The following is a 268472-nucleotide window of genomic DNA, read 5'->3' on the forward strand; positions in this document are numbered from 1 at the left end:
ATAAATGATTGTGACCACTTCATTAAGTTTTGTTTTGTAGAAAGCATTTCTTTAAAGAGAATTTTGTTTTGTATGAATTGTATCTTAATTTTAATCAATGTTTCATCAGCCAATTGCCTGGATTTAATAAACAAGAAGCAAATAGGCTATAGCAGACTATAATCTCATGACATGAAGGAGTCTTAGCGATCACTTGATCACTCTTGAATATGTCTCATAAATAAACCCAAACTCAGCAGCTACTGCCTCACAGACATGAGACGTGTGTATAGAAAGCTTGAAATGTCCACTTTTAAACGAAACGATTCAAAACAAAAAGAAATATTTCAGCAAAGTGCAGTGTTCACGTGAGCAGCTGATGACTGGCGTCTCAGAGCGGTTCTGTTCAGATGCTGCGCTTGATCACTGCATGTGCTATGAGTTTAACACGCATGTTTAGACACATTTTTGACAACGGCAGTACTAATAGCAGTTCTCTCTTGTCAAGAGTCGGTTAATGGTTACAATCGAGTCACCAGTACTCTGAACTGAGGAAACCGTTCGGACCTGTGAAGAACCAATGAGCTTCTGATATGAGCATGTGTGAACCGAGCAGTTGACTTGAACGCGGTGGTAAAATATATATTTTTTTATGGTTTCTCATAAAAAGGTGAGTTGATTAAGATGAATTCACTTGATATGCTTTATACATGTAAAACACCCATGTTTCACATCATTATTGGATGCTGTAATAACAGAATTGTGCATGCGTGACATCATTGCGTTATTGCGTAACTAGTGAATTGTTTTTTGAAGGAGTTCATCTAAATGAAGAACCAGTTTGCGGAAAAGAATCGCTAATATTACAGCTGCAGATAAAAAACTAAAGCAAAAAACACTTACCTCTTGGTTTCTAGCTTCATGCGCCCCAGCTCCATGCTGATGGATCGCTGAGCGCTCTGACACTCATGGGAAACTGTTGAACTGAGCGTGCTTACTCCAGACGTGACCACAGTGTCGTCATGATGAGCGACAGGTGGTGCCATGTCCTTGAGGTCAGCGTTTCCCTGAGGAACGGCGTCATCGTCAATGTCCTCTTGGTCGGCGTGGTCACTCTCAGATGCCAACGTGAAATGTGGCCGCAATTCTGTATGAGTGTGAACAAGCGACATATCAAACGAAATGTTCATGGAGCCTCCCCGGCACTGCACATTTTGGACATCTCATGTACTGTACACACCCAGCTCAGCATTAATCAGCCCCCTAATAAGGGGGACTTCCAAAATGTTCAGTGCTGGGGTCTCTGGGAACTGTATGGCTATGGTCACACTGTCAGTTCAAATCTGATTGGAATCTGATCTAAATCGCAACCGTTCAGATCCGACTTGTGTGTCCCATAGGCTCTTTAGTTTTCCAGAATATCTGCATTGGTTTCTATGACGTTGCGTTGGTAGGCATACGCCAAAAACAACAGCACTATGGAGGGGTTTGCAATACAGATGTTGTCTTATTTACAATATGGCAATGAATAGCCGCCGCGCTGGTCTGAGCTGTGCTGTTGTTTCCGCCGGTCTCAAAACATGTCTCCAATTACAACTTAAACAGTTTAAATCAAAACCCACTTATGTTTTCTCTGGTGTTCCTCAGGGTTCTGTTTTGGGACCTCTTTTGTTTATCGTTTATCTTTTACCAATTGGCACCATTTTCAGGAAATATGGCATCCAATTTCATTTTTTTGTTGTGCTGATGACACCCAGCTTTATTTGTCTTCTAAACCTTCCTCAAAGTTTCCCCCTTCTGCTCTTTTTGAATGTTTAGATGAATTAAAAATGTGGTTTTCAGGTAATTTTCTCACGCTGAACAATAGTAAAATTGGATCAAAACATACAATAGCCAAGTCAAACATTTCATCCGTTAAAATAAATAACTGCTCTGTTCCTCTGTCTAATCAGGTTAAAAGTCTGGGTGTCATCCTTGACAGTACCCTGTCTTTTGAAGCCCATATTAACATTGTTACTGTACTGCATTTATATAGCGCTTTCAACAGACTTATGGTCATCCAAAGCGCTTTACATATTGCCTCACATTCACCCATGACAACCTACATGAACCACTGAGCCCCTGCCGCCCGCATAAGGACAACTTCCATGGGGTCACAAGCTTTTAGTTATGCGGCTCCTCATTTATGGAACTTGCTTCCTGTAGAAGTTTGCAATAGTTCAAGTCTTCCAGTTTTCAAAACTCGTCTTAAAACTCATTTGTTTAAGCAGGCTTTTATGTGATTTTAATGTTATTGTGGTCAGTTCTGTATTGTCTTTATTGTTGATGAAATAGTTTTTTATGGACTTTGTAAGGTGTCCTTGAGTGCCATGAAAGGCGCCTATAAATCAAATAATAATAATAATCAGTATAATAATAATAATAATTAGGGCCGGGCAATTAACGCGTTAACGCTGACGATTAATTTTTTCAGCTTAACGCATTAAAAATATTTAATGCAAATAACGCAGCGTCCTTTTTTATATCCATTTTTGCTTAGCGTTACATGATCACCACACTCCTATTCATGTAAATGCTTCCAAGCGCGACAAGACACAAGCGAACGCGCTGTATGCCAGTGTCCTGTCTGTGTCTGTTTGTGTGTGTGTGTGTGTGTGTGTGTGTGTGGATGCGTCTCATGTCAGCTAATCAAGGGACACTGACACACACACACACACACACACACACACACACACACTCGACGCATAGATAGACTCATGTCAGTTTCCTGCTACATCGAGTTCTCTTTTGCTCTTGAACAAACAATAACACAGAGGATTTTGAGTATTGTATTCTCATATTAGGAGTCTTAAATTAGTTAAATAACGTCTTAAATGAACTTAAAGAGTTGTGAGGAAATGAGATGCGTGGGACAGCGCGTGAGATCCGCAGCTGTTCTTAAAGTGACAGTAGCACTGATGATGCCTGTCATTAATGTTCACCAAAGAACAACAGGAACAGAGAAAATGGTTATAATGGTTCAGTTATACTGTAATGTAACGTCATTAATGTTTCATAGAGACTTTAGTATCAGTTATACTGGCCTTCATTCATAAAAAGATGACAATTCAACACATATTTAAAATATGCTGTCTTTAAATTAATTTGGAGAGTAACTGAAATTATTACAATATCAAAATATTAAAAAACTTAAAATATTAAAAACTTGCGATTAATCGCGATTAATTACAGAAAAAAATGCGATTAATTAGTTCTTTTTTTTTAATCGATGCCCAGCACTAATAATAATAATTATTATATATGTTATCATTTACTCCTTGACCGGCACTTGCAACAATGCAACTTTCAGCATGTTTCCTACAACAACATCCGACGTGTACATTTATGTGCCGTGAGAAAGTCACATAAACCACGAGAAATCCAATCAGAGCGTCACACTGGAAAGGATTTCCAGAAATGCGTATCCACATATGAATGTAGCTAAAAACGCATTTCATGTCATTTTTGGTCGTTCACACTTGATAAATATGATCAAATTCCAATCTGATATGCACACAAACTAGCCTGGATGCCAGCCGAACTTAGCCCCGCCCACAACATTTTTACTCGGGCAGTTCGGTCTGGAATTGATCGGTAGAGGAGTAATTATGCCCGAACAGAAACTGTTCGGACCAATGAAATTGTCAGGGCGGGCTTTAGACGATGATGGACAGATGATCAACATTAACGTAATCATCCACGTCATCAAAAGCCGCTTGGGTTGAGTTTGTTCTAATCCTAAACGGAGAACTTGTTCGTATATGCATTCACCTTTACTATTTCTCTCAGAAATGATGATCGTGTTGGTAAGTACTCTGTGTATCCTTAAATTATTTTTTTACAACACCGGCAAACATCGTTTACACTCATCTTGTTCTTCTAACGTTAGGCTACTTATTCCAGCGTGTGTGCAGGTACAGGGTTGCCAAGTTTTTACAACAAAACCCGCCCAATTGCTAACGTTCCTCAAAACTAGCCAAAAACAAGCCCAATAGCTTTCCAGGGGGGGTTCTCCGGGAAAAAAAAGGCATTTGGGGGGTAAAATATGTGTTATTTTGGCAGGGCTGGCAGCTAAAAATCGCATTCCTGGGTCTGTACATCACATAATTGGGGTCGCTTCAACCCGCGGACATGGCAACACAGTGCAGTTGAGTTCTGTTGACATTTGACAACTAACGTTATGCGTCGCTCCGTTGCTCTGATTGGTTGTAGGTCTATCCAATTGAGGTCTTTCCTGGTTCGGTTGAAACACGCCCCATAATCACAGCCCAACGGAGCAGAATCAGACTCATATTCTGACTAGAATTGAGTATGACGACGTCAGGCTACACACAAACTGGATTTGGACTGACAGTCTGAATGAGGCTTAAGAAATCCCCAACAGCCAAGAAAAGGGATGGTTTGATAAAGAAACTCTGTGCTGTTTACCAGGTACCAATATGACGATGGCAGTCTGTACAGCCTTTCGAATGATGTTATCCAGGGCAAACATCCAGTGCGGCTTTATGTTCTGGTTCCGCAGGACTTTATTTACCTGCAGAAACATTACGCCATTATTAACTTTTCTATGATGAACTTTTGGGTTTGACAATCAGGAAAAAGTCATTACTGAGCAATTACAAGTCAACATCAAATAGCATTCGCAACTCATTTTAATTTTGTAATGTGACAATTTCAGACGAAACAGGATACTCCGAATTTTTCTCCATCAGGAATTGATTAGACGCTCACCGCATCCTGGAAGCTGAAGAGCGCCACCTGCAGTTGGCTGATCGCTGTGCTGTCAAAGTCGAGCTCCAGTTTGAGCTGAGAGAGGGTGCTGGCAATTATTTTTCTGTCCGCCATCCTCACAAAATCTCCCAGACTTGCCACCAGTGTGGAGATATGCTGATGCTTCAGTTTGGTCTCTTCAGACCCCTGTATTGAGACAGAAAGGGGACACAAAAACAGATTTTGAAGGACTGCATGAATACAACCTTATTAGAGATTTGTTGTTGTTGTGATTGTGTTCTCTGATGTGAAGGAATTTTCACTGAAACATATCATTATTCCATTAGAAGATTTAGGCAACCAAACTAAAGTTAAAGGGACAGTCCACCCAAACAATATGGGGGTCAAACTTTTTTTATTTGTCCACACAATGAAAATCAACGGGAACCGAAAGTGTTTAGTTGCTAGCATTCTTCAAAATATCTTCAGCAGATGAAGAAATGCAAACAGATTTGGAACAACATGACACGGCAATCTTCATTTTTAGGTGGACTTAGGGCTGGGCGATATATCGCATGACATTGTTAGGCGCATCTCGTCAGTAAAGCCGGTTCCTTGATTAGTAGTAAATCGCCATCACCTGCTTTCAGATAGAGCGGCATTTACTACACAGAGCCGTAGTTCACTGACAAGCTGAGCCATATCGCATTAATTATCACGGACGTATCGCCTGCGATATTTAATGCGATATGGCTCAGCTTGTCAGTGAACTACGGCTCTGTGTAGTAAATGCCGCTCTATCTGAAAGCAGGTGATGGCGATTTACTACTAATCAAGGAACCGGCTTTACTGACGAGATGCGCCTAACAATGTTATGCGATATATCGCCCAGCCCTAGGTGGACTATCACTTTTTGTTGGTCAATACAGCCGTTCACACAATCAGCATCCAGAAAAGCAACTCTGTGATTTAGAATCAACTTTTGAGTTGCAGTCCCTAACACCTAGATCACAGTCCCTAACACCTAGATCAATATCCAGAGACAACTTAATATATTTAGATGAGATCAGGTTTTTTTTTAAAACTGGGGTCCGGGGAAAGGAGTGACAGGGGGTTTATGGAAAAGTCTAGAGAAAAAACATTAAAAATTTAAATAAATAAGGTCAAAATAAATAAATAAGCGATTAAATGTTAAATTAACGTATAAAACATGCACAAAAATAAATCATAAAATAAGTAAATAAATACATTTGCTTAATTTCTTATACTATTTATTTATTTATTTATTAATCTTATTTGTAAATTTGCTTAAACCTGCAAAAGTTTAGAGAAAAACCATATATATTAAATTAAGTACATAAATAAATATTTAGATTAAAAAACAATTATAAATAAGTGGTTAAATTAACATATAATAAAATGTAAAAAATATAAAAAATTAATTAGATTAAAATAAATGAATAAAAATAAAAACATTTATTAATCTATTATATTAACGATTAATATAAATTAATAAAAAAATGGATTTAAATATACAAATAAGTTATGTAATTAACAGTACATTCTTATAGTGAGTAGAAAAGATATATAATAAAGTAACTAAATAGAAACTAATGTTAGATATATAATATAATTTTTTTAGTGTATTAATTGGGTGTTCATGAAGATGTTCCTATTTGGGGGTCCGTGGCATCTAAAAGTTTGAAAAGCCCTGGATTAGATCACCACTAAAGTCTTTTCTTTTTCATAAAAATGTAAGCTTTCATATGCAAGGTAATGGTGTAGTTAATATGTAAAAAAAGTACCACACATCCCCCAAAACACAGCAAAAACATATAGTTGAGAAGTAAACAAACAAATCCTTTGTATTATTAAATATGTATATTTTTATACAATGGCTCTGTAAACATCTGGGGTCCGTTCGACAAAAAGAGTATAAGAATATGAGGGTTAAGAGTGCATATTGAGAAACGGCTCACCTGTGTTAGCGCCTCTAGCAGGTGCAGCACTATTTTCTCTCGGTCCTCAGTCAGGATTCGGTGTAACGTCGCTCTCCTTTCACTGTCTTTCCTCAGCATGAAGAACCCAGAGTCTTTCTCTTCTGGAGAGGGAGGTGCACTGTGGTCCTCAAAGTTCTCCACAGGAATACTACAGCAACATGTGTGGACCAGGAGCTTTACGGATTTGCTAAAGGCAGATACACTAAATGCAAAGTACCTCAATAGGGTATATTTAAGCTAGAATGAGCCCTGCTGACCTCAGGAAGAGCGAGCGATGACCTTTGACCTCTCGCTCGCTGTAGCACTTGGTGCTGGGTTTGAAGTTGAAGGGGTTCGTGCAGAGCTCATTGTCCGGCGAGACAGAGCCGTACTCGCTGCTGCTGCTCGTGTCCTCGACCACCACGGGAACGGGAAGAGATATGCTACGCAAATACTCTACAAGACATGACCAGTCATCTAGACATTACACACTCTTCTACAGCATAGATCTGAGCGCTGCCATGCTGAACTAGCCTCTTTACAACCACTGATGATACTGTTAAAGGAACACGCCACTTTTTAAAAAAATAGGCTCGTTTTCCAGCGTTAAACAGTTGAGTTTGACCGTTTTCGCACTTTTAGCATAGCTTAGCATAGATCATTGAATCTGATAAGACCGTTAGCATCTCGCTCAAAAATGACCAGAGTTTGGATATTTTTCCTGTTTAAAACTTGACTCTTCTGTAGTTACATCATGTACTAAGACCGACGGAAAATGAAAAGTTGTGATTTTCTAGGCCGATATGGCAGGAACTAAACTCTCATTCCTGCGTGATAATCAAGAGCTTTGAGCCGTACCATGAGTGCAGCGGCGCAATGATATTACACTTCTGTCAACATAACCAACGTGACAACCTGCTTACACAGAGAGCGCTGGGGACTATTTTCAGGCGCTGTGTAATATCATTGCTTAATATCATATCGAAACTCTTTGGTCATTTTTTTAGGCGAGATGCTAACGTTCTAATCAGATTCAATGATCTATGCTAAGCTATGCTAAAAGTGCTATCGCCAGACCCAGAGATCGGCTGAATGGATTCGAAAACGGTCAAACTCGACTGTTTAACTCTAGGGGAGACGGAAAATGAGCCCATTTTCAAAAATAGTGGCGTGTTCCTTTAATTTGACATTGAATCTTTTTTAACCAGATGCTTGTATCACTATGAGCCGCTAGCTACATAAACCCAACTTTATCTAATATTTTATATAATTATATCAAATGTTGTTTCATGTTGATAACCCGTTTCTATATTTGACACCTTTCAATTCAATAAATGCATATTTTTCAAAAAGTACCTTTTGGTTAAAGCTGCTGTCCGTAACTTTTTTTGTGTTCGAGATTTACAAATATTATATAATGAGAATGTACAACATGAATCCATTTTCCAAACCGTGTTTTTGTCTTACCCTGAATCATTAAGATACACTTATAACAAGTGTTTATATTGGGACTACTTCAGCCCGGTCTGGTAGGAATAGCAGCGGAGGAGCACAGGCCCTGCGTGACTCGCCATAGACATAAACAGAGAGAAGTAGATCTGGCTGCAATGTTCTTCCGCAAGATGCTTGCAGTTCTGTTTATTAACCACTAGACCGCAAAAAGTTACGGACTGCAGCTTTAAGGTGTCACTTTGTAAACTTATGAGAGAAAAAGAGTCAAATGAACATAACTAAACATGAATATTGATTACATTTACAGGATATTATCATAAAAAATGTGTATGAATAAGAGAAATAACAAAAAATTGAACATTGGCTTTATGCTTTCAAACAGATAAGACGAGACTCACCAGGTCCTGGTGTAAGAGCTGCATTAAAAAAAAGAGAGAGATAAGATGAGAAGACATAATTCACAAAACAAGCAGCAGAGAGTTTTTTCCTTGTTTTTTCATGTCATATATAAATCAACAGTAAATCATATTTCCAGGTTTGATAACGAACACTTTACAACATAAACATAGGGGAAGAGTGAAAGAAGGGTGCTCGACCTAAAATTACTGTTTAAAGCTATTGTTCTTCTTAATTTGATATATGTTTGAATGTGATTCAAAGCCCCGTTGTGTGCTTTCAATAAACATTAAATGGGCATTATGAAGGTGAATCTGTAAAATGTATCAAATTAAAAAAATAAAATAATAATAATACATTTGACACAATACAATACACCAGATTGGCTAACAGTGCTGAAATTGACAAAAGTAAGGTTGCAGATTCTAGCCTAGCTAGTTGGGAACACATATTAATATATTAAAAGATAATTTAATTTACACATAAATTCTTTGCATAATAATTTGGAAATGAGTATGTATCCAAATGATGCTACTTCTTGGGTGTAACAATAGGGTAGCATTTTCTAATTTAGTGGTAACAGGTTTTCTTTTTTTAATACAATGAACTAATAAATATGTCACTATTTTATTATTTTAAAGGCACAGTATGTAAGTTTCGCCACTAGAGGTCGCTTATTTAAAAACAAAGGCGTAGCTCGATGACGCCTGGATTTTGTGGAATCATGGGAGTTGTCGTCTTCACCTCTACAGCCGTTGGAAAATAATCAGACGGGACTCGGGCAGAAATCATATTCATGAGCGTTACAGATTTATGAGCGTTACTGTAGTGTGAAGCAGGAGCGGGACGAGATTGCTAATGAGAGACGAGCGCGACACACGGCTCGAGAGCAGTGGAGCTTTTATTCTGTCAGACGAGCGCTTCCTCTTCTTCTGCTCGTGTGTGTGTGTGTAACGCAGCGCTGCTTTATCATAACACACACATCTGAGTGTGTGAGAGTGATGTTATAATGCTACTCTGTGCGTTCACTCGGCGCTGCTATGAGACACTTGTTCACACTGGTTACAATCACTTATTTCTCTGGATTTAAACATTCTTGGAACAATTGGGATAATGTAAGTCAACAAAATATATAACACTGTTCTAGTGGTTTTTGGATATTTTAATACAAAAATCTTACAAATTGTGCCTTTAATCATAGGATACAGTCAAATCCTCTGTGGTGGGACAGTCTAAAACTAATTTTTAAAGCGCATTAAAACTAATTGTGGCCATATTGTTTTTGTTAAATAAAAGTTTTCTTAACACGTAAACATGTTTCCTATTATTTCCCCAATTTGTACCCTATCCATGGGATGTACCAATTGAATGTATTGCATGATGTAAGCTGTAATGTCCACACAAACACACCTGTGAAATTGTTACTCTTCGATCGTTTTTTGCGTGACGTCACAGTGAGGAACTCATGGGTGAGAAGATCGTTGGTCGTGGCTCGGCTGTCTGGATCCGGCTCAAAGCAGCGCAGGATAAATGCTTTGGCTTCAGAGGACATGGAGTCAGGGATCTCCGGATGGATTTTAAACATCCCCACCTGCACAAATATACCAGCACAAACATAAAAAAGCACTTCCAAAACATACTATTTTCACATCTTTCATGTTATTTTAGCCGATTACAATGTTATATTTACATAATCAATGTAAAAATCGTTTTCTTTTCTCCTGTTTTATGTGGATATCAACCACTGATTACTATAAAGCCTGTGCTGCAAATCTTCTTTTGACAATTAAAAATGTTATTTTGTGAATTCAGGATAGAATAGCAATGAAAGGTTGATAACCCATTTATTATGTGTTTCATGGTGGGCTGTACTAGAGTTTGAAAACCATTTGAAAACTACCAAAGGCAAACTTGCATTCAAATGAAATTTGTTTAACAAAGCAAATGTAAACAAAGTTAAAAAAAACTAAGAAAATCATGTGGATTTTGTGGAACTCGTGTGTTGAATTGGCTTCACATTCAGGATAGTTCGCAGCGATGCTAACCTTGAACATTGCTGCTTGCGGTTCCCCCAGCTCATAGAAGGGCGGTTTCCCAGTGGCCATCTCTATGATAGTGCAGCCCAGGGACCAGATGTCTGCTGGCTTACCGTACCCACGTGGCCCTTTGTCTATGATCTCAGGGGCCATGTACTGTAACGTACCTGAAATATACAACCAGCATTGAAAATATGAGTTATAAATAACTGCTGAATATTTATGAGATACTGTAATACCCCTTTTCCACCAAGGCAGTGCTAGAGCTAATTCAGAGCCAGAGCTAGTCCCAGTTCATAGTTGGTTCAACTGAGGAGCTTCTAAGAACCGCTTGCTTTTCCACGTGCTGAGAGCCACAACAGAGCCATGTCTTACGTCACTGTATACGCCTCATCTCTCTCAGCAACGCTAGCGAGGCAGCGGCAGTGTTGCCAAGTCCGTGGTTTTGTCGCGGGCTGTTTTTCATGACCGCGGGATGAAGCGACCCCAATTATGTAATATTTAGCCCCGGGAATGCGAATTTTAGTAGGCAACCATGCCAAAAAAAAAAACATATTTTACCCCCAAATGTGATTTTTACCGGGGAAGCCCCCCTGAAACGCGATTGGGCTTGTTTTGAGTAGCAATTGGGCAGGTTTTGTTGTGAAAACCTGGCAACCCTGGGCAGCGGGAAACACAAAACACACACACACACACCAGGCTTGTTAGAGATGCATCAGCGCTGCGCAGACCGATCCACGTATGATATTTAAAAAAACGCATGAGTGAATCAAAAGCATAAGGAGTCGTGTGCTCTCGCTGGACTCGTTATCATACGGCGATCGGTCTCTGCACAGCACCGCTGCGAACAAGCCTTCCATCAACAATGCAAACGCTGCGTTACTATTGATTCACATGGGTTTACGATCCTACATCGGCATCAAAACACTACGAAAACACAGCGAATCCAACGCATTCATGCAGTTCGCCGTAATTTGTATAGACGGAGATTACAAACGAGCAGCAGCTGTTAGCTCCATTAGCTGCTATTTCAAACATGGCGGATCTCAAGTTTGTGTTGGTCTTGTTGACCCCGCCCCCAGCGCCTGACGTAATCGGTTCTTACTTCTAGCCCTGTTCTAGCCCAGCAATGTTTTGGTGCTACTAAAGAACCACTTTTCCTGGCTCGGAGCTGGGGCTTTGGGTGTGGAAACACAAAGAACCGATTTGAAACTAGGCTCTGGCTCCGATCTAGATCTAGCACCGCTTTGGTGGAAAAGGGGTATAAGACACTGGTCAAAAGTCAATAGACCAAATCTGGCAACACATGGAATAGCCTTCAGTGTCACAAGCAATATCAAAGTTGATAAACGGTTAAAGGGACAGTTCACCCAAAAATTTAAATTAATTCTCGTGTTACGCATCACGATTGAGCTTCATCAAGAACCAATGAGGTTCATTCTCACGTTACGCATCACGATTGAGCTTCATCAAGAACCAATGAGGTACATTCTCGTGTTACGCATCACGAATGAGCTTCATCAAGAACCAATGAGGTACATTCTCGTGTTACGCATCACGAATGAGCTTCATCAAGAACCAATGAGGTTCATTCTCGTGTTACGCTTCACAAATGAGCTTCATCAAGAACCAATGAGGTACATTCTCGTGTTACGCATCACGAATGAGCTTCATCAAGAACCAATGAGGTTCATTCTCGTGTTACGCATCACGATTGAGCTTCTCAAGAACCAATGAGGTTCATTCTCGTGTTACGCATCACGATTGAGCTTCTCAAGAACCAATGAGGTTCATTCTCGTGTTACGCATCACGATTGAGCTTCTCAAGAACCAATGAGGTTCATTCTCGCGTTACGCATCACGATTGAGCTTCATCAAGAACCAATGAGGTACATTCTCGTGTTACGCATCACGAATGAGCTTCATCAAGAACCAATGAGGTACATTCTCGTGTTACGCATCACGAATGAGCTTCATCAAGAACCAATGAGGTTCATTCTCGTGTTACGCTTCACAAATGAGCTTCATCAAGAACCAATGAGGTACATTCTCGTGTTACGCATCACGAATGAGCTTCATCAAGAACCAATGAGGTTCATTCTCGTGTTACGCATCACGATTGAGCTTCTCAAGAACCAATGAGGTTCATTCTCGTGTTACGCATCACGATTGAGCTTCTCAAGAACCAATGAGGTTCATTCTCGTGTTACGCAGCACGTTTGAGCTTCCTCAAGAACCAATGAGGTTCATTCTCGCGTTACGCATCACGATTGAGCTTCCTCAAGAACCAATGAGGTTCATTCTCGCGTTACGCATCACGATTGAGCTTCTCAAGAACCAATGAGGTTCATTCTCGTGTTACGCATCACGATTGAGCTTCCTCAAGAACCAATGAGGTTCATTCTCGCGTTACGCATCACGATTGAGCTTCTCAAGAACCAATGAGGTTCGTTCTCGTGTTACGCATCACGATTGAGCTTCTCAAGAACCAATGAGGTTCATTCTCGCGTTACGCATCACGATTGAGCTTCCTCAAGAACCAATGAGGTTCATTCTCGCGTTACGCATCACGATTGAGCTTCTCAAGAACCAATGAGGTTCATTCTCGTGTTACGCATCACGATTGAGCTTCCTCAAGAACCAATGAGGTTCATTCTCGCGTTACGCATCACGATTGAGCTTCTCAAGAACCAATGAGGTTCGTTCTCGCGTTACGCATCACGATTGAGCTTCTCAAGAACCAATGAGGTTCATTCTCGCGTTACGCATCACGTTTGAGCTGCCTCAAGAACCAATGAGGTTCATTCTCGTGTTAGGCATCACGATTGAGCTTCCTCAAGAACCAATGAGGTTCGTTCTCACGCGTGTCAAGCAGGTTCGGTTGAGTTTCTGTTTATGTTCACTGATCAATGTTTACAAGTGAATAAAAAAATCTGTTCATCATATAAAGTGATCGTGTCTGTTCAGAAAATTTGGACTAATTAATGTGCAATTAATGACTGAATTAAACATTTTGGGTGAAATAACCATTTAAGTAAAAAGAAATAGCAAAACAAATACACTACCAGTAAAGGTTTCAGTGCAGGCGTTTATTCCAGCCAGACGCTTGGACGTCCCGAAATCAGAGATTTTCAAAACTCCACTGTAGGTGTTTATCAAGACATTGTCGCCCTGTATGCCATGAAAGTAAGAATTACATCAATCATTTCTGATAATCATTCACTTTTTTGTGCGATTTCACAATTCGAAAGAAATGTTAAAATAAAAGGTTGATTACCTTAATGTCTCTGTGAACTATCTGGTTGTCATGCAGGTATTTGAGACCCTCCAGAATCTGTTTGGTGTAGAAACCGATAGTTGGCTCGTTGTTTTTTAGAGGGCCCCACTTTGACCGGAGCAATGCTGACAGACTGCCTGCGATTCACAGAAAAACACAAACGTTTCTTTCACATCCTACATAATCGTTTGAATAATACAGATGCATTTTGGCCTAAATGTGAAAGTACACTATCATATCTGTCCCACCTCCAGGCACCTGCTCCATGAAGATCTTGATGAAGCCGTTCTCACTGATGGAGCCGAGGTACTGGACGATGTTCTTGTGCTTGAGGTGTTTATGCAGGGCAATTTCTTCATGCAGAGGCTGCGAGTATCTACCAACACACAGCCGTTATACGTGTCGTCAGATAAACTGTAGCTGTAGCATGCATTTTGCCATGTTTTCTTTTGTTCATCTGCTTACTCATACCCTCAAAAGCATACATGAATATTGCATATTTATTTAGATTATATATGTGTATGTACACAAAAGCTCCGTCGCTGGGACGTTGTGCATATGCAGAACATGCCTCTCATTCCCCAATGATTCTGAGCTTCTTTTGCTATTGCCATTTCTTGCTAAATTGATTTTTGTTTTTTTATATCATGTCAGTAGCCCTATTCAGACGGTATTTGTTTCTCATGTGGACGCCTGTAAAAATGTATTTGCATGCCACCTCAGTGATAAAACTCATGCATTCGGATGGTGATTTATTCACGGTGGAGGAGCGAGATTTGTGATCCTGAGCTCACGTGCTCAATAACATGATTGACTGCTGTAAATAAAATGTAATATGCTTGGAATAGTAAGAATATATTAATATTGAATTTAATCATAAAAAAATAATATATAATATTTAAAGGGGTGATGAATTGAGAGATCAACTTTCCTTTGAGCCTTTGATATATAAAACTTCATCGTGATATAAGAATATCCTGTAAGTTTCAGAGCTGAAAACGTCCTTGTTAGTCAAAGAAAAGCTTCTATAGACTCCAGGCCCAGAAAACGAGAGATCTCACAATATGTCGACCACTGACGTAGTAGCACGCAGAAGCACCGCCTTCATTTCACCGTGGAATCGATTGTAAACAAGACACAGGTTGAGTCTGGATTTGCAGACCTATTGAGATTAAAACACAATGCTGTGCCTTCTATATTGGATCCGATAGGAACGGTCCAACACACTTATGTGAGTAAAACATGTTTTTATATGTGTTAGTATTGCATTGTTACAGATCGTTAGATATCTATTGATTACACACCTTAGCACGCTGTCACAGGCTGGAGAAGCTGTTATTGGTTTATTCGTGATCAGACTCGGACTTGTAACACCAGCTCGCAAAGCCCAAAGTCCCGGGGCTATGTGCTTTTCAGACCGGCTATCACCGGCCTGCCGACGGGCTATAGTGACATAACATTCCTTTCTTGCGCACGCGCGTGCATGTGTGTGTGTACGGTTCGCGATTATATTAGAAAGCAAAGTAGAGATAGCCCTGGTGTTCCTGTCCAGGAAGATTTGTCTGTAAGGGTAATGTTTAAATGCACAATTACCTGACAAATATTTTTTGAGTACTTCCTCCGGTGCGAGGAAGACCCGTTTAGATCTGCTCTGGTGGGTAAAACATCTAGAAAACGCCCTAAAGTTAGGCCAAGAAGATTTGTCTGTAAGGGTACTGTCTAAACGCACAGTTACCTGACAAATATTTGTAATGTAAACCTGACTCTCCATTTTCTTCCACCCCAGATAGGGCATTTCATCTTTATTTTTGTTTCCTTTTAATTCCTATTATAACTGTTATATTATATATTTTTTTATTTTATTGACTTATGACTATTTTAACTTCATTTCTGTGTAAAGCACTTTGAATTGCTACTGTGTATGAAATGTGCTATACAAATAAACTTGCCTTGCCTTGCCTTGCCTTGCCTATTCACTGATGATCGGGCCAGCCAAGTAATACAGAAATTCAATCGCGGGTGGATGAGAGATGAATCATTGTGCTTGTTTAATAAAGATATTTTGCGAGTCCTGTGAGCGTTTCCTCAGATGCTTTCAAAACAATTTCCACATGTACTGAGGGGAGCTGAAGCTCATTAAATATGCAAATCTTATCCAATCCTAGCGGTAGGCGTTTACTTCTAAGTCTTCAGTGCGGCACACCCATCAAAACCGACCGTTTTTCAGAGAGCCTCAAAACCAAGGCAGAAAATAGCCTATTATTTATTCATTATGATGTGTCTGAATGTAAAAAACACACGAACGTCATAAGTTGTTTAAAAAAAAAAAAAAAACGGCAGTTCATCATGACACCTTTAACTGTTTAAGTCTCCTGTTTAAAAAATAGAAAGATAGATGCACATTATAGTTAAAATGTTTCTGTCTCTTATTTTATCTTAAAGCAATGGATGTCATTTTAAAAATGTGGAAATGAGCGGAAATACAGCCTCTTATTTACATGAGGTAAACATAATGCTGCTTGGTTATTTTAAAGGAACTGTATGTAAGAATTGTATTTCATTTAATCATAAAATGGCCCTGATATGTCACTAGACATTAAGAAATCATGTTAATTTCAAATACTTATATCACTGACAACAGTTGTCCGGCCAGGATATTGTCATTTTAAAAGTGAAGTTGCAGCCCTCAACTGATGTTGATGTTGACATGTTGTGTTTTGGCCTGAAGCGCCACCCTCCACCTATCTACCAATCACAAAGTCAGTAGTGTTTCGGCATCCGGGTTGCCAGCTCTGCTCTAGTTACCACAGTTGCAGCTACAAACTTTTTGGATAAAAAATGTCTAAGGAGGGGGAGAGGGGATACACCGCTCTACAGTAATTTGAAAGTGATTGCAGTACCAGTTTTGGCCACAATCCTACATACAGTTCCTTTAATGTATATAATTGCTTCCGCCCGTTTTCAAATGTTTGTGCTTTTCCTCTTTCTATTTTGAGCCGAGAGTGTTCTTATAAATACTTTCCAGCATTTCAGTAACAAAAGTGTAGTCTAGATCTTTAAAATGCATCCAAATTACAGCGAAGCGCAACCGTACGGTGCTCGGCAGTGGTCAAAAAGGATATAAACAGTACATTTTTGAAGTGACAGCTATGCGTCGCTCCATTGCTCTGATTGGTTGTAGGTCTATCCAATTGAGAGCAGAGGCATTTTATTTCCTGACTAGAATTGAGTAGACGTCAGGCTAGGTGTTTATATAAAAACAGTTGGTAAACCCTGACATTCTGGATTTGGACGGCAATAAAATCACTGACTAGCTCCTGTCAATGATGAAAATACCCCATGAGAAACAATTAACATCTGAATAGGGCTATTGTGTGCTCATAGAATGATGTGTAGGAAATAAATGGGACAAATTGCGTCCAATGTTGATTCAATATGAGACTAGTGGATTTGGAATAGTGGAAAATCACAAATTTTCCATCCCTGAATGCTTGAAACGGTTGAGGTTTAGTAAGTGTCCGTTTCAGTTCAAATATAAACACTGTTCACAGGCTGTGCAATGAGAAATGTTCCTATAGTTATAGTATTCACTAATGCTTAAAATCGTCAACATTGTCAAAAAAGAATATACTGCAATCCAAAAGTAATTTGATTTTTAAAGTGGATTTCCTCACCTACTGTCCCGTTCGGGAATCTCTTTGATGGCTAAGCGCACCTGGTTACTGAGGTCACGACCAGCATAAACTACCCCAAATGTGCCCTTACCCAGAACCACCCTGTCTCCATGCTCATCGTATTCATAATCATACTGCAGGCACACAAAAAACACACAAATCAACTTTCTTGGGTAAGCATTTTTTGATCACATTATATTATACAGTATTATCCCCAATTAAGGTGAATTTCTGGCTTATTATTTTACCTCTAAAGCCTCTGATTCACACTCTGTGTCATCTGTGCCTTTCCAGGCCTCCTCAGTGAGAGCGTTGACCAGATCACAGAACCTACACAACACACAAATCAAAATATGATGCAGCAACTAAAAGTCTAATTATTTTAATGATGATCCTTTGAATACACAAAGACGAATATTGGGATTAACTTTTACACCTTCACAGCAGGGATACACAAAATTAGTGCGCAGATTATAAAAACTCAATTATTTAGAACAACATCTGCTGATATCAAGAGCTTATATTTCATTCAATAGATTCTGTTAGTGGTGGCACATTAACCCTCTGGGGGTCTTCATTTATGGGTCACACTCAGGAGGGCGGGATTAAGATAAAAAAAGATTTGAGTAAAATCATTGAAATATTTTTGTTCAATAATGTTTTTTCTTTTCTTTTTTGGTGTTTTGAGATAATTTTATGATTAATAATTAATATTTATGCAATAATTATGACCCATTTTTTCCCATTGAAAATAATAAAAAAATTTGTGTATATATATTTATATATATATATATATATATATATATATATATATATATATATATATATATATATATATATATATATATATATATATATATATATATATATATATATATATATATATATATATATATTTTTTTTTTTTTTTTTTTTTTTTTATTAAAGCTGTATTTCATTTTAGAGTCAAACCTAGGCCTCATGAAAGCAATTTTTTTAATGAGATCGGTGCCATCACATTTTTACCACTATAGTGGATCTTGCGTTCTATAATTAAAAAAAAAATCGTAGCTTCATCGGAATGGTCCGAAATTTGGTGACTTTATTGGTACTTGGTATATAAACACCCAAAAAAATTGGGGACAGGATTTGAAAAGTCTAAGTGGTCATAAAAAAAAATTGTCACATTCAGGACCTTCGGCCCAAAAATGACCCCCATAGGAAATGAATGGGAAATTTGTTTTTTTGTGCATACAATCTACAAATCAGCCAGGATGCAGAAAAAAAGGACTCAACAGTGAAGGGGTGAATCTCTAAAACATCAAGAGTGCAAAACAGACAAAAAAAATCACACACACACACACACACACACACACACTTATACACACAAAAACACACACACACACACACAAATTAACGCGTGCCATTCCAAAAGCTAATTGTGTTTGTGTGTGTGTGTGTGTGTGTGTGTGTGAGTTTTTTTGTCTGTTTTTCACTCTTGATGTTTTAGAGATTCACCCCTTCACTGTTGAGTTCTTTTTTTCTGCATCCTGGCTGATTTGTAGATTGTAAGCACAAAAAAACGAATTTCCCATTCATTTGTGTGTATTTGTGTGTTTATATACCAAGTACCAATAAAGTCACCAAGTTTCGGACCATTCCGATGAAGCTACGATTTTTAACATTTAAAAAAAAAAAAGAATTCAGGTCAGAAATGACCGAAGAACCCCAGAGGGTTAAATGAAGTGTTGAAGAAACACTGAAAAAGCAGCGTAATATTTTTGGGATTTACTAGATCAGTCATTCCCAAACTGTGGTCCGCGGACCACTAGTGGTCCGTGAGGGTACTGCAGGTGGTCCGTGGAAAGGCAAAATAAAATAAAATAATATTTTTTAACCTTCATTTTACCAGGAAATTCCCATAATTTTTTTTTAAAGTAAACAGAATATGTAGGCCTATATAGATATAACATTTGTATTAAATTGTCAAGTTATTGTGCGATTACTAAAATAGGCTAGTGGCGCTCGGCCGTGACGTTCAAGTTCAGTGCCGTTAAGGATCGGTGGATAGCAACAGGTTCTTTGAAGAGAAAAGAGACAGAGGCAGGAGTTACAAAAAAATGAAGAGATTGACAGTGAGTCGGATGCATCTATGAGCCAGATTCATCATAAAAAAACAAAGAAAAGGAGGGTGAAGAGAAAACACAGCGAAAGCTATTTAGCATTAGGTTTCAGCTACACCGGCCCCGAAGACGAGCCGTTGCCCGTTTGCATTTGTTGCTACGAGGCACTGGCTAACGAGAGCATGAAACCATCAAATCTTCGCCGGCATTTGGAAACCAGGCTTAGGGAATTTATGTCCAAGCCAGTCGAGTTTTTCAAAAGTAAGCTCCAAGAATACCGCACAAGCAAAAAAGTAATAGAATCGACATCTGCAGGTGGCTCTACTGCTAAAGCAGTAGAAGTCTCGTACCGTCACATCACACGCATAGCCTTTATAGGCAGTTTTATGAAACAAAATATTTATAAATGGAATGAAGAAGACCTGTTATTTTAATTTCCATTTAGTTTCTTGATCTCGTGTTTCTGAAAGGTTTTTTTTCAGAAATGCCAAAGGTTTTGAAATGTTGACTATCCAAGTTCTTTTCCATTGCTATGGAAATAAGCCTGTTGTTCAAATTAACCTGATTATGCCCTCGGGCGCTTGAGTAAATAAATACATTAAATATGTGGCAGCCGTTGTGTGCAGTAAACTTTCTTTTAAGCCTGTTGTAGCTACTGATGTGATGATTAGTTATAGTTTTAGTGCTAGTAAGCCTATTTAGAGGTGCGGATTAATTCAGGTAGGACTGTGTAGACATATTTTATTATGTGTGTTATGAGGTGGTCCGCAAAATTTTTCGATTACAAATAGTGGTCCACACACACAAAAAGTTTGAAAACCCCTGTACTAGATGATGCACCTCATGCTTGCAATATAGACAATCGAGTAAAATACCCAATATACATGGCAAGTGACAAAGCCAAACTACAATGCTCCCTACATTTAGTATATTTGTTGATATTAATGGGAGCATTTGCAAGGACATATTACTCGGCACAGACAGTTAATGAACTGTTGCTAAACTGCAGAGATCAAGCAGTCGCAAACGGCAAATCTGCTGATATTTTCACCACAGCCGGAGATATTTTATTAATTGCATAAGTTTGTATCTGTCTCACATCTCTTTTTCCTGACAAGAAATAACTGTCTGTTTTTAAACAATCAGCCAATGTCTGCGGATAATTGCTTTTAGCATTGGCCGGTACATTGTGCATTGCTAAAATAACTCTAGTAGACAATCACATGTGTCTTTAGTTTGTCTATGGCATTGTAAGGAAGAATGAATGAAATGTGGGAAAAGAAGGCGTTTGCAAACACACACACACACACACACACACACACACACACACACACACACACACATACTTTTTGCAGTGCATCTCTGTGCAGAAATAGATCTGGAAGTCTTCTGAGTTGTTCACCACATACAGGAAACAGCTGCGCTCATCACATTTGGAGATGCTGAATGTGTTAAAAAAATAAACAAAAGTAAAAACACACCACCTTTGAGTTTAGATGCTTTAAACGCATACATACTTATTGGATGCTGAACAACATGGTGTTAAAATAGACAATATAGTTTCAGCTACAACTGATCATTGCACAACACAATGTCATGTGAGTTTACTTCAGCTTTATTAGGGAAGAGAGCATTTACCTCACACCTCGTACTGATGCCGCACTGAAATTCCACTCATGGATCCCTGTATTCTAAGACAGAAAGATTTTTTACTTAGAAAATGCAGCATTCATATTAATTAAAATATCTTTCAAGTTTAATAATCACATTAGGTGATTCCTGTTTTTCCATCCCCAAATTTTGAGATAGTTGAGTTTTAGCGTTTTCGAATCCATGTGTTAAAGGAACACGCCACTATTTTTGAAAATACGCTCATTTTCCGTCTCCCCTAGAGTTAAACAGTTGAGTTTGACCGTTTTCGAATACATTCAGCCGATCTCCGGCGGTAGCACTTTTAGCATAGCTTAGCATAGATCATTGAATCTGATTAGACCGTTAGCATCTCGCTCAAAAATGACCAAAGAGTTTCAATATTTTTCCTATTTAAAACTGGACTCTTCTGTCGTTAAATCGTGTACTAAGACCGTCGGAAAATGAAAAGTTGTGCTTTTCTAGGCCGATATGGCAGGAACTAAACTCTCATTCCTGCATAATAATCAAGAGCTGTGAGCCGTCCCATGAGTGCAGCGGCGCAATGATATTACACAGCACCTGAAAATAGTCCCCAGCGCTCTCTGTGTAAGCAGGTTGTCACATTGGTGATGTTGACAAAAGTTAGCGAAATATCATTGCGAATTAAATTAAATAGGAAAATTAAATAGGAAAAATATCGAAACTCTTAGGTCATTTTTGAGCGAGATGCTAACGGTCTAATCAGATTCAATGATCTATGCTAAGCTATGCTAAAAGTGCTACCGCCAGACCAGGAGATCGGCTGAGTGGATTCGAAAACGGTCAAACTCGACTGTTTAACTCTAGGGGAGCTGGAAAATGAGCCTATTTTTTAAAAAAAGTGACGTGTTCCTTTAATACATTCTGTGACCTTAAATTTGATCAAACAAAATTTATTTGAAGGCTTTTAAGGACCCTGTAGATATAGAAAATATTAGAATGACTAGAACATGACTGTAGAAATACCCGAGACTATGATTTAAGAGTGGACATACAAAACAATGGCTTTAACCAATGAAATAACATATTAGGTTAGGACTTAAATCAAGACAGCAATGTTGAAGGATTTAGATAATTAATCAACAAATTTAAGAACAAATGGGTAAATAGTAAATGATTTATTACTTTGTCATCAGGGGTCACGTGCCAGATGGATAACGTGTTCTCTTCCGCATCTTTGTTTATCGAGAGGTAAGATGGCTGGTACACTTTCGTGGGCTCCAATATCAATACCTGCACACACCAAAAACAAGCAAAATTTACACTGATAACAGCCAATAATGCCCTATAGTCTTAGGCTGTAACTCTAGCATAAAAAATAAGTAGCACCCATGAATACTGCATACTGGACAAAAATATGAAGTACTGTAAAATTAGCGTGTTAACATATGCAATTAATTTGTTACCTTTCTTGTAAAGGCATAAAACATAAAGAGCTTATCCGCTTTCGACCACTTCCAGAGGTAGACGGAAACACATTCGACCGGATTGCTTTTGTAGTGTAGACGCTCATGTGGTCAAATGCACAGGAGCAGCCTCTAAAAGACGCCCTACTCTCCGGCTACTGACCTAACGCATAAACTTTATTGGCTGGGGACACAAGTTTGGTTTGAACACGAAAAACGTACCAAGCACAATGTTCTCTTTCGGCTCTGTGCGCATTTATATGTACATTTTGCGAGCTAATTTTGTCCATTAGATCGAAATTTCTGAATAGGCCAATACATTAACCTGTTCATAGACCCTCAAAAGAGACGGATTAAAACCTCATTTATAAAACTTTGCGTAGGATTTGCGTCAGAAGTGGCGTACGGATGAAACATAGGACGTGCGTACGCACAGAAATATTCGGATTTATAAAACCGTGCGCACGCACATCCTACGCAGTTTTCCCTTAATAAATCACAATCAATTCTAAATGTAGCGCAGCTTTTGCGGCTTCATGTCACGCTCATAGTTGCCCATAAATAGTCCGTGAAACGCCCACAAGTTAATATTCATCGATTGCGAAATCATGGCAAACACAGAGAGGAAATCAAAAAAACGTAACTTCACTCAATGTGAAGTAGAAGTTATCATTGGCGAGGTGGAAAAGAGGAGAAAAATATTTTTTGGAAGGCACAGTGTGGGCATTACTAATGCCAAAAAGGCACTTGAGTGGCAAAAGATTGCAGACGCCGTAAATGCTGTAGCCTCACAACCTCGGACCATGGCCGAAATAAAAAAGAAATGGTTGGACATCAGAGTCGAGGCAAAACAGCATCTAGCGCTCCATCGCCAGAGTGTGTCTGCCACGGGTGGAGGAGACGGGACACCGGAGCTAAAGGCCCGGGTATACTTCGGCCGTCCGCGTTCGTGCACCGCCCGCATGACGTAATTTTCGTCACTCGGAGGGCTCGCGGCCAGCCGCACACCCCGTCCGCGCGCAGCCCAAATTTTGTGACCGCGCGGACGGTCCGCGTGCAACAGCGCATGCGCCAGCAGTACAGAAGAGTCCACTAGGTGGCAATAAACACAGTATTGAGCACAGTGTTCAGCCGTCGAAGAAGAGTGTGCAAAGACCGGTTTAAAAACAACACACTTGGAAAAAAAAGAGAGAATTTTTGATTCTTCAGTGTTTCTTCCAAACTATGTAGCAATGGTGGATGCACTACAGTTCTTCTCCGATCATGCCCAGCGAATGTCCCGTTGATGACAGGACTCAGTGCTGCCCTCCGATGTCTGGTAGAGCATAGACACTTTTTTACTGCGCATGTGTCGAACGCGATCCTCCGCGCATCCGTTGTGTAGTATACTTTGAAAGACGCGCGGACAGGGCTGCGCGCGTGACGCGTCCGGGCGCGGTAAGTGAAGTATACCCGGGCCTTGACCCCTCTTGATGAGAGACTGGCGCAATTATTGGGGAATCCCTATTAATCCCTATCCCTTATCTACGTGGAAATGGGAAATAGTTCAGTGCAAATGTAATTTCTTGCAGCTTTCTGAACGGTTGAGACATACGTCATATGTTATTTTATCGAAAATAAAACAAACTAAAGGCATTTGCATGAATACCATGATTCCGTAGCTGATGAAGAAATTTTTAATATGAAAACAACTTTCCCCAGTGGACAATTAATACATCTATTTATCTATATATCTCCCTAATTATCTATCTATCTGTCTATCTAATTGCATCTATATCTGCTCCGCCAGACGGACACATTGACGAGAATATCAGTTTTGTACATTATTTCGTTCTGTTTACCATATTATTTATGAGGATGAATTGCATAACATGCCAATATTGTTGCAGAACATATTTCACTTTCTTTCTTTTTTTTGCATTTCCGTTGTAATTTTCGTTTGATTTTCGTTTGTTTTACACTGCAGATCGATCGGGTGTTCGTGTAGGCTGTTAATTGTAAGACTTGCTTTGTGAAGTCTTCATGTTATTTATGAGAGGCATAGCCATTTCTTTTACACAACGGTCAACAGTTTCACACACTTTCACGTGTTTCTTCCATCTGCCGACGGTGTCGCCATTTCTCATTTCACCCGTTTTTGTGCGTCCGCCTGGGTCAGAGCTTGCGTGAAGGACCGCATATTTTCCAGTCAAGTTTGCCTTTTTATAAATACCAATTATTGCGTAGAGAGCGGCGTACGCCTACTTTTGTGCGTACGCAACGTTTATAAATGAGGCCCCAGGTGTCTCCCTCATCAACTTGTGATCCGATCAACCAATACGCATCTTAATACCAGGTGTAAACACGGCCTTAACTGGCTTTTTTTTTTACTTGTAAACATAAGTGGCAACGTAATGTGACATGTGACTTACAGGAAAACGGACAGATGTCACATCGTTTTTGGTGGCTTCCACCATAAAGTCCATCCAGAAGTCCACAAGCTCTTGTTTAGGGGCCTGTGGTTCGGCGCTTGGTTTCGTAAAGTGCTTATAGATGAGGATGGTCTCAACCAGGGAGCGTAGATACCTGAAATACACAAAGCACAAACACCTTAATGAATGAACCGTACTCCAAAAGACTTTAAGACACTTTATTTTAGGGTTCAATTCTCACTATGAGTTGCTTATTAGCATGCCTAATACTAGGATATTGTCTGTTTATTAGTACTTATATAGCTCATATTAATGCCTTATTCTGCATGGCCATTATCTACATCCCTTAATCAAACCCAATATCTAAACTTAACAACTTCCTTAAGAACTATTGTGTTCCCCATACTAAAGTGTTACCCTATGACTCACTTTTGACAACTACATTCATATCAGAATCACAGTTTTGTTTTGTTTTAATTCCAAAAGCATGAGCAAAATGTTGAGATTATTTTAAACCATGTGTGCAAAATGTGAATGTGTGCACATACCAAATGGGTGCTTTAATTTTGAAGAGTTTCTCAGAGGCGTGGATGACCCGTGTGTTGTCACAGGCGAGAATACTAGCTCCGAGGAAGAAACCCACATCCCAGTAACTCTGTAATCTATCCAAACTGCCCTTCTTCCCCAGGAGACTGCTCAACTTCACACCTACAAAACACACGGATGAAGAGCATATATTACATATACACCCTGCAGTATATTGATACATGTCAACAGAAGAAATACACTATATGGACAAAAGTATTGGAACACAAGAATGCACATATCGTTCGTTTAAAAGAAGACCATATGTTGTTCTTTAGGAGTAGTGGTTTTATTTAATTTTAAGATAAAGACATGCCGATCAGGCATAACATTATGACTACTGACAGGTGAAGTGAATAACACTGATTATCTCTTCATCACCTGTTAGTGGGTGGGATATATTAGGCAGCAAGTGAACATTTTGTCCTCAGAGTTGATGTGTTAGAAGCAGGAAAAATGGGCAAGCGTAAGGATTTGAGCGAGTTTGACAAGGGCCAGATTGTGACGGCTAGACGACTGGGTCAGAGCATCTCCAAAACTGCAGCTCTTGTGGGGTGATCCCGGTCTGAAGAGGTCAGTCTCTATCAAAAGTGCTCAGAGGAACAGTGGAGAACCGGCCACAGGGTCATGAAGGACCAGTGGAGAACCGGCCACAGGGTCATGAAGGAACAGTGGAGAACCGGCCACAGGGTCATGAAGGAACAGTGGAGAACCGGCCACAGGGTCATGGAGGAACAGTGGAGAACCGGCCACAGGGTCATGAAGGAACAGTGAAGAACCGGCCACAGGGTCATGAAGGACCAGTGGAGAACCGGCCACAGGGTCATGAAGGAACAGTGGAGAACCGGCCACAGGGTCATGAAGGAACAGTGGAGAACCGGCCACAGGGTCATGGAGGAACAGTGGAGAACCGGCCACAGGGTCATGAAGGAACAGTGGAGAACCGGCCACAGGGTCTTGAAGGAACAGTGGAGAACCGGCCACAGGGTCATGAAGGACCAGTGGAGAACCAGCCACAGGGTCATGAAGGACCAGTGGAGAACCGTCCACAGGGTCATGAAGGAACAGTGGAGAACCGGCCACAGGGTCTTGAAGGAACAGTGGAGAACCGGCCACAGGGTCATGAAGGACCAGTGGAGAACCGGCCACAGGGTCATGAAGGAACAGTGGAGAACCGGCCACAGGGTCATGAAGGACCAGTGGAGAACCGGCCACAGGGTCATGAAGGACCAGTGGAGAACCGGCCACAGGGTCATGAAGGAACAGTGGAGAACCGGCCACAGGGTCATGAAGGAACAGTGGAGAACCGGCCACAGGGTCATGGAGGAACAGTGGAGAACCGGCCACAGGGTCATGAAGGAACAGTGGAGAACCGGCCACAGGGTCATGGAGGACCAGTGGAGAACCGGCCAGAGGGTCATGAAGGAACAGTGAAGAACCGGCCACAGGGTCATGAAGGACCAGTGGAGAACCGGCCACAGGGTCATGAAGGAACAGTGGAGAACCGGCCACAGGGTCATGAAGGAACAGTGGAGAACCGGCCACAGGGTCATGGAGGAACAGTGGAGAACCGGCCACAGGGTCATGAAGGAACAGTGGAGAACCGGCCACAGGGTCTTGAAGGAACAGTGGAGAACCGGCCACAGGGTCATGAAGGAACAGTGGAGAACCAGCCACAGGGTAATGAAGGACCAGTGGAGAACCGTCCACAGGGTCATGAAGGAACAGTGGAGAACCGGCCACAGGGTCTTGAAGGAACAGTGGAGAACCGGCCACAGGGTCATGAAGGACCAGTGGAGAACCGGCCACAGGGTCATGAAGGAACAGTGGAGAACCGGCCACAGGGTCATGAAGGAACAGTGGAGAACCGGCCACAGGGTCATGAAGGAACAGTGGAGAACCGGCCACAGGGTCTTGAAGGAACAGTGGAGAACCGGCCACAGGGTCATGAAGGACCAGTGGAGAACCGGCCACAGGGTCATGAAGGACCAGTGGAGAACCGGCCACAGGGTCATGAAGGACCAGTGGAGAACCGGCCACAGGGTCATGAAGGACCAGTGGAGAACCGGCCACAGGGTCATGAAGGACCAGTGGAGAACCGGCCACAGGGTCATGAAGGACCAGTGGAGAACCGACCACAGGGTCATGAAGGACCAGTGGAGAACCGGCCACAGGGTCATGAAGGACCAGTGGAGAACCGGCCACAGGGTCATGAAGGACCAGTGGAGAACCGGCCACAGGGTCATGAAGGACCAGTGGAGAACCGGCCACAGGGTCATGAAGGAACAGTGGAGAACCGGCCACAGGGTCATGAAGGACCAGTGGAGAACCGGCCACAGGGTCATGAAGGAACAGTGGAGAACCGGCCACAGGGTCATGAAGGACCAGTGGAGAACCGGCCACAGGGTCATGAAGGACCAGTGGAGAACCGGCCACAGGGTCATGGAGGACCAGTGGAGAACCGGCCACAGGGTCATGGGCGGCCGAGGCTCATTGATGCACATGGGGAGCGAAGGCTGGCCTGTGTGGTCCGATCAAACAGACGAGCTACTGGACCAGTGCCCATGCTGACCCCGCCCAAAGCACCAACAGTGGCACGTGAGCATCAGAACTGGACCACGGAGCAATGGGAGAAGGTGGCCTGGTCTGATGATCACGTGTTCTTCTACATCACGTGGATGGCCGGGTGTGTGTGTGTGTGGCTCACCTGGGGAACATATGGCATCAGGTGCACTATGGGAAGAAGGCGTGGCGGCGGAGGCAGTGATGCTTTGGGCAATGTTCTGCTGGGAAACCTTGGGTCCTCCATCATGTGGATGTTACTTTGACACGTCCCACCGACCTAAGCATTGTTGAGACCATGTCCAGCCTTTCATGGAAACGGTTTTCCCTGCTGGCTGTGGCTCTTTCAGCAGATAATGCGCCGCCACAAAGCACAAATGCTTCAGGAATGGTTTGTGGAGCACAACAACGAGTTTGAGGCGTTGACTCGGCCTCCAAATTCCCCAGATCTCAATCCAATCGAGTATCTGTGGGATGTGCTGAACAAACAAGTCTGATCCATGGAGGCCCCACCTCGCAACTTACAGGACTTAAAGGATCTGCTACTAACATCTTGGTGTCAGATACCACAGCACACCTTCAGGGGTCTAGTGGAGTCCAGGCCTCGACGGCTCAGGGCCGTTTTGGCAGCAAAAGGGGGACCAGCACAATGTTATGCCTGATCGGTGTATATCACAACAGTTAAATCTGTGTCTGTATTGCATGTTCAAACTTTAATATCATTCATATTAACAGGTTAATAGATGTTTTCACCACGAGTATATAATGGAAATTGAGAAATTCTAAATCAATGCATTATGTCCTTTCAATTAAAGAAATATCAGGCCAGTACTTTCTATGATGCCAGACATCAACAGCAAAAATAAATAAATGGATGAAAGTTTGCTTTATTAGGAATGTATGTGGCTCAAGCCAATATGATCCAAACTTGTCAATCAAACTTACCAACTTTACGCAGCTCAAAGGAGGAATCGAACTGTTGTCCTGCGGCCAGTAGCAGCACTGCATAGTTAATCCCAGAGTGCAGCGTGGGCTCCGATTCAAAACCTTTTCTAAACCTGAAGTTGGAGAGAGAGAGAGGATGTCATTGCAAGGATGTTTGTTACTTGTTGGTGAATCTAACAAAACCTGACAAAAAGTTAACATTCCTACAAATAGACTTAATTTCCGTGGTGTGAAATGTGACTGCGATGTTTAGGTGAGATTCACACTCATGTCCTCACCAGTGTATGCCTTGATCTCTGCTATCTGTGTCGGTGAAATGAGAATCCAGGAACATATCCTTATAGATTCGGCCTACCAGGCAATAAATATCAGAAGCCACCTGTTCATCTGACTTCACCAATGGCAACATAATGTCCAGAGCCTTCTGTCTGTCTCCGGGTAGGTTTCTCCTGCACAGACAGACCAAAAAAACACTGTGAAAACCAGAAATAACTGGAAAAAAGTATTCAGGAAATAAATGTTAAGATTTGTGTACATTTGTATGTGTTAAAATGCTTTCGCTTGGATGTTATTTCTAAGTAGCTCAGTCTAAAACGAACGATAGTTCACCCATAATGTAGAATTAGCCCATGATTTACTTTCCCTCAAACCATCCTAGGTGTGTATGACTTTCTTCTTTCAGACTAATACAATTAGAGTTATTTTGTATTCTTCCAAGCTTTATAATGGCAGTGAATGGAGGACAACATTTCAAATCATGGGGTAATTTCCATTTTTGGGTGAACTATCCCTTTAAGGCACATTAAGATGCTTAGTCTCACCTGTTGAGGGCAAAGGCATAGTGGAACTTTATATGAGGATGAGCCACGGGGTCAAAGGTCGGCAGCTTTTCCAGTGTTTCAACTAACTTCACAATGGATTCATAATCCTAGAGACAGACAAATATATAATATTATAAATGATGGGGATTCAGAATGCAGAGCTGTGCTCATAATGGTGAAACATTACTGTGGTTGAAAGAATAAAATATTTAACACTAAATAAACAATGGATCCTGTCAGATTCCCCCCATAACCACCACTTTTATTATATTACAACACATATTTACAACACATCAAAAATGAAAATCTGAATGAATAATTCTGTAGTAAAGGTACGTTTAGTTTCTTTGTATATTTATTTTATTCTAAACCTTTAGTAAACATTTTTTTTTAAAAAATCATATTTTTCATATTTCATTCAAATAAAAGCACTGAAATATTCGTTAGAACCAACTGCACTTTGTGTCAAACATACATACAATTCAATAGACCTTCGACACAAATAAAGATACAGTTTTCACAATGCAGTCCATCATTGAAACAAAGCAATGACCGTCTTTTGGTCATGTCCAATTATTAAAAAAAAAAAGATGTATATAAAATTTCATGATGTCTGGTGATAACGTAATGATGGGAAGTAAAAGAACCAATGAGTCAAAGACATGAATAATAAAACTTTAGTATGGGGTCACATATTCACTATTAACTACGACGTTTGCCTCAATAACCTCATAATTTACTGCTTATTAAAAGTAAGGTAGTTATTGTAGTGTTTATGTATTGGGTTTGATTAAGGGATGTAGAATAAGGTCAAGCAGAATAAGGCATTAATATGTGCTTTATAAGTACTAATAAACAGACAATATCATAGTAATATGCATGTTACTAAACTAGTTAATAGTGAGAATTGAACCCTAAAATAAAGTGTAAAATCCCTAAAACCACTAAAATAACTTCCCAATACTAAAATAAAACTACAAATGATTGTGACATTGCAATTATTAATATATGACCGCCCACATTTTTACATCAACACCTACAGTATTCTGTAACATGACTCAACCTAACCATGATGAACAATGCTGGCACGCAAAGGTTAGCCAAACATTAAAGAGGTTATTAACATACACGTATATGTATACTTAAAAGTACATTAAAAACACCACCTGTTTATTAATGTTGATTTGTTTGCTAATTTTGAGGGTGGAAAATGGCAATGAAACGAATATGCGTTTTAAGTGCAAGAAACTATGACTAACATTGTAAGGCTTTTGGCTTGCTCAGTTGGGGACACTAAATATTCAACTATATCACTGATCAGCTCATTTCAATTATCATAAAGTCAAAATTAAGAGATAAAATGTTGAAAATATGATTTTAAATGTCCCCATTATTAGATAAAAAGTCAAAATATGATTTTAAAAGTCCTCATTATTAGATCAAGTCGAAAATATGACATGCTAAGTCATAAATTATAAGATAAGATGTTGAAAATATGATTTTAAAAGTCCTCATTATTAGTTAAAAAGTCAAAAATTTGATTTTAAAATTCATAATAGTGAGATAAAAAGTCGAAAATATGACATGCTAAGTCATAATTAAGAGATAAAATGTTGCAAATATGATTTTAAAAGTCCTCATTATTAGGTAAAAGTAAAAAATATGATTTTAAAAGTCCTCATTATTAGATTAAATGTTGCAAATATGATTTTAAAAGTCCTTATTATTAGATAAATAGTCAAAATTATGACTTTAAAATCTAAATTATGATTAAAAGTCCTGATTATGAGATAAAAAGCTGAATTTAGATTTTAAAAAAGTCTAAATATTGACCAAACACACACACACACACACTAAAGACATTTAAGAGATGAAATCACGCTTGTTATTTTTTTAAATGCGCTTGTAATTTTTTGATTCACACTTATAATAATAATATTTACATTATTGTTTTCATTTTGTGCAATATATATTTTTGATATGCGTTTTTACATTTTGAAATCAGTTTTTACAACAGAAATTAATCAATCAAAAACTTACTTTAGCTTTTCATCTAAAACTAAACTCATCTCCTATCATCAGTGTAAAGCTGCTCTGAAGCGTCTGTGTGTGAAGAGCGCTGGAGAAATAAAGATGACTTGACTAAGTGGACATAACGTGTAGAATGAGAGAAGGTTAGGAAACTAGGTAAAACTACTTAATCTTCATTTATCATAGTTTTGACCTTCTAAAGTAACTTAACACGTTGTGCCAGAGTTATAGCAGAGCATTTATGACTTCCTGTTCTCCTCCTACTAATTTTTAACAGCACAGGCACTAACAGTCCCAACCATATTAGGATCCACTCTTTGAACCAAGCGGCAAAACCTCCCCCAGTTTCTCTTGAAGCCGATACGGAAGTGACTTAAACTGCAGTTCATGGACTGGCCACTAGAGACAGACTCCAGAAGGAGCAGAATCTCATTGAGCTCATGTTAAAATGCCCAACTTTACAGCAGAAGAACACATGTTTACAGTCTGGGACACATTGTGCTTTTGGTCTATACGGATAATTTTGCTCTTTATGACGACTGTGAGGGGGGGGAATGTTTTATAACTCATTCGTTTACATTACATAAAGCCTTGAGTTCTGCATAATTAAGGGCGTGGCCACTTTGAGTGACAGGTGGATTGCCGTTTGTCTGCTGTCTGTTAGTCATGACGTCACCTTAGCTCTGCCCACGTCCCGCCTCTTTGCCCATTTTCTGTTATCCGGGAGAGGACTTTACACTTCAGAACTGCTCTTCAGATCCTATGGGCGACGTCACGGACACTACGTCCATATTTTTTTACAGTCTATTCTTTGAACACATAAAACTGATCTGCACACAACGCCAACACCCAAAAGCAACAGTCCTTTTATTGTTCTACAATTTGCTAAGCCAAACATCCATTCGGTAGCAGCTCGACCAGACATAAAGAGCTGGCGCAAAGCAGAGCCAAGCTCAGGGACACACAAGCTCTTCCAACATTTACTACACAGTCCCACTCCAGCTCTGCACCTCACCTGGATGTCATCAGGGGAAATCTACAGTAGATCAGCTAAACATGCTAACATTTAGGAAAATAGACCCTAACCATCACGATTAAGTATTAACTCAAGACTTTTAAACCACACTCAAAAAAATAATTTGTTGAACTTACTTAAAAAAGCTGCGTCAAGTGGTTCCACACAACTATATTGAGTCATTTTTACAAATAACAATTTAGTTATATGAACAAAAGAAAGTCAAGTAAAGCTGACAAAATGTCTTTGACAAATCCAAATGGTTTGTATTTACTTACTTACATAATATGCATATGTGCAGTTTACTTAATAATGTTATCTCAAATTTATAAAAGTTGATTATGTTATGTGAACATATTTATTGATTTAATTGACCTTATCAAATTAACTACTTGCTCTACAAGTGTAAGGGGAAAACTATTAAATATAACAAAAAGCATATTTTTAAAAACAAAATTCAAAAATAACTTAATTGAGAACAGGAAGTCCATCCAATAAATGAGTGTATAAGTGGCCACAGCCTAAACACAGGCACTCTTCTGCATAATGGTAACCACAAAATGACAGAAACTCCTGTAAATGTCCAACATAACTGCACATTACACTAAAATAAACTAACAACATCTTTCCCTTTACTGAAAAACATAAATAACACTTTAATCCCTAAATGTACTCTCCTAATGTAGTCCACCTTGCAAAGCATGCTGGGAACTACAGATCCACTGCCCAGTTTGTTCGTTTCACTCAGCAATGTTAAGTTGACCGAACAAACACTTATAAAGTAAAGCTGACAATACTCATTTTTAGTAGAAACAACTCAAAAAACTCATGTAACTAAATTTACTTAGATTTACTAAGTAATGTGAACAAGGATGATTTGAGTGCAACTAACAACAGTCAAAGTAAATTTTTTTGAGTGCATGACAAGTTTCCAGAACAATAAAAAGTGTTTGAGATGGTTTAAACTGGTGTGCTGCTCTGTTTGAGGCAGATAAACCTCTGCTAATTCCTGTGGGTGGAGTATGATCCAAGCAAACAGTGTTTTACAGACACGTATCCTTGCACATATCATGCATCATTAACATCTTTACATGACCATGACAGGAGTTGAAATATTGGATATAATTTGAACAAACAATTTTAGTCACACTAAAATACGATACTTTCGAAAAGTGTGCATTTTAGGGCGTTTTCACATCTGTTTAGTTCCGAAACAGGGACTTGTTTTGTTAAAAATGTTGCATTTTCTTCTTGGTTCGGTTCGCTTTCACAAGGCAACCTTTCAAAGCGTACCAAAATGTGTTTATGAAAGTCACATGCGAGTACAGCTTTCATTCCCGCTGTTAAATTATACACTACAATCATTTTAATACTGCAGCAAATTCAAACGGCTCTCTCTGGATTACTTGAATTGAATCTTGAGTTGAATTAAATCAGCCAAACGACACTCCCTTTACTCGTTTCTCCACTGCACACAAGTTTTACATAAAGCAAATCCTTAAATGTGAAGTATGTAAGATTTGTTATGTTAAAATAAATGATCTCAACCCAGTTTAAATGTTCATTGACTACTTTTAGTACGTCATTTCAACATTAGCCCCGTCCCAAATGGCACAATTCATGTGAACTTTCGTTCTTGAGGACTTACAATGGCTGCTGTGTGCCGTCCATGAGACTGTAGGGTGTCCCATTTGTCATTTTAGGTTTCAGAAGGGTGTCATTTGGGACAGGGCCATTGAGCCTCCCAGACATCGTCTAAACACTGAGAGCTCAACCTATAACAAGAGTTTTGGGTGTGGCTACTGTAGCCGGCGGAGCTAGAGGATGACTTATGTGTTATTATGGGGAAAAAGGACAGAAGTGCAAGCCAAAATTCACAGCATTTAGAACTTCAAAGATTAAACCGGTCATGGACGTCACAGAGAGAACACAGGGCCTGAATTTTGTTTTTATGATGATTATCATGGGGGGTTGGGGGGTTAATTTGAGGGGGGGCATTTTTATCCCCTTAACTGTCACCCCCTCCATTTTGAGAATACACTTGAAGATGCACTATCCAAACTTAAAGGGCTGTAATTCAAGAATGCTTTGGAATATAGACCTATAGACCTGTTTTAAAGCAGACACTCGGCAGATTATTGCTAAAGTGTAAGCAATTCAAAATATGAAAGTATGAAAAAGTTATGGACGTTTAAATTTACTGTAAATAAAAAACTGTACTAAATATTTTTTATTTTATATAAAATATATATTTTACAAAATTGTTTTAATCTCAAATTACTATAAAATCAAAGCCATATGTCTAACCCAGTTGTGTTCCAAATTTGAAGTTGATATCACAAAAATTGAAGTTCCCATGAGATTTTGTTTAGGTGCTGTACCACAAATAGCCACCGGGTGTCATTCAAATTCCATTGATTGTTTTTTAATGCATTTTCCTGTAAGTTTCTGTCCAAATGTCACTTCCATCACAAAACGGTCACCAAATATGGAACCTTGAGACTCAGACCTTTCCGACGATATGTGTTTTGTCAAGATTAGAAATTTTTTAGATTTTGATTATAAAGTAGATAAAATAAATGTTGTAATATGAAACATGACACCGCCCACTTGGGGAGGAGCCCGCTAGAAGAATTTAAAGTACCATTTCCATGGCAACTCAACATCCAATTTCAAAACGGTTTTCACAGGATGACTTTTGAGTTCGTAAGCTTTCGAATGATACCTAATTTAATGATAATTCCTCAAATATATGATACGAAAAAAAGGCGATCAAAAAAAGAGTGCCAGGTGACCGTTTAGAGGTTAAACAATTTTTTATAATTTATGTCACTCATTGTATTTGTGTTTTTCCAATGAGGAAATTTTGTTTACACAACAAAAGGAAGCTTGTGTTCTTTGAATTAAATTGAAAAAAGCAGCACAAATAAATACAATAGAATAAAGATAGGGTAGAAACTGAATAAAGTAATTAAAAGACTATACAGTGTTATTTTACATTTGGTCCTGTATAAAGGCGCCCTGCCACACAAAACCGTTTTTACTTGTATTTTTTTAAATATGTTAGGTCCATATGTGTTTGTGTTATGTCGTGAAGGTGAAAATGAACAGCTACCTCCTCTCAGCTCTGAAAATAAATAAGCGTAGAAATCAGGACATTTACAAAATCTGGTTGGTCTGATGAGGTGTTGCCTGAGCTCATTACTATTCATGAGCTCGCCCAGTTGAGAACACGCCCATATAATTTGTCTAGCTCAGTGACAGTTTTCGTATACGGCAAGGATGGCTGAACGCCATGTACATATGGCAATATACCCGAAGAAGCCATTTCTGCAGCGATTCCAGACGATAATAAACAAAGTTCCTCTACTTGTTGAGCAGGGTAAAGGATGCTGGTAGCCAGGATCTCATTGGCTAGCTGTTAGCCAATCAGAGTCAAGCAGCTTAGCTCGTTGAATATTAATCAGAACTGGCGCAAGCGCGAGAACTGGAGTCTTCCTGCAGGCTTTCTATACCAGAATGGCTTGAAAAATTTTTTTCCACAGTCCATGGTAGAACTTCAGACATTACCACAAAAGTTATGAAATATGTGTGGCAGGGCACCTTCAAAGCTATCGTTTGTTGTTTTATCAACATTAAATGACAGACACATATTAGGCTGCTGTCACTTTAAGAGCTAGTGCACGGACCCATTACACTGTTACACATGTTTATTTAAGACATAACCAACTGTGTTTACGAAAAGACTCGCCAATTAATTTAATACTTGGAATTTTTACATCATTTTGTTTGTTTTTGACAGTTAAATCTTCGAAAAAGAGTCTTCGAAAGCAAGCAAGCAAGCAACTTTATTTATATAGCACATTTGAAAAAAACAGCCGTTGCCCCAAAGTGCTGTACAGAGATCAAATTAAAACATTAAAACAACATTTAATGTTGCATATACCCAAGCAAACTCAACATTCAAATGCAAACGAGAAAGAGCTAGATCGCCAAAATATGTCAATCTTCCAAATTCATAGGCTATTAATCCTGATTCCTTACAATTAAAGCTATCTTTTGTTGTTTTATCAACATTAATGACAGACACATATTAGGCTGCTGTCACTTTAAAGGGTTAGTTCACCCAAAAATGAAAATTCTGTCATTAATTACTCACCCTCATGTTGTTCGAGACCCGTAAGACCTCCGTTCATATTCGGAACACAAATGAAGATATTTTAGTGTAAAGCTGATGCTGAGAAAGGCTTCAGATAGGCCTCCATTGGCATTCAGTACATTTACACTCACAAGACCCATAAAAGGCACTTAAAACGTCGTTACAAAGTCCATCTCACCACAGTGACTCTACAATAATCTTACGATGCGACGACAATAGTTTTTGTGCGCAAAAAAAAATCAAAATAACACCTTTATCCAGCTTGTTACTGCCTTCCGTGTGTGCCTCCACGACGCATGCGCGAGAATATGACGCAGATCCGGCGTTCGGACACATGAGCCAGAAGCGATTTGTTTACAAGCAGAGGAAAACGCGAGTATCTAAGCTGTTGAATTCTACACTGATCGTGCTTTAGGTCTCGGCGTAGTTCTCAAAATGGGGCTAAAGTGTGCATTTCATGGATTCCCGAACCCCGGCGCTACGTCATATTCTCACGCATGCGTCGTGGAGGCACACACGGAAGGCAGTAACAAGCTGGATAAAGGTGTTATTTTGATTTTTTTTTGCGCACAAAAACTATTGTCGTCGCATTGTAAGATTATTGTAGAGTCACTGTGGTGAGATGGACTTTGTAACAACGTTTTAAGTGCCTTTTATGGATCTTGTGAGTGTAAATGTACTGAATGCCACTGGAGGCCTATCTGAAGCCTTTCTCAGCATCAGCTTTACACTAAAATATCTTCATTTGTGTTCCGAATATGAACGGAGGTCTTACGGGTCTCGAACGACATGAGGGTGAGTAATTAATGACAGAATTTTCATTTTTGGGTGAACTAACCCTTTAAAGTGACAGCAGTCTAATATGTGTCTGTCATTAATGTTGATAAAACAACAAAAGATAGCTTTAATTGTAAGGAATCAGGATTAATAGCCTATGAATTTGGAAGATTGACATATTTTGGCGATCATTTTTGGGTGAACTAACCCTTTAAGAGCTAGTGCACGGACCCATTACACTGTTACACATGTGTATTTAAGACATAAATGACTGTGTTTACGAAAAAACTCACCAATTAATTCAATACTTGGAATTTTTACATAATTTTGTTTGTTTTTGACAGTTAAAGCACTATAATCTGCGAAAAAGTGTCTTCGAAAGAGCTAGATCTGCAAAATACGTCAATCTTCCCACTACATAAGCTATTAATCCTGATTCCTTACAATTAAAGCTATCTTTTGTTGTTTTATCAACATTAAATGACAGACACATATTAGGCTGCTGTCACTTTAAGAGCTAGCGCACGGACCCATTACACTGTTACACATGTGTATTTAAGACATAACTGACTGTGTTTACGGAAACACTCGCCTATTAATTCAACACTCAGAATTTTGACAACATTTTGTTTGCATAATCCGCGAAAAGTTTGCTCGAAAATATGCTTCATTTTTTGTGAATAGCAACCAAAGGTTATGTGATGCAGTTACCTGAATATCTCTGTATGAAAGGAGAAGGTTGATGACGACGTCGGCTGAGAGACACTCCACGTTATCGAGCCGCTGCTGGATCCGCCTGAGTTCTGCCGCTAGTTCTGCTCCGGTGTAAAGCTCGCGCGCTTTACGAATCTCATTCAGAACAGTCTCACGGAAGTACTGACTAAACAACCACACAAGAGACAAAACAAAGAAAAGTTGAAAAAACCTCTTAAAGTTGCACATTCACAGAAGGGTTAACATCATTCAAAGTAAGGACAATACTTCAGTTCCAAAGTTTATAGCTAGTATAGAGACAGAGCATATTTAGGCCACGCCCACACCGGGGAGGGACAATTAAATGCTCTCCATTGACTTTGCATTGTGTGAGGTTGCCTCCTTGTCATTTCTGACATTCAAAATGCTCTTCTTGCAGTTATTCATGTCAGAAGTTAGGGACAACAAAAACGCTAGCGTGTCATCCTTTTATAACCCTGAAATTTGAATTTGTTACATTTTTTTGTATAATTGCGCTTGTAAAATTGTATAGTTAGTGATCAATGTAGTGGTAAAATAATGGTATGTTTAAAATGTAAATTGTAAATGCAAATTAAATTGTATTCTAGGTTATGTCTCCAGCAAATTAATAATCTGCTAAAACTTTCAGCCTGTTTGAAATGACGTTTTATTTGTGTTCAAATGTATGCATTTACCCCAGGCAGAATTAATCAACTTGAGGTATTAGAGTTATCTTGACTTTAGACTAATAATTACCCTTTGAATGTCTATTGGAAAGTTTGTTTGTTATACCAGGGTTTGAAATATAACGTGTGTTTATTATATCAGACTGTTTGTTTTTGGAGGGAAAACGTAAAAGATTAAAGTGTTCATGACACAAGCATTGTTTTATTTCAGTAAAGGAGCCTGAAGGCCTGCGAGCGACAGCAGATGCAAAAAATAACAGCAGAAGCAACCGTATAACCATTAGATCGTTTTAGGACAGAACAGTAGTGAAACTGCGCATGTGCGGGCAAAATTGCTGGGGTGAAACTGTGGCTCTGCAGACAGATATTATTGGAACAATGTCTAAAAGCTGCTATATGACAGCGTGTACAGCAAACAAACTAATAAACACAGACCAAAAATAACGAGCGTTTAAGGAGACCGAAGTGGATACAGGCAATAAGACGTGAAGCATCAGCAGAAGAATGGGGGAATTGTGGGATCCTGACACTCAGTGTGTCTCAGTGTGTCTCAGTGAGCCTGTGTGTGCAGTAAACATGTGTCACTGTTAAGTCAAATATCCAAATGTCAGTGTTATATATTATATTTCCTGTCTTTGATTACATTCCCCTCCAGTGGGTGCAGGGGCGCAACTACCCAGTGCCAGAGGGGTATGCAGCAACATGGCGTATCTTTTGTTGTTTTATCAACATTAAATGACAGACACATATTAGGCTGCTGTCACTTTAAGAGCTAGTGCACGGACCCATTACACTGTTACACATGTTTATTTAAGACATAACCAACTGTGTTTACGAAAAGACTCGCCAATTAATTTAATACTTGGAATTTTTACATCATTTTGTTTGTTTTTGACAGTTAAATCTCAACATTCAAATCCCCCCCCCCCCCCCCCCAATAACAAATAGTTATTAATAGGCTAATAACAAACATAAAAATAAACATTTGTTTGAAAGTAATTAAAGAGGAAATTATGAGTTAAGCAACATCATACGAGCAAGAGTGCTCTTTTCCAGAGTAGCCTACACTCTAAAAAAAAAAAGGTTCTATATGGCACCAAAGATGGTTCTTGGCTCGTAATCATAGAGGAACCTTTTTTAGTGCTATATAGCACCAATTTTGGTGCTTCAGTGGTTCTTCAGCGGTTCTTCACCGGTTCTTTGACTAAGGTGCTATATAGCACCGCTACCATATACAGAACATGTTAAGATATGGTTCTTTATAGCACCAAAAGTGGTTCCTCTATGATTACGACGAAGAACCATTTTTGGTGCCATATAGAACCTTTTTTTTATAAAAAATGTTTGTATATCAGCACGATTGCTGATTTTTCCAACAAAAATAGATTCAAACAAAGTATAGGTTTCGTTCTCAATTAATTCACAGTTTTTGAACAGTCGGTTAGAACGAATTATAGATGAATGATTCTAGAATCCACTCACGCCGCCAAATATACTGGCAGTTTATAGTTTCATAGGCCTGGAATAATTTCATATTTCTATAATTAAAATATTATATTTAGAACATAAATCTAAAAATCTGATGACATTAGGCCTATTTAGGCATTTGTAATTACAGTGTAAGGGGATTTTGATAAATGGTTAGATGGATTTTGTTGATACTGATTTCATTGAATTCTTATAACAGCCATAGTGTATGGTCAATAGTGTAATGACTTAAAAAGATGGTCAACAATATGTAACTTTACTTTATAAGAGGTGTGCCCTAAAAAGTAAGTATGCAATTTTGAGAACACCAAGGAAAGAGCACGTTCTTTAGTCTGTTTGGATACTTCAAACACAGGTTTGCACTGCCTGTTTGGTTTACCTGTTTAGCCTACACGTTAATAATAACGTGCGTTTTGTCAGACTCACAGCGCGCCTCCTCGACGCGTGGTTTACCATATAAGCGCGCGTTCTTAACGTGCGCTCTGGGGTCACGGAAAACGCGCGTCGGTTTTTTAAATAGCAAAACCCGCATCGGAAACGTGCGTTTTCCTTGACCCCAAAGCCTACCTTATAAGAGCGCACATTTTGGTGGTAAGCACGCGCGTTTTGCAGTCTAATCGCACGCTTTTGACGTGTCAATGCGCCCGCCCAAGCGTATATGAACACTTTGGCTTGCCACCGGCGCCAGGCGCGCCCACTCGCGATATTCCATTATTATCAAAAATTCTATTATGGAATCTTATGAGGACGCCTACTCTAGCCTGTTAGTCCTCTAAAATGTTATATAATATTGAGGAAATACAGAAATGATTTAGAAACGCACAACAGCAGCTACATATAGAAAATACCACAAAAAAAAAAAGTTTGGCGCCCCCAAGGTGCTGCGCCCCTATGCGCCGCATATAGCGCACACCCACTTTTTGCGCCACTGAGTGGACGCAGTTCTCAGGGTAATATAACATGTGGCGCTCTGTCTCAATGCCTGTATCCACTTTCTTGTCCTTAAATGCTCGTTTTTGGGGTCAACAGTTTGTTTCCATTATTATTTGATGAATAGAAAGTTCAAGTGAACAGCATTTATTTGAAATATAATTTTCTTGTAACAATGTAGATCCGAGATCAAAGGAGATCATCGTATTTATAACTTTATGAACTATAATCACTGGCTTCCGGTGACCTCTGACCCAATGCATGACTTATTGACGAACAAGCAAACGTAGAGGAAAGAGCAAAAAAACCACCGGTCACGAATCAGAAGTCTAAAATGAGAGTTCGTTGCTCAGCCCTATTTGTTTGAACCGCTAGAGGCGTGTCTAAACTTATGCTACATCCTACGTCATGTGTCAGGTCAGAGGTCACTTCCACCTGAAGCCAGTGATTATAGTTAATGAAGTTATAAATATAGATATATTTCTTACACAAATATGCATGGCTTCACTTCAGAAGCCCCTGGAGCCGTGTGGAGCACTTTTATGATGGATTGATTCACTTTTTTGGGATTCAAAATACAAGTTACCATTCACTGCCATTATAAGGCTTGGAAGAGCCAAGATATTTTTAACTATATTTAAAATATAGTTATTTTTATCTATATTTTATAACTCTGATTGTGTTCGACTGAAAGAAGAAAGCCATATGTACATAGGATGGCTTGAGGGCGAGTAAATTATGGGATGATTTTAATTTGTGGGTGAACTAACCCTTTAAACATCCATTACTGAGCACATTTACATGCACATAAGTACACTGATTATAAAAATAACCAGTTGTCTGGGTTTACATGCAAACCAATAACCCAACAACGCAAGAAAAGAACATTTACAAGACTTTATTAATAACTCAGGATATTATTTCCCGGTAGTGATGTCTGTGGGATAACAAATTTAAGAATCTGTTTAAAACTAAGGGAAGTACATAGTATTTAGCATTTATTAGGTAAAGATGATGACATCAGATTAATCATTTTGTTAAGCAAAGTTTCCAGTAAGAGATTTCTGCCAGTTCCTGTTCTCTTTATTGTAAGTCAAACAAGCCGGATTACTGAGAATCCCACCTTTTGTCTTTAATGGCTCTTGTAGCCCCTGTCCCATTTTGTATAGGTATGCTGATGGATTAGGATTGGTGATACTCAAGAGTCTGGGGCGGGTCCCTTTACCTGGATACTTCATTTGCATGCTTTGTTTAAGGTCGTCACCCATTTGCTTTGTCTCCCCTGCCACCTAAAATCTATATAAACTACAATTTGCCTTAGTAGACTTGATGGACTGCAGCTACCAAGAGCACGAGTTCCCAATAAATAATCCCGCTGAAGATACATCAAGTCTTCTGGTGTCCGCTTATGAGTTTCCAACATGTCAAAACATAATAATTTGCGTATCTGTTATGTCATTAAAGGTGCACTATGTAACATTTTTTTCAGTAAAATATCCAAAAACCACTTGGCCAGTGTTATATATTTTGTTCAGTTTAGGGATGCACGATATTTGATTTTTGCCGATATCCGATATTATCGATATTTTTCAACTCGTTTTGTATGATGCCAATACCGATATATGTTTATTTTTTCTCTTTGTTTGGAAACAACACCATTTTGAGCAAACACTTTTTTTTTTAATTCGGGTTTTAGATTTCTGAGGTCTCCTCACTAAAAGGATACTTGTTACAGATAAATACATGTTAATAAAGTTCTTTTTTTAATAAGAGTATATTAAAAGTGCTGAAAATAACAATAATAAAGTCAGTGATTTTTCACCCCAGATGCAGTTGTAACCCTAAATATTTTATTTTTGGATTTATTGTTTGTTCACATGAAGTGGGGGTGGCATGACATCAGTTGATGCTGTATTTAGCTTCAAATAAAACATTCTACAATTATATTAGAGCTCCTTGGATTATTTTTCATCATCCATTTCATAAAAGTTAATAGTAAACTGCATATAAAAATATTTCATTTACAAGTGTCATGCTTGTGATTTATGACATTGTTACTGCTTTATTTATTCAGAAAAATAAGTAACTTCAATTTATTTGTGTATTCTACTTTTCATTGTATTACTGTAACAACAGCGCCCCCACTACATATAAATCTAGGGGCGGGCACTAGGACCTGCAGGAGGCTTCTGCTGCTGTGGAGGCTGCTGCGTGCGCTAGAGTGTCCTTCTATACGTGCATTCACAAATTCAAGGCAGCATTTAAAAACTGTCAATATAAATCACCATACATGCAATGTATTTGCTTGTTTTCACTTTAAGAATGACCACACGGCTGACATGATCTTATCGCTATAGCACTCCTTGCACATGCGAGTTATTGCAGGCTCATATCAACACATTATCATATCGGCAAGGTATATCGGCATCATTTTTTCATATCGGCCGATGCCGATTTTTATATTTTAAGCGTTTATCGGCCGATTTCAATGTCGTGCCGATAATATTTTGCATCCCTAGTTCAGTTGAGTACTTTCAATATCCCAAATGATTCCAACTGCTTGTATATCGTGAGAAATTGTTATTTTACCCGAGGAACCAGGACGTGTGAGGGCGTGGCCTGTCAATGACGTCATATCTGCGTTCCCCTCAGTTTCTGGTTTTATTCTGCAGAAACGCTTTACTCTCACTGCAGTGTGAACAAGTGTCAGAGCAGCGGCTAAGAGAACACACAGTAACGTCATCACATCATCAACACACTCAGATGTGTCTAATATGATCAACAGAGCTGCGTTACCTCACACTCATGAGCGGAGGAGCGGAAGTGGCGACTGTGGCACAATAAAAGTCCCGCTGGCGACTGTGTCATAATAAAAGTCCCGCTGCTCGCGAGGTGTGTGTTGCGTTCATCTTATTAACAATCGCTCCAGCGGTTCCTCAGCTCCACAACACTCTGTCCTGCTTCTGCTTCATATTACAGTAATGTTAATAATCGCATCCATCAACATGATTTCTGCCCGAGTCCTATCCCGATTCTTTCCCACCGGCTGTGAGGTGAAGACCACATGTCCCAAGATTCTGCGCTCAAATGTGGCGTCATCAAACTACGCCTTTGTTTTGAACAGGCGACCTCTAGTCGGACGGAAAAGTTACATAGTGCAGCTTTAAATAAAGCATTAAAAACCGAAGAAGAGCGTTGTAACGTCAGTGGGAAACTTCCGGCTCATATATTGTTCTCTCATGCCGTTACAGACGCAGCATTTTGACTGTACCACTTCTTCTAGATGAGATGAGAGTACTTTTATAATTTTTTGGGTAAAGAAAGAGTCTGAGTACGTATGCGCACTTTGCTGGGTGAAATCGGCGTATGGGGCAAAAATCTAGCTGTGGTGATTGGTTTATGCTAAAGCCGTTTATGACCTTACCCCGATAAATTAAAACACGTTTACATGATCACTTGTATTGTCGGCCTATTAAGCATATTGGGGTTAAGAATGTACATGTAAACGCGCACACTCAAATTTACAGTATAAAAGCACCCAAAGCACAATCATGGCACATTCAACCATCAACAGAATAGCATTACTGCTTCAAATGACCGTCAAGTAACTGTGAGCCTGAAATGAGCGGTAAAGGAGGATAAAAGTTCTCACCAGGTGTTGGTCTTGCAGTTGGTGAGCAGCTGAGTGAGTCTGTCCAGCAGGGGCATACAGATGGGCCCTAGCAGGGCCTCAAAGCTGGGCTGCATCAGCTCACTCAAACCCTTCATCAGATTACTCTCACAGCAATACACCTTATTCTGAGGCGTCATCATGTATGGAATGAACGTGTAATTAGCAGCACAAGCCTGGAAAAAAACAAACAAATAGGAAGAAAAGCAGAGGAATACTGTTAATAACTACAGTGAGCATGAACACTGAAGAGCTTGTCTGGGTTGTGGAAAGCACAGCAGGCGAAAAAAACTGCTAAATGCACATAATAAAATCTAACTAACCATATAATAGTGCATAGAAAAATAAACAGGCTTACAATAGAATTAGTACTTATCTTTGCATATGAAATAGCTAGTATTACATGTGGATCTCCCTCGAAAAACTGGTTGATTATAACATATTTAGATCTATGGCTTTAAATGTACACCAATAATGCCATTATTTCTAATTATCACAGTCTTAATCGCAGAAAGATGTTTACATGACACCAGCAGAATTATTCACTCCAGTTTACATGCGGTTTTCATTATTCGCTAATAAGTTATACCACACTCAGATAGGCATTCATTATGCATGTTTCCGGCCTTTGATTTAATCGACTCACATCAAAGTCAAAATACATTTTTATGGACGTACTGGATATTATTCAGCGCCGTGATGAACATCGCAACTTTGATATTCTAGGTATTATATGTGGCTCAATGGTTCATGTAGGTTGTCTTGGTTCAATCCCCGGTTCCACCTGACCAATATGTAAAGCGCTTTGGATGACCATGGGTCTGTTGAAAGCGCTATATAAATGCAGTCTATTTACCATTATCAATTGGGCAGAATTTTGAGACCGCAGTAGACGTGAAGGACTATAATGTGTTAAGCTCATTCCTAGCATTAGGATCCTTTGGAAGGGAATGTTATTTGTAGTCCGTTCGTCTCTCCTCGTCATCTCACTAACACTCCAGTGGGCGTGGCTAAAGTTGTGATGATGAAGTGGGCGTTGATCTTCTTCTGCAGAGGCGGTGTTTCTCCATCTATTACAGGCTCATTCCACAACGAGTTGGTTACAATAAAAGCTGAATTTGGACTAACAAGGAAGTTTTCAGTTCTGAAACTTGCAGGATATTCTAGTATGATGACCTGACAAAAAGGAGCCCAAGGAAAATGTGATTTCTCAGTTCATGTCCTCTTTAATATTTTCTACTCTGATTTAAGATCTTTTAAGGCCTTTCTTTGTGTAAGGCAAATTTAAATCAAAAAGTAAGACCTACAGAAACCCTGTACAGGTCACTCTTTTAAGTGCAATTAATTGGGACTGTAGATTGCAAGAGGGACATCAAGCTTCAAATATATTCTTAAAAAATTCACCTTTTGTGGTCTATGAGAGTAAGTCATGGTTTGTAATAACTCAGCAATAGTGTTTCACTTCTGCATGCTAAACTGGACTGCTCTGGAGCCCACATGAATTCTACTCCAGATCACGATTTCACACCCAAAGTTCAGAAAACCACTTTAAAAACAACAAAGCAATGTATACGGAAGGAGTAGGTGTAGAGAGGGAGTTTCAAAGAGTCCCCCTTGATACTGACGAAGGCAAAGAGACGAAACTTTTGAACTTCTTTATCTCGTATTTGTTAGAGATAGAGTGCCACACCTTTTTGCATTTTTTTCACATTTTTGTATTGAGATATAGGTCTTAGCACCTAATTAGCTGAGTGAGTGTTTTGATTGCATTTCTTTTTTTAAACTTATACATTGTATATGGCACCTTGTACAGTATATTTAATTGGAAATTGCATAAGTGTAGTCTACCACAATCTCATAATCCCACGCTGAAATGTAAATGAAGGTGATTGACTTTGTGTGGTTGCGTCTCGGGTGGAGATGCTACTTTCACAAGAGAGAGTTCAGATGTTAATTTCCTTTGTTTTCTCAGAGAGTCGCCCTCTCTTCCAGTTGTCCAGTTTTTCCAGTCGTTTCTCACAAGTCTTTAGGCCCTTAATGATTCCGTTGGCTGAAAGTAGTGACATTGTTGAGACTTGTTGCAAAAGTCTCAATCACCCAACTAATAAATGCATTATTAATAATGTCTGTCAAATTGCATTCTTGCATTGCATTTCAAACTGGCGCCTGGAGGCCCTCGGAGGGGTTTAAAGAAAAGCAGTGTAATAAATATTAAAAAATAAATAATAAAAAAGATTGAACAAATGTACAAAATAAACAAATTTGATCAAAATTGATTGAAATTCATAAATACGTTTTTATTTAAATAGATAAACAAAAGCATTTTATTCAATTAAATGTGTATTATTAAATTTGTTAACACTTGTAAAATATGAATATAAAATGTCTATTATATTATAGGTCTTGGGGGTTTTGGGGGCGATTTCGGATTCAACCGACTTCAACATACGCCACTTACTCCATTGCTCTGATTGGTTCTAGGTCTATCCAATTGAGTGCAGAGGCATTTTCTTTCCTGGTTTGGTTGAAATACACTCCATAAATCACAGCCCAATGGAGCAGGAGCACACTTATATTCTGACTAGAATTGAGTATGACGACTTCAGGCTAAGGAAAGCAATTATCTCAGAATATTGTCACTAGGAGCTACTCTTTGCATTAAGACTTTCATGAATATGGGCCCTGGCCTATAACATGATATAACCAAAATTAAAAAATACTCAAAAAAGTAAACATTTTTCTTTTTTCATGTATGCAATCAAACCTATTCGCCCACATGAGTCTACAAACAGCAAAAATAATATTGTGTTTCTGTTTGAAAATGAAAGTCAGTGAGTGAGTGAAGGTTAAGACTTACCATATTCTTCTGACATATCACCTCCTGTACGAGAAAAACACCAGACATGAATTAATTCAGGTTGTATACATGGCCAGTTCTCTTTTTGACTCTCAAACTAAAGAATATACGGTGTCTAAATGTTTTTGATTAACCGAGTGTGTGATCCCATGAGACTCTTTCTCTTATATCAGTTTAATATGCAGAGACAGCTCAAAGAAAGCCAATGCTTGGTCGACATACGATGTACCATTCAACTGTTTGAAATGTTTATCAACAGCAATAATTATAGCGTCTGCACTATGAAGTATGCATTAAGCAATGTTCCATTGGTGTTCGCCAAGCTTCATCCTCCACTAAATTCTGCCTAGTAATAAAGAGTTCATCTAAATATATCTCCCATTATGCAATTTACTCCCCACCCACCTGGGATAATTCCATTTAGTAATGTAAAATAATAATAGAGGTGTCTAACCTTGCCGGGAGGATCTCCATGACAATAACGCCTGCCTACTGTGGCAATAAAACCTACATTGTGATTAAATTGTTGGAGGTCTAAGTGATTCGCTGCATATAATGTGAGTTGTAGTAATCATTTGTGTCTATCCACCTTTTTCCTCACAAGATAAGCATTTCTCCTACTAGCTCAATACATCTTTTAGTTTCCATTACATTTTTCAAGTGGGATAATTTTTCATTTTTGGGTGAACTTTCCCTTTAACCCTTAAAGACCGAGACAGAATCTCAGCTTTTCAGACGTATCACATTTCTCGCGTTTGATTATTCACAGGGTCCATTAGGGCTGCACGATTAATCGAAATCGAACCGCAATCGCGATTTGGCTTATGTGCGATTATGAAAACGCAAAGGCTGCGATTTTAATGTAATAAATAAATGCCCAGCGTGTCAGTGAAGAAGCGGCTCGGAGATCAGTAAACGCTGCTCCGTCTGAAAGCACTGCGAGTTTCAGTCGCTTATTATAACGTGCACTTGAAAAAGCAACGCGTTAAACATCTTCACAAACTAGTAATGCGCTTTGAAGAGTTCATAAATCTGTTGTCCAACAAAATACAACATTTAATAACAGGTTTTAACTCACTTCATATCGTCAGTCGAGCTGATGTGGCTTCTTATCACAGAATGTCAATCAGCACTGAATACTTTACAATACCCGAGAAGGCTTGAAGAACTCAAATACACCATATATTGACGCAGTCGTGTGTTTGTCTTCATGTTTAATCAGTCAAAGCGTTTCTATCTTCGTTTTATTCAGCCTACAGCGCGAGCTTAGCTTCACGTTAGGGATTTCCTGAAAACTATTACTTCTCTGAGGCGTATGTGGAGTTTCTGCTCGAGGGCGCCCTCTGGCCTACAGTATGAATGACACTTTTAGGTAGAAAATAAGAAAAATAATACTTCTAAATAAATGTATATGACAATCCATGCGTTTTCTTCAATGTACAGGAGTTTTAATCCCCACAGTGGATGCATAAGAGGCTCATATTTCATATTAAAGACATTGAATTTAAGAAATTGATATCACAGATAAAAAGCTCAGATTTTTATAATAATATTTTACAATAAATCCTTAGACCTTTCTAATGATTTTTAGTCATAGGCTGTCTGCATATTAACAGGTGACCCATCATTTTTTTGTAAAATATTATTATACTGTTATTTTTATTCTTAAATGCTCTATTTAAAATTTTTAATAATGAACGTTATTGTAATAATCATATTTCTTATTTTTATTTAGCAATAATAATAATCATAATAATTATTATTAGTCATATTACAAAATGTTATATACACACTTTTAATTTGTAAAAATAATAATAATAATAAATCGCAATCGCAATTTTAAACAGAATAATCGCAATTAGATATTTTCCCCAAATCGTGCAGCCCTAGGCTCCATAGTGAGTGTGGAAGCGTCATCAAAATCTGCCGCATTGATTCGTCAAGGAAACGCATGTGGGTTGTTCCCCCGAGCCAAACAGAAACGATTGTTGATCATTAGTCCCACCCCTCCCGAGCCCAGATTCGTTGAAACTCTCATCAACTCAACCAATAAACAGTGTTTGGTCTTTTGAACCACCAATCACGTGTTTCTCTGACACAACGTGAAAGTGTGTGTGTATTTGCGTGCATGAAAATAAACAGAAATAAACGCATGAAGCGCTCTCTCGCATAGCACAGCTCACAAAAGTCAGCATATTTCTCTATCTGTATGCAGTTTGTGCTTCACACCGTTTCAGTTTTCTGTTATTATATAACAATCTTTCTATTTACTTTACTCCCTGAACTTTTTTGGACACATCTACTCAAAAAACGCCTAGAATAATATTATAATAAATGGTTATAACATGCTGAGGGATTGTTACATTTAGACAAAATTTAATCTGGAAGTCTTAAACAACTAACTTTCTAAAGGAAGAAAATTAAACTTCATGAAGTTCTGTTTGAGTTCACAGTAAAAACCAAATTTTTGCTGCAGTTTTTCCTTGAATTTCATTCTCAGACTAAATAAATGTAAAATTCAAATGAGCTAGATGGAAACTTCATGTTCTCCTGTTTAAAATGATATAACTTGCTGGAATGGGTGAGAAAAACTAAGAAAAATAGAGGCAAGTCAGGCGCCCCAAAAAAGTTCTAGGTCTTTAAGGGTTAAGGGATTGGATTATAATATTTGTTATTTTGGAATGTTGTTGCTAATCCAGGAAAATGTCCTACTTGGCAAATTCATGTTCACCTAATGCAGTAATACACAACCAGTCAAAGGTTTGGCTCTGGCTGAACTTGTTTAATTTTAGTTTTGCAGACAAATCATGCCAACATATACAAAAATGCTGTTTAAAAGTCGTAGAAAGTGGGAAAGAATCAATACTTTTTTAGCAAACGTTTGAACTCTTTCAATACGTCTCCTGACAGAATGTAGCTCTGCCAACTGAAAATCTTACATATTTTCTCATATTATTAGACAAAGACTACTCATTCTTTATGTCTCTTCCTGTAGACTAGAAGATGAGATAAAAGCCTGAGATAAAAGCCTTTCTGACCTGAAGAGACTGCAGCGAGTCTGAGTTGTGATCACAGTAAAGGATGATGTTGTTGACCATGCTGAAACTCTCTCGCACACCCAAGTGATAGAAGAGCGAGGGCTGTCGAAACGCATCCGTCATTTCAACCACTGCAATATCTGTAAACAGAGACAGACAGCGTTCACGTCTTTTGGACATACTTTTAGACTTGATAGATATTCACATATAGACAAAAGGTTTATTGAGTGTTTGTGTGGGGTTTATTTTCAATCGGGCCTGTCCCTGAGCTCAGAGCCCTACACGCCACATTTAAATACCAGCAGGAAGTCAGTTCCTGTTTGCATGCATCTGTGCCAGAGCTGTTGTTTCAGTTAACCCAGAGGAAACAGATATGACGGTGAACGCGAGCAAAGCCGCATACATTCCCGAGGAGAAAGACATGCAGAGTGTATGAACATCCCAAGATGTGTGTCGTCGTCTTATAGAAATGTAATAACTTTCCTATTTAGGTGCATTTGAATATGCAAATCCATTTACATTACATTTGATTTACAAATCAAAACAGGGGATGTGCCGATAATTCAGGATGCACAAGATTGTATGAGTCTACCAGGGAAACACAATTGTGTTTAAAAGGCACTGGGTCGATATTACAACAACTTTTGAAGAGTTTCGCCAGGTTCATGGAATCAGATCTTTTAGTTCTGCCTGAGACACTCAGGGCCCAGTTTTACCGATCTAAGCACATGGTGTGAAGCTCATGGCGCAGGTGCCAAATCCACTTGTGCTAATTTAACAAAGGGGGAAAAAAACGGTCGGCACCGCAGGTGCATAGTCTTAAAGGGTTGTACCTCATCTCTTAATGAGTCATGGGTGTGTTTTGGGCGTAACGTGTAATAAACCAATCAGATGCTGTGTCCTAATTCGCCGACTTATACTACGACCTAAAAGTATGTACTCTTTTTGTGAAGAAAAAGTACATCGTTTTGAGTGTGTAGCAGAAGAGTACGCAAGCTTTGGGATATACTACTTCATCATCTATAACAGACTCTGTTGCTTAGTTAAACTGCCCTGTCAATCATCGTCACAGTTCAAATCCTCCACATTGAATTTAATTTCCTACCGTATCGGAGAGAAGGGTAGACACACGTTGATCTGCCATTCGTGGGTCTTTAATGCAGGGACTCTCCTCATGTGTTTGCAGTTTTAAATATAATGCATTTTAAAATGCATTAATGGCCAAACGCATCATTACAAAAGTTCTCAATGCAGCTGCAGGTGAAATATAATGTGGATAACATTGAATAAATACCTTTTCGTCAGGTTAAATACTGATAATTGCTCACTCAAACCCCTTTATCTAACCCTCTCGACTTAACCGTCAGACTCGCATAACCGTCATATTTGTAGTTTTTTAAAACTTTTTATCCATGTTTGTAGTTCTAATCGAATCCTCGTCCATTTGGCAATGGGTTGTGGGCAATGTTAGCCGTTAGAGTCGAATTCTGACCGGAAATAGTAGACCATCCGGGAATCTTTGGAATACTCTTTTAAGCATACTACGATTTGGGACATGCTAATTCTATTTTCGAATATACTTTTTAGTACGGATAGTATGCGAATTGGGACGCAGCAAGAGTCTCATCTCACTTTCCCTTTAAAAGCCAGTTGCGCTCACGCCTATTTACATGGAGGAAAAACTGAACGCTTCTCCAGAGAGGAATCCTTTTATTTTTAATATTTTAAAAAGTTTGTGTGCTGCTGTGTGTGTGTAATAAGTAGGGTCGGGTGTTGTTTTAGTGTTTTTTTACGATACTGATGCCAAATTGATACTTTTAAAACGGTACCGGCGGAGCCTAAACAGTGCCTGAACCGATTCTTTTTTTTTTTAAGAGCCACAAAATAATTAAATAATGGCTTTTTACTGAAAACTAAATTCTTTAAACTAGGGATGCGCAATATATCGAAATTATCGAAATATCGCACATGTACATCGCAAGGGTACGCAATATCTGAATGATTTTAATAAGCTACTTCAACATTGGGAAAAGTGTAAGTTTAAGGTTCGACGCATAGTAGAGAATAGACTGGGCACACGACTGTTACTTATGTGACTTGCTTGACGTTGAAGAGTTATTAAACGCAATAACTTGCGAAAAACAACTTGCAGTCTCGCGCTGTCTGACACACACACTGAAACATGCGCACAAGCCGTTCTTTTTTCGTGTCTTGTTAAACACACAAACTGTCAAATACACACACAGTTATGTCAAAATGGCCGTCTTGATGAGTATTCATGTAAACACAGTCGGTAATGCTTTAAGTGAAGGATATCAGTTGGGGGAAAAAATAGATTTTACACACTTAAAGCAATATCGTATCGCATATCGCATTTTTCTTCAATATCGCACAGCCCTACTTTAAACTGAACAATTTATTAAAATTTTAAAGCAGTGTTAATTTCGTTGACGAATACTTTCTGTCATAATTTTCGTCAACAACCTTTTTCACTGACGAAAACGAGACAACTAAATAAAAAACAGTTTTGGACGATGTTAGTGAGGGGCGATAAGGGAAGAGATCCCGTCAGAACTGATGTCCAGTAAATGCACACATTTGAGTTGTAACGTGCGGATCTAACGGCGGGAAAACACGGAGCTGTTGAGCTTCTCCAGGCTCACGCGACAACGCTTCAGGCTCAATCAATCAATAACACCCATTTATGACAAGTCATGTTTATGAACTAATGCAGAGGAGGAATAATGACAATGTTTACTTTACCATGTTATAGTAATGTGATGGTTGTGACAATGCATATTGTATCTCCCTCCCTTGAAGGAGCAGGCGCAGACATTTCAAAATAAGAGTCCTGGTGTATTTCGAGCTTGTTTATATTTTAAAGTCCCGCATAATATATACATTTATGATTACACAATAAATTGTATTTAATTTCATTCCCATTTAATTCATAGTCAGGAGGAAAGACTAAGAACAGTATCTTGACACATATTATTCAATAAAGTATCAGGGTTAAGGCTGATTTATACTTCTGCGTCTGACCTTCGCCATATCCTCTATGCCGCAAGTTACGCGTTGGTTTTCATTTATATGGTTGATGGTGTAATGAGAAAATAAATAAAATATGCAATGGTGGATTAAAACCCAGAACCTCTGGCACGCTTAGACCATCAAGAGCTCACACACACACTCACAGCGGATCTATGTATTTATTCACTAACATAAAGAATCTCTGGACTACAGAATATTGTGTTGTATAGCAGATGTATGGATATAACCATCATCCCATTTCTGGACACACACACACACACACACACACACTCCTATCGGGGTACGGCGTAGGATAAGCGTGCAACACAGCCAATGGCGTACACTCGATGCAGAAGTATAAATTGGGCTTCATAATAGTAAAACCATTAAAACATATTCATTACTTGAAATTAAATAAATAAATAAACTTTAATTAAAAAAATGTATTTGAAGTTTTAGCTTAACCTGATATACTAACTAAAACACAAATACAACATTATAAAAACTATACAGAAACAAAATAAGTGAATTGAGCTCTTTCGTGTATTTTTGTGCTTGAACGGTCAAAAACACGATTATGTCAAAGTGTCAGTTTTTACGTATTCAGTAACAGTCGGTTATGTAATGCTTAAATGCTCAATAAATGCAGTACAATTGAACTAAACTCATTAGATTTTAGTCGACTAAAACTAAAAACAATTCAGGAGACTAAAATATGACTAAAACTAAATGGCATTTAAGTCAGAAGACTATGACTAAAACTAAATAAAAATTTGCTGTCAAAATTAACACTGGTTTAAATATACTTAAATATATATATATTTTAGTGGTGGTTATCGGCGTTAACTTTTTTAAAGGGTTAGTTCACCCAAAAATGAAAATTCTGTCATTAATTACTCACCCTCATGTCGTTGGACACCCGTAAGACCTCCGTTCATCTTCAGACACAAATGAAGATATTTTAGTGTAAAGCTGATGCTGAGAAAGGCTTCAGATAGGCCTCCATTGGCATTCAGTACATTTACACTCACAAGATCCATGAAAGGCACTTAAAACGTTGTTACAAAGTCCATCTCACCACAGTGGCTCTACAATAAGTTTACGATGCGACGACAATAGTTTTTGTGCGTAAAAAAAAATCAAAATAACACCTTTAACCAACTTGTTCTCGACTTCCGTGTGTGCCTCCACGACGCATGCGCGAGAATATGACGTAGCGCCGGTGTTCGGGAATCCATGAAATACACACTTTAACCCCATTTTGAGAACTACGCCGAGACCTAAAGCACGATCAATGTAGAATCCAACAGCTTAGATACGCGCGTCTTCCTCTGCTCGTAAACAAATCGCTTCTGGGTCATGTGTCCGAACGCCGGATCTGCGTCATATTCTCGCGCATGCGTCGTGGAGGCATACACGTAAATCGAGTACAAGTTGGATAAAGGTGTTATTTTGATTTTTTTTTGCGCACAAAAACTATTGTCGTCGCATCGTAAACTTATTGTAGAGCCACTGTGGTGAGATAGACTTTGTAACGACGTTTTAAGTGCCTTTCATGGATCTTGGAAGTGTCAATGTACTGAATGCCAATGGAGGCCTATCTGAAGCCTTTCTCAGCATCAGCTTTACACTAAAATATCTTCATTTGTGTTCCGAATATGAACGGAGGTCTTACGGGTGTCCAACGACATGAGAGTAATTAATGACAGAATTTTCATTTTTGGGTGAACTAACCCTTTAAGTTAACGTGAGACTCTTATCGGGCGATAAAAAAAAATATTGCCGTTAAGCTATTCTCAAAGTTGGGTTGGGAGCTGGGTCTACGCAAGCTATGATGACTTTCATCTTGATATTTTAGCGCAGATGTATACCTAGTCGAATTACACTGTAGGGGGCGAGAGAACGAGTCTTCGAACCTGTGTGTATGCCTACTAGTGTTGTCAAAAATATCCATATTTCGATATGTATCATACTATCGATCCTGAAATATCTTAAAAGGATACGATACTCATTTTCTACAGTATCGATATCAGTTGCGCTCTCCTCTCCTCTCCGACCGACAGCGAGCTGAGTCCGGTTAACCCTCTGAACATGGCGAATGCGTATTCTGCTGGATTTTTCCTCATGACAGTGTGTTAGTATTGGTGTGTCCGGTCTGAATTTCGTGCATTTTGCACATAACGTTAATTCTACTAATTCCGCAGATTTCGCGCTCGCATCTGAAGCGCACACAAACATACTGTAATAAAGCCCCCTCTGACATACAAGTGCAAAAATGAGCTAATTTTTCCAGCTTATTAATGGTCAAATACACCCAAAAATGTCTCAATGCCCATCTTGGTGAGTTTTAACGTAAACACAGTCGTAACCAGCTCACAGGAACAGTGTTTGGGATCCATGCGTGCGTCAGGTCTTAAAGGGTTAGTTCACCCAATAATGACAATTCTGTCATTATTTACACACCCTCAAGTTGTTCCAAACCTGTATGAGTTTCTTTGTTCTGCTGAACACAAAAGAAGTTAGAGTGAAGAATGTTTGTCACCAAGCAGAGAGAGCAACTATTGACTACCATAGTAGGGGAAAAAAAACTATGGTAGTCAATAGTTGCTCTCTCTGCTTTGTTACAAACATTCTTCAAAATATCTTCTTTTGTGTTCAGCAGAACAAAGAAACTCATACAGGTTTGGAACAACTTGAGGGTGAGTGAATGATGACAGAATTTTCATTTTTGGGTGAACTATCCCTTTAAAGAGACAGAAGTTATTTATTATTCAAACTACAAAAAGACAAACGATCACTTACGAGCACACATATTCTGAATGCCTTCGGCAGAATTCAAATTAGTCATTTTAATCTAGATTAATTCCAAGATTACAGTGAGATTAATCTAGATTAAAAAAAAAATTATCTATGCCCACCACTAATATATATATATTTATTTATTTATTCATTTATTTTTAAATGCTGATTCACCCAGGAACAAAAACAGGTGAAGTCACTGATCCATTAAAAAAAATAATAATAATAATTAATTAAACATTTTATATCGATTACAGCCATTAACATTTTGTCAGAACCTCAGGTAACTTGCGTTATTTTTTGTGATTATAAATTTATCCAGAATCGTACAGCTCTACAACAAAAGTAAAGGGTTATCAAGCCTGTCAGTCACACACATTCTGCTGAACATCGCCTTTTACGTTCAATGGAAAAAGAAAGTCATACAGGTTTGAAACCAATGAGATCATTTCCAGCTGTGAGTACAGAATCTAGCGATGCACACATGAAAATCAGTTTCAGATTTCACTCATGGAAATGTAGTTAAAATTCTCCCACATAAATCTGCTACGGTTTCTCACACTGCGGTGACATTACTACATCTTGCCAATACCTGTCCGAGTTATAAACTAAATAACTGCACTAAAGAGACACTATTAAAGTAATGCACAAATCACATTAATGGGAAACGTCATAACAGGTGGAGATGGGCCAGTATTGTTAGCTAGCCATCCAACAAATGTCTCAAATAATTAATGCAAGGTTTTGTTTTTTAGTTAAATGAATTAATGTGAAACTTAAAGTTCATGAGTGTTGAAGAGGCACAAGCTTTAAATGAGCTTGAGTGAGAGTCACTGAGACTTTATTCCAACAAAGAGGATCAATGTTGCTCCTGGACAGGCAGAAACCAATCATGCTGAAATGCCAGACTGGACTATTGAATCCAATACGGCATCCAACGTTATAGACTTTGGAGTAGAAACAAATGGCACTGTAAGGGATTGGAAATATGCTCCATTTAATATCTGAAAGTTGGAGAGTGTAATTTCACAACAGAACTACAAAAATAATGTCCGTTTTCAAACAGCTTTTCCATAAACTCTCCTTCAATTGTTTGGATGAACAGGAAGTTCCTGTTATTCTACCTTTAATAGTTCCTATACTACTGTAATTCAACCTGTAACTTTACACATTAAAACAGAATACACAGTCCTAGGCCATTTCCCATTTTCATATGACAAAATGTTTCTCAGGCATTTATTGTCTAATGTAAATTTGCAGAACTTTTCTTCGGGTGAACGCTCAATACCCAGTAAAACAAGGTATTTTTAGTTAAATATGGCATCTCTTCTGTTCTGACTAAGGCTGAGTTTTCAGATTTTGACTAACAAACTGACCAGCAGCATTTTGCATACACTCGAACATAAGCAGAGCTAATATCAAGCAAAGATGCAATGTTCTGTATACTTTTTTCTTAGAACAACCCATCATATTGTAACATGAAACATTAGCTACACACCAAATAGTACAAGACGTCATCCACTGTAGCAGGTTCAATTAATGCTGATTTATAATAGTTATTATTATTATATGTGTATTTAGGGCCGCATGATTTCCGCGTTGAGGAAAATGCGGACGAAATCGCAGAATACAGTCAAAAACGGAATTTACTTTAACGCAGAATTGCACAGAATTTGTAACATTTTTCATGAATAAATAAAAAGCAGAAAAATATACAGTAAAACCCCCCAAAAAATAATAGTTTCATTTACCACACACACACACACACACTGAAGCATGCGTGACTAGGGTTGGGTATCGTTTGGGTTTTTACGATACCAGTGTCAAACCGATACTTAAAAAAAACAAAAAACAAAGAGCCACAAAACAACAGTTGATGACATTTAAAGAATGGCTTTTTATCGAAAAAAAATTATAATGAAAAATTCTTTAAATGGAACAATTTATTAAAAGTTTAAAGTATACTTAAATATATAAATATAAATAGATACAAAACACAATTTACATAAAGTCACAGTAAGACCTAAGCCACAACCCGACTACAACAGGCCTAATGTAACACTAATAACAGTTACAGTAATAACAGCAGTCGTCTGTATTCTTGGTCTGCTACAAACCAGCTTCAAGGTTCAGCTTTATTTAGCTTTACTTTATTTTACAGAAATATGACCACATTCTCGCATCGCCTTATTGTTTCCATGGCGACGCATCATGCTTCTCATAGTGCCGTATGACAGCTCAGCTGTATCAGGTTTATTTTTGGTTTTTCTTTTTCATTCAAAATATTCACAAACTATGTCATGAACTATCTGATATTCTGATTTTCAACTATGTGTGAGTGAATGTGTGTTAGTTGATCTATACTGCGCGATGGGCGCCGCCATATTAGTTTGCGCCTCAGAGAATCAGAACTGTCGGATCCTAGTCTCACGAAATACATGAAAGTGAGTGACCGCTGAACTGGGAGAAGAGTAGAGTAAACTATATAGTTACTATTAGGAATGGGTTATATGGCCTAAAATCCATATTGCGATATACATTGCAGCCTCTTGCGATAACAATATATATTGCGATATATAAATTATAATAGAACCAATTAAGAACAGGTTAAATAGACCCTAAGGAAAGCCAAACTGCTAAATGTATCTTTGTTTAAAGAAGGAAACGTATGTAGTTTCTGTTCTTCGTGATCCCATTTTTCAAACTTTAGTTAGTGTGTAATGTTGCTGTTAGAGCATAAATAATACCTGTAAAATTATAAAGCTCAAAGTTCAATGCCAAGCGAGATATTTTATTTGACAGAAGTTCCCTTTCAAAGCCTACAGCGAACGGCCGGTTTGGACGACATCTCTGTACTTCCTGCTTTAATGACGTCAGTAGAGCAGTTTGTTGACTAACCTCAGCCCACAAGAATACGCAAAAAAAGGGGCGTGGTCTTGTTGCTCCCGCGTGGAGAAAAGGAAGTGTTGCGTTCGGTTCGGTTCGGTTCGGTTGCGTTTGTCGCCATGTCGTTCAGACGCTGTTATTTTCATCCCGGAGTCAAATCACCTTAGTTTGGCCTTCAGGGGCTGTAGTTTGAGCGCGTTCATCTCCCCGTTATGGTAAGAGGCGTGACCTTTCTGGGCAACGTGTGCTAAGCTGCTGTCCAATCACAACACGGGAACCGCTGGCACAATCAGAACTCGTTACGTATTTCTGAAGGAGGGACTTCATAGAATAAGGAAATCATTGAGCCGTTTTTAGGACAGTGAAGACAGTGGTATACAGATAAGTACATTGTGTGAAAAATACTGTTTTCTTACACGCGAAACATGAACACGTTATATTGCACACTGTAAACACAATCAAAGCTTCAAAAAAACAGGAAAAACGGGACCTTTAAATCCGAACCAAGTCCAAATAATGGATGTTGCACTGGTCTTTTTCACCAGCTCCTCCGTTTCACTTTCAGCTATATTTACTCAAGATGACGAATATGATGATGCGTTGCAATCAGTTGCAGCTCGTGGCTCTAAATTTCGCGGGTAGATTCTGTCATCAACATGCATTATCGCGATTAAAATCTCTATCGTAGGCCAATTTTGTATCGTTTATATCGCCCATTCCTAGTTACTATACATGTTAATGTGTATCTGATGTGAATAAAACACAGTGTCAAATTATAACTGTCTGAAAGGATTGTCATTGCCGATATAGACATCAGTGTGTGTTTTTTGCTAGTAATTATGTGCACATAAAACACTGAATAGTTGTGATATGTGAGCGTGTCTGTCTCTGTCTCTGGCTCGGCACTGGCCAAAGCGTGAAAGCACGTTTGAATTTAAGTGGCACCGAAATGAGGCACCGAAATCTGCGCTCTGATTCGGTCCGGTTACATAGGTATCAGTGGCAATTTTCGATACCCAACCCTACACATGACGCTTGTGGTGTATGAAGACATGAATGCATGAACGTCATCTCCAGAGCCGCTCTGAGAGTCACTTCATCAGCATTTTACCGTTTCATTTGAGAAAAACTACCGTCATATCATAAACACACAGAAACTCGAAGGTCTTCACGGCAACCCGTCAAAATAAAAGTTTAGTTTAACTTGACAGAAATATATTACTGTTACTATTACTGTTTTATGTCTTTATTTGATTACCAGAAAATACAAAACATTAGAAGTTGTATTTCAAAAATAAAATAAAATAAAACTTTTAATAAATTATTAAAATTGTTGTTTTTATGTATTCAATTAATTAGACATACTTTTTGATTATTCAAATTGAATTAAACCATTAAAATGCAATCCAGAAAACTTAAAATAGAAAGTACAGCATTTGGTAAAAAATAAAAATGATATTAAAGAGAAAAAACACTAATTCTGCAGTGTAATGTGGTACAACTTTAAAAAATTAAGTTGAAATTGGTCAAATTATTTTGATGAGTTCAAGCAATGAAAAAACATGTTGTCATGTTATTGAGTGATCATATAATTTTTACAGTGTATTTATTTTTGTAAAAAATATTGATAATTAAATATAAATGTATAAAATAAGTATAATATATTCACAAGATGTATAATGTATTCACATATTATGAACTATGGTAGTAAGAAATCCCTATTGTTTAAGGATGCACGATATATCGGTCATTTTATCGGTATTGGCCGATATATGTTTATTTTTATGTTATCGCCATCGGCCCGATAAAACAATTTGGCCAATATAATAAAGCTGATAAATAACAGATTATGTCCTTCAGATGCGCACTGCTCATCATGATTGAAATATGATTGGAATCACTTCAAAAACGGAAAATACTTTAAAATGCACACGCAAGTCTGACATACAGGCATACAATTATAATGAGAACGTCATAATTGTGTGCTTGGGACATGGTGAGACCTTTGTTTTTGTACTCAGGCTCTCAAAAATTTGGATTTCGATTTATCGGCCAATATATCGGTTATCGGTTTTTAAAATATAAAGAATTATCGGTTCTTCTTGTAATATCTTTTCAAAATATGCATCATAAGATCAATATTCACACACTGTTGGTCATTTATTCTAAAAATCTATGCATTTGGTCTCATTTGGACATTTTTCTTCCAACAGCAAACGTGAAAAACTACTTAGATGAGCAGTCCTTAGAGCACATTTAAACCGAGCGATTAAAGGAAACAGAATCACTCAGGCCCTCAGATGTTTTCAGACTGTTGAACAAGGATATGGTTGAGTCCGAGGTAGTTGGGCCTCACGTGATGGAAAAAGAATGTGCCATTTACTGAGTTCAGCGAAGTGCAAGACATGAGAACAACACCTGAAACAGAATCTCTCTTCAGCCACTAGGCATCTTGATGACAGCTTTCTAATAACTAGAATCCTTTCACAGCACTAAGAGGAAAAACTATCGAATTACTTAAACCGGTTTTTAGAGCTGGAACTACAACTTGAGGAATTAAAATAAACCACTATTGTGCATATTAAGGATTGGAACAAACCCCTACCCCCTTTGTTGAGTAACATTTATACCACATATATATACGAACGCTAAATTAATTGAGGAGAGATGTGCTGTTACTTCTCTAAGTGATCAGACTTATGATTTTCACCTCGTATACAATAAAATGACTGAAGAAAAATGCTAACATTACATTATGATAGGTCCAAATCAAATGAGCCCACGGTCTCAATAAATCAAATCCCTTAGAAAAGTAACACCTCTCCTCAACAAGCCACATGATTTGAGGAATCATTCATGTCTAGCACAATCAAGTCAAAGTGCCACTATTATGCCATTTTAAAGGCTCCTAATTTAGTTTTGGCGTCTCGTACAACAGGTTTACATGCATCCAAGGTCAAAAAACACTTTAATTTTCTCATAATATTCATTGCACTTCACTACAGTGTTCAATGATTCTCAAACGACTCGACGGATGAATCTCTCTAAATCTCTCCATTCCACAAGCTACTCTTCTCTGATTGGCCAGACAGCCCAGTCTGTTGTGATTGGTCTACCGCGTACAGTTAAACGCCCATCACCATAACTGAACTTCAGCTCCAGAGGCTTCCTAAAGCTCAGTGATTGTACACTGTAAAGACCTTAACGATGATGTCGATTATACCACATCAATCCGAGCGCGAGTCCGATGATGAAACATTGAAGAACTAGTTATTCAACCCGAACCTCCATCACAAGACGACTTGAGCAGGAGTTTCTCAGTGATATGCTACTCATTATGGGATGTTGCAGTTGTACTTCCTCACCATTAGCATTAACAAGTGTGTGTCCATCAACAAACCCATGTGTGTGTTTCTCATTTATTGGTGCACATGCGGGAACTGTATCAATAACAGCGCAGACGTGAGCCCAGCACTGACGTCAATGACTGATGGAAAACAAATCTCACTCCATCCTTTCTCTTTACTCACAGTAGTAAGTAGGGATGCACCGGTTGACCGGCCAAAAAACGGAACCGGCCGGTTTTTGCTTCTAGTGCGCGATCGGAAACCGTACGGTTTTCTTTGTATTAGGCTTGCTACGATAGTCGGTGTTGCCGGTGTTACCGGTGTGCAGACTCAACACCGGTTGCATCACTTGCCCACCGTGGCACCGCCCACCGTCTTTTTGATTTTTTTTTATAGTAATAAAATAATTTAGTTCAGTTAGAGAACAGACAATACAAATAAAAACTGAACGTATCTGCTTAATAAAGCAGGATCCGACCGTGAGTCTCGGCAGGAGTCATTCATCAGATTTAAGAGTGAGGAGCTGACGGAGATGATCGCGGAAGATTTGGTTTCAAAGCGAAACGTAAAAGCGCCTATTGAAGGGCGTTTGTCATTTGTTTTGTTGTTGTGTTTTTCATTAAAAATAATAGGCTAATGAACCCACAATTCAAGCAACCCGCAGCCGAATTGGCGTTAATTCAAAACCGAAAGTAAAATGTGCACGGCCGCACAGAGCGCGCATTGTTTACTTTCGCCTGGCTCCGCAGTGCGAGCCTCCGCTTTACGCTGACTGCGCGCATTTATTTTTTCTGCGCACCCTCGCGCTCGTCGAGTATAGGCTTTACGGACGAACTGTTATTCATTCATGGCGTGCATCTCAATCATAGACTGATCAATGCTTGATCAGTGCCCTGACTACTGAACTAGGGAACTGATTGAGACGCACCCATGGCCTCACAGAGCGCGCATTTACAGACGAGCTGTAGGGATGGCTCGATACCACAATTTTGTCTTCGGTACGGTACCACAATCTAATACCGAAGTACCGATATTAAATCGATACCATACAGGGTCTGAATTTTGATGCGGGTATTGCGCATAATTTTACTCACTCTCGCAAGTTTTGGGTTTATGAAGCGGGAAATTACCGCAAATGTTTATTATTAAATTAATCAACAAAGATTATTACATTAATCAGTCATTTGGAGACTTTTTTGTAAGTAATTTCAGCATTACTGCGCGTCTCCATTCTCTCAAAATGAGCAAATTGCTTCTGGCTTCAAAAGACATTATGCATGGACTATAAAAGCAGTCTGCACGCTCAGATTCAACACTTTCGCTTCCGTTGCGGGACAGCTGGCGGAAATCACTGCCCACGTCTTTTTTAACCTCGCCAATTTGAACATGCAAGCGATTTTATAGCATTTCGTAATACATATGGGATGAGAGCTCTTTGAGAGAGAGCTTTCTTTGCGCTCATGCCAACAACAAACACACACACACACACACACACACACACAGGCCTAAAGAGCTCGCGCATTCCAAATTAAATTGTTTTTCCTCAGTCAAATACACACAAAATTATGTCAAAAATGTCAATCTTTAGTGAGTAGTCACATAAACAGAGTTGGGTATGTCTTTCGCGGATGTAAATAGTGCAATAGTATGCGTGCAAATATTAGGTCTAAAGTAACGTCACTGGTTGAAACGAACGCTGGAGATTTCATTATATTTAAACGATACGATCTTATGTATGTGCGTTAATCAGTGTTAAAAGAAAAATGTCTAAATTAGATCGTTAGAATTATGCACTCACCTGTCGATCTCATAATGTCTTACAAGTCAGGAATTAAGTGACGATGCTTGGCAAGGTTTGATGGTTCTTCAGCAGTTTTATAAGCAAAGTAATTCCAAGTTTCACGTCTACTCTCTTTATTAATGAGTTTTGTGCGTGTTGAGTGAGATTCAACTGCTGTATTCATCTTGTTCTGTTGCCACATTTGCCGGTTTCACGTCAGTTTGGGTAGCGCGCTGCCACCTAGCGATGTACTTCGGAACAGCAGCATATACCGAAATGAGCAAAATCATGATATCGTACCGTTTGAAATAAAATATATACCGGTATTTTTCCAGTACCGGTATACCGCGCATCCCTAACGAGCTGTCATTCACGGTGTGTGCGCACTGGCGCGTTTTCAGTTCATAGCGGTCTTGTGCATGTTACTTTCGGTTAGATAGAATTGGTGATTTAAAAGCCTCCGCCGGTGATACCGGTATTACCGGTGTTGTCACACATCAATTAACCGGTGGGAAGATTTCCTCACCGTCACATCCCTACTTTGTATTTTTCTGCCGATTTTTCCGGAAGTGCGCCCGCGTGCACATACGCCTATATTGCAATCATTCGCGAACACGAACATGTCACATGTCACTGTGCTACAAACGGAAACTGGAGAACTGAGGGAAGAGACGAGATGCTGAAGGGAATGAAGGGCCGCTTTCCTGCACGAGCTGAAGTTGTGCAAGCTGAAGTTGCGCGAGCTGACCTCTCCGCGCCTGCACAAGAGCAGATGAGCGTTTGTTCAGCTCAGCTTCTCAAGTGTTGGATCGGATGAGAACGAAACAGACTAACTTGTGACAAAGCCGAGATACTTCTTTTTGTAGCCTAAAGAAGAACATGCATGCACTTTAGAAATGAAATACTCTAAGTTCTGTATAGGATGATCATTTTTATTTTACCTTAAAATTACATTGACTTAATTTGATTTAAAAAGCACCTGCTGTAGCATCTTAGTTTTTTTCGTTGCACTAAACATTATTTGATTTAACATTTTGGAACAGTTATATACTTTGGTTTTATTTAATTTCACTGGTAAAGACTTTTTTTTCTTTACACTGAATTTAAAAACAAATGCTGATTTAAGTTACATCTTTGTTTGGATTGCAGAATATGCAGTTGTTGCCTTTAATGTCACCTTTCAGCCTTTTCATTTCCAATTCAATTTCCCGTTAATTTCAGATTGCGGACTTGTTTTCATTAGCCAAAAGCCAATTTAGCCTGTTAAATACCAAATAAACATCTTGTTCATGTATACTTTCGTTCTATTATTGTGTAAAAAAAAAAAAAAAAAAAAAAAAAAAACGGAATACGGTATCGGCCAGTTTTATTGAAAAAAATCGGTATCGGAATCGGCCATGTAAAATCATGATTGGTGCATCACTAGTAGTAAGAACGACAGACGATCTGCATTAACACACACAGTTTGAGGTAATAGTGACCCACAGCTGATGAGCAGAAGTATTTCAGTAAGACAGTAATAACGCGAGTTAGCCGGAAACTTACACAGTATAAAACACAAAACTACGTATTTTGAACACCCGATAGAAAATATATACATCAATAATTATTCATACTTACAGGCTGTGATTCTGAGGAGCTGATAAACTGGGACTGACCCGTCTCTCAAGAGCAAGAGTTTTGTGATTTGAAGAGCAGTCGTTAGTAAAATGACGTTTGAGGGTTACGTTTTTCACGGGCGGACGACGTACAACATAGACGGACATTATGCAAATGTCTTCTAGTGAAGTAGAACCGTAACACAGTGAGATTCAAAACACAAACAACGCGTTTAGGCGGTTCAGAGTCGAGACAATAGACAATACATTTACTTATCGCGCACTTTCGACATTATAACTTTGCAGGTTTACATTCACACACAGCGATATTACACACTGCCCATAATATTCCAAAAACCATCATAGGGACTTTAAATCTCTAACGCTCTAACAAGTATGAGTAGGCACTTCTGAATCACTGTTAAAAAGTATGTTCTAGTATGTGATGGACATACTACATTTGTCGTGTTGACCTACACCACTGATTTACTCCTCATTGGATAGTAAAGTGTCCATTGGATGTGGTAGGTCATCCAGCTACTTATGTGTTTTCTATGAATACGTACTTACTACTCGGCTCACATACTGTTTTTCACCCACTATTAGGGATGCACGGTATACCGGTACTGGAAAAATACCGGTATATATTTTATTTAAAACGGTACGATATCATGATTTTGCTCATTTCGGTATATGCTGCTGTTCCTAAGTTCACCGCTAGGTGGCAGCGCGCTACCCAAACTGACGTGAAACCGGCAAATGTGGCAACAGAACAAGATGAATACAGCAGTTGAATCTCACTCAACACGCACAAAGCTCATTAATAAAGAGAGTAGACGTGAAATTTGGAATTACTTTGCTTATAAAACTGCTGAAGAACCATCAAACCTTGCCAAGCATCGTCACTTAATTCCTGTCTTGTAAGACATTAAGAGATCGACAGGTGAGTGCATAATTCTAACCATCTAATTTAGACTTTTTTCTTTTAACACTGATTAACGCACATACATAAGATCGTATTGTTTAAATATAAAGAAATCTCCAGCGTTCGTTTCAACCAGTGATGTTTAGACCTCATAATATTTGCACGCATCCTATTGCACTATTTACATCCGCGAAAGACATACCCAACTGTGTTTATGTAACTACTCACTAAAGATTGACATTTTTGACATAATTTTGTGTGTATTTGACTGAGGAAAAACAACTTAATTTGGAATGCGCGAGCTCTTTAGGCGTGTGTGTGTGTGTGTGTGTTTGTTGTTGGCATGAGCGGAAAGAAAACTCTCTTAAAGAGCTCTCATCCCATTTGTGTTACGAAATGCTATAAAATCGCTTGCATGTTCAAATTGGCGAGGTTTAAAAAGACGTGGGCAGGGATTTCCGTCAGTTGTCCCGCAAGTGTTGAATCTGAGCGCGCAAATTGCTTTTATAGTGCAGGTGCGATGAGGTGTAATGCTGAAATTACTTACAAAAAAGTTTCCAAATGACTGATTGATGTGACAATCTTTGTTGATTAATTTAATAATTAACATTTGCGGTAATTTCCCGCTTCATAAACCCAAAACTTGCGAGAGTGAGTAAAATTATGCGCAATACCCGCATCAAAATTCAGACCCTGTATGGTATCGATTTAATATCGGTACTTCGGTATTAGATTGTGGTACCGTACCGAAGACAAAATTGTGGTATCGAGCCATCCCTACCCACTATACAGTATTCGTATGCAGCCTATGTGTCCTCATTAGACATGTGCGGCAGTGCCGGTATATGGTAATACTCGCAATAATGAACATGCACAATATTGTTATTGTGGGCACTTCAAAATATCGTGAATAATTATTTATTACGAATCAAATTATTCCAATTTTTAGAATGCATTTTAAGGATACTTTACCCATCAACTTTTTAAAATGAACAACACGTCAAAGAGGAACGCGCACTGATGTAAACAAACCCAACATGAGCCGAGCACATGGTGGAACGAGTGAAGGAGACGCACATTCACTCTCTGACAGCAGAGGGCGCCGACGGGACAGCAGAAATGCAGCCGTTTCCCCGGTAACCCTCGTAAGGGTCAATGAAATGATGTATTTTTTGTGTCCGAATTCATTATTTTCCTAAAAAAAATTAATAAATACATGTCACCTATAAAATGTATCTACAATATTTCCTTTATAAGATACTCTTTTAATTTTTTTGAAATTCTTTGAGCAAATTTACATTTAAAAGTATCAATTCCCACTGCAATTGCAAAAAGAAGTAAGAAATATAAATGTAAACCATTATATAATGTATACAAATAATAATAATAAAAAATTAAAATTAAAAAAACATAAAAACTCCTTATGGAAAAGTGTCCATTTATATGAATTGGACTAAAAGGGCAAAACATAGAAAAGGGAAAGGGTGACCATGTGATATGCATTTTACAATGATATGTATATTATTTTAAATGAATATATGATCTAGGGCTGCAACGACGCGTCGACGTCGTCGATGACGTCGACTACGAAAATACGTCGACGTGCGTGAAATGCGTCGACGCGTCGGCGGCACATTATTTACGTTCTAGAATGGAACAGAAGATCTAGAATAATGGCAGCTTCTGCTCCCGGGCATAGTGAAAATGATCATTTATCATATAAAGCCAGACCGCGACATTCAAAAGTGTGGGAGTACTTTAAACAGAAGCCGAGTAAAACTGTGCTTTGTTACGCTCTGTAACGCCGGTTTCACACTGCGCGCGCAGGCAGAGCAGAAGCTGTGCGCGTGGAGAGCGGGAGCTTTCACACTGCCAGTCAGTGTTGCCAAGTCCGCTTTTTTCCGCGGAATTGGGCTACTTCTACACTGTTGCCGCGGGCTGTGTCTCATGTCCGCGGGTTGAAGCAAAAAAACACACATATTTAACCCCCCGAACGCGATGTTTACCAGAGAACCTCCCCGAAACGCGATTGGGCTTGTTTTGAGTAACGAATGGGTGGGTTTTGTTGTGTAAACCTGGCAACCCTCCTGCCAGTGTTCTCTCGCGCAGCTGAACCGTGGCGCGTGTATTGCAACAGACGGTCACATTTTCCGGGGTTCTTCTCCGACCCCAGTACGTCTCGTGCTTTTATTTATTATGGGCTGCATATATCTCCTGTTAATGCGACCTGGTTCCCCTCTGTCCCAAACACATATGCATAATAACTTGCTGTATATAGGTAGTTTGCATGATTAAAGTTAAGATATGCCTCTAGCTTTAATCATTTAAATGTGTCTTTGAAGTTTGGGCAAAAACTTCTGGCAGCTTTAGTCGTTGTTTATGCACATGTATCTTCAAAATAGACGACTAGTTATACTATATTAAAACTATGCTGAAAGCTCCTGTATGTGAACCTTTTGCAGATAAATACAAGTGCATTTTCGTTTACTATTGACACAAATCAATAAGTAAATCATACTCAACTACTAGCCTATAGTAAACAACTTTTCCTAATTAGGCCTACTCTGTATACATTTTATGATGAATAGTATCATTATATATTATGTTTAAAAAGCTTCTTGTGTTCATATATTTCATTATAAAATGGCATACTATGTTCACTACCCTTCCTGAAATACAATTAATATTGTCATCATTCATTGATTTCATGTTAAAATAATATACAAATTCACTACCCTCTTTGAAATACAATAATCAGTAAAAAAGAATCATAAGATTAATCTGGAAAAATAATCGTTAGATTAGTCGACTAATCGAAAAAATAATCGTTAGATTAGTCGACAGAAAAAATAATCGTTAGTTGCAGCTCTAATATGGTCGCACCACCTGACATTTTCTGGGTGGTAAAATCAGAAATCTTGTTTAATAATGAATTAGTGCTGTCTTAAAAGCTGTAAAAACCAACATGAATCAACACCATACTTTTTTTGGACATAAAAATGCATTTTAAAACTCTTTTGCTTAAAATTATAATTTTTTATCTGTAAAAAAATATTATTTTTCTTATTTGTCATTGACCCGTAAACAAAACAGACACGCGCTACTAAACACACAGCCATTCAGATTTCTGTATTTGCTACGGTGCTCATCACATCACCAAATACTTAATACTTAAAGACTTAAGGCTATTCATTTTCAAACTTAAACATTTTATATTTTAATCTGGACTGAATTACATGCCCTAGATATTGTTTGAATATGTTCTGACTGTTGTTCAGTCACACACTTTACAATAAGGCTCTAATATTTCACATTAGTTCATTTATTAACAAACTGAAAATACTTCTAAAGCATTTATTAATCTGAGTTAAATGTAAATTTCATCATTTAATAACACATTAAAAACTAAAGTTGTAACTGTATTTAATGGACCTGAGCTTACACTAACAGTTGCTTTTTTTTTTTTAACTAACATTATCAAAGAAGAATAACTTTTGTAAAATGTAGCTATTCGCTCTTTGTTAATGCATTAACTGGCGAGACCTTATTAAAGTGTTACCTATTGTTCTTCATTATTCTTTAGCACTTATACACAGTTTTAAATATTTGTTTACTTTATTACAGTTTTGTGTATTGCTTTATTGTATTTAAATGTTTGGTACTTTTTGTTATAAGAAAGTTATTAAACCTGTTATAGTATGACAACGCATTTTTTTGCAACTTATTTCAATATCGTGATAATACCGTGATAAAGCTTCAGCAATTAATCACAACATGAAAATTTGATACCGGCACATGCCTAGTCCTCATATATATTCCGTTGATGGTACAGCACATAAAACTAAAATCAGACTTACTTTAGCTTTCCACATACAAATACAAAAAGGAGAATACTATCTGATCACCAGCCCTTGCAGAGATAACCATAGTACACAAGGGAACAGTTCGCTGCCTTGTAATCAGACTGAAAAAGCCTTTGATAAGATTACGTTCCTCTACAAACCTTCAGAAGTCCAGAAGTACAATTTCCCTCCTACGCATTCCAGTTAAAACACGTTTAAACATTGTAAAAATGCTATAACTATGAAAACATGCTACTTTTGATCAATAGATGAAACACTCAGGCCCTCATCAAAACAAGCAAACATTGCATGGAGCAAAAAGACATGATCTTAAAATATGCAAATGATAACAAAATCTGTTTTAACTTCAAGCTTTCATACAAACAGTTTCATACAGTGCCTCATGAGGAAAAACTGAGAATAATTTATTCATATTTAGTGGCCAACAGATATGGGTTTTAGTGGTTAACACCAGAATCTGAACAGCAGGGTGATATAAAAAATACAAATATACAAAAATGATGAATGAGCACGTACGTGTTTGTGCATTTTGAGAAAACTGTGAGGAATCTTTTTGATAAATTAAGAATTGGCCGATGCGGTTAAAGTTAAAGGGCACATCACACACACATGTTAATCTTGAGTATCTATAGAGTAGTGTTGATCCTTCATTTCTACCAAGAGTCTTTAGTTTATCATATTTATAAAAGACAGATACACTGTACCAATTCTTTCCGAAAACAGCCGAGTCCGTGGAGGCGTGCAGTGGGCGGAGCTAAAGACTCACGAGCACACACCCACACACACACACACACACACACATCATGGCATTATCCCTGGATAACTCTTGATTCACTATACGTTGGTGTTGTTGACATTATATACACTTACACACCGATTGCCAACAAAACACACACATTTGATGCAGTTTCACTCACGCCTGTGGTTTCCACTCATGACTGGGAACAAACACACACACTTGCAGAACGCCGGAAACACAAACTGCATCCAATGTTTCCTTAAAGCCGGGGTACTTTGGGAAGCTGAACAAGGTGATCTTTCCCTCATAACTAGAAACACACTTCTTTAGTGACATTGTTGATTTTGTGGTCTAAAAACACAATGTCAGTGTGACCGACGGCTCCTGTAACCCGAACAAAGCTCATTGTTGGCGCTCTGTGTGTGTGTGTGTGTGTGTGTGTGTGTGTGTGTGTGTGTGTGTGTGTGTGTGTGTGTGTGTGTGTGTGTGTGTGTGTGTGTGTGTGTGTGTGTGTGTTCTTCCGGGAAAAGTGCCCAATTCCAGGAATTATGCCCTTTATGAAGTACAGGGTCATACTTAAAAAAAATTTTTTCAATTCTGAAGGAGTGTATTTGGCACAGAACTACTCCATCATACGTCCAAATTTTGGCAATTTAGTGTTTGGTTTAGGGATGAAACGGTATGGAAATTTAACATCACGATTATAGTGACCCAAATTATCACGGTTATCAATATTATCACGGTTTTGTTCAAGTTTTATATTTGAAAATCAACAAACAAACTAAAGCAGCTCTATGCACTTTTTTAAGCAAGATTCTGTGGGATTTTCTTCCTTATAATGCCCGTCGTCAATAGCAACGCATAAATAATAATAATTTCTCGTAAATATAATCTCTAATATTATCTCTGTAAATATATTCTCAAGCAATATTCTCATCAGTGTTCAGCAATGATGCATTTAAATCTAGCATATTTTGTGTAAGAGCCCAAACAGTATCCTAGAGAAATAATGCATATCCATATTTCCATATGATTTGACAGTTTATTTTATTAAATATCAAAATGACTGCATCATACCTGACACCTAGATGATCACTTTACAGCCAGTTTTATGACTTTCATTGTCTTCAAATGCTATTAAAGTTTCAAACGTGTATAACGTTACCAATGTTGTGTGTAACTTTAGAGACGGCCCCTAAATTCGCCAACTTTATGCCAGTCACATCAGATGCGCTGTGGTTCTGCTGTGTTTGTTTGAAACTATTTTCGCTGCTGAAATAGAACAAAAACAGTCCAGCACTGTATGATGAGTGAATCTCTTGCGTACATCACACACACATCTCTGCTTTTAGTGTAGATTTCAGCGCGTGAGAGCGGCGCGCGCTCTGAACAAAATTCCGGATAATCTGAACGCGTCTGATTATGAGACATTGCATTCATAACTCAATATAAACACGTGTGAGTGGTTATAATGCGCAACGCGATTATAACAGATGGCTTTTGAGAAGACTATAATAAGTTCAACAGCCAGAGTGGCTAGTGTGCAGCCGAGATAACGTTAACTTACACCCGCAAACGGCGGTTGTTAATGTCAAGCCCTGATTATTATCCCTTAAATGTCACCCTAGTATTGTCTGAATTTGTTCGTTCGCTTCACGTTATTATTTCCCAGACGTAGTTTTGGTATTGAGGTCAAAGTCCACTTGCCTTGCGTTCGTAGTTTTGAAGGGTTTCCCCCTATTACAGCGACTTTATTCTGGCATGTTCTGCAGACAGGTGACCATCTTCGATTAAGTTTCCCTCAGGACTTTTGTAAAAGCCAAAATATGACAACGCCTCAGATTTGGTCCTTTTAGAAGTCTGAAAAATCTCCCGAGTGCTGTCACTGCTTTCTGCCATTTCTTCTCATTCAGAAAACAGCAGTGCGCGCAACAGACTGACGCTGACTGGACAAGATTTACCGCGAGTTTTAAAATCGTGATAATCACATGCGGTTTTAATGATAATTAAATGTTATACGATATTACTAACCGTCACTAAATTTTACCGTGGTTTATCGTGAAACCGGTAATCGTTTCATCCCTAGTTTGGTTATAGTAATATTTAAACATTTTAACAAGATTCAGCCTCTCTGGTTTTGCTGCAGATCCAGTGTTTACATTAAGGGTTCAAGCTACTACACAAAACCTCATTTCCATTCAACTGCACTCCACCCTGGGTTGTGGATACCAGCACAGATCACTTCATTCTGAGAACTTTCCTGGAAAACTAACCAAGGAGAAAGAAAGAAACCAAACACACCTAATACACTACCAAGCATTTGAGCTGCCAACAAACTGTGTGTACACTGTAAACCCATACGCTCAAAATAATAAAATTGGTTTGTGTAGAGCCAGCTCAAATTAAACAAATTAGTCCAAACAAATGAACTTTTATGAGTATTTAGAACTTTCTTTTTCTTTTGAGTTCACAAAACTGACACATTTTAAGTTATCTGAATTGTTTCATTGCTTTGGGTTTTATGAACTTGTTTCTTTTAATTTAGACAAACTTAAATTTACCTGAAAATGTGCTGGGATTTCTATTTCCCAGCCTGCTTTGCCATGACACTCAAAAGGGACAGTAAATGCCAAAATTAAGTGTTATATTGTGTTTTTTTTTGTGTGTGCAAGATTAATGTTAAGGTGGAGATTTAGTAGTGCTTAATGTTTTGTTATGGTAGTTTAGAAGAGTTTCTGTTATGTTGGGTTTTTTGGGGTTTACCATCCTGTTGACGAGTGGAGCATGAGCTTAGTTTGAGAACAGGTGTTCAATGTTTTATATCGCTGTCCTCATTCAGCAAGAGCTATGCTAATGCTAACAAAACATTGTGTAACCAATTAGCAAGGTGGCATTTATGAATTAGCTAGTTAAAGACAAATTTGCACTCATAAATTATGTGAGAATACATGATATTTTTAAGTTTAATGTATGAATTAGCTAGTTAAAGTCAAGTTTACCGCTCATTAAAATGTGAGAATACATTATATTTTTAAATGTAATGTATGAATTAGCAAGTTAAAGTCAAGTTTAGGATCATAAAAATGTGAGATTACATGATATTTTTAAGTTAAATTTATGAATTAGCTAGTTAAAGTCAAGTTTACACATAAACATTTGAGATTACATGATATTTTTAAATGTAATGTATGAATTAGCTAAAGTCAAGTTTACACTCATAAAAATGTAAGATTACATGATTTTTTAAGATAAATTTATGAATTAGCTAGTTAAAGTCAAGTTTAGGCTCATAAAAATGTGAGATTACATTATATTAAGTTAAATGTATGAATTAGCTAGTTAAAGTCACGTTTACACTACTAAATATTTGAGATTACATTATATATTTTAAGTTAAATGTATGAATTAGCTAGTTAAAGTCAAGTTTAGGCTCATAAAAATGTGAGATTACATTATATTAAGTTAAATGTATGAATTAGCTAGTTAAAGTCAAGTTTACACTACTAAACATTTGAGATTACATTATATTTTTAAGTTAAATGTTTGAATTAGCTAGTTAAAGTCAAGTTTAGGCTCATAAAAATGTGAGATTACATGATATTTTTAAACTAAATTTATGAATTAGCTAGTTAAAGTCAAGTTTAGGCTCATAAAAATGTGAGATTACATGATATGTTTAAATTCAATTTATAATTTAGCTAGTTAAAGTCAAGTTAACACTCATAAAAATTTTAGATTGCATGATATTTTTAAGTTAAATGTATGAATTAGCAAATTAAAGTCAAGTTAACATCCATAAAAATGTGAGATTACATGATATTTTTAAGTTTAATGTATGAATTAGCTAGTTAAAGTCAAGTTTACACTATTTAAAATTTAGATTACATCTGTTTAAATTAAATGTATGAATTAGCTAGCTAGTTAAAGTCAAGTTTACACTCATAACAAATTTGAGATTACATGATATTTTTAAGTTAAATGTATGAATTCTCTTAATCAAATATTTCAAGTTCAAAGCAACTAAAATGTATGATTACAAAATATAAATCTGCAAGTTCTGCTTACTTAAACTTTTGCTTAACTTAAAACATTTGATTGCCTCGGTTTTTTTGAGTTTTGCCAACCTTATTTTTTTACGTTTTGTACTATTTTTACTGGTTTATTCCCAAGGTTTTCTCAGACTTACCTGCATTGTAAAAGTGATCCAGAACTGAAGTTTCACCAAAGTCCAGCTTCCCAAAGGGAATTACGTCCAGTTTACAGCCCACAATGTCGCAAGCATCCTTCAGACACTGTAAAGCCATGTTCTCTGGGCTGTGATGTTGGCTGGTCTCAGAGTTCCTCACGTAGGCCACTGTTACGGCTCGGCTCTTGCATTTACCCGTGGTCAATAAGGTGCCACTGTCCGAGGGCAAACTGATGCCCCCAGGGTGGGCACTCTTACAGATGGAGTGGTCCTGCCAGAAGGTGCCCGCCCCAGGATTCACCCCCCCACTGGACTCTGCATGACCCCTGCCCATCATGTCTAGATGTTGGCCGAGAGAGGGGACATAAAGAGAAATGGCATCCAGATCTGAATTCATTTTTCATCAGTTTGTTGAAAGTGTCCAGCTTGTCAACCAGCACACCTCATAGCTGGCATTCCTGGTAGCTATAGTAAATAAAAGTGCCGTGACGTCATCAGAACCGACAACATATCAGACGATTATCGTTTCATTTTTAAATGAGAGTCTTAAAAAATCCGTTTAGCAGTATATATGTCGAGGGGGGGAAACCATTAGTAAGAAGAGAATCACTGTTCGCGCGTCACGACTCTGAAACGATAACCGCTACTGTTAACTCACTGGAAATCCACTGAAGCGTTTGCGAAGAATGTAACGTTACGCTCATTTATCCGAGCGTAGTTTCCGAAGTAACGCGGTTCTGTTGATGGTGACAGTTGACTCCGTGTGCGTCGCCTCGAGCCGTTTCACCGCGAGACACCGCGTCCAGTCGTTAGGGTCATGTTCCTGTCAATGCGTTAATATGTCATACTTGAGTTGTGAAATCCCTCTCGGCTGAACCGCGTTTGTTTGTCTCCTGGACCCTGCCCTATTTTTCTATTATTATCTTCAGCACAACTCACGCTCGGGGGGCGGAGTAACACCGGACTTGCAGGAAGCGAATTAACGAATCCTACTATGGAAAAGACTCAGGTCATGAATATTAATTACGTAAAGTGACGCTCTCTCGCATCGGCCTGTCACAGTCGAGGGTATGCGCTGACGTCCCTTTCCCGACGGGACACGCCCCCTCAGCCGGACTGAGTGGCAGAAGAGCTGCTGTATGACTGGATTTATTTGGGTAAACTGCGAAAACACGAGTTGAACAAACGATTATCAGTTTAAACTAAAGGTTAGACTCGATAGTGTTCATTACAACTTATCAAATATCTATAATCCATGGATTTTGACATGCAGCCAGGTGTTTCCTGACAATTAGATATGTGCCTGATTTCAACGGCAGGGAAATGCAAATTTGCCTGTGAACGCTTTTATGTAAATAGGCTACAATATATAAGTCTAAATCCAGGGGATCACTTATATATCAATGTTATATATATATATATATATATATATATATATATATATATATATATATATATATATATATATATATATATATATATATATATATATATATATATATATATATATATATATATATATATATATATATATATTAGGGCTGTCAAAAGATTAAACGCATCCAAAATAAAAGTTTGTGTTTACATAATATATGTGTGTGTGTACTCTGTTAATTATTATTTACATATAAATACACACACATGTATATATTTAAGAAAAAAAGTTTTTTTTAAATATATATAAAACATTTATATTTATATATATATTATAGATTATAAAAATGTATATACAGTATATACATGCAAATATTTCTTAAATATATACATGAATGTGTGTGTATTTATATATAAATAATAATTAACAGAGTACACACACATATATTATATAAACACAAACTTTTATTTTGGATGCGATTAATCTTTTGACAGCCCTAATATATATATATATATATATATATACCCCAGCCCTAAAACTTATATAGCTTTTCTCAGTGTTTATTTAAAAACATCCAATCGATGGTAAATGTTTAATTGTGTGTTGTCGACTCGTTTATAACTCGTAATTTTGACTTTATATCTCGTAATTCTGACTTTATATCTTGTAATTCTGACTTTATATCTTGTAATTCTGACTTTATATCTCGTAATTCTGACTTTATATCTCGAAATTCTGACATAACTCGCAATTCTGACTTTATATCTCGCAATTCTGACTTTATATCTCGCAATTTTGACTTTATATATCGTAATTCTGACTTTATATATCGTAATTCTGACTTTATATCTCGCAATTCTGACATAACTCGCAATTCTGACTTTATATCTCGCAATTCTGACTTTATATCTCGTAATTCTGACTTTATATCTCGCAATTCTGACATAACTCGCAATTCTGACTTTATATCTCGCAATTCTGACTTTATATCTCGCAATTTTGACTTTATATATCGTAATTCTGACTTTATATCTCGCAATTTTGACTTTATATATCGTAATTCTGACTTTATATCTTGTAATTCTGACTTTATATCTTGTAATTCTGACTTTATATCTCGTAATTCTGACTTTATATCTCGTAATTCTGAATTTATATCTCGTAATTCTGACTTTATTTAACGTAATTCTGACTTTATAACTTGTAATTCTGACTTTAAATCTCGTAATTCTGACTTTATAACTCGCAATTCTGACTTTATATCTTTTAATTCTGACTTTATATCTCGTAATGCTGACTTTATATCTCGTAATTCTGATTTTATATCTCGCAATTCTGACTTTATATCTCGTAATGCTGACTTTATATCTCGTAATTCTGATTTTATATATCGTAATTCTGACTTTATATCTCGCAATTCTGACATAACTCGCAATTCTGACTTTATATCTCGCAATTCTGACTTTATATATCGTAATTCTGACTTTATATCTCGTAATTCTGACTTTATAACTTGTAATTCTGACTTTATATCTCGTAATTCTGACTTTATAACTTGTAATTCTGACTTTATATCTTGTAATTCTGACTTTATATCTCGTAATTCTGACTTTATATCTCGTAATTCTGACTTTAAAACTCGTAATTCTGACATAACTCGCAATTCTGACATAACTCGCAATTCTGACTTTATATCTCGCAATTCTGACTTTATATCTCGCAATTTTGACTTTATATATCGTAATTCTGACTTTATATCTCGCAATTTTGACTTTATATATCGTAATTCTGACTTTATATATCGTAATTCTGACTTTATATCTCGTAATTCTGACTTTATATCTTGTAATTCTGACTTTATAACTTGTAATTCTGACATTATAACTCGCAATTCTGACGTTATATCTCGTAATTCTGAATTTATATCTCGTAATTCTGACTTTATTTAACGTAATTCTGACTTTATAACTTGTAATTCTGACTTTAAATCTCGTAATTCTGACTTTATAACTCGCAATTCTGACTTTATATCTTTTAATTCTGACTTTATATCTCGTAATTCTGACTTTATAACTCGTAATTCTGACTTTATATATCGTAATTCTGACTTTATAACTCGTAATTCTGACTTTATAACTCGTAATTCTGACTTTATAACTCGTAATTATGACTTTATATCTTGTAATTATAACTTTATATCACATGCAGGGGAGACTTGTTTCTAAACAAAGGGGAAAGAATAAATGTATAGCGTTATCAACATTGGCTATTGGTGAAAAAATATCAGCATATTGGATATCGGTAAAAATCCAATATCATGCATCCCTAATGCAAATTATTCTGAGGTATTGCAATTTATTGATTTATAATAGCAAATAGTGGCACAGAGGCTTGAAACATGCACACAAATATACACAACTCTTACATGATAACATAACATTCAATTTTATATAGCAGAAAGATTAATAGTGTTATTAATAACAACTTACACTTTGGGTTAAACACCTAAATGTGTACAATTCAATCCCAAATCCAAAGAGTGTGTCCTAATACTAGATACTAAAAGAATCCTTTCAGTTGGATTTACTATCATAAGTGATGGAGAGAAACAGGCTATTGACATTTAACTGTGCTAATAATTTCACATCTCAAATCTAAATTGAAACTTGTTATTGATTCCTAGAAGAACATTTAGGTTTTATTCACAGAACTATAGCACAACACATGCTCTTGAAATGTGAAGACATACATACATTAATTTAAAGTAAATTATTGGTCCCTAGAGGAACATTTAGAGATGTTGGTTTTATACACAGAAAAAAAAGCTTGCAAAGCCCATCAAAGTGTGTGAATACCGCCCTCTAGAGGAACATTGAGCAGTGTTTTACATGCACACTTTTAATACATTTATTAAAAATACATACATATTTCTACCTCAACTTCAAAGAGTGTGCTTTCTTACTGACTCATAGAAGAGCATTGTGAGTTTGGTTTTAGTCACTGTAACTGTAGCAGAAAACATGTTATTGAAAATAAAGTCAGTATATTCATTTAAAATATATACAATTTTCTATTTCAACTCCAAAGGTTGAGTCTTGTGTCACAGGTTCCTAGAAAAATATTTTGATCTCACGGGTGTATTTGTGGCAATAGCCAACGATATATTGCATGGGTCAAAGTTATCCATTTTGCTTTTATGCCAAAAATCATTAGGATATTAAGATCATGTTCCATGAAGATATTTAGTAAATGTCCTACCGTAAATATATCATAAATGTATTATTAGTAGTAATATGCATTGCTAAGGACTTCATTTGGACAACTTTAAAGGAGATTTTCTCAGTATTAAGATTTTTTTTTTGCACCCTCAGATTCCAGATTTTTGTATCTCGGCCAAATATTGTCCTATCCTAACAAACCATACATCAATGGGAAGCTTATTTATGATGTTTAAATCTCAAAATGCTGTGGTCCAGGGGCACATATATGCTATTGACATTCAAGAATCAAGAAAAAGCTTGTAAAGCATGAGCATAATAACGCCCCCTAGTGGAACACATAGCAGTTGTTTTTCTTACAAAATTATGATAAATTTAATTTAAAATTCATGCAGTTTTCTATCTTAACCCTGTATGGTATGCATTATGTTCTAACCATGAAATGGCTTCAATCATATAAATCAAAACATATTTTTTAAATAAATTTGGGGAAATGGTCAAAAAAGTAGTATTTCTATAAAATTTAGATTGTCTTTTCTATTTAAATGCACAAAAAGATGGATTTATATACTTGGAACTCATGCAAACCAAAAATAAGTATATCCCTATCACTTAACCTGTGTTGGGCCGTTGTTTTGTGCCGCTATTTTGTATTGAGGGAAGTTTATTTTCCCCTAAAAAGGGTGGTGATGAAATCCCCAGTAAAGTTCCCGGATGTGCCGGTAGTCTGTATTAGGATCTCGCTTGAGAGTCCAATCACCTTCAAGTGGTAAGAAAACAAGCCAATAGACATTGCGAGTGAGATTTGCATCATGAACCCCTCCCTGCGACACGGTTATATAAAGAAGTGCAGCGCTCACTCATTAAAGGGTTAGTTCACCCAAAAATGAAAATTCTGTCATTAATTACTTCCCCTCATGTCGTTGGACACCCGTCAGACCTCCGTTCATATTCAGACACAAATGAAGATATTTTAGTGTAAATCTGATGGCTCTGAAAGGCCTCCATTGGCTCAATGGCACGGTTCACTCTCAAGACCCTTAAAAGACCCATAAAAGACACTAAAGACGTCGTTACAAAGTCCATCTCACTACAGTGGTTCTACCATAACTTTATGAAGCGACGAGAATTCAAAGAGCTCAATTTTCATCTTCCTTCAGTTCTCCGTCTGGGATTGCGGTATATTCTCTGGTTTTCTCCGGTCAATTTTTAACCGGTCCAATCAGCGAACAGAGGGCGTGTCTGAGAGCGATGACCTTGATGTCGTGCGCTAGTTTGAGACGACATACGTCACGAGCAAACGTTAGCGATTGGTTATGCAGATCCAGAGCCGCTCTGGGCAGATCCAATAGTTTTAAACTTCAACAGAGTTTCCGTCTTCAAAGAAGTTTGGTCAATGGAGAGTGGCCGGACTCTCTGTACAAATGAAATGTGCGAGAGTCTGGTAGGACCAGGCTACCATTGCCTGAAGGAGGGAATGGAGACGTTATGTCCCATGGCCACAATCCCTATGAGCACCGCGAGCGGCCATCTCCGCTCCCTCCTTTAGGGAATAGGGGTTACATTAATAACCTAGAACGTCTTCTGAAGAGAAAGTTTTACTTCTGTGCCGTTCACTTTATCCACATTCACACGAGCTGAGAGAGAGATAGGGTTAGTTATATTATTAACCAGATGAATCAATATGCAGTCGATTAGTCTCGCCAGTGAAGGTCAGGTGTGGAAGCAGAGAGGTCATGATGATGGTCATGAAGAAGACAAACACTGCAGAAATATAACAGCGGGAGGAGAGATTGAGCTTCTGGTGTATTAGACCAGCTTCCAGGGCACTACAATGGCTAATAATCTAGAACAAATTCAAGTGAACTGTAGACATGACCAAGTGAATAATTAATGACTGGCTCATTTTCACTAGAAATATAGTCATAATTTGAAGAAAAATATGTATATATATTTATTTACTGCTTCTCTTGTGCTGCAATGCTTGTGTCAGATCTCTTATGGATTACAAAAATTCTTACTGAAAATGTAGAATTTTATTTCTTATTTAATTTAAATGTAAAAATGTAATTAATACATAATACATATTACAGTGACTGTATGCCTCTGGTCCCTAACTATTTTGTCTATCTAAGTATTCAACATCTACCTCCCTCAGGGGGCAGAGGAAAGCTCCTAAATGAAGAACAGGAAAGTGCTATTGTCAACATGGCGATTGCTGATAATGAAATAAAACTGAAGGGCATTCAATAAAGCTACTCTGAGATGGGATTTTCATTTTTTGTATTGAATTTCTGCAGCAAAAGAAACAAAATGCATGCATTTACTAAACCCAACAAAACAAAAATGTGGAGAGTCTTCAAAAGACACACAATCTATGATCAATAAAATATACTGTCTATTGCATAAGGGCAGATCTGACACATAAAATAATGCTTTTCTGTAATTCCATCTAAAAAAAAAAAATCAGGTCTCCAATTGAAAATGTTCTAGTGACCAATCACGTCAAAAATTTTTAGTTGGCCAAATTGAATTTCTGAAATTCAATTTGGCCAACTGAAAAATGTAGATGTGATCGGTGTGTGTTTTTTACACAGTGTTAGTGTTTTTATGACATTGTGCTATGATTGACTAAATGTTCCTGTTGGAAGAGAACATGTGTTAGGGTTTTGGTAGACATTGTGTTGGTGAATTATTGTATTTTGAAAATTTGTTTTGGAGTTTAGTTTACAATGTGTGATTTTGAGCATGCAATTAACCGTTTTGGCAATTGCGTGATGTAGGTGTGTTGGTGCGTTAAGAGTTTAGGAAATTTGTTAAAAGTTTTGAAAAAAGTGTCATAGCGATTGTAAAAAACTGTAAAAGAAAAAAAACGTTTGCAGTGAAACATTACACCTTAAAATGTATTAAAAACTACAGGCAGAAAATCCATATCAGACTAAACTCAAGACATGGGCTGCACATGATGTCAACAGGAAAACAGCTTTTTTTATTAGACTGTACTTCCGTCTCAATCTAATGAGGTTAAAAAACAGAGGTGGCAGATCTTATCAGCAAGAAATACTCAGAATGAACATTGAGAGTGGTAAAGAGCATTTCCCCCACCAGTTGCAATGTTCATTTGAATGATTTGTTCTTATCAGTGTTGGGGGCATTACTTTTACAAGAACTGCGTTAGGGGATAACAGTTTAGGACCCAAGACCAGCTGTGAAGAATGAAGACCAAGAGTCACGAGTGCAATTAATTAAAGAAAAAAATACTGAAGAATAGTTTGCAGTTTCATCAGCAGAAGCAGCTTCAAGTCTCACAAGGAGTTCGTAGGCCGCGTTCTTCCTCTACCAGTTTTTCATACATACAATTTCTCAACAGTTATACTCTCTTCAAGGTCTAGCAAGGCCATTAATGCAGGTTGAATGATTCTGATTGGCCAAGAGAAAATAGATACATTTCCACTCATTATCAGTTAATCAGATACACGTCTCCATAGATCACTTGTTGACGCTTTCACCCCTGAATTAGACACGTATTGACCTTCCAGATCTGGAGCAGGCGCCAGCTTGCCTAGAAAACAAGTCCACCCATCTCCTAGGATGCCCGTAATCCGCCTCCAATACTCCAATACTGATCTGTAACACAGAATACTACACACACACACACACACACACACACACACACACACACACACACACACACACACACACACACACACACACACACACACACACACACACACACACACACACACACACACACACACACACACACACACACACACACACACACACACACACACACACACACACACACACAGACAGTCTCTACAAGGTTGGAGTTGGTGGAGCGTAAACTAAAAACAACATAGTTCTCCAAAACATACAGATATCATGTTCTTCTCCTCAGAGAGAAGTACAGGCAATATTCATCTTTATTCTTTCGTGTTTCAGTAAAAGGACATATAAAATAGCATATAAAAATAGATAAATAAAAGCATATAATTCAGTCAAAAGGAATGAAACTTTAGAGAACAATCAAACTAGAAGAAATCGTTTAAATCGTCTTAATATTTAGGAGGATAGATATTGATTAAGGCTTTGATTATACATTTAATATATTTAATATAAATATAAAAAGTTCATTTATTTCAGTAATTCAGCTTAAAAGTTGAAACTAATAGACTCATTACATGCAAAGTGAGATATTTCAAGCCTTTATTTGTTATAATTTTTGATGATTATGGCTGAAAACCCCAAAATCAAAATCTCTGAAAATTAGAATATTTCACGAAATCAATAAAAAAAAAGGATTTTAAATAGATAAATGTTGGCCCTCTGTAATCATGTATGTCCTCAGCACTTGGTTTGGCATGGATGCGATCAGCCTGTGGCTCTTCTGCATTGTTCGCTCACATGTCTCTCATCTTTCTCTTCGCAATGACCAATAGATTCTCGCTGTGTCCATTTCTTTTACTGTCTATGGCTAAAAACAACCCAAGTTGGGTTGAAAATGGACAAATCCAGCAATTGGGTTGTTTTAACCCAGCGGTTGGGTTAAATGTTTGCTTAAAACAACCCAATTGCTGGGTTAAAACAACCCAATTGCTGGGTTTGTCAATTTTCAACCAAACATGGGTTGTTTTTAGCCCAGCATTTTTAGACTGTTGTAGTTTTGTAGTTTTTCACGTTGATTAGTCTCCCCATCTTGTTACTTTTGTTAAGCTTGTTTGCCCATGTGTACATATAGCCCTTGTGTTTCATGTCAGTTGCTGAATGTGATGGTCCCTTTTGTTTCTTGTTCTCCGTGTTTCCTTTCGTTTGTATAGTTGTTTCTTTATTAATCCCCTGCACTTAGATCCATGCCTCAGCCTGCTTTTTCCATACGTGACACTATTCTTCTGCAATCCAAAATGGCAGCAAAGGTATGATGGCCAAATGAGGCTTCCTGAACCACTGAGACCTCGCAGCACATTGCTTCACCAAAAGGCTCATTATTACCCGAAGCTTCTTTAATCATTGCTCACTAGTGACACCTAGTGCAAAGAAATAGCAGACAAATCCATTAATCCTGAGCCAATGGCATGAGCAGACATTTGTCCATTACCTGGGTATAAAATAAAATATGCATCTTCTGTCTGACTTTACTTGTACAAAGACAACTGTCAGACACACTGTTAATGAATTATATATTTATACTGTGATCAGCCATGCTATCCAGCAGATGCCAAAGGACACCTAATAATAGAGGAAAACTCTATTGGAGAAAAACGAATACTAATAGTAATACTGTATAATGTAATAATATACAGCCCTAACACATATGAACCACAATGACACAACTCTCTGACACTCACACTTCTTCTACTCCTGACACTTCTCTGGAACGCCACAACAAACACAAGGTGGTGATTTCTCAGTTAACAACACAAGCCTTGAATCGGGACTTCATTTGGCACGGCCATTTATTCTCAACACAAGCTCCGACGCCTCGGTTCAAATGTCAAATCACTAAAGGTTCTACTGTACAGGTGTAAATGTTCATTTCCTTCAGGCTTTTGCATTTCACTTTTGGACTGAAACAGCCTTTACATTTACCAAAAATAAAACTTTCTCGGTTACACTTTATTTTAAGGTGTCATTGTATATAGTTACAGTGTAATTATAGATTTTAAAGGGGTGGTTGATTGCCCCTTTTTACAAGATTACTTTTTAGCTCAAAATACCCCACAGATAATTTTTTAAAGCATATTAAAATTGTCACTTTTTGAGGGTGAGCAAAAAAACATGCCGTTTTTGTGTGTGTCTCTTTAAATGCAAATGAGTTGCTGCTCCCGCCCCCTTCAGGAAGAGGGCGGAGCTTCAAGAGCTCATGTTAGCAGCTCTGATTACCTCACGCAGACACGCACTGAAAATGTCCGAAACTGTTCAGCCTTTTATCTTCAAACCGCAGTCGGAAAATGAAGGAGAGACTCAAGAAGAAGAGACAACATGTAGAATGAGACAGGACGTATCTGAATGGATAGTTGATGAATTTGTGAGTTAACCATCTTCAAGCATATTCTGTCATGATAATCTATACATTCTCTACATGCATGTTCCCGGGGGCGGGGTTTATGTAAATTTCAGGGGTAGTGATGTCACTAACACGTTGTAGTCCCTACCAGCCCTTTGCTGTAGTCCTTAAAAAGTGATTTCTTTAAAAGAAAATATCTCCCTTTGCATTGAACTTTGAGCGTCGTAACTTTGCAGATGTTGTTTATGCTCAAACAGCGACATTACACACTCACTAAAGTTAAAAAAGTCAAATCATAATCAACCGCCGCTTTAAGTACAGAGTAATATACATGAACTACATGTAGGGTTAGGGTAGGATTAGGGTTTGGTTGAGGGTTAGTTGCATGTAATTATGAATAATTTATAATTATTACTGTGGTAAGTACATGTAACATATGTAAAAAGGACACAGTAAGATAAAGTGTTACCACTTTTTCTTTTAATTGAAAAATAAACAAGCAAGCCCAGCTTGGGTGAGGAAAAGTAACATAACACATGACTTTCCATAAAGAGTAACTAAGTAATGCAATTTACTTTTTTTATGTGAGTTTTTTATGGAGTAACTCAATATTGTAACGCATTACTTTTAAAAGTAACTTTCCCCAACACCGGTTCTTATATTCCTACACTCTAAAAAATAATTCAGTGGCTTAGTAAATATCACAATAATAATTAACTTTATTAACTTAATAAAATTTCTAAATATTATTTATTTGATATTTTGAGTTGAACATACCAAAATAATTGACTAAAAATCCAACAGTTAATTTTGTCTCAAAGTTATATTTAAGTTTTTTTCACTAAAAGAATTTAGTGTTCGATTAACCAATTATTTATTTCAATTATACTTAATATATTTGTGAAATTTCTATCAAAATATTTGAGAAAGGAGAATTAAATTGATCTGTTTCAAGAACCACAAATATTACTTAATTCAAATCAAGATTATAATTATTTTTTTTTATTATTTTTTTTAACAAACACAAAACAGAACATAAATTACCTGACACAACAGAGATAAATACAGAAGAGTACATAAAATAACAAGGCATTGTACTAAGACCAAATATGTGCAGCAGGACCGACAGAAGACAGGGGAACAAGGAGAAAAATACATAAAATAAAATAAAAACACCTTACATCATACCGAACCTAAGAACATCACAAATGGAGGCATTTATGCTGTCCAAATATGTTGTCCAGATACGAATAAAAGTGTCAGTTGTAGAGTGGATAAAACATGTTAGAAGTTCCAGAGGAATAATTTCTCTTATGATTGAATGCCATCCCTTTATAGAGGGGGGTTTATCGCTGATCCACGACATCAGTAGATTCTTTCTGGCAGCAAAAGTTAACAGGCTAAAAAGACGTCTTTTATACTTATTAGAAATAAGCTTTCATGGAAGACCCAGAAGGAGCGACAAAGGGTCAGGATCCAAGGCTAAACCTAAAATGTTGTTCAAATAGGCTGTGACTCTGAACCAGTAGGTCTGAATAAAATGACAATCCCAGACTGTCACAATTCGTCCTGTGTGAGTGCCCATGAGAACCACCTGAGGGCACTCCACTCCAGACTGTCACTCCATCAAGGACTACATCACCCATAATCCTTTGCCCGGACTCTTCAACATCCATTGATTACATCCACCTGCACCCCATTACCTAGTTAGCTCACCCTATATAAGCCTGTTCATTCTGTCAGTCATTGCCAAGTCTTGTTTGTTGTATTACTGCATTTCTGAGCGTTTTCCCTGGTTTCTTGTCTTGGTTTTGGATTTCTTGCCTGTTCCGTGGATTACCCGTTTGCCTGTCTCTCTTGCCTTGTTTGCCTTATTGGACTGATTACATGTTATGACCCCTTGCCTGTTTGTTGACTACGAGTGACAAATAAAGCTGCATTTGGATTCTCAACCTCTGTCTCGGAGCAGTACGTTACAGAAGACTTGGCCACCATGAATCCAGCAGCAAAAATCTTGTGTCTCCGTCAAGGAGATCGTCCTATCGAGGACTATGTAGAGGACTTCGTTGAGCTGGCACATTTGACTTCAATGGACAAGGTATGTCTCATGATATTTTTCAGAGGAGGACTATCTGAGCCGCTCAGTTCAATCATGCCTTTGCATGATCCTAATTGGTCTCTAAAGACGTATATTGACATTGCATTGCAACTGAGCGGTTCTGCTTTTAAAGTGGGTATCATGGAGGAGGATAGTGACATACCCACTGCATCTGCTATGCATTTGTCTTCGTGCAAAATGGCCGCCATTCCAGAGTCTCGTCCTGTCATGGCTGCCGTCCAGGGTCCAGCGACATCTCCTGTCCATATCCAGGGTCCAGCGACATCTCCTGTCCATATCCAGGGTCCAGAGACATCTCCTGTCCATATCCAGGGTCCAGAGACATCTCCTGTCCATATCCAGGGTCCAGCGACATCTCCTGTCCATATCCAGGGTCCAGCGACATCTCCTGTCCATATCCAGGGTCCAGAGACATCTCCTGTCCATATCCAGGGTCCAGAGACATCTCCTGTCCATATCCAGGGTCCAGCGACATCTCCTGTCTATGTCCAGGGTTCAGCGACATCTGTCCATGTCCAGGGTTTCTTGCATCAGGGTTTCTTCTTCATCCCCAGTCAACGTCCAGAGATGGCTCCAGCCACTGACCAGCGACCAGAGATGGCTCCAGCCACTGACCAGCGTCCAGAGATGGCTCCAGCCACTGACCAGCGTCCAGAGATGGCTCCAGCCACTGACCAGCGTCCAGAGATGGCTCCAGCCACTGACCAGCGTCCAGAGATGGCTCCAGCCACTGACCAGCGTCCAGAGATGGCTCCAGCCACTGACCAGCGTCCAGAGATGGCTCCAGCCACTGACCAGCGTCCAGAGATGGCTCCAGCCACTGACCAGCGTCCAGAGATGGCTCCCGCCACTGACCAGCGTCCAGAGATGGCTCCAGCCACTGACCAGCGTCCAGAGATGGCTCCCGCCACTGACCAGCGTCCAGAGATGGCTCCAGCCACTGACCTGCGTCCAGAGATGGCTCCAGCCACTGACCTGCGTCCAGAGATGGCTCCCGCCACTGACCAGCGTCCAGAGATGGCTCCAGCCACTGACCTGCGTCCAGAGATGGCTCCAGCCACTGACCTGCGTCCAGAGATGGCTCCAGCCACTGACCAGCGTCCAGAGATGGCTCCAGCCACTGACCTGCGTCCAGAGATGGCTCCAGCCACTGACCTGCGTCCAGAGATGGCTCCAGCCACTGACCTGCGTCCAGAGATGGCTCCCGCCACTGACCAGCGTCCAGAGATGGCTCCCGCCACTGACCCGAGTCCAGTGAGGGCTCCGGCCCGTGTCCCGAGTCCAGTGAGGGCTCCGGCCCGTGTCCCGAGTCCAGTGAGGGCTCCGGCCCGTGTCCCGAGTCCAGTGAGGGCTCCGGCCCGTGTCCCGAGTCCAGAGAGGGCTCCGCCTCCTGTCACGAGTCCAGAGAGGGCTCCGCCTCCAGTCACGAGTCCAGAGAGGGCTCCGCCTCCAGTCACGAGTCCAGAGAGGGCTCCGCCTCCAGTCACGAGTCCAGAGAGGACTCCGCCTCCAGTCACGAGTCCAGAGAGGGCTCCGCCTCCAGTCACGAGTCCAGAGAGGACTCCGCCTCCAGTCACGAGTCCAGAGAGGACTCCGACCGTGCCATCTACTGCTCCGCCGTGGAGGTCTTCAAACCCGCCTGCACTGCTGTGGTGGTCGTCTGCTCCGCCGTGGGGGTCTTCAACCTCGTCTGCGCTGCTGTGGTGGTCCTCTGCTCCGCCGTGGGGGTCTTCAACCTCGTCTGCACTGCTGTGGTGGTCGTCTGCTCCGCCGTGGAGGTCTTCAAACCCGCCTGCGCTGCTGTGGTGGTCGTCTGCTCCGCCGTGGAGGTCTTCAAACCCGCCTGCGCTGCTGTGGTGGTGGTCTGCTCCGCCGTGGGGGTCTCCAACCTCGTCTGCGCTGCTGTGGTGGTCGTCTGCTCCGCCGTGGGGGTCTTCAACCTCGTCTGCGCTGCTGTGGTGGTCGTCTGCTCCGCCGTGGGGGTCTCCAACCTCGTCTGCGCTGCTGTGGTGGTCCTCTGCTCCGCCGTGGGGGTCTCCAACCTCGTCTGCGCTGCTGTGGTGGTCGTCTGCTCCGCCGTGGGGGTCTTCAAACCCGCCTGCGCTGCTGTGGTGGTCGTCTGCTCCGCCGTGGAGGTCTCCAACCTCGTCTGCGCTGCTGTGGTGGTCGTCTGCTCCGCCGTGGGGGTCTTCAACCTCGTCTGCGCTGCTGTGGTGGTCGTCTGCTCCGCCGTGGGGGTCTCCAACCTCGTCTGCGCTGCTGTGGTGGTCGTCTGCTCCGCCGTGGGGGTCTCCAACCTCGTCTGCGCTGCTGTGGTGGTCGTCTGCTCCGCCGTGGGGGTCTTCAACCTCGTCTGCGCTGCTGTGGTGGTCGTCTGCTCCGCCGTGGGGGTCTCCAACCTCGTCTGCGCTGCTGTGGTGGTCGTCTGCTCCGCCGTGGGGGTCTTCAACCTCGTCTGCGCTGCTGTGGTGGTCGTCTGCTCCGCCGTGGGGGTCTCCAACCTCGTCTGCGCTGCTGTGGTGGTCGTCTGCTCCGCCGTGGGGGTCTTCAACCTCGTCTGCGCTGCTGTGGTGGTCGTCTGCTCCGCCGTGGGGGTCTCCAACCTCGTCTGCGCTGCTGTGGTGGTCGTCTGCTCCGCCGTGGGGGTCTTCAACCTCGTCTGCGCTGCTGTGGTGGTCGTCTGCTCCGCCGTGGGGGTCTTCAACCTCGTCTGCGCTGCTGTGGTGGTCGTCTGCTCCGCCGTGGGGGTCTTCAACCTCGTCTGCGCTGCTGTGGTGGTCGTCTGCTCCGCCGTGGGGGTCTTCAACCTCGTCTGCGCTGCTGTGGTGGTCGTCTGCTCCGCCGTGGGGGTCTTCAACCTCGTCTGCGCTGCTGTGGTGGTCGTCTGCTCCGCCGTGGGGGTCTTCAACCTCGTCTGCGCTGCTGTGGTGGTCGTCTGCTCCGCTGTGGGGGTCTTCAACCTCGTCTGCGCTGATGTGGTGGTCGTCTGCTCCGCCGTGGGGGTCTCCAACCTCGTCTGCGCTGCTGTGGTGGTCGTCTGCTCCGCTGTGGGGGTCTTCAACCTCGTCTGCGCTGATGTGGTGGTCGTCTGCTCCGCCGTGGGGGTCTTCAACCTCGTCTGCGCTGATGTGGTGGTCGTCTGCTCCACCCTGAATGCCTGCTCTGCCTACGCCACCCTGGTCATCTGTCTGGCCTGCACCACCCTGGTCATCTGTTCAGCCTGCTCCTTCCTGGTCTTCTGCTCGGTCTCCAGGCCCTCTTCCGCTCCATGGGCCTGGCCCTCCATCCCACCCCCGTGTCCGCCTCCGCTCCACCTCCCTCCGGGATTATTATTATAGGAGTGTCTGGAAGCCACTCCTTAGGAGGGGGGCTATGTCACAATTCGTCCTGTGTGAGTGCCCATGAGAACCACCTGAGGGCACTCCACTCCAGACTGTCACTCCATCAAGGACTACATCACCCATAATCCTTTGCCCGGACTCTTCAACACCCATTGATTACATCCACCTGCACCCCATTTCCTAGTTAGCTCACCCTATATAAGCCTGTTCATTCTGTCAGTCATTGCCAAGTCTTGTTTGTTGTATTACTGCATTTCTGAGCGTTTTCCCTGGTTTCTTGTCTTGGTTTTGGATTTCTTGCCTGTTCCGTGGATTACCCGTTTGCCTGTCTCTCTTGCCTTGTTTGCCTTATTGGACTGATTACATGTTAGATTTGCATTTGGGGATGAGTGGTGAATGAGCTGGATTGTATTTGTGTCTTAACTGAGGCGTAATATGAATTCTGTGGAGGATCCTAAGCTGAATGGCTCTTGCTCTATTACAAGCTGAGAGCCTATTGGCTAAAGACCAAACCCTCTTCCATTCTTCCTCCGAGATATCTACCCCAAGCTCTCTTTCCCAAATTAATCTGAGGTGCGAGGCATTAACTGTGTCATAAGAGCACAGTGCTTTGTAGAAAAAGGAAATCAACTTTTGTGTAGGAGGACTTAAGAGTATCTTCTCAATTACAGAAAATGAATATTTAGATGTAAATGTAGTTTTTCTGAATATATAATCTCTAATCTGCAAAAATCCAAAAAAGTGTTGCCTAGGTAGATTATATTTTGAGGCTATAGTATCAAAGGACAATAGTGACCCTTCATCAAATAGGTCAGCTATTCTGCGTATACCATAAGCAGGCCACAGGTTGAAACCAATGTCCATAGAACTTGGCAAGAACTCTGGATTGTTCAGGATTGGCAAGAGAGGAGAGGTTGTATCGGTCCTATCCTCCAATCTTTGAACAATACGCCATGCCTTGAGAGTATTACATACTAAAGGACTTTCACACATATCTCTCCTCAGCTTAGAATTGCGGATAAATAATACGTTTTGTAGAGGGCATTTGGACTGTGAGGATTCAAAATCAAGCCAAACTGATTTAGGGTCTTCATTAAACCATTCAACAATGAATCAAGCTAGCAAGCCAGCTGATACAGTTTAAAATTTGGGAGCTCCAAACCGCCCTTCGCGCTAGGGAGCTGAAGTTTTGATAATTTCAGCCTGGGTTTTCTTTTGCTCCAGATAAATGAACTTAACCACCCATTCAAGATTATTAATTTTTAACACTCACTGAAGAAATTTAGTAAGTTTACTCGATTATAACACTGCACCCCTCCCCCGCCCCTTGACGTGACGACGGCTGAGTGAGCGCTGCTGTTTGAATTCTCTTCAGTCTCCAGAGGAGTTCGTTCTTCTCCGCGTCGCAGAATTGGAACATTTCCTCTGTGAAATTCAGGTTTGTGTGTTTTATTTTATCTATAAAATCATTACTGAGCTTAAAAATGTTGTATTTAATGCAAAACAACATAAGGTACAGGGACGCAATGTGAGTAAACGAGTGCTGCATTGACGCCCCTGGTGCTACTGCCTTGCTCAAAACACACAACTTTATTCCTTAAGATAATGAATATAATTAATTTGGATGATAATTTTCTTAAAACTGTGCACTGCTTGTTTATTGTCAGGTTATGGAGTCAGGCGCGTTGCAGCATCTTTGAGCTACGAGTGAAATGCAGGACGGCGGTCTCAAGTTCAAAGTTCACCCGCAGAGCGTGAGTCCATCTCAGGCTCGAGAAACGGAAATTGGATAACAGACAGGTTGATTACACTTGAATTACTTTTAAATGTAAAATTTTTACTTCTAAAATGTTTGTTACATGAGTTAAAATGTTGTAAATATGTTGTAAAATATTGTATACATGTCAAAACTGTAATATATGCTGTATTGCTTTACTCGTCGACAATAAAGGCCATTGTCGTGTATAAGTGTGGTTGTGTGGAGTATTTTACAAAGGTTTAGAGGAAATTAAAGTTATACTGTAAGAGTTAATATTACTCATAAATAAAAACAGTTAATTTTACTCTTAAATATTGGTTTTTAAATGTTTTTCCTCCAATTTTTTCTAATAAATTTTATTTGTAAATGTACCAATGCACAGATCTACTTATTTTTTTTACTTGCATTTGCTCAGCTCATATGGTGTATGTAATTGATTTCACTGCCTTAAAATCTACTAAATTTTATTAGTGTAAAAATGTTTCACCAAAAAAATTGAGTAAATCATAGTAAACGTTTTTAGAGTGTACAAACACTATATGTGTGCATTTTTGTAATGAATGTGTTTGTAAGCTGTTTTGGCCGTAAGAAATAAAGGTGAAAGACACACCCTATGAACCAGTAAGACATGACTTTACAGTTTTCTTAATTGCTTTCACACAATTTCTGAAACTATGGCTCCATTTCTTCACACAAAAACACAAAACATGCAAGCAACATGCAAAATGCCACACATATCTTGCAAACACTTCATTCAAAACTATTTTTAAAAATGATGCACCTGTTCAAGGCCATCCCATGGATACTTCCACCTTCGTCACCTCTTTGGACGTTTCTGTTAGACCTCTTCTAATTTTCTGAATATTCAAATTTTCTGAGAAACTGAATTTGGGATTTTCCTTAGTTGTCAGTAATCATCATCAAAATGAAAAGAAATAAACATTTGAAATATATCAGTCTGTGTGTAATGAATGAATATAATATACAAATTTCACTTTTTTGAATGGAATTAGTGAAATAAATAAACTTTTTGATGATATTCTAATTATATGACCAGCACCTGTATATCTTCACCGAATGGGGGAAAATAGTGTATAGTGAAGCATGAAGCAGCAGTGTAGACCATGAAGGAGCTCTACTAACAACACTGTTCTGTGTTCTCATGTTTTACCTAATTCACTGTTTACTAATGATCTTGTATAATTATGAATTACGTGCTGTTATGGCCATTAAGACAACATTTAAATTTTGTTGAGCACACCCCAAACGTAGTCCAATCTCAGTTCAGTGCCACCTCAATAAGGGCCACCCTAGTGGACGCGCCTACTAGGGGGCGTTATGTCACAATCATGTTCGTTTGGACTTGTTTCTCCACCGTCTGTCTGAGTTAGTCATTTGTTTTCATTGTTTGATTTCGTCATCTTGTTCAGGATGCCTGTTCACACCAAGGGCAATAACTATAAAGACAACGATAAAGATATAGGGCCCTATTTTAACGATCTGAGCACATGGCACAGATGCACTTAGGGCGTGTCTGAATCCACTTTTGCTTTTTTAATGACGGAAAAAACGGTCGGAACCGCAGGCGCATAGTCCAAAAGGGTTGTAGCTCATCTCTTAATGAGTCATGGGTGTGTTTTGGGCATAATGTGCAATAAACCAAAAATCAGTTGCGCTCGCACCATGGCGGATTCACTATTTACATGGAGGAAAGACTGAACGCTTCTCCAGAGAGGAATCCTTTTATTTTTAATATTTAAAAATGTGTGTGTGCTGCTGCGCGTCCCTGTGTGTGTAATAATCAGAGTGCACCAGTCTATAGGCTCATATTACACACCCTTTAAATAACAAAAAAAATACTGCACTAGTGACTTTAGAGCAGGTTTGTGTTGGTCAATGGTGCAGTCGATTTCAGTTCCACACAATAGCAACACACCAACAATGCTCCTGAACACACCTTGTGAATTTGATATTTAAACAACGTGGAGCTGGATGTGAAAATGAGAACTGCGTCCGACTGAAACTAGCAGAAAACACTTGCGTCACGCCTGCATCGCATTGCGCCGGGTGTATGATAGGAATAAGAAGAGTTCACACCACAACAATAACGGCACAGAGAAAACATACCGTTGGAATCACTTTCAGACCGATTTTATCCAGCTGATGAATGACAGCAAATCAGAGTCCATACTGCTGTAACGAGCTTGCTAGTGTTGTAGTCAAAACCACCTAAACCCAGACCAAGACCAGACCAAGACCAGACCAGCACTCCTTAAATTCATCTAAAAGATCCATATCCACTGTCTGACAAATGACTTATATTTAATGAATAAATTCAATTAGATCAGTAAGACACTATAGCGCTGTGACCATTCAAATCACTAGCAATAAAATTCATGGCACAGAAGTTGCATCTGAATTGGTTCAATTACACCAGCATAAATAATGTTCGGATTTAACATTAAAACATCAACATTATTGAACAATCACGGAATCATTTATTCAACCGATTTGTTCAAAGCAGCCGATTCGTTTAATAACGAAACATTGCAGAATTAGAAAACACACAGTTTAAAATGTGCCATTTAATATTAACTTCTTGTTTATTGAATGTTTGTGTAAATCAATATAATTTGCAATCACCCTGGGCCAGTTGTTCAAAACATTTAATCTGGATCAAAATTATCTGGATTTTGAAATCCCATGTTTTGTTATCCAGGATCAGGTAATCCATCTTACTTTTGTACCGTTTTTTCAAAGCAAAATTAGATTGGATCACCCATATCCAGATACACACCTTTTCAGATTACCAAATCTGGATTACTAGTGCTCTAAAGGGATATGGTGATGGGAAAAATGAGTTGGGAAGAAAAAAAAATCAAATGCTTTTGCATTCTCTCAGAAAAGTTTTGCGTAGCGTTCACCCGAGAAACCTTTTGACTGGTTAATCTCTTATAATTGATAAGAAGTAAAAAGTCTTATAAGTGATAAAAAAAAAACACTTTAAATGTAAAATAATATTTTTGTTTGATATTTACAGCTGTTTGGGGACTATGTTATGGCGGCTAAATCTTTTTTTACTTTGAGTGTAGGCTACCGATAGGCTTAATAGGTAACCCAATGTCTACTTCTAATGTATTACTATAACAATTAGCCTAACTAATCAAGAGCAAAATAATCATATGTTTTTGTGTATTATATGATACAAATGTTGTATTTTTTGACCAGTTTTAAAGTTTTACTACATCTTCTTCCTGGAATCCACCTTGAAATCCTACCCCCTGTTGGGATCAGGATGATCCTGTTTTTTTGGATCAAAGTTATCCAAATCCTACTGACAAGTTTTGCACAACACAAACCGAAGGTTTGATCCAGATTAAAACTAGGATTGGATTCTGTGATCTAATCTGATCCCTTCTTTCCCTTTTGAACAACCCATTTTCAAGATTTGATCCAATCCGATCAGCTTACCTTTGAACAACTGCCCCCCTAATATTCATGAAAACAGCTCTTGGGATATTGCTTAATTATATTCTGTTATATAAAAAACGAAATCTCAGAATGTTGTGGGCATTTATATCAAATTGGGGCATTTTTGAGACAATGCTGCATGGATTCTGAACCCGGCAGCACAGTAACAAATGAAATCACATTACAAAGAAGTTACTGGTTGCATTTTAAGCGGTAAGTTTCACATCAAATCACATTAATGATGTTAAATCAGACAATGCACCGGCAGTTTAGTGATAGCCTTGCAGTTGTGGTCTTGATCTTGAGATAAAATCCAGAGTCCTTTAAGTCTGAGACCAAGACAAGACCGAGGAGAAATGCAGTCGAGACCAAGACCGGTCTTTAGTACAACAACACTAGAGCTTGCGCATTTAGGGCCCTATTTTAACGATCTGAAACGCAAGTGTCAAAGCGCGAAGCGCAAGTAACTTTGTGGGCGGGTCTCGGCGCTGTTGCTATTTTCCCGGCGGGATAAATGGCTGTGGCGCCCGGCGCAAATCTAAAATGGGTTGGTCTGAAGGAGCTTCATTATTCATAGGTGTGGTTTGGGCGTAACGTGAATAAACCAATCAGAGCGTCATCCAACATTCCCTGTAAAAGCAGGTGCGCAACTTCCATTATGGATTGCTATTATTGTGGCGTATTTACCAGGCGCACGCCAGGAGCGGTTCACAGCCGAGGAGACTGATGTTCTTGTAAGAGCAGTGAAAGACAGAGAAGTGAAGTTGTAATGTTGTACATTATGGTAAAGGTGATTTCACAGTCTTTTTTTTTTTATGTCTTTCAGTTTTTTCAGTTTTTCAGTCGATTTTTTTTTCCTGGTTCTTGACGGACAAACCAATTTGTCAGATGTCCTTATATACATATATGTCTTGCCACTATTGGGCAAACAGGTTTTATCCTTAATTATTACAATTAGCCTGAATCATTTGTAAGCTAGATTTATGCCTATTTTTTCACATCTTCGTGGCACACCACAATGATTTCCGTCATCTCATGTGTTAATATTTTTTTAGTGTAACAATTTATGATTTGCAAAAATAACTGTTGCATATCTGTGTAGGTTACATGAGCAAAGTGTATGCGCGTTGTGCACGCTATACATTATGGTCAAGCATGCGCCCTTAAAATAGCATAATGAACAACGCGCAACGCGCCACTGACTTTAGACTAGGTTTTTTCTGGTCAGTGGCGCAATTGTTTAATGGAACAGCAAAATAGCACCAGGGATTGTTTGCGCCGGAACACGCCTCCTTTTTTGCGCTGAACCGCCCAGGTAGCGCAAGTTCATTCACTAGTTTAGCGACGTGCTTCTGTGGAGGGAAAAGCGCGCTTTGCGCGGGTGCAAAATAGGAATGACACATGCGTCGGTGTACAAAGTCAATTGCGCTGGGTGCAAGATAGGGCCCTTAAAGTGAATAAACAGAACGATATCATCCACTGGTGTGGACGTTAATATAGTTATCTTTATAATTATCGTTCTTAGTGTGAACAGGACTTTTAGTTTGTAGTTTGTATACAGAGCCGTTGAGCTCGGTAAAGCCGCAGTTTCCTCCTAATCCTCATATCGCTTTAAAGCTACACTGTGTGATATTTTCCCCCATCTAGTGGTGAAAAGGTATATGACCATCCAGTGAATATTAGTTCCCTTTCGAAAGGGAACTCTCGCTGCGTCTAGCTGACGCTATGGGGGAACGCCCTCGGCGTGACTGGTGTCTGAAGCTACTATCGAATCACGGCAAAGTCTTTGACCGACGTCAGCCCATGACGTCATCAACGTGCGACCCGGAAGTATAAAAGGGCGCCGTGCCAACACATACACATCTTTCTCGTCTTCAGGGACTGTCTGTTTGAACTGCTATACGAGTTAAGGTAAAACAAATTCAATTATTAATACACACGAGTGTGTATTTACTGCCTGGGATCAAGAGCATGCACAGTCAAGTTCATTTGAAGTTGTTTGTGTGTAAGTGTGAGCGGTTTTCAATCTGAGATCGCTCCACTCTAGTCTGGCGTTTTTCCTGAGGGAAGAAAGTTTGGCATCTGGGACTGGATGATGCTGTCCCGCTCAAGCTGAGGCTGAGCGTTGGCATACATCATGGGTTCTCAGATGCAGCTCGCCGATCGTCGCGACGATCTGGCGGTTAACGAGACTAAACAGCAAGTGCTCTTAGGGATGGCTGGTGAGAGTGGTATGAATCCTCTCAGCCACCCTGACCGTGTATGCTGAGCTGATGAATGTTATGGAACGTACTGCAGGCAGGCTGCGGCTGCCATGTTGGCGCGTTAGAGGAGAGATCGCTCGTGGTAGATTGCACGATCGTTTTCTCCTTGGCCATAAACCATCAGCTCAGATGAGCCTTCCATTCCTTCTTGATCTTCTTACAGAGATCGAGAGGGCATGGAAGAATCCATATTCGACCCAATATTCATCAGCATCAGCGTTTAACTTCGCTGATGTCGAGGGGATAGGGGAATATGGATATGTGTTGAGGCTACCGACTGGCGAGGAAAGTTTGCGGACTTTTCTCGCGTTTCGTGGGCATCAACACTGAGAGCTCAAACTGTGCTTTAATGGCAGGGGCATACACGGCAGCGGGTCAGGCTGGTGCTGCTTTTCACACCATGGCGGTGTTTCAGGCGTACCAGGCGGACCTGCTGGAGGATCTCGACCAGGGGGCCGGGCTGTCCCCTGAGGCGGTTGCTGAGCTGCGCCGCACCACAGATCTTGCTCTCCGGGCCACCAAGCAGACTGCTGCTGCCATCGGCCGCTCTATGGCGGCTATGGTGGTCACGGAGAGGCATCTGTGGCTGAGCCTGGCTGATATCGGGGAGAAAGAGAAAGGCTTTCTCCTCGATTCGCCGGTTTCGCCGACTGAACTTTTCGGCACCTCCGTTGAGGCGGGGGTTGGAAAGTTCAGGGAGGCGAAGGCGCGTTCAGCGGCATTTAAGACATGCATACCGCTGAGATCCGCGCCCCCACCCAGGCAGGCGGGACCTGGTCCTTCACGGTCTGAGGACCGTAGGCAGGACCAGAGGGCTAGCGTCTCCTCTCGTGCCCCCCCCCCCCCCTCCGTGGAGGAGCAGGGCACAGAGGAGATGGGATTCCCGGGGGGAAAAAGGATCTGAGGGAGGTGATCCAGGACCAACGCTCTCGGCGTTGGTGATGGATCACTTCCCTTGAGGGCGGTTACATCCTAGCCCTCTCCTTTTTCCTTTTTAATGTCTTTAATGATTTTTTACCCAGGCACTTCTTACATCAGGCCTGAGGCGGGCCCATGATTAGTAGAACTATGTTCTGACGGCCCGCCCGGACCTGCTCAGTGAGAACGCCCCTTTCAGGCATTCAAGGGCGGTAGAACATGGTGGTGAGAACCGCACAATGAGTCTTCGCTCAGCATGCCGCAGGTGAGAGTGGTCATTTTTGTGTATTACACTAAAAATATGTATTTCTTACAGACCCCAGGTTTCCTGTATAGAGTTGGGTATTCATCAACGACTGAACGCTGAGGCGTCAGTAGGGATGTGGATGAAGGAGGCGCGTTGCTGAGGCACCGCCACCGTTGGTAATATGTACCACTTAGATCGGAGGCTCTAGTAAGGCAGGTGCCAATGCTGAGGCATCAAGGTACTGCTAGCCTAGCTGGCTATCAGGTTAAAAAGGGGCAAATACGCTCTCCTGAAGGTCGGCTGTCAATTGTAGGCCTCAGTAGGCCTCTTGAACAAGGCGCGTTTTCAGTTGGAAGGCCTCAACCAGGCCTCACTGGAGGTATGTACCGATGTGCGCATCGGGACAGCTAGCCTGGCGGCTATCAGGTTGTAGGCCTCATCAGGCCTCCCTGAAGGCCCGCTGTTAGTTGTAAGGCCTTATTAGGCCTCCCTGAGGGTGAGCTCTCAGGTTGTGATCACTACCAGAGGCAGGTTGTAGGCCTCATCAGGCCTCCCTGAAGGCCTGCTGTTAATTCTAAGACCTTACTAGGCCTTTCTGAGGGTGAGCTCCCAGATTGTGGTCACTCCCAGAGGCAGGTTGTAGGCCTCATCAGGCCTCCCTGAAGACCTGCTGTTAAATTCTAAGGTAGTAGGCCCCATCAGGCCTCCCTAAGGTGTTCCTGGGATCCAGTCATCTAAAACAGTTAAGCACGAATTGCAAACAGGTAGCAGGCCTCTCCAGGCCTCCCTAAAGGCTGATTATCTGGTAGTAGGCCTCAATAGGCCTCCCTTGAGAGCGAGTTCCTTAATCAGGATGCTCGGATAGCCTGCGTAGCTTGACTGTCGACTAGTAGGCCTCAATAGGCCTCCCTGAGGGTGAGCTCCCAGGTTGTGGTCACTCGAACGAGGTAGTAGGCCCCATCAGGCCTCCCTAAGGCGTTCCTGGGATCCAGTCATTCGATACAGTTAGCACGCATTGCAAACAGGTAGCAGACCTCTCCAGGCCTCCCTAAAGGCTGGTTATCAGGTAGTAGGCCTTAATAGGCCTCCCTTGAGGGCGAGTTCCTTAATCAGGATGCTCGAAAAGCCTGCGTAGCTTGACTGTCGGGTAGTAGGCCTCAATAGGCCTCCCGGAGGGTGAGCTCCCCGATTGTGGTCACTCGAACAAGGTAGTAGGCCCCATCAGGCCTCCCTAAGGTGTTCCTGGCATCCAGTCATCTGATACAGTTAGCACGCATTGCAAACAGGTAGCAGGCCTCTCCAGGCCTCCCTAAAGGCTGGTTATCAGGTAGTAGGCCTTAATAGGCCTCCCTTGAGGGCGAGTTCCTTAATCAGGATGCTCGAAAAGCCTGCGTAGCTTGACTGTCGGGTAGTAGGCCTCAATAGGCCTCCCGGAGGGTGAGCTCCCAGATTGTGGTCACTCGAACAAGGTAGTAGGCCCCATCAGGCCTCCCTAATGTGTTCTTGGGACCCAGTCATTTGAAACAGTTAGCACGTATTGCAAACAGGTAGTAGGCCTCTCCAGGCCTCCCTGAAGGCTGCTTATCAGGTAGTAGGCCTTAATAGGCCTCCCTTGAGGGCGAGTTCCTTAATCAGGATGCTCGAAAAGCCTGCGTAGCTTGACTGTCGAGTCCCAGATGGTGGTCACTCGAACGAGGTAGTAGGCCCCATCAGGCCTCCCTGAGGTTTTCCTGGGACCCAGTCATTTAGCACGTATTGCAATCAGGTAGTAGGCCTCTCCAGGCCTCCCTAAAGGCTGGTTATCAGGTAGTAGGCCTTAAATAGGCCTCCCTTGAGGACGGGTTCCTTAAACAGGATGCCCGACTAGCCTGCGTAGCTTGACTGTCAAGTAGTAGGCCTCCATAGGCCTCCTTGAGAAAACAAGGGTAACCTCAGCAGGCGGTATTGCTGTCAGGTAGTAGGCCTCACTAAGGCCTCCCTGAGGACGGAGTCCCGAGCCTGGATGCTTGGGTTTCCAGCATGGCTTGCGGTTAGGTAGTAGGCCTCTATAGGCCTCCCTGGAATACCCGCTATCAAGTAGTAGGCCCACAGGGCCTCCTTGAAGTTGAAGTTCCTGAGCTAGGCACTTTGATTACCAGTTCTCTGTGAGAAATTGTGGTAGTTGGGCCTACAGCTGGAGGTTACTCGCCAGGCAGGCTCAGCTGCTCCCCTCAATGAGGGTCGTCTATGAGTGCTCAGCCGCCTGAGCCTGGTCAGACGGTCGTAGGCCTCTCATGAGGCCTCCCTGTTAGATCAGTCATTAAGGCCCTTTCGGCCTCCCTACTGCTTTGAAATACAAGCACCTGGTAGATCCTTGATTTGAGAAGGCAGACTCCCCTCGATAGCAAGGGTTGAAAAGCACTACGCTGAGTGTTGCTCTCTTGGATAACCCGTCTCTGAGTTCCGGGCTAAGTAAGACTGCCTGTGTTTCAGTCCCTTAGCTTGGACGCCCCTTGGGCACCATCCAGAGGCTCTGTTTGAACAGACAGGGTTGGCTAAACCGAAGTGTCCATAACACTTAGGGCACCAGGTCAGGCCTCCCTGGTGGCACTCGTGAGAACATTTCCCGAGTAGTGACTGGCTGGGGTTCCTTCGGGTCCCCTAGCCACATTCCCTTGAAGGGACCCCTTCTTTGGAAGTAGTGGTCCCGGGCCTTCGAGCTGTCTAGATGGAACTCCACGCAGTGCGTTAGGGTTCCGTTTAGTTGTATAGCTTAGGCTATGACCGTAGGGAGTGCTGTCACTGTCAGCCCAGGACCTGAGGGGGAATCGCTCAGGTTTTTCTATGAATTACTTGAGTTGACAGTTGTCACTGCCAATGGGCAGACACTCCCCTCAGCATGGTGGCGTTGGTATATCGTTCCCCATAGCGTCAGCTAGACGCAGCGAGAGTTCCCTTTCGAAAGGGAACGTCTAAGGTTACGTATGTAACCTCTGTTCCCTGAGAACAGGGAACGAGCGCTGCGTCGCGTTGCCATGCTTCAGGGCCTATCTGCCATACAGTCCCTTCAGACGAGAAGATGTGTATGTGTTGGCACGGCGCCCTTTTATACTTCCGGGTCGCACGTTGATGACGTCATGGGCTGACGTCGGTCAAAGACTTTGCCGTGACTCGATAGTAGCTTCAGACACCAGTCACGCCGAGGGCGTTCCCCCATAGCGTCAGCTAGACGCAGCGCTCGTTCCCTGTTCTCAGGGAACAGAGGTTACATACGTAACCTTAGACGTTTCTGTTCCTCTCAATTCCAATTTCGTTTTAACTCCTACGGTGGCCGATTTAGTCCAAGATTAACATGGCTTCCCGTTCGACCTCGTCCACATTCGACACGGTGCCATCGAGTGTTAAAACGCGAAAGGCGAAGCTTGAATTTACGGGTATGTCCCTCTTTGGCTAATGTACTTTCAAGATGGAGGGGCAACATGGCGACCCGCATGTTTTCAATGGCATATTATAAACTTACGAGAATACTTTATTACTTGAAAGAAGTAAATATACATTAATGAGCACATATATTTTTGAAAGAACTAAGTGTTTTTAGCAAAGAATAAACTAAAAAAGTTACACAGTGTAGCTTTAAAATGGGCCTACTACAGCATTCTGTGCAGAATTCAAACATACTTGCTTGCATGTGATCCGTCCTGCGCTATCGTGTCTCTGGACCGGATCTGCAGTGATTCGCTTGACACTAACGTGAAACCAGACTTCATTCACCCCCAATGGAAAGCATATGTACACTGTGTGATCGTTCCTTATCCCCTATGGGGTTAAAGTGGGATAAATTAACCTCCGATAAATTAATAAATAAGTAGATCCAGCAGTCGCAGCACAAGAGTAGCTGGACCGTCTCACGCACAGCAGACAAACTTTATTGGCGCTTTCGTCGCTCTATTGAAGTGATAACGAGCACCAGGCAGTCGCTTTATCCGTTTGAATACAAGCACAGCATCATGTGTACAGTAAAGGCTCTGAGGCGAGACTAGCTGAACCAGACTGAAGAGCTCCGACCATGTGAACAGAAGTGTTGAGGTAAATCCTACCATCTGAATGTCTCAACAGAAATTGAGACTCATCAGACCAGGCAACATTTTTCCAGTCTTCAACTGTCTTCAACTGTCAACATTTTTCAGTCTCTTCAAGCAGATTGTGAAATACTCAGACCGGCCCGTCTGGCACCAACAACCATGCCACGCTCACAATTGCTTAAATCCCCTTTCTTTCCCATTCTGACATTCAGTGTGGAGTTCAGGAGATTGTCTTGACCAGGACCACACCCCTAAATGTATTGAAGCAACTGCCATGTGATTGGTTGATTAGATAATTGCATTAATGCGAAATTGAACAGGTGTTCCTGATAATCCTTTAGGTGAGTGTATAGCTGTGTCTCATTTCATTTAATTTTGAAGGCTGCATCCTCTGGAGGACACATCCTGTGAAGGATGCGGTATGCGGAGTGTCCTTAATCAGAATTAAACGAGACGTCCTCCGTAGGACACAATGGCAGGAAGTATCACGTTGCTATGCCAACACGTTCACCGTGGAGTTGCGCTCTCACACCAGTTATATGAATGAAAATTATTTATAACTTGAAAATGACTATGAAATGTTTTGCCTTGACAGCAAAGCACTGTTCTAAATGTTTAAAAAATAAAATAAAATATCACAACACTTGTAATCCTGTTTACCACAACTATCTATTTGAGGTATATACAGCTTAAAAACAAAAACAAGCTTGAAACTACTTAAGTTTAAACACCACATCTTCGCTTGCATGTCTATCTGCCGGCGGCGCCATTTTTTCAAATAATATTTAAAAAACATGACGGTTGTTAATGGCGACGCAAAGAATTGTGGGTTATCTGCAGCAACGAAGGATGCATCTCATGCACACTCCGAATTCCTGAAAAGAAGGGCGCATTTGAAGGTCGCATTCGGAGTATCCTACTTACTTTTTTGAAATGAGACAGCCTTCAGACGCATGCAGCCTTCAAATGCGACCTCCGGAGGATGCAGCCTTCCGAAATGAGACACAGCTTATGTAGATAAGAGAAATCAAAAATGTATTGGGGACCATGCCCCCCGAACCCCTCTAATTTGGGACCTCTTTGGTTTTAAAACTCCTTAAGGTAGTTGTATGCTCACAAGTTGTTGCTGTTTGGAAACCTGTTTGATTTGACCTCATATCTGGAGTTAATGTGTTGCAGTCTGCACCAGGGTTGGGATGGCAGCGTTCACCATATGTTCAAATGAACTGCACTAACCCAGCAATCGCACCAGGGTTCGTTTTAATCCAACCATACATGACAAGTGGGAACGCACCCTTATATATAGGCCTACTTAATATTAAAAATAGTTAACATTACTTGACTGGTTTGAGTACCATTTTGCCAAAGCAAAAAAACAAGCGGGCGGGCGGGCAAAGTGTTTTTGAGGCGAGGCAATTTTGATAGACTTTTCACTCATTTCCTCCTCTCACCACTTCCAGTCCACTTTTTCCGTTAATGATAAATAACTATATTTCATGTCAAATAATGATCTTTTTTTTTTTTTTTAAATTGCTAATATTTATGGCATAACCTTTTAATTGGGTTGATATTATCCCTCTATATTTGTGACAATAGCAATTGACCATGGCATGAGTGAGTCACACACAAACTTCAACATTCAGCATGCAAAACACAACAATGGATGATTTTTAGTTTTTTAAATGATTAATAAGACCTTTACTATTTTATTTGCTGTCGTTATTGTGGTTATACTAACACAAGACAAATAGTAAAACAAAAGCCAAAAATAGTAAAACGAAGCAATTCATTTATTCATGCCGCAATGCACTCGGGAGTACACTTCCTCAGATCAAAGATAAAATCAAGTTGACAAAACTTAAACGGTTTAAGTAAGAATTAATGCTTACTTAATTGAATTAAGGCAACGAGTTTGCACAATTGAATTAAGTAAACTGAACAAATTCGTTTTTACAGTGTGGGGCAGTATCCTTAAAACGACATCATACCTTTTTTACTCCTAAATATAAGTACCTTAGAGTACAAATACGTACCTTAAGGTAGGCTACTACCATGAACCTTTTTGTGGTAAAAAAAAATATGTACAAAGATGTCCTTCCCCAGTGACAAGCTGTTGTACCCCTAAAGGTACAGTTTTGACACCCTTTTTCTGTGTGTGTACATGCAATTTTCTGTGAAATGGGACACCCGTGTGTTTACCCCGCCTCCGTGGACTGACTGAAGCGAGCCACTGATGAGACTCTCAGTTCAGCGACGGCAGAGAAGATGAGGAGACAGTGGCTCAGTTCAATATTCTTCATCTGGATTCACTGTCAGCTCTGCAGGACACAGTTTGAGCTGACTTTACTCCACACCAATGATGTCCACGCTCGAGTGGAGGAGACCACGAGTGCCTCGGGCAAATGCAGCAAAGCGCCTTGTTTCGCTGGAGTCGCTCGGAGGTTCACGAAGATTAAAGAAGTTCGTGCCCAGGAGAAAAATGTTCTGCTTCTGGACGCGGGCGACCAGTTCCAAGGCACCGTCTGGTTTAACTTTTACAAAGGCGCAGAAGCGGCGTATTTCATGAATAAACTCGGATACAATGCGATGGTAAGATTATGATTACGTCCACATTAATGAACTGGTTCAGCTTAGGGGAAATGGCTTGCATTTAAAGCATTCATTTGCATCGAACAGCCGCGGATTTATTTGGGACCGTTCAAAAACGCCTGGACGGAGTGCACGAGAATGGGTTTCAAAGTTTAAATATTTTCTCAACGCGACCTGTGTGTGAAAAATCAATATGTCCAGCAAATATTATTGAGCATGCCGTGAAAATGTAAATGAAATGCTGCATTTAACACATTAAAAATAAACAGTACACTCTTAAAAAAAAAAAAAAAAAAAAGGTTCTATATGGCACCAAAAATTGTTCTTGGCTCGTAATCATAGGGGAACCTTTTTTAGTGCTATATAGCACCAATTTTGGTGCTTCAGTGGTTCTTCAGCGGTTCTTCAGAGGTACTTCACCGGTTCTTTGACCCAGTTGCTATATAGCACCTCTGAAGAACTGCTGAAGCACCAAAATTGGTGCTATAAAGCACTAAAAAAGGTTCCCCTATGATTACGAGCCAAGAACCATTTTTGGTGCCATATAGAACCTTTTTTTTTTTTTTTTGAATGTAGGCTAATATTGTGAAATATGATTACAGTTTAAAAGAACAGATATATTGTAAAATGCATTTTATTCAAAGCTGAATTTTTAGCATAGTCTTCAGTGTCACACGATCCTTCAGAAATCATTCTAATATGATGATTTGCTGTCCAATACATATTTATTATTATTATCATCAATGTTGATAACAGTTTTTGCTGCTTAACATTTTTGTCAGAAACAATGATACACAAAAATTCAACTTTTATTCATCACGGATGCATTAAATTGATCAAAAGTAACAGTGAAGACATTGTTACTAAAAAATAATAACTGCAAATAAATGCTGTTAATTGATCATCAAATAATTTTGAAAGAAAGTATCACCATTTCCACAAAAATATTAGCACACCTGTTATCAACATTGATGATATAAGAATAATAAATGTTTATTGAGCAGCAAATCTTCATATATGAATGATTTGTGAAGGATTGATGATGCTCAAAATTCAGCTTTGATCACAGGAATAAATTACACGTTATTATATATTCACATAGAAAACTGTTATTTTAATTTTAATAACATTTTGCATTATGACATCTTTTACTGTATTTTTAATTGGTGAGCATTATAGACTTCTTTCAAAAACGTAATGTTTATTTAATGTTTCCAAACTTTTGCCAGGTACTGTTTTTCATATATTTAAAGAAAGTCACTATGCAAGTCATGGGGCCAAAAGCAACAGCTTCTAAAAGTGTGTGTGTTCATGCACTGGTAAAAATGATGCGTTGGATTTACTTAAAATATATATGCACCATTTTAAAGTAAACCCAACTTGGAATAATTTTACTTAAAATTTACAAGAAAACCTTTGTCATTTGTACTTAAATATTTGAGTTCACTCAACATTCTTTACTTAAAAATATATGTAACATGCAAGTATGTGCAAGTTGTGTTAACTTAACATTACTTAGTGGATTCTATCGTGTTACATATATTTTTAAGTAAAGAATGTTGAGTGAACTCCAATATTTAAGTACAAATAACAAAGGTTTTTTTGTTAATTTTAAGTAAAATGATTCCAAGTTGGGTTTACTTAAAAAGTGTGATGCAAAAATGATGCATATATTAAGTAAATCCAACACATCGTTTTTACCAGTGTGTTAAATTACTTCCAGTTCAGTTTTTTACGGGTTAACCATTCCTACATAACATCAAACTTCAGTTAGTTGCTCATCACAGTGACTCATTCATAGGTATCAAAAGTGTTGACAGGTTTTCCATCATTATAAGGCCAAAGGGATGTATTCCTCATATTATTATTGACGTAATGCAGAGCAGAAGTGGACAGAACGTGCTGGACAGGTGTCCATGAGCCACTGGAGTCTTCATTACAGTGGACAGAGCACCTGTTCAGGGGTCGTGGGACTCAAACTTGTGGAACATAAACAGAAAAGGTGTTTCCCAAATGTAGATTCCCGAATGGTATTATCACCCACTGTCAAAGAAAGTTTAGACATGGTTGGGTGAATTCTTCTATTCTCATTCTAAGATTCAATTACAGTGCTGTAGACGAGGAGTATATTAAACGGAGAGTGTTTGATGGCAAAAAGAGATCATTTTGGACACAAAGGCTGCGTCTGAAATCGCATGCTCTCTTGAGTAAGTAGGGGAGAGTGTATTCCTACAATCAGGAATGAGAGCTAGAGTGATGATACTCATACTATAGATTTGCTCATATAGCCCCTCTACCTTTCTGGAAGAAAGAAGCCACATGTGACCATTCCTTCCTCAAAAAACAAACAAACTATGAGCTATATAACCAGTATTGTGTAAGTTACTCTAAAAGTTCATTTAACTTAGTCCCTGTCTGTGTATAAATAAAATAAAGAAATTGCAATATTATGTTAAAGGAATTATTTGTATTACATTTTAATGAATGTTGCAATCGTCCCCTTTTATGGGGTCTGTTGCAACATTTGACTTTGTCTATTCAAGTAAATTGTATGTATATTATCATATGTACGTGTAAACCCTCCTGTTCGAACTGCCCGCTCAGGTTTGACAGGTTTGGGTTTAATGTATTAAAATGTTTAATCTCAGTCTCTGAGAAACAGAAGAAAATGCCAAAAGTGTTGCAAACATCCCCACTCTCCTCTAATTATTCTAAATACGTAATTACTTCATGACCGCTAAAAAAGTATGATCTATTTGTGACCCGTGCTGGCAAAATAAGTCGCAAAAATTAGCAAATGAGTTGTTATTTTCACATTCTCTATTAAAAAACAAAATGATGTATGATGTAAAAATCGAGTTAAAGTTTTCTCCTTAAAATCCCTGGTAATTAAAGGGATAGTTCACCCAAAAACGAAATGTTTATGTTTATCTGCTTCCCCTCAGGGCATCCAAGATGTAGGTGTGTTTGTTTCTTCAGTAGAACACAAATGAAGATTTTTAACTCAACCGTTGCAGTGTGATAGTCGTATAATGATGTCAATGGGGATATTTTAGAGTATGAGAGCAATGAGAGTAAAAACACACAGACATACGAATCCTTATTAAACCATGCGGCTCGTGGCGACACACATTGATGTCTTAAGACACCAAACCATCAGTTTCTGCGAGAAACCCAACAGTATTTATGTTATTTTTTACCTCTTATCAGGCGAATGTCATCTAGTTTTCCCAGCGCCATAACTTCCGGCGAATAAGGTCAAAATACTGGTGCGATCATAGATATATATACGTAGATGCCTCATTCGACCGATCCGCGCAGGCACTAATGAGGAATCTATGTATATATCTATGATCACGCCGGTATTTTACATGTATTTTGACCTTATTCGCCGGAAGTGATGGCGCGGGGACGGCTGATGCAGAGCCATAGAAAAAAATTAAATACATTTTTAAATATGGATATTTTTCTTACACAAACACGTCGATTCGCTTCAGAAGGCCTTTATCAACACCCCAGAGCCGCGTGGAGCAGTTATTTGACGGACAGATGCATTTTTTATGGACTTCAAAAACAGAGCAACTATTACTGCCATTATAATGCTTGGATTAGCCAGAACATTGTTAATATAACTCAGATTTTATTCGTCTGAAAGAAGAATGTCATTTACACCTCGGATGACTTGAGGGTGATTAAATCATGGGCTAATTTTCATTTTTGGCTGAACTATCCCTTTAAGACCTAATTTGGCACACAAAGTCAAAACCAAACATAGGAAAAATATATATTGTACTTTTTTTCCATGATACCCCAATTGTTTGATTTACATTAATGAGACAGCCTATATATATAGCCCTACTGTACCGCACAAATCTATAATGTCACACATCAGATGCTTTTCACCAACAGTTAACCAAATGTTAATTTAAGACCTAACAGATCATGTTTGCGTGAATACTCGCCAAGACAGATCATTTGAAATACTATAATTCTGTGTATATCGTCTTTGTGCATGCATCGGATCTGTCAGTCAGCGAGAGTGAGGTCGTTTTCATAAACAGGGGAAAGGTTCCCTTCTCAGAAAACATACAAATAAAGACACGTTTAGATGTTTAATTGTTATTTGGAGCAGTGGGATCGACCAAAATCAAAAATGTTCACTGGTTTTGGCTGTAGCTCGTGTGCATTCCGGTTCCTTTTGCCAGCACGGGTCACATATAGTACGTACTGGACATACTACATCTGCCATGTTGTCATTATCACATGACCTACCAGCATCAGTTGTGTCGCTTCACTGCCATTCACAAATCCTCTCCCGTGGCCTCATGGGATAGTAAAGTGCCGTAGTATGTACCCTTCAGGATCTCGCCGGAAGAAGTAGTTCATCTGGATACTTTTTGCCCTACTCGTTTATGAATACTGTGAATCCAGGCGTACTTCTTTTGTCACAAACTGTTTTTCGCCTACCATATAGCTAGTAGGGAAGAATGCGATTTCGGATGCAGCCATAAACTGCAACTGACTTCCAGCCATTACACATTATTGCACTTAATATTAACCAGTTTGACTTTATTTCTGTCATATGTCTACAAAAGTTCTTATTGAGAATTAACAGAGGTTTCGATTTTGATGATTTATGGAATGTTTCATTTCAAGTCACCATGATGGTGATCAGTGTTTGCTCTAGTTGGGCTCTTGACCCTGTACTTTTTATTATTATTTTTTCTCTGGCTGCTCCAAATTTGTGTTTGTAAAGCACATTTGTTATGGCAAAAGAAAATACTATACTTTACTAAAGTACTAAATTAATAAAACATTATTTAAAGAACCAGTCAATACTGCTGGTGAATCAGGCCACTACTTGATAATAATGTAAGTTCATCAAAAACATAACTGTTATGACCAGGGGCCTCATTTATAAAACTTTGCGTAGGATTTGCGTCAGAAGTGGTGTACGGATGAAACATAGGACGTGCGTACGCACAGAAATATTCGGATTTATAAAACCGTGCGCACGCACATCCTACGCAGTTTTCCCTTAATAAATCACAATCAATTCTAAATGAAGCGTAGCTTTTGCGGCTTCATGTCACGCTCATAGTTGCCCATAAATAGTCCGTGAAACGCCCACAAGTTAATATTCATTGATTTCGAAATCATGGCAAACAGGGAGAGGAAATCAAAAAAACGTAACTTCACTCAATGTGAAGTAGAAGTTATCGTTGGCGAGGTGGAAAAGAGGAGAAAAAAATGTGTTTTGGAGGGCACAGTGTGGGCATTACTAATGCTAAAAAGGCACTTGAGTGGCAAAAGGTTGCAGACGCCGTAAATGCTGTAGCCTCACAACCTCGGACCGTGGCCGAAGGGGGCAAGGGGACACCGGAGCTGAGCCCTCTTGATGAGAGACTGGCGGCAATTATTGGGGAATCCCTATTAATCCCTATCCCTTATCTACGTGGAAAGGGGAAATAGTTCAGTGCAAATGTAATGTCTTGCAGCTTTCTGAACGGTTAAGACATACGTTATTTTATCAAAAATAAAACTAAAGGCATATGCATGAATACCATGATTCCGTAGCTGATGAAGACATTTTTACTATGATAACGACTTTCCCCAGTGGACAATCAAATGTGGTGTCGCCATTTCTCATTTCACCCGTTTTTGTGCGTCCGCCTGGGTCAGAGCATGCGTGAAGGACCGCATATTTTCCCGTCAAGTTTGCTTTCTATGAATACCAATTATTGCGTAGAGAGTGGCGTACGCCTTCTTTTGTGCGTACGCAATGTTTATAAATGAGGCCCCAGGTCATAGTTTCTCTTGCCATAACATATGTGTTTTTTAAACACAAAGTTGCAGTATTGACTTCAACTCTGCTTCAGTGTTATTTTAACACCCTGTAGTGTGGACACATGTGGACACTTAACACTGGGGGTTTTGCTGTGTAAGAAAGTTGTGTTTTTCACTACCCCCATAATGTATCAACCAGAAAAATATGTTTTTATTAAACATTTATGGAGCAACAGATTTTTGTGTAAAAATAAATCATAAAAGTAGCGTTCAATTAAAAATCATATAAATGTATGAGGTGGCAAGGACCCCACAGACACACGGGGTAAAACCTGCATGGGGCAAAAGACACACAGTATTGATACAAATATTTTTAATAATGTCCAAGTTAATACTTGTTCAAAACAATCACTTTAGCAAAGTTTGCACTATTTTCGGTTTAATCAAATAAAATAATGTCAAATAAAATAAGTAATTTTCAAAATATATTTTATTATATCACGTGAGTAATTCATATTTTTAACTATGATGTTTTCATTATAAATATGGTGATTATCTCTAAGGTGGACACCCAATTTGATATATAGTCATGGTCAGAATTATTGGCACCCCTGGTAAATATGATCAAAAATTGGTGTAAAAATAAATCTGCATTGTTTATCCTTTTGATATTTCATTAAAACATGTGTGTGTGTGTGTATCGTCCGAATGCACGAGAGGAGGAGAGTTTGAGTGGACAAAGACTCTCAAGATCACAGCTGGAGAATCACAGAGATTAGTCGAAGCTTGGGTTAGAAAGACTAGAACAATGATCAAACATCTCCTACATACCCACATGTTGTTTGGGAGGGTTTGAAGAACAATCCTCCTCGCTCATCCAGAAACAAACTCCAGCAGATTCAGTGTCAGACACGACTGGAGCTTCAGACGGGACCTGGTTCTGTGGTCAGATGAAGCTAAAAAAAGAGCTTTTTAGCACAAACACACCAGATGGCTTTTGTGCAAACAGGGATAAAAGTCCCCCATGCCCTCGGTTAAAGGGTTAGTTCACCCAAAAATGAAAATAATGTCATTTATTCCTCACCCTCATGCCGTTCCACACCCGTAAGACCTCCGTTCATCTTCTGAACACAAATGAAGATATTTTTGTTGAAATCTGAAGGCTCAGTGAGTCCTCTATCACTCAAAAAAAAAAAAACGGCTATATGGCACCAAAAAGGGTTCTTGGCTCGTAATCATAGGGGAACCTTTTTTATGCTATATAGCACCAATTTTGGTGCTTCAGTGGTTCTTCAGCAGTTCTTCTATGACTTCACCTCTACATTAATGGATCTTGAGAGTGTAAATTGCTTTGCTCTCTATGGAGGACTCACTGAGCCTTCAGATTTCAACACAAATATCTTCATTTGTGTTCTGAAGATGAACGGAGGTCTTACGGGTGTGGAACGGCATGAGGGTGAGGAATAAATTACATTATTTAAATTTTTGGGTGAACTAACCCTTTAAATACTCCGCTGGATCTTTAATGTTGAGGGTCTGTTTTTTTGCTGGAGGTCCTGGACATCTTGTTCAGATTCATGGTATCATGGATTCTAGCACATACCAACAGATAAAAAAATCAAAACCTGACGCTTCAGCTGGAAATCTGATAATGGGCCGTGGTTGGATCTTCCATCAGGTCAATGATCCAAAACAAACATCAAAATCAACACAAAAATGTGTGACTGAGCACAAAATGAAGCTTCTGCCATGGCCATCCCTGTTCCTGAGCTGAACCCTATAGAGAATGAGGGATGAGCTGAAGAGAAGAGCTGGAATCTGAAGGATCTGGAGGGATTCTGGATGAAGGAATGATCTCTGATCTCCAAACTCATCAGACATTACAGAAGAAGACTCAGAGCTGGTATCCTCGGGAAAGGACTTTGCAATAATTGGGTGACAATAAGAGAAAAAACATTTATTTCATCATGAGATTTTCCCCCATTTTCAATTGTTTCACTTCAATAAAAGGTTCGTTTTTTTGCAATAAAAAAAAAAAAAAAAGATCAAAAGGATAAACAATGGAGATTTATTTTAACAGGCGTCTTGTTCTTTTACCAAGGAAGGGTGCCAATAATTCTGACCATGCACGTTATTTCCCATCTGAATCTAATCATCTCAACACATGTTAAAGTCAGCGGCTGTTTATTATCATGTTAATTATTGTGTCTTTCACCCCAACAGCAGATGCACATTTTACCCCAAATACCATATGTATATATTCTTCTGTTATCGAAAAACTGTTGCTTTATTTACCTTGAACAAAACTGAAAATCCTTAACAAGACCTTTGTCTCAAAATATAGATATTCATTTTACAGTTTCTCATTTCATACATAAATCGACAACCTATCAAAAAAACATGGAATATTAGATCAAAAGCATCACGAAGAGGCGAAAAATCACGAAAAGTGATGTAAAGTTCAAAGCTAAGTATTTCAGGCACTTTTCGTGATTTTTTCGAGCTCTTCGTGACCGATCATTTCCTGTATTCCTCAACTGTAAGTCGCTTTGGAAAAAAGCGTCTGCTAAATGCATAAATGTAAAAGTGTTTGTTAGCAAAAGTGTTGAGCTGAATTTGTGTGCCATCGAGTGGTTTAAAAGAGAATAAAGTCAAATGTGCCTTTAACCCCAATTCGCCTTCCATTGTCCCCTAAATATGTTCACATTTAAATGCATAAATTGTAAAGAAGTTACAGTAAAATTTTTATTTTAACATTTTCTAATTTTAGAGGATTCTTTTGGAAAATTACATTGGAAATCTAGAGTAAAACTTGCAAAATCTTTACTTTTAATGTCTACACAAGTTTGTCTTGACATTATTTGACTCAACACCTTGCAGAAAACTATTAGATGTGCATAGAAAATGTTCAACGCTGTTTTAACCTGTCCTTGCCTCACTGCAGTTACACAATCAAAAACAGTTTGAATTACTGGTGCATGCATACAAACTGTACAAAAAATATAAATACTAACATGTGTCTTTAAGCTGATGTTCATGACAAATATATGACATTGTTTGTGTGTGTGATGCTTTAGGCCTTAGGAAACCATGAGTTTGACAATGGAGTGGAAGGCCTCGTGAAACCTTTCCTTCAGGAAGTGAACTGCTCTGTTCTTAGCGCAAATATTAAAGCCGATCAGACAATTGCTCCTCGGATCAGCGGCTACTTTCTCCCATATAAAATCTTCAATTTTACCTCAGAGAAAGTCGGTGTCATTGGCTACACATCAGTGGAGACCCCTGCTCTGTCTCTACCAGGTGAGATACTTTATTACACTCCATTATATCACAATGCACTCTTAAAAACATCTCAAATTGCCCGTGTTTACGAAGGAGAAACAAATGTTTCCAAAACCAGCATGTTGACGGTTTGTTATTAAGTATACAGGTCAAATGTGCAAATAGCAACTATATTCTATTTACACAATTTGATTTGCATCAAGACCAGCATACACACACACACATACAAGACAAACATTAAAACTCCTAAAACAACACCAGACCGCCGCAGCACACATGTCTATCTACTTCCCAAAACCGAATCAAACAAAGAAACCGCAGTAGGAATAAATTAATGTTTGTACCTGTTGCTTCTACCAGTGGGAAATCGAAATCTAAGTCTTGAAGGTAGAAAATTAAACTCAGACTGTAGGGGATGGGAGTTATTCATTAAAACGGATTGGGCTTTCCTTACGACCTGACAATTATACACATCAGTAGTGTGGCTCTGATGAGCTCCTATATTTTTACTACTGGTATTGACTATTTTTGTACCCTAAACCAAAAATGTAACAACACGTCAATTCTACGTGGACCTCAAGCGCTGTGATTGGTCTGCCAGAACCCTCCCTCAGGTCAATCAATAAATCTGCTATAGGAGTGTGTGTGTGTCCAGAAATGGGATGATAGTTATATCCATAGAACTGCTATATTACAATATTCTGTAGTCCAGAGATTCTTTATGCTAGTGAATAAATACATAGATCCGCTGTGAGTGTGTGTGTGTGTGAGCTCTTGATGGTCTAAGCGTACCAGAGGTTCTGGGTTCTAATCCACCATTGTATAATTAATTTATTTTCTAATTAAAGCCAAAGATGTTAATCAGTGATTGTATATCAATTGCACGAGCCACTGATACTGAAAACAGCGCCACAAGATCTGCACGATTTCAAAAACGCATTCCAGCGCCAGATCGCCTCTTATTTAACTCTACTTATCAACTAGAGATGCTTAATTTGTATTACATACAACAACTCAAGCTGCAAGAACGGTCGCTGCTGCTGCCATAGATATACATAATAAAGGCTAGATAAAGTCTCGTCCGCGCTGCTGGCCAATGGAGGTCGACGTCCGCATCTGGCGGCCATCTTGTCACAGTCAGCTCGCTCACTCGTTGTTTTAATGGTGCTTGCACTTTTTAAATAACCATAACTTGCTCAATTTTCTACCGATTTTCAAATTGTTTGGTTTGTTATAAACGTCAGTCATGTAGTTATGACACTGCATACTTATGAATGATTATTCATAATTTGTTCAAGCATCCATAATTATAGCCACGTTAATAACGTTTGTAAGAAATCAAACCATTTGTAAATCCGTCAAGATTTCAGCGAGATAAGAGTATTTGTGTTCAGATCACTCGCCTTACATCAGGATCCACAGAGCCCTGCCTGTGACAAGATGGCCGCCGGTGATGACGTTAGAGACTCCGCCGTAAGACATCTAGCCTTTATTATGGATATCTACGGTCATTTTGCGCCGCCATGTTTCTACAGTGGCCCTAAACGGACAAACTGCTTTACAGAGCGCTAGTCACTCTTCGCTGTCTCAGACGACGGCATCTTTGTCCTGTGTTGGCCACCGTAGCTTCTCTATGTGCTTTGCAAGGGAGGGTTGAGCTGTTGCAATTCACAACCTCACCACTAGATGCCATTAAAATTTACACACTGCACCTTTATTATGTATATCTATGGCTGCTGATACTCCCACACAACAAGCTGCTTCTTCTTCGGCTTTTGCTTGATATACTGTGGGTTACACCATCAACATGCCTGTGGACACTGCCTACGAGCGGTCTGCATGTGTAATTGCACATTGACACGGACAACAACGCAGAAGTATAAATGAAAACCGACGCGTAACTTGCGCCGTAGAGGATACTGCGCAGAAGTATAAATCAGCCTTTATAAAACAAGGTCATCAATGACCTATCAATATTAAACTTAAGGAACATGCCACGTTTTTTCAAAATAGGCTAATTTCCCACCACCTCTAGAGTTAAACAGTTGAGTTTGACCGTTTTCGAATCCATTCAGTCGATCTCTGGGTCTAGCGGTAGCACTTTTAGCATAGCTTAGCATAGATCATTGAATCTGATTAGACCGTTAGCATCTCGCTCAAAAATGACCAAAGAGTTTCGATATTTTTCCTATTTAAAACTTGACTCTTCTGTAGTTACATCGGCGGAAAATGAAAAGTTGTGATTTTCTTGGCCGATAAGTCTAGGAACTATTCTCTCATTCCCGCGTGATAATCAAGAGCTTTGAGCCGTACCATGAGTGCAGCGGCGCAATGATATTACACAGCGCCTGAAAATAGGCTAACATCCGTCAAACAGTACATCCGAAACAACCTTTTAAACTCGAAATTGATCCAGTTCTTAGACTGTCTGATTAGAGTTTTTCCCCTCTTTAGGGCTGAACGATACAGTGGGATCAGTTGGACACAACTGTCTCCAATAAACAATGGTTCACATCACCCGTGATTAATATTGGTGCATCAGGAGAGATAAGTTACAATCTCTGGGTTACTCTCTGCGGCTTTATCTGCATTAGCTCTGGGATCAATGTAAACAACAGTAACAAATATTTGATGAAACTCGCGTGGTAGATATAAGGGGTGTAACGATACCGACAGCAGTCCAACATCTTGAGTACATAGTCTTTCTCTCACAATAACATTCTTGTAGTACCTTTGATTCACATAGAGGCAAACTCTTCCTGCCCTCCACATCTCTATCCAGACGAACAGGGGCTCTGGTCATGTCCGAGTCTGAGTCTCTGTCAGAGAGCCAATAGATATGCATCTCTGAGCTCTTGCTGGAACCGCACTTGAGCTTGCAACACATCCGTTTTATTCCAAAGAGATTGTAAATTCAGTAGAATAACAGATGGTTGGGGAATACGGGAGAGAGATTGTTTCCTCAGCCTTACACGAACTCCACCTCGCTTACCGTGTTTTCTGAGTCTCCGTGGATAATCAGCCGTCGGTTTACTCTCTCCACACCGCAGGTCTTTATGACAGTTCAAGTTGGGAAAAACAAGATCAGGTGGCTTGTTAACCTGAGGGATATTCTGCTGCTGTAGAAAATCTCTACTGTATCTGATTATTGGTTGATTAGACCAAGAGTTCGCCAAAAAACACGCCCTCCACAAAAACAGAAAAGCCATCAGCTCCATGTTTCTCTCCCAAAATCATGCATCCAGGGCTCCAGACTAACTTTTTTCACTAGGAGCAAAATCGCCCCCAACTGAAAATTTTAGGGGCATAACCAGAAAATTTAGTAAATCAACATGCTAACCAAATCTACTAATTTCCACTGTATTACTAATAGGGATGGGTATCGTTAAGGTTATAACGGTATTACTACTCTTACCCATACTGCTTATCGATCCGGTACTTTAACGGTATTCTTATCAGTTCTTTTTATTATAGCCTACTGTTTGTTTGTTTTTTAATGAAAAAAAAAACAATTAACATGGCTTTATTATCTGAAAAGTAAAATATCTATAGCAAAAGAAACCGCAATGTTTGAACAAAAATATAAATCATCTATGTGTAAATGGACCAGTGTGCAGGCATTCGGAAGGTCTGCTAACATTAATATGACTTAGAAAGAACAAACCTACAAAGAAATCTAATAAAGTAATGAAATGTAAAATAACACTGCATAGTTTTCACTGTATAAATTGATAGATTAATGCTTATAAAAGCTAAAGTTATTAATTCAAGAGATGTGAATATTTGCCTTTTGTTCGATTCGAATGAATGGCTCAATCGTCAGCAGGTTTATTAGACGCTGCCCCTTTAAGACCGAATGCAGAACTAATAATATCATATTCTCCTATTTCTCCAAACTATTTACGCCCATTTAAGATATAAACTGTTAAAGTAACTACTCTCCAATCCGGTCATTTTGACACAGGCTATTTTGTTTATTTGATGTTTTGATGGCACACGAAGCCTAAAATATAAAGTGCAAGCCGGTCCATTTCGCAGCACACACACATAAGCCGCCTTGAAGTTGAAAACAGTGTCTCTTGCGCGGATTATTGTGCATTTAATAGCTCTTTATTATCAAACACATCCCGCAGTTTAGCAACAGTAGAGACTGCAGTTTACAACAATCACTGAATCTGACGTTTAGTTTAGGTTTAGGGAGAAATGACAGCGCAGCTGTGAAAGGAAGGATGAGCTCGACGGAACACGGCTATAGGAATAGTTTTACCTCATATCATCTTTTTTATACCCTTGGAAGCCGAAATCGGAAATAAAATTAGATTAATATCACAGCACATCCCTAAAGTTTAAGCAGACTAAACTTTTGTTTAATCGTCACTCATTAAGCTGACTGTGGTGTTGACACTGTTCTAGTGGTTTTTGGATATTTTAAGCCATAAATCTTACATATTGTGCCTTTAAATTCTTGAAATTAATTGTTTTATAAGCACAGTTGGTATAATTCTTATTGTAAAGGTACTCATTTGTATAATATTACTCTATCTCTAGCTAAATTTCAAAGTCAAAGAGTACTTTTTCAGTCGAATTTGATTAATTTTTCAGTTACAAATTAAGAGCATCCTAAAGTAAGTGACCTAACAACTATTGTTCAGTTATGTGGATTATTTTGTTATAAATGAGTTTTCTGCGAGTAAATTTCAGTTGGAAAATTCACGACTCTGTGTGTGTATGTAATCTAATAGGCTCCTCCCCTATTTTCAAATCATAAACGACCACATCGAATACATTTGTTTGTTCATTTATTCATATAGCACCTTACAGGCTACACAGTAGTCCCAATGTTCTGTACATTACAATGGAGAATAAAAGAAACAAGACATAAAAACATCCATATACTAGCCAAAAATATTAAAATGCCAGAGAGCACAAATATGATCTTAAAGGGTTAGTTCACCCAAAAATGAAATTTCTTCCATTAATGACTCACCCCAATGTTGTTCCACACCCGTAAGACCTCCTTTCATCCTCGGACACAGTTTAAGATATTTTAGATTTAGTCCGAGGGCTTTCAGTCCTTTGAATGTAAGTGTATGCACACTTTGCTGTCCACGTCCAGAAAGGTAATGAAAACATCATCAAAGTAGTCCATATGTGACATCATTTGGTTAGTTAGACTCTTTTGAAGCGTCGACAATACATTTTGGTCCAAAAATAACAAAAACTAAGACTTTATTAAGCATTGTCTTCTCTTCCGGCTTTGTTTGAATCCGCGTTCATGATGCCACAGTGACTCTGCAGACGTAAGACGCTGTGACGTGTTATCTGGTGCGACAGAGCTTCGTTTGTAGTCTGAGGGAGACGGACGCTGTAAACAAGCTGTTCTACATTGTTTGTATTGCTATATTTTTTTTTAAATGGTGCGTAAGTGTGCATGTCCCGGATGCCCTAATCGCCAAAGATAACCAGATAACACGTCACAGCGTCTTACGTCTGCAGAGTCACTGTGGCATCGTGAACGCGGATTCAAAATAAAACTAGAGAAGACAATGCTTAATAAAGTCTTAGTTTTTGTTATTTTTGGACCAAAATGTATTGTCGACGCTTCAAAAGAGTCTAACTAACCAAATGATGTCACATATGGACTACTTTGATGATGTTTTCATTACCTTTCTGGACGTGGACAGCAAAGTGTGCATACACTTACATTCACAGGACTGAAAGCCCTCGGACTAAATCTAAAATATCTTAAACTGTGTTCGAGGATGAACGGAGGTCTTACGGGTGTGGAACAACATTGGGGTGAGTCATTAATGGAAGAAATTTCATTTTTGGGTGAACTAACCGTTTAAAGGTGAACTATGTAGGATTTTTGCAGTAAAATATCCAGAAACCACTAGGCCAGTGTTATATATTTTGTTCAGTTGAGTACTTAGAATATCCCAAATGTTTCCAACTATTTGTAAATCGTGAGAAATTGCTATTTTAACCGAGGAACTGGGACGTGTGAGCTATGCGTGTGAGGGAGTCGCCTGTCGATTGAGTCATATCTGCGTTAATCTCGGTTTCCGGTTTTATTCAGTGAAACGCTTTACGCCGCATTCACACGGGGCTTCGGCGTCAACGCTTGACGGAGGGCGTGGCTGAAGCTTGGTGCCTGACGCGACCGTCATAGTGACAACAGCTAATCACATTACTTGCCGCTTGGACCACAACACAACACAAAAAAGCGCCTTTTTTGACAGCTAGTCTGTGAGACTATTTTGTGTATGAAAACTGATCACTTTAATATTTGATTCCTCATTTGGCTGGGGGATAGCGCCTATTTGAACCACACATGATATGATATGATATGCTGCCTGTCATTCAATGATAAACAGAGTACACGGACGGAATACAAGCATGATACATTCCAGATTCTCCAACCGTCTCTGCCACCTCCTTCCAGGCCTGGTCTCTCCAGTTTGTGTCCCGGTATGTAAATAATGATTGGTAGTAAAGGACCGGGTGATTACCCACCGCAATTATTAGCTTTTCCTCCATTTTAGATCGTTCTTTACTCTTCATTCACTCTTCATTCACCGGTGTTTTAAACGAACGCGATTGGCTAGCGTCTGCTCTAGGATATTTGCATAGGGTGATCTGATTGGATGACGCCTGCGTTGGCGCTTGAAAAGTTGAGAAATCTTCAACTTTTGCCGCTTGCAACGCGAGTGAAGCGCCGCGACGGAACCCACAATTCAGTTCGGCAACGCATGACGTCACCCATTCAAAGTAAACGAGAAGCGTTGACGCCGACGCCCCGTGTGAATGCGGCGTTACTCTCACTGCAGTGTGAACAAGTGTCAGAGCAGCCGCTGAGAGAACGTCATAACTTCCTTTTCAACACACTCAGATGTATCTAATACGATAAACAGTTGCGTTACCTCATACTCATGACTGGAAAAGAGGAAGTGGCGCCGGTGACCGTGTCATAATAAAAGTCCCGCCGGCGATTATGCCATAATAACAGTCCCGCTCTTCAATCGCTCCTGCGGCCTTGCTCAGCTCCACAACACTCATCCTGCTCTGCTTCACTACAGTAATGTTAATAATCACATCCATGAACATGATTTCTGCCCGAGTCCTATCCTGACTGTTTTCCACCGGCTGTGAGGTGAAGACCACATGTCCCAAGATTCTGCGCTCAAACGTGGCGTCATCAAACTACGCCTTTGTTTTGAACAGGCGACCTCTAGTGGACGGAGAAGTTACATAGTGTAGCTTTAAAGGGTCCTTAAAGACATTTAAAGTTAAGGAAGAGTTAACATCCAGTGGCAGATTATTCCACAGTCGTGAATCAGCGACAGAAAAAGCACGATCACCCTTCAGTTTGAGCCGTGCACGAGTGAGAGTTAGGAGGAACTTATTTCGATGATCTTAGTGATATGCTTGGACTGTGGGGCTTAAAAAGCTCAGATAAGTATTCTGGCGCCATTCCGTGAAGTGCTTTAAAAACATATATCAAAATCTTGCACTGTATCCTAAAAGAGACAACAAGGGAGTAACATGATCCCCTTTCCTAGCATTCATTTACAACCTTTCAGCACCAGCTGCAAGCGAGCCACATGTTTCGAGACAGGACAAAATATAGCCAACTTTTTCCAGGTCCCTGGCTGGAAGAATGGGTTTCAGTTAGACTATTGCCCTTAAAGGGTTAGTTCACCCAAAAAGGAAAATTCTGTCATTAATTACTTTAGGTACTAAAGACGTCATTACAAAGTCCATCTCACTACAGTAGTTCTAAAATAACTTTATGAATCGGCGACAATAGTTTTTGTGCGCAAAAAAACCCTAAATAACGACTTACATAGTGATGACGATTTCAAAACACGGCCTCATGAAGCTTCGAGGCGTTATGAATCAGTGAGTCGAATCATGATTCGGATCGCGTGTCAAACTGCTGAAATTTGGCGATTCAAACTGCTGAATCGACTCACTGATTCATAACGCTTCGAAGCTTCATGAGGCCGTGTTTTGAAATCGTCATCACTATATAAGTCGTTATTTAGGGTTTATTTGCGCACAAAAACTATTGTCTCCGATTCATACAGTTATTGTAGAACCACTGTAGTGAGATGGACTTTGTAACGACGTCTTTAGTGCCTTTTAAGGGTCTTGAGAGTGTAAAGTGCCATTGAGCCAATGGAGATTTACACTAAAATATCTTCATTTGTGTCTGAAGATGAACGGAGGTCTGACGGGTGTCGAACGACATGAGGGTAAGAAATTAATGACAGAATTTTCATTTTTGGGTGAACTAACCCTTTAAATAAACAAAGCAAGTATGATCCAGATTGGCTACTCTAGGATGCTATGCGGCCTTATATCATACACATAAAGAAATACACTGACACACACATGCACATACACAGGCTAGTTGTTTTTGCAGAATGGAAGGGCTTTAATCTCCTCTTCCAACCCCATGTTTAGTCTCTTAGTGCTGCAAACATCCTCTAATCCAGATCATATCAGTTGATCACTTTCACTAGAGAGTGACTGATCTGCTCAGTGGCACGTTTAAATGGATTATGGTGGATGGACACAGGTTATTACCTGCCGTAATATGATGGTGTTTTTCCAAATGTTTATGGTTTTGCAGGCCCCCATCTCCAGTTTGAGGATGAGGTTACTGCTTTACAGCTTCAAGTGGATAAACTCACTGCTCTGGGTGTTAATAAGATCATTGCCCTGGGACATTCTGGCTTCGAAGTGGACAAAAAGATCGCGAAGAAAGTTCGGGGAGTGGATGTTGTGATTGGAGGGCACACCAATACATTCTTGTTCACAGGTGTGTATTATATGAATGTGCATGAGTTATATGTATGTGCTTTTCACTACTCCCTAAGTGTATGATTGCAGAAAAAATATATTTATGTTTGTATTGAACGTTTCTTCTTAGTTTTTTTTAATCAGTTACATACATTTGGGTTTATGTTACATCACGTGTTGCTTAATGAATGTTTAGCACATTATTTTAGAGTCCCCATGATGGTGTTTTGTATTTGTGTGTATGTGCATCTTCTCTATATTAATATGAGCCTCAGCTTGTGGAAAAATAATTGTGGTGAACTTTGAAGTATATTACAGTTTTCAGTATATTACAAAGCTTTACAAATGTTAGTACTTTAGTGAAATGGACTAATCAAATTTTTTTACCATAAATTTAAGTCCTAAAAACTAAAAGGTTACTACTGTATTTTTACAGTAAAGTACTGGGAACTAGAGCTGATGTTTTTTACCGTTAATTGCTAATTTTCTTTTTTTTGTCATAAATTTAAGTCCTGTAAAACATAAAATGTTGCTACCGCATTTTTTTTACTGTAAAATACTGGCAACCACAGCTGATGTTTTTTTACTGTAAATTTCACAGGGTTTTTTTTACAGTGTACTGTATTTTTACAGTTAAGTACTGGGAACCACATCTAATGTTTTTGTTCCGTTCATTTAAGTCCTATAACACATAAAAGGTTGCTACCGTATTTTAAATTTGAGTTTTTTTTATTACAGTTTACTTTATTTTTACGGTTAAGTACAGTTAATTTAAGTCTTGCTAATGTTTTTTTTTGGGTCGGAAATGTAAGTCCTGTAAAACATAAAAGGTTGCTACCGTTTTTTTCTTACTGTAAAATACTGGCAAACACAGCTGATGTTTTTTACTGTAAATCTTACTGTTTAAAAAAAAAAAAAAATGGTAAAGTACTGGGAACCACCGCTGATGTTTTTTTTACCGTAAATTTAAGTCCCGTAAAACATGAACGGTTGCTTTTTAAAAAATAATAAAAAAATGTTTTATTACACTTTACTTTATTTTTACAGTTAAGTACTGGGATCCAGAGCTGATGTTTTTTTTTTTTTACAGTTAATTTAAGTCTCGCTAATGTTTTTTGTTGGAAATTTAAGTCCTGTAAAAGGTTGCTACCTTTTTTTTATTGTAAAATACTGGTAACCACAGCTGATGTTTTTGTACCGTAAATTTAAGTCCTGTAAAACATAAACTTTTTTTTATTTTTACAGTTTACTTTATTTATATGGTTAGGTACTAGGAACCACATCTGATCACTTTCTCTCTCTCTCTCTTTTTTTTTTTTTACCATTAATTTAAGTTCCACTGATGTTTTTTGCTGTAAATTTAAGTCCTGTAAAACATAAACTTTTTTTCTTTTTACAGTTTACTTTATTTATATGGTTAAGTACTAGGAACCACATCTGATCACTTTTTTTTTTACCATTAATTGAAGTCCCTCAGATGTTTTTTTGCTGTAGATTTAAGTCCTGTAAAACATAAAATGTTGCTACCGTATTTTACATTTCACATGGTTTTATTTTACAGTGCAGATCCACAAATTAGAGGATGTGCATCATTTTATTTGTTACATTTAATTTATTTGTGGTTATTCCTACTCATGATTAGAACAAGAACTCTATTTCCAGTCTCTTAAATGTGCTCTAAATAAGTGAATTCTGCCTATTACAGTAGCTGGGATCAGGGCTGCGGTCTCTTGGATCTTGTATTTATGTAAAACTCCTCAAAAATACAATAAAGTGGTTATGGTGTATGCACAGGTGAATTTGCTAAAGGACTGTGCTGATCTCACCACAAACAAAGTGACACCCATACACCTCTATTTCCACTGTCATTAAATGTGACAAATCTGTGCATTGATAAAAGACATGAGCTTTGCCAGCATAATGGGTTTAAAGATGAAAGTTTCTGTTTTATTTCGATCCAAACAGTTAACCAGGACAACAGTGACATGAAAGTTTCCTTTGCTCCCGAAACTGGTCAGGTTGCCAAGTAATGCTCATTAGCATTTTACTCAGCCCTGTTGCAGGCTTTGTGTTGTCTAGCATCAGCATTAGCACTGATCACACTGAATGAGCCACTAACCCCAAGTATTAAACCTGGGTGTTCACGTTTGTCCTTTGGGCATGAATGATGCCACAAATCATGTGTTTTATCATTTTAAGTGATCAGACTTTCACTTGGTTGATGATAAGATGGGCAAAAAAGACTTACATTAAAGGGACCCGAGCCATATCTAATCAATCTAATATAGGAGTGGACACTTTTGTTGTTATTGTTAGTCAGACAAGTCATTTATATAGTGCTTTTTACAATATAGATCGTTTCAAAGCAGCTTTACAGGGATAATAGGAAATGAATGGAAGAGAGATTGTTTTGGCTGTACATCAGATCAAGAGGAAAGTTATTGTCCAGCTAAAGTATGTTTTTGATTGATTCATTTTCGTTGGATAACATCATTAGTTATTTGCTTTGGAGCCGCTTACACAACACCATTTTAAACTAAAATAGAAAACCTTTAATGCGTTCTGGCTGTGCATTTGCATGGCAACAGTGTTTGGTGGCTTGAGAACACAAACTTTGAAATAGTTTTGAAACGATATCTTTATCATCTCTGTGCAAACTTCAAAAAACGGGAATCTGTGAGAATGGTGACGGCATGCACGTAAGCATTACGTGTTTATTTGTCATAAATTTAAGTCCTGTAAAACATAAAATGTTGCCACCATATTTTTTACTGTAAAATACTGGCAACCACAGCTGCCTTTTTTTTTTTTTTTTACTGTAAATTTCAGTTTTTTACAGTGTACTGTATTTTTACAGTTAAGTACTGGGAACCACATCTGATGTTTTTTTACTGTTAATCTAAGTCCTGCTAATGGTTTTTTGGCATAAATTTCAGTCCTGTAAAACATAAAAGGTTGCTACCGTTTTTTTTTTACAGTAGAATTCTGACAACCACAGCTGCCATTTTTTTTTACAGTAAATGTCACTGTATTTTTTACAGTAAAGTACTGGGAACCACATCTGATGTTTTTTTACTGTTAATCTAAGTCCCGCTAATGGTTTTTTGGCGTAAATTTCAGTCCTGTAAAACATAAAAGGTTGCTACCGTTTTTTTACTGTAAAATACTGACAACCACAGCTGCCGTTTTTTTACTGTAAATGTCACTGTTTTTTTTGTTTTGTTTTTTTTACAGTGTACTGTATTTTTATGGTAAAGTACTGGGAACCACAGCTTTTTTAAACCGTAAATTTAAGTCCCGTAAAACATAAACGGTAAGCATTACGTGTTTAGTCTAGGCAAGTGCGTTTGAATACGTATGTTCGCAAGCGTGTCGTTTTTTTCTTTACAAAATGGCCGCCAAATTACTTGTCTGGCATGCATAATACAGCATTTTTAGCCGTTTCTGTGGATCCATTTGTCTGGCTATCACCAGACCAAGCTCAATTTAAGATTGAACATTGTTCTGGGGAGTCTGCTCTGTATTTTCTACTGCACAAGAGGCGTGATAAACAAGCATAAATTAAATGACTCTGTACACAATTGGATAGTTCTTCAACCAATCAGACCACAAGAACCGTGATAAACGAGCATAAATTAATGATTGTACGCAATTGGATAGTCCTTCAACCAATCAGACCACAAGAGGCGTGATAAACGAGCATAAATTAAATGATTGTACGCAATTGGATAGTCCTTCAACCAATCAGACCACAAAAGGCGGATCAACGAGCATAAATTAAATGACTCTGCACGTAACTGGATATTCCTTCAACCAATCAGACCGCAAGAGGCGTGATAAACGAGCATAAATTAAATGATTGTATGCAATTGGATAGTCCTTCAACCAATCAGACCGCAAGAGGCGTGATAAACGAGCATAAATTAAATGATTGTATGCAAATGGATAGTCCTTCAACCAATCAGATCACAAGAGGCATGATAAACGAGCATAAATTAAATGACTCTGGACGCAATTGGATAGTCCTTCAACCAATCAGACCACAAGAGGCGTGATCAACAGGCAACGACCCATCGCTTCTCTATCCGTCATCGTATTAAACCAGCCAATAGAGCGCCAGGTGGATAAGCCAGTCTGTGATTGGTTCCCGCAAAAGTGTAACAGAAGCAGTAGAAATTAATGTACAGGTTTCCAGACTGACCTGCAGGGTGAAATCAAATCGCCGGCAGATCAGGCTGGGTTTACCCAGTCTAAAGGATCCATGTGAACGGGAATCATTTTGATTTTTATCTGTACTGAGGGAAAGTGTTAGTGTGGTTAAAACATGAAATTTAACAAATAATCTTCACATTTCAATCTACAAACGATATTGCTTTAAAGTACGGGTGGACATAGTATATTACAACAATATTTGTACTTAAATGTATAATTTCAGTGTTACACCTTGAATAAGTGTAACTCACTGTAGTAAAATATAAAAATAACCATCTTGAAACAAATGTTTTTGTGAACCATCTAATGTGCCTTAGACGTTTGCACAGAACCAATACTGTACTTGATTTACATGTTTATTCATCCACTTTGTGTGCCGATATCTGTAGGAGAGCCCCCATCCACAGAGGTTCCCGCAGGACCATACCCACTCATGGTCGATTCTGAGGATGGGCGTAAGGTTCCCGTGGTCCAGGCCTATGCATTTGGAAAATATCTGGGATTCCTCAAAGTGACTTTTGATGCAACTGGGAATGTGGTGAAATCTTTTGGCAACCCGATTCTTCTGAATGGCTCAATAGCACCAGGTAAACGTGGAAACAGGCTGGGGAATTTGTAAGTCAATAGAGCGTATAGGCTTCCAGAAGTAAAAATCCCATCTTCTCAGTAGAAACAGATTTGTTTTAGCAATGATCCTTTCAAGACATTAAACTTCATTGTTCTACCATGTAGAAAGGTCAAACTCCGAGCTGAGAATTTGCTGTTACCATGAAAATCTAAATTGTACAAAAGGAGTTTTGCAGGTGCGCATCCTCACGCCAACGAAGCTTTGCCGAATATGTCATTAACCCACAGATATATAATTTCATACTTAATGACTATAAGTGGTTTTATATTTCCAAATACAGTCAGTCAGGGGTCCCAAACACATTCCTGGAGCCGCCCCAACACTGCACATTTTGCACGTCTCCTTTGTCTGACACACACACCCTTTTCAGGTCTTGGAGTCTCTACTATTGAGTTGATGATCTGAATTAGGTGTGTTTGATTAAGGAGACAGTGTTGGGAAGGCTCCAGGAATCTGTTTGGGAACCCCGGCAATAAGTAATTTCATAGGAAGAGAACTTCATGACCTCTTGAAAGAAATATCTTGTTTTTTCAGATTTGCTTCAAGTTTGTTATGTTGTGATTCATCTTAGGGCGTCTTCACACCTATAGATTGTTTGTTTTGTTCCGAAACAGGGACGTGATTTGTTACAATGTTGCATTTTCTTCTTGGTTCAGTTCGATTTCGCAAGGCAAACTTTCAAAGCGTACCAAAATGTGTTTATGCAAGTCACATGTGAGTACAGCGGTCCTCTTATTGGTCAGAGTTTCCTCTGCGTCATCCATCAAGACAACTGACAAGTTCGCTCCATGAGCTTACTGTGGCTTTATTTGTAACACTATAAGAATATAGCTGTCATTCCCGTTGTTAAATGATACACTACATTTGTATTAATACTGTAGCAAATTCAAACACGCTCTCTCTGGATCTCTCAGCGCTTTCTAGAGGTTAACTGTGTCAAGACACATGTAAACACTATACAAATGTTATAATGCAGCTAGAGCAGGAATCAAAGCTTCATTGGGACAGCATTCTCCCACAGAGAAGTGCAATTAAACAACATTTTAAGATGAAGAGGTGCTCTGTGATAACTAATGTGCTCACAGAATCAGACACTACTGCTTTTATACAGCACATTTCCCGTTATGAATTATAATACCATTTGGTTCGTTGGGTCGGATTGCTTTCAACCTTCAAGTGAACCGTCCCAGAGTCCAGAACCAGAACTGTTCCTCGTTCAGGCGATCTCGGAACGATTGGTTTGGAAGTGGATCCGAGCGTGATTCACGTGTTCACATATTCCTCAACGAACCGAACCAAGGGAGAAAACGCACCAGGTTCAGAAACAAATGCTCAGGTGTGAAAGCACCCTTAGAGCTGGTTAGTTTAGTTCAAGTCTTAGAACTTTTGATTTTTCAAAATCCATATGAAGAAGTTGAACAGGAAATTTATGGTAGGGTGATTCGGACACATTTTGCCATTGAGATTACTTGGAAAAAGTTTAGAAACTCTGGTTACAGTGCTGGACTCGGTTGCACTCTGAAACATTGTTCAAGTCCCAAAGGCTCAGGTCAGAGTAAAAATGCATCCAAAAGTTGGACTCTAGTCCAGACTCAAGTCTGAGCTCAAGTAGCTTTTTTATGGCTGGGTTGAAAATACTGATTTCTCAATAAGATCTGGATAATTCAGTGTTTGGCGGGGAAAGAGTTAAACTTGCCTATTTCTATCCTATTCTTCTAGCTCCCTTTTTAGAGCTGCCCTGTTAGGAAATCAGCTTGCAGTGTATGTGGTTGCAACAAACACTTGATATGCTTGCTGCTGCACTTTTGTCATAAAATCACTTGAATATTAGACATGGAGTTACAATTGTTTTAGATTTCATCATGAAAATCCGACTGATTGTTACAGTTGCGGTGCCTCTACTGTCATGACATCAGCCAGAAAACACAAAAAACTAATGTTCATAAAGCCCAACTAAAACAAACACCGATCACCATAATGGTGACCTAAAATTGTGACTATTTCATTCAGTGGTTTGTTAACAGCAGGTGTTCATCACTAATGCTCAATCATCACTTAATTACCTCACTGCTTTAGGCCCTGTCCACACGAACACGGGTATTTTCAAAACCTGCAGCTTTTTCTACACGGTTTGGCTGTTCGTCCACATGCAAACGCAGTATCCGGTTACTGAAACCGAACTTTTTTGAAAACTCTGGCCAGGGTGAAGATTTTTGGAAACTCCGGTTACAGTGTTGTCGTGTAGATGGTGAAACCGGAGATTTCGGCTTGTTAAGTCGAAGTGTGCGCCGTTCTCTCCTTTGTTTGACGTCAGATTGTGCGCCGTTATCGCTATTGTTTACATGAGTGGAGTCTATGCAATGGCGGACGTAGCTTTAAATAACTCTGCTAACAGCGTTTATCGCATGTATACAGATACATGCGCAGTTATCTCGTTGTATTGCAGAACAGAGGTGCTAGAATGCAATAATACAATATAGTAAGGCAAGTGTGTGAAGCTTTGGTCCACTTGGGCCCTGCCCCTGTGTATATAGTTACCCGTCACTGAGTCCAAAGTAAACTTGCAGAAGGGTTTCACTGAGCCCATGGCATCCCTCAGTGCATCGGTGCCGTGGATGGGACCCAAGTGGAAATCAGCGCGGTTTTGCGTTTTCATCTGGACAGAGATTTTTTTAAACCGTGCTTTTGTGGACGCCATTGTTTTTTAAAACGGAGGAGGAAAAACTCTGGTTATAAAAATACCAGTGTACGTGTGGACTAGGCCTAAATGTGCAGAGCGGTGGGTCCCCAGGACCGGAGTTGGGAAATATTGTAAACTATTATAAGAGGCATGTCCAATCCTGATCACGGGGGGGCCACTGTCGTTCAGATGCCCTGTCCGAATACCCACACTTTCGGTCTTTGCACTTGACCACTCGTCTACTTACAAGATGTATTTCCTGCACTTGGCCCAAGTGTTCAAGTATGTGTGAAGACCGCAAGAGTGTATAAATCTTTTGATTACCCGATGGGACACACTTAACTGTTGCAAACAATGCAACACTTTATGTTTTACTACCAAATTATTTGTAATATCAAATTAATTTAACTTACAGTGGAAGGTTTTCCTCAACATCTTGCGATTTTGGGGCAGGTGAGTTCCAGAATATAATGCATGATGGGCTACGCTTAGCCTCAAATACCGCTCCAAAGCGTGATGCGCATTTAGTGTGCATTAAGGGCACTGCATTTTTAAACCATGGGACAGTCTTGCGCACTTACATGCATGCACGCGCTCTCATTGGCCAAGACCGCAAGTGTGGGTATTTGGACAGGGCAAGAGTTTAGCTCCACACCTGAACCAGCTAATCAAGGCCTTCAGGATTACTAGAAACTTCCAGGGTGGTGTGTTGGAGGTTAGCCGTCCAGCAGAAGGATTGGACACCCCTGTATTAAACTGTACCTATCAGATGTGATGCATTGCTGTTGTGGATTGTCCTTTTGATAAGTCCTTTTCAACCTCGTCTAGATCCCGTAATTCAGGCAGAAGTGGACAATTGGAGGAAGAATCTGGCCAATTACTCTTCTCTGTATATAGGACAGACTCTCGTCTATCTCAATGGAACTTTTGAGGAATGTCGATTTCGTGAATGTAATTTGGGAAATTTAATCTGTGATGCAATGGTAAGTGAATAGGTTTATGATTTTAAACATAAAATTGCCTTGATAGCATTATTTTGCACTCTAGATGGGACAAACACTACATTTGCAAATGATAAACAAACATTTCATCCTCAACGCCTACAAATTATTCAGTGATAAGGCAGATGGTAATCGTATAGGCCCCTGGTATTAACATTAGTTTCAGGTCATCCAAAGTAAATCTAAGTGTCCAAAGCATTTTGTGATCACCCAAACCACATTTGGAGGCATGTACTGTACATCACATTTGTAAGGACCGCCTACAAAAATAAAGTAAATGGTAAATTAGACTGCTGTCAACCCAGGACAGAAGATAAAGTGTTAGATTTGCTGTTAATCTCGCCCTTAAACCCATAGGACACCCTCTTTGCTTGTATTTCAGGTTCATACTAATATTAAATATGCTGATGAAGTCCAGTGGAACCATGTCAGCTCTTGTATTCTGAACGGTGGAGCCATTCGATCACCTATAGATGAGCGAAACAGAAATGGTACGGTTCTTCAACATCTTAAGCACAACTCCAGTGATTATTAGACATAATATTGAAATTTGTTTTGATGGAAGGTTCCATCACGATGGAGGACCTGATCGCGGTGTTGCCGTTTGGAGGCACATTTGACCTGGTCCAAATGAACGGATCTACTCTGCGAGAGGTCTTTGAGCACTCAGTTCGCAGATACGGAGGAAGCACTGGAGAATTCCTACAGGTGTCAGGTATGATTACTGTACATTGGAGGGCTGCCCCCTAATAGTCGACTAATCGTTAGTCGACTAGAAGAGGCTTAGTCGACCAAAAATGTCATTAATCGGTTAGTCAAAGGAAAAAACCTTGAGGCGAACTCATGCAGTCCGTGAGGGATAGATTGTTAATGGCGGCAGGAAATCCAAACTTTCGTCTATCATCCATCGATCTCAAATATAAAACATTTGAAACATGCAAGTAGTAGCAACTTCACAAGTCCGCTCGCGCTCACATTAACCTAGATAAATGTGCACTAGCCTATTATTAAATATTGAAGTGTTTGTGTGGAGTGTGGAAGCTGAAGTATAGCACGCTTCCTACATGACATGGAGACGTTCAATTACATTTAACTTAAAATACTCCGTCATTTTACATCAAGAGTAGCCTTACCAGCTAACACCAGACGCGACTTGCGTGAATAAATCGTGATATTCGCGCGTAGTTGGACGCTTGAACATTTTGAGTTTACTCGCTTCATTCGCGCGTGACATTCACTTCACAACAGATGCGATTTCACGTCATGGGAGGGGCTTCTGCCAGCGGCTCGTCTCGTTGAGAAATGGCTGACATGGATTGTTTTAAAATATGGTGAATAAGCTCAATTTGCCGGCTTTAGCTAGCTTGTAGTCTCACTCTCAATAGGTTATGTATAGCTCAAATTGAGTAAAGAGCGCTTTTTACAATTTACCAGATTGTCCGATCTCCTCACTCACTTTCTTCCAATCAAGATCCTTTTTATTCCTGTTTCTATAATGTATGAAGATGTATCGTACAGCTCCCGGTATCCACATATGATTTTGTCCTCATTGTTGTCACTACTAGAGCAAGCTCCTGATTGGTTAACGCGGCGTGAATATCCGCCAAAGTTCAGAATTTTCCACTCACGCGTCAAACGCTCAATTCGCGTCGCCTCATTCGCGCGAATTGCGTCGCAGAATGTCTATTCGCGTCTTTGTATTGAATAATAAAGAAAACAAACATGTTGCGCTTTCTGCCGTCTCGTTCTCCGTGAACTTAAGCACATCAAAAAAATCAGCGTGAACTTTCCTCACAGGCATGAGAAATACATCAATCGAAAGCTTGAAATGTCTATTTTTAAATGGAAGGATTCAAATGGACAACAAATATTCTTAGATTACGTTATGAAACATGGGACCACAAAACCAGTCATAAGGGTCAATTTTTTAATAGGAGAATATTTGGCCGAGATGCAACTATTTGAAAATCTAGAATCTGAGGGTGCAGAAAAATCTAAATAATGAGAAAATCTCCTTTAAAATTTTCCAAATGAAGTCCTTAGCAATGCATATTACAAAAATACATATTTGATATATATATATACGGTAGGACATTTACAAAATATATTCATGGAACATGATCTTTACTTAATATCCTAGTGATTTTTGGCTATAATAATTATTGATTTGGCACTAATCTGATTAGGCGACTATAGGGAATTAAGGCTCCCTATTATGATTTATTTGGTTTATTAATATGAAATAGATAAATGTGCACTATTATCTGCCGCATATCCAAGTGTTTGTGTGGAGTGTGAAAGCTGAAGTATAGCGTGCTTCACTGGAGGCGTGGGCGAGCGAACACTTGCGTTTTTTTCTGACAAAAGCGGAAACTTAAAATACTGTAATTTTTGGTCATTCAGACAAGAGTAATAAATCATTCGAAACTGTACTTTTATTTGTGTAAACTCACAATAACAAGAAATCATTGTGCCTTTGTAAAAATAAAGAAAAGAAAAAGCGCTTTCTGCCATCTTGTTTTCTGTGAACTTGAGCGCGTCTTAAAATAAACCAAAACTCACTGTACACCTCCTTCACAGACATGAGACATGTATCTGTAGAAAGCTTGAAATGTCAAGCAATTCAAGTAGAGAACAAATATTCTCAGATTTCTAAGATTATATAATCTGTATGAAACAGCCTACATATAGGCACGTCCACTGTGGAGATGACGAGTCAGCATCGTCTACTTAATCTCTGCAGCCGAAAACATCAATAAATTATTACAATATTCAGGCAGGTCTGCTTGCTAGACACATTCATAAACATTACTTTTGCCGGTGCGCTGTGGCAAGCTTTAGGCTATGTATTAAAGGCTCATTACCAGTGTTGGGGAAAGTTACTTTGAAAAGTAATGCATTACAATATTACGTTACTCCCTTAAAAAGAAACTAATTGAGTTACTTAGTTACTTTTTAAGAAAAGTAATGCGTTACGTTACTTTTTCTCACCTGGGCTGGGCTGGGCTTGTTTTTGTTTATAACAAAATAGTTATATTTTTGTGCAACGGTAAAGACCTCTTCATACCAAAATTGAAATAATAAGCCCCAGGCTGAGGTAAAAATGCAAATTCCCGCATGAACAGTAGAGGGCGCAGCTCTGGATAATGGAAGAATAGGACGCAGGAGAAAAAAGTTTTACCAATAAAAACAAAAAATCTAGTAATTTTCATCAGCAGCAGCAAGACATTGGTAAATTAAATATAAAGGTAGATTATGCATAAAAATAGTTGTTTTATTTAACATGTAATTATTGGAGGTTTGCATAGTACTCTGATTTTGCATTTGACGGATTTTATTCATTTTGAGCAGTACAGAATCTTTATTGTGCAAGTGAGATAAATAAATGCTCACATTTAGTCTAGAACTACAATAACCCTCATGTTCACACACACACCTCTGCACTTATTTTTCTCAACATGGGCACAGGAGAGCTGTCAGTCAAATTAATGTGGAAAAGTAACTTGCGTTACTTTTTTGAAAAAGTAACTCAGCTATTTTGTTGTAAATTTGAAAAGTAATGCGTTACTTTACTAGTTACTTGGAAAAAGTAGTATTATTACGTAACTCAAGTTACTTGTAATGCGTTACCCCCAACACTGCTCATTATTATGATTTGGCTTATTAATATACACGTGCGATTAGTCGACTAATCACTTAAATGAACGACTACTAGTCGACTAGAAAAATCTTTAGTCAAAGGCAGCCCTAGTACATTGTGCAACTATTTAAAACGACTATGCCCGTCAATTTGAGCACTGGAATACCATCGTCAAGCTCTCAGAATGACATAAAAACGCCATAAATCTAATCCATAAGCACATATTACGGTTTATAATTCCTCTGCAGGTTTTCAGCTGGTGTATGATTTATCGAAACCGTCTGGAAGCCGTGTTAAAAGTGTGAATGTGCTCTGCACGGAGTGTCGCGTGCCCCGCTACGAACCGCTCGTCCCCAAGAAGGTGTATAAAGTGGTGCTGCCCTCTTACCTAGTGGATGGAGGAGATGGATACGCTATGATCAAAGAACAGAAGCTCAAACATGACAGTGGTAAGTCATTGTGTGAGCATATATGCACATATATATCATTTACTTCGTATAACAACATACCATGTCCTGTCTTCCACAGGCGACCTGGATATAGCAGTAGTTGCCAGCTATATCACAGAGAGAAAGAGAGTTCATCCAGCTCTGGAAGGACGCATTCAGTTTTCCAGCTCTTGCATTGGACATCGAGGCTACATGCCCATCATCCTGCTAGTGTGGGCTCTCTGGGTCATGATTGTTTAGCCAGTGAGATTATTTAATGTACTTGTGTAACAACATGTAGCCATTTGTGTGTGGTTGTACAGTCAGAGGAAAAGACTTTGTAACCCAAAGATTAGTTTCCTTTATAGAAGTCAACAGTTCAGATTAACTGACAATTAGTGCAATGAAGAGATCCTCAATACAGGCGTTTTCTACACCTCTTTATATTTACTCTACACCTCTATGAAAAATTATTTTTGCTATTTTAGGTCTATTTTTGTGATTGTATTTTAATGACGATTCAGCACTTTTAACCTCAAATTCTCATTATTACAATAATCGAAGGTAGAAATACATCATGTATGATTTATGACGACTTTTTTAGCCGGATGATTTTTATTGTTTTGTATTCAGTGATACAGTTTGTCTGTAACTCTTTCCCCGCCAGCGTTTACTTTTTAAAAAGTTGTCAGCCACTGCCAGCATTTTTTGATAATTTTCACAAATACTTCATACACCCCCGAATATTTAGTTTTATGATTATCTGAACATGCAATGCATCCAAAGAAACAACACAGCCTCTTCTTTAAAAAAATAAAAATTCTCTCTTTATATATATATATATATATATATATATATATATATATATATATATATATATATATATATATATATATATATATATATATATATATATATATATATATATATATATATAGTTTGAGCTGATATAGTCTTTTGTATCAGCACTTGAATGTAAGTTTCATAAAAAAAGCTGCATTTTGAACAAAAAGCTGAGAAAATTGCATTTGTTTTACAAAGACTAAGCGATGGTTGTATCACTTGTTTCTGCTTTTTTATTTGCTGTGTTTTGATCAGGAGATTCTGTACTCTTTCAGATGATGTATAATAGCGACCCCTACCGTATAACAGTGAAAACATGGAAATAAAATAGTCCCCAGCCGGTCTCTCTGTGTAAGCAGGTTGTCACGTTGGTAATGTTAATGGAAGATAGCCTATTTTCAGGCGCTGTGTAATATCATTGCGCCGCTGCACTCATGGTACAGCTCAAAGCTCTTGATTATTACGCAGGAATGAGAGAATAGTTCCTAGCCATATCGGCCTAGAAGATCACAACTTTTCATTTTCCATCAGTCTTAACCCTTAAAGACCTAGAACATTTTTGGGGCGCCTGACTTGCCTCTACTTTTCTTTGTTTTTCTCACTCATTCTAGCAGTTAGCATCAAGTGTCATAAGAAAAACGGTAGCAAAAATGTGGTGTTTTTACTGTGTACTCAAACAGAACTTCATGAAGTTTGGATTTTTTCCTTTAGCAAGTTAGACTTGGTTGTTTTAGACTTCCAGATGAAATTGGGTCTAAATGTAACAATCCCTCAGCATGTTATAGACATTTATTATAATATTATTCTAGGCGTTTTTGAGTAGATGTGTCCAAAAAAGTTCAGGGTGTAAAGCACAAACTGCATACAGATAGAGAAATATGCTGATTTTTGTGAGCTGTGCTATGCGAGAGAGCGCTTCATGCGCTTATTTCTGTTTATTTTCATGCACGCAAATACACACACACTTTCACGTTGTGTCAGAGAAACACGTGATTGGTGGTTCAAAAGACCAAACACTGTTTATTGGTTGAGTTGATGAGAGTTTCAACGAATCTGGGCTCGGGAGGGGTGGGACTAATGATCAACAATCGTTTCTGTTTGGCTCGGGGGAACAACCCACATGCGTTTCCTTGAAGAATCAATGCGGCAGATTTTGATGACGCTTCCGTGCTCACTATGGAGCCTCTAAATAATCAATCGCGAGAAATGTGATACTTCTGAAAAGCTGAGATTCTCCTCTTTACAGTGCATTTTACAGCATAGGATTACAGATTGGATTAGCGGTTTAAAAGTTATTAAACATTATAGAACAATAGTTATTTTTAACCGCGGGCGGCTGTCTTGGTCTTTAAGGGTTAATACACAATGTAACTATACACATCACAACATGTAAAAAGGAAAATGTTGGCGTTTAGTCTCTTATTGCGCAGTCGGCTAGCTGGAGCCGTTTACCTCCAGTCTTTGTGCTAAGCTAGGCTAGCGGTGGGGAGTTATGGCACGGAGATGAGAATGGGATGTATGGACTTATCTAACTCTGGGGGATACGGTGAATAAGATAAAGTCCCAAAAAGTCGAGAGTTTTCCTTTAAAAAAAAAAAAAAATGGAGTGGGGCTTCACTGTTAAAAAAGAAAGAAATCTTGATGGTCCTATTTTCTTCATTCAAAATATAATTTAATATTTTTCTCTCAATTATAATTTGTAAATTTTTTCGTGCGATTTCTCTCGGGTAGAGTTATTTATTTTGTCATGTTTCTTGATGATGAAGATTAATTAGCACAACTTGTGACTATTACAGATCGTGGTTTGTCTGGCTAGAAATCACCACCTCTTTTCTGAGGCCGCATTTACACTGCAGGTCTTGAGGCACAATTCCGATTTGGTTACTATATCCGATTTTTTCTGATGACCCACTTACATCATCTTGTAAAAGCGTCCCGCATCTGATATTTGTATTTACACTATACACTGGCGAATCGGCCCAAGACGTTCTGACCCGGAAAAGGAAGTAAAACGGCGTGATATGCAATGGACGCAGACCCATAGGATCTGAAGAGCAGTTTTGAAGCGTAAAGTCGGGTCGAGCTGGCCGTCGCCATCTTGTCATCGCGCGTCACTCCCGGATAACAGAAAATGGGCAAAGAGGCGGGACGTGGGCGGAGCTGAAGTGACGTCATGACTAACAGACAGCAGATAAACAGCAATCCACCTGTCACTCAAAGTGGCCACGCCCTTAATTATGCAGGACTTTAAGGCTTTATATAATGTAAACGAATGAGTTATAAAACATTCACCCCTCACAGTCGTCATGAAGGGCAAAATTAGCCGTATAGACCAAAAGCACAATGTGTCCCAGACTGTAAACATGTGTTCTTCTGCTGTAAAGTTGGGCATTTTAACATGAGCTCAATGAGATTCTGCTCCTTCTGGAGTCTGTCTCTAGTGGCCAGTCCATGAACTGCAGTTTAAGTCACTTCAGTATCGGCTTCAGGAGAAACTGGGGGAGGAGCCGCTTGATCGCACCATTAGTGTCATGTGATCGCAGTTCGTGTCCACCTGAGTTGACGTCATTCGCCTCCGTCCCTTTTTCAATGACGTACGACTCGCATTTACTGGGGAATATCCGATTTGACCGCAAGAGCACGTATCCGAATCATATCGGATTTATTACCACATGATATGAGTGAGGCCTGAATCCGATCGGAGGATATTCATGCGGTTTTCTCCTGCTTACATGTTCACGTCATAAATCCGATGAGAGGGAAAAATCGGAATTGGGTCACTTGAACCATGCAGTGTAAACGGGGCCTTTGAGTTGCTATTCATGCTCCTATAAAGCACATATTTTTAAAATGAATTAATTTGAATACACATGACCAGGGACAAAAGAGCTGGATATATTACAATTTTATTTACTGAGAGCAAAGCCAGAACATTTACAAAACCCCCTTTTATTCCCCGCACACAACACATAACTGTACGAAATTACATGAAGTGTCTCAATTATGTTTTTATTTACTTGTTTCTGTATGTGTCTTTTTTTAATCAATCTAGAATGTAAGAACGGAGGTCTGAAGGATGTTTTCACACTGATAATGTCATGATGTGGGTTAAATGAAGTTGATTTCTACTTGATGCAGACCTCCTGATGTTGACAAATAAGGCAGGGATTCCAATGATTGGATGAAATAATCATGGCATACAAGTCAATAAATAATTGTATTTTCGTAGTGCAATAAAATGCTTTATAATGTTGTGTTGCTGTTGAGACTTCTGATAATGTTTTACATCCATCTAGAGGAGACGGAGAGGCCCGTCTTCTGATTCTACAAAAGACAAAACAGCAGAAGCTCCATTAATGCGCATGGCGAGCAGCTCTGTGTCAGAGCGTGGATACCGTACAGAAGAGCGTTACCTTACTGAGCTCGGGGAACAGCTCCTGGATGGCGATGTCAAGCAACACGTACGTCATCTGTTAGCAACCCATGAAAGAGAAAGGGCACAATTAGCAGAAAGCGGCAGCATTTGAGGAAATGACATCAGTACGTTAGATAAGCATCTGGCGGTTCGTACCTGTTTGTTTAGCAGTGGCTGCTGAATGGCATTGAAAAGCATCTCGACGCCCTCATACTTTGCTTCCTCGCCGATACATTTCCCCACTAGATCTGAGAAACGCCACACATCAGTTATTGAGCTATCATTTTATACAACAGTTCTCGAATCTGATCATATTCCTCCAGTATCAGCACTGGGACCGTTTCCAGTGTTGCCAACTTAGCAATTTTGTTGCTAGATTTAGCAACTTTTCAGACTCCCTGGGGCAATTTTTTTTTCTAAAAGCACCTAGCAACAAATTTAGCAATTTTTTTTAATTTATTTGGCAACTTTTAGCAACTTCTGGAAAGTGACTCTAATCCAAACAATACACGTACAAGCTAGCTCAATAGGCCAAGCGGTTCATTCATAATTCCTTAAGATCACTGGGGAAATGTGGAAATCGCTGTAAAAACCGGAAGATCATTTAGGTAGCATATTTACGGAGCCCTGCATATGACATGCAGGAAAAAAACTAGTAGGCTAAATCGTGCACACAATTTATAAATCGAGGGAACAAATGAGTAAATCGTGTGGACGGTTTAGAAAATCGAGGGAACTAATTTTTTTAATTTTGCGCGCAAAGATATTTTTTTTTATCTTGCACGTTATGTGTAGGGCTCGATCCGTACATATTAACGAACACATTGCTTTAATCTATTTTTACAAACAAATCTAAATTAGCATTTCAAATAATATCTACGCGTTACATAATGGCGAAGTTTTACCTTGCGATTACGTAATGACGTAATAGCGCAATGACGTCACAACGTCATTTAGCAACAACTCGATCTGCCTTTAGCAACTTCCCCTGAAAATTTGTTGGCAACAGTGACCGCTTCAACGTGTGTATCACTCCACTTGAGACGATTGTCATGGCGGTCGAGCGAATCCATCATATTTCTTACAAATACTACTGTTATTGTGTCACAGAATGGAGTTTTTAGGCGAGAATGTAGTTATTTAGACCTGAAATATGTGACTTGTATATAAACATTTAGACTCTTTCTCAGATGTGAGCTCCAGGCCGTCAGCGGCCGCTCAGCGCTCATGAACCCGCAGAGAACAGCTTCATCTCAGACAGTCCTTCAGGAATCTGCCCCTGGCTCTTACTGGATGGAGAGAGATAGTGGATAAACATGAGAGATCTTTCATTTGCGGTTTATCAAACGGGCAATCTTTGCTCTTATTAATCTATTACTTGTTCCAGAGCGAACAGATTTGAGTTAAGAAGTAAGTTAAGTTTTATAACTTCATATTTAGGCTATATTTATCTTAACCCTCTGGTGCTCTTCGGTCACTTCTGACCGGAAAATTTTCTGTTTTGAAATGTAAAAAATCACTGCTTCATCTGAATGATATGAAACTTGGTGACTTTTCTAGCATTGGGTGTCATGATTCAAGTATGCCAATCGGTCGTTTAAAAAAAAGTAGCGTTCATTGTCTTCAGTCATAGGAAATTAATAGGAAATCGGCAAAAACACAAAAATTCTCTGAATATTTGAGTGTACAATCTACAAATCGATCACAATGTACACAGGAGTGAAGGGGTGACACTCAAAAACATCAAGAGTGTGATATTGACACATCCACTCACACACACATGCACACTTATACACACACACACCTATGAAAAACTGAATCTACGAACCACATTTAGAATTTTTCTGTGAATGTTTTTTTCACAGCTTCATCAGAATGATATGAAACTTGGTGACTTTTCTAGCATTGGGTATGTAAACACACAAAATAATTGAGGGCATGATTCGAGCATGCTAATTGGTCGTAAAAAAAAATACTCCCACTTGTGCTCTTCGGTCAAAAATGACCACCATAGGAAATGAATGGGAAATCTGCAAAAACACAAATTCACAGAAAAAAATCTATATTTCTAACAAACAAACAAAAAATATCTAAAACTTTATAATAATAGTCTTTGAGATTTTTTAAAATATATATTCAGATCCATCAAAAAAAAAAATTATTAAATGTGTTCAAAGAGAATTAGGGAATTTTCAAGCCTCTCCATTGAGACCTCTAGAGATTACACACATGGTTGCATGATTTCTTAAATAATTCCTAAAGAGGGCGCTAATCCGCTAATTTCAGGTTAAAATAGAGACGAGGCCTTCAAAATATTTTTTTGAAGGCCTCGTCTCTATTTTAACCTGAAATACTGCAATAATAATTAAAAAATATTTATTTCAATGGCAAAAATAGACCCTAATTATTGCATAAATATTAAAAAATACCATCAAATCATCTCAAAATACAAAATTAAAAAGAAAAAATATTATTGAAGAAAAATAAATTGCATTGGTTTTACTGGGGTGGAGAAAGTAAAATTTTTAGGTGTCAACCAATGCAACCCCTAAACGAAGAGCACCAGAGGGTTAAAGGTCCCATGGCATGAACATTTCACTTTGAGGTTTTTCAACATTAATATGAGTTGCCCTAGCCTGTCTATGATCCCCCAGTGGCTAGAAATGGCGATAAGTGTAAGCCCTGTGTGTCCAGCTCTGCCTTTGAGAAAATGAAAGCGCAGGCGAGCTGATCTGGAATCTACAGGTCTCTGCAGGATAGTAGGAGTTACTAGATCAGTGGGCGTGGCCATAAACAGAGGGTGTTTTCCACTGTTACCTGATTTGCCCACGTCACAGGGTTTAGGGGTGGGGTCGGGTGGAAGGGGATCATTTTCATTGCATGGTTTATAAACACCTATCAGTTTTAAAACACCCACAAATTTAGAAACGCCCACTTTTGGAAACTGAACATGGATTCAGTTTACTTTTTACATTTAATTCAGTCGCAATGTCAACACATGCTTTTACGATATGGATTCGACAGCACGGCAACAAACAGTGAGTAACAGTGTTCATTAATGCCTGATCTGTGATCAGTGTGTAGCTCATTATTCACACAGTAAAATAAAAATCCACAACATGGGACCTTTAAATCCTGCACTAGAGCTGCTTTTGTACGCTTGACTGAATTGTTTGCTTGTGTTTCTTTCCTTTTGTCTTTAATAATGGCTATTGTTGTTGATTTAATAATAAAATGCTGTATTTGGTATTGAGAAAGGGTCCGTTAGTGATGGTGATGTGGACTTCAGTGACAGTCACATGATCACACCATAAGATGCAGCAAAGACTGTCTTTATGAGTGACTGGTTGTGAACAGGGAAGTTGCTTTAGTGCTGTCATGATGAAGATATCGCTTTCCTCAGCGGACATTCACATATATATAATAATCTGGACATGGAGCTGAAGAATGAATGCTATATCAGATGCAGGTAATACACTCGTTTAGTCGATCTCTCTCTCATTACACAATAATCTTCACTGAAGCGACTCCGCCTTCCTGCGTTTCGAGATCTAAAGTGATGTTTCAGAATCAGTAACAGAGGCTTGAGCTCGACTGTTAAACCGTCAACTTGAGATCTGAATCTGTGGCGGAAGGAAGTAGTTCCACATGTTATATTGCTCATTTATTAACATGATATGCTGATTAAAATGTGTTTGGTGGTTTAAATGTTGACTATGTGGTTAGTTTATCATTACGCCCTGTTACAAAGTCTTGATTTAGGTTTTCATGCTTTGTGAAGGGTCCGATTCTGGGATCCACTGCCGCTTCAATATACTGTATATCCTTATCTTTTTGAGTGATTTCTAATGAGTGATTTATAAATCAAAATTCAAGGTCATGAGATTTTACTTAATCATAGAATTGGTTGACTGGAATGCGCTCTCTCCATGTTTTTGAGAGAGAGATTTAATCTTCTAGCTGACCAAGACATCCGAGGTCACCGCTTACATCAGGGGTTCCCAAACTTTTCCATTCCAGGACCCACTTTACCCAAGTCAATTGTTCTCTGGAACAAGTAATAGATTAATAAGAGCAAAGATTGCCGGTTTGATAAACCCCAAATGAATGATCTCTCAAATTGTGATAATGATTATAACAGCAGCCTAATGGCTATGTTGAAATAATGTAAGCGAGTAGTTTCGGTCTGATTTACACAGACATGGCAGAACAAGTTTACAAGAAAATAAAAAGTAGCCGGTAAGCTTAATCTTGATCCAAAGTTTGATATGACAAACATTTTTATATATTACACTACCAGTCAAAAGTTTGGAATCATTAAGATTTTTTAATGTAAAGTCTCTTCTGCTCATCAAGGCTGCATTTATGTTATTAAAAATACAAAAAAGCTGTAATATTGTGAAATATTATTAAAATGTAAAATAACTGTTTTCTATTTGAATATGTTTTAAAGTGTAATTTATTCCTGCGATCAAAGCTGAATTTATCATCATTACTCCAGTCTTCAGTGTCACATGATCCTTCAGAAATCATTCAGATATGATATTTTGCTGTATGATTATTATCAATGTTGAAAACAGTTGTGTACAATTTTTATATATAGAATAGAAAGTTCAAAAGAACAGGATTTATCTGAAATATAAAGCTTTTGCAACATTATAAATATCTATACTGTCACTTGATCAATGCGATGCAACTTTGCTGAATAAATGTATTCATATCTTTAAGTTCTAAAATAAAACAATTCTTACCAACCCAAAACTTTTGAACAGTCGTACAATGTTACAAAAGCTTTCTATCTCAGATAAATACTGTCCTTTTGAACTTTCTATTCATCACAGAATCCTAAAAAAATGTTTACAGGACTGCTTTCAACACTGATAATAATCATAAATGTTTCTTGAGCAGCAAATGATCATATCTGAATGATTTCTGAAGGATCATGTGACACTGAAGACTGGAGTAATGATTATAAATTCAGCTTTGATCACAGGAATAAATTACATTTTACAATATATTCAAATAGAAAACAGATATTTTACATTTAATACTATTTCACAATATTACAGCTTTTTTGGTATTTTTAATAACATAAATGCAGCTTTGGTGAGCAGAAGAGACCTCTTTAAAAACATAAAAAAATCGCAATGATTCCAAACTTTTGACTGGTAGTAGTATATAAAAAAAATAGGCAAATAATGATTTTTGATAATAGGCCTACAACTGTACTAATATTTGCAGTTTAATTTCTTCATTTACAGTGGTTAAACTATCTAAACGCTTCGAGCGTGTTTCAGAATGTCACACCCTTACCATAACCGTGAGTTTCAACACACTACTAACCAACTCAACCAGGCCCCGCCCCTTTATATGACATATGCCTTGGGCGGGAAATCTTCAGGGATTTCAGAAACAGTGCGCTGTGATATCTAAATAACTCCCTTTGAAGTGACTTTGAAACATTACAGCCCTTTTTCATGCTCAAACTGCCACATTACACACTAAAAAAAGATCAACATAACAGGACGCCTTTAAAACACGGCATAGACTTGGTCGGCGTCGGGTCATAGCTGGGGGCGTGGCGTGGGGGCGGAGTCCACGTGAGGGAAAACTGTGCCTTACCCCACAATGTAAATGCATGGGGTTAACCCAGTTTAGCCGGTGTAGAATCACTTTTGCCGCTCGACAGAGCCAGATCTACAGAAAAACTGAGCCATATTAGGTCAGATTGTCCATACAGTATCTGTGACTGATAAACGACCCAACAGAATCAATGGCCAGAGGTGTCATTTTCTCATCAAAACACATGCAGCTCCGCCGACCCCCATATAGGTATGACATGCCAACTTCATAAATCTCCCAGTCTTTCCATGAAGACATTCATTCAGTGTTCTTGAATTTAAAGGGGGGTGAAATGCAGTTTCATGCACACTGAGCTTTTTACACTGTTAAAGGGTTAGTTCACCCAAAAACGAAAATTCTGTCATTAATTACTTAGTTGAAATCTGACGGCTCTGAAAGGCCTCCATTGGCTCAATGGCACGGTTCACTCTCAAGACCCTTAAAAGGCACTAAAGACGTCGTTACAAAGTCCATCTCACTACAGTGGTTCTACAATAACTTTATGAATCGGCGAGAATAGTTTTTGTGCACAAAAAAACCCTAAATAACGACTTATATAGTGATGACGATTTCAAAACACGGCATCATGAAGCTTCGAAGCGTTATGAATCAGTGAGTCGAATCATGATTCGGATCGCGTGTCAAACGGCCAAACTGCTGAAATTTGGCGATTCAAACCGCTGATTCGACTCACTGATTCATAACGCTTGGAAGCTTCATGAGGCCGTGTTTTGAAATCGTCATCACTATGTAAGTCGTTATTTAGGTTTTTTTTGCGCACAAAAACTATTGTCGCCGATTCATAAAGTTATTGTAGAACCACTGTAGTGAGATGGACTTTGTAACGACGTCTTTAGTGCCTTTTAAGGGTCTTGAGAGTGTAAAGTGCCATTGAGCCAATGGAGGCCTTTCAGAGCATCAGATTTACACTAAAATATCTTCATTTCTGTTCCGAAGATGAACGGAGGTCTGACGGGTGTCCAACGACATGAGGGTAAGTAATTAATGACAGAATTTTCATTTTTGGGGGAACTAACCTTTTAACATTTTAAACTGATCATAAAACGTGTCTTGTGCTATGAAATTGACATGTCAGTGTCACAATATTATTAGAATTACTGACAATAGCAAAGTTTTTTTATTTACTTTTTTATAGCAACCGTCTTCATCAAAAGACTGGGTGATTTATGAAGCAGCCTAGATATTATATCGTGTAATATTTGTGGGAGCAGCATTTTGACGAGAAAATGTACAAATGTCGTACATATAATGTGACTATCAGCTTGAAGCACAAGCATGAGCCCTTCCCATCATGGAATAAAGACTTTTGGATGTTTTGTACATTAATAACCTCACGCATTATGTGGATATGTGATCGCTCATCGTGAAGTCCCGTGACAAGTATGACTTTATTGGCGTTTTGTTCAACAAACTTTTGCCATTGCAATTAATGAAACCGATTTTTTTAATCTTTACAGTAATACCAGCATCATGTCGAGCAAATGTTTAATTATAATGGACGTATTGTAGCCTGGATGCTAGCCGAACTTAGCCCCGCCCACAACATTTTTACTCGGGCAGTTCGGTCTGGACTTGATCCGTTGAGGAGTAATTATGCCCGAACAGAAACTGTTTGGACCAATGAAATTGTCAGGGCGGGCTTTAGACGATGATGGACAGATGATCAACATTAACGTAATCATCCACGTCATCAAAGGCGCTTGTGTTGAATTTATTCTAATCCTAAATGGAGAACTTGTTCGTATATGCATTCACCTTTACTATTTCTCTCAGAAATGATGATCGTGTTGGTAAGTACTCTGGGTATCCTTAAATTATTTTTTTACAACACCGGCAAAGATCGTTTACACTCATATTTTTCTTCTAACGTTACTTATTCCAGCGTGTGTGCAGGTACAGGGTTGCCAAGTTTTTTACAACAAAACCCGCCCAATTGCTAACGTTCCTCAAAACTAGCAAAAAACAAGCCCAATAGCTTTCCATGGGGGTTCTCCGGGAAAAAAAGGCATTTGGGGGGTAAAATATGTGTTATTTTGGCAGGGCTGGCAGCTAAAATTCGCATTCCTGAGTCTGTAAATCAGATAATAGGGGTCGCTTCAACTTGCGGACTTGGCAACACAGTGCAGTTGAGTTCTGTTGACATTTGACAACTAACGTTATGCGTCGCTCCGTTGCTCTGATTGGTTGTGGGTCTGTCCAATTGAGGTCTTTCCTGGTTCGGTTGAAACACGCCCCATAATCACAGCCCAACAGAGCAGAATCAGACTCATATTCTGACTAGAATTGAGTATGACGACGTCAGGCTAGACGTATTGCACAGGCTTTCGTAATTGACGAACGGCTCCGTCTGTTATAAAACTTCAGATCGCGGTTTTTGAACTTACTAGAGGTGCAGAACACCACATGGCAACTTTTCGGGACGATAAAATTTATCATAATCATTACAAAGAGTAAAGATAAAGCGTCTAACAAGGTCTGCGTGTGTTCATTCTAATGGCTTGTTTTCCCAGTCGGCATATGGCGGATATGACGTTCCCAGTAATGCCGACCAAGTCTATGTCATAAGCAATAACTGCAGCTGTTCTGAGGTACCTGGCAGGTAGCTCATCATCTCCTCGAAGGTCTTCTTGGCGCGTCTCTGTTTGTCCTCAGCGGAGCGCTCCTCTGTGCTCTCACAGAAAACAGCATCTGCAGAGGGGCAGGATTCATCACCTGATCAGTGAAAGTGCACAACTCTACCCATGATCCACAGTACAGAACTGGTTTAGTTAGTTCATCAGCTGTTCAACCACTTCAATATTTGATGCCCTTCCCTCACTAACTCGTGGAATGTATGCGTTTGCTTATGTTGTGGAAAAGTCTTTGATCACTAGATAATTCGGAGTCTGAATCCACTATGGAGCTGATTTATTATTAAAAAATCGTCCTATTACGATAGGAGTTGTTGGGGAAAACTTACACAAAATGTAACACGTTTGCTGTGGCTGTGTGGGGTAGGTTAACCACACTGCTGTGACGTCACAGTCGAGTTGCATTCTGGGATATGGAGCTGCCTGAAGCATAAATCCCTTATATTATGTTGTGGGTTCATTTGAACCCTGATTTGTGGGAATTACTGGTTGATCTATGATGTTTTTCTTTAAATTCTCCTCATTTAGGGTACATGCATGCAAAGTGTCTATTGTGGAATATGCGTACAACATTTCAGTTATGATGACGTTTGCAGGTCAATCAAACACACATATTTCTGCACAGACAGATGTCATTTGCTATGTCAGTCTCTCACTTACCCTCTGAGGGAATTTGCATAAATGCTTTTATCTGATGAAACTTGCACTGCATTGAAATGTTCATAATGTTATGTCCTGTATGTTCAGTTTGCTGGGAATCGATCCCATGATCTTGCCGCTGCTAGTGCCATGCTCTACTGTTTGAGCTTCAGGAAAACACATAGATACATTTTTTTCATATTTCTTGTGATGTGTGAAAATCATTAAAGGCACAGTATGTAAGTTTCACCACTAGAGGGCGCTTGTTCAACACAAAGGCGTAGCTTGATGACGCCGTGAATGAGCGTGGAATCATGGGAGTTGTAGTCTTGACTCTTCCCGATGGAAAGGAATCCAACGGACTCGGGCAGAAATCAAGTTCATGTTTCAAGTTTTATTAGCGTTACGCTAGTATGAAGCAGGACGTGCTAATGCTAATGAGAGAGAGATGCGGCAAACACCGTCTCTGAGCTTTTATTCTGCTTATGCTGCAGTCGCCGCTTCTGCTCTTTTCGTGGTGTGTGTGGGGGAACGCAGTGCTGTTTTACACACTTAAAACAATCACACTAAACACATCTGAGTGTGTGAGAGTTATGTTATAACGTTACTCTGTGCGTTCACTCGGCGGCTGCTATGAGACACTTGTTGCAGTATCTAGATCGATATTAGAATATCATATTAATAAACACAGGATGACTAAATGACTGTTGCTAAATGACATTTTAACATATATTGTATGATGGAGAAAGCTCTCTCTGATTACAAAATAATGTCGTCTCTGAGGTAAAAACATCACTTGCGGTGAATCAAGAAAACAAGCGATTTAAGCAATAAGACTAACCGTGTTGAGCTGGAGAACAATGATCAGTTTCTGTTGATAAATGATTCAAACAGTTGCTCGTCTGTCTAATAAAACACACACTATATTAAAGCGTCTTTGGTGTTTTCATGGTTTCTACAGAAATGAAGGGTAGTGTGGAAATGTTTGAGATAATGCAGGTCAACAAATTATATAACATTGTTCTAGTGAAAAATCTTACATATTGTGCCTTTAACGTTAAAGGTGTATTGTTTTATCTGCTTTGTTGTTTCATAGTGTGATTTCTGGTGAATTGTATTGAATCCAGTTCATAAAAATGTTCACTCCCTCTGTCAAAACCAGAAACTTCCTTTGGTCCACTTAAAGTCGAACAAACTTCAAAACATGGTAATAGTAATTCCCCGAGAGGAAGTGCTAAGGGAAGTCTGAAAGTTTGTGCTGGAATGCTGTCCTGAAATGCTCAGATAAGGTACTGATGGTGTGTCTCCAGGAAATAACTAACGCCGTTCTGTCTGTCTGTTCGGGTAGAAGCTCTCATTTAAAGGGTTAGTTCACCCAAAAATGAAAATTCTGTCATTAATTACTTACCCTCATGTCGTTCGACACCCGTCAGACCTCCGTTCATCTTCGGAACAGAAATGAGGATATTTTAGTGTAAATCTGATGGCTCTGAAAGGCCTCCATTGGCTCAATGGCACGGTTCACTCTCAAGACCCTTAAAAGGCACTAAAGATGTCGTTACAAAGTCCATCTCACTACAGTGGTTCTACAATAACTTTATGAATCGGCGACAATAGTTTTTGTGCGCAAAAAAAACCCTAAATAACGACTTATATAGTGATGACGATTTCAAAACACGGCCTCATGAAGCTTCGAAGCGTTATGAATCAGTGAGTCGATTCATGATTCGGATCGCGTGTCAAACTGCTGAAATTTGGCGATTCAAACTGCTGAATCGACTCACTGATTCATAACGCTTCGAAGCTTCATGAGGCCGTGTTTTGAAATCGTCATCACTATGTAAGTCGTTATTTAGGGGGTTTTTGTGCACAAAAACTATTGTCGCCTATTCATAAAGTTATTGTAGAACCACTGTAGTGAGATGGACTTTGTAACGACGTCTTTAGTGCCTTTTAAGGGTCTTGAGAGTGAACCGTGCCATTGAGCCAATGGAGGCCTTTCAGAGCCATCAGATTTACACTAAAATATCTTCATTTCTGTTCCAAAGATGAACGGAGGTCTTACGGGTGTCTAACGACATGAGGGTAAGTAATTAATGACAGAATTTACATTTTTGGGTGAACTAACCCTTTAAAGGATTAGTTCACTTTTAAATAAACTTTTGCTGATAATTTACTCACCCCCATGTCATCCAAGATGTCCATGTCTTTCTTTCTGCAGTCGAAAAGAAATTAAGGTTTTGGATAAAAACAGTTCTCCATATAATGGACTTCAATGGGCAACAAAAAGTTCCGCCATAACTTCCGCTAAGTGAGGTCAAAATACGAGCGTGGTCATAGATGTATACTTAGATGCCTCATTAGCGACTGCAAGGATCAGTAGAATGAGGCATCTACTATCGATATTTCTATGATCACGCTCGTATTTGACCTCACTTTCCGGAAGTTATGGCGGAGCTCAGAGACGATCACGTTCGTCTGTTAAGAGGTAAAATAATAGCATAAATACTGCTGGGTTTCTCGCAGAAACTGATGGTTTGGCTAGATAAGACCCTTATTCATCATCTGGTGTTGTTTAAAGCCCTTTGAAGCTGCACTGAAACTGTCATTTGGACCTTGAACCGTTTGGAGCCCATTGAAGTCCATTATATGGAGAAAAATCCTGGAATGTTTTCATCCAAAACCTTAATTTCTTTTCGACTGAAGAAAGAAAGACATGGACATCTTGGATGACATGGGGGTGAGTAAATTATCAGCAAAAGTTTATTTAAAAGTGAACTAATCCTTTAAGTTTGCTCGTGACACATTTAGGCAATATTTGTTTTGCCGTTTTTAGAAACAGGTTTTACAGTATGCATTGAAGAAATGCTTGAAGCACACGAACCTCGCAACAGAGTGATGAGGGAGACGAGGCGATGCTCTTGCATGATCTGCTCTAATTTGGACTGTAAATAATGGCCGACGTACGCCTCAAGAGTCCTCTTCAAGAGAATACGACCTCCACTCAGAAAGTGATGCATCCAATCGGGCATCCGGAACACCACACGACCTGTGTCAAACAACAACAGCATGAAAATCTCCCCTGATAACGCTGACATCCTGTTGATTACCAGAGAAAACATCAAACATGGGAATAAAGTTTGATATGTCGATACGCTCAAGATTTTTTGTAAGCATTGCGTATACCTTCTGTATTTTCTTTACATATGTTTTACACAATATAAGATTTGTTTGGATGAATAAACTCAAGTTTGTTTGAATTACACTCACCTATGAACATCATATAGTCATATGAACCATCAACCTCCATCAGCTCCAGGAAGTAGTTCTGGTTATGTTTTCTCTCCACGCCTTCAGGTAGATTGGCATTGTTTCGGTACAGCTCATTGAACAGCTAAAAATGACACGAGGAGAAATTGTATTTACAATATTAAAGATGCAATATGACAGTTTGATTTCTTTGTTTATTCATTTTAAATGATTTGTGATAAGTAAATGGATGTCTCAGACTACTCCTTGAATATTAGTTTATATAGTGTATCTTTCAATGAAAGTGTACCAGTGATCTGTACAAAACAAGGTTTAGCATAATTAATATTTCACCTTCACCTTCAGATATTTCAAAATTGTAATAGTTCACTTTTTTGGTAATGTTTCAAAGTGAAAACGTTTTGTTCTTATCAGTTAAGAGGCTAGTACAAATATGATCAATGCTAAGAAGATGTAAGAATGACCATTTCAAATGTCATGAAGACTTTTACCGCCGTAATGTAAAGAGTCATATTTGCCTTTCTTTGCTGTAAAGAAGCATTTTTTAAGCTTGGTACTCAACTCCTAAGTGGTCTTCTATTAAAAGCACAGATAATTATGAAAACTGAGTTTTAAGCAGCAGAGTTTTTGTAGAGTATTTCATGTGCTACAATGGTTTTAAAATAATAAAATAACCAGAAAAGTATTTTTGTCCTCATCAAATTGTCAGTTGTAAATGATTCTGATACATTAAATTATATAATATATTATAATTAGGGCTATATATTTAAGAAATATTTGCATGTACATACTGTATATACATTTATATAATCTATAATATATATAAATGTTTTATATATAAAAATAATATTTTTTTCTTAAATATATACATGCTTGTGTGTGTATTTATATATAAATAATAATTAACAGAGTACACACACATATATTATGTAAACACAAACTTTTATTTTGAATGTGATTAATCGCGATTAATCTTTTGACAGCCCTAATTATAATACATTACAGATATATTATATATGAATTCTGAGAATGTATTTTTTTTTCTGAAACTTTAACCGAAATTAAAACAAATATATTTAATTATATTAAAAATGTTTATTTTAGTTGTATTACCGTTTTAATAATATTTTCAATTAGCTTTTATTTTTATATGTTAATTTAATTTGTTCTTTTGTCATTTTATTAGTTTAGGTTTGATTTATTTTTATTTCAGTTTTACTTTTAGATTGATTTATTTGCAGTTAACAATTTTAGTGTTTCAACGTAAACTCATTTCAGTTAATTGCAATGATAACATTTCTAATTTTAGTAGATAGTTTTTCATCTAATATTTATCTTTTATTGTATTTCAGCTTCATTTCAATTAATAGTTTTAATTCCAAATATTTAGCATTCTGTCATTTTCCTCAGTAAAATACAATTTTCCATAGTTTTCCATCCACAATTTACAAATTTTTCTTCAAAATCTTTTGTAACACCTTTTCCAGAAAATAATCCACATATTCAACACTTAGTAGGGGTTATGGAAAGCGGCTTTTTTGTACCTTTTTATTATTTTCTGCAGTGGGGCTGAGGATGGTGAGCTCGGGTCTGCTGGGTTTGGGTTTAGGGGATTCACAGGAACTGAAGAAAGACTGGATAAATGGCTCCAGGTTTTGCCCTTTCTAGAGAAATCAGCGAGAACAGACAACAGTCATATTTTAAATATGACTTCAATCAGAAGATAGATGTGTGTGAAATTTGATTTACTTCATTTTTATATTTAAACCGATTTACCACCAGTTATTTCATCCCATAACTGATAAAAAAGTAAAGAAATCAAACTACAAAAATGTAACCAAACAGTGTGAACATCGTTTCCTAGCTACATTTGTAACCGAACTAACACATTAAGACAAATACTAGTACATCTGACATCTGACAAGTAATTTATGTGAAGTGTGTAATTTTTCAGAATCAGAATTACAAAAATAATGACTGTCCAGACAGCAAGCAACCAAAATCCAGAATGTCTGATCTGTGGCAAGAATATATTGTTGGTGAATATAATCTATTAATAACAAATAACCGCTTCAGTTCAGGGATAAGATTAAAATAATTATTCTACTTTATGACACTGAAAATGATGTGTTTTGGTAAACACTGCGATAAAGACCACAAACTCACAAAAAGCCAAGAGTCAAACTGAACAACTAAACGAAACACGGATCACCATAATGGTGACCAAACATTTTTCACTAAAACATCGAAATCTAAACCTCTGTTATTCTCAAAAATAACTTCTGCTGAGATTTGTCTTCTTTAATCTAAAGTTGTTGTGCTTCATTTTCCGAGAGCGCACACATGACTTTGAACCAACATCACATTGTAACATTGATTCAATGCCATTACCATTGAGTTTTGTCCATTTCAACATTTTTTCAACATTAATTGTTGGTGCAAAAGTGCTGTATATTCAATGCAGTTAACATTAACATTGATTTAACATTGTTTCGGTTGCTTTCTATCTGGACCCAAGACTTTCATTAGGTCAAAAAAGACTAGCCTTGCCCAAAAATGATAAAGTAATAAAGAAATTAGAGTAAAAAAACAAAGCTATAAAGTGTACATCTGGGAAAAGGGAACATTTTATGGACATAAGAGTAACATCACTCATTTCACAATAAAAACATGAAAGATAAGCGGGACAGCTTTCAGGGATATTTGTCATTTACTGTAAGTACAACACTGATTCACCACAGAGGTAACTCCCATGATAATAATAATAATTGGCACATACTTCTGAGGAGACTTTTGACAGAGACATGGAGGCTGAAGTCCAAGTGTACTATCAAGAACATCTCCATGAATCCCAATCGTAATGAGCTGTTATTGAAATTAACTGGCATTACATTTTTGAGTTAACTATTGGCATATTTTAGAAAGGCCATATTTCCTAAAACAGTATAGCCTAAACAAAGCTGTGTTTACATGGACTAATAATCCGATTGTAATTGGACTTGTAGAAGAGTCAGAACAAAAAAGTCACATGTCAATCGGAATGAACAGGCCAAATCTGATTGAAATTTGGATTGTAAGGGGTGGTATAAACCTTTTCTAATCCGTTCGATAGGACATGTAAACGCTGGTTCGGATTGAAAACTGAAACTGTTAAAGTTCTGTGCATTTGCAATGACGTACACCGGTCAGGTGGAGTCCATGCCTCGACGGGTCAGGGCTGTTTTGGCAGCAAAAGGGGGACTAACACAATATAAGGAAGGTGGTCATAATGTTATGACTGATTGGTGTAAATGACCCACAGAACGAGCTGTTCTTCCGGTTGAATAAGGTGTCATAAATGACAGTTGTGTCCATCTAAAATTCTTCCATCATCATCTGTGAAGTGGAGCAGGTTCTTGCTTCGGACACTCACAGACGGCTTGTTTTGGCCACGGGAAGATGCGTTTTTACTGCTCGATAAATATAAGCAGGACGGCACAACGGGTAATGTGCTCGACGTCTCCTAATTAGGGACCCAAAATAGATAATAGATAATATTACGCCTGCTTTTTAAAACAGAGAAAAGTAGCGATGGATAGTTAGTATGTGCCAACAGCAGGAAACTCTGTATATTCGTGCAGTGAGCGCATGTGAAAATATCTGATTTGAAGCTTGGGACATAAAACACACACACATCAACCCGAACACTTTATTTCGTGTTCATGTAAACACTACGTTCGGATTCATCAATCAAAATGATTTCCTCATATGTGAAACAAAAGTAGTCCATGGAAACGTAGATAATGACTGTTTGGCAACAACCGAGTATGAAGTGAAGTCAGCCAAAAAACTAGTTTCAGAGCAAGGTGGAGGAGTTACTACATTTTGAATAAAGATTATGATTTTCTTTTCTTTGCGTAGCACATCCTGTGCAGGCCAGCTGGCCACCATTGCATTTGGAGTAATGTGACATGATGAATTGTTCATAATAAAACTAGGAATTGTGCATAAACAAAGGAAGTTTTGATATAATTGTAAATACTTACAGAAAATAAAATCCAAATTCTTACCTCTTTCATTAGCTTTCCTGGGACAGACTTAAATATCTTCCCTGCAGAGAAAAGCAAAGCAAATTCATTGAATTCAGAGTCCACTTGTCCATGTTTTATAGACTTTTCAGAGTTACAAACATTACAAAATGCACTGAAGTGTGTTTTGGCCTCTGTTTGTTAAACAAGTATTGCATTTTAGGATTTCCTCTCTAATTCCTAGCAGATGCTGTCAAGCTCTGTCAGAACGCACAAGGAAAACGTGGAATTGTGATTTTGCTGAGCTGAGTTTCTCACGGACAGGAATAAAGAAACAAGAATTACTCTAGCCATCTGTGTGTTTTATGTCAATGTCAAGCACTGCAAAAAACTCCTCTTAACTCTTTCCATACCAGCGTTAAAAAAAGAAGAAAACAGTTGCCAGCCACCGCCAGCGCTTTTGATTATATTCACAAAAATGTCAGAATATTTTGTTGTATGAATATCTTAACATGCAATATATCAAAAGAAAGAACAGACCTTTTAAAACTGTCTTTTTTATCAACACTTGAATGTGGGTTTTATTAAAAAGCAACATTTTGAGCAAAAATCAGAGAAAATCATGTTTTTGTCAAAGATTACATCCAGATTGGATTCAGAGCGATGATCAAAACACAGATGGATTAGATTGAGTTCATCAACACCTCAAAGCTTCACAGTCCGACACTTCGACATTTCATTCAGTAACATTAGGCAGTTTTGTGCTGTTTAACGTTCGTTATTTTACAAATGCAATGATTACATAATATCGCTTGTTTCTGCGTCTTCTTCTCCTGTGCGATCAGGAGATTCATTACTCTTTCAGAAGATGTGTCAAAGCGCCCCCTAGCGTATAACAGTGACATCCCAGAAAATTCGGTGTTTGGCGTGAAAGGAGTTAAGCAGTTTGTTTGTCTAGCCCTCAAAAGTCCACTGCAGCTAAAAGCACAAGTTCTTAAATGATAATTACATATTAGGGCTGCAACGGTTTGGTCTGTACCTTAGTTTTGGGGGGTCACGGTCCGGAATGATTTTGGTACCATTCTAGATGACATTAAAGGGTTAGTTCACCCAAAAATGAAAATTCTGTCATTAATGACTGACCCTCATGTCGTTCGACACCCGTCAGACCTCCGTTCATCTTCAGAACACAAATGAAGATATTTTAGTGTAAATCTGATGGCTCTGAAAGGCCTCCATTGGCTCAATGGCACTTTACACTCTCAAGACCCTTAAAAGACACTAAAGACGTCGTTACAAAGTCCATCTCACTACAGTGGTTCTACAATAACTTTATGAATCGGCGACAATAGTTTTTGTGCACAAAAAAACCCTAAATAACGACTTATATAGTGATGACGATTTCAAAACACGGCCTCATGAAGCTTCGAAGCGTTATGAATCAGTGAGTCGAATCAGCGGTTTGAATCGCCAAATTTCAGCAGTTTGGCGGTTTGACACGCGGTCCGAATCATCATTCGACTCACTGATTCATAACGCTTCGAAGCTTCATGAGGCCGTGTTTTGAAATCGTCATCACTATATAAGTCGTTATTTAGGGTTTTTCTGCGCACAAAAACTATTCTCGGCGATTCATAAAGTTATTGTAGAACCACTGTAGTGAGATGGACTTTGTAACGACGTCTTTAGTACCTTTTAAGGGTCTTGAGAGTGAACCGTGCCATTGAGCCAATGGAGGCCTTTCAGAGCATCAGATTTACACTAAATATCTTCATTTGTGTCTGAAGATGAACGGAGGTCTGACGGGTGTCCAACGACATGAGGGTAAGAAATTAATGACAGAATTTACATTTTTGGGTGAACTAATCCTTTAAGCATAGCCGAATGCAGTGGTGTAACTTTGTTTTAAAAAGTGGGTGGGACTGGTGTGTGGTATGATATAGCATTGCTAATACAATGCTATATTAGATGTGAAATGTTATGTACAATAACAATTGCAGAAATTGCATTGGGTTTAATTTATCGATATAGACCTCATGTCTAATGTGATAGTTTCATTCTTGCATCTAAACACAATATATTGTTAGTGCCGATATGTTTCACGTGAATAAATGCATAGATTCGCGAAATTCGTTTGCATTCACTAATGTCTAGTGGTAGAATTTTTGTCAAGCGTGTCAGAGGTTCTGGGTTCTAATCTGCCCTCGTAGAGGTTTTTTTTTTTTTTTTTCATCAAAACCGAATATCATCAGTGATTGTATATCAAGAGAAGGGACCGTTTTTTGTGCATTTTCTTTTGTGTTTTCTCCGGAACAAATAGAGGGCCCTATCGTACACCCGACGCAATGCGACGCAATGCGACGCCAGGCGCGATGCAAGTGTTTTCTGCTAGTTTCAGTCTGACGCAGTTATCATGTTCACTCCCACCCAGTGTTTATTTCGTTGATGAATAATTTGTGTCTTAATTTTCGTCAACCTTTTTTCACTGACGAAAACGAGATGATAACTAAATAAAATCTAGTGTTGGATGACAACTATGACGAAAATCAACTGTCATTTTCGTCATCAAATAAAACCGAGAGGAAAATGTTAGGGAGGGACGATTAGGGAAGAGATCCAGTCAGAACTGATGTCCTGTGTAACAGATGAGCACATTTGAGTTGTAATGTGCTGATCTAACCGCTGGAAAACACGGCTCACGCTTCCCCAATCCAGCTCCAGAGCGGCTCAATCAATCAGTAACTCACATTTATGCCATGCAATTGTTTATGAACTAATGCTGATGAATAATGACAATGTTTACTTTACCATGTTTATATAGTAATATGTTTTAGACGATTGTAACAACGCATATTTTATGTCCTGAACTTGAATGAGCTCCTGCAACTGCAACAGAGGCGCAGACGTTTCAAAATAAGAGTCAATGTGTATTTCAAGCTTGTTTGTAATTAAAAGTCACGCATTATACCGGTATATTCGTTTTTGGTTACACAATAAACTATATTTAATTTAAATCCCATTTAATTCATAGTCAGGAGGAAAGACCAGTATTTGACAAATTTTCAATAAAGTATCAGGGTTATAATAGTTCACTAAAACCATTAAAAAAAAATCTTCATTACTTGAAATTAAAGAAATGTTAACCGAAATAAAAAAAATAAATAAACAAACTTATTTGAAGCTTTAGCTTAACCTGAAATACTAACTAAAACAGAAATACAGAGTTTAAAAACTATATAGATGTTTTTAAAAAACAAACAAAAAAAGTGATTTGTGCTCTCTTTTGTGTATTTTTAATGTCAAATACAAAATGATGTCAAAATGTCAGTTCAAGTGACAGTCGGTTATGTAAGGCTTAAATGCTTAATGTATTACAATTTAACTAAACTCATTAGATTTTAGTCGACTAAAACCAAAATCAATTCAGGTGACTAAAATATGGCTAAAACTAAATGGCATTTTAGTCAAAAGACTATGACTAAAACTGAATCAAAATTTGCTGTCAAAATTAACACTGCACCACCATGTTGTTTAAATAGCAAATGCACTGGCGCATCTGTTCGCCCATGGGCCTCAGGTCTGAACACCAGGTGTGTTCAGGAGCATTGTTGGTGTGTTGCTATTTTGATGAACTGAAATGGACTGCACCATTGACCAACACAAACCTGCTCTAAAGTCAATAGTGCAGTATTTTTTGTGTTATTTAACCCTCTATGGCATAGTGTTGCCCTCAGGCAACAAACCACCTTTTTGGACCTCACACCGCCCCTTTAACTTTTTTTTATATTTTTTTTAAATACATAATATCACCTGACATGTCTGTTCAATGAAATGAGGGGCTGAAGTGGGTGTGACTTTTTGTTTGGGGGTTGAGCAGTCCTTTCATGAAGCAAAGCCACATGGGACACAGTGCCATCAATTGCTTGGATAAATATCACTTTTTAACATGTTTAAATTGAAATACAATTATTAAAAAAAATATATGCATGTGCATCAGCATGTAACAAAGTATGTTTGATTGTTTAAATATTTATTTTGTTTTTATTTATATACTAAAACTGTGTTTTTTTGTTTGTTGCCTCAGGGCAACACTATGCAGTTAGACCACTTTTGTTCAGGCAATATCATAGTGTTAGTACGATATGGTGCATTCAAGTCTTCCTGGGAAGTTTGTTTTTACACGTTCAGAAAACTCAAAGAATGTGCATTATGAGTATCATTTATGTTTTTTATTATTATTATTAACACCGATCAGGCATAACATTATGACCGCCTCCCTAATATTGTGTTGGTCCCCCTTTTGCTGCCAAAACAGCCCTGAGCCATCGAGGCATGGACTCCACTAGACCCCTGAAGGTGTGATGTGGTATCTGGCACCAAGATGTTAGCAGCAGATCCTTTAAGTCCTGTAAGTTGTGAGGTGGGGCCTCCATGGATCGGACTTGTTTGTTCAGCACATCCCACAGACGCTCGATTGGATTGAGATCTGGGCAATTTGGAGGCCAAGTCAACACCTCAAACTCGTTGTGCTCCTCAAACCATTCCTGAAGCATTTGTGCTTTGTGGAAGTGTGAAAGAGTTAAAGAGCCACAGCCACCAGGGAACACTGTTTCCATGAAAGGGTGTACATGTACTGCAACAATGCTTAGGTAGGTGGTGCATATCAAATTTACATCCACATGGATGGAGGACCCAAGGTTTCCCAGCAGAACATTGCCCAAAGCATCACTGCCTCCGCCGCCACACCTTCTTCCCATAGTGCATCCTGGTGCCATGTGTTCCCCAGGTTAGCCACACACATGCACCCGGCCATCCACGTGATGTAAAAGAAAATGTGATTCATCAGACCAGGCCACCTTCTTCCATTGCTCAGTGGTCCAGTTCTGATGCTCACGTGCCACTGTTGGTGCTTTGGGCGGGGTCAGCATGGGCACCCTGACGGGTCTCAATGAGCCTCGGCCACCCATGACCCTGTGGCCGGTTCTCCACTGTTCCTTCCTTGGAGCACTTTTGATAGAGACTGACCACTGCAGACCGGGAACAGCCCACAAGAGCTGCAATCTTGGAGATGCTCTGACCCAGTCGTCTAGCAATCACAATTTGAACCTTGTCAAACTCGCTCAAATCCTTACGCTTGCCCATTTTTCCTGCTTCTAACACATCAACTTTGAGGACAAAATGTTCACTTGCTGCCCAATATATCCCACCCACTAACAGGAGCCGTGATGAAGAGATCATCAGTGTTATTCACTTCACCTCATAATGTTATGCCTGATTGGTGTATGAATATAATACATGAGGTGTTAGTTGTAATTAGTAGTAGTGTTTTTGTATTGTTTGATGTTTTCCAAAATATAATTTTATCTAATGCACATATTGCTTGTTTCCCCTATTGAAAATCTATGTAGAAAACCTTGGAGTTTTAGTACCCTTATGGCACAGTGTTGCCCTGAGGCAACAAACCAAAATCTGGTTCAGGGGTGGGGGGGGGGACACTTTTTATGATGGATATATTATCAGGGACCCCCAAGCTCCCAAAAAATGGGGTGAAATATTTTTTTCCCCAAAAAATAAAAAGTCATGCCATAGAGGGTTAAAGGGCGTGTTAGTGATATGTGCCTATAGGCGGCTGCACAATGCGCATATTACACACACACAGGGACGCACAGCAGCACACACACACGCCAAATATAAAAAATAAAAGTATTCCTCTCTGGAGAAGTGTTCAGTCTTTCCTCCATGTAAATAGCGAATCCGCCGTGGCGTGAGCACAACTGGCTTTTAAAGGGAAAGGGAGATGAGACTCTGATTGGTTTATTGCCCGTTACACCCAAAACACACCCAGGACTCATTAAGAGACGAAGTACGACCCTTTTGGACCTTTTTTTTCCCTCGTTAAACTAGCAAAAGTGGATTCGGACACGGCCTAAGTGCACCTGCGCAATCGTTAAAATAGGGCCCATAGAGTCACAGCAACGGCGTTAAGCGATAGATTAAAGAGCTCATCCGTGTGAAGACTGCAGTGTGCATGAGCCACAAGAGCAATCCCTGCCACTGATAACAGTGGCAACAAGCGCCAGCTCGCCTCTTATTAAACAAACGAAAAAAATGATGCTCTGCTAGTTAACTGGAGGTGTGTTGCTTGTCGCAAGCCGCAAGATGTTTCAAGTGGTGGGCACCCATCCCATCCGCAAACTACGCCTATGATCTAATGAAACAGGAAACCAAACTAAATAAAGTCAAGCTAATGCTGTAGGGCTTACAGTACCCATGGATGATGAAACTAGATTGTGATTCACGACTTCAAAACAAATAAAAAATAATTCGGCTGAGTAACAGACCAAATATTTGGCAGACACAGTCACTCCTCGTGTTTGCTGGATAAGAGGTGATCCAGGGAAAACCACTACATACTTCATGATGCATCTCTAGGAAATCAGAGCTTGGCAAGGGTTATATACTAAAATACTACATCATACACATGTTCTACAATTTGATATGCATATTTAAATGATTTAAACCTTGTACGATATGATACACGAATGAATTCAATAAGATATTTATATGTTTATTTATCTGGATCGAGAAAGTTCCCCGAGCTGGGACGCGAACTCTGGTTGCCCGAAACACAACCAATAATTTTTTTTTTATTATAGTCATACAAGCATATGAGTCATACAACGCATATCTGTTTAGTGATAACTATATCGGAATCAGATCAAACTTTATGGCTATAAAACCAGAGACATAACGGTCTTAAAGGGTTAGTTCACCCAAAAATTAAAATTACCCCATGATTTACTCCATCCATAGGTGTACATGACATTATTCTTTCAGACGAATACAATCGGAGTTATATTAAAAAATGTCCTGGCTCTTCCAAGCTTTATAATGGCAGTGAATTGTTGCGCCGTTTATTAAGTCCATAAAAGTGCATCTATCCATCATAAAAGTGCATCCATCCATCATAAAAGTGTATCTATCCTTCATAAAAGTGCATCTATCCATCATAAAAGTGCATCCATCCATCATAAAAGTGCATCTATCCATCATAAAAGTGCATCCATCCATCATAAAAGAGCATCTATCCATCATAAAAGTGCATCCATCCATCATAAAAGTGCATCTATCCTTCATAAAAATGCATCTATCATCATAAAAGTGCATCTATCCATCATAAAAGAGCATCTGTCCATCATAAAAGTGCATCTATCCATCATAAAAGAGCATCTATCCATCATAAAAGTGCATCTATCCATCATAAAAGAGCATCTATCCATCATAAAAGTGCATCTATCCATCATAAAAGAGCATCTATCCATCATAAAAGTGCATCTATCCATCATAAAAGTGCATCTATCCTTCATAAAAATGCATCTATCCATCATAAAAGTGCATCTATCCATCATAAAAGAGCATCTATCATCATAAAAGTGCATCCATCCATCATAAAAGTGCATCTATCCTTCATAAAAATGCATCTATCATCATAAAAGTGCATCTATCCATCATAAAAGAGCATCTATCCATCATAAAAGTGCATCTATCATCATAAAAGTGCATCTATCATCATAAAAGTGCATCTATCATCATAAAAGTGCATCTATCCATCATAAAAGTGCATCTATCAACATAAAAGTGCATCTATCCATCATAAATGGATGCTGAAGGAAATAAAACAATATTTATCGGCTTTAATATACAGGTATCAGCCCAATTCATACATACTTCAGCCGATACCGATATGGTGACTGATATATCGTGCATCCCTAGGTTTTATCCGAATATAGATACAAATAATTGTTACAGATACAAATATTGGCTCTGCTGCCCACCTCTATTACCCAACAACTAAATATGCATAACATTTATTATATGCAGTGGCTAACTAAAAAAACGTTTTAAAGGAGGAAAAAAGAACAATACAAATATCAATGCTTGGGTTTACAATAAAACAAGTGCAAATAAATTCACAGTGCTGCAATACAAAATGCAAAAAACACTCACAAAATAGACCATTCGTTTTTAAAGGATTTTTTTTGGACAAGACATATCTACCAATTAAGAAAAAGGTTGTAGACCATATTCTGGTAGTTTATGCGAAACGTTCTCTCTTTCCGCTGTGAAACGTCCAAACAGTTGTTCTCTCAGATAATGTTTAACTCAAGTTGTCGGATTGATTAATGGACTTCCTGGAGATTCTCCAAACACATTTTTTCCCCCACGACTGACTGACTATATAGCAAATTTACGACCCAACTTCACCAGCCTGGACAACTTTCAGCGCAAAAGACATTTGATTGGATAAGCAACATTTCATGCTGTTGTTAAATATAGCTATTCATATTCACACGTGACGAATCAGCTGAATTCTATTGTTTTAGAGCTACAATGAATAAAATTAGGCCAATAACTTACAGAGGCCTTTAAAACTATTTGGACACTTACACAAGTCACACTTAAAAGTCAAAATAGCATTGCATTAGATGACAAAAAGCGTCATTTTAAACAAAGAAAAGTGCACTATAAAAGCAGCCAAATGTATACAAATAAAACTGTGGGGTTGTGAAACTGTGATTAACTAATTTACACAGCAGGAAACTCAGAAAGGATCTAGAATCATAAAGCATAGATTACATTTGGTTTGAATATTTTGTTATCTAATGAAATGACATTTTAAGTGTCACTCAATTGTCCAAAGACTTTTGAGGGCCCCTGTAAATTACTGGAATAAATGCGTATTGTGATTATTAATCCACGACTTTATACACTCACTGAGCAATTCATCAGAAACCCTTTTTGTACTTATTAATGTGATTATCTAATCAGCCAATCATGTGGCATTAGAACAATGCATAAAATCATTTAGATACGGGTCAGGAGCTTCAGCTATGTTCACATAAAAATGTAATATCAGTGATTTGGACTGTGGCATGATTGTTGGTGCCAGATGGCCGGAGCACCAGAGGAACCCCATCACAGTCCCGGGGCGGAATCCGAAATAGGGCATTATTTGAGGGGACAGCCATTTGTAATGGTGTCTGAAACCATAGTGGATGTTATCGAGTGCACTCATTCAATCCCACATTGTACCACAATACCTGTACAGCCAATGTACACACAACGGCTGTCCGACTGCACACACTCGTTTTCATTCCCACCTTCAAGTGAACTATATTAGTGTATGACGTAGGGAATAGGGGGCGATTTCGGATTCAGCCTAGGACTCTGACAACAATCGGCCAATTACGCTTACCCTGAAATAATGCACAATTTTGGGTAAGTTGATCTAGTTGGCTCTGTTGCTGCTTTAATATCTCCTTTACCTCAACCAATTCTGGTCTTGGCATAACACTGACAATGCAGAACGACTGCAGTCCCAACTACTTACAGACATTGCCTCAAATTCCCAATAGGAACATTGCTGCACCACATACAAATCGCTTAAGCTCCCTACGAAGGGCACGGATACAAACATTCTCCACAAACTGAACACACAGAAGTATGTCTGCATTAGTTAGGGGCATTTTTTAACTTTCTCCATTAAAAAAAGAAATGCATGCAAGAAGTCCAGCACTGCCAGGTGCAAAAATTATACGTTTAGGGGTACAACAGGTCTCTTAAAGGGACAACTTTGTACCTTATCTACCCCTAAAGACAACAACCCTTGCTATTTATTTGATCCAGTGCCTAAATTCATGAGAAATAGAGCTTCAGCAAGTTCAGACATTTCCCAACCGCACAGCAGCAATTATGTATATAATTATGTAATAACCATCCAACCGTCTAAATCAGACAGTGCACTGTAGATCCCCTGTGGAACAATTCCAAAAAATTTTACTCTGGAAAAGGAAGTATTGTCTAAACTTGTTACATCATTAAAATCAAAACATGTATCTTAGACCCTATACCGACTAATCTACTGAAAGAGATGCTTCCAGAAGTCATAGATCCTCTTCTCTTCCAGCTAAGCCTCTCATTAAAAAAAGAAAAGAAAACACAATTTGATCCTAGAGAATGTTAACTACAGACAGATCTCGAATCTCCCTTTTCTGTAAAAAATACTAGAAAAGGCAGTATCCCCACAACTATGATCCTTCTTAGAAAGAAATGGTATCGGGAAGGGCTGGGACAATAAATCGATGCAATGCGAATCGAGAAATGATTCTGGATTGATTCTGAGATTTTCCAAATGCATCGCAATTCTCTCTTGAATCGATTCTGAGTGTTTTTTTTAATAGCAGATGCCATTGCATAGCTGTATTGGCTCTACTTGCTTCCAATTCCTTACACACACCACTTGAACCTTTTATAAAATAATCATTCATAAAGTTCAAAAAGAGTGTTTGCAGTGGGCTGTTTACATTAATCTCGTGTCATAAAAGCATTCAGAGGTGCAAGTACATTCTCAGACTCAGCCGAATACACATTCGCTCTTCTTCGTGAGCATTTGAGTGTGCAGTTAAAAAACTAAGCTCAGGGTCGATTCGAGAGAGAATCGCGTTGCGTTCAGAAAATCTCAGAATTGATCGTTATTAATTTGTAGCAGTAAATTAAGACGTTTCACATCAAATCACAAGTTCAGTATGGAGTACCGCAAGGCTCAATCCTAGGACCGCTGCTTTTAACCCTTTACGTGCTACTCTTAGAAAACTCATTAAAAAACAAGCCTAACTTTTCACTGTTATGCTGATGATACTCAGCTCCTCACGAAATATACCAATTCTCATAAAAATTACACAATCTGTAGAAACCGTAAAATGTCGCAATTATGTCCCGCGGTCCGCCATTTGAATACCACTGGTATAAAGTGTTATATAATTAAAGGTGACTTAAATTAAAAGGTGCATGTGAGTACTTTAGAGTAGTAATACGCACCCTTAAACTACTACTCTAAATTTTTTAAAGGTAAATAAGGCACAAATAAGGTAAATAAGGCTTTTGATGGTACTGCCCCATGTGGCAAGCTGTTATACCCCAAAAGGTATCATTTTGCAATGACAAGCTATCTAATGACTCGCTTTCCTGTGACAAGCTATCCAATGACTTGCCTTCCTGTTGTTTTCTAAAGAAGAATGCTTCCAATGATGGTACGCATGACTGAAAATGTTCTTGCAACATGTAATCTCCTTCCTGGTTTCCTCCCCCTCTAAAAGGCAAAAGTTCACAGTCAGCAATTCTTTCACTACATGGAGCCAGTGCCTGACAGTCTGGATGCTACTGGCCTAATAATGCTTAATAATGGTTATAAACAGTGTTGGGGGTTAACGCATTACAAGTAACTTGAGTTACGTAATAATATTACTTTTTCAAGTAACGCATTACTTTTCAAATTTACAACAAAATATCTGAGTTACTTTTTCAAAAAAGTAACGCAAGTTACTTTTTCACATTTATTTGACTGACAGCTCTCCTGCCCCATGTTGAGAAAAATCGAGAGTAAGGTCAGAGGCGTGTGTGTAAATGTGTTATTGTAGTTCTAGACTAAATGTGAGCATTTATTCATCTCACTTGCACAATACAGATTCAGTATTCCTCAAAATGAATAAAATCAGTCAAATGCAAAATCAGAGTACTATGCAAACCTCAAATATATAAATGTTAAATAAAACAAATATTTTTATGCATTTAATCTACCTTTATTGACCAATGTCGTGCTGCTGACCTTTGATTCAGTTAAGCCATGAGCAAAAATTACTCGATTTTTTGTTTTTTATTGGTAAAACGTTTTTCTCCTGCATCCTATTCTTCCATTATCCAGAATGGCAGCACAGCACGGCAGTACGGTTCATGCGTAAATTTGCATTTTTATCTCAGCCTGAGGCTTATTATTTCAATTTTGGTATGAAGAGGTCTTTACATTTGCACAAAAAAGGATTTTTTTTGCTATTAAAAAACAAAACAAAAAACCAAGCCTAGCCCAGGTGAGAAAAAGTAACGCAAAAGTAACGCATAAGTAACGTAACGCATTACTTTTCTTAAAAAGTAACTAAGTAACTCAATTAGTTACTTTTTAAGGGAGTAACGCAATATTGTAATGCATTACTTTTCAAAGTAACTTTCCCCAACACTGGTTATAAATGACATTTTCTGATGTCATACCATGTTGTTGAGATATTTTTATTTCTGCTAGAAATAAACAGACTCATTCTAGATGGAACGATTACATATGAATTTGAAAGTTTGACCTATCCTGGACATAAACACCAGACTCTATTCTGTTTGCCAATGCCCTTTAAATACCCAAATCAGAACAATGAACCATAAACTCAAAACAATGTAAAGTTGCTGGCCTAAAGTGGAGCAGGAAAATCACATCTGCGAGAGACACTAGCAGGGGAACGGCATACTTCGGAAGAACAGGATCCTCCTGAGTTTTGAGATCTACTCTACTGCCGTGGGAATGAGACCATCTGTCCAATTGCACTAGATGATTTTGGATTTCCAAGCTATGAGAAATCTAGTGTATAAGCATTTTAGGTGAACCTTTGGTACTTTGAGTAAACTTTCTGTTACCTGGGCCAGGGGGATGTGAATGAGTGGGCAGAGAAGATTGGGCAAATGGCTTTCTGTACCCTTGTTTTGTGATCTGTTCTTCGGGAATGTAGATTTATTGTGTAATTGCATATTGTCTGTTCACTTGAGAGTTCCTGAGCTCAAACTAATCAGGCTAAGACCCATATACAGGTACACACACACACACACACACACACACACACACAACATCTCCTGGGACTTTCACACAGGACAGTTCAAAGACTTTACTCAGAATGTTGCCAACAAAAGCAACAACGGTCAGTGAGCAGCAGTCCTGCGGTTGGAAATGCCTTGTAAATTAGAGAGGTCTATGGGATCAGCCACACTACTGCGAGCTTACCTAAAGGCTACCTTTACTCAGATAACCACTCTGTGTCATTGTGGTGCAGTGTTAATTTCGACAGCAAATATTGATTTAGTTTTAGTCATAGTCTTTTGACTAAAATGCCATTTAGTTTTAGTCATATTTTGGTCTCCTGAATTGTTTTTAGTTTTAGTATAGTTTTAGTCGACTAAAATCTAATGAGTTCAGTTCAATTGTATGCATTAATTGAGCATTTAAGCATTACATAACCGACTGTTACTGAATACATGACAAAACTGACATTTTGACCGTTCAAGCGCAAAAATACACGAAAGAGTTAAAAAAACCCCCATCTATATAGTTTAAATTTAATTTGTAATATTTAATTTCAAGTAATGAAATTTGTTTTAATGGTTTTAGTGAACTATTATAACCCTGATACGTTATTGAATAATGTTTGTCAAATATTGTTTTTAGTCTTTCCTCCTGACTATGAATTAAATGGGAATGAAATTAAATACAGTTTATTGTGTAAGCAAAAACTAATATATAATGCGTGACTTTTGATTATAAACAAGCTCGAAATACACCGTGACTCTTATTTTGAAATGTCTGCCCCTGCTTATTCAAGTTCAGATGAAGGAGATGAAATATGTATTGTTACAACCGTCTAAAACATATTACTATATAAACATCGTAAAGTAAACATTGTCATTATTCATCAGCATTAGTTCATAAACAATTGCATGGCATAAATGTGTGTTATTCATTGATTGAGCCGCTCTGGAGCTGGATTGGGGAAGCGTGAGCCGTGTTTTCCAGAGGTTAGATCAGCACATTACAACTCAAATGTGCTCATCTGTTACACAGGACATCAGTTCTGACTGAATCTCTTCCCTAATCGTCCCTCCCTAACATTTTCCTCTCGGTTTTATTTGTTGACAAAAATGACAGCTGATTTTCGTCATAGTTTTTGTCATCCAACACTAGTTTTTATTTAGTTATCGTCTCGTTTTCGTCAGTGAAAAAAGGTTGACGAAAATTAAGACGAAAATTATTTGTCAACGAAATTAACACTGCGAAAGAGTTTTTTTTAAAACATCTATATAGTTTAAGTTTATTGATTTTTTTCATTTCAGCTAACATTTATTTAATTTCAAGTAATGAATATGTTTAATGGTTTAAGTGAATCATTATAACTCTGATACTTTATTGACTAATATGTGTCAAATACTGTTCTTATGCTGCGTTCACACCAAACGCGAATTGAGCGTCAAAATCGCGTCTACCGCGTCTAGTTTCACGCGTGTACATTTTGAATGCATTCGCGCGTCAGCAGAGAATTGGACGCGCGTAGAAATCGAGCACTGGAAGCGAAATTGACGCGCGTTCAAGGCACTCCAGGAGAAATATGTCATAAAACACCACTCTGCCTCTTTTCATTTTCATTAAACATATATATTAAGCATTAATAGCCACACAAATGTGGTCCAGGCAACTCCTACATTATCTTCACTGCATGTATGTTTAAATATCCTTAAAATATAAAGTTATGAAACTTCTCTTTGCCCTCAGTCAAAACGATTTGGCAGACAACAAATTATATATTCATGAGAGCAAAGATCGCCCGTTAGATCCACACAAGATGAGCCACTACAGGACATCAGAGCCAGCGGCAGCAGCAGAAGGACTGGCCGAGGAAAGGCTGCCTTCGCTGGGGTTATGAGCAGTGATTGCCCGGTGATAGCCTGGATCTCACAACTCCAAAAACACAAGATTATTTTTTTTAAATAGGCGCTCTCTTTATAAATAAACCACAGATTTGAGCTTTAAACAACTACATTACCACCTGAAAACATTTTGTGACACAATACTACTGTTTTTAATTTATGCAGGGTTTCTCATACACGTCACTTTACCACGTGACAGCAGCGAGCAGGCTCCTGATTGGTTAACGCGGCGCGAATTGACGCCAAAGTTCAAATTTTTCAACTCGGGCGTCAGACGCGAATTCGCTTCAAACGCGTGAATGCACAAAAGCACCATTCGCGTGTAACGCGCGTATCGCGCAAGACGCTCAATTCGCGTCCAATTCGCGCCATTCGCGCGAACTGGACGCGCGAATGAGGCGGATTCGCGTCCTTCACGCCGCGCGTAACGCGCCTCCCGCGCCGCGGGACCTCCAGACGCGCGTCAACGCGCCTTTCCATTGACTTAACATTGAAATCACTCGCGCCAGACGCTCAATTCGCGTTTGGTGTGAACGCAGCATTAGTCTTTCCTCCTGACTATGAATTAAATGGGAATTAAATTAAATACAGTTTTTTATCGTGTAATCATAAATGTATATTTCATGCGTGACTTTAAATTATAAACAAGCTCGAAATACACCGGGACTCTTATTTTGAAATGCCTGCGCAGTTGCAGGAGCTCATTCAAGTTCAGATGAAGGAGATAAAATATGCGTTGTTACAACCGTCTAAAACATATTAACATGGTAAAGTAAACATTGTCATTATTCCTCAGTTTGGTGGTGTTTATGAACATTGTCATTAGTTCATGAAGCAGTCTGAAGCGTTGTCGCGTGAGCCTGGAGAAGCTCAACAGCTCCGTGTTTTCCCGCCGTTCGATCCACAAGTTACAACTCAAATGTGTGCATCTACTGGACATCAGTTCTGACGGGATCTCTTCCCTAATCGCCCCTCACTAACATTTTCGTCCAGCTTTTATTCGTTGACGAAAATGACAGATTTTTGTCATAGTTTTTGTCATCCAAAAATGGTTTTATATTTAGTTATAGTCTCGTTTTCATCAGTGAAATAAGGTCTTTGACGAAAAATATGCCGAAAATTATTCGTCAACTAAATTAACACTGTGGTGAGCAGAGTAAGAAATTTCTGCTTTTTGTTTGTTGTTTTTTCTGCTAAAGACTATCAGGTGGAGTTGAATCAACTAGAGGAGTTATGGCACACACGGAGATGAGAATGGGATGTATGGACTTATCTAACTCTGGGGGATACGGTGAATAAGCTAAAGTCCCAAAAAGCAGACCAATTTGGGCTCGACTGTTAAACTGTCAACGATTTGAATCCGTGGCGGAAGGAAGTACCATAAAAGAGTGTTTGTTGTTGTTTCTAATTTATTTACACACTTGTGCCGTTGAACTGTTGCATAAACCAGGGGTTTTCAAACTTTATGATTGCAAGGACCCCCAAATATGATGAAACTTTTATGAGGGACCCCCTTCCTAAAATCCATCTATATATTTTATGTTGGAAAAAAAAAACAGTTAAAATGTTAGATAAAAAGTGTGACATTATAAATACAACATATTGTTCCCAAACTTAAATTAGTTATAATTAATGCTGGATGTATAAACCTGAAGAAGAAAATTATTTGTATAAGCAACTTTCTTAATAAATGTATGTAAGCAGCTTACATACTGCGTTAAGAATACTGCCTTACCACCCCAGAGATAAAGCGGACTATAGTGAGAAAAACTCACTAGAAAGAGACAAAGCAAACATACAATTCTGGAAAGTATAGTCAAACCAAAAATTATTTTTTGACACCAGATGTCCTTCCAGAAAAATGCGGCTTATTTTTGTGATTGTTGCGGGCAAAAATCCTTGATTATGCAGCACATTTTCTTAAAAAATGCGATGGAAAATGTGGGATATTTATGCAATTTTATGCGATGAAATTGCTGGAACTTGCAAAAACTGTGGTTTGATGAAAAAGAGAAAAAAAGCTCACAAAATGCTGGGAATATTTAAGTTCTTATCTTGTTTTATTGAAGACCTTAATAAACACATGGCTCAAATGTACAAAACATTGAGTCAAACAAGTTCTGTAGCTTTAAAAAAGGAATTTGCTACAACTTCTGAAAAAATTAATAAATAACTTCCTGTTTTACAGAGGTAGCTACACAAAACAGACATTTGAGTGCTTCCAATGCACAAAGTGCAATCTCTTAAAGGGTTAGTTCACCCAAAAATGAAAATTCTGTCATTAATGACTGACCCTCATGTCGTTGGACACCCGTCAGACCTCCGTTCATCTTCAGACACAAATGAAGATATTTTAGTGTAAATCCGATGGCTCAGAAAGGCCTCCATTGGCTCAATGCACTTTACACTCTCAAGACCCTTAAAAGGTAGCCGTCCATAAAAGGTGAAAATGAAGCTTCGAAGCGTTATGAATCAGCGAGTCGATTCATGATTCGGATCGCGTGTCAAACTGCTGAAATACGTGACTTTGGCGATCCAAACCGCTGAATCGACTCACTGATTCATAATGCTCCGAACCGCTGAGTCGACTCACTGATTCATAACGCTCCAAACCGCTGAATCGACTCACTGATTCATAACGCTCCAAACCGCTGAATCGACTCACTGATTCATAACGCTTCAAACTGCTGAATCAACTCACTGATTCATAAGGCTTCAAACCTCTGAATCGACTCACTGATTCATAACGCTTCAAACTGCTGAATCGACTCACTGATTCATAACACTCCGAACCGCTGAATCGACTCACTGATTCATAACGCTTCAAACTGCTGAATCAACTCACTGATTCATAACACTCCGAACCGCTGAATCGACTCACTGATTCATAACACTCCGAACCGCTGAATCGACTCACTGATTCATAACGCTTCAAACTGCTGAATCAACTCACTGATTCATAACACTCCGAACCGCTGAATCGACTCACTGATTCATAATGCTTCAAACCTCTGAATCGACTCACTGATTCATAACGCTCCAAACCGCTGAATCGACTCACTGATTCATAACGCTTCGAAGCTTCATGATGCTGTGTTTTGAATCGGTCAACACACCGGGAAACTGCTTTGCTCTTTTGGTGTTATTTTTGTTGGCAAATGGGAATGTGCGCGCTTCATCATGGTTTCACCGATATCTTTGGTTTCTCCACGGGGTTCGCAGCTTTTCGATGACGTTCGCGTCGGGTAATTACGTCACTTCAAAACGGCAATTTATGCGGCGAAAGTGCGGCATATTTGAAAAAATGCCGCCCCCGCATAAATATGCGGACTTTGGCTGATTATGCATTAAATCATGCGATCGCATAATCACGTTTTTCTGGAGGGACTGATTTATGTAATTGAGGATAGCAAAATAAAGTGAACTGTGACATATTATACCCAAAATTCCTCATACAGTGGACTTTCAGTAAAATGTATCGAAATTTGGGACCAAAATGATTCAGACACTTTGAGCTGAGCATGTTTTGCTGAAGTGTTTTTCTTTAATTGCTAATGCGACCTTTTACATCACAGGCTGAAATAAATCACGCATTGCTTGGTCATTGGTTGACTTAAATTGGTATTATCTAATTGTGTCCTTAAATTGAACAGCTGATTGGTTGATTGTAATCATTACATACCTTTCTATCAAAGTTATCTGACATTATCAAGATTAAGTTCTTGTCATATTTCATTACCATTTACTAAACTATAGCGAATAAACTGTGATAATGTGAGAAAATGTTGAAGGTGTCTGAATAAATGTTGGTTTGTATGTATACAGCAAGAAAGGTGAGATACATTTAGAAATTAAACAGAATGTTCGGTCGACTTTATCCCTTTTTGCTTTGTCTTTTTATTCTCTGATATTTTCTGGGGATCCCATTTTGAAAACCTCTGGTATAAACGCAATATCACACTCGTAGCCGCGCGTATATATCAGTGATTACCTACGGCCGAAACACAGCCGTGCTGATATACAGACATACCGCACTCGTTATTACAAATTTATAACTAGCTTTTTGAAGTTGGGAGCACCAGTGCTAAAGCAAGTAAAAGAGTGAATTTCAAGCCCTGTGCTGTGTGTATTTAAGCAGATTATGTGGATATAGTTAAGAAAGCTTAAACATACCTAGGTTGACATCTAGTGTTTTATCATTGAACTGTGACTCCATGCTGTGGGGAGACAGGAAATCTGCCAAGAGCTGGCTGTTACTCAGTTCAGGGTGATGCAGCAGTTTCTGTAGAAAACATTAATTCATTTACATTAAATCAACACACTTGAGGGCTTTTCACACTTGGGTCATTGTAAACCCAGAGTAAATGGAATCCTGGGTTATCTTGCTTCACGTTTCACATTGCTCATAATGTACATGGGGTTAAAAGGGTTAGTTCACCCAAAAATGAAAATTCTGTCATTAATTACTCACCCTCATGTCGTTGGACACCCGTCAGACCTCCGTTCATATTCGGAACACAAATGAAGATATTTTAGTGTAAAGCTGATGCTGAGAAAGGCTTCAGATAGGCCTCCATTGGCATTCAGTACATTTACACTCCCAAGATCCATGAAAGGCACTTAAAACGTCGTTACAAAGTCCATCTCACCACAGTGACTCTACAATAATTTTACGATGCGACGACAATAGTTTTTGTGCGCCAAAAAAATCTAAATAACGACTTTATTCAACCTCTTCTTGTCTTCCGTGTGTGCCTCCACGACGCATGCGCGAGAATATGACGCAGATCCGGCGTTCGGACACATGAGCCAGAAGAGATTTGTTTACAAGCATCGGAAGACGCGAGTATCTAAGCTGTTGAATTCTACATTGATCGTGCTTTAGGTCTCGGCGTAGTGCTCAAAATGGGGCTAAAGTGTGCATTTCATGGATTCCCGAACGCCGGCGCTACGTCATATTCTCACGCATGCGTCGTGGAGGCACACACGGAAGGCAAGAAGAGGTTGAATAAAGTCGTTATTTAGATTTTTTTTGGCGCACAAAAACTATTGTCGTCGCATCGTAAAATTATTGTTGAGTCACTGTGGTGAGATGGACTTTGTAACGACGTTTTAAGTGCCTTTTATGGGTCTTGGGAGGATTAATGTACTGAACAGGCACGTGCAGGGGGGGGGGGGGGGGGGGGGGGGGCTTTGGGTGCTCGAGCCCCTGCCCTTTTTCAAAATGAATCAAAAGTGCCCCTCTCAGACAAATATCAATGATAATATCGTGGTCAATAAAACTAAATAAATGTGATTATTATAACATGACAATGTATACAATAGTAACGAACGGCTCAAAAGTCGGACAATTTCTGTTGAGGCGTTGCCATGACGCGTTGCTATGGGTTTCGTGCGTTTTGATTGACAGCTGATTTTCCACTGTTCGGAAACGGCTCTCGAGCCAAATATGGTCCTTTCCGAGAGTGTGTGGCCTTACGGAAAAAAAGTAAACCAATATTTTTTTTCATCCATAATCAGAGCTAATGTGTTGATTTAATTACAAATCTATATATTATATATTTTAAAGTATTACACAATTCACCAATGCCCGTTTGTCATGTATATACACCAACCAATCGTGATCTGGCAAAGCAAGTTCAAATTCCATTGGGCATGTGAAGCGGTAATTTTCTGTTCTTATTCATAAATCGGTTGAAAACTACATGGCCAGACGATTTCGGTACGGTGCGCGCGTGTACCGAACGGTTATGAATGTAATCTATAACAGTTAACAGTCGGCTTGTTTAAAGCGCGGAACACACTTCAATCCGAGTTCCCACACGAACATATTAAGTATTCAGTCCATTTTATCACGAAATTCAAACGATAAATGCCATTTTAAAGCTCTATTATGTGACGTGACAGAGAGACGCGTATCAGTTCAACTTCAAGCGGCAGCGCGCGGCAGCGCGAGTGAACGCGATCATCTCTTCCTAAAGAAATGAATATCTAAAAGGTATGTTGAGGATACATTACAACTTATTGAAACGTATCATATGTTGTGTAATCGCTCCATCGGTGTTTCAACCGCGGAAAAACAATAAAACAGCTTGTAAACAAACAATGTCATGTAGAATCACATTTACCTCAGAAGTCATTCAGTGTCCACAGCTGTGAGTTCACTAGACAGATTAACTCTTTCACTAAATATATGACCTATATTAGCCTATATATTCGTTATATTAGCCTATATGTATTCATTATATACCACTTAGCCTGTTAGTGATGTCTTGTTTATCTAATGTATGTTTAAATAAACCTGTCATGAAAATTACAGCCACTAAATGATTATATTATAGAAAAAATTATAATAATTAGATTTAGAAGTTAATGCAAAAACTGCCTTATGTGAAGCGAGTGTTGATTATTATATCTAAAAATAAATAGCAAATTAATTTAGGCTAATAGTTTGGGCTCTGTTGTTAATCTTTAATAGCAATATGTAAGGGCTCCCCATAGTTTACAGCATTATCTTTAAGAAACTTTTAGTTATAACTGAATTCATTTAAGGACAGACACAATTTTTTTTTCATTAAACCACTGTTGAATAAAAATTGATAAAAAGCAATTTTGTAAAACTGCTGTACCGAATCCGTACTGAACCGTGACTTCAAAACCGAGGTACTTACCGAACCATCAGTTTTGTGTACCGTGACACCCCTAATATATATATATTTACATATTGCCCCTTTTTTACATTTGAGCCCCTGCCTCTGAAGAACTCTCTGCACGGCCCTGGTACTGAATGCCAATGGAGGCCTATCTGAAGCCTTTCTCAGCATCAGCTTTACACTAAAATATCTTCATTTGTGTTCTGAAGATGAACGGAGGTCTGACGGGTGTCCAACGACATGAGGGTGAGTAATTAATGACAGAATTTACATTTTTGGGTGAACTAACCCTTTAATACTGAATCCTAAATTGTCCATAAATTTCACACTGTACATTTCTAAACCCTAGGTTAACGTCCTTTCTTGCATATTTGAGGTGTCAGTGTCAGTGTCATTGATTGGACGGCATCTGTTTATATAAGGGCTCTAAAATTGCACACCCTCATATTACACTGTTGACAGTACTAAGGGTTTTTTTCTGAATGGACCTTTCAGACCATAAGCGTAAGAACGAAACTTCTCTTCTTTATTCCAATTGAAGCGTTTTCTGCTGCCATTTTTCTCATCAAACACTGTAACGACTTTTTATACAACACACAGTGTTTCCGTGACTGTAAAAAGCATGTGAATATCAGGCACACGATTGGTTGTCTTTTGCTAGCATCTAGCCTTAACATTTGCAATACAGGTTTAACACCGCAAAAGTGATGCCAACCCTTCTCCGGGTTTCATATCTCTGGGTCGAAAGCAGTGCTAACTCCGCTTCTAAATTACAAGTGTGAAACGGTCATTTACCTGGGGTCAAAAGAAAGGTTTAGAATGACGATAACCCAAGGTTAAGCGCAGTGTGAAAAGCCCTTTGGAAAATTCTTGTGCCTGTCTCTGTGTAAATCCTAAGCATATAGTCCCAGACTAAAATGCATGTTTGAGCTGTTTTAACTGAAAGCAATTTGTACTGATATATCTTAAAATATGTCTGTGCCTTTGTTTTAGATGCACACCAGTAATGTTTTTATTTCTAAGGCATGTTAACTTAAATGCCCTAATATTGAACTAAGGCCTAATCCTGGCTTAATCTAAGCCCTGTTTGTGAAACCAAGCCATCAAGTATATTATGCTTGCAGCAAAATCATGGTTAATTATATTTTTCTACCTTATTAAACATCCATTCAGCATTTATTTAGTTTTAATGTTATAACCCACACTGCTAGAGATCTCGATCTGATGTAACCGTATGGCAGATGGATGATGTTTACACTTTGTTAATAAGATGAAGCAAGTGTACAAAAGGTCAAGTACATTACCTGTAAATACTCCTCAAATTCACCTCGTTTGGAGGACAGGAATTCATAGTTCTTTGGTCCAATGATTCTTTTGGAAGGGAGTTGAGCGTCCTGGAATGGGCCTGTAATACAACATCAAACAAGAGAGATAAATAAACCGTAAGCATGAAGGCTCAGTCATGACGAGAGAGACGATAATCAACTTTACCATGAAACTCTGTGAGTTTAGATTCGAGCACATAAAACTCCACGTATCTTCTGTACACAGACCAGTTCTCGGTCTCATGTCCCACTGCAAAGCAAAGAAGAACTTTGTTCTCACATGACATTGGCATAATAAAATATTATTTCGGTGTAAATGTAGTTTTAAAACTCGCCATTCTTCCTGTCGTGGCGCTCCACATCGATGCAGAAGACTGGATTGCGCTCTTTCTTAACCTCGTCCTCAAAGAAATCCACGTAAGGGATTGAGATGGTCCAAGCGGAGAGGTTGCGCGATGATCCTGGAGTTCCAACCCCCTCCACGGGCACTGGAGAGTCGTCCTCAAACACCATCACCGCCTCCTCCACCTGACCGTACACAACAGACAGAGATTTCAAACATTTTTAGCATCAAAATGGATTCCAGTGCCAATTAAAATACATGTGCACATTCTGTGAAGGTTTCTATTTACAACATATTTTTAAAGAGTTGAAACGGAAAACGATTATTTTCAACCTTCATTGTGACTCGCTGTCTGAAATGCAGTCAGTAAACGGCCACTGTTATGATTTACTAACGTCATTGCATTAAAAAAACGGTATTACGGCCACTCACTATTGCACGCGAGTAAGTGTTTCCATATAAAACCGTCATTTACAGAAAAAGCATTATGAAATCATTCAATTCAGTTGGCCGTTTCATCTTTCAATAAAAGTTTCTGTAACACTTTTTATGAAGCCCATGCTTATAATGATTTATAGCCCCCTTTATATTAGTATTATAATTCTATAAATATATTAATAAAGATTAAATAAATGCCTTGTTCATAATGAGGAGGACATTTTAAGCTATGAAACTTGCATGATGTTTTAATGATACAGAGACCTCTTATATGTCAAAAGATCAAGGCAAATTTGACTTCTCATGTCATGACCCTTTTAAAATATTGTTTTTTTTATTTTCACATAGTTAAACAAAGTAGTTAAAGGTGCACTATGTAACTTTTCCGTCCACTAGAGGTCATCTGTTGAAAACAAAGGCGTAGTTTGATGACGCCACGGATGAGCGCAGAATCTTGACTCGGGCAGAAATCATGTTGATGTGATTATTAACGTTACTGTAGTGAAGCAGAGCAGGAGCGAATGTTGTGGAGCTGAGGAACCGCTGGAGCGATTGTTAATAAGATGAACGCAACACACGCCTCGCGAGCAGCGGGACTCTTATTATGCCACAGTCGCCGGCGGGACTTTTATTATGCCACATCCATTCCTCCACTCATGAGTGTGAGGTAACGCAGCTCTGCTGATCATATTACACACATCTGAGTGTGTTGATGATGGGATGACGTTACTGTGTGTTCTCTCAGCCGCTGCTATGACACTTGTTCACACTGCAGTGAGAGTAAAGCCTGGAAAACCAAAAAAACGGAAACCATGGGTAACGCAGATATGATGTCATCGACAGGCCACGCCCTCACACGTCCCGGTTCCTCGGTTAAAATAGCAATTTCTCACGATTTACAAATAGTTGGAAACATTTGGGATATTGTAAGTACTCAACTGAACAAAATATATAACACTGGCCTAGTGGTTTTGGGATATTTTACTGAAAATGTTTTACATAGTGCACCTTTAAATAGTTCCAATAGTTGTTGCTAGGACGCAGAAATTGGTACCAAGCTCTGTGAAATTGTTCTGGTATTGGCTGCTGAAATTTTAGTAATGTGAAACTAGTTCAGTGTCAGCATGTTTCATCTCACCGTGTCGTCTTCTCCTTCGATCATGGCATATTGTGGTAGCATTGCACCCTCCATCGTGCTGCTCTTAAACACGCCCTTTATCTTGCTGCCAATACGGCTGATCCCAAAAGACTCGCCACGCTTCGACGTGTTCCTGTACGCAAAAAAACACAGCTGTTGATTTGTCACAAATTCTGATGGTTGCTTAAAAGAGACAAACAGCACTCTACACCGCACCAAAGTCACACAACCAATGACAGGGCGCATGATACAATGACAACATAATCACAGGAAATGATGGGTATACCTAAGTGCCTTTAAAAGAACATGAGCGATACAGATACAGGCTCAAACAATGCAAGGCAATGCAGACAGTCCAGTAAACCCATGCAGCAATCCTGTTGCCTTTGCTGAACTCGGACCAATTTTACCTCCAGAGAACTGTTTCTGACAGGCAAACTGGTCTAAGATTGGCAGCAACTTCCACCCCAGACTTACTTCCTGGGGAGGGCTGGTAATTCTGTAGGGCGACGTGTTAAGGCGGATGTGGCTCTGGAATTGACCACTGGGGACCTGTGGCCAGTGACATAATTCCTGGCCAAAGGGATGCTGTCAAGTCTAAATGAAGCAAATAAGCATGCCAGCACAAGTAAAGGGGGGAAAAAGAGATGCACATCAGCACTAAAAGGACAGCTGGAGATGGGAGAGGACAGATTCAAATGCACATCAAATTGTCATTCATTACTAGTTCATTTACATGAACATTTGAAACAAAAGTCAGCAGGCAGTTTCAGCTTCAGACGGCACACCAACGGTCCATTGCTGACCGCCTAACTCCTATTGCACACAAAATTAAAAAGCTATTTGTACGATCCAATCAGATTGCCAGACTACAACGTGACATCCGTGAGTCAGAATATCAGCGCGCCAGAGAACAAAACTGTGTTTATGAAATAAGAGCTTCTGAGAAAGAAGTTTGTGAGGTCAGAAACAAATCTTTTAATTGAGGTTCATATAAGCACGCAAACTACAGTAGATATTTTCAAGGACTTTATGGTACATTTGGTTTTTTATTTTATCGGGAAAATAATCCAAATGAGGACAAAATAGGCGCCGTAGTGGCCATGCTAACAGCAAACTGTTTAAAATGGACTGGTCACAGTCGAATTATGATTATCTCAACAGAAGAAATTAATTAGAGAACATTTCCATGTCAAAGAAGCTGGAGCCTCAGAGCCACAACTACCTATTACAGACTAATGGTTGTGTTTACCAGCCAGAGCAAACATTTCTGGAAAGCCTTTCAAACTCCAGAAACAAACTCCAAATGTCTCCAATCACAGCAGTGGGCGTTTACACTAAAGTCTCACAGCAGCCAATCACAGCAGTGGGCGTTTACACTAAAGTCTCACAGCAGCCAATCACAGCAGTGGGCGTTTACACAGAAGTCTCACAGCAGCCAATCACAGCAGTGGGATGTTTACACTGAAGTCTCACAGCAGACACGCCCCTTCAAACAGGCTAAAATCAGGGTAGGGAAAAAAAGGCATTTTTTTCCTAAATTATGACCATTTTTGATATAAAAATCACACTAACATTATAAGTGCACCCAAGAAAACCAAGAAAAAGTTCATGACGCCTTTAACACTTTTATTTGATTGTTTATAACTGTGAAGCTTCTTTTAAAACAATTTGTGTTGTCTTCCAGAAAACAGAGGTTTATTTGATCAACCATCTTCCATATTAAAGGATAATTACACTTTTAAATAAACTTTTGCTGATAATTTACTCACCCGAACGTGATCATCTCTGAGCTCCGCCATAACTTCTGCTAAGTGAGGTCAAATCAAGGCATCTACGTATATATCCATGACCACGCTCGTATTTTGACCTCACTTAGCGGAAGTTATGGCGGAGCTCAGAGATGATCACGTTTGTCTGATAAGAGGTAAAATAACAGCATAAATACTGCTCGGTTTCTCGCAGAAACTGATGGTTTGGCTAAATAAGACCCTTATTCATCATCTGGGGTCGTTTAAAGCCCTTTGAAGCTGCACTGAAACTGTCATTTGGACCTTGAACCGTTTGGAGCCCATTCAAGTCCATTATATGGAGAAAAATCCTGGACTGTTTTCATCAAAAACCTTAATTTCTTTTTGACTGCAGAAAGAAAGACATGGACATCTTGGATGACATGGGGGTGAGTAAATTATCAGCAAAAGTTTATTTAAAAGTGAACTAATCCTTTAAGTGTTCAGTGTGAGAGACCCTCAAATACAGTGTCAAGATTTCAGCTAAATCAGATGATTGTTGTGATGTTCCAAACCATTTTGGGGGCGTTTTGAGTTAAGAAATGGGTAGCTGACTTAACAGCAAGCTTTTCACAGTCAAACCTGTGTGTAGTCTGACATCCAGCTGTAAAAATTGGCAGAAGATAAATGTAAAGACCATCTCCTAGAATCCTTCTAATGTGATAACAAAGGAACCAAATGAAAAAGCCTCTGAAGTTTTTGACTATAACATCTTCAGATATAGAATAGGGCTGGGCAATATAACTGAGAGAAAAAAAAATTATATTTGATAATATTTCATATAGTGGGGACCAAAAGTCTGAGATCACATGGTAAGTCATTTACTAATTGAAATTATAAGAAAGTTTTAGGATTTGGACATTGTTTCTTGTTTCCACTGAATGACACCAAACGTGTTCTCAGATCATACCGGAGGTTCAGTTCATGTCAGAGGAGATCATAGTAATTCCCAAATTCATGTCTACAGTATTTTTAAATTCAACTTAAAACATGATTTTTCAGCAGCGGTCTGAGACTCTGAACCCACTGTACATATATATTTTGTTATGATAAACATTTGTTCTGAAGGGTTAATATTAGTGTAGCATTTCATTCATTTCATACAGCAAATATAACGTTAAAAATGTTAAAACCATCATGATATTTACTATGTTAATATTGCAACCAAAACAATATTGAATATATTGTAAATATCTGATATATTGCCCCTCCTATCAAACAGTCGAACTGTTCTTCATGACATTGAGGTGCGTCACATGGCTTTCAGGCAGCTTTATATGGCATGCAGTGAGAGCACTGGACAACAGCCAATTGAACCTCAACAAATACACTTACCTTAAATCATCCATACTCAAATTCCTGGAATAACAGGCAAAAGGGATTACCATGTGCCCTGCATGTCTCTCACTGCTACACATGTGCACGTCTATATGAAGTGAATAATACTCACTCTTTGATAATGAAGCACATGTTGTAAGAGCTTTCTCTCTCAAAGAAAGGTGCCATTTAACCAGGTGTATATAGTCATGAAAATGCCTATTTTTTAGTTTTATGGAACCCATTCAATATGATAATACAATAACAATATCTATTTATTAAAACAAAAATGAAAGAAAAATATATTACTTTATACAACATTTTTTTCTGGTTCTCAAATCTGATTGGATGAGAGCAGTGTGATATTCCCCCAGTATCAGCACTGGGAATGTTTCAATGTGTGTATCACTCCACTTGTGACGACTGTCATGGCGGTCAAGCTTATCCACAATATTTATTACAAATACTACTGTTATTGTGTCACAGAATGTTTTTTAGGCGAGAATGTAGTTATTTAGACCTCAAATACGTGACTCGTATATAAACATAGTGCCTATTTTACAATTTCTTTAGAAGCTTTGGCAGATGTGAGCTCATTTTCAGCGGCTGAGATGAAGCTGTTCTCTGCGGGTACATGAGCACTGAACGGCCGCTGACGGTCTGGAGCTCACATCTGAGAAAGAAATTGTAAAATAGGCGCTATGTTTATCCTTCAGGAATCTGCCGCTGGCTCTTACTGTATGGAGATATTAGATAAACATGAGAGATCATTCATTTGGGGTTTATCAAACAGGCAATCTTTGCTCTTATTACTTGTTCCAGAGCAAACCCATTTGGGTTAAGAGGAAAATTAAGTATCATAACTTCATATTTAGGCTATATTTAACTTAAATCGCTGATTTTGTACATTTGACTGAATTGTTTGCTTGTGTTTCTTTCCTATTGTCTTTAATAATGGCTATTGTTGTTGATTTAATAATAAAATGCTGTATTTGGTATTGAGAAAGGGTCCGTTAGTGATGGTGATGTGGACTTCAGTGACAGTCACATGATCACACCATCAGATGCAGCAAAGACTGTCTTTATGAGTGACTGGTTGTGAACAGGGAAGTTGTTTTAGTGCTGTCATGATGAAGATATCGCTTTCCTCAGCGGACATTCACATATATATAATAATCTGGACATGGAGCTGAAGAATGAATGCTATATCAGATGCAGGTAATACACTCGTTTAGTCCATCTCTCTCTCATAACACAATAATCTTCACTGAAGCGACTCAGCGTTCCTGCGTTTCGAGATCTAAAGTGATGTTTCAGAATCAGTAACAGAGGCTTGAGCTCGACTGTTAAACCGTCAACTTGAGATCTGAATCTGTGGCGGAAGGAAGTAGTTCTGCACAAAAGAGGGTTTTTAAAGACACTCCGTTGTTGTTTCTTATGTATTTTCTCCCTTGTGGCGTCGAACTGTTGTATAAACGCAATATCACACCCGTGATTACCTACAGCCCAATCACAGGCGTGCTGATATACAGCCATATCACACTACTCGTGTCATATTGCTCATATATGGTATTGTACTGTAAAATAAAAAAGACTATTTAATAATAATAAAAATTATTTTATCTAGAACAACAGTAAAATTACAATACTAATATTTACTGTCTTAACGTCTGTGCTCTCAGTTGTCAGTCTTTTCATAATCAAACTATGTATGAACAGATTTATATATAGCATTCCCAACTGTATTCTGCTGCTGTGTGAGTGCAGCAACACACACACACACACAAATGCAAGAAAACTCACCTGTTTAGCTTTGAATTTCTAGCAGGAGACTCAGCACCCCAGAGCAGATATCGAAAATACTGAGGATGAACAGAGACAGATGCATGATGGACAGTTTAAACACAACAGCACTTCAGCAGCTCTGGAAACGCGACCCCTGCAGGTTACCTCATCACTGTGGCAGAACATGGGGGTGAACACTTTCTCCAGCAGAGACAGCACATGTTCATAGGCCTCAAACAGACATCTCATCGTCTGGAGCTTCACCACGCCTGTATACGGCCCCTGGGCGACTGCAGGAAGTGACAGAGACGGAGAGAACAATGAGAGACGGTGGCCTATAACACATGCTGCACAGAGGGCTGTGATGAGACTGACTGTTGTGAATCTCCTCTATGATGAAGGGGTCAAAGCTGATCTTGTCGATGCTCTCCTCCAGACAGTACGTCTCGTAGATCTTCTGCACCTCCTCATGCAAACGCTGCATCTCTGTGTCACTCAGATCAGGACACAGGATCCGGTCATTAAACTCCTCTACACACAAAAAAACCCACACATTTACATTTTTAACATTAAACATCATACACGTTAAAGGAACACGCCACTTTTTTTGAAAATAGGCTAATTTGTACCGTTTTCGAACCCATTCAGCCCAGGGCTCGACATTAAGCCTGTTCACATGCTGTCATTCACTTTTCCGAGTAAAAAATGTGCTTGTCCGGATTTATTTTGTAAATATAATTTATTCTGAAGCAATATTCTCACCAGTGTTCAATCAGCTTTGACATATTTAAATATGCATATTTGTGATATTTTTTACCTTTCTATAAAGGGCATTTTTCCATAATCTTATTAAATATAGGATATGCTTCAGCTTTCCTTTTATATTCTTAAATTTGATCTATGAATTAAATTAGAATAAGACACTATAGGCTGTTACCAATCAAATTAAATCATTTACACTGAAAAATTACAACTGCATTAAATAATGTTATGAGATTATTTTTAGTTCACCCAAAAATGAAATTTCTTCCATTAATGACTCACCCCAATGTTGTTCCACACCCGTAAGACCTCCGTTCATCCTCAAACACAGTTTAGATATTTTAGATTTAGTCCGAGGGCTTTCAGACCTTTGAATGTAAGTGTATGCACACTTTGCTGTCCACGTCCAGAAAGGTAATGAAAACATCATCAAAGTAGTCCATATGCGACATCATTTGGTTAGTTAGACTCTTTTGAAGCGTCGACAATACATTTTGGTCCAAAAATAACAAAAACTAAGACTTTATTAAGCATTGTCTTCTCTTCCGGCTTTGTTTGAATCCGCGTTCATGATGCCACAGTGACTCTGCAGACGTAAGACGCTGTGACGTGTTATCTGGTGCGACAGAGCTTCGTTTGTAGTCTGAGGGAGACGCACGCTATAAACAAGCTGTTCTACATTGTTTGTATTGCTTAATTTTTTTTTAAAATGGTGCGTAAGTGTGCATGTCCCGGATGCCCTAATCGCCAAAGATAACCAGATAACACGTCACAGCGTCTTACGTCTGCAGAGTCACTGTGGCATCATGAACGCGGATTCAAACAAAGCCGGAAGAGAAGACAATGCTTAATAAAGTCTTAGTTTTTGTTATTTTTGGACCAAAATGTATTGTCGACGCTTCAAAAGAGTCTAACTAATCAAATGATGTCACATATGGACTACTTTGATGATGTTTTCATTACCTTTCTGGACGTGGACAGCAAAGTGTGCATACACTTACATTCACAGGACTGAAAGCCCTCGGACTAAATCTAAAATATCTTAAACTGTGTTCGAGGATGAACGGAGGTCTTACGGGTGTGGAACAACATTGGGGTGAGTCATTAATGGAAGAAATTTCATTTTTGGGTGAACTAACCCTTTAAATATTTTTGAATATACAAATAAGAAATGATGGAAAGATGAAACTAAACCACCAGTAGGTGGCGGCATGTGACCGTCTTAATGAGCGAGTCATTGAGTCGATTCAGTGAAACGGCTGATTCATTCAAGAATTTGGCGGTCATTGAATCTTTGATTCAACCGATTCATTAAAACGCTGAATCATTCAGTAACACACTGTTGCTGTGAGATGCGGTTCTGCTGTGATATTTGTTTTGAACTATTTTCGCTGCTGAAATAGAACCAAAATAGTCCATATTGCATCTAAAATGTAAGTGACTTAATGTTAATAGATTGTTTATGGAACTGGCGTATGAAATCAGTGTAATTTTCAGTCATGATGGTATTCAGGAAAACAGCACTCTTGTTAGTGTGATGTTGCTTAACTGTATCATATGTTATAAATATAAAAACTACACCATTTTTACCGTGTATGTTAACTGAGTTTCTTTGTATGAGCGGCGCTCAGTTGTTTGCCCTGCAGCCGATCTCCGGGTCTGGCGGTAGCACTTTTAGCATAGCTTAGCATAGATCATTGAATCTGATTAGACCGTTAGCATCTCGGTCAAAAATGACCAGAGTTTGGATATTTTTCCAATTTAAAACTTGACCCTTCTGTAGTCACATCGTGTACTAAGACCGGACGGAAAATGAAAAGTTGTGATTTTCTAGGCCGATATGGCTAGGAACTGTACTCTAATTCCTGCGTAATAATCAAGGGACTTTGTGCCGTACCATGAGTGCAGCGGCGCAATGATATTACACAGCGCCTGAAAATAGTCCCTGTGCAAGCAGGTTGTCACGTTGGTTATGTTGACAGAAGTTAGCCTATTTTCCAGCGCTGCGTAATATCATTGTGCCTCTGCACCCGTGGTACGGTAGCCTGGTCTTACCAGACTCTTGTACATTTAATTTGGCCACACTCCATTGACAAGCGTTAACTTCCTTGAGTCACTCTGATCAGCCATAACCAATCGCTAACGATTGGTCGCTAACGATTGGTCGTCACGCGCCATCAGTGTTGCCAAGGGCTACTTCAATACTGTTGCCGCGAGCTGTTTTTCATGTTCGCGGGTTGAAGCGACCCCAATTATGTGATATTTAGCCTCAGGAATGCGAATTTTAGTAGGCAACCATGCCAAAAAAACACATATTTTACCCCCCAAATGCAATTTTTACCGGAGAAGCCCCCCTGAAATGCGATTGGGCTTGTTTTGGGCTAGTTTTGAGTAGCAATTGGGCGGGTTTTGTTGTGAAAACCTGGCAACCCTGGAAAGGTTGAATCCACAAATAAATGTGCACACCACCTCAGTGACAAAACCTAAAACTCGTGCATTTGGATGGTGATTTATTCACAGTGGAGGGGAGAGTTTAGTGATCGGGAACAGCTGCTCTCGTGGTCCATAACATGATTGTGTGCTGTAAATAAAATATCATATGCTTGGTATGATAAGAATAAATGCTGCCGGAAATAACGGCCCAATTCAAATGTTTACGTGCTTTTCTTCTTTTTATTTTTTGAGCGGTGATGAAATATATTGCTCTTGAAAATACTTGCCAGCACTTAAAGAAATACAAGTCTAGAAATGCATCCAAATTACAGCGAAGCGCAACCGTACGGTGCTCTGCAGGGATCAAAAAGGTTATATTCTGGTCAAAGATATAGATAAGATATAAGATATATTCTTGAAAACTCAGAGATGTGGATTCGGAGAGCAATTCAATTACCACACGACCTTGGTGTTTATCTAAAACAGTCGGTAATTCGGCCATGGATTTTAACGTGGGTGGTGGGAGACTGACGGCTTCAGCAACTCCTTCACCACTATCGGAGCGAGCTGGAAAATCAAACTTTTCCCGGGCCACAACATCATGGCCACCAACAAAACTCAAAGATTGCAAAGATTGTTCTTGCTCCGGCTTTAACTTCTGGATATTCGGCAGCGGTGCCAGGAATGAATGGCTTCGCTCGCATCTTTTCTCCGCCGCCATTACTGAACTACAACTCAAACTAGCGCACGACATCGACATCATCGTTCTCAGCCACTCCCTCTGTTCGCTGATTGGACCGGTTAAAATTTGTTCGGAGAAAACCTAAGACTATACCGATGTCCCAGACGGAGAACTGAAGGAAAATGAAAATTGAGCGGAAGTACGTAGGAGGGCGGAGCCAGGCTAATGGTACGGCACGAGGGACTAGCAAAGCACCAGTTTCAATAAAAGGAAAGGCCTATATTAAACTTTATATAGCCTACTTTTACATTTTCGCTGCTGTTCTAAAAATGGTTTGCTGTTACCTTAAACAAGCTACAGCTGCTTTAATCCCAGTGCAGGAGCTGTAGGTTTACCACGACACGCACTTTGGCCGGTACAACTTGAAAATTATAATCATAAACTTTTCATTAACTTCGGTAGGATGAACAATAAGTGAATTGTAATTGGCTTTTTTCTGCAGAGAGCGGATCTTTGTTGATGCGTCTTATTTTTTTATCGATCATGTGTTGGTAAAGATTGAGAGACCGGCCACATTATGTTGCCAGCAGTCATATCACCCTGTAGCCCAAGACTGGTTTCCCACTGAAGCTAAGCAGGGTTGAGTCTGGTCAGTACCTGGATGGGAGACCAACTGGGAAAACTAGAATGCTAGAGGTGTTAGTGAGGCCAGCAGGGGGCGCTCACCCTGTGGTCTGTCTGGGTCCTAACGCCCCAGTATAGTGATGGGAACACTATACTGTAACAAGCACTGTCCTTCAGATGAGACATTAAACCGAGGTCCTGACTCTCTGTGGTCATTAAAAATCCCAGGATGTCCTTCGATAAAGAGTAGGGGTGTAACCCCGGCATCCTGGACAAATTTGCCTATTGGCCCCTGTCCATCATGGCCTCCAAATAACCCCCATATCCTGATTGGCTTCATCACTGTCTCCTCTCCACCAATCAGCTGGTGTGTGGTGGGCGTTCTGGCGCAATATGGCTGCCGTCGCATCATCAGGTGGTGTTTGAGGAGATTCCCCCCCCTTCCATGTAAAAGCGCTTTGAGTGAGTGCCTAGAAAAGCGCGATATAAATGTAATAAACTATTATTATTATTATTATGTTTGTCAAAGAGCCAGGTGGGGCTCGCGAGCCATAGTTTCCCGACCACTGTACTAGCACATATTTTGGTAACAGAAACCCAAACCTCCCCTTTTAGTTACTAATGACACATGAATCGTGTGCATGCTAGCAGTGAAACGCATGCCCTCACCCACAGTCAGGCAGAACTGCAGGACGTGAACCGCTCCTTCCTCCTTCAGGAAACTCATGAAGCGGAACAACAAATCCTGCTGCTCTCTGATCTCCTTCAAATCCAACTTCAACACCTGGCAGAATAACACACAAAAGAAGAAACCTGTAAGGACTCAAACAACTCTGAAATCATACTGGAAGTACAGTGTGGAATTCATCAACCTTATCACCACATCCCTTTTCTTAGACATCTTGATAAACCTGAAAGCGTCATGTCAAGGTGACATAAGCTGTACATACCGAGGTTTTCTTATTGCGTGTATCTGCAAACTTCTCCAGGAAGGGCACCAGGTTAGCTGGAGGATCGATGACTGGCTCAGGCTAGCCGCAAAATGACATAAAAAACACCTTATTAAAGACACACTTGACAGGAAAGGCTAACTGAACAGTCTGTCATTGATGTGGTTGAATCACTCACTGGAGAATCATCAATGAAGATGAGCACCATGTGATTTACTGTGTCCTGGGGGGGAAAGTGATTTATAGATTGGATGAACAACTACAAGATTCACATACATATGTTGTATATTTTAAGCAAATATAGCTGCATTTGATACAAGCTAAATTTGACCAATTTAATGCGCACAAATAGTGAATGACAGAGAAAATATCTATGGTTTAAGGAAACTTGTTAGACTCACAGGATCAGCCACAAAGTCCATGATTGGCAGAAACACAGAACCTGTCATGACCTCTCGAATCAGCAGGGCCAAAGATCTGAGAATGAACCACAGAGATTAAATGAGTACAGCAGAGAAACATCAACTGATCCTCATCACACTTTTCACACCTAGAGACGTGAAACATTCATACGTTATGGGTAAAATCATTACAGATGATTACAATTGTTCTCAAAACACTATAAATGGCTGTCTTTGTTAGGGTCATTATTTTATTGACCAAGGAGGGTGCAAAAAATGTATCTGTTTCCAATAAATGCTGTATTTTGAACTTTCTATTTATCAAAGAATCCTGGAAAAACAATGATCACAGTTTCCGCGAAAATATGAAGCAGCATAACTGTTTTCAACATTATTAATAATCAGAAATGTTTCTTGAGCAGCAAATCATCATGGAATGATTTCTGAAGAATCAATGATGCTCAAAATTCAGGTTTGTCATCATTAAAATAAGTTGCATTTTAAAATACAGTGGTGCTTGAATGTTCATGAACTCTTTAGAATTTTCTATATTTCCGCATAAATATGACCCAAAACCTCATCAGATTAAAAGTAGACAAAGAGAACCCAATCAAACAAATGAGGCAAACAATATTTACTTTTGAGAAAAACAGATGTCCTGATATTGTCCTTTAGAGTTCGCTGGTATAATTCAGAATTCATTGTTCCATCAATGATCATGTGCACAAGCCAGAGGGCTATTGGGAAAATGTTTTGTGGACGGATGAGACAAAAATATAACTTTTCGGTGTTATGTTTGGAGAAAGAGAAACACTGCATTCCAGCATACGAAACATATCCCATCTGTGAAACATGGTGGTGGTATTATCATGGTTTGGGCTGGACGAATTCGTCCTGGAAATCTGATGATGCTTTGGGTCAAATTTATGCAGAAATATAGAAAATTCGGTGACACTTTATTTTATGGTTCAATTCTCGCTTCATAACTAGTTGCTTATTAATTTATTAGTACTTATAAGCACATATTAATGGCTTATTCTGCATGATCATATTCTACAACCCTTAATACCTTAACTTTTGTAACTTTTTTGTGCTCAAAATGTACAAAATTTATATAATGAGTGAATACATCATGAATCCATTTTCCAAACCGTGTTTTTGTCTTATCCTGAATCATTACGGTACACTTATAATAAGCGTTTATATTGGAACTATTTTAGTCCGGTTCAGGTCGCACCGCTGAGGAGGAGCACAGTCCCTGCGTGACTCGTCATACACATAAACAGAGAGAAGTAGCTCCAGCTACAATGTTCTCAGTTCTGTTTATTAACCGCTAGAGCGCTTGTTAACTATTAAAGGTGCACTATGTAACTTTTCCATGCGCAAGAGGTCGCTTATTCAAAACAAAGTCATAGATTGACGACATTTGACACATCTGAGTGTGTTGATGATGGGATGACGTTACTCTGTGTGTTCTCTCAGCCGCTGCTCTGACACTTGTTCACACTGCAGTGAGAGTAAAGCGTTTCTGCAGAATAAAACCAGAAACCAAGGGGAACGCAGATATGATGTCATCGACAGGCCACGCCCTCACACGTCCCGGTTCCTCGGGTAAAATAGCAATTTCTCACGATTTACAAATAGTTGGAAACATTTGGGATATTGTAAGTACTCAACTGAACAAAATATATAACACTGGCCTAGTGGTTTTTTGATATTTTACTGAATTTTTTGTACATAGTGCAGCTTTAATAAGCAGTAAATTAGGAGTTTATCGAGGCAAAAGTCTTAGTTAATAGTGAATGTGTTCCCCATACTAAAGTATTACCGAAGGTTCGCCAACTTTCAAGCACCACTCCATATTTGAACAGAAAAACAGTTATTTAAAATTGTAGGATTATTTTTACAAAAAAATGTGTTTAACCCTCTGGGGTTCTTCGGTCATTTCTGACCCGAATTTTTTAAAATAAAAAATGTTAAAAATCGTAGCTTCATCGGAATGGTCCGAAACTTGGTGACTTTATTGGTACTTGGTATATGAACACGCAAAAAAAGTAGCAATTGGGCGGGTTTTGTTGAGAAAACCTGGCAACCCTGGAAAGGTTGAATCCGCAAATAAATGTGCACACCACCTCACCACCACCTGTCTTTGGGGACAGGATTTGAAAAGTCTAAGTGGTCGTAAAAAAAATAGTCACACTCAGGGTCTTCGGGTCAAAAAATGACCCGTATAGGAAATGAATTGGAAATTGACAAAAATATGAAAATACAGAGTTTTTTTTGTGCGTACAATCTACAAATCAGCCAGGATGCAAAAAAAAAGGACTCGACAGTGAAGGGGTGAATCTCTAAAACATCAAGAGTGAAAAACAGACAAAAAAACTCACACACACACACACACACAAAAACACAATTAGCTTTTGGAATGGCACACGTTAATTTGTGTGTGCGTGTGTTTTTGTGTGTATAAGTGTGTGTGTGTGTGTGTGAGTTTTTTTGTCTGTTTTGCACTCTTGATGTTTTAGAGATTCACCCCTTCACTGTTGAGTTCTTTTTTTCTGCATCCTGGCTGATTTGTAGATTGTATGCACAAAAAAACTAATTTCCCATTCATTTCCTATGGGGGTCATTTTTGACCCGAAGGTCCTGAATGTGAAAAAAAAAATTTACGACCACTTAGACTTTTCAAATCCTGTCCCCAATTTTTTGGGGTGTTCATATACCAAGTACCAATAAAGTCACCAAGTTTCGGACCATTCCGATGAAGCTACAATTTTTACTATAGTGGTAAAAATGTGCTATTGCTTGATAAAAATGCTCAATGTGTCCACCGGATGGCACCGATCTCATTAAAAAAATTGCTTTCATGAGGCCTAGGCTTGACTCTAAAATGAAATACAGCTTTAATTAAAAAAAATAAAAAAAATAATATATATATGTAAATTTTTTATTATATTCAATGGGAAAAATGGGTCTTAATTATTGCATAAATATTAATTATAAATCATAAAATTATCTCAAAACAAGAAAAAAATATATATATTATTGAACAAAAATATATTTCATTGATTTTACTCAAATCTTTTTTATCTTAATCCCGCCCTCCTGAGTGTGACCCATAAATGAAGACCCCCAGAGGGTTAAATGCAGCCTTAATTAGCGTAGCAGACTTCTTTCAAAAACATTTTTAATGGTAGTGTCGTTTATGTGAGTGTGTGTGTGTACCTGCAGTCTGTAGCTCTAGGGGGCATGACGTAAGGAAACAGCAGTTCTGTGAGCTTCCTCAAGTACAGCAGCTCATCTTTGCGGCTCCGCAGGGCCACATGCAGATCGGCCCCATACTCCGCTAGTGCTGCCTGCTGGAGGCTCTCGCTATTCTTCACTGCTCACACAAACACACACCATTAAAACAAAACATAACATGTTTAAAAAATATCACATTTATATGATGGTGCCAAAATGCAAAACATCATTTATACTCCTATGCATTTTATACAATGCGACAAAGATGCTCCATAAGCGAAGAACTGAAGCATTTCTGTTTAATTTCAGCACAGGACGCACCTTTCTGCTGTGCTTTTGCCATGATCTCAAGGTGCTTCATAGCCGCTTTCATCATTTTGTCCATCACAAGTAAGGGCACATCCACCTACAAGACAATTTTATTCAGCATGCCACTTCACAGATGTGTGTAAATTGTGATGTCTGTGTAAAGGTGTATGTACTCTTTGTGCTCGGTGAGCCAGAACTGCAGCAAAGAAACGGATTGTTTGTCTCAGTTCATCCACACACGCCTCGTCATCTGTAATATCTCTGATTTGCAAAACATCATAAAACAGACAAAAACGTTGAGTTTGAAATTCATTTCCCCAGCTAAAACATTGTGATAAAAGCAACTTTTGCATTTAAAGCACTCATACCTGTACCATGGGTACACAAAGTTCTCAAGAACCAACTCCAAAACCTGAAGATCAGTCAAACAAAGAATTTATTAGTTTGATTTGTGAATAATATATCATTTTACTCATGACTGGATTTATGGCTCTACCTCTGAAATACTGGCGTCCACTTTGGACGACACCTTTAAGTCCAGCCATGGCTGATAGTTCTCCAGCAGAAGGGTCGGCCTTTGAATAAAAACACAAATGCTTTATAGTTACATTTACATCTTCATTATTCAATCAAAAAAGTCTCAAAAGAATTGATGTTGTCTGTGGCAAGCAGGGTGGGGCCGAGAGCCGTGGGAACATCTCTCTAAATGTTTTGCCTCTTTTGGAAAGTCGTGGAAACGGTTTCTTTTGCTATTGGAGCAAATGGGAATACAAAAAGTTACTGTATATTTGGTATTGTCTCTCGTTCACCACTATAGAAGCTCACCAAACTATGACCAGTTCCACGTCTGAGAATGCCAGAAATGTGAAAATGGTCCATAGTAGTGTTGTAGTCAAGACCACCTAAACCGAGACCAAGACCAGCGTGTGCCAAGACCAAGACTTTGTGGGGTTGAGACCAAGACAAGACCAAGACCAAGACTTTGTGGGGTTGAGACCAAGACAAGACCAAGACCAAGACTTTGTGGGGTTGAGACCAAGACAAGACCAAGACTTTGTGGGGTTGAGACCAAGACAAGACCAAGACTTTGTGGGGTTGAGACCAAGACAAGACCAAGACCAAGACCAAGACTTTGTGGGGTTGAGACCAAGACAAGACCAAGACCAAGACCAAGACTTTGTGGGGTTGAGACCAAGACAAGACCAAGACCAAGACCAAGACTTTGTGGGGTTGAGACCAAGACAAGACCAAGACCAAGACTTTGTGGGGTTGAGACCAAGACCAAGACTTTGTGGGGTTGAGACCAAGACAAGACCAAGACCAAGACCAAGACTTTGTGGGATTGTGACCAAGACAAGACCAAGACCAAGACTTTTGGGGTTTAGACCAAGACAAGACCAAGACCAAGACCAAGACTTTGTGGGGTTGAGACCAAGACAAGACCAAGACTTTGTGGGGTTGAGACCAAGACAAGACCAAGACAGGGCGAGACCGAGTCAAGACCAAGACCAGACCAGCACTCCTTAAATTCATCTAAAAGAGCCATATCTACTGTCTGAGAAATGTCTTATATTTAATGAATAAACACAATTAGAATAGTAACACACTATAGCGCTGTGACCAATCAAATCACTAACAATAAAATTCATGGCACAGAAGTTGCATCTGAATTGGTACACCAGCATAAATAATGTTCAGATTAATTTAACACTAAAACATCAACATTATTTAACAGTCACAGAATCATTGACGAATTAGCAAACACACAGTTTAAAGGGGTCTTGAACTGGCTTTTTTAATTTTTTTATACTGTTGACTGAGGTCAACTTGTGACGTTCGCGTGGTTTTTACATTCAGACACATCATAATGAATAAGCAATAGGCTATTTTCTGCCTTGGTTTTGAGGCTCTCTGAAAAACGGTCGGTTTTGATGGGCGTGCCGCACTGAAGACTTGGAAGTAAATGCCCACGGCTAGGATTGAATAAGATTTGCATATTTAATGAGCTTCAGCTCCCCTGTCAGTGACAGCGTGTGGCAAACGGCAACCAGAATGAATCGACCAGCCCACAGCCAGGGCTCGCAAAATGTCTTTATCAATCAAACACAATGATTCATCTCTCATCCACCCGCCATTGATTGGAATGTTATTTCTGTATCGTTTCTCCCGATCATCAGTGAATATAACTGCACACGCGTCGGCAGGCCGGTGATAGCCGGTCTGAAAAGCACATAGCCCCGGGACTTTGGGCTTTGCGAGCTGGTGTTACAAGTCCGAGTCTGATCACGAATGAACCAATAACAGCTTCTACAGCCTGTGACAGCGTGCTAAGGTATGTAATCAATAGATATCAAACGATCTGTAATGTTTTACTCACATAAGTCAGTCCCTCCAGAAAAACGTGATTATGCGATCGCGTGATTTAACGCATAATCAGACAAAGTCCGCATATTCATGCGGGGGCCGCATTTTTTCAAATACGCCGCACTTTCGCCGCATAAATTGCCTATTTCCGCGTGCAAAATATGCGGGGCTATCATGATTTCATAATCCCCGCATTTTCGTTGCAAAAAAAGTCATATATATTAGCAGAAAGTTGAAAATTTTTCGTTTACTTCACACAAGAGCCGCCATTTCCGCCTATTGCCATGGGAACGTTTTGAAGTGACGTGATTACCCGACGCGAACGTCATCGAAAAGCTTCAAACCCCGTGGAGAAACCATAGATACCGGTGAAACCATGATGAAGCACAAACTCCCATTGGCCAACAAAAATAACAGCAAAAGAGCAAAGCAGTTTCCCTGTGTGCTGACTGATTTCAAAACACAGCATATGAAGCTTTGAAGCGTTATGAATCAATGAGTCGATTCAGCGGTTTGAAGCGTTATGAATCAATGAGTTGATTCAGCGGTTTGAAGCGTTATGAATCAATGAGTCGATTCAGCGGTTTGAAGCGTTATGAATCAATGAGTTGATTCAGCGGTTTGAAGCGTTATGAATCAATGAGTCGATTCAGCGGGTTGGATCGCCAAAGTCACGTATTTCAGCAGTTTGACACGCGATCCGAGTCATGAATCGACTCGATGATTCATAGCATCATGATGCTGTGTTTTGAAATCAGTCATCACTATATAAGTCGTTATTTAGTTTTTTTTGCACACACACACTAACCCTTTAAGAGATTGCACTTTGTGCATTGGAAGCACTCAACTGTCTGTTTTGTATAGCGACATCTGTAAAACAGGAAGTTATTTATTAATTTTTTCAGAAGTTGTAGCATATTCCTTTTGTAAAGCTACAGAACTTGATTGACTAAATGTTTTGTAAATTTGAGCCATTATTAAGGTCTTCAATAAAACAAGATGAGAACTTAAATATTCCAGCACTTTCTGTGATGTAGTGCTTTTTTTCTCTTTCTCATCAAACCGCAGTTTTTGCAAGTTCCCGCAATTTTATCGCATAAAATTGCATAAATATCCCGCATTTTTCATCGCATTTTTTAAGAAAATGTGCCGCGTAATCAAGGATTTTTGCCCGCAACAATCACAAAAAAAAGCCGCATTTTTCTGGAAGGACTGATAAGTGTGTGTTGCACCGTTCCTGTCGGATCCACTATAGAAGGCACAGCATTGTGTTTTAAAGAGCACCTATCATGGAATTTTGAAATGTACCTTTCATGTAGTGTGTAACATAGATCTAAGTGAACAAAAACATCCTGCAAAGTTTGAAATATGACAGTGCACCGTATATATAGTTATTTTCTTTCAAAAGTAAGAGTCGACTCTGAGTCATTTTTAAGAATCGTTAGAAGACCGAAGCTTTTTCTCTGACTAGATGACGTCAACTTGTCAAATTATTTTAATACGATACGCCCACTTATTGCGCTCCAAGACACCAGTGAAAACTAGAAAACATCATGGAGACGAGACGCTGTGTTCTGAAGTGCGACTCAAAAGCAAACGTTTTTTCATCTGCCCAAGGATGAGCATTTGAAGACTAAGTGGCTTGAAGACAAACCATACATCGTCGCGATTGTGTGTTTATTAGTCTTCAAATGTCTCTATTTGCATGTTTCGCGATCTCAGAAAGCTTTTATTATGGACTGCTATTATGGCACATGGTCTCTTCTTCGTCTGTGTGTACATGGACTACATGTGCACAGAGCGCCCTCCGGCTGCCAGGATGAGCTGAAAACAACACATAAGAGACTCAATCGCTCATGATTAGGCTACATCTGCGCATTTTGAGGAAGTATTGAATAAAAAATACTCTTTTATAAGACTTTGATGGGCGTTCCGTTTCCGAAAATATCTGCACAGACTATACCAATCACAACTGACTGGGTCATCGGACCAATCACCGCAGATTAGCTTCACGTAAAGGCGGGGTTTTGAAAAGTGAATCACTAAAGGAATCATTTGAGAATCACTGTCAAAACAGGTAAAAATAAATGCATATTATAAGAAAACTAAAGTCTTTTTTGTCATTGCATGCATGCAAAACTGTTGTTGGGGACTTCTAAAACAATATTTGGAACATTTTAAATGCCATAATAGGTGCTCTTTAATCTCAATATGTCTGCTAATCCAGTCTCGACCTGTATCTTGTTTACAATTGATTCCGCTTCGTTTAGCTCCACGAGTCGGTGGGCGGGCTTGAGGCGGTGCTTCTGCGTCCTACTGCGTCAGTGGTCGACATATTGTGAGATCTCTCGTTTTCTAGGCCTGGAGTCTATAAAAGCTTTCTTTGACTAACAAGGACGTTTTCAGCTCTGAAACTTACAGGATATTCTTATATCACGATGAACTTTTATGTATCAAAGGCTCAAAGGAAAGTTGATCTCTCAATTCATCACCCCTTGAAAATGTGTCATTTAATATTAACTTCTTGTTTATTGAATGTTTGTATAAATCAATATAATTTGCAATCACGCTAATATTCATGAAAACAGCTCTCTTGCTCTTGCGATATTGCTTAATTATATTCTATGTTATAAATTTTTTTTAAAACTCAGAATTTTGTGGGCATTTATATTAATTTGGGGCATTTTTGAGACAATGCTGCATGGATTTTTAACCCGGCAGCACAGTAACAAATTAAATCACATTACAAAGAAGTTATTGATTGCATTTTAAGCGGTAAGTTTTACATCAAATCACATTTATGATGTTAAATCAGACAATGCACCGGCAATTTAGTGATAGCCTTGAAATTGGGGTCTTGAATGCCTTTAAGTCTGAGACCAAGACCTCCAAAAGACCGGTTTTGAGTACAACAACACTAGTCCATAGTGTAAATCCTGAAATATCATGTTCTCAATCCTTGCGCCTAGAACCAACTCACAATGCTTGCTTAAACGGTAAGAGCACACCAGCCACTTTCAAAAGAAAAAAAACTGATGGTGGAGGTGTAGACCGGCTGAAGTTTAACATACAGCCTTTTTTCAGTCGACTTCTTCATATACACAGACAACACAAGTCCAGATGCCTGCGGTTTCCTCTCTCTCTCTCCCTCTCTCTCTTCATCACTCCTCCTCAAGTCCTTGAGAAGCTCCTCCATGGGTCTTGAGACCAGTGGGCGATGCAGCGGTCATACGTTACTCATTCCCAGCCTCGCCCTGCTTGCCACAGATACTAATATAGTTACATTAGTAGCTACATTTAAATCACAAAGAACCTGAAATGGTTTAAATATGCTTGACTGTCAGGAAAATAATGTAACAATGTAAACCAAAAACATAATGTTCCAAAAAAAACAACAACAACAACAACGTAATTTTAAACATTGTTTCTTTCTTTTGATTTTGGGCTGAAATGTGCCCGGTACATGTTGTTGATCAAAGTTTTTGTGAGGTTTGAGCTCATACCTGTGGCGTTTGCACTGGTTTTTCCCACATACTGCACAACTGTGACCCAGAGGGAATAATTCCTGCTGCTCCTGTGGCTGTAGATACACAGATATACAGTATATTACTCATAAATACATTACAGACATTAAAAGAGTCTCCAGCGACAACTGAAGTAAGTACAATATAACCCAAGTGCTTACATTACTTCGTCAATAGAGGTTTTTGCATGATATCTAGAGAGCAGGGATCGATTTAGTGCTTATAATATATACATAATGCAGACCAACATTGCACACAATACTGATGAAATGACAAGCAAACACTTATTTTACACAATATATACTCCAAATCCACAAAAAACTTATTACCCAGGCCAATATATTGGCCCAAAATATATCCAATATATAATTCCAGTCCTTGAATCTGATTAGCTGAGATGCCTCCCAAATGTGCTGATATTCTACCAGTATCATATTGCCCATTTATCACTATTTATTATACTGGGGATCTGTTGACTGAGCCCAACTATGACTTCCAAGTCCTGTCATGCCACAGAGCAGCACTCATGGAGTTTTCCCATTAGATTACATTGTATTTGTCCCACATTATAGTCACTGTTTTGGTCTGTCACCTTGAACTTGAGCATGAGAGTACCAGAATGACACTGAGCATGTTAAATCTCTGAAGTATCCCAATGCCGGGCCAGCTAGAAGAAACTGCGGATAGTCACTACTCCTGTCCATATCAAAGTAAGTGTGTAGTGACTTATGGTACGTCTTAAAGGGATAGTTCAAAAGTCCCCGAAATGAAAATTAGCCCATGATTTACTCACCCCTCAAGCCATTCTAGGTGTATATGACGTTCTTCTTTCAGGCGAATATAATCAGAGTTATATTAAAAAATGTCCTGGCTATTCCAAGCTTTATAATGGCAGTGAATGGAAGGCCAAAATTTGAAGCCCAAAAAAGTGCATCCATCCATTATAAAAGTGCTCCACACCGCTCCGGGGGGTTAATAAAGGCCTTCTGAAACGAATCAATGGGATTTTGTAAGAAAAATATCCATATTTAACACATTATAAAGTACAATATCTAGTTTCCTCCAGACCACCTTCTGTATTTAACTTACAAAAAAAGTGTAACTGGCGCCACGATGACATCGGATGTAGCGTAAGCTTTTTCAACAGCGAGAGGCCTTACACTTTCTTCATAAGTTGAATAAGGTAGACGGTCCGCCGGAAGCTAGATATTTTACTTTATAAAGTTTTAAATATGGATATTTTTCTTACACAAACCCATCGATTCCCTTCAGAAGGCCTTTATTAACTCCCTGGAGCCGTGTGGATTACTTTTATAATGGATGGATGCACTTTTTTGGGCTGCCATTATAAAGCTTGGAAGAGCCAGGAGGTTTTTAATATAACTCTAACTGTATTCGTCTGAAGAAAGAAGGATGTCATATACACCTAGGATAGCTTGAGGGTCAGTAAATCATCGGGTGATTTTCATTTTTGGGTGAACTATCCCTTTAATAAGGAGAAAGAAGTGGCTGAAGTTCATCTGGAGTCTGAGCTGTCTGTAGAAGAGATTTAATTATAGATTTTACAGTTATGGATAAGACCATGAAAGCTGAGATCATATCAATGTGGGTTCACATGTGATGTGGGGTATCTGATGGTCGACAGAGATGTTTAAAGGGTTTGTTCATCCAAAAATAAAAATTTCTGTCATTAATTCCTCACCCTCATGTCGATCCAAACCCATAAGACCTTCGTTCATCTTCGGAAAACCATCCATAGACATAATTAACACTTTCAAGGCCCAGAAAGGCAGTAAAGACCTCGATAAAATAGTCCATGTGACTCCAGTGATTCAACCTTAATATTATGAAGCGACGAGAATACAAAAAATTTGTTGAACAAAACAAAAATAACTTTATTTTCAACAATCTCTTCTCTTCCACGTCATTCTTCTACGCTGTTTGCGTAGTGAACACAGTGCAGCACTTCCGGGTTCTACATTAGAACGCCGGCTCTGTATTGGCCACTGATTGGCCAGCTCCTGTGTCAGCATCACATGCTCACGTGAAGAGCGTCGGCCAATGGTAAGCCGGCGTTCTGATGTAGAACCCGTAAGTGCTGCACTGTGTTTACTACGCAAACAGCATAGGAGAATGACGTGGAAGAGAAGAGATTGTTGAATAAAGTCGTTATTTTTGTTTTGTTTTTGTGCACAAAAAGTATTCTCGTCGCTTCATAATATTAAGGTTGAACCACTGGAGTGACATGGACTATTTTAACGATGTCTTTACTGCCTTTCTGGGCCTTGAAAGTGGTAATTACATTGCTGTCTATGGATGGTTCAGAAACCTCTCAGATTTAATCAAAAATATCTTCATTTGTGTTCCTAAGATGAACGAAGGTCTTATGGGTTCGACATGAGGGTGAGGAATTAATGATAATTTTTGGGTGAACTAACCCTTTTAAAAAGGTTTAAGATCTATATGAACACAGAAATAATATGGTTGGCAAAGTTACTTTGAAAAGTAATGCATTACAATATTGCGTTACTCCCTTAAAAAGTCACTAATTTAATTACTTAGTTACTTTTTAAGAAAAGTAATGCATTACGTTACTTTTGCGTTACTTTTTCTCACCTGGGCTGGGCTTGTTTTTTTGTTTTGTTTTTTAATAGCAAAAAAAGTTATATTTTTGTGCAAATGTAAAGACCTCTTCATACCAAGATTGAAATAATAAGCCCCAGGCTGAGGTAAAGATGTGCTGCCATTCTGGATAATGGAAGAATAGGACGCAGGAGAGAAAAGCTTTGCCAATAAAAACAAAAAAAATCTAGTTATATTTACTCATGGTTTAACTGAATCATCAAAGGTCAGCAGCAAGACATTAGACAATAAAGGTAGATTAAATGCATAACAATATTTGTTTTATTTAACATTTATATATTTGAGGTTTGCATAGTACTCTGATTTTGCATTTGACTGATTTTATTCATTTTGAGGAGTACAGAATCTGTATTGTGCAAGTGAGATGAATAAATGCTCACATTTAGTGTAGAACTACAATAACACATTTACACACACGCCTCTGACCTTACTCTCGATTTTTCTCAACATGGGGCAGGAGAGCTGTCAGTCAAATAAATGTGAAAAAGTAACTTGCGGTACTTTTTTGAAAAAGTAACTCAGTAAAAGTAACAAAGTATTTTGTAGTAAATTTGAAAAGTAATGCGTTACTTTACTAGTTACTTGAAAAAGTAATATTATTACGAAACTCAAGTTACTTGTAATGCGTTACCCCCAACACTGATGGTTGGTTGGTTGATTGCAACAAAACATAGGTAGACTTTTATAATTTGGTTGAAGTGTCATAGACATACAGAAAGAAAAGAACAGGATAAGACTGAAAATTCCCAATGTAAGGGCGTATTAAGAGGCCTAATGATGAACTGAAAGGAGTAGGCAATTGTTCAGGGACAAACATTTATGTAGTTTTATTTATTTATTTGTTGTGTTTGTGGATTGTGTGTTTTTGGACTTCTGCTGCTATTACATGTACTTCCCTGCTTCCCTCTTCCTTTCAATTGCCTCACAGTTCAGATAATTACGGTAATTACTGTTCCCGCTTCGAGTGATTTTCGAGGTGCACATGGTGCACATAAAATACAGTGAAGACCGCAGACAAACAAATTCCTTTTTCCTGCCTCAAGAAGTTGCTTTTTTTTTTACATGGTTTGTTTCTGCTTTTGTTAAAGTTGTGGCTCATAAGCTGTGGAAAATTCTGTAGGGGGTATTTCAGTGTTTTTCCTGTTTTTTTGGGGATTAGCATGGGAGGTAGGGCTTTTTTAAATGTACTCTCAGTTGTTATTGTGAAGAGCTGGAGGCGGGTGAGTAGTCTTGTTAATGTTGCAGCACAAACCTCACACTTGTGCCATAAAAAGATTCAGAATATTTAGAGACAGCAGGTAACACCTGAAAATAAGCTGCAGACTCAAGGAACAACATCTGTGAGTGAGCTCAGTTACTGTGGCAATGCTCCCCCAGTTTCCTCTTGAGCTGCCAGTTGCACAAACATTGCCAATATGTTATGACTGTCTTAAGTACTAGTGTGACCAACTAGGGGCAATCAGTGTCACTTTTTCACTATGTTTTTATGTGCTTGATTGAAAATGGTTATGAACAGTCTTAAAGAAAAAAAATTGATGACTAACTTGGAAGACTAGACTTAGCAGTTTATGTAACCGGCCCGCTCAGTCCCTCAGAAAGGTACAGACTCTAAGGCAGAAACACAGACTCTGACTCTGATCAGGAAGATGACAAGGCCGCCTCCGCCTCCGCCTTCCTGGCAGAGATCATCTGGAGGCCTGATGTCCCAGGAGTGAGTGCAGGCACTCAACTGCGTCCCCTCGCGGTTAGTAGCAGTACTAAAAAGTGTGAGGATGGAGAGGAAGCCGTAAGATCCATTACAACCAATTACTAGACCGAAACTCAATGCAATTTGAGCTAAGGAAGTAGGTGATCCCCTTAAAAAATCCATAACAAGCAAAAGAGCATCAATCCTCTGAACCGCTTGTCCTATGTAAGGTCACTAAGAGGCGTGAGATGTCTCTGCCTGAACGGAGGGAAATACCCTGGACAAATGGCCAGTCCATGAGAGTGTTAACACTCACTGCTGCATGTCTTTGGATTGTGGGAGTAACCAGAAGCACTTGGAGGAAACCCAGGCAAACACAGGATAACATGTAAACTCCACACATACCCCTTTTCCACCAAGGCAGTTCTGGTGCTGGTGCTGGTGCTGGTTCGGAGCCAGAGCCGAGTTTCAAATCAGTTCTTTGTCTTTCCACACCCAAAGCACCAGCTCTGAACCAGGAAAAGTGGTTCTTAAAGGTAGGGTAGGTTGGATTTGGTTAAAAAACTTTTTTTCCAAATTTGTTTCAACTTTCTTTATATATAAATACATAATTAAAATGTAAATACTCTGAAAAAGAAAGTATGAAAATTGAGTGTCTGTAGACCTCTCACGACTGTTTTAAAGACAGCTCATTATTTCCATTCACTCCACCTTCTCCCTTCTGGGCTCTTTCCAAAGCCACGCCCCCAAAACACATGAACGCGCTACGCCGACCGTCAGCTGAAAGACGCATTATTAACCTGAGGCGAGCGGAGAAGAAGTGCATGTAGTGACATCATGTCAGAATCACATGTAATAAAAAATTTTACTTTATCATTATGAATATAAACAAATAAGATGTCTTTTAGTACTCACTCTCAAGCTAGAATAACGATACTGGTAAAGTTCAAAATACACACACAACACAGTGTCTACGACACACACAGATACAAGATAAAAACATTGGTAGAGTATATAAAAACAAACCAAGGGCCGAAATAAACGTGCAGGTAAAGTTCCCGATGAACATGGTAGAAGAGTTTAGACAGAGAGTAGCAGCTAAAGCTAACTTAGTTCTAAAAAAAAGTTCCTGGATGCGGTGTACCAGCTTTTACACATGCATTTTGTTATCTAAAGTTACATTTTGCGAAATTCAACACGACAGCGATCAACATGAGCTAAGCATATTGAGTATTTATCATCTCTACTAATGGCTCGCTAGGTGTATAACATTGTAACTTTATGCTAAGTAATGTTATGTTAGCTATATTAGGCAGCTATGTGTGCTAGTGAGACATGCTTCATGAAAACATAAACCAAAAAAATGTATAATCAAAATGAAAGATTACCTGTCCAGCAGAAATACAGCCTCTTGAACTCAAATCAAACGGTGCGCCAGGGTTGCCAGGTTTTCACAACAAAATCGCGTTTGGGGGGTAAAATATGTGTCTTTTTGGTAGGGCTGCCTGCTAAAATGTGCAAATCCCGGGGCAAAACATCACATAATTGGGGTCGCTTCAACCCGCGGACATGAAAAACAGCCGCGGCAACAGTGTAGAAGTAGCCCGACTTGGCAACACTGGGGTGCATGTGGGCGGATCCTGGAGCAAAAGCGGCGGTAGCCATGGTAACGAGAGAGAGTGACAGGCGCCCAAGCCAATCACTTGATTCGGCCCGAACGAAAATAATGAGCGGTGTTTATTGCAGATTAAAAAGTCTAGAGTCACTCGATTTTTATACTCTCTTTTTCAGAGTACTTACATTTTAATTATGTATTGACATATAAAGACAGTTTAAACAAATTTGGACAAAAGTGTTTTAGATCATACTTACCTACCCCACCTTTAAGTAGCACCAAAACATTGCTGGGCTAGAAGTAAGAAGCGCTTGCTTCAGGGGCTGGGTTATCGTGACCAACAAGACCAACACAAGATGTGATCGCCATTTTTGAAATAGCAGCTAATGGAGCAAATAGCTGCTCCGTCTTTACGAATTACGGCGAGCTCCACAAATGCGTTGGATTATGTGTTTTGATGCCGATGTAGGATCGTAAAGCCATGAGCATCAATAGTAATGCAGCGTCCGCCATTGTTGATGGAAGGCTTGTTCGAGATGCTGTGCAGACCGATCGCCGTATGACAACGAGTCCAGCGAGAGCACACAACCCCTTATGCTTTTGAATCGCTCTTGCTGTGTTTTGATTAGGGCTGCAGCTATCGAATTTTTTTGTAATCGATTAATCTAGCACTTAATCGACCGATTAATCGATTAATCGGATAAAAAAATCAGTGTTTTTAAACAACCAAAACAAATAATGCATAACGAAAATGAAGAGGAAAAGCAATTTAATTTATTAATATGCACAACAGGTTTCATGCTGTAATCTAACCCTGACATCAAAGTAAATATCTTTTATGTAGATTTCTACACCTGCAGCATTTACCATTAGGCTACTAACAAATAATATATCATTTCTGGGTGAGCCTATTTGCTATGGTAACCTAGAAACCTGTGTGTGTGTGTGTGTGTGTGTGTGTGTGTGTTTGTGTGTGGCTTCATTGTAATTTGGTACTGAATACATACATTCATTTTCAATAGAGCGCTGCATTTGGCTTGCATCACTTGCATTGCGATGTATTTTAGGTGAAGCATCCGTTCGAAAAATCGCGTCACAATATCGCGTGCCGGTGTATACAGTGAATGCTGAAATTATTGATGCGTGCCTACATAAAAGTTTAAGCATATGTGATGCATTGCCACGATTGGTCTGACTGGCGCGAGAGAGAGGAGGGTGCATGCGTGTGTGTGTGTTACTGATTTTCTACTATTAAAGTTGGAATTTTTCCAACAAATGCAAAAAGTGCATTTCTTTGTGATTTTAAAATACTTGAAGGAAACGGTTCACTTTCAGCAGTTATTGATGTCTGTGGGGCAGATTTATGTTTGTTGTACACAGGGCTCCAGAGTGCGACCAAATGGTCGCATTTTGCGACTAAAATTTGAGAGTGTGCGACTGAATTTTACATCCAGTCGCACGAGTGCGACCAGTAAATTTGCCTGCTGTCGGTACTGGAGAAATTAAGAAAATACACTTACTAATTATAATTGATAGACGTTATGTCTGGCAAATTCTATATTTGCCAGCCGTTTCTATATGAGAGAATATTAAACCGTTTGTCTGTGATGCATTTTTGCCATTAGCAATCCAGAAGAGAGAGAAAGCGAGCTCTCTCACGTGGAGCTGCAGCGAACACACACACAGTCAGCTTTAATGAGGGACGATGGCCAAGAACTAAACAAAAGTTTAGTCTGCTTAAACTTTAGGGATGTGCTGTGATATTAATCTAATTTTATTTTCGATTTTGGCTTCCAAGAATTATAAAAGGATGGAATGAGGTAAAACTATTCCTATAGCCGTGTTCGTCGAGCTCATTCTTCCCTTCACAGACTTGCGCTGTCATTTCTCCTCAAACCTAAACTACCGGTAAACGTCAGATTCAGTGATTGTTGTAAACTGCAGTCTCTACTGTTGCTAAACTGCGGGATGTGTTTGATAATAAAGAGCTATTAAATGCACAATAATCCGCGCAAGAGACGCGGTTTCCAACTTCAAGGCGGCTTATGTGTGTGTGCTGCGAAATGGACCGACTTGCACTTTATATTTTAGGCTTCGTGTGCGCGTCTAAACCATCAAATAAACAACAAATAGCCGGTGTCAAAATGACCGGATTGGAGAGTAGTTATTTTAACAGTTTATATCTTAAATGGCCGTAAATAGTTTGGAGAAATAGGAGAATATGATATTATTAGTTCTACATTCGATCGGTCTTAAAGGGGCAGCGTCTAATAAACCTGCTGACGATTGAGCCATTGATTCGAATCGAACAAAAGGCAAAGAAAATATTCACATCTCTTGAATGAATAACTTTAGCTTTTATAAGCATTAATCTATCAATTTATACAGTGAAAACTATGCAGTGTTATTTTACATTTCATTACTTTATTAGATTTCTTTGTAGGTTTGTTCTTTACTGTAATATTAATGTTAGCAGACCTTCCGAATGCCTGCACACTGGTCCATTTAGTCATAGATGTTTTATATTTTATTCAAACTTTGCGGTTTCTTTTGCTATAGATATTTTACTTTTCAGATTATAAAGCCATGTTAATTATGTTCTTAATTATGTTTTTTTTATATAAAAAAATATATAAAGTATAATAAAAAGAACCGGTAAGAATACTGTTAAAGTACCGGATCGATAATTAGTATCGGTAAGAGTAATAATACCATTAAAACCTTAACGATACAGATCCTATTAGTAATACAGTGGACATTAGTAGATTTGGTTAGCATGCTGATTTACGGTGTGCGCTCCTAAAATTTCTGGTTGTGCCCCTAAAATTTTCAGTTGGGGGCCACTGTGCTCCTAGTGAAAAAAGTTAGTCTGGAGCCCTGGTTGTACATCAGATACAGATACATTAATACAATAGTAGACCTACATTAGGCCTACATTTATTTGGATGCATTAATGAGAGAGTGATTGTGTGTGTGAATTACTCTTACGGTCTCTATTCATTATGAAGCTGTGGTTTGTACTTACTTCAAAGGTATTCAAATATATGCCTTTAACGGTTGAGTTTCTAAGCTACTTAAGTGACTTTACTTTAGTCACAGGACGGCGTTGATACTGCGTTTCTGCGCTGATCTTCACGCGAAAAGAGATCTGCCTTCAGGGCGCGCGCGCGCGTGTTGTCAGAGACGCGACACGGCTCGGCTCTGTGTCACAGAAAAAAGCTGAGCACTGAACGGAGAAGTTTTCCGTATTGTTGTTTTTGAATAGTGCACAATCGCTTTAAATGTTGAAACTGGCAAGGCTTTAAAATCATTTACTTGACAAAATTTATGAGGACGAAAGTGAAATCGATCTGGCTTCGGGGCTTGCGCGCGCCGTGTGTGTGTGTGTGTGTGTGGCAGCTATAAGAACGGTAATCAACTTACATAAACTGTGTAAAACATGCAGTTACTATAGTGATTCTGGGCATCTAGAATATAAACTAAATTCAAAATGTATCACGCGCTATGGTGTGCTTCCTGAACATTGAACAGCGGTCCGTGTGAATCAGATCCCTGCGCGTATAGTGCGCGTCATAGGAATTTAACGAGGCTTCGAGGCAGAATTTTTGCCTCGAGGAATTTTTGTAAATGAGTAAATCGAGTAACTCGATGAATCGTTTCAGCCCTAGTTTTGATATTAGGGCTGGGCGATATGGAGCAAAAAATATATCTCGATATATTTTGCTATATCTCGATATACGATATATATCTCGATATCTTTACAGGAAAAATACCCCCCCAAAAACTACTGCAAAAACAAATATGCCAAATACCACAAAGTCTTTTTTTTTATTGAAGTGCAAAGAGGTAGGCAGTTCATGTAGGAACAAAGTAGGGATGCAACAATACAGTAAGTCCACGGTTCAATACATACCTCGTTTTTTTTTACCACGGTTTTTGGTTCGGTTCGGTTCTGATGGCTAGTTGCATCAGATTTTTGCTATTCTATTCTTAGCCGAACAGCAAGAGCTTAAGGAGGAAAAAATACTATTTTTTTATTGCAATACACTTTCTTTATTTTACTTAAAAGACTTGAAAAACCTTACTTAAACTTAAAACTTTACTTTTAAAAAACCTTGTACACATTCCTAGTGTACTGTATAATATAAAATAAATATAAATTTATAAAGATTTACACTGGCAGCTCAGAGCTGTACAGCAGCATTTAAGTATGAAATTGAATTAATAAATGTAAAAATAAAACACTACATAGACTTCCCTATAAAATATACATTGATTCTTATTAAAGCTACTGTATTAGTTTTTCAGTCAAGAACCGTGAGTGATTTTGTCTTTTGTTATTTTATTAACCACTAAAGGAATAGTTCACTCAAAAATGAAAATTCTGTCATTGATTACTCGCGCTCAAGTTGTTTTAAACCTGAATAAAGTTCTTTCTTCTGTTGGACATAACATATATTTTGAAGAATATTGGAAACCAAACAGTTGCTGGTCCCCATTGTAGGAAATAATAATATGAATGTCAATCGCTACTATCAGCTGTCTGTGTTCAACAGAAGAAATTAATACAGGTTTGGGACAACATTAGAGTGAGTAAATAATGACATCATTTTAGAGTGAACTGTCCCTTTAAGGACAAGCGGCAGCGTGTTCACTAGGCTGCACTGCTGTCAATCTAATATTCAGACACACGCCGATTTTACTTTCACTTTAGACATAACCGACTGTGTTAACCTTGTGTGTATTTGACAGTATTAGCGCAGTAAGATTTAGTCCAGTAATCACTTGTTTGACAGGCTTTTAGTGCGCGCGCTCAGGAAAGCGCATGGTGCCCTACGCGCAAGGCTTTAAAACGCATGCAAATAATGAATTTTCATTCAAAAATAAAACAACTCAAATCAAGGGCATAGTAAGTAACCTTCTCCAGCAAGCAAGCCGCTCTCTCTCCGTAGTGTACAGTCGCGGGAGTTCTTGTCTCGCAAAGTAATGCCGCCTAGGTAAACTGTATCTTGGATCAAGTGTTTGAGAACCAACTGTCGGCATTTATGGCAGTAGACATATGTCTGCTGTTCGTCTGACGCCTTAAAACCGAAGTATCTCCATATAATGGAGCCAGTTGTTTTTAAGACGAGTTCTGTAGCCTCCGAGCTGGTTGCGGACGCCGCCATGACAACACGCGAGGGGAGGGGGAACAAAAGCAAGGAGGCGGGGGGCGAGCGAGCGGGGGCGAGCACAGCACAGAGAAGGCAAACAAGCAAAGTGGCGGAATCAGAATTAAATATAAACAATATATCGATATATACGATATGTCAAAATCCATATCGTGTTTAAAAAATATCTCGATATATTTTAAATATCGAGATATCGCCCACCCCTATTTGATATCATACACTGATCGGTCTGCACAGTGCAGATGCATCTCGAACAAGTCTGGTGTGTTTGTGTTTCCCGCTGAGAAAGATGAGACGTATACAGTGGCTCTGTGGCGGCTCTCTAGCCCGAGGAAAGGCAAACCGGTTCTTAGAAGACTCGTCAGTCGAACTCCGAACTGGCACTAGCACTGGCTCTGAACTAGCACCCTCTTCATTCTGCTGGAAAAGGGGTAACAGTAAGGCCTCATGACCAGGTCTGAGCACTGAGAGAAGTTACATAAGAGTCTATGGGTTGTCTTGGAGAAATGTTAGATCCATTCCCTCATTGACCACAAAGGGAAGTTATATCTGGGAGTTGGAGGTGTGTAGTAAGGGATCTCACAGTTCTCATCATGTTAATCTTGAGTATCTATAGAGTAGTGTTGATCCTTCATATCTCCAAAAAGTCTTTAGTTTTATCAGATTTATAAAAGACAGATACACTGTACCGATACTTTCCGAAAACAGCCAAACTTGTGCAGGCGTGCAGTGGGCGGAGCTAAAGAGTCACGAGCACACACACACACACACACACACACACACACACACACACACACACACATCATCGCATTATCCCTGGATAACTTTTGATTCACTATACGTTTGTGTTGTTCACATTAAATGCACCAACAAAACACACACATTTGATGCAGTTTCACGGTCTGAAATCCAGCATCTAACTGGGCCTTGTTTATAAAACATTTGTCACCGAAATGCCGGGAACAAACACACACACTTGCAGAACTCCGTTGCTGCCCCGGAAAAACAAACTGCATCCACTGTTCCCTTTTTGTTGGGTTATTTGGAAAGCTGGACAAGGTTATATTTCCCTTACAACCAAAACCACACTTCTTTAGAGACATTGTTGATTTTGTAGTCTAGAAACAAAATGACTTCCATAGCCCGAACGAATAGACACCGATGGACGTGCTCTCTCTCTCTGGGTGATGTGTGTGTGTGTGTGTGTGTGTGTGTGTGTGTGTGTGTGTGTGTGTGTGTGTGTGTGTGTGTGTGTGTGTGTGTGTGTGTGTGTGTGTGTGCGCGCGCTCATCTGGGAGAAGTGTCCAAACAAGGAATTCCGCCCTTTATGATGTCACACAGGGCCATACTCTAAAAAAACTTCCCGAAATTCTGAAGGAGTGTATTTGGCACAGAAATACTCCATCATACGTGGCCACGTATCAATTCTGGACATGTTTAGCTTGAGAATCAAACTCTTTAAAAGTGTAAATAAGCCAGAATGCATGAAATAGCGTTAGACATCCCCTTTAAAGGGTTAGTTGACCCAAAAATGAAAATTCTGTCATTAATTACTTACCCTCATGTCGTTCGACACCCGTCAGACCTCCGTTCATCTTCGGAACAGAAATGAAGATATTTTAGTGTAAATCTGATGGCTCTGAAAGGCCTCCTTTGGCACAATGGCACTTTACACTCTCAAGACCCTTAAAAGGCACTAAAGACGTCGTTACAAAGTCCATCTCACTACAGTAGTTCTAAAATAACTTTATAATTCGGCAAGAATAGTTTTTGTGCGCAAAAAAACCCTAAATAACGACTTCTATAGTGATGACGATTTCAAAACACGGCCTCATGAAGCTTCGAAGCGTTATGAATCAGTGAGTCGAATGATGATTCGGATCGCGTGTCAAACTGCTGAAATTTGGCGATTCAAACCGCTGAATCGACTCACTGATTCATAACGCTTCGAAGCTTCATGAGGCCGTGTTTTGAAATCGTCATCACTATATAAGTCGTTATTTAGGGTTTTTTTGCGCACAAAAACTATTCTCGCCGATTCATAAAGTTATTGTAGAGCCACTGTAGTGAGATGGACTTTGTAACGACGTCTTTAGTGCCTTTTAAGGGTCTTGAGAGTGTAAAGTGCCATTGAGCCAATGGAGGCCTTTCAGAGCCATCAGATTTACACTAAAATATCTTCATTTCTGTTCCGAAGATGAACGGAGGTCTGACGGGTGTCGAACGACATGAGGGTAAGTAATTAATGACAGAATTTTCATTTTTGGGTGAACTAACCCTTTAAGCATAAAGACGTGACGGACTAAACAGAGAGGCTGATGTCAGCATACATTAAGCATACATTTACCCCGATGAGCGGGGTAACAAGGGACCACTTGTTGGGATATGGCTAGACGGCCTAAGCCATGATCCGAAAAAAGCACTAGTGTCAGTGGTGACTTGAACCCTATGTGAGAGACAAGCAGGTCAGCTTACCCAGCTGGGACCCCTGCTTGTCAAAGGCCCCTGTATTGTGAGGAAAATGGGCAGTGTGAGAAGAACTGTAGGAAGAAAAAGAAGCAACAAGGTCAAAAAGCCGGGGGGAAAAAATCCCAAGAGACAACTCCCCTGGGACAGACACATTACATCAGTAATTTACAGGCACAGCCTGTTGTGCAATCGGAAATGCCCACCAATTACAGAGGCAGTGAAAGGAAATGTGCCATGTGGGGGGTTATAATTAAGGGCCAATTCCCCTTCGATAGCTCCATGTGGACAGTGAGAAAACCTCATGGTACCTGGTGGCTCCCTGTAGATTACAGTGTTATCGGTGTATTGGCAAAATGATCCCATATACCATTTTCTCTGCTGTAGAGGCAGAGTTTTTAAATCTGTGGATTATATCAAAGCTCCAGAACAGGACGGAGTGAAAGTAATGTCTCATGCGTTTGTTCCAGTCTACATTAAAGAGCACCTATCATGGAATTTTGAAATTTACCTTTCATGTAGTGTGTAACATAGATCTAAGTGAACAAAAACATCCTGCAAAGTTTGAAATATGACAGTGCACCGTATATATAGTTATTTTCTTTCAAAAGTAAGAGTCGACTCGGAGTCATTTTTAAGAATCGTTAGAAGACCGAAGCTTTTTCTCTGACTAGATGACGTCAACTTGTCAAGTTATTTGAATACGATACGCCCACTTATTGCGCTCTAAGACGCCAGTGAAAACTAGAAAACATCATGGAGACGAGACGCCAGTGAAAACTAGAAAACATCATGGAGACGAGACGCCAGTGAAAACTAGAAAACATCATGGAGACGAGACGCCAGTGAAAACTAGAAAACATCATGGAGACGAGACGCCAGTGAAAACTAGAAAACATCATGGAGACGAGACGCCAGTGAAAACTAGAAAACATCATGGAGACGAGACGCTGTGTTCTGAAGTGCGACTCAAAAGCAAACGTTTCTCATCTGCCCAAGGATGAGCATTTGAAGACTAAGTGGCTTGAAGACAAACCATACATCGTCGCGATTGTGTGTTTATTAGTCTTCAAATGTCTCTATTTGCATGTTTCGCGATCTCAGGAAGCTTTTATTATGGACTGCTATTATGGCACATGGTCTCTTCTTCGTCTGTCTGTACATAGACTACATGTGCACAGAGCGCCCTCCGGCTGCCAGGATGAATTGAAAACAACACATAAGAGACTCAATCGCTCATGATTAGGCTACATCTGCGCATTTTGAGGAAGTATTGAATAAAAAAATACTCCTCTGTTTAGAAATTTGACACAGGCATATGAGAATCTATCAATATGTCTCCTCATCTGCACACTTTTGAACTAAAAGCCCTGAGGGATGTTGATTTGTCGCGAGTCTTCGTGAGGAGAATAGAGGAGTTTTTTTATGAATGAGATCAGCTGAGGCTCATTTTACAATCAAACGGTACCAACGCGGTTTTCATATTCATAACTCCTGACACACATTAACAAATTACTGTCACTATAAGACTTTGATGGGCGTTCCGTTTCCGAAAATATCTGCACAGACTATACCAATCACAACTGACTGGGTCATCGGACCAATCACCGCAGATTAGCGTCACGTAAAGGCGGGGTTTTGAAAAGTGAATCACTAAAGGAATCATTTGAGAATCGCTGTCAAAACAGGTAAAAATAAATGCATATTATAAGAAAACTAAAGTCTTTTTTGTCATTGCATGCATGCAAAACTGTTGTTGGGGACTTCTAAAACAATATTTGGAACATTTTAAATGCCATAATAGGTGCTCTTTAAAGTCCTAGGGAAAAAAGGAGAAATGGGAAGGCCCATATAATGTCTTCCTGAGTTCAGGGAAGGGAAAGATGAGTGCATGCCACTCACCATGTCTGAGGTGTACTGGGGAGTAAAGCCTGAGGAAGAACAGGGGGGTAAGGGGTTCCCGAATGTTGAAGATGGGATCCATCACGGTTCACTAATAGGGCTAGCAGGAGGAAGGGAAAGTAAGAAGGCTGTGGGAGACAGATGAACTGGGTAAAGTGGCTGATCACTCGCTAGATGAGAAAGACTTAGACCAGCCCTATGAACCTGCACTGGAGGGGTATCAGAAAAAAAAGCAAGCAAAGTGGGCTGTGCTGAAGAAGGCCCGCTAGTGTAGTTGTGGGACTGACCAACACTCCCACAACACTCCCAGGTGCCAGCTGGTTTCAGGAGTATAGCTTACAGTAAGACTGGTCACTTGAAAACACCTTGCTATACTGGGTGGGGAAAACTGGACCTTTTATGCAATTTTTAATTATTGAAATTTTTAACCAGGGAGGGCCTCATCTCACTGGAAAACAATCATGATTTCAGCCAGGAGGCATGTGATGAAGGTTGTGTCCACCAAAGAGTTTTTAGCAAGCTGAAAACGCCAAGTGCTTTTCTGAAAATACACAGCGTTTTTTTCTTCAGTTTTTTCTACACTTTGGCTGCTATAATATGGAATATCCGTGAAAGTGTTAGGCTCCAATTAGACAGAATGCGTATTTTGCAGTGAGAGCACCCGACGTCATTCAAGTTTTTTTCCTTCCATTGTCCAATCGAATGAATGGAGAGGCAGGCCTTCCGTTGTGGTGATGGTTACCTTGATACCTTGACAGGACAGCTCTTTTGTAAATTAAAAAACATCAACCAAAAAAAGGCAGTGCGGTGCGCCTCGCGTTTTCAAACCTGAAGAATGCATTCTGTCTCGGACCGTACTAGTATGCAACCCGTTCTCACTCCCAAGGCGTCAAATTCCAACGCATGGTCAAGTGCTTTCCGCGTCACAATAAAGACGCTAAAGGTACCCCTAGGCGTCACTATATTGACGCGCCGAGTGCTCCATTCATTTCAATGAGAAACCTTTGGCGTCAGACACAGACGTGTTGGGCATGGGAAAGTTATCGTCATGATGATCATATATTGGGTTATGATTTTGCCATTATGACATGTTGGACTGTGATTCTCAATTTAATCAGCCAGCATCATTTTATTTACGCTATCTAGACACGTTTTAACATGTAACCCAACCCCATTCCATCCCTAAACCTACCCATTTGTGTGGTATAAAACGCAGATATAACAGGCAGAGTACTGCATGAGTCGACTGCATGCACAATTTATTCAAAAAATACAAATATTCCGAGGCCAAGCGATTGATTTGTGTGAAGGAAATCCCCAAAAGCGATCAGCGTCTCCATCCGCAGAAGATCACGAACACATAAAATTTCAAATATTCCCGCCCGTTACGTCAGTTTTCATAGTGAAATTGCATTGGCTCTCGTATGTCTCGTGACCAATTGCGTCATTACGTCAGCTTTGATTGTAAAATGTCATTGGTTCTCGTGTGTCTTGTGACCGAATGCGTCATGCTAAAGAGGCGTGCGTATTATTTGAACGAGATATGAATGAGTGCGTTAACGGAGCGGCGGGATCATCATCTCAGCGATTAAAACATTAAGATCAACTCTGTTCTTTACATGAAGACATCGTGTGACTTCAGAAGACTTGGAATGCAACATGAGTTAATACTTTTATACTGTTTTTGGTCAGTTTTTGCAATAAATAGATGTGACTGTACTTCTATTTGCCTGTTATGTGTTTATATATTGTTTAGAAGTGGGTAGGTTTAGGGTAGGAGTTGGGTTAGCTGCTCCAAAATATAAAAGTAACCTTTAAATATGAATAAAATATGAATAAAATCATGTATGCTTTTACAAATGCAAAGAATAAAATGCGTCTTGATCTGACGCATTGGGTAAACAACTGAAATCAATGGAGCACTCAGCGCGTCAATATAGTGACGCCTAGGGGTGACTTTGGCGTCTTCGTTGTGACGCGGAAGGCACTTGACCATGCTTCGGACTTCGGACTTGACAATGATTTCGCAGATAGTTTGTTTCAGAATATAAAATGTCAGTCCAATGTTAAGTATCTGCTTTGGCTCTTGTTTTAAATGATTTTGTTCTGTTGTTATGTTTGTTGTTGTCGTCTGTTGCCGTTGTACAAGCAGGATGTGGCGGTCTGTGTGGTTTTTGTCCCGCCCTTCCTCCACTGTGATTGGACGGCTGGGTAAAAAGTTACATTTATGAGCGCTGCGTTTTACCCAAAGTTAAAAAATGTTCAACTCTTGGCATCCAGAAAAAAAAAAGCCAAGTGTTCAGTGTGAATTAGACACTCAGCGCCTCATAATGCTGCTGCTGTTTTTAAAAACGCAAAGCTCCCATTGAAAACAATTGAAAAAAGTAGACTGGCCTACGCTGGACAAAAGTGTGCTGGCCTGCCACAAGAACTGCTTAGTCCTGACTCTATAGACCGGACTCAAAGAATGATCACAAACTTATTTACTATGATCTTAGTTATGTGTACATGAAAGTGCACACACACATATGACCGAGCGGAGATACACAGAAACAGGAGACAGACACTTGTTATCAACGCTGCCCTGCGACTTTTAGTAATAAAATAGCCTCAATACTCAATCACTACATTATATTTCTCAGCATTCTCTGATTCAAAACCGGTCATTCCTGTTATCCAGTAACATTTTGGCTTCATAATTTTTGGACAAATAGGTGAATTTTTTCATGTTTTTAGCATTCTACCAAAATAGTGACATGTTAGGAATACATATTGGTCAAGCTGAGGGACTCAAAAAATTATAATTATGGGTAGATTGTTCAGACACTGGGCGTGAAGGTTTTCCACCCTGTTAGGGACATACAGTAGTTTTATTAATAATGTAAATGTTAAACAATAATGAGTTTTTCTTGGATAGTATATGTCCCTTATGCCATCATAGTATTTTATTTTTGAAACAATAACAAAACAATTATTGATGAATAGAATTATTAAGAACAGGTACTTTTTTGTACCCATTTTTTTTGCCAACAGGATGTAAATAACGCAAAAAAATTTGCTCAAAAACATATATATGCAGTTAATGCTCCTCATCTGCCAAAATAAGACACAAGTATGCCAAACATTTAACGTTGCAGCCAAATTATTATTTCAAAATACGTGTCTAACAGGGTGGAACACTAATGTTAACAGGATGAGCTTTCCGTCATTGTCCTGCATGGTTTGAAGTCTGTAATGTGTGGAACCGCACCTGTATAATATTGTTTAAAACAATAAAACATTTGTTTTCAGATTTTCTTTGGGGGAGGGACAGAAACAATAGCAATGTGGTTCCTTATCACAGTCAATCATGATGACAAGTGGCAAAATAATTCTCTGTTCAGGTGGCTTGAGAAATAATTTCAAATTAGAGGACATTATTTTTTTATTTATAATATTGATTAACCCTCTGGTCCTCTTCGTTTAGGGGTCACACTTGGCTTCTTTGCGGTCAAAAGTGACCGAAGCCTTCAAAGGAAAACCAATGTAATATATTTTGTTCAATAATATTTTTTGATTTCTATTTAGAATGTTGAGAGGATTTTATCATACTATACAATATTTATAAAAAATGTATTAGCTGTTTCCCCATTGAAAAAAAAATAAAATAATAATAATATATTTAAAATTATTTTCCAATTAAAGCAGTAAAAAAACTGGGGTGTGTGTAAAACGTTTTGAATTGGATAAACAGGGTAAATTGGGAAACATGTAGTTTTTGGCTTCTGAAGGGCATATGATCAAGAAATATGTATCCATCATTCTGGTCAAAAATGTTCACCCCCTGCTCTTAATGCATTGTGTTTCATGTATGCTTGTTTCCACCACTAAATATTAAAAATAAAACAGGTAATAGCAACTTTTTATCTCACAATTCTGACTTTTTTTCCTTTTTGTGAGATAAAAGTCAAAATCACCTTTTACATTTTTTGTATGTAAAATACCATCCACACACACACACACACACACACACACACACACACACACACACACACACACACACACACACACACACACACACACACAAACACACACACAAACACACAAACACACAAACACACACACACACACACATACATAATTGGACATTATAACTCGCAATTGCAAGTTTACATCTCATAATTCATAGAAAAGAAGTCAGAAGATTCAAAGGTATGTACATTTTTTGTGGCAATTTGTATAAATTCAGTTATTTTGTCTTGTGAAGTATATGTAAACATATATTCTGTGAAATAGCTTATTCAGGACATTAGGCCTATCAAATAAAAGTAACCTGCAGATCCCAGATCCCTCTTATTTTGTTAAAAGTATTAAAATTGTACATATTCTGCAAGGGGTATGAAACTTATGATGCTTTTACAGACTGTCAAGAGTCTGAGAATCACCCATTGCTGTCTACATTAACTGCCGGATACATATTTAATTTAATGTTTAAATGAAATAAATGACATTAAAATTCAAAGTAATCACTTTGGTAATCTGAAATACTTTTCAGATGTAACTGTGATGAAATATAGTTACTCAAATGTTGTATTTTAAATGCATAGGTTACATGTATTTCGTTACTCCCCAACCCTGTGGACACAACAGTGTGTTTCTGACTCTTACCTTCCTCTTGGACTGTTTTGAGATGAGAAAATTCGGCAGAAGGTATTCCGGGCTGAGGGAGCAGTAAAACGTGATCACTCCAGCCAGAAACGACCAGAAAACCATGAGAATATGGAGATACCTGGAAAAAGTTTCAATATATATTACTGTAAGCGTCAGGATACCTGGAAAATGGTCATGAAAAACTAAGCTTGTACAAAATGTCTGGTGCAAAAACTGTTATTGACATTATCAGTGGAATTCAGGCGGGAAATAACATCCTCCAGACTTAAATATGAGAGTAAAGCTACTCACTGGTTGAGGATGATGGTGGAGGTGATCATAAAGGTGAAGATACCGAAGATGACAGGATACTGGCGAGCAACATCCTTGAACACATCTAACCGCAGACCTCTTCTCACCCAGCCCAGAATTGAGTGAGAGTCCGACATTATATCTAACCAAGAAAAATGTATGATTACCATATTCATGTATTTACATGGTATAATTCCAAAACAATTATGGTATTATCATGATGCCATTTCCAAAACATGGTATTACCACAGTACTATACACCTTTATATACATACATGAAAACGAATAGTTCAAATTTACTATGGTATTTACATACTGTACCATGGTACACGATCCTCCAAGGTACCTCAAACAATACCATGGTATTACCACAGTATTATACACCTTTATATACATGAATAGTTACAATTTACTATGGTATTCACACACTGTACCATTGTACACAATCCTCCAAGGTACCTCAAACAATACCATGGTATTACCACAGTATTATACACCTTTATAAATCCACGAAAACGAATAGTTCAAATTTACTATGGTATTTACATACTGTACCATGGTACACGATCCTCCAAGGTACCTCAAACAATACCATGGTATTACCACAGTATTATACACCTTTATAAATCCACGAAAACGAATAGTTCAAATTTACTATGGTATTTACATACTGTACCATGGTACACGATTCTCCAAGGTACCTCAAACAATACCATGGTACTTTTACTTTTTGTTACTGTCAAATCAAGACAGTAATATCAGAATAATATCAGAATTAAACCACAGTGGATGATGATGATAGTCTGGTAATCTCAGACACCTGGGAATGTGTAAACAGTGTAAATAACACGAGAACATTTGTTCTTAAATGGCCGTTTAAGTGCGATGTTGTATCTCTCTCACCTCACAAATGATGCGCAGGTCTGATATAAACTCTAGAAACATGTCAGCACATCCTGAGACTAATGTTTTGATCATCCAGCTGATCGTTTCACATGATCAGATTACTGATCCTTACGTGAGCTGCACTTCCGGGTTTGCAGCCCGAGACACAGTTTCAAAATAAAAGTCGTCCCTCTGACCAACATCCCTTACAAAATAATGTGGGTTAACCGTCTCCATTAAAATACCATTACTCCTAACGTTTGTGTTATCATGATACATTAATATGGGGTTAATGTGGTACATATTTTATTAAAGGAAAAGGTTAAAATGTGATGTGTGTTGCGTCCCTCCCTCGTCTTTGGAGAAAGGAGACTAGTATTGAAACAGATTATAATTCATAAAGTGTTAATGGTAATATTAGTAAATATAGCTGCAAGCAGCCATTAACGGGGCCAAGCGCAACAGAAGCAAACAAGGAAGATAGCAGCAGACCAACTGAAAAAATGAGTAAAGACATTTGAAGCAAAACCGTTAAAGTCCCTGTAAAGTCAAAACTAAACATGTGTTCTGAGTTCCTCACACCACAGATAAATGTGTTATTAACCACCCAGCCAAATTTGAATCATAAAAAAATCCGGGAAGTACATAAAATAGCTTATCAAAAACCTGAAAAAATGAGCAGCATTCTCTGCTCTCAAACGCTGGGGGTGTGTCCGCTGTCGGCGCCGAAACCACGCCCACTCGCGGGAAAGCGGCAGTAGCACACAAGACAACACTCACTGATCACGAGCGTCTATGATCACGACGCACCAGATGTCGGCGGGACGGGAGGATGAAGGCCTGGGCGGGGGATAGTCGGTTCTGCAGCGGATTATCAGTGAATCCCAGTTGTCTCCGGTGAAAGTTTGTAAAACGAACCGGTGTAAAGTCACTGCAGAGGTAGGTGTCGGTGATGATCCTCAGCTCTCCATCAAGGTTGCTGTTCACAAAATTAATCCACCTCTTCATCGTTTTTGTTTTGTAAGCTGTTATGCAAGTTGTTGACTATAGTAACTAACAGTACTAACAGTAACTCGCGATCGAACTGATGCGAATGTGCTCTAGTTATGATCGTGTTAGGGGAGGAGCCAGGCTCGGTGGCTTCAGTGCGTCATCGAGCCACCGTTTTAGCCCCGCCCAGAAAATCCTGAACACAGCAACGGTGAAAAACTGTTTAACGGTCTAACTTCTGAATTCAGTACTTCATAGTTCACAGTCTTTGTAATGTGTTTCAGCAATACATTTCTAACATTTATAATGTGTTTAGAAACAAATCTCAGAATTGCCTTTACAGGGACTTTAAAACACCACATTAAAACATTGAGTTGTACAGTGCCAATGTCATGTTTTGTTCTATTATAGCGCCACCAAGAGGCACAATCCTACAATTTTTTTTATGTGTCATCGGATTGAGCCCATACATGTGTGTGTCAATTTTGGTGAAAATATCTCATTTCGTTTTGGAGTTATAGACATTTATATGAAAAAACATGTAAAAAATGACTGACACTTGACTTTGATTGGATTTTACTACCCCTTACTATCAATATTTTGACATTTGGGCATTGACGTATAGCTATCGACCTATGTTTCCGATTTTCTGGCGCTCGTTTCGTCTCGATCGGACTAGCGGTTTCGAAGATATCAGCTAATGTTTTTTAAGCGCTAAATTACCGCGCTGCACAAACCATACGCTGAAACCTGGCAAGTCTGGTATCGTTGGACTTGGCAAGGATTCAGGAGACAAAAAAAGTTAGTCCCATGAAAATAAGTCAACCCCACTTAAAGTTATAGGCGTTTGAAAAAAAAAATTATCCACTAGGTGGCGCTGTTTTGAAACTTGTCAGGCTACTTCAGAACATCGTGCTGATGACCCATACCGAGTTTCGTAAAAATCCGTTCATGCGTTCATAAAATACAGCATTTTAGAACATAATTCAAAATGGCCGACAGTCAAAATGGCCGATATGGTAAAATTGGATATCAGACGACTCGGCATGCCGTCCTGAATCTAACGAGATCACTTTTATGATTTTTGGACAAATAGTTCAGAAGTTATAAGCAAAAATAGCCATTTTTCGTATCTCCGGACCAGTAGGTGGCGCTGCGCCGAAACGCTGCATGTTGCCTCAAGTCATGCTTGTGATGACTTGTACCAAGTTTGGTTTGAATACGATAAAGCGTTGCGGAGATATTGGCTTAAGTGTGTTTTTTCAAGCATTACGTAAAATTTGTTTGCGTGTAAATCAAAAACGATTTAACGAATCAACTTGAATTCCATGTTTTTTTGTCAACACTGTCTGGAGATGATCTGGTTCAATTTTCGTGTAAATCGGACCAACGGCCTAGGAGGAGTTCGAAAAAGTTGGGTTTCGGTTAATTCAAAATGGCGGGAACATTGTAATGATGTAAATGACGTCATAGGGTGCGATCGAATCGGCTTAAACCAATAAATCGAAAGAAAAAAAGATTTTGTTTCTAGCCCTTATGGTTCAAAAGTTATTAGCAAAAACATGAGTCAAACTTTGGACAGGTGGTGGCGCTAGAGAGATTGATTTAGAGACTCCAAAATTGGTGTGGGTACTATTGGTAATAACCTCTATCAGTGTACCAAATTTCACAACTTTCCCGCAAGCGGTTCTATGGGCTGCCATAGACTTCCATGGCGGAATAATAATAATAATAATAATAATAAATATAGCTGCAAGCAGCCATTAACGGGGCCAAGCGCAACAGAAGCAAACAAGGAAGATAGCAGCAGACCAACTGAAAAAATGAGTAAAGACATTTGAAGCAAAACCGTTAAAACACCACATTAAAACATTGAGTTGTACAGTGCCAATGTCATGTTTTGTTCTATTATAGCGCCACCAAGAGGCACAATCCTACAATTTTTTTTATGTGTCATCGGATTGAGCCCATACATGTGTGTGTCAATTTTGGTGAAAATATCTCATTTCGTTTTGGAGTTATAGACATTTATATGAAAAAACATGTAAAAAATGACTGACACTTGACTTTGATTGGATTTTACTACCCCTTACTATCAATATTTTGACATTTGGGCATTGACGTATAGCTATCGACCTATGTTTCCGATTTTCTGGCGCTCGTTTCGTCTCGATCGGACTAGCGGTTTCGAAGATATCAGCTAATGTTTTTTAAGCGCTAAATTACCGCGCTGCACAAACCATACGCTGAAACCTGGCAAGTCTGGTATCGTTGGACTTGGCAAGGATTCAGGAGACAAAAAAAGTTAGTCCCATGAAAATAAGTCAACCCCACTTAAAGTTATAGGCGTTTGAAAAAAAAAATTATCCACTAGGTGGCGCTGTTTTGAAACTTGTCAGGCTACTTCAGAACATCGTGCTGATGACCCATACCGAGTTTCGTAAAAATCCGTTCATGCGTTCATAAAATACAGCATTTTAGAACATAATTCAAAATGGCCGACAGTCAAAATGGCCGATATGGTAAAATTGGATATCAGACGACTCGGCATGCCGTCCTGAATCTAACGAGATCACTTTTATGATTTTTGGACAAATAGTTCAGAAGTTATAAGCAAAAATAGCCATTTTTCGTATCTCCGGACCAGTAGGTGGCGCTGCGCCGAAACGCTGCATGTTGCCTCAAGTCATGCTTGTGATGACTTGTACCAAGTTTGGTTTGAATACGATAAAGCGTTGCGGAGATATTGGCTTAAGTGTGTTTTTTCAAGCATTACGTAAAATTTGTTTGCGTGTAAATCAAAAACGATTTAACGAATCAACTTGAATTCCATGTTTTTTTGTCAACACTGTCTGGAGATGATCTGGTTCAATTTTCGTGTAAATCGGACCAACGGCCTAGGAGGAGTTCGAAAAAGTTGGGTTTCGGTTAATTCAAAATGGCGGGAACATTGTAATGATGTAAATGACGTCATAGGGTGCGATCGAATCGGCTTAAACCAATAAATCGAAAGAAAAAAAGATTTTGTTTCTAGCCCTTATGGTTCAAAAGTTATTAGCAAAAACATGAGTCAAACTTTGGACAGGTGGTGGCGCTAGAGAGATTGATTTAGAGACTCCAAAATTGGTGTGGGTACTATTGGTAATAACCTCTATCAGTGTACCAAATTTCACAACTTTCCCGCAAGCGGTTCTATGGGCTGCCATAGACTTCCATGGCGGAATAATAATAATAATAATAATAATAATAAGAAATCTAACGATTACAATAGGTGCCTCCGCACCTTCGGTGCTTGGCCCCTAATAAGAAATCTAACGATTACAATAGGTGCCTCCGCACCTTCGGTGCTTGGCCCCTAATAATCCAAAGAGTGATCAATCTTCCCTTGCTGTGGGTCAAGCAATAAAAGCCTCCACCTCTTCATTAGACTGTTTATTTGAACCACTTCCAGTCAGAAACTCCCATCAGAAAATTAAATTTTCCCACCTCACCATACTTTTTTGAGGATCACAATACTTGCAAACTCTGTTAACAAAATTTGAGAATTCAGTTTAAAAATCCAATCTGTTATCTGGATATTTTGTAGCATAATATAAAAAATGAGTGTTGTCAAATCAATTCATCACGATAAAACGCATCCAAAATAAAAGTTTGTTTACATAATAAATTTGTGTGTACTGTGTATAATTATTATGCATAGCCTATATAAACACACACACGTGCATTAAGAACATTTGTTATAAATATTAATATTTTATATATAAATATATATTATATAAATGACATAAATATATATATACAGTATCTATGCAAATATTTCTTATGAATGAGTGTGTATAGATACATAATAATTATACACAGTACACACACTACAGATATATTATGTAAACACAAACTTTTATTTTAGAAAAAAACCTATTAATGAAATACTTAAAAATAGTAATACAACAGAGTTCCATGTAACAGGGTTGCAGGTTTAGCTTGAATTAACCTATCAAGGCATTTTATATAATGCTTTTTTCTTTTCTTTTCCTCACTTCATTATTTCTGTCTTATGCTTTAAATGGCTGGTGATTCTCAACAACCCCACAAGAGGGCCTCAGTAAACCTCCAAGGAGGCTGCAAGATGAGTTCAAATTTATTAAATTCGGTTATATTGAAATCTAACAGAATAACAATGGTTGAAAATGCACAGTGCATTTTATTAATGATAATAATAAGATGCCAATTAGCCTACCATATTTTTTTGGAAAGTGCTATTATCCAACCTCTAATGGGAAATAAACTGCACCTTTGGACAGCCCATAACCTGTCTAGAAATACATTAATACTGCATGCCTGATATCTGTCTAAATTCTGCAGCGGTATTAGATATTTTATATCTAATAATATTATTAGATATATTCATATTAATAATATTATTAGATATAATATTATTATTAGATACAAATTTCAACAGACATTCAGGATGGAGTATGAACTTACGTCACTTAATGTACTAAATAAACAACCAGGGACAACCAACTTTCTCTCGTCATGAACACAAGAGCATATATATATATATATAATTATGACAAAAAAATGAGAACGTTTACCGTTAGCTATTTCTTAATGGTAAAAAGCTTATTCTAAAACTTTTCAGCTCGCTTTTTATCCGTAGGCAACATTTATGACTGATAAGGTGCAAATAAAATAAAATGTGGACTTCTTATAATGGGATACAAAAGGGAGGAAAACTTCAAATATAAAGGGTATGCATTGATGTCACTTTCCCGCCGGGACACGCCCCCTCAGCCGGACTGAGTGGCAGTAGAGCTGCTGTATGAATGGAGTTAATAGGGGAAACTGCGAAAACACCAGTAAAACAAACAATTATCAGTTTAAACTAAGGTTGGACTCGATATAAGCGTTCATTACAACTTTCCAAAGATCCATTGATCCATGGATATTGACATGCAGCCAGGAATCGTGTTTCCTGACATTTATGAGCCTCATTTCAACACCGGGGAAATACATAAAGCAAATATGCCTGTGAACGCTTTATGTAAATACAATATAGGTCACTTTTATCAATGTTATATAGATTTATATCATCCAGCCCTAAAACATGTATAGTTTTTGTCAGTGTTTATTTAAAAAATATCCAATTATGCAGAATATAAGACGGTTGTTGTCAATACAATTATAACAATAAAATATGATTTAACCCCAAAATTCAACAAATCCATGTTTCGCAGCCATCCATTTGATTGTCATAGCTTTCGGAAATCTGTAAAAAATATACCTCAAATCTATTTGTACAGTCAATCTCAAAGCTTTCCCGTTTTCGATGTGTTTTGTGCGGCATTTACGTTGTAAACCAATGCTGCCACTCAGTCTTTCTGCCACTCAGTGGGCGTACCTGCAGTCACTTGACGTCACGTGCATAACCTCTATTATGTTTTGTATTACTATCTAACTTTTGCCTATAGATAGTATTATGACCACTGTGTGTTCCAAGGTTGTTGCTCAGATAAACCACGCTTAGCTGCTTTCTTACAATGGTTTCTGAAAAAAAAGAGAGCGAGAGAAAAATGCTTAATGTAAAACTATTGTCTTTCACCTTGGGTTTATGGTGTCATCCCTTTGCAGTGGCAGTGGATTGTGTTTCTGACAACTGTGAGGGAGACTTGGTTCTCCCTGGTGGTTGTTCCAGTACATTAAACATGAAGTCACACTGGCGTTTTTCAAATGAAGTGTTTAGCATGTCCTCCAGCGTCGAGCACCATCACTGGCCATGAAGCCAACAACACCCTGCTGTTACATGGACTGAAGCCTAAGGAGATGAACATGCCATGTTTTTCGTGTTATATTATAAGACTGTATATCTCTCAGAGTCCAGATGGGGTTTTTTTTCTTCTGGAAAACTTAAAATATTCATCTTAAAAATGTATTTGCTGTCTTAATGATGTTATGGGATATGTTGCCTCAGAAGTTTACACATTGCTTTCCGTTCTAGAAAATGACTCTTACTATGAAACTGTTACTATCCACAAGAGGGAAACAGAGACATTACCAACATGTGCATGGCCAGCCCAGACGTTGACTCCAGTCACCGTGAGATGTGTCCCTAGGTCAACATATTTAGTTGTTCTTTGTCTGAAAATGTAACCCTATCCCTACAAAACCATACCCATAACTTAAATCAGAGGGAAATGAGGTGAATAACACTGATGTAGAAGCACTAAATTTGACATAAACTGTAAACTTGCCTTTCAAATCTGATTGGTTGATTGGAATATTTGGTAACACTTTATTTTAGTGTCATTGCATGTAGTAATATCAGTAAATTAAGCATAATCACATGCAACTAACGCTAAACCAAACCCTCATCCTACCCTAACCCTGTAGAAAGTACGTGTAGTTAATTAATATTACTCAGAGAACTTAAATATATAATAAAAACGACACCTTAAAGCTGCGATCCGTAACTTTTCGCGGTCTAGCCGTTAATAAACAGAACTACAAGCGTCTTGCGGAAGAACATTGCAGCCGGATCTACTTCTCTCTGTTTATGTCTATGGCGAGTCACGCAGGAACTGTGCTCGGTTCCTACAGTCTGGTCTGAAATAGTCCCAACGCTTATTATAAATGTACCATAATGATTCAGGGTAAGACAAAAACACGGTTTGGATTCATGTTGTACCCCAGATAGCAATGAGTCGGCGGACCACCGGCGGTGATCCGGCGGCTGTAGAAGCGTCAGAATTGCGTAATCGCAAACACGTTTGACGGCGCACCGCCGGCGGCAGCCGCTTTTTAAAAGCGGCAGCCGGCTTCCTACCGCCTTCGTACCGCCGCCGGCCCGCAGGCAAACCGCCGTTCCGCCGCCTTTATACCAGAAGGCGGCCCGGCGGAGGCAAACGCTTTTTTCGAACGATCTGCCTCCGCTTATTGTGTAATAAATAATATATATATTTATTTATTATTCATATATTTGTAACATGCAGTTTATGATGGATAATAATTGAACAAACCAGATAAATTCCCATTTGGCATTTTTATTCCACATTTCAAAGTACATTAACTATCAATGATACAAGATAATATAAATTAAATATAACAGACAATAAATAAGCTTAAATAGGCCTATAAATAACAAAAAACATTTTTACTAAAGAACCTGCATGTTTCCAATTAAATTTTGGTTTAAAAAAAAAAAAAACAGCCTTACAAGCAAATTATAACACTTACAATATTTGTTAATAACAAATAGGTCAGCTCTGGGATGAAAAGAATTACCATTAAATATTATATCAAATAATGAGGATATTTGGTACCAAAGAATGTGCAGGATACCAAATAAATCGAGGTATAACATCACATTTAACAAGCCATTTCTAACAATAGCATAAATGGTAATAATTTAGAGTAAAGCTCTGGAGAAGAATAGAACAGTAGTAGAACAGAACATTATAACAAGCCTGACTATGGGTTCTCCGGTTTTCCCCGACCTCCAGAATGAGGCAGCGCAAATTGGCTTATCTTCAGTGATTTCTTGTGCGCCTATATAAAGGACAAACAACCTCGCCATCCCATATCTATCCAAGGAGCTGCCTTCAAGGCAGGGTCACAGGGAATAAAAAAAAAGTAATTTCCACAGTGAACAGTGTGGATTGGGTGAGTGTAGCCTGAAACTTCTGGCTTCTTTAGGGGTCTTGATGTTACTGACTGCAGGATAAAGAAAGGGTTCCAGGTGTCAGTAGTCAGCCTAGGTGTAAGAGGTCGGCTGTGGGTCCCTCTCAGCTGTGCGGCGTCTTTTTCCACCTTCACGATCAGATGCTCCTTTCAGGTAACGCATAGCGCTAACCTGGACCGCCTCATCAGTGGCATCCTGGGTTGCCGGGTTCTTCCGGATGGCTCCTGTAGAAAATACAGATCTGTCATTCCATGTGAATGTCATAAGGCCACACACATCTACTTAAATATATAACAAATTTATATATTTATATATATATTACTTTGAACAATGGTCTTCAGGAACATGTCTCTAAAACATGCTTTATCCCCTACACCCGTCCAGGTTGTATTAATGGAAAGGTGATTAGAGAAGATACTCTAAAGCATTCGCCACACGGTTGTCTTTAGGTCCCTCCCACATTTGATTGCCAAAAACCGAAGCTGAAAATACAAAAAAGTGTTACAAATTACATATCTCTGAAGCTTCTCATACATAAATATAAAAATGTGACAGGCTGTGATTCAGACTGTAGAATATGCAGTGTACAATCTTAAATTTTACTTTTTAGATTACCCTACAGCATTATAAACAAAATCAGCACACTTACTGGAGCTCTTTATCCTGCCTCAAACTGTTGTCAAGCAACGCCAAATGGGTTGTCTAGGGGGAGTAACAGACCCCCTGGCAGGGATAACTCTCCAAAAGACACATTGGCACTGAAATGTTGCAGCATAGTGTCCATTTTGTTGTCCATGCTATGCACAACATCGCCAAACTCTCCAAGACGTCGCAGCATTAGGGTCTGATCTGCACCTACAGGGGTTCACAGAATAAAAGAATAAAGCAGTCAGTCCTGGTCCCTCAACTACTAAACTATGACATTTACAACTAGGTCTACTACATGTACAGGTGGCCCCAGTGGGAATTAAACCAACAACCACAGGTGTTGTTTGCAAGTTGTACCTGATTGCCCAGTACGAGCAAACGTCGTCAACATTGTCCCAACTTGCTTCACCTGCTCATGAAGTGAGCCGCTGTCATCCGAAGCTACAAAATGAAAGGCATTTGGTAATTTTGGACCTACATCACAGTCAAAAAAGTAAAATTTAAGAAAGAGTGCATGTTCTCACCTGCTCGTGCATTGCTTTCCCTCAGGGCTTGGTTCTCATTCTGGAAATCTACATAAAAAATATTTTATTTTAATTATATATATATATATATATATATATATATATATATATATATATATATATATATATATATATATATATATATATAACAACAACTACAGGCACAATTTTCCATACTGTTAAAGTTTCCAACATCTGCAATTTCCTGTTTGTCCATCTCAACTCCTTTCAATATTCTTCTCCTTATAGCCCAGTAACTAGACATTGTGACTAACAATTTATTTACCTTGAAAGCCGAAACGATTGTCCAACAATAGGTCTCTTGGATGAAGATAACCGATTGTGCTCTGGTCAAGGTATCTGCAAGAAAATGTGAACAAAACCGCATTGTTAACGTTAAATACAGAATATACAGTAGCTATGCTGTGGGGGGAAAAACTGGTCAGCCAAATGTGGAACAGTAAAATGTATTCATTCAGTGTAGTGATTCAAGTAAACTGCATTGTCCTCAAACATAATAAGTACAGCAGTTCAGAGAAATAACTCATAAATGACCTTAAATGCTAGAAGAACAGTAGCAACACAGCACATGTTAGCTAACACTTGCTAAAACTGACCTAACGTTAGCAGCATGCTTGTTCGGACTAACAAAATAATTTAAATAACCTATATACATCATTCTGTTTTGTTAGAAAACACCAAAAGTTAAACTTAAGTCTTTCTAGATGTAAAGCTTTGGCTAACTTACCTACAGTAGCTAGATACATTTTAACATGTAGAACATGCTTGAACTCAGTGTGTAAAAAAGGCGAAACAGCACGTGTTAGCTAACACTGTGTATTGTGCACTATATCAGCGTGCGTGTCTGAACAAACTAATTAAAACAACCTACCGGTATAGCTATACATCAAAAATGAACATAATATTGTGTGACACAAAAAGGAAACATGTACTTACTTAAACGCTCGTAGTCGAGGATATTTTCTGATCTCCTCTCTTCAAATACTAAAACCATGTGATGAGCGGCCGCTGTTGGTAAATCTGTATGTTTTACCGGTTTGTCTTCCGTCTTTTTTAAGTATACTGCCCCTCTCGGCCGGTGGAGGTACTTCTCTGTTTTTTTTTATTTTATTTTTATTTAAATTAGTACATGTATAGACAAGTACAATACAAAAAGTACAATGAGAGAAAAATAAAAATAATAAAGCATTGTGGTACAGTTCCGAATATGTAGAACAAAGAATAACAACAAATGTAACACTGTATATAAAATAAATAATAAAAATAAGAATTCTGAGATAGAAAATACTTTATAATATTAAGGCAGTCACATGAAATTGAAAAGCTTTCAGGTTTCTGTTTTTGTAAGCTTTTTGTTTTGCGACCTCATGTTTGAGAGGGTTTCAAATATTGTAAAAATCAGCTTTATAAGAGGTAATATTAGAGGGCTTCTTTTGAGTTATTCTTGTCTTATGAATGTAGAATTTTTCCTAAATAATTAATAATATATTTTTGTTTTTCAGAAAAATATGGGTTTTGAAAACAAAGTAAAATGTCATGAAGTTAGTTCTAATTTTTTGTCATGTCTATTTTAAAGTCAGTCCAAAAAGAAATAGAAAAAAGGCCAATACAAAAATAAGTGTTATCCTAAAATGAACTTTCAAACTTTCTTAACCCTCCTATTATGCTAAAAAAAAAAAAAGTATTAGCCTACATCCATTAGGCTATGGGTCAAATTGACCAACACTGTTTAAACACACTCGACATGCAAATAATCAAGTGAAAATTTAAATGTAATTTCCTAAACCTAACCTTATCATGGAATCAAGAGTCAAGAATCTGTTATAAACCCTAATGGCTTTGGAGCAAAAAAAACTAATATTTGATATAATTCACATATAGGCTATTATGATTTTATAATCGCTTCAAATGTGAGAACTAGTTAAAATGCTGTCAGTTCCACTCTATTTCCCAACAAGCCAAACATAGCCAACGTGGCTGGTCGAATTTGAGAGTAGAAATCCTTGTATTTCACAGCGGCTTGCCGCCAGCCGGCCGCGGTCCATTAGGCGGAGGCAACCGCCAGAGAAAATGAAGCCGGCGGCCCGCCGGCTAGTCGGCCGCGGCATCTCGCAAGAAATGGGAGTGACGTATTCGGCGGCAAACGTTTCATCACCGCCAGCGGGACGCACCTATAGCCGACAGCTTAGGGCCGGCGGCAAAAAGAAGCCGTGCCGATATTTTTTGCTATCTGGGACATTCTCATTACATCGTTTTTGTAAATCTTGAACACAAACAAATAAAATAAAGGGTAACTGAATGTTGTTCCAGGATCAACAAAGATGCACTTGGTGAAATCATGTTCACCCTTTGACTCCACAATGATGTGACGTAGTTTTAAATAAAAGTATCCAATACGCAGTTTAGGTCAGTAATGACTTTATTTAAAAAAAGAAAGAAAGAAAAAAAAAAGCTTGAAATGGAAATTGAGATACATAGGTGTGCAAGCAGCTTCTGTATTGTAATACATCACTTTGAGACAGACTTTTAGGAACTACTTTGGGACAAAAGCCACTGTTTTTAAGCTTCAATACTTCAGTAGATTCATTTCAGGTTCAAATGTACCTATACTTTTGAAAAGTGCAAACAAAAAGCACCACCACACCATATCACGGTTTAAGGAATATCACTGAACAATATTTACAGTTCAACGGTTTGTTAATTAACTACAAGATTAAATACTAATTTTATTAACACGCTGCGGGTAGTTTTTTTTTTTCTCTGGGCATTTGTGCATGTTGTAAAATCTAGTTCACTTCACATCTCAGAGAAATACATAAGCAGAATGACAAAATAAAAGGCTTAGATCCAACACGGTTATTTCTGTCACTATTATCTGTGACGCTAAACCACAATTACAGGCCATCTTGTAAAAAAAATAATTGAAAATAGTCTTTTTTTTCTGATCCTCACAACATTATAACAGAAAAGTATCATGTGGACCAGATCTTAGGAAAACAAGATTGTACACTTGCTTTCATTATTTAATATACTTTAGGAGCAACAAAACCTCCTCCTCTCTTATAACACTGTCATGTCCATTTAATTCATTGGCAAAACATCTCGCAAACAGAGAGACTTTTATCTTTTATCATTCATCACAAGGATGTTGGATACACTAAATCACCACAGAGCTTTACAACATATTTACATAGATAACAATGTGTGTACACACACACAGAGAGAGACATTATATATATATTTGAATTTATTCTTACACGGTTTTCATATTAAAAAGTTCATTAGCCCCTTATTCCCATGTGAGAAGATATCATTGTTCAAAAACCAAAAATTCAAAGTATAAAAATATAGTTAACTTTCATAAAGCACACACAACATCCACACATATTACATTTAAATATAAGAGCAAACAACAACAAACAAAAAAAAGCCCCAACAGAATTACTAGGTGAGAACCTCTCATTTTTTGAGGGGAAAAAAAAAATTGGCACTTTAGCTATGAAATGTCATATTCAACACTTCATCAAACCAAACTTAAGCAGCTTTGTGTTTTGAACTTTACACATGTTACTTCCCGGCAAGCAATTTCACCGTCTCAGTTAGCCCGATATCGTCAAAATAACCCTCAAATTTGGTTACATGCCAAAATAACTTGTAAAATGTGTGATATTCCATCATGTAAGCAAAGTCAACAGTGATTACAAGGAGTTTGGTTTCATATCTTTGACATGTTCGTGTTCTAGATGACTGGTTAGACGTCTATTAGATTCTCACTGGCAGCCCAAATTTTGCCTAGGCATCATGGCCATGTTCGGACGGCCAAAATTGCTTGCCGGGCGACTGGCAGCACTGCAAAAAATGCTTTTCTTACCTAGTATTTTTGTCTTGTTTTCAGTCCAAATATCTAAAAAATATTGCATTAAGAAGCATTTACTAGACAAGCAAAAGTTTTTGTCTTACTTTGGTGGAAAATAACTCAAAATAAAGGGAGTTTTTGCTTAAAATAAGCAAAATAATCTGCCAATCGGGTAAGCAAAATAATCTTGTTTTCTGTTTGAATTAAGATTATTTTGCTTACCCCATTGGCAGATTATTTTTGCTTATTTTAAGCAAAAACTTCCTTAATTTTGAGTTATTTCCCCCCAAAACAAGACAAAAACTTTTGCTTGTCTAGTAAATGCTTCTTAAAGCTACACTGTGTAACTTTTTTAGTTTATTCTTAGCTAAAAACACTTGGTTCTTTCGGAAATATATGTGCTCATTAATGTATATTTACTTCTTTCAAGTAATAAAGTATTCTCGTAAGTTTATAATATGCCATTGAAAATACATACGGGTGAGGGGTTCGAATGCGGGTCGCCATGTTGCTCCTCCATCTTGAAAGTACATTAGCCAAAGAGGGACATACCCGTAAATTCAAGCTTCGCCTTTGGCGTTTTAACACTCGATGGCACCTTGTCGAATGTGGACGAGGTCGAGCTGGAAGCCATGTTAATCTTGGACTAAATCGGCCACCGTAGGAGTTAAAACGAAATCGAATATTAAACAGAAACTAATATTCACAGGATGGTCATATACCTTTTCACCACTAGATGGGGGAAAATATCACACAGTGTAGCTTTAAAGTAAGATTTTTTAGATATTTGGACTGAAAACAAGACAAAAATACTAAGTAAGAAAAGCATTTTTTGCAGTGAGTACACACACATTCTTTTAAGACGTGATGCATCAGAGCACAATCAAACGGCTTCAGCCGACGTCTCGGCCGAGACGGACATTGTCAATTTGGCTATTTTCACAGTGGTCTTCACGCAGCTTTCGGCCGCACGGTTGGCGGCGATGTGGTGATGCCTCTGACAGTCCGACTCCAGGCTGTTGTCTAGAGTCAGGGTCGTGCTGGAGGTACTCCTGCAGCCCTGGCAGGTGGTGAGGAAGGCCCGCCGCAGGTCTTTACTCCTGAGGGCGTAGATTATTGGGTTAACGGTGGAGTTGAGCAGGCACAGCATACTACAGAACGCAAACACCGTCTTAATGTTGTCATCCATCCGCCAGAACAGATCATACACCATGATGGCCAGAAGCGGCCCCCAGCAGATCACCAACACCACCAGGATGAGCACCAGCGTTTTGGCCAAGCGGATGTCCATGCGCACCTGATCCGGCCGGGCGGTTTGGACCTTCGTGCCGTCGGACGAGTGTACGACTAGGCTCTTCTGGGATGTGCGTCTCAGCATCCTCACCGCGTGGTGGTGGGCCTTCCACAGGATGTACATGTAGGCGTAGATGATGAACAAGACCAGGACGCTTGTCACGCCGATCCAGAACATCAGGTAGTTCTCGTCGATTAGAGGAAAGATGTCGGAGCAAACCGAGTTGAGCCGCTTGCAGTTCCAGCCCAGCAGCGGCAGCACGGCGATGATAATGGAGATCGCCCACATCATGCAGAAGGCGATCACCGCTTTTGTGCGCGTCACGATGCGCCGGTACGCCAACGGGCGGTGGATGGAAATGTACCGATCGATGGCGGTGAGGAACAGGCTCCCCACAGACGCCGTGAATGAGGCCGTCACGCCGCCCAGCTTGAAGAGGAAAATATTCGGGCTGTCTTTGCGGTGAAAGACGTGAAAGTCCAAGAAGCTGTAGACGAAGATCACACTCCCGAGGAGGTCTGCAATAGCCAGGCTACCGATGAAATGGTACGAGGGCCTGCAGCGCAAGGTGCGCGACTGCAAAATCACACACAAGACCACGAGGTTCTCCAACACCGTAAAAGTCCCCAGTGTGAGAGACAGCACCGCTATGGCGAGCTGTTGGCTCGGGGTCAGTATCATGAAGCATTCCATGTCCATAAAGTTCTCCCCACACTGCAGGCTACTCCCATCTTCTCCCAGGCTCCAGTTCCCAAACACATCAGAGCTGTTCGTGGGATAGAAGGGGATACCTTTCACGATGAGCTCCTCGTCCGGCCCCACTTTCTCCGCGAATGAGCTTCTACGGTAAGCTGCGAATGGCTTGGGCAGTGGGTATCCGCTCTTGCCGAAGTCGCCATCGAGGATGTGGTCGTCGTAGCCGATATCGTTGGAGCCGATGTACTGAAGTCCGGAGGTGATGGTCCTGAACGTGGTTTCCGCCACTCCATCCAGAACAGATTTCACATCGGACTTTGAGGCAGGGAACAGCATGGTCAGAGATGCTCTAAAGGAAACCTATTGGATGAAATTGGGAGAGTGTTTGTTCAAACAAGACTGACGGAGGCGTATGGATCCTCATTATTCCAAGATAACAGAATATTGAGCCCTCGAAAGCTCAATCGATGCCTCACTGAGCACAGAAATAAATGCCCCATCATACCGCTCTTGTATTTTTTGCGCTTGTTGTTTTTCTTGCATGGATGGGCACCTAGGGATTATTACTCAGAGAGACGGGTTTTGAATAATTGATGCCTGCAGCTGACAGACTCAACCCAAATACCACACTACAGTCATATAACGGCTAACAACTTAGTACGCAACTTTATATTGGTGTTTTTGAAATCTCATATAAAATTAAAGATACAATTGAAACATACACTGCATTTCGAATACATTATAAACTCTGAAAACAGTAACGGCATTTTAAGATATAATATACACACAGAGAAAAGGGTCAAAATTATCTCTAGTTAAATATCAAATATCAGTAATTGTATTTACACTAGTGAAATGTCACCATAGGCTGCCATTCATATTCAACAGTTGATATCAGGAATTGAATTGCTACTAGTAAAAATGTTCATTTTTGATATTAACAATTCAATTGCCACTAGTGACTGTTAATTTCTGATATCATGAATGTGATTGTTACTAGTAAGAACGCTGAAATTATATTGATATCAAAAATAGAATTTGAATGGTAGCCTAATTTCACTAGTAAAAAATACAATTACTGATATCAATCATTTTTACAAGTTGAAATTCAATTGTTGATATCAAGAATTCATAGCCTGCGAATGAATAAAAGTCAAAACGGTTTGCCATATAAAACATCTTTGTACCTTGTTTAACTCCTAAAAGGTGCGTATTACCTCAGAGTACAAATACGTACCTTAAGGTACTATATGAACCTTTTTGTGGTAGAAAAAAAGGTACAAAGATGTCCTTTTAAGAGTACTGCCTCAGCGACAAGCTGTTGTACACATAAAGGTACAATTTTGACACCCTTTTCTCTGTGTAGATTGCAAACATTTAATAGTAAATGTGTTTTGGATAATTTCTCTGAATGCCGCTGTGTAATGCAATCACAGTGAACTTCACAAAGATTAATTTATTGTAAAAATACGTAAAATTAACAAAAATCGCGTGAACATGGTGCACTGAGGCGCATTTGTTGATTTTAAACAACTAACTTTTCTGTTTGTGCTGAAATGCGGTGTCACAGAGCTCTTCTAAAGCCTTGTAATACCACTGCAATTGAATTGAACAAAAGATAGATGTAGTTTTACCTTCACATAGTTGGCGCAGGTGTTGCTCTCTCTTTCTCTCTGTGTGTGTGTGTGTGTTCTCGCAGTGATCCAGCTCCACTGCAGCCGGCCGACGGAATGAGCGTTCAGATGCTCGGAGTCTGTCTCTGGGTTTGAGGTTTGTACAAAACGAGATGCTCTTCTCCTCAGCGCGCATCACAGCCTATATGACGCATCACATGTCACATGACCACCCACATACACGAGCATCTTTAATGTCAAAAATGAAAATAACTCAAAAGTGTAATGTATGTGTTTTTTTTTTGGCATGCCTCCTGTTTGTCTAGTTTCCAATGGTTCATCCCCAGGAGGATCTCAAAGAAAACTGACTGCGTGCATGCATGCCTTTTAATCATTTCTGTGCAGAACTCTTTATTTTATTTTTTATTTTTGTTGCAAAATATGATTTGAACAATTAACCCATGCATGCAAAATGATTCTTTCTGAATCATTTATTTATGAATACATTGTTTCTTTTATTTATTGATGAACCATATATGAACATGTACATTTTCTGCCCACAAGGATTCATATGCATCTCTAAAATTGTATGCATTTTGTTTTGTGCATGTAAGGAATGCATTATCAGTCTATTCCAAAGATAAATACAGCCCATAATTCAAGTATGGAATAACAAAAGCGTCAAGTGATTTTTTTTTTTTCAAACCTTCTAATTGCTTATAATAGTATTATAAACCATGAACTAAAGTGAACCACAACAGCACAAACTTTGATATAAAAGTGGTCCAAAAATCACTGTGAACTAGTTGTGTATTATCACGCATATTACTAGGATATTGTCTGTTTATTAGTTCTTATAAAGCACATATTAATGCCTTATTCTGCATGATCATATTCTACATCCCTTAATCAAACCCAATACCTAAACTTAACAACTGCCTTACTAACTATTAATCAGGTTTTCTAGATTTATATAGTGCTTTCTATAATGCAGATTGTTTCAAAACAGCTTTACAGTGATAAACAGGAAAATTATTGCATGTACATTTATGCATTTAGCAGACGCTTTTATCCAAAGCGACTTACAACTGAGGAGTACAGGAAGTGATCCGTCACGAAGAGTCGAGTAAACGCAAAAAGTGCCTGAAATACTAAGTCTGTGTACGTTGCTCAGTGTAGCACAGGCTAGAGTAGGGAGGGAAAAGGGGAAGAAAGAGGAAAAGCTCATTTATTTTACAAAGTTTAAAATACAACGTTTCAGACATTGCTTAGAGTATAGCATAAGCTAGAGTAGGGAGGGATTAAAGGAGAGTGAAAGCTTTTTTTATGATAAGGTGAAGTGCGCACAGAAGAGATGAGTTTTCAGCTGTCTTTTGAATATTGTCAGGGATTCTGAATTCCGGATGAAGGCGAGAATATACACTAGCAAGGAAAAGTGAGTGAAAATGTTCTGGAGAGAGTGATTTTGTGCCTCTCTGTGATGTACCACCAGCCGTCGCCCATTTACTGATCATAGGCTTCTGGTAGGGATGTAGTCTCAATCAGTCAATGGGCTGACTCCCTGATCAGAGCCTTGACTACTGAACTAGGGAGCTGATTGAGACGCACCCGTAGACTTGTAAGAGCGAGTGGAAGTATGTGTGCTGAGCCTGTGCAATGTCTTGAAATTGATGCGAGTGTAACCTCTCCTGTTCGAACCGCCCCACTCTAAACGGGACTCGAACCCATGGTCCGCCGGCATGAGAGTATCGCTCTAACAAGGAGACTAAAGGCTGCAACCCCTAATGTCAGTCACTAGAGCGTCTCTTGAGATCAAAGGAGTGAGGTTTACTCGCACAGCGACTACTAGCTGGCCTCCGTTACACAAGCAGCGAATGCTAGCCAGCTGAAGTCAGTTCAGTGTTCATTCAGTTCTGTATGATCTGTAAGATCATCAATTATTAAATTACTTCATTTAATCTATAAAGCACATACACTCATCTAAAGGATTATTAGGAACACATACTAATACTGTGTTTGACCCCCTTTCGCTTTCAGAACTGTCTTAATTCTACGTGGCATTGATTCAACAAGGTGCTGAAAGCATTCTTTAGAAATGTTGGCCCATATTGATAGGAGAGCATCTTGCAGTTGATGGAGATTTGTGGGATAAACATCCAGGGCACGAAGCTCCCGTTCCACCACATCCCAAAGATGCTCTATTGGGTTGAGATCTGGTGACTGTGGGGGCCATTTTAGTTCAGTGAACTCATTGTCATGTTCAAGAAACCAATTTGAAATGATTGGAGCTTTGTGACGGTGCATTATCCTGCTGGAAGTAGCCATCAGAGGACGGGGACATGGTGGTCATAAAGGGATGGACATGGTCAGAAACAATGCTCAGGTAGGCCGTGGCATTTAAACGATGCCCAATTGGCACTAAGGGGCCTAAAGTGTGCCCAGAAAACATCCCCCACACCATTACACCACCACCACCAGCCTGCACAGTGGTAACAAGGCATGATGGATCCATGTTCTCATTCTGTTTACGCCAAATTCTGACTCTACCATCTGAATGTCTCAACAGATATCCAGACTCATCAGACCAGGCAACATTTTTCCAGTCTTCAACTGTCCAATTTTGGTGAGCTTGTGCAAATTGTCGCCTCTTTTTCCTATTTGTAGTGGAGATGAGTGGTACCCGGTGGGGTCTTCTGCTGTTGTAGCCCATCCGCCTCAAGGTTGTGTGTGTTGTGGCTTCACAAATGCTTTGCTGCATACCTCGGTTGTAACGAGTGGTTATTTCAGTCAAAGTTGCTCTTCTATCAGCTTGAATCAGTCGGCCCATTCTCCTCTGACCTCTAGCATCAACAAGGCATTTTGGCCCACAGGACTGCCGCACACTGGATGTTTTTCCCTTTTCACACCATTCTTTGTAAACCCTAGAAATGGTTGTGCGTGAAAATCCCAGTAACTGAGCAGATTGTGAAATACTCAGACCGGCCCGTCTGGCACCAACAACCATGCCACGCTCAAAATTGCTTAAATCCCCTTTCTTTCCCATTCTGACATTCAGTGTGGAGTTCAGGAGATTGTCTTGACCAGGACCACACCCCTAAATGCATTGAAGCAACTGCCATGTGATTGGTTGATTAGATAACTGCATTAATGAGAAATTGAACAGGTGTTCCTAATAATCCTTTAGGTGAGTGTATAATTACACATTATGCATGCAAACATTTAAGTAGTTAGAGAGTATATAAGAAGACTGACTCTACTCATTCACAGCGTGTTTTCAGGTGTGATTTCATTTGCTTGTCGCAATTCTCTGACTGGAGGATAGACAGAATCCTGCGTAATGTAGTTTTTCACCAGGAAGTCTGCAGTTCAACACAATTATTTAAAAAATACCATGAAGCAATGCACGCAGATGGTTTTAATAAAAGCAAATACCATCTATTAACGTCCTAATAGCTCACAGTATGTCTGTGTTCAAAGGTTTAAAAGTGATCAATCAATTCCCAGTGGAGAAAACGAATGGGATTTTTACTGTTGTACTATCCATCCCATAGTTCTATATGTTCATCCAATAGTGCTATGGTGATGAGCATATCACCCAACACCCACCAACTCAATCCATCCATTATCCAAACCGCATATACATAGGGTCGCGTTTAGCCGATGTTGGAAAAGAGCTAACATTAGCTAGATTGAAGAAACCTCAACACACCAGAGGAAACCCTTTTCCCACCATGCACTAGTGTTCGCAGAGATGGCCAGTCGAAAAAAATATTTGATCAGATCATTGGAGAAAGATGTTTTGCTTGTGAGTATGAGGAAGTTGATCACCTGAAACATTGCTTGTGACATGTTGGAGTCATCAAGGGAGAACCCCATCGATCATAATGGGAAAACACCTGTATTCGGTGGCCCCGAGGGGTCTGTGTTTAGACCGATAAAGTGTGTTTGTGCAAGATCACTTAACTGAAGCCCAACATGAGGTACCACAACACAGCATGGGGATTTCATCTTGGTGGCTACTGTAGGTCTTTTGGATATACACTCTAAAAAATGCTCGGTTAAAACCAACCATTTCTGGGTTATTTGGCAACCCAGCGCTGGGTAAATATTGGACCCCAGACAGCAAATAGTGTCCGCCCAGAGCCGACACATGTTAGGTTATTTTTACCCAGCTCATTGGGTTTTATACATTAACCTTATTTGCTGGCAGTGCTGGGTCAAATTATAAAATGCACAACATTTCTGTTATATACACTGATCAGGCATAACATTATGACATATATTGTGTTGGTCCCCATTTTGTTGCCAGAAGACTAGACCCCTGAAGGTGTGCTGTGGTATCTGGCACCAAGATGTTAGCAACAGATCCTTTAAGTCCTGTAAGTTGCGAAGTGGGGCCTCCATGGATTGGATTGTTTGTTCAGCTCATCCCACAGATGCTCGATTGGATAGAGATCTGGGGAATTTTGAGGCCGAGTCAACGCCTCAAACTCTTTGTTGTGCTCTTCAAACCATTCCTGAGCCATTTTTGCTTTTTCTGCAGTGGACAGGGGTCCCATACGTAAGTCGTCTGTTTGATCGGACCACACGGGCCAGCCTTCGCTCCCCACGTGCATCAATGAGCCTCGGCCGCCCATGACCCTGTGGCCGGTTCTCCACTGGTCCTCCATGACCCTGTGGCCGGTTCTCCACTGGTCCTCCATGACCCTGTGGCCGGTTCTCCACTGGTCCTCCATGACCCTGTGGCCGGTTCTCCACTGGTCCTCCATGACCCTGTGGCCGGTTCTCCACTGGTCCTCCATGACCCTGTGGCCGGTTCTCCACTGGTCCTCCATGACCCTGTGGCCGGTTCTCCACTGGTCCTTCATGACCCTGTGGCCGGTTCTCCACTGTTCCTTCATGACCCTGTGGCCGGTTCTCCACTGTTCCTTCATGACCCTGTGGCCGGTTCTCCACTGTTCCTTCATGACCCTGTGGCCGGTTCTCCACTTGTCCTTCATGACCCTGTGGCCGGTTCTCCACTGTTCCTTCATGACCCTGTGGCCGGTTCTCCACTGGTCCTCGATGACCCTGTGGCCGGTTCTCCACTGGTCCTACATGACCCTGTGGCCGGTTCTCCACTGTTCCTTCATGACCCTGTGGCCGGTTCTCCACTGGTCCTCGATGACCCTGTGGCCGGTTCTCCACTGGTCCTCCATGACCCTGTGGCCGGTTCTCCACTGGTCCTCCATGACCCTGTGGCCAGTTCTCCACTGGTCCTTCATGACCCTGTGGCCGGTTCTCCACTGGTCCTTCATGATCCTGTGGCCGGTTCTCCACTGTTCCTTCATGACCCTGTGGCCGGTTCTCCACTGGTCCTTCATGACCCTGTGGCCGGTTCTCCACTGGTCCTTCATGACCCTGTGGCCGGTTCTCCACTGTTCCTTCATGACCCTGTGGCCGGTTCTCCACTGGTCCTTCATGACCCTGTGGCCGGTTCTCCACTGGTCCTTCATGACCCTGTGGCCGGTTCTCCACTGTTCCTTCATGACCCTGTGGCCGGTTCTCCACTGTTCCTTCATGACCCTGTGGCCGGTTCTCCACTGGTCCTTCATGACCCTGTGGCCGGTTCTCCACTGTTCCTACATGACCCTGTGGCCGGTTCTCCACTGGTCCTCGATGACCCTGTGGCCGGTTCTCCACTGGTCCTCGATGACCCTGTGGCCGGTTCTCCACTGGTCCTTCATGACCCTGTGGCCGGTTCTCCACTGGTCCTTCATGACCCTGTGGCCGGTTCTCCACTGTTCCTTCATGACCCTGTGGCCGGTTCTCCACTGTTCCTTCATGACCCTGTGGCCGGTTCTCCACTGTTCCTTCATGACCCTGTGGCCGGTTCTCCACTGGTCCTCCATGACCCTGTGGCCGGTTCTCCACTGGTCCTCCATGACCCTGTGGCCGGTTCTCCACTGGTCCTTCATGACCCTGTGGTCGGTTCTCCTCTGGTCCTCCATGACCCTGTGGCCGGTTCTCCACTGGTCCTTCATGACCCTGTGGCCAGTTCTCCACTGGTCCTTCATGACCCTGTGGCCGGTTCTCCACTGGTCCTTCATGACCCTGTGGCCGGTTCTCCACTGGTCCCTCATGACCCTGTGGCCGGTTCTCCACTGTTCCTTCATGACCCTGTGGCCGGTTCTCCACTGTTCCTTCATGACCCTGTGGCCAGTTCTCCACTGGTCCTTCATGACCCTGTGGCCAGTTCTCCACTGGTCCTTCATGACCCTGTGGCCAGTTCTCCACTGGTCCCTCATGACCCTGTGGCCGGTTCTCCACTGTTCCTTCATGACCCTGTGGCCGGTTCTCCACTGGTCCTTCATGACCCTGTGGCCGGTTCTCCACTGGTCCTTCATGACCCTGTGGCCGGTTCTCCACTGGTCCTTCATGACCCTGTGGCCGGTTCTCCACTGGTCCTCCATGACCCTGTGGCCGGTTCTCCACTGGTCCTCCATGACCCTGTGGCCGGTTCTCCACTGTTCCTTCATGACCCTGTGGCCGGTTCTCCACTGGTCCTTCATGACCCTGTGGCCGGTTCTCCACTGGTCCTTCATGACCCTGTGGCCGGTTCTCCACTGGTCCTTCATGACCCTGTGGCCGGTTCTCCACTGTTCCTTCATGACCCTGTGGCCGGTTCTCCACTGTTCCTCCATGACCCTGTGGCCGGTTCTCCACTGGTCCTTCATGACCCTGTGGCCGGTTCTCCACTGTTCCTTCATGACCCTGTGGCCGGTTCTCCACTGGTCCTTCATGACCCTGTGGCCGGTTCTCCACTGGTCCTTCATGACCCTGTGGCCGGTTCTCCACTGTTCCTTCATGACCCTGTGGCCGGTTCTCCACTGGTCCTCCATGACCCTGTGGCCGGTTCTCCACTGGTCCTTCATGACCCTGTGGCCGGTTCTCCACTGGTCCTTCATGACCCTGTGGCCGGTTCTCCACTGGTCCTTCATGACCCTGTGGCCGGTTCTCCACTGTTCCTCTGAGCACTTTTGATAGAGACTGACCACTGCAGACCGGGATCACCCCACAAGAGCTGCAGTTTTGGAGATGCTCTGACCCAGTCATCTTGCTATCACAATCTGGCCCTTGTCAAACTCGCTCAAATCCTTACGCTTGCCCATTTTTCCTGCTTCTAACACATCAACTCTGAGGACAAAATGTTCACTTGCTGCCTAATATATCCCACCCACTAACAGGTGATGAAGAGATAATCAGCGTTATTCACTTCACCTGTCAGTGGTCATAATGTTATGCCTGATCAGTGTGGACCAGGGCCGTGCAGAGAGTTCGTCAGGGGCAGGGGCTCAAATGTAAAAAAGGGGCAATATGTAAATATATATATATGTGTGTGTATATATATCCTTATGCTCATCAAGCCTGCATTTATTTAATCAAAAATACAGAAAAAACAGTATCCTAATATTGTGAAATATTACATTGTATTCTTTTTAACCTTTTATTAATCAAAGAATCTTGAAAATAGTATCACAGTTTCCATCATTGACATTAAATCCTCATATTAGAATGATTTCTGAAAGATCATGTGACACTGAAGAGTGGAGTAATGATGCTGAAAATCCAGCTGTGGTCACAGGAATAAATTATATTTTAAATTATTTTAAAATAGAAAACCATTATTTTAATATATTTCGCAACATTGCTGTTTTTTATCAAATAAATGCAGGCTTGATGAACATAAGAGACTTATTTCATAATGCTGCATAATATTCAAAAATAGTATAATAAAGTCCTTTCACGTCACCATTTCGCCAGCTTACACTTCACATAATAGGCCTGTAGAAGCTGGTGTCACTTGGGTTTTGTTAACTTTGATAGTTTCATGAAATAGTAAACGGTGTATCAATATACATAAATACAAGTGAATTTAACACTACTTACCATTAATGCGACTTTTGCTGCTGTGGTTTTGTGCAGGGATTTGTTTGTTGTCTGTTAAAATCCATTTTGTCAGTGATGAAATTTATAAAATGAGCCAAACCGCAGGAAATTTTTCCACAAACGTTAGTTCGTCTGTCCATGTCATTTTCAACCGATTTATGAATAAGAACAGAAAATTACCGCTTCACATCGCCCAATGGAATTTGAACTTGCTTTGCCAGATCATGATTGTTTGGTGTATATACATGACAAACGGGCATTGGTGAATTGTGTAATACTTTAAAATATATAGCTAATATATAGCTTTGTAATTAAATCAACACATTAGCTCTGATTATGGATGAAAAAAAATATTGGTTTACTTTTTTTCCGTAAGGCCACACACTCTCTGAAAGGACCATATTTGGCTTGAGAGCCGTTTCCGAACAGTGGAAAATCAGCTGTCAATCAAAACACACGCAACCCATAGCAACGCGTTATGGCAACGCCTCAACAGAAATTGTCCGACTTTTGAGCCGTTCGTTACTATTGGATACATTGTCATGTTATAATAATCACATTTATTTAGTTTTATTGACCACGATATTATCATTGATATTTGTCTGAGAGGGGCACTTTTTATTCGTTTAGAAAAAGGGCAGGGGCTCGAGCACCCAAAGCCCCCCCCTCTGCACGTGCCTGGTGTGGACAGGAACGCTCAACGTTTAATTTTTTCAATTAAATTTTTAACCCAAGAGTTGGGTTTGTCCATGGTATGTGAGGGGGTTCATTATTTGTATTGGCAGCAATAAAATGACCCAGCACTGGGTGAAAATATAAAAAAACACAATAAAATGACCCAACAGGCCAAAAAGAGAATAACCCAGCATTTTTTAGAGTGTGTAAATGTTGCTGAGTCATTATCTGCCTAAACAAGTGGACAGCCGTCCATTCCAGCTTACCTCCTTAACAGAGGTGTCCTTCTGGTATTGACAGATTAGCCAATACAATGACGTCTTCACAGACAAACCCCATTGGGCCACACAATCCTCACCCCCCAAGGTATCACTTGACATTGACCCTACGGAGCGCCAGAGGCTTAAGGATGATGAAGATCTGAAATCTCTAGTTGAATGGCTACACCTTGCCCCTGAACTCATGAATCAACCACTTTTGTCTTGACTAAAGGTTATTTGGATAAACGGGACCAGATTCTGCCATTTACAAAGCATATCTGTAACCTTTCAATGGGTGTGATTCTAAGACCCATTCACATTTTCATTTATTCACGAACTTACAGGACAAACATATAGGCTATGCTTGTATTTCTATTATGACAAGAAAGTTGAACGTCACTTTTGAGTTTCAGCGGATCGTGAGTGAACTCTATCATCCCCTCCTCTTTACTACGTTACAGCATGAAATAAACATGAATGAACATCAGAAAATATGTTGAAAGATACAGTTTAACTGCTGAAATCTGTATCATGTCTCATGTAATCGCTCATCAAGTAACATTATACCTCAGAAAAGCCATTTGTTGACCATAAACTTGCACTTTTAGTGCCATATAGCACCATTTTTTTAGTGTTGCTACCTCGCATTAAAACAGTAGGTAGCACAATTCAATAGCGAAAAATCCTAACAGCATCATATTCATATGGTTTGAGGATTTATTAACATCCATACCTAAACCTACCCTAAACCTAATGCAAATAAAGTGTCGGTAGCACAATCAGGGGCGGTGCGTTTCCCGTACAACAACGTAACTCACTGATTAATTTCCATAGTATGATGCATCATTGAAGAAACCAACTAGCTGGTCACAACCATAGATATACATGATAAAGGCTAGATGTCTCGTCCGCTCTGCTGGCCAATGTGGCGGCCATCTTGTCACAGTCAGCTCGCTCACTCATAACATTGTGTTTTAATGGTGCTTGCACTTTTTAAATAACCATAACTTGCTAAATTTTCTACCGATTTTCAAACTGTTTGGTTTGTTATAAACGTCAGAGATGTAGTTATGACACTGCATACTTATGAAAAATAATTCATAATTTGTTCAAGCATCCATAATTATAGCCACGTCAATAACGTTTGTAAGAAACCAGACCATTTGTAAATCCGTCAAGATTTCAGTGAGATAAGAGTATTTGTGTTCAGATCACTCGCCTTACATCAGGATCCACAGAGTCCTGCCTGTGACAAGATGGCCGCCGGTGATGACGTTAGAGACGCAGCCGTAAGACATCTAGCCTTTATTATGGATATCTATGGTCACGACTGTTTCCCGAAGCTGCGTTGTCGCAAATTTGTCGTTCAACCACATTGGTTAATGATGTCACACAGGTGGTGGAGTAATAACTTCTTTTAATGGATCTGTTTAAGGTTGAATTAATGCTAGATTGCATTTATGAACATGGCATCTAAGGACTAATTCTAATTTTTCTTTATTTCCAGATTCAATCATAGGCTCATCCATACCATGCACACTCTTTAAAAACAGTGCTTCTCTTGACGAACTAAAATACGTAAATTACATTTGTATGTATTCTTAAAGGCGGCATGAAGTCAAATTTTACGATTCGTATTTTTATATTGAATATTGTAGTGTTTACTATAACTGATTTATCTGTGCACTTCATTATTTTTAAAAAATTGATTTACCCTTATAATCTTTAATCAAATATGTTAACTTTCCCTCCCCCATCGAAACGAAACGGGCGGGGTTATCGCCCCCTGTCTCGTTTCTGCACCGCCTTTCAGAAAGAAGTAGATTGCGCTCCCGGTACACAAGATGGTGCTGTGGCACTTTACGCTTCTGACACTCGCTTGTCACACAGAAGAAGAGGAGAGACAGTATTTACGTGCTTGCCAAAACCACAGATATATTATGTCTATGGCCAAAACCATTCACACACTTTTTGCTAACTGGCAGGCAGCATTAGCAGCTCATTTCTTCTTTGTCTACTTACTGCTTCTTCGTCGTATCAATGTGTGCCGTTTTGTGCTTGAGCGCCACCAAGTCGTGTTTTACTGTAACTTCAGCCGCTCCAGACACGTGAACAAAAGCGCTGATCTCATTGGTCGGCCAGTTTTTAACGTGCCGCGTCAAAATAAAAAAACTAACCAGAGGCGTTTTTTTAAAAATGACGCTTTTACGCCTGGCGTTTTACGCATCGGTGTGCACAATCACATTGGCGCCCATTGTTTAGTCACGAGGCGTTAAACGTCGGCGATAAATGCGTGCGAAAAACGTCTCGGTGTGAACAGTACGGTGGCCCAGTAGTGCACAACACAACGAAATTTAAAAAGCATACATAAGTTCACAACACAACGAAATAAATACACAACACAACGGAATGAAACCACAACACAACGAAATCAAGACACAACACAACGAAATCAAGCCGCAACACAAAGAAAAATCCACAACACAACGAAATCAAGCCACAACACAACGAAAAGTCCACAACACAACGAAATCAAGCCACAACACAACGAAAAGTCCACAACACAACGAAATAGCCACAACACAACGGAAATGCTCCCAACCACTCGGGGGCACTCGGAGCGCAGTAAAGTTGTCATGCACTGTTCTATAGAGTCGGCAATCTTACAAAGAAATCAATACCACAATTAGTTTTAACAGTATGTAGGCTAACCATTGTTTATCTATATGAAAAATTAATTTAAAATCACCTACATGCATTATAGCTGCATATTTATGCTCGAGAATGCTTTGACCCGATCCCACCGCGCTAAGGGAACGTCTAGCAATTCCACCAATTGGTTGAAACGTATAATTTGTATGAATTAAAATTACTTTTAACATTTAAAAACAGACATGTTAAAATTTCACAGCTTGATTGTATTGGTAAAATTGACTTAATAATGCACAACACAACATTGGACTTTGAAAATTAAAAAAAAAAATTTTTTAATTCATACAAATTATGTTTCAACTTGGTGGAATTGGCAGACGCTCCCTTAGCGCCGAGGCAGCGGGTCAAAGCGTTCTCGAGTATAAATATGCAGCTATTATGCACGTAAGTGATTTTTAATTGGTATTTCATGTCGATATACAACTGCACACTTAAAACTGATCGTAGTGTTTAAATATTTGTAAGATTGGCGAATCTATATAGAATAATGCAAGGAAAACTAACTTTACCGCACTCCGAGAGTCCCCTAGTGGTCAGGAGCATTTCCGTTGTGTTGTGGCTATTTCGTTGTGTTGTGGCTAATTCGTTGTGTTGTGGCTATTTCGTTGTGTTGTGGCTTGATTTCGTTGTGTTGTGGATTTTTCTTTGTGTTGTGGCTTGATTTCGTTGTGTTGTGGACTTGATTTCGTTGTGTTGTGGTTTCATTCCGTTGTGTTGTGAACTTATGTATGCTTTTTAAATTTTGTTGTGTTGTGCACTACTGGGCCACCGTAGAACAGGCCTTTATAAGGGAGAGCTGAGAAAAAAGTATTACAGAAATAAAGCCATAAAAGGCTTAAAATAAGTGAAATCTGTAGCATAAACCAACGAAAAGTGAGGAAATATGCTCAGTAACATATGTAGAAAAGATTTAGAGAGAAAATACATTTATTTAAGAGATAGATCGAGTTTTTCTCCACTACTGAGTGCAAACTTCAAATCTGCCTCCATTTTGTTAGCAACGCCCAACTTCCAACCATCCAATCAATTCCTGAAGGACGAAATCAAGCCTCGCCCTACATTTTTTCTAATTTCAGAAGCCGTTTCACTCGGATATACGTCACAATAAGGAGAAAAAGACGATCTCAACTTCCGTTTCACGCCGACTTTAATAAAAGATATAGATTGTACTGAATGTCAGCTTGCTTATTTTGCTCAGGATTAGGATTTATTAAGTCCACATGTTATGCAAACAAGAAAGTATTCTTCTAACCTCAGGTCGAGAGCTGTCGTTCAGACCACTCAACTTTGCGATGCTGTTTGCGAACGTTCGTTGGAACGATGGTTTCGGGAAACACCGAATCGTTGAACTATGCGGATAATGATGGAGCTTGCGACCATAGTTGGCTAACGATGCTTTCGGGAAACGCACCCCTGATAGGTAGCATTATATGACAGAACAACAGCTTTCAGTTTTTTCCATCACTGCTAAAAAAAGAAATTCTGTCAATGACGGAAAATGTTTGGTTAATGCGACCTCTGCTGCTGCCAACCATAACAAATCAAACCATTTGGACGGATCAATTTCCCCTATTGCAGACTGGGCTCGTGGCAAATCGGGTCCTATAGTCTCCATCAACTATTAGTTAATAGTCATAGTACTAATACACAAACAGCATTAATTTAATAACAAATTGGACATTTATATTTATTTTACTTCATAAAACTTAATAATAACTAGACATTAATGGTCATTATAACGTAGTTCAAATGACATATATCATAATAAGTGATTTTGCAGGGGTTGTAATTAGACACTAAAGACATTACCTTGGGATTTGTTTGGGATCCTAATGGAGACCCGATCTCGAGGGAACGCAGACGAACGCAATGATCCGGCATGCTTTACTGCGAGCGTGGAGCATCACTGCACTAATCTGATATGCAATTTATAAGTGCACTTGACTTCCTTGCACGTGTGGATAAAATGTCTGGTTATAGCACTTGATGCCTGGTTAAAACTGATTAAAGGTCAATAAAAGTATGAAATATCTCACATTCGAAAGTAGCGCATGATTTATTGAATGCCTCCTAGGACTCTTCAAAGTTTACTTGGGTTGTTGTGACCAAAAGGCGTAATAAAACCACAGGTATAAATAAAATTAGAAGCTCTCAGGGAAAGTTCTCCAGCCTTAAGCAAAATATCCCGCCCCCTCACAAACCCAACAAGCACAGCCAGAGACGTCTCGTTCTGCTGCTGCAACAGTGCGGTTATATTCAATGAGTGGGAAACAGCTTTACCAATAAAGCGTGACTCACCAGCTCCTGCTGTTCGGGCCTCTCTGGACGTACATCCTGTTTTATGGAGGATCCTACTCACAGTCCCTTCCTTCATTTGTTTTTGTGATCACAGAGATACTGAAAGGTAGAATCTTTGTGAGTGTGTGAACTGGGATTACTTGTTGTGAGTTATGGCTCAATTAAGCTCATATAAAACCATCTAATCATATATATTTTACCTCACGATTCTGATTTTTTTCCCCTAGCAAATTGAGTTAAAAAATCCCCAAAAAGGCTTCTTGTGGCAGAAACAAGCTTCCATAGTAATAGGTGTCGCAGCACCTTTGCTTTACTGGAACTGTACACTGCAATGCACCTGAATCGATCGGCTCTTTAAAATGCTGAAAGTGCATTTGACTAGATGGCACATCTTAACATATGTCCGGTTATAACACTCCTTATCATCTGATCATCAGATTGTGCCTGGATGAATCGGGTTGTGAGTGGCTAGTCAGTAAGGCCCTGTTTACGCTTGCATTATGGACGATATACAGGTGTAAACAGGGTCTAAAACGTTTTGAGCTTGTCCACTTTCCATCACTTCCAGAGGTAGTTGACCTATTTGACACCACTTCCTTTCGCCGTGTAGACGCTCATGTGGTCAAATGCACTGGAACATCCACTAAAAGACCCTCTACTCTCCACCTACTGACCTAATGCTAAACATAGCCTGACAGGATTTAAACTTTTTCAGCTGGAGACACAAGTTTGGTTTGAAGATGAAAAACGTCGCAAGTACAATGTTCTCTCACCATTCCTGATTTCTAACACACACTCTCAGCGTTCGGCTGGTCTTGTGTCTGTCAGAGCAGAAATGAAAGTTGATGTGTTTTTCCATCGTCTCTATGCACATTCAAATGTAAATTGCATGAGCTTATTTTGTCCATTAGACTGAAAGATCTGACAAAGCCCACACATATGCTGCTTTTCCACTGCATGGTACGGCTCGACACGGCTGGCTTAAACAGTACCACCTCGGTTGGGGTTCCAAGCATGCCGAACCGATACTAAAATGTGACGTGTAAGCACTACAGTGATTGGTCAGAGAGAATCGTCTCTACTAGTGTCATTGGATTTGCGACTCCAAATCTGCTAGCAGCCTGGTCTTGCCACAGTCTCATACATTTCATTTGTAAAGAGAGTCCGGCCACTCTCCATTGACAAGCGTTTACTTCCTTGAAGGCGGGAACTCTGTTGAAGTTTAAAACTCTTGGATCTGCCCAGAGCCGCTCTGGATCTGCCATTATCAATCGCTAACGTTTGGTCGTGACGTATGTCATGCGCCGTTCGCCTCTGTTTCTCACATGGAAGTCCGTAAAAATAACTGCAGATTGTGCAGCACCTCAGTGATAAAACCTAACACTTGTGCATTCGGATTGTGATTTATTCGCGTTTTGTGATCGGGAACGGCTGCTCACGTGGTACATAACATGATTGTATACTGTAAATTAAATGTCATATGCTTGGTATGATAAGAATAAATGCTGCTGTGAATAACGGCCCAATTCAAATGTTTACGTTCTTTTCTTCTTTTTATTTTTTGAGCGGTGATGAAATATATTGCTCTTGTAAATACTCTACAAATGCATCCAAATTACAGTGAAGCGCAACCGTACGGTGCTCTGCAGGGGTCAAAAAGGATACAAACAGTGAATTTTGAAGTGATATATTCTTGAAAAAAAAGAGATGTGGATTCGGACAGATATTAAAGGGATAGTTTACCCAAAAATGCAAATTCTGTCAGTATTTACTCACCCTTAAGTTTTTCCAAACCTGTATGAGTTTCTTTGTTCTGCTGAACACAAAATAAGATATTTTGAAGAATGTTTGTAACAAAGCAGAGAGAGCAACCATTGACTATCATAGTATTTTTCCCCTACTATGGTAGTCAATGGTTGCTCTCTCTGCTTGGTTACAAACATTCTTCAAAATATCTTCTTTTGTGTTCAACAGAACAAAGAAACAAATACAGGTTTGGAACAACTAAGGGGTGCGTAAATGATGACAGAATTTTCCTTTTTGGGTGAACTATCCCTTTAAATGACCACACGACCTGGTGTTTGTCTAAAACAGTCGGTCGTTTGGCCGGGGATTTTTATGCGGGTGGTGGGAGACGGACGGCAATAAAATCACTGACTAGCCCCTGTAAATGATGACAATACCTTCCAACCACACGAGAAACAATTCCCGTCCCAATAGAGCTTCAGCAACTCCTTCACCACTAATGAAGCTGGAAAGGCTTTAACTTCTGGATATTCGGCAGCGGTGCCAGGAATGAATGGCTTCGCTCGCATCTTTTCTCCGCCGCCATTACTGAACTACAACTCAAACTAGCGCACGACATCAGCATCATCGTTCTCAGCCACTCCCTCTGTTCGCTGATTGGACCGGTAAAAATTTGTTCGGAGAAAACCTAAGACTATACAGCAGTCCCAGACGGAGAACTGAAGGAAAATGAAAATTGAGAGGAAGTACGTAGGAGGGCGGAGCCAGGCTAGCTAGCAGTAAAAGCCACGGCGGTATCGTTGGCACGACTTGCTTGAAAGGAAAACTAGTTAAAAAAACAAAAAAAAAACATCCATATGCCGAGAAATTCAGTGTAAACGCCCACTGCTGTGATTGGCTGCTGTGAGGCTTCAGTGTAAACGCCCACTGCTGTGATTGGCCGCTGTGAGACTTCAGTGTAAACGCCCACTGCTGTGATTGACTGCTGTGAGACTTCAGTGTAAACGCCCACTGCTGTGATTGGCCACTGTGAGACTTCAGTGTAAACGCCCACTGCTGTGATTGGCCGCTGTGAGACTTCAGTGTAAACGCCCACTGCTGTGATTGACAGCTGTGAGACTTCAGTGTAAACGCCCACTGCTGTGATTGGCCACTGTGAGACTTCAGTGTAAACGCCCACTGCTGTGATTGGCTGCTGTGAGACTTCAGTGTAAACGCCCACTGCTGTGATTGGCTGCTGTGAGACTTCAGTGTAAACACCCACTTTTGGTGCGAGTCCAGAACTCAGTCACTGATAAACTTGTGCTGTTTGATTGACAGCTCTAGCGACTGTAAAGGGAGCGTTCTTTGATCGCTTTATATATATAATTTAATCACAGTTTAAATAACAGATTATTTTCATCTACTAAGAGAAACAATGTGAAGTTGAGCGTTTAGTCACTGGTTTGATTTACTGACACACAGAAAAAGAACATCTGACTGTACATTAATCATCACATGATATGTAGCAAACACAAATAAATACTCAATTTCACACTGATGAGAATAAATCAGCTCATTCCCAGCATTAGGATCCTTTGGAAGGGAATGTTATTCGTAGTCCGTTCGTCTCTCCTCGTCATCTCACTAACACTCCAGTGGGCGTGGCAAGAGTTGTGATGATGAAGTGGGCGTTGATCCTCTTTTGCAGAGGCGGTGTTTCTCCATCTATTACAGGCTCATTCCACAACAAGTTTTTATTTAAATTTCTTAGTTCATGACCCAAACAGGGCCTAAGACGCCAGTTTTGGATACAAAGAACCTGACGCAACAAAGACAAGTTTAATGCTGGTATGGGAGGGAAGGCACTGATGTGTACGCAGGAAATGGGGGTTTTTAAAGTACAAAATTTTTTTGGTGTTATTAGTAAATTGAGCAACAACAAAAATAATCGTTTACAGGCGCAGTGTTTTTTTTTTTCAATTGTAAGTGGCAACAAGGAAAAAATACCTTTTCTTTTTGCCTGCTGAAGCAAATGCAACAAGGTGTCAGGTCTGAAGACATTTAAATGTGGGCAAAATGGGAAAATAGCCTATGGCACCGGATTGAGACTGAAAATCCCCGCACACAAATTGGTACAAATGTTAAGTGTATTTGCTCCACAGTTTTGGTGGTGCATCTGTGAACTGGGATTGTTTTTCTTCAATTAAGCTCTGGAACGGCTCGTCCCTGTAGTCCTACATTCAAAATACCATTGACATTTTGAGAGTTGAGCTGGAGAGAATGATCAATAAGTGAAGACTATGGAGTCTTGAGGTGCTTTTATGTGTCCCAGCTCATCCGGCATCATAAAAGACTGAGTGCTCAAAGGGAGTGTGCGCCAAGTCCTAAATCGCAGGGGTGCCAATGAGAAAAAGCATTCTTATGTGAATATGTTTACCTCACTGCAAGGTTATATTCCTCGCATTCAATCAGCAGACACATTGTCTCTTTTGTTCGTCGTTGCCTTGAGTATCGCTGTAGATGGTCTTCTTTTGTCTGTGCCTGGCTTGTGAGCTTCTCCTCACCCAACAAAGAAAAACCTGCAGCAGGAATCGTCTAAACTGCCGACGATTACCACCGCAGATACAATATGTGCTCAGACGAGGAGCGTGATTAGTTGTGTATGGAGACTAAAAAAGTCCTAGCTCAGCCCATCTGCCTCCCAGAAGACCACATTCTCACCTACTGTGCTGCAATTCTGTCCAACTCTGTGTATGTGACTCCATTTCTCTCTCTCTAAATCGAAAAATACACAAACGCCATGACAATAATCATCACACACTTGCTCTCATGGCAACCAGGCTGTTATTAATGAGATGATGTTCCTTCATCTTCGTACCAAATGGCTGGGAATGAGATGGGAACTGTGTTCTTTGATGCAGGGAAATTGGCCGTCTCAGTCTCATAATGATGTGGAGATGCATTACAAATCCCTTAATCACACACACGCAGACATCACTAGCAAATAATAACACACCTGTTGGCATATTCACTCTCCCATACAAATGACAAATGATTCCAGGTTTGTTGATGATTGCAGTTTTGCCTTCGAGCAGGGGTTGTCCTGTTCTCCCGTCCAGCCCCTAATATTAAAACGCAGCTCTGTATAATAGCGTTTATTAGAAACTAAAAAATGATAGCTGCGAGCAGCCATTATCAGGGTTCAAACGGGGGAAGGCCTTTACGCACATATGCGTAAAAAGATATTACGTTTTATTCAGCAAGCATGTAACCACTTAAATCATAGAAGGAAAAGACCATTTACAGTCAATACTGGCAATTTACCATATGATTTTTAAAGCTTTTTAACAGTTATAGCGCCACCAATAGGTCCGATCTCCATATAAGTTTGCATGCTTGTTTAGAATCATATACGCTCACCTAAAGGATTATTAGGAACACCTGTTCAATTTCTCATTAAAAATAATCAACCAATCACATGGCAGTTGCTTCAATGCATTTAGGGGTGTGGTCCTGGTCAAGACAATCTCCTGAACTCCACACTGAATGTCAGAATGGGAAAGAAAGGTGATTTAAGCAATTTTGAGCGTGGCATGGCTGTTGGTGCCAGACGAGTATTTCACAATCTGCTCAGTTACTGGGATTTTCACGCACAACCATTTCTAGGGTTTACAAAGAATGATGTGAAAAGGGAAAAACATCCAGTATGCGGCAGTCCTGTGGGAGAAAATGCCTTGTTGATGCTAGAGGTCAGAGGAGAATGGGCCGACTGATTCAAGCTGATAGAAGAGCAACTTTGACTGAAATAACCACTCGTTACAACCGAGGTATGCAGCAAAGCATTTGTGAAGCCACAACACACACAACAGCAGAAGACCCCACCGGGTACCACTCATCTCCACTACAAATAGGAAAAAGAGGCGACAATTTGCACAAGCTCACCAAAATTGGACAGTTGAAGACTGGAAAAATGTTGCCTGGTCTGATGACTCTCGATTTCTGTTGAGACATTCAGATGGTAGAGTCAGAATTTGGCGTAAACAGAATGAGAACATGGATCCATCATGCCTTGTTACCACTGTGCAGGCTGGTGGTGGTGGTGTAATGGTGTGGGGGATGTTTTCTTGGCACACTTTAGGCCCCTTAGTGCCAATTGGGCATCGTTTAAATGCCACGGCCTACCTGAGCATTGTTTCTGACCATGTCCATCCCTTTATGACCACCATGTCCCCATCCTCTGATGGCTACTTCCAGCAGGATAATGCACCGTCACAAAGCTCCAATCATTTCAAATTGGTTTCTTGAACATGACAATGAGTTCACTGGACTAAAATGGCCCCCACAGTCACCAGATCTCAACCCAATAGAGCATCTTTGGGATGTGGTGGAACGGGAGCTTCGTGCCCTGGATGTTTATCCCACAAATCTCCATCAACTGCAGATGCTCTCCTATCAATATGGGCCAACATTTCTAAAGAATGCTTTCAGCACCTTGTTGAATCAATGCCACGTAGAATTAAGGCAGTTCTGAAGGGGAAAGGGGGTCAAACACAGTATTAGTATGTGTTCCTAATAATCCTTTAGGTGAGTGTATGTCTCATGTGCTCACCTATTTTCAAGTTTTTGTTTCGGAGTTATAGGCTTTTGCGTGCACTTGGCCACGCCTGTTTTTTAAGTGACCCTGCTATAGCTATCCGAAGGCCAAAATTCAACTATTTTTTCAACATTCAACTATTGACCTAGAGTAGGGTGACCATATTTTGATTACCGAAAACCAGAACACTCAGCCCGGCTATGAGATACTCAAATGATACTCAAAGTTTACTCAAAGATTCCTTATTAATTTCAATACATTTAAAGTATGCCCCCTCTGTATGGATAGAAAATTGTTATATTAGGGCCAGGACAGAACTTGAAAACAGGACATGTCCTGGGAAAACAGGACGTTTGGTCACCCTAACCTAGAGAGTCCCGAGAATTGCAAAATACCTGAACATTTCACCAGATCAACGAACAAAACCGAGGAATGCATTTTGTCCGTCTTGAGCCAAGGATTCCAACGATATAAGACACGCCTTTTGGTTTATGAGTCATGAGCCATTTCGTACTTTTGAGCGATTAGACTGACAGAACAGATGATTCGGGGGTTTCCCAGCAACGTAAAAAAATTTTCTCAATGAAAAAACGTCAACCAATAAAGGCAGTGCAGTGCAGAAAAATGCGTTCTGTGTGATCGGGGCCTTAGTATTCCTCAATTAATCCATTTTAAACAATATAACAATAAAAAAAATTATAAAAGTTTTCACTAGTTTTTTGTCAAAATTGTATAGGGTCGGTAACGACCCGAGGTGTGTAGGATTGTAAGTTTTTTTTCTTTCTACACAATAATAAATGAGTCTATAATGACGAAATAAGTGCAATTCAGCTTTATTCCACAAGGTGGCAATGTCTGCTACACAATGATCAAGTGACGTTTCACTCATAGTTACCATATACGAAACAATAATAAGAATAATCTGCAAAACTTGAAATGGCTCAGCCATTTACTGCAGAGCAAGTACTGAACACATTCAAATATTAGTGTCACTTGATGATGGATCTTGTGAAGAAAGCTGTCAGTGATCAAAATATTGATTTTGAAGAAAATGAGTTTTGAGAATATGCGTGAGATGGCGAATATGAGCCAGATGCTGCATATACTGGTAAATGAGCTCTGACGAGGACAGTGATGATGGGATAAAACATCTGCTCAAACTGAACCTTTCCAAGCTCCAAAAGGTAACGAAATATGTTTTATTTTTCTGTAATTGTTACTCTAATATCAGGAGTTTTATATTTTATCGCAACAGGTAGAGATCTATCCATGTTAGATATAGATACGGGTTGCTAAAGACCCAAATATGTAAGAATGTTTGGCGATACAGTCATGCATTTAAGGGTTAATTCAGCTCAAAATATCTTACATTGAGTGTCTCTGCCGACCTCTTGTGGAAAAACAATAATATAAGATGATATTTCATGACTCTATATGGAGCAAATGAGCTGCTCCGCTGGTCCTAAAGTCAGTTCTCTTCAGAATGCATTCAGATACTCATGCAGACATTATCAAATCATTTTTTGGTAAAGTTTGAGCATTTTTAGTTTGAATTTTTGAGCATTTTTAGGTTTTTCTATGTTGTATTCATCACATTCCATTCATTCCTAAGGGGGTCAAATTGACCCGCGAGGGAAGGATTTGCTGCTTTTTTAAATTTCAAGCACAAAACGCTCCTCGAATCCAGTCAATTTTTTTTTATTTTTGTGTATCCGTGGTTCAGGTGCAACAAAAGTCCTAGGTTCTTGGACCACTCCAATGAGCACTCAATTGAAAAACAAAGCAAAATGAGTTTCGGGTCAAAATGACCCGAGGGAAGGATGTGTTATTGGCTGTTTCTTTGTCATTTGTGAATTTTACTAGCAATTCTGAGTGAAAATAGTTTTTCTTCAGTGAAGGAGCTCTGCAAAGACATCCAGACAAAACATCAATTCTCTTCTTCTGTGGAATAAAGTGAATGTAGAAAAGACAAGTGAGAACTTGAGATTGGCACTTTCACAGGAATGCGATCAGCGGCTTCAGCTGAAGTGAACCCATTACCCGCTAACACACGGCCCTCTGGTGAGATGAGCCATAAAACACCTGCTCTGGACTCCCAGTGCAACCATTAAACCATATGGAAAAGCTTGAGGACAGACATATTACAACTGGGTTTTGGTTTGTATAATACTTGTAGATGATAGATGCTAAATCATGACTATGAGGCTATAACTCCTTTTATTGTTATTATTATTCACAGATTTCTGGTTTCTGAACTAAATAAAAGGTACTGTGGAGTTGTTGTTGTTGTTATTTTTAATGTTACACACAAAATGTCCCCAATACCTGATTGATTATGTTATTTCACATTACATCTTGTAATGATGATTTTAAATATTATTACTTTTTGGTGATAACTCTCACGCTGACTCTGATGTTTGCTTGTGCTATTTCTCGTCAAAGGTAACATGCAGTATTATAGAAGAGGACACAGTAAGCTAGGATGATTTTAGGCTGAGTTTACTTTTGGGGCTGAAAGGTTCACTACTGCAGTTTATGTCTGCTGTGTGTAGCTAGAGAAAAAAAAAGATTCTTGAGTGATTTAAATGCTAAAAAGCATTTTGGATGCCATCACTTTTAGCTAATGTATAGGACATTGAATGCACTACAGTGTCACACACCATTACACACATATCAGTTTATGCTCTACTGTAGCAAGGCAATTGATAACCTGAGTGAATAGAGACCGTACATGAATATTTCAAGGTGCACAGCTCCATTCATTTCTCCATATAGACTTTTTCCTCACCTCTCACAGCAGCGAGAATGTGTTTGTCCTTGAGTACAGTTTTGAAACCTCGGTTTATTAAAGTTCACAGTGACCGCAGAGCGGCTGTTTCTTGACTCACTGCACTTGTTTTTCATCATGAAGAATATCCTCCTCATGTAGCCCGGGATCGTGCTGAATGCTGAAAATGTCGGTTGTTCCTCGATCCATCCTGTCATTCTGTCATCTACTGTAATGTAGGGAAATGTAAGCATTGTTTGCACTACAATTTGGGGTCAATAAGAGTTTTCCATGTTTTTGAAAGACGTCTCTTCTGAGACGGCTGCATTTATTTGATCAAAAATACAGTAAAAACATTAATATTGTGAAATATTATAATTGTAAATAAATGTCTGCTGTTGTAATATATTTTCAAATGTAAATTATTCCTGTGATCAAAGCTGAATTTCAGTCTTTAATGTCACATGATCCTTCAGAGATCATTCTAATAGGCTAAGAAATGCTTTTTAAAATGTCAAAGGAGAAAATGCTGTTTGCAGCCAAATGGTGTAATTCTGACATCTACCAGCAGGTTCTTAATGTTTACAACCTTAAAGAGGTCATGAACTGTTTTATTGTTTTATAATGTTTCCTGTGGTGCACTTATAATGTTAGTATGATTTTTACATAAAACATTTTCATAATTTAGAAATAAAAGGCATTTTTCCTACCCTGATTTTAGCCTCTGATTTGAATGCTCTGTTTAAAGGGGCGTGTCTGCTGTGAGACTTCAGTGTAAACGCCCACTGCTGTGATTGGCTGCTGTGAGACTTCAGTGTAAACGCCCACTGCTGTGATTGGCTGCAGTTAGACTTCAGTGTAAACCAGCAGCCATATTACCCTGCAGCCCAAGACTGGTTTCCCACTGAAGCTAAGCAGGGCTGAGCCTGGTTAGTACCTGGATGGGAGACCAACTGGGAAAACCAGGTAGCTGCTGGTAGAGGTGTTAGTGAGGCCAGCAGGGGGTGCTCACCCTGTGGTCTGTGTGGGTCCTAACACCCCAGTATAGTGATTGGGACACTATACTGTAACAAGCACCGTCCTTCGGATGAGACGTTAAACCGAGGTCCTGACTCTCTGTGGTCATTAAAAATCCCAGGATGTCCTTCGATAAAGAGTAGGGGTGTAACCCCGGCATCCTGGCCAAATTTGCCCATTGGCCCCTCTCCATCATGGCCTCCTAATCATCCCCATATATACAGATTGGCTTCATCACTCTGTCTCGTCTCCACCAATCAGCTGGTGTGTGGTGGGCGTTCTGGCGCAATATGGCTGCCGTCGCATCATCCAGGTGGATGCTGCACATTGGTGGTGGTTGAGGAGATTCCCCCTTCTATATATGTAAAGCGCTTTGAGTGCCTAGAAAAGCGCTATATAAATGTAACAAATTATTAATTATTAATTAAACGCCCACTGCTGTGATTGGCGGCTGTGAGACTTCAGTGTAAACGCCCACTGCTGTGATTGACAGCTGTGAGACTTCAGTGTAAACGCCCACTGCTGTGATTGGCTGCTGTGAGACTTCAGTGTAAACGCCCACTGCTGTGATTGACAGCTGTGAGACTTCAGTGTAAACGCCCACTGCTGTGATTGGCTGCTGTGAGACTTCAGTGTAAACGCCCACTGTTGTAAACGCGACTGATTTCCCAAATAATCCACAGTGAAATGTAGCGAACACAAATAAATAATGCTCAGCTGAGACGTTCACACTGATGAGAATAAATCAGCTCATTCCCAGCATTAGGATCCTTTGGAAGGGAATGTTATTAGTGTCCGTTCAGCTCTCCTCGTCATCTCACTAACACTCCAGTGGGCGGGGCATCTCACTAACACTCCAGTGGGCGGGGCATCTCACTAACACTCCAGTGGGCGGGGCCAGAGTTGTGATGATGAAGTGGGCGTTGATCTTCTTCTGCAGAGGCGGTGTTTCTCCATCTATTACAGGCTCATACACAACCAGTCGCTCTCTGGGCTTGGTCACAATAAAAGCTGTTTTTGGACTAACAAGGACGTTTTCAGCTCTGAAACTCACAGGATATTCTTATAGTAAGACAAAAGCTCAAGGAAAATGTGATTTCTCAGTTCATGACGCCTTTAAAGTGAAGTAGTTAAAGTACTTAGTATCCTTAAATACAAACACAACAAAAACAAATTTATACATGACATTAATAACAATAGCAAAACTAATTTAGTTATATGTATGGACACACATGCACATAATCCACAAACAAAGAGAACACACAAGTCACAAATGTGCTTTAAGATTCACCGTTTCATAATTCTTTAAGGATTTCAGATCAGACTTGACACTGACAGCACGACACACAGCTGACATTAGCGTTAAAGGTGTGTGTGAAGACGTGAGGACAGAAACGACGGTGACCTTGAGCGGCTCAGCCACGTTACAGGATGGGCTGTTATAGGAGAGCTCAAGGCAGCCGTTCTCATTTACTATATCACAGAAATACACCCACAGACTCAAATGAGCTATGCATAATGCATGCATTATTTTTGCAGCGTGCATAATGTGCGTAATATGCAGATTTTTGGTACACTCAGAAGAAAAGCTTCTGTATAGAGCCTAATCCTGGGATCATTTTATGGATTTATTTTTAATTTTTAATTACATTTGATGAATTAAGCTCATAACTCATCACTAGAAAATAAATGAAATTAAACACGAGGATATTATGGAGTAGGATTGGTTAGGGTTTGGTTGAGGGTTAGTTGCGTAATTATAATTATAATTATGCATTATGCATATACACTCACCTAAAGGATTATTAGGAACACACACTAATACTGTGTTTGACCCCCTTTCGCCTTCAGAACTGCCTTAATTCTACGTGGCATTGATTCAACAAGGTGCTGAAAGCATTCTTTAGAAATGTTGGCCCATATTGATAGGAGAGCATCTTGCAGTTGATGGAGATTTGTGGGATGCACATCCAGGGCACGAAGCTCCCGTTCCACCACATCCCAAAGATGCTCTATTGGGTTGAGATCTGGAGACTGTGGGGGCCATTTTAGTTCAGTGAACTCATTGTCATGTTCAAGAAACCAATTTGAAATGATTGGAGCTTTGTGACGGTGCATTATCCTGCTGGAAGTAGCCATCAGAGGACGGGGACATGGTGGTCATAAAGGGATGGACATGGTCAGAAACAATGCTCAGGTCGGCCGTGGCATTTAAACGATGCCCATTTGGCACTAAGGGGCCTAAAGTGTGCCAAGAAAACATCCCCCACACCATTACACCACCACCACCAGCCTGCACAGTGGTAACAAGGCATGATGGATCCATGTTCTCATTCTGTTTACGCCAAATTCTGACTCTACCATC

At 39.4% G+C, this 268472-nt stretch overlaps 5 protein-coding genes across 10 annotated transcripts in view; 1 reads left to right on the top strand and 4 right to left on the bottom strand.

The window, feature by feature from the left end:
• Positions 1–77506, bottom strand: part of map3k5 (mitogen-activated protein kinase kinase kinase 5) — an 83643-nt gene extending 6137 nt beyond the window's left edge. Inside the window, exons 1-26 of the mRNA XM_079830685.1 lie at positions 76564–77506; positions 51411–51550; positions 48373–48396; positions 45498–45691; positions 38739–38907; positions 30046–30152; positions 29503–29673; positions 29225–29337; positions 25681–25840; positions 25133–25286; positions 22441–22548; positions 21283–21335; positions 20991–21086; positions 17791–17872; positions 17543–17676; positions 14117–14244; positions 13869–14005; positions 13657–13762; positions 10601–10758; positions 9966–10146; positions 8558–8575; positions 6986–7163; positions 6708–6876; positions 4750–4935; positions 4447–4552; positions 883–1126 (exon numbers count right to left, since the gene is read on the bottom strand). Coding sequence (XP_079686811.1) covers positions 883–1126; positions 4447–4552; positions 4750–4935; positions 6708–6876; positions 6986–7163; positions 8558–8575; positions 9966–10146; positions 10601–10758; positions 13657–13762; positions 13869–14005; positions 14117–14244; positions 17543–17676; positions 17791–17872; positions 20991–21086; positions 21283–21335; positions 22441–22548; positions 25133–25286; positions 25681–25840; positions 29225–29337; positions 29503–29673; positions 30046–30152; positions 38739–38907; positions 45498–45691; positions 48373–48396; positions 51411–51550; positions 76564–76960 — 3713 coding nt within the window. The 5' untranslated portion in view covers positions 76961–77506. The remainder of the gene's footprint in view (positions 1–882; positions 1127–4446; positions 4553–4749; positions 4936–6707; positions 6877–6985; positions 7164–8557; positions 8576–9965; positions 10147–10600; positions 10759–13656; positions 13763–13868; positions 14006–14116; positions 14245–17542; positions 17677–17790; positions 17873–20990; positions 21087–21282; positions 21336–22440; positions 22549–25132; positions 25287–25680; positions 25841–29224; positions 29338–29502; positions 29674–30045; positions 30153–38738; positions 38908–45497; positions 45692–48372; positions 48397–51410; positions 51551–76563) is intronic.
• Positions 77507–107593: 30087 nt separating this feature from the next.
• nt5e (5'-nucleotidase, ecto (CD73)) lies at positions 107594–139205 on the top strand. Its single transcript, XM_079830429.1, has 9 exons — positions 107594–107932; positions 116797–117019; positions 125640–125828; positions 130411–130608; positions 134158–134312; positions 134713–134821; positions 134896–135045; positions 138219–138419; positions 138499–139205. Exons 1-9 carry the CDS (start codon positions 107609–107611, stop codon positions 138657–138659), a joined length of 1710 nt encoding a protein of 569 aa, XP_079686555.1. The 5' UTR covers positions 107594–107608; the 3' UTR covers positions 138660–139205.
• A 2925-nt stretch (positions 139206–142130) lies between these two features.
• snx14 (sorting nexin 14) lies at positions 142131–224975 on the bottom strand. Of its 5 annotated transcripts, none has more exons than XM_079830687.1 (30): positions 224826–224958; positions 223923–224064; positions 223629–223749; positions 203477–203553; positions 198106–198184; positions 197978–198021; positions 197783–197870; positions 197622–197706; positions 197283–197439; positions 194058–194133; positions 193835–193879; positions 193657–193737; positions 193376–193490; positions 188581–188736; positions 188371–188495; positions 188224–188282; positions 186439–186462; positions 183314–183446; positions 181730–181922; positions 181561–181644; positions 181374–181474; positions 177590–177698; positions 158888–158928; positions 156383–156502; positions 154839–154962; positions 154453–154617; positions 150892–150987; positions 142813–142904; positions 142660–142711; positions 142131–142565 (listed from the first exon to the last, which is right to left on the bottom strand). In XM_079830687.1, exons 2-30 carry the CDS (start codon positions 224057–224059, stop codon positions 142534–142536), a joined length of 2811 nt encoding a protein of 936 aa, XP_079686813.1. In that variant the 5' UTR covers positions 224060–224064; positions 224826–224958; the 3' UTR covers positions 142131–142533. The 5 variants fall into 5 exon arrangements, with proteins under 5 accessions (XP_079686813.1, XP_079686812.1, XP_079686815.1 ...); XM_079830686.1 differs by having other exon boundaries at positions 142655–142711; XM_079830689.1 differs by lacking the exon at positions 186439–186462 and having other exon boundaries at positions 224826–224975.
• A 7843-nt stretch (positions 224976–232818) lies between these two features.
• On the bottom strand, positions 232819–235807 carry LOC307134830 (uncharacterized protein). 2 transcript variants are annotated; one of them, XR_013817606.1, is made up of 7 exons: positions 235605–235807; positions 234934–235007; positions 234648–234695; positions 234481–234564; positions 234125–234330; positions 233798–233957; positions 232819–233699 (listed from the first exon to the last, which is right to left on the bottom strand). XR_013817606.1 is itself a non-coding variant. In XM_079830851.1 (7 exons), the coding sequence occupies exons 1-5, from the start codon at positions 235660–235662 to the stop codon at positions 234155–234157; spliced, it is 432 nt and encodes a 143-aa protein (XP_079686977.1). In that variant the 5' UTR covers positions 235663–235786; the 3' UTR covers positions 232819–233699; positions 233798–233957; positions 234125–234154. The 2 variants fall into 2 exon arrangements, 1 of the variants encoding a protein (XP_079686977.1); XM_079830851.1 differs by having other exon boundaries at positions 234648–234687; positions 235605–235786.
• A 1271-nt stretch (positions 235808–237078) lies between these two features.
• On the bottom strand, positions 237079–242268 carry cnr1 (cannabinoid receptor 1). Its single transcript, XM_079831272.1, has 2 exons — positions 242149–242268; positions 237079–240874 (listed from the first exon to the last, which is right to left on the bottom strand). Exon 2 carries the CDS (start codon positions 240848–240850, stop codon positions 239408–239410), a length of 1443 nt encoding a protein of 480 aa, XP_079687398.1. The 5' UTR covers positions 240851–240874; positions 242149–242268; the 3' UTR covers positions 237079–239407.
• Between the last annotated feature and the right edge of the window lie 26204 nt (positions 242269–268472).

The sequence above is a fragment of the Gobio gobio genome, assembly GCF_949357685.1.
Source record: "Gobio gobio genome assembly, chromosome: 12".
Classification (NCBI taxonomy): domain Eukaryota; kingdom Metazoa; phylum Chordata; class Actinopteri; order Cypriniformes; family Gobionidae; genus Gobio; species Gobio gobio.

Bases quoted from the DNA above. Each gene is read 5' to 3' on its own strand.
- snx14 (XM_079830686.1), bottom strand. From the start codon at position 224,059: ATGTCGGACTCTCACTCAATTCTGGGCTGGGTGAGAAGAGGTCTGCGG. The intron at 193,880-194,057 runs GTGAGTCTAACA...TTTCCCCCCCAG, and splicing joins TGGACTTTGTGGCTGATCCT to GACACAGTAAATCACATGGT. The intron at 188,283-188,370 runs GTAACCTGCAGG...GTTCATCCTCAG, and splicing joins TGTTCTGCCACAGTGATGAG to TATTTTCGATATCTGCTCTG.
- nt5e (XM_079830429.1), top strand. From the start codon at position 107,609: ATGAGGAGACAGTGGCTCAGTTCAATATTCTTCATCTGGATTCACTGT. The intron at 107,933-116,796 runs GTAAGATTATGA...GTGATGCTTTAG, and splicing joins AACTCGGATACAATGCGATG to GCCTTAGGAAACCATGAGTT. The intron at 134,822-134,895 runs GTACGGTTCTTC...TTTTGATGGAAG, and splicing joins AGATGAGCGAAACAGAAATG to GTTCCATCACGATGGAGGAC.
- cnr1 (XM_079831272.1), bottom strand. From the start codon at position 240,850: ATGCTGTTCCCTGCCTCAAAGTCCGATGTGAAATCTGTTCTGGATGGA.
- LOC307134830 (XM_079830851.1), bottom strand. From the start codon at position 235,662: ATGGTTTTAGTATTTGAAGAGAGGAGATCAGAAAATATCCTCGACTAC. The intron at 235,008-235,604 runs GTAAGTACATGT...ATTTTCTTGCAG, and splicing joins CCTCGACTACGAGCGTTTAA to ATACCTTGACCAGAGCACAA. The intron at 234,331-234,480 runs GTACAACTTGCA...GAACCCCTGTAG, and splicing joins TGCTCGTACTGGGCAATCAG to GTGCAGATCAGACCCTAATG.